This window comes from Aplidium turbinatum, chromosome 18, assembly GCF_918807975.1.
Source record: "Aplidium turbinatum chromosome 18, kaAplTurb1.1, whole genome shotgun sequence".
NCBI classification, from domain to species: domain Eukaryota; kingdom Metazoa; phylum Chordata; class Ascidiacea; order Aplousobranchia; family Polyclinidae; genus Aplidium; species Aplidium turbinatum.
This window is the reverse complement of record NC_137489.1, coordinates 2,853,583-3,141,940: the sequence shown is the minus strand read 5'-3', so window position 1 is coordinate 3,141,940 and position 288,358 is coordinate 2,853,583. Positions and strand designations below refer to the sequence as shown.

Genomic DNA, 288,358 nt, shown 5'->3' with positions numbered 1-288,358 from the left:
AAGCTTGTAACCAATTTTTTACATTCTACCAAAACTGAAAAAAATCTTCAAACTTGTGTCCAGGTCCAGGAAAAATAAAGGAAAATTCCTGACATTCATAAGCGTTCCCAGAGGTCTGATTGAGAAAGTATTTGTATCTTTTGTTGGTTGTTTGAACTGATGAAAGTTTAGTTATGTTAAGGAAAAATGCTACAACTAAATCACTTTAATTGACACTTTACTGCTCTCTAGTGGCAGTATTACAATAAGCCAGTCCCAGAAAAAAACCTCATATCATGAATTTTGTTTAAATTGATTCAGTGATTGCCAAAAAACGCAACTTACATTTTTGCCACTAACGGCAGTAAAGAGATAAAAATGAGTACTAATATGCCCATATCTCTAGACCCAAAAGCCCAATCAAGGCGCAATTTTTTGAGTGATGCAGTAACACAAGGGGCATTTTTTAGAAGTTACTTTAATGATATAACTTTAAAATTGCGCCATCTAGTGACAAAAATTGATTTTTTTTTTTACAAAATGGGTGACAGAAAACTGCCCCTGTGGGTGGGGATAAACATTGATGATTTTTTTTAAACTTTAGATTTTTGATCAAAATTCATTAGCACAAAAACGAAAAAAGTCAAGCAAGTTTAGATTAGAATATAAATTTCATGGGGCGTGTGCAACACCCCAGCCTACGTGACAGCCGATCCCTACCCAAAAGTCAAGAGACTTTAAAAGGAATGTTATCTACTAACATTTGTTTCAGATTCGACTTCAGGACTTTGGGATTTTGTGTGTAGAATATAATTCTTCAAGTGGAAATATTATTGTTTTTGCCAACTCCACGCAGGAATGCATATTACAAGGTTTTTAGTATTTTCGTTGTGCTTCCTTTTCGTCACAGAAAAAGGTAAATTTAAATAAGTTAAAATTTGAAGCAAAATAGGTGTGTGTGATTTTTGACCGCATTAACCAGACACCCGCTGAGAGAGGCTTTAATTCCAGAGGCCAACTCAGTTTATAACGGTCCGATAAATGACATGAAAAAACCAGCCTGGACCCCCTGTCAACAGGCCATGATTTAGGGGGTGGCAGAGCGCCTCCCATCAGTTAAAATCGCCCCTGCCTGTCTGCTATTACCATGTTAGTGAGAGGTGATATGATGACTCTTTTTCTTTCGATGTCAAAATAGATCGTATTTTATTTGCAGCCGTGTCTAGAAAAGTAATCTTCTGGAATCCTAGAAAGTTGATTTTGTTTCGACACCACACGCGCACAACCACTAAAACTCCGCCAACAACTACGACTGCTTCTACAACAACAACAACAACAACTACTCCGCAAATAAACGCGTTAGTCACTCCCAAAACTAATCGTTCCATAACAGTAAGTTACCAAAAATTTCTGTAATATTTAACCTGTGCCTGAACTATTTATAATCACATTCAGGTGGCTATGTCACATCCTTTTTTCAGTTAGATCTACTGCCATTTGAGAATCAAAGCCACTACCACATTCATTCTTTCCTATAATTTTGATGATTTTTATTTCAGATCTACTGTGGCAAATACTGTAGGAGAAACTTTCATACAAAGAAGTACACACGTCCTTGCCGAAAATACAGAAAAGGAAAAAGTGAGTTTATTTAAAAATCTGAAACTCTGAAAAGGTTAAACTTTCATCACGGTTATTTCATTGCCGTCATAACCCTTGAAGAATAAAAAAATTTGGGGATTCGAATAAAATTTGCCTAAATTTTTTTTACAAATGCATTTTTTAAAAACGCAGCAATTTACATTTTTTTTTACTTTTTGCCCAAATTCGTTCCGCGTTTTTGTAGCGGGAACCGAACCCCTACATCCTCATCTCATATGGCTATGGTTACAAAGTTTATTTGATGGGTGAAAAAGTGAAAAGAAAAACTTGTATGGAACAAAACAAATTTTCTGCTTTTATTTTCTCATTCTTCAAATAGATGCTTTGTAACACAATTAAGGGCCTATTTTAGTAAATGCGGGGTCATATGAGTCAATAAGTCAGTGGTTCCAACCAACCTTTTTGACCTTGCGGCACCCTATCAAAAAGATAAATAGTTTGCGGCACCCTGGCAAAACTGGATCAATTTTATGAGGTTTCTGTATTTCAAATAACTGTATGAAATAACACAGAATCAGTTGTACAGTATAGCGCGCGTAAATAAATGTATTTATTCAAAAGTCAGTGTGAAACTTGGGCATGACTTCTTGCACAAAGTCCCTTAATATCTGGGGGCACATTCGATAAAGCCACTCATATTTCTTCCTCGACTATAAGCAGTCGTTCTCGTTTTTTTAGTGTTTATGTTCGTTAATACGGAAAATCCACTCTCACATAGGTATGACGTGGAAAACTGCAGCAAAAGCACAATAGCTTTCTTTCCAACGCAAGAATATTTATTTTGAATTTTTATCCAGAACTCGTCGAGAGGCATCTGCTTGTGCATAAGCTTAAAATTTCCATTGTTACGAATGTCAATTAATTTGTCTTCTTCTTCAAGATTCAAAACAATATGACTATGAGAGTCCAGTAAAAATGGATTTCTTACCCATGCGTTAATCCCCCCAGTGCTGACTGCTGGCGTGTGAATAGATTGGTTTACAATGGTTCGCATACAATCGTGCAATTTTATAATCGTGCTGGGTCACACAATCCGATAATCCATCACTGCAATTTGACTTTGTGCGCCGTGAAACGCTAAATAAAATCATGAAACCTAGTTTACCTAGCAATAATGATGCGTTTCAAACGTTTTTATGGAAAGAAAAGCAAGAGTCAAAATCTCTTTCACTCTGTTTTTTCTGGGCGAGAAAACAAAGGGTTACCGCCCGCGACTTTTCCACTAAGCGTCTCTCCAGAAAGCAGCCGGGAATAACTGCGAGACGCGAAACTTAATACGCACTGAAACTCGGTTTGAAATAAATAAATTCCGCACTTAACGGGTTAAAGTTATAATAAAAAGTGGGCCCCAGCATTGCAATGTCTCGCGTCATCCTTGAGCATTGCAATTTTCACCCCAGGGTGCCGCGTCACCCCGGTTGGGAACCAGTGCAATAAGTCAATCAGTTCTTGTAACGACAACTAAACGTTAATTAAGTGAATAAATATAGATCGCCAAAGCTTTGTTCTAAATTTCGCTGAATATTTTGATCGCTTCAAATAAAGTTCTTTTTAAGTCCGCCCCGATAGCTCAGTTGGTTAGAACGTCACTTCTGGAACGAAGAAGCTTCAAGATCAAGCTGCGCTGGTTCTACTCTCGGGGTGTGCGCTTGAGCAACGCACGTTAAGGATTGCTCTCCATCCAGCAGCATCTAATGGATGGAATAATTTCCCGCAACATGACTTCAACAATCGGCAAACTTCACTCTGTCAATCTCAGTAACCGGCCTGCGTCAGTGATTCAAAGCCTCTGCAAGTATGCGAAACTGCCAGGATTAAGCTCTGCAAGAAGCTTTCCCAGTCCGAGGATAAAGATTCAATCAATCAATCACAATCACAAAGGCGCTGCTTTAATGAATATTAGCCTACAACTATTGCTTGAGAAATAAAAATCTTTTAGTGTTAAATGTCTAGTGCAGCTTTTTTTACAGGATACCATTCAAAGAGCTACGTAATATCAAAATTAAACTAAACAAAATTATTAATTATTTTGTTTGAATAAGTTAACTCCGAGGATTGTTTTTCATGAATCCTTTGAAGCCCACCTTCGTGTCCACCTTCAGGCATGCCTATCAGTGTATATTACCAAAGACACAGCCGCATGCTCTTGAGCGGTGTCGAACCGGCGCCCTTTCGTGCTCCCTTCACTCAGCCATAAGCCGACTAAGTGGAACGTCCTGAAGCTTATCGGTTCGACGTCTATAGTCGTGAATGTCGCTATGATAGCATCTGAACTGGAAGCCAAACGCTGCCATCTAAGATGAGGCATGAAAAGGATTGCCATATTGGCGGTTTTAACGCTAAATGTCAGAAAATTGGCTTTTTAAATCGATTTTTCGGTTAAAATATAGAAGGTCGCAACACGTTAGACTATGGTAGTAATCATGCTGCTGACAAAATCAGCCCCAAGTGTTGAGTCTCCGTAAATATATAAAGTTTTTATGATGGAACAAACTACTGCCACTCAGGGCCGTTGAGAGGATAGTTTGGGCCAGGTATCAATGAGGCCCTCGCATCTCAAATCAAGACACTGCTGAAGAAAAACGCTCTACACTATATAACTCTACATAGCTACTCTTTCTATACTCTACGCTGAATATGCGGTGATTTCCTCAAGTTCCTGGGCCCCTAAAATCATCCCTGGCCTCCTAAAATGTACCTCCTGGATCCCAAGATCAACGCTGCTGCTGTCACTATGTGGCTTGTACTCATCCTATATGAAAACAATTTGGAGACCTCTGAACTACTGTAGCTGAATACGACAAAGGTCTTGCTTTCAATCAAAAAGCAAAACTTAATTCAAGCTTATTTCAAAGCGTCACCAGATTCTATTGGTTGGCCAGTGGTCTAGCATTGTATGTAACTGATGCATGGTAAAGGTATATCCCAAAATATTCCACCCCACAGGACTTCTCACCTACCAGGGGGATTTCTTTGACATAAACTCTTTTTAATATAGATGATCTAGTCCAGGGCTTCCCAAAGTGGGGATCGCGACCCCTTGAGTGGTCGCGTAACGAACTTCTGTGGTCGCAGAAAGCATACAAATTTTACACAAAGCACTGCATATTAACACTTGTGTGCAAGATTCTGTGAAAGTTATTCACTTTATTAAAAGTCGTGCACTCAATAGGCTACCCGTATTTTGTAAATTTATGTAGTGAAATATGGAATAGGAGTTTAAAACCCTCTTTGCTGCATTGTAAACGTGGATTTCAAAACTGAAGCCAATGCTTTAAAAAGTTATTAGTGTTAAAAAATCAATTCATGATTTTTTCAACGGAAAGAAGTTTGGACTTTGTCCGCCGTTTTTGGAAAAGCTTTTCAAATTATGCTATTTGCCAGGTTACAGTTACTAGTTACAAGTTACTAGTTACAGTAATTAGTTACTAGTTACTAGTTACAACTAGTTACAGTTACTAGTTACAACCCCCCCTTTGGCACGCGTGTGACGTCATGATATTGAGAATGATGCTTTCAGTCTTTATGTCTCTAAAACAAAGTTTGCCTAATTTTAAACGAAACTGCATTGAAGACCAAACATTCAAATATCTCAGCCAGGAATTAGCAACAAGAAAACATAGAGACTTCGCTCTTTTACCAAAAAATGCCCAAGAAAACATGATCTTACCCTTTTGCTATGCCACCGGACAGCACCATTTTACAAGAATTTTTATACCCACATTTTTGTTGAAAATGCTCTCAGAATGCACCAAATTCAAACTAATTTTTCAAAATTTTCTGGGGAGGCCCCCCAGACCCCCCGTCACTGGGTGTCGCCTTTGTCAACACGCCGTCGGGCTTCGCCCGCCGGTCATCAAAAAACCCCCCTTTCTAAATTCCTGGCTGCGCTACTGGTTTAAATTAAACCTTTCAATAAATATCACAAACGTATATTTTGCATTGTTTATCAGTTTTGAAGTCCTTTGTGAAGGGTCGCGGAAAATTTTAGGAGATAAAAAGGGGTCGCAAGCTAAAAAGTTTGGGAAGCCCTGAATTCTAGTCACCGAAGTATCATGCGCTTAAAGTGGTTGTACGTTCCAGGAAAATGTCGCGTTTGTCGTATGCATGGGCAATGCGCGGCACAAGGGAATGTTCTTTAGACCAAACCAAGAGGTAGGAAGCGAACAAGTACTCAAAAGAAAATACGAATTCTATGAAAAGTAAACGATGAACTCAAGAAAAAAATCAACTGCTAATCATCAAGCACTTCAACCTAAACTATTTTTGACTGATTTACTTTAACCGTATCTTCTATAATGAACGAATGACAATCGTCTCTGTTTTTGCAAAACACTACAGAAGGGATGTGCTGATGAAACATAACAATAATTGCCAAACCTGACTCTATGCTCTACCAAGCTTTCGCAAACTGCGTCACAATCTACCAAGCGGACGGGATGATGCTTTGTCATAATTAAATTTCTGATGGATACCATTGAAATTTGTTATTCATCAGATATTTGAAATGGTTTTGAAATCGTGTCACGTTTTACCGTTTTCGTGTTTTGCTCTTCGCCAGTGGTTACGTTACATCTTTGTAATCACAGATCAATTTCGATTGAATGTATATTAATTTTGTGGTTGCGTGATCTTTCAAAAAAAAAACAAAAAATTATCTGATATTAAATACATCTAACTTATTAGATTTCATGATTAAAGCCTATTGTTGTCAAATTAATGTCTTTTTGAACCTCTAAATAGTTTCCAAAAAAAACTTGGAAGGTCTTAGACCCGGGTCGGCAGCCATTTCTCTTCAAGAAAGTTAATGTTGGTAGCCTAAAGTTTGTAAATCTACTTGAATGCCTGGATTCAGTCTTAACAAATTCCATAGTTTTTATTTTATTTAATGCAATATAAATCTATAACCGGTCCTATAAAACTGGAAGGAGATCATTAAGTAGCAGAATAACTTTACATCAATAAGTATGTGGAATTTGTACATGATCCAATTAGGGAACGTTCAAATATTACGTAACGCCTTCGAGGGGGAGGGGGGGTTTATGCAAAGCGTTACGTTAGCGTCACATCGGGGGGGAGGGGGTTCAAGCAAAACATTACGTAACGCTTTCGAGTACGAAATGGTAGTTTTTTGTGCTGAATTTGTAGTAAAAAAGCGTTACATGGGGGAGGGGGGGGATTGAAAAAAGCGTTACGTTGGCGTTACATGGGGGAGGGGGGTAAAAAATTCGGAAAAAAAGCGTTACGTAATATTTGAACGTTCCCTTTTTGGCTTTTAGCAGAAGCATTGTAGTTTCACGCTTATTCATGCAACATTACAGTGACTATACTTTCTTCCTCAGTCTTTTCAAACTTTCCATTCTGTAAAAAATGCATAACATTGATTAATGCGACTTTAATTTAATTTCATTATGATAACATACATTGTGAAAAATTAAATGAGGCTGGTTACCAGGTATAGTTAACTTGTTAGCTCAGTGGTTAAGTGTCCGACTTAAGATTCAAAACCAAACATAATAAGTTTTTTGGTGTAAACTCAGCTAAGCTATCACAAGATGCTTCGGGTTATAATGTGCGTTTATTCCGACGTTTCGTCAATCAGACACAAATGGCTTCTTCATGAGGCTAGATCAGGCAACTATCAAAGAAAGAACAACAGACAAAGATTTTTTTTTTTATGTATATTGCAGATGTAAATTAATGAGTAATTCCTGATGAGGACACTAGTAGCCTACGTGTCGAAAACGTTTGAGTTTATTTTAATTGTGTTGCATTTCTTTGTGTAATAAAATATGTTAAATCCATTGAAGTTGCTTTGTTTTGTACGTCTGTTTACAGCAGATTTATGGAATCGAACCGAGGTTTACAACAGAACAAAGTTATATTTGTAGTTATATTGGTAGAGACAATTGTAAATGGAGTAACTAGAATTTTAAGTTGCTAACAAAAGTGCATTTTCAAATACATACACACATAACATTAGAGCGTCTACCAAATCTTCGCCCTCCAGGTCCACATCTAAACATTGAACTTGAAACATAACGTAGCCTGGAGACATACCTAGTCTAGTCAAGTTTAAAAAAGTTGAGAAAAGAAATTGATTCTGGTCACTCTAAAAGTAAGATTTTCCAAATTGATCAAAAATTAACCCTAACCCTACTTTTTTTGAAAAGCTTTTGTGCATCGCAAAAATTAATTTAAAGGAAAAAAAAAATGACTTCGGTGGGCATCGAACCGATGTCCTCACGAACACAAGGCAAAAGGTGAAACCACTGAACCAAACACGCCAACGTGAAACCTGTGCATTCGCACTGTATTAATACAAACTAAATGCGAAGTAACAAAAAGTTCTTGGGAAAAAAAATCGAGTTCCGGTCATTCCTCACCAATTATGCCCAGGAATGTCGCCGTCCTACTGACGGCTGTATGCGCACATGCTGATTAGCAACGTTCCCTGCACCTTCAAGTAGTTGAAATTTATTGTATTTTTTTTAATAAATATTTTCAGGTTTCTGATAAGGGCTTAAGTTAAGCAGAAAACGTTCAACTGCTAAAACTATTTGTAAATATGTAAAATATATATTGTTATAATGCTCAACCCTATTGTATTGTTGTGTCTTGCCTGTCTTTGGTACAAAAAAGAAAACACTCTCCTGAAAATATATAGAAGTAGGTTTTACACCAAAAACTAGCAAGGACACGTTATTCCTTACTTATCCATTTTAGTTTTACATAATTGTTCTAGCTTTACATCCGCATTGAACTTTAGTTTGCAAATGCTGCAATTTATTCTTGGAATAAGTTACAATTACTCAATTAGGTTTTATATTTGTAATGTATAGATCGTTTGCAGTAAAAAATAACACAAACTAGACGTGTGCTTTTTAAATGAACGTTTAAAGCCAGGATTGGACTCTTTAGCCATTTAAGAACTCACCGTTAGCTTTTATTTTATTTTTATTGCGAAGGCCATCATCCTCGAAGACGAGGGATAGCCATCATCATCATCATTTAAATGTAATTATAACTTATTTGAATAAGCGTTGCGCCGGATGATCGTTATCTAACATGATAACCTAGGTGGCGCATGACTTATCTACCTGTCAAGCGCTATTCAGTTAAAGATCGAGTCAATAAACAAGACCGCAGTGAAGACGACTTCGTGTCCCAGTTAAGAATTTGAAATTTCTTGCATTTTTTGCACATTTCTCTTGCTGAAATTGGTAAATGATGAACTTAAGCAAGTAAAAACTGACCAAGCCTATACTTGGTACGGTATGTAACAAGTCAACGAATTCAAATTGTACCAACAAGGTATTATGTCGGTCAACTGTCCAACTGTTTAGAATTAGATTGTAATTGTCAAGTGCAGTTTTTCAGTAAACATAATTTAATACGCACTGAAATGCAGAAAACAACATGTTTACTACTGGTTTTCTCACCTTATTTTATGTATAAATGATAACACAGAATTTAAATAATTTAATTAATTAAACTACCATTCAACGTTTTATAGGCAAAGAAAACTTTTTCTCGAACCGTAGAAAATTTCATTATCAGATCACCGCTTCAATGCGTGATGGAAATCTACAGATAAATCTGCATCAGGCATTGCAGAGTGCAAAAAACAGTGTTGCAGAACGCGTTTTCGAATATTAAATTCTCATCAGTGCAACTACGTTTATGAACGCAATAACAACGGTTAAATTTAAACTCAATACAATACATTACAAACATTATAAGGACATATTCTCAGTGTTCAATTGAATATTAATAAATCCAGAGACACCAGAAAATCACTTCCCGCATGCAATTCCAGACCGACATTACTCGCTTAAGGTGTTTTTTGTTAAAACAAACTTAATGTTCAAAGCAAAAAAGCCATCACAATGAACATCTACCGAAGTATACTAATTTACATAATTTACTAATTTACATATTTACTAATTTACATATTTACTAAATAATTTAATTAACAATAATTCACTTTGACAAAAACAATGGTGCATATTATGAAACAACATGAAATACCGACAAGTCATAACAAAGGATCACTATAATTTTGATTTATAATAATTTTAAATGGTGAAAAAATTCATTATTTGTTCACTCCTCATCCTTGTCGCAAGAGATATCCAGTTTTAAAAAGTTCCACCTTTTTGATCAACAATCTACCTCAATATCAAAGCTTCAATAAAACTTTAATTCCAGTGTGGCGCTCACCCCTGGTGTGGATTTCCCAGTCGGCGTGGGTCAAGCTCAATAGAATTTGAGCAGGAATTGGCAGCTTCCATTCCTATACGTACAAATGGGGTCTGGTTCTTTCATCGGCCTGCGAATGCGACGCGGGAAACAAACTGCTGACCATGTCGTTCTTGCATGCCCCATTTACAAGGTATCAAATGGAATGCATGGCATAGCAGAACTGAACGAAGCTACACTCACCTGGCTTTCCATCACCTGCCCTGAAATCTATATACAATTCTCCTTAATATGAAAGAAGAGTAAAATTTCCAAATTCTTAAGAAAATCAAGAGGCGCTGGTTCGACTCTCGGGGTGTGCGCTTGAGCAACGCACGTTAAGGATTGCTCTCCATTCAGCGGCATCTGATGACTGGAGTAATTCCCTGGCAACAAGACTTTAACAATTGGCAAACTTCACTCGGTAAATCTCGGTGACCGGCCTGCGTCAGTGATTCAAAGCCTCTACAAGTATGCGAAACTGCCAGGATTAAGCTCTGCAAGAAGCTTTCCCAGTCCAAGGATAAAGATTCAATCAATCAATCAAACTAAAGAAGACTTTCAAAGACATGTTTATTGTTAGTTTATCACTTTTTAACAACATTAACAAAAACATTAACAACACGTAAAATTAATATCAACACTCTTTCCCTGAGCCGTAAAGCCTTAAACCCCGGCCATCTGCTACACGCAACCACGCTGAGATATCCACCAAAGCAGCGGTTAAAATCAAGAAAGCCATTTGTACGCGCTGCACAAGACCTTCTGGCAGCCTCTGGTGGAAGCCCTAGCAAACAGTGGTGCCACGCGGCGTGGTGTGAACAATGGTCAAGCAGCACGTCCCCACTTCGCCAAGTATTCAGATCCCCGTTCGAAAACCAGCTGGGACATGGCCTCTCTAGACTTGCCTCATCAAGGCGTAACCGTTTGCTCACTGGTGTTGGACGCTATGGTGCAGACATGTTGCGTTGGGGCTTGGCAGAGAGTGCTGCTTGTGAGTGTGGTGAAATGCAGACGGCAGCCCACATTATCAAGGATTGCCGGCTATATAGACCACCCCATGGTATGGAAGGCCTAGTTTCCATCGATGACGACACCAGGCAGTGGCTAACCAACGGATGCCCTGACATATAGCGACAATACGAGAGAAGAAGAACACTCGAAAACGAATTATGAAATGCTATATATGGACTACGTTACTTTACAATGCAGAAACATGGACATTATCATCACAAATGGACTTGAGGCATTTGAAATGTGGATTTGTAGAAGAATGCTTAAAATTTCATAGAAGGATAAAATCACAAACAAAGATGTACGATCTAGAATACAAACCAACATGGAAATTTTACAAACAATTAAATCAAGAAAATTGAAATATTTGGCGATATGATTTGCAGTAATCAAAGACAACTATGAGAAGGAAAAATGAATCGCAAACAAAATGATATTGAAGACTGGTCAGGAGTCAGGACTTAATTACAGTACAAACTGCAATAGAAAAATCTCACAACGGAGAAACTCGGCGCCTTATTGCCTCCAACCCTCGACGAGTCGAAGGAACTTAATGATGATGTTCGCTATTTGGTTTATATTGTCTCAGATGTGTGTTGTTTTTAAGAAAGTTGCTTGAGATCGATTGCCTAAGTTAATAGAGCCATGGCCGTCTAGTTTTTATTTTTGTCACATTACATTACCATTTCGACCTTTTGTTTGACCGTGGCAGCACTATGACAAAGATGCTGCCATGAACTGTCAACTACCACTTTTTTTGCATTTAAAAGTAATTACTAGCATCTTCCGCGATTGATTGTTAGCTAAGTGGTTACGCGCCTGGCTCAAGATCAAGCAGCCAGGGGCGCCGGAACGATTTTTGACTGGGGGGGGCAAGATTACGAAAAAAGGGCACTTTTTTTACTAAAAGGCAAATTTTTTGTCAAGTTTTAAGATATAGCGATAATGCTAATCTATCAGCTCACTATGTATTGAGTAATGATAGCATACAAGTGTCCAGTATACAAAGAAGGGCATCATGCTATGTTATAATGATGTAACCTACTGTCAAGCCTTAAAGCAGCCTGCGGCCATGGCCGCTAAGTAGTGCTTAAATGACCGCCGGTGCTACCTCTTCAATCGGCCAAGTTTGGCCGCCGGTCTCTTCTAACCAATTATTTAATTTTGCAATAGAATGGTCGTGGATTAACTGTCGAAAATATGTAGTATCAAAGAGTGACGCAAAATTAGGTCAGCGAGTCATAATCGCCACTGTTGCATTGTGCGGGGATATTTGTTATTGATGGAATATATCCAGCTGCAATCACCAGCGCTGTAAGTCTTGTTTGTAATTCTCGACGTTTATCTTAACAAAGTCTTAATCCGAAGTGCTAATTTACATCGGCTGGCAATATTGTCGTTTTTATGTCGATTCGATGTTGTCGGACATTGAATCGTTGTTAAAAAGGAGAACTAGGTTAGTTGACATCCAAGGGGAAAACATTTTTTGATCATATTTTGCAAAAATTATGCTTCTTTTAGTAATGTCCTTCACATCATTGAAATACTTATTTTATTACCTTGCCGTCATCGTCAACACAATCATGTCGAGCGTTGTTTTTCGTTGCTAAAAAGAATTCTAGGGGAATGGCGAACTTCTTTAAAATCAGCCACATTGGAGACACTCGTGCGAGTGTCGTTAGATGGTCCCGCAGTACTGGATTACAATCCCGATAAAGCAGTTATTGCGCGGTGCGACGATTCTATTGTAGGACGTCGCCCAGGCCCAGACTTCAACAACGCTAAGTGATCATTTTAATATTGTTGCAAGTTTAATTCTATTTACTTGTGCTATCGTTATTTTTATTTTGTATTTTGGCCTCCAAGCACACAGATTTGGCCGCCGAGAAGGAGCTTCCGAAAAAAAACGAGTTTTAAGGCCTGTACTGTGTTGCAAAATTTTCTGCCGTAAATATTATTTTGAGGCAAAAATGAAAGATTATTATTAGGCTAAAAGCGAATAGCAGAACTTGTTATATTGCAAAATGTGCAGTTGCTTACATGACTTTAAAAAGGCACCATTGCCCCCCCTGGCCCTCCATCTGCAGAAAATTTAAGGGTAGGAGGGGCATCCGCCCCCCCGCTTCCGGCGCCCCTGCAAGCAGCGCTGGTTCGACTCTCGAGGTATGTGCGCTTGAGCAACGCATTCTTAGGACTGCTCTCTATTCCAGCGGTACCTAGTGAATGGAATAATTCCCGCCAACAACACTTCAATAATCGGAAAAGTTCACTCTGTCAATCTCGGTAACCGGCCCTCATAAGCCTCCACAAGTATGCGAAACTACCAGGAATAACCTATCAAGGCTTTGTCAGTCCGAGAATAAAGATTCAAACCAACCTAAAGGTTGATAGCGACACTCTTCGACCATTGAGCTGGTGACTTTGTCATTTGATGTGGGTTCCTACAGTTCGACATAGTTCGATGTATTTTCTAGTTGTGTAGATTTTACATGATCAAACAAAACCATGCATTGCCAACAACGCTTTATGCCCTCTTGTTTTTGAATTACTGCTTCTGGTTCAAATTTAAACATGACTTGGGCCTTGGCGCTTCTTCGTCGTGTGAATCTTTCGGGTCGTTGGTTCATCCTTTTACGATCCCAGATTCGCGATTTACGAAAACTTGGTGCTGCATTTGGTTTGCTGAAAGCTAAAGATCAACTGTAATAAAAATTTTCAGTTGATACTTTTACAACTGAATCAACGATGAAAAAGTTGTTTAGCCCCTTAAACGAGGAACAGAACCAGCATAAGTCGCTTAGAGTTGGAAAAAACAAACACGCAGCAGACAAATCAATAATTATCCAGACATCAGACTCAGTTTAACCAAGGTTTAACTCTGTTTCGAAACTAAACGAACTGGTACAAAATCCAAATTTATGGTAGCACGTAGCCTAATTCATGTTATAATAATAATGTTATGGTTTTATTTATTGTCGCTCTACAACAGTGAAGGTCTTTTAGCGACAGGGCTCATTTATAATTGTTGGTTTAGGACAGGGCTACTCAACTAATGTTAGCAAAAGTCCATTTTGACAAGTTGAATATTTTTGCGGTCCGGTAAATATTTCATATGCGACCACAAATATTAAACAACCAGTACCTACGAGTACCGAAACACTTTTCAGGTAGTATGTAACACGACTTGGATTTTTGTCTGACACAAACAAAGAAATAAAAAAGGAAAAAAATGTCTTCTGTTTCTTTGTAGTGTAGCTGTGTGGATCGCACGTCTGTGATGACAACAAAGCGTTGGGGGTCTGGGGGCGAAGACCCCAGGTAATTGGATAATCGTAAAAAATTGCTTTTCCCTAATGGAAATCTGTTTAAAGAGACCGTAAAATGTGGAAATGAGGTTATTCTTCCAGAAGCCCGAAGTCCACCTTCAACACCCAGAAGGTCCGGATTCGGACCGCGGTCCGCCAGTTGAGTAGCCCTGGTTTAGGATATCATCACATTATAACCCGACTTATTCTCAGTGCGTTATGTACGAAAGAACACAATCACCTTTTTTTAAAGCCTTTGGATTGGCCTGACCTGGAATCGATGTTATATCTACCAGCACTAGAGCCTAAGACGAAACCACTCGGCCACTTGAATTGGTTTGTAATTCATGTTGACACACAAACTGTCGCAAGCGGTAAAGATGACGACGATGCAATTGATGTTTTGTGATGATGCAATTCTTTGATTCTAAAAAGAATTGGCTCAAGAAGGGTTTCACACGTCGGAAATGTTGCTTGTGCATTATATGTACCACAAGCTAGATGACTGTACTGACCTGAATATATCAAGAATGAAAAAATTCGGCACCAAACCAATTTGAATCACTGATGATAGCCTATCAACGACAGAACAATATGAGCTTGCAGAAGCTGTGAGTCTAGTGAGATTTCATAGGTCAAATGGGCAAATAATTAAAATGCATCAGTGGAGATACATTTACTCCCACAGAAGCTTTCTTAATCCTAGGATAAAGGTTTACACAATCAATCATTTTATTGGTTAGTGTGTAACGTGAGAACGGAAGCCTAAACGCTTAGCATGTTAGCTTGGAATAGTGACGCAATACATTTGACGTCATAACTAGAATACTGATATTATTATAACAAATAGCCCACAGGGGCATTAGATTTTGGTTTGATTTGCTAGAATAAACATCTAATGATTTAATGTAAGCCATGGTTGGTTGTAAATGGATTAGAGTAAACTCAAACGGACGCTATATACGTAACAGGTAGGACACAACAGACGCAATGGATAAGACTCAATAAACGCAAAACTTTTTATGCGACACAAAAGCCGGTTGTTATATAAACTGCAGTGGCGTATCGTACAGGGGGATCATAGTAGAAGCGTTCACGTCGCGATCCCTGTCAGCACACTACACAGTAGTAGCTGCGAATCCTACTAAAACTTTTAAAGTAAAATGACCCATCATACACTGAAATGAAGATCCCACCATCAGAGTCCCTCCCCCCAGGAGCAAACGCTCCTTGGGCAAAGTGGAAAACATTAAATCGACTCCGAACCGGTGTTGGACGCACTAAGTCTGCAATGGTAGAGTGGGGCTACGACACGGGCCCTGTTGCATGTATCTGTGGCACCGAGCCCCAAACAGCGGACCACCTTCTTGTTTGCCCTCGGCTTGCTACCCGGTGCAGTAGGTGGGACCTGTCAGAGTATAACTCCGTTGCGGAAGAATGTGTCAATTTGTGGTGTATCAACAAACTTTAAAAGACTCGATAGAAGAAGATCGTACAGTATATACTGTACAGTACACAAATACACATGACTCACAAAAACAGAACAAAGTTTGGTGCAGAGTACAGTATGTAGACCGTATTGCATACGTTGGGCTACCTGGCATTTATAAAAGTATTTTCTTGTTTAAAATGTGCAAGTAAAAAAATTTTGAGTTATGACTCATGGGTTCAAAACTTGAATACCGGCATTGCAAAATAAGTTGATTTAATTCTGCCTATGAATAAAACTAATAACAATAATAAACAAAAACCGCTAAATTTCAATTCAAGCGAATGAGTTAAGTTCAATACAAAAACTTAATGTAAACTATATGTTATGATTCTGCAGACGGTTTAACAAATGCAATTACTTGATCTTCAGTAGGCCTACTAGTAGTAGTAGTAGTAGTAGTAGTAGTAGTAGTCCAGTTTTAATCCGGTGATGTCCCCGTTACCGAGAGTGGCCGGATTCACCTCCAAATGCCGCAATCGCCTTCACACCCTGCCTCCACATCGATCTGTCTAACGCAGTGGTTCCCAAACTTTTTCAGCTTGTGGCACACTGGAAAAATTATAAAACGCTTGCGGCACACTTACAAGAGAAGAAACGCTGCTTTAAAAAAATTATTTTCACGTGTTAATACTATGGATGTGCTTAATTGTTTATACTAACATATACGACTGAAACAAGGTTACGTTGTCGACAAACATACTCGCATTTCATTGTAAATTCTAAGCAGCCTCTCTTGTTTACAGCTTATAACTTCAGTAAAAACAGAAAAGCCATGTTCACATAGCCATGAAGACGCAAATAGCAGTATAATTTTGATTGCTTTTGCACCGATCATGGAATAGGATTTGGAAGCAGACAGTCAAAACTCATCCAAGTTTTTTTGTGGAAACAGCGTTTGAAAAAACGGGTCGTTTCGTAAATCAATGAGCTGTTCTTCTGCTTCTGCAGAAAGATTGCTTGATTCATTGTTTCCAAATGGTGGGAAGTAATGTTGCAGTGCAAGCTGAAGTCCAAACAATGTGCTCATGATTTGCGGAAGGATTTCTTGTTTATGAGTTGATTCATTAAGAGCAGGAAACGAATCAAAGACTTTCTTCGAAACTTTTATTTCCCCCCGCATTGAAGGAAAACCATCAGTACAAACGCTCACGCAGCTACTGCATTTCAACTCAGAAAGCAAAATATTTTCATCTACCAATTTGAATATGTCTTCTCCTTTGGTTGTGCCCTTCAATTCGTTGCAAAACAAACATTTATTCACCAATGTTTTCGTGTTAATGAAGAGAATAAAAGCCAGCAGATGAGATTTCCCAGTTCTGTCAGTAGATTCGCATGTAAAGACCATAGTACAGACAGCTGGTTGTCTGTAGCAACAAAGTGTTGACGAACTTGATCCTTTAAATACAGTATGAGGATAGCTCTTATACATCCTTTGTGAAATTATATTATTTGACAACGGAACTCTAACTTTTTCGCACTACCAAACATTTCTTCAACAACAACGGCTGATGCTGGTCCAATTACTGTTTATGACGTGGCAATTACCCTACTGTATCGGCAATGCCATAGTTGGTTTCATCGTCACATCATCACATGTGCTTATTTATCATTTATTGAAACAGTTGGAGCGCTTTTAAGTCGCATGTGCTTGTCTGCATGCATGGCTGATTTTAAATATTTATACAGTTCTTTTCCAAAATTCCCAAAAGATTCGCGGCACACTTGAAAATCTGTGGCGGCACACTAGTGTGCCGCGGCACACAGTTTGGGAATCACTGGTCTAACGCGTCCTCTCTTGTTAAGCCCACCTTGCTGCTTTCTTCCTCAACTTGCCTTTTCCACGTTTTCTTGGGTCTTCCTTGTTTTCTACGACCCTCCACTCGCAACTCCAGCGCTCTTCTCAAAACATCATCTTCATCCCTTCTCAAAACATGCCCATACCACCTCACTCCAAACTTACACTAAACGTAGTTTATTTGGTTTTTAGCCTGATGATCATATTTCAAAATATCGAAGATAACAACAATATGGTTTCAATAATGTTGTAAAATTTCATTACTTTTAATTTTAAATCATAGAAAATGTCAAACGCGTCCACCATGACGTTCCTTATCCTATTCCTCGTCATCTTGTTTGCTTCTGAATTCAAAGGTAGGATGGTTTGGTTTGGTTTTGAATCTTTATTCTCGGACTGACAAAGCCTTGATTGGTTATTCCTAGTAGTTTCGCATACTTGTAGAGGCTCTTGACTCAGGACCAGTTACCGAGATTGAGAGAGTGAAGTTTTCCGATTGTTGAAATGTTGTTGGCGGGGAATTATTCTATTCACTAGGGGCCGCTGAATGGAGAGCAGTCCGGAAATGCGTTGCTCAAGCGCACATATCGAGAGTCAAACCAGCGTGGCGTGATCTTGATCCGGCCGCGTAACCACTGAGCTAACGGAGCGGACAAATAGGATGATAAAATTTTCCAGTGTGAAAGATTTTTCATAATACAAGTTTGGCAACGACGTGTTTTTCTTGAACCAAAGAAAAATAAATCTAACATCCACGCGTCATCGAACATAATACAAAAAAGTGAGAAAAAAAATACGAACGTTTTCAGCCATACACATGCTAGCCCTTATCAAGCAACAAAATAGGATCAATCATGTTGGTACTTGATAAGGGCTAATATGTGTATGGCCGAAAACGTTTATCATTTGTACTTTTTTACTTTATTGTATCATGTTAAATGCCGTGTGGTTGCTGGGTTGTATTTGTAAGTGATTTATCATAAAGCTTAAAGAAGGAGTTAATTTTTTTCTGGTTCCATCATTCTGGTTTAAATTAATCTTTTGACATTAAATTGTTGTGAATTTCTCACAAACTAAATCTAAAAAACTTTTGTTTTTGGACTTTTTAAGAAATATTTCCAAAAGTTGAGTAATCTATGGGCTTGTACTTGAACAACGCATGTAGAACAATGCTCGATTCAGCGGCACCTAGTGGATAAAATAATTTACAGACAACAACAAGCGAAGACCTCACTCTGTCAATTTAGGTAATTATGCAATCCTGAGTCTGTGGTTGAAAGCTTGTGTAAGTATGCAAACCTTCCTAAAATTAAACGTATACAGAGACTGGGTCTTTCTCGTTTTTAGGATAAATATTTATACAAATAATCATGCGAAAAGTAAATAGAAGTATATGTTCTACAATCTACAATCGGGCCAAAAAAAGAGGATCTTTCAATTAAAAAAATATTTTATCTGTTGGAATTTAATGAGACAACCACAGACCTCGATGCTTGTAATTGTAAAGGAAGCTGCAATTATCAATGAAGCCTGTGCACTTAATGTTTTGAATTTTCTTTCTGCGTACATTCAATGCCAATGCTGGTGATAACCATCAATTACTACAACTCCATTTGTTTCATAATTCCAGTAATTATTATATTTCATAAAAATAATATTTTATAACTTAAAACATCTTTGCGTTCCAGATGGTGTGGTTGCTACTGCAACGTCATCTTCTCCAAGATATTGGGTAAGTGGTAATTGTTATGACCTGCTATGGCCTGTAGGGCAAGGACAGGTTAGTTGATACAACAGGTTAGTTGATACACCCCCCAAAACAAAAACAAATAAACAATATTTTTAGGAAATACTGCCACCAGCTGGTCAAGTGTTATGATAATTATATCAGATAAAGATTTGGCAGCGTAGAGTTGCTTAATTTGGAAAAGATTGAAAAAAGTTAGAAATTTAGAGTTTTTTGTAATTTTTATCAGAATTTCATTACAATGAATTAGAGAAAGTTGAGTTAAGGTAGAATATTTACTTATAGGTGAGATTTAGTACCTTGAGGCAAGGTAACAATGTGCAAGTGAAAAAGTTTTCCAACTCTTGTGTTGGCACAATGACATCCATGTTTTTCAAAATTTTAAGAAAAGGTTAGTTGATACATTAAGCTATGGGTTAGTTGAGACACTGTATCAACTAACCTGCATGACCAAAATTATCAAGGTTTTATGGCAATTTTTTTGCAATATCCACATCATCCCCTCTAACCTTAAGATAGGCCTAGATTGTATTGGGCAAAGTCAATGATGTTATAGTTAGGGGCAGTGTTCCCTCAAGATTTTGACAAGTCTGCTAATGCCCAAAAATTTAATTGCTATGGGAAAATAGCAAACTTAAAAGTATTGTCATGTGCCCAAAAAAGTTGCATTATGTTTTACAGATAATAATTCAGTATCTTGTATAAATTAATTCAATAAATGGTTTGTGTATCAGACATAACTGGTATGCCACAGTTTTATAAAATGCCATACCCCAATGCTTTAGGAGGGTCTTCCAGAAGGAGCAACTATTTGAAGTAGAGGGATTTGGCCTACCACGGCCTACTAGAACACGGCCAAATATGTTGCTATTAGAGGTCAATTTCTAAGCGTCTGAAATGTTACAATCATAATCATGACATCTGTCACTTTCCCGCAGTATGTAAAACGACATATTTGCACTTGAACATATTTGGGTGTGTTCAGCCCCATATTAAGTAAGCAAGCACAATTTACGCAATACTTATGTGTTATATAAGACTTTCCGACTGCACCCTGGAGGTAGTCTCATTATGCAGTCGTTAGGTTTTTTGGTATTGCAGGACCTGTCGCCAATAGCCATATTTTACCTGCAAATTTACACTTGGCAAAACACTAAGTAGAATCAAAATTTGCACATCAGATGAACAGCTTGTAACGTAGAGTAGAATCCACCGGACGCGTTAATGACGAAAAATAAAATGATTGATTGAAAAAATCCTTGATAATAATAAGAGCATTCAATGACACCATTCAAGCGTTATAGCTTATCAAACGATGAGTCAATTTTAATATGGTCTTTGGCGTTTTTTAAATCCAACTACAGCATCTTTCCTGACTGAATCATTTTTAATTTTCTGCTTGTTGTTGTAAAAAACATTTGTTGCAATTCTAATTGCCAGTTTCTTTGCTTGTACAGAGTGTTCATCACATGAAAAAGAAACGTTGTTGCAGAAATTATTTAAAACAAATTCAGAGGACATTCGAACAGGTATACTTGGGAACTTTTGGAAAATTGTACTTGCAACATCCAAAATAGCAAAGCAGTTGCCTACATATTCTGCAATGTTTTTGGATGGTACAGTTAGCCCTCCTCGAGATAGTAATCCAAAGTATGATGTCTTTTCAACCTGTTCAGTTTCGGTAAGAAACGGTGTACACAAACAACATTTAATTTTCTCTTTGATTTTTTTGGAAACATACCCTGCTATAAAAAAAGAAATTTCAGCGCTACTTGGTGACAAAGTAGCTGCTTCAATGTCCTGTGATTTTTCATGAACTTCACACTTCAACAACTCAAAATCCCCTTCATTGGTTGTAGCTTTTAAATTGCTTTCAAGAGCATCAACATCTTCTTTAAGCAGTGTTCGAAGTAGTAATATTTGTTCTGACGTAGAAACTTCCCTTAAACTGACCAAAAAATGCCCCCCATTCATCTGCCGATACTGAGAAAATCGCTTCTCAATAGGGTCACTCTGAAACCTGCCCATCATGACAAATTCATATCCCTCTTCCAGTAATGTTTGCACCAGTAGAGTGTGGGAACGCAGGGTTTGTATTAAGGCGTCAGCAGTTTGCTTGGATAAACAAAACTTTGAGCAGCCAGATTTTAACCAGTTGTCAAACCAATTTGAAAGTGAGAGAAGGAACCCCAATTTTTTATCATTCTTTACAATTGCATTGCCCAACGGGTTAGGGTGGCATTTCGATTTTGAATTTACCACTGTCCACCACGTGTTTACAAGGGAGAGAAATCCAATTGCATCATGCCTATGTTGGAAATAACTTTTGAAAGCAGCAATGGTGGTGTCATGAAAGATGCTTAAAGCTAAATTGACATTTTGCTTGTTATGTCCAGGATGCAGAGAAGTGTATGTTAATTTAGGAGCCTTTCTTAAATTGGATTGTTGCTTAACATCTTCCATGAACACTTTGTCTAAGTCTTTCCAGGAAATGTAGCCATCAGGAATTGATGCCACTGTCATTGTGTTGATGTTGAAGGAAAAATAAGGAAATACAAATTTTTGGGCATTAAATAGATTGTTTCTGATGTTCTTGAGTAAATGAACATTGTCAAAAAATAAATGGGTATTTGACTGATTCTCAGGATGCTTTATGAACAAATCATTTCCAGCACAACTTTTTTTTAACAATGAGAAAGCTGCAACATTGGCGGGATGATTGTCTGTAACAATCGCTCTGACATTAAAGCCAACTTTTGAAAGCCCAGAAATGCATTGTGAAAGCTCTGCTGCCAACCATCTGCCACTAACTTTAGTTTCTGGACAAGCTTTTATAACAATAGGTACAGACTGTTTCAATCCTTGAATCATAAAAACCACAACGCCTTTGTACAACTCTCCTTCCTCATTGGCACCAACATATTGTCCACCTGTGTACTGTGCAGATTTTTGTAGATACATTTCGTCAGCCATTAAATTTAGGTCTTTCGAAATGGCACCTTTTCTCTGTAGTACTTCTGCAGCTTTCAATGCATCTATGTTACCTTCTTTGAGTTTTGTTAATAAGCTGATGGAAGGAAAGGGAAATTTCTGAAGTAGCAGCTTATAGGCTTGGCATGATGAGTAACGAAGTAGCAATGAAAAGCGTATCATGTTTGAGGAAAAAGGAGGGCGACCCTTAGGTTTGTAGTGCTGGCGCTGCTGCAACTCTTCAATAAATTCATCTCCCTCATCACACTTAAAGCCATTTAGGTATGATGGGAAATTGTCCAACATTGAAAATTTAGACAGTTTGCAATTTCCATTGTTTCGAAACCATTCTGGCAGTGGCACGGGATGCATTTTAAATTGCAGTTCAACACTTAAATCTGCATTAATCTTTATTGCTCCATCCAAAACAGGAAAGCCAGACTGTTCATCATAATTTAAATGAAAGTATACAACATGAGTAGCTTCTTTCTTAAACTGGTAGTTTGGAGGGGAATGTTTGTCTGATAATTGATCAAAATTGTGTACTTTGTCTTTTTGTATGAATTTGTCCAGCTCATCATTTTTGTAATATCCGCTGTTTTGGTGGGGGTCTAGATGCTGATGGAGTCCGAACTGTTGATGGTCGTTTTAGGGCAACACTTGTGTGAAGGGTAGGGAATGGATGCAGGTTCCAATTTAATTTGGTTCTTTTGCCTTGAATCACATACTTGCTTTCAAAATGCTTCAAGCATATAACGGAACTTGAAGAAGGAGTCCAGTTCAAACGATTAACAAATTGACACCATTTTGACAAAAGGTCAGGTTTTTTTAAGGGAAAGCGAAAAGAAGATGTACTTTCTGTGGTGTTATCATATCCAGAATTGCAACCATAAACAACGCATTTATTTACCATTCTCACTTATTAAATAAACATGCTGTAAGATTAAGAAACAAATGAATTAAAAGTAGTCTAAAAACAAAATGAGTAGATTTGCTTTTGCCTGCAAGTTCTTACATTGCAAGGTATAGCATTGTATTTATGAAAAATTAACACATTTTGGTTAGCTGTAACTGGTCAGGAATGGCTAAAGTATGCTTCAACTAGGATCAGGACATTCAGTTGCAACCGATCTGTTGCAGGGACATCTGACAGTGAAACAATTTGCAACAAATTCTACTTTATTAATTAAACATACAAATGTTTTTGTTTACTAGTGCTTCGCTGTGCTGTAAAAGTTACCCCTACACACTTTCTGTGATGGAAAAGTTAACAACATCGATGTAATATTACTTGTAGTGTACTGAACGTTAGCATAATCTTTCTACAAAGTGGCTATTTTTACCCACATGTTGCCATGGTCACAATCAGGTGTTGCCAGAGTTAGAATTAAAGTTAGGAAGGTTAAGGTTAGAGTTAGGAATAAGGTTAGGGTTTTGATCTTTGCCCAGGACTAAAAAAAATTCTAAATTACAATTTTTTGTTTTCAACAACTTTAAACTTTTCTCAAATTAGGGCAGAATTCCTTATCTGGCAACGCTATTGAGGCTATATTTACACTACATAGTCACAGCCATCTTCCTACTACGCGCATGCTCAGTAAGAGTATTATATACCATAGATATAATTTTTTTTAGTCATGGAATGTCTCTATTACGTTGCCGTAAATATAGGCTATTTTATCAAATGATGCTTCTGATTCCAAGAACACTCTGGTAACTTTATTATTAAATCAATGTTTGATAAGTAGGATTGCTAATCTGAAAATAAAAATATTTTATTTGTTTTCAAACATTGTTTGACGCATGAGCTGAACTGGTAGTAGTAAAAAATGAAAAATATCAACAGCACATTAAGCTGTTCATTACTTTAGCATATTTATAAAAACTATGCTAAAGTGATGTTTTTAATAGGTATCTTGTTGCGTGTTTTAATTCTGATTCTTGCTGCTTACTTTATTCATTTTATCAGTATGTTTTTGTGTTGTGCCATCGTTGCTGAACAGGTTGTGTTAACCTGTTTTAGCCACCTTGATAAAGTCAGTCGTGCTGACTGACGAAACGTCGGAAATACAAAAGCTAGTTATCATCTTTAACATCAGGAGGTAACCTAGTAAATAGTCACCAGAAGAACGCAAATTACTTTTATGATGTTTTTAATATTATGCCTGTTTCAAAAAAATCAAACCGGTAAGGCTCTAGTTTGCATAAAAATTCACACTCCTGCCTCTGTTTTTCAAAACAAAAACCCAGCACTCCAGTTTGTGTTCATCTCTTGATATTGCTTTTCAAACTGTTAAGGCTACTCACCACCAGCATAGTCCAAGCCTAAATCTCTGCAAAGCTGAAACTGTAGTCAATTATTATAAACAAGTTATAAAGTTCATTTACCATCACGAATCCTACTTTCATCTGGAGATTCACAAGGAGAAAAATGTCTAGTGTAAAACAACTTGCTGACTGAAGCTGCTATCTGTGCAGGTTTTCAAAGACTTCACACTGCTGTGCATTGCGAGATCGCTACAGCGAACTGAAAAGTCAGACGCTTAGGATTTGACCTAAATAGTAACATATGTGGCCGTGATTCCGTGGGTCGTGGGCCTACTAATCTGACAATATAATTGTTTACAAAAAGGGCATTCGTTTGTGTGATGTGTTTTATTGTGGACGGTAATACTCACTGCCAGGTTTTTTTTAAAGGTTGGTTTGGGTGACCGCTAAGTAGTTTTAAGAGACCGCAAGTGTTTCATTTAAATACCAAAAAATAGCCATATTTGCTTAAGACATAGCGAGAAACAACCATTACTTTTCTACTGTAGTTGCAAGTTCAAATTTTGGGAAACCGCTGGAGAAATTTAACACCTTAAAAAAAACACTGCTCACTGCTTTGCTCATGAACATTTATTTCCTGATTTTTCTGCTTGAATACAGCCATGCATCAACTAACCTGCGGGACTGCAATGTGTGTATCAACTAACCTTAAGAGTGTGTCAACTAACCTTTTCAAAAGGTTAGTTGATACATTATAGAATGTTGTATTCCAAGGTGCATAAACTGATTGCTATTTAAATGCAAGGAGCCAAACTTGGCGAAAAAGTAACCCTATGAATGAGCTTTCATGTGCACCTAAAGTTGCGTCGCTACACCTAGCGTTTCGTGAAAAAACGCATTTTATGTAAAATTTGTATCAACTAACCTGCCTTTGCCTATTTTTGACTGTAATACAGTAGTCCACGCTTATTAAGCCTACGGTTAATTAGCGTACCCGCTTATTTTAGTCCGCCTCGATAGCTCAGTTGGTTAGCGCGTAACTTCGTGAACAAAGAAGCTTCAAGATCAAGCGTCACTGGTTCAACTCTCGAAGTGTGCGCTTGTGCAACGCGCGTTAAATACTGCACTCCATTCAGCAGCATCTAATAAATGGAATAATCCTCGGCAACAACATTTCAACAATCGGAAACTTCACTCTGTCAATCTCGATGACCGGGCCTGCGTCAGTGATTCAAAGCCTCTACAAGTATGCGAAACTTCCAGGATTAAGCTTTCAAAGAAGCTTTCCCAGTCCGAGGATAAAGATTCAATCAATCACTATTAAGCCCAATTTGGCCCGGCTCACGATTACTAAATTTAGACTCATAGGAGTGGCAAAGAATTGTCCCCAGCTTAATAAGCCAACGATCATCCTGTCCCGAGGTGGTCTTAATAAGCGGAGGCTATTGTTACATTTTTTTTATATATGGTAATTGTTTACCACAGTTTCTTACGTTTAGATCGTTATCGGTTTGAATCACGAAAAACCAACCTGGAATATTCTCATCAAGCAACTAATAGAAGTACGCTACGGCAGTTACGAAGCATCAAGGAGATGTGGGAATTTATAAATTTATTAAGGCTTTGATTGAAGCCATATTCAAGTCTCATCCTTGTTTAGACTCATCAGTGCGGTGCATATCCATGTGTCGATCCCGCTAAAGGCAACATAGTTACTGATGATCCTCACGAGTAAAAGTCTAGAATGACATCTTTCAATTTCGTTCGATCCGGGCCTTATAGACTTACAAAGTAGCAAATGCAGCCTATAGTTCTTGACACTAATTGGCACCGCTTGTTAAATAATCCTGCAAAGCTTGCCAAACCATACCATAGACATATGATAACAGAGCTAGAGTGTAAAGTGTATTTAAGTAAGTGGACCAACTTATGTATGATAGTTGAGGCCTGCGTAATAATAATCGCTCTTCTTATGCTTGCACATCATCATTAGGGCGTTGAGAAGATAATTTGGGCCCGGTACCAATGGGCTTCTAGGCCTCAAATCAAGAATTTCGGATTCTAAAATAATTTCGAGTTCTGAAAAGAATTTCGGTTCTGGGTCCAAAAAACACTGGATTCCCTTGTCAATGCTACTGGTTATCACATCCAACCTTTAACTCTTTTCACTGTTTTATTCAATATACACTTTTCTGAAAAACTTAGCTATCAATTTAATGAAAATTGTTACTTTTGTTTATGTCCAGCTCTCTTGCTCCCGGTTTTGTATGCGGGATTACACCACAAGAAGATTCACCATTAGGAAGTGCGGAAAATTACGATCCCCAAGAGCTCGAAGTAAGGATTGTGTAGATGTGGATATCCCAGAAAGTAAATCAGTTTGCTCAATAGCTGTCCAGATCATGTCAAAATAAACTGATGTGATGTAACGAGTCACTGTGCACATCAAGCATGTGTTTTAAACTTTTTGAAAAAAGTGAAGACCAAAAAATGGTCACCACATGCCTCTAGTGCCACCATTTGTTCATGACAATGAGAAGAACAACTATTTATCTAATAAAAAATAAAGAGCTCAAAAAGTAGATTATAAACTCATTTTCAGTAAACGTTTCGAAAACTGAGCTGTTTTCATCTTCAGTGTTTGGCCAGGTCTCAGACAACAAAATCTGTCATTTTTACATTGATTCAACGTCTGCAGACGTTGAATCAATGTAAAATGTTGGATTTTGTTATCTGACGCGTTCCAACTATTTGTCTTGACTTACAAAAGCATCTTTCCACAGGGAAGTGCGTTGCTTGTCGGCATGTGCAGAGATGCAGCATAACGAGCCTCTTGGATGACGTCACTCCAACTGAAGCTAGTTGGCCTCTGTTCACTTGGAAGTCAAAAACTCTGAACACATAGTTTTTGTGCTCCATACTAAAAAAATAATTTTAGGTTCTGTCAAGCGGCTTAACTCATTTATATCAAAACAGTTCAATTTATTTTATTGCATGCAGTAGTTCCCAATTTGGGGTCCACTGTTAAAGAATGCTTGGTTGATATAAATTATTTGGCTTATAAGGTTCGAAAGTCGAAGAATTCGGTTTATAGCAAACTCACAAATATTTTTAGAAATGCAAGTCTAGCCTTGTCGCTTTATGTTACGTTGTAAACATGGAAAAACAGGCTGGCAGTATGTGTTCAATGTGAAACCACTCAGAAAAGCTATTAATTTTCCTGAATGTTAAACATACACCGCGTGCAAAAAGTAACGTAGTATAAGGGTAATCTGGTAACCATGTTTATGACATCACAATTCACAACAATTGTACGGTACACTTAGCTGCTAAACATAGGCTATACCTAAAGGGGTGCCGGTTCTCGAGATATAGTGATTTTTCGATTTCCGTTTTCCATTTTCTCGAGTCAAATTCCCGTTTTTTTAAGTAAAAAGCCAGAATGAGAACAGCGATCCTAAAAGTGATGGCCTATCTGACAGGCTTCAAGCACATAATATTACGTATATGCCACAGACTTGCACATACAGTTTGTTACCATGTTTAACGATAGCATCCGGCTCCAAGCCGTGACAAAGCAAGAGATACATTACTGGAAGCTGCTGGATAAAGAACAAGCAAACTGGAGCAGCTTTTCAATGCTTTATTGAGTATTCCACCAACTTCAGTGATAATAATAATAATCGTGCTTTTATTTGCGCCCATTGCGATAACGTACAGCACACTGCGATCACAGATGCATATATCAGTGAAGGCAGAACGAGCATTTTCTACAGCAGGATTCCTTGTCACGAAACTACGATCACGGCTAAGTGACAAATTTATCAATGCCCTGTGTTTTTAACGCAGTCATTAAATAAAAAATAAATAAAACAAGCTTAATGTATATTTTTGTTTGTTGATTTGATATATTTCGCCCCATTGTTTATATTTACACGTTGTTGATTTGCTGCTATCAGTAGGCTACCGGTAAAACCTCATGAGGCAGTGTAGCCCAGTTTTCACATTGCATTTGCTGTGCATGCGATTTCAGGTCTAAATGATTTATTGCTAGATTAAAGACAGAACTTAAATTGAAGGATACTGCATTTATTTCTCCGCACCACTTTGACGCTGATCTCCAAAATGGATAGCTTCTATAAGTCTCTAACATGAAAACACACGCTCTAAGCATGTAACCAACTCAGAATACTGTTCTTAACAATTCAGGTTTTTTCTCTGTTTTCCGAGATTGGGTAACATTTTTTTTTCGGTTTTTTGGAATTCCTTTAAAACCGGGAAATCGAAAACCTTATGTGAAACTGTAAAAGTTAAACTTAGATCGTGAATTTTCCCCTGTCCAAGAATAAATATTTCTATAACTTATTAGTTTAATGGAAAAAGGAAAATCCCCTGCTTGCTTTGGTATCAAATGACTTCTTTTCAACTACCACATAGTCCACACGTCATCATCACTTAGCCACACGACAGATGGCGTTTTAATTGATAGCCTACAAACAATATGGTTGACAGGGTTCCAGAGGGTAATTTGGGACCAGGGTTTGGAGTAGTATTAGGGGCCGCAACGATTCCAAGGGGTCCGGACTCTTGAAGAAACCACCGCGTATTAGTTGGATGTAGTGTGTTTGCCTTGAAAGTATCTTGATTTGAGGTATGAGAATCTCATTGGTACCATTATCCTCCTATCGTTTGGCTTGTTGACTATTTCTGCATTTTGAAGAACTGGCTTTTGTTAAACGAAATTCGTTTTGTGTTCAAATAGAAACAAATTTACTCTAAACTAAAGAAAGAAGTTAGAAAAAAATAAACCAACTTTACAAATACAATTTGTTTTCAAATACAAGACTTAGTAGCTTGAGCAAAGAACATGCTGTAGGTCAATTATTTGACGTGGCTCACTGTAAAATAGTAAATGGAGTTGCAGCGAGAAGTATAAGAAGCGAAGTTTCTCGTGCTATGCCAAATGGAAAGTGCTCCTTTTTGCTAATTACAGTAATTATTAGGTTATTATTAGATAGTTATTATGATTAATTAAATTATTTTACATAGTTATATCCATGGCAATACAAAAGCAAGTGTGATTCCACAATCATTCTTTTCTCCTGTCACAAACATATCGTCACGTTTTTTCTGCAATTAATCTTGTGTTAGTTTTTGAAATTGTTTTACCTTTTATGCAATGGTGACACAATCATAGAGCTTTTCAACAATAACTGCTTCAGCATTCATGACAAATTAGATTGAGACACCTGAAACATGGCGTAGCACACGGATCCACCATTGGTCCACTTCCGTTTAAAATTTAAAATTTATAGCTTCGGCTCTAGGGGTGTGCGCTTGAACAACGCATTCCAGGACTGCTCTCGATTTAGCGGGCCTAGTGAATAAAATAATGGCTTGACAACAGCACTTCAACAATCGGAAAGGCTTTGCCAGTCCAAAGATAAAAATTCAAAACCAACCAACCAACGTACTAACACCCGCAACTTACAAAGCATAGTTTCGGCAAAATATGCATGTATAATGTGGAGGCTTTTTCAATATTGTAACTTCTTGGCATAATCTGACAAGACGATCCGAGCCAGAACACAAAACCACAGCCCTAGAAATTGAAACGATGACAAGATATCTGGAGTTAGGCTACTACTTCTTCCGATATAGTATATGATTTTTTTTGACACCGTTAGAAAATTTTAAAACGGTATTAAAGTGTACGTATTTTTCAAAACTGCGAAAAGCATATTTTAAGATAAGTGGTTGTACAACATAACCAAGAAAATGAAGTATCTTCTGACAGGTGTGAAAATAAATGTCTGACTCGTTTGAAAACAAATTGCTTTGCATTACAACTTATAACACTTCATTTTCAATTACTTTGTCATTATCAGCGCAGACGAGATGTCAAAAAGTTTTAACTCGATCAATATCAATTTCCGGCATGCACTAACTTGGCGGTTAAAAACGTGCAGACCAAAAGTGACGTAACAGGAAGAATTACGTGGTGTGCAATTCTCAAAGCTTTGACTCCAAATTAATAGATTGAAGTCAGAAAATAATCAATTATTTTCACTTCAAGGGGAAATTCGAAAAAGAAATTGGCAGACTCAGATTCATTAATGGCGTTAAAATATTCTTAATGTTCAGGAGAGCTTTATTTAAATGCGAAGTTCATATCTCAACTATTGGCGTGGTATTTGAACACTAAATTATCCATTCTAGATGGATGTACAGACCTTTGGTATGAATCAAAAGAAACCCATTTCACCTTTGTCTGTCGAAAGACGCATTCATCGTCATCATCGGCCATGCCTGAATAAGGCGTCGGCTACCGTGAGCCTCCACAACGATCGATTGTCCATAGTTCTTATTAGAACCATAGGCATAAGAAGCCGAGCAACGTGATCAAGTTTAACATCTTCAAGTTTATTACATTTACATAAACATAAAACTACGCAACAAATTAAGTATCGAACGTTTTCGACATCACAAGATGTCCTCTTCAGGAATTCCTGAAGAGGACATCTTGTGATGTCGAAAACGTTCGATACTTAATTTGTTGCGTAGTTTTATGTTTATGTAAATGTAATAAACTTAAAGATGTTAAACTTGATCACGTTGCTCGGCTTCTTATGCCTATGGTTCAACAAGACAAACTCTCTACCGAAGCTCTATCAGTTCTTATTAGCTTTTCAAAATTTTGGTTTGTCCATGTTGAAAGATTTTTAAAGATTTCCAAACGTGGACGCTAGGTGCCGTAGAAGAGATTCAGAATTATGCCCAAAAAGACTTTGAAACAACACACTTGATGTACGTGTTTAAAACGTTGCTAAAGTAAGTATCATAGTCTACAGATGATATAACGTTGTTCAATGCAAATATTTGTATTTTAGTGAAACAACAACACAAAAAATTACAAGTTCCACAATTTTTCAAGACATTCATCGTATTTAAAACCATAGGATCTTTGGCGACTTCGGATCTCAATTGCAGGGTCTCAACTTTCTCAGCGGAGGGTTCTCAGCGGACCGACCATTCGTATAAAGAGTAAACTTGAAACAGTTACAGTGTGTAGAGAAGCAAGGTCAGATGTCAGTATGAGGTTCATTTGTGAAAATCCCCGCTCACACTCGCTCGATTATATTGGAAGGGATTTTAGTGACGTTATCAAATTCTGAAGACTCTGGGATCTTTCTTTCGTAGTTAAATATTTACGAAGTCCCCTCACAGCTTCGCGTTAATCTAAGCGCAACCTCTTTGCTTCTTCAATGATTTCGTTTTCTCCGTGTGTCATCACTGTGTCCTCTGGCCAAGTAGTTGGATCAAGTATTTGCAGGCGTTAATAAATGAAGAGTCTGTTGAATTCAACAAGCGATCTTGGATGAAATTTCCTAACTGATGATAAAAGATGCGGGGATTGAATGGCGAGCTATTTCTGTAATTGATAACACGACTGCTCAGACATACAAGGCTACTCTGAATAGGGCAAGACATACTAAGAGTGGTGCTAAGCAGTGGGAAACAGTCAGTAGTAAAAGTGAAAAAATACAAGAAAAACTATTTGTGACGTAATAAGGTGGCTCAGTAAAATATCGGAGTGTAAACGTCAGGGTCAGGGACAGTCAAGCTGCCTCAGTCAAGGTTGCACAAAAACGGATCAAATGAATGATATAAAATACAAACACCATCCGCTACTCTGAACAGGGCAAAGCATAATAGGAGCATAAAATATTTGAGCTTCTGGAACGTCGTTCCGGACAAGTCAACTTTTTGATTTAGCTTTCGGAGCGGCGTTTCGGACTGTTCCGGCTGAAATCCAGCCCTGGATATAACATTTTATCGCAAAGACAATATTTATCCACACCTTGCCTGTAAACTGATTCGATCGCCCGCAAACAACTGAAGTTTTATCTTCCACAACAATCAACTCATGACGCAGCCGATTGAGATGATAAAAATTGACGCTCCACAAGGTTCAATTTTGTGTACACTTCTTTTCCGCTTCTACACTAAAGATTACAGCAGTGAGTGATACCGTGATACAGTCAAGCATTATTTTTTCATTTCCTTGCTAGCTAATTCAAAGACCACGTTTAGGGATTTGCCGCAAGTGAAAAGGACTGATCGCAACTCACTTTTTTCTATGTGCAGTTGTGCACCCAAATGATGCTCCAGCTCACCTGGGGCTAATTGAGCTTCATTGTGACACCGAATGCCGGAACCGACACCCACACCCTTTCTCGTGTATTTTTACCAGCAGCTGTAGATAAAAACAACTTTCCAGAAATGCAAACGTTTGCAAAGAAAATGTTGAGCTTGTTTGTCTCAACATATTAGTGTGAGCAGATGTTTTCGATTGTAAACTTACACAAGCATTGTTTGAGATCAAAACTGAGCGACTCCAGCCTTCGTGATATTTTTCATTTGTCTACCACTAACCCCGAATCAGACAACTTGTGTATTGAAATCAAGACGTCACTTTCATCCTTGACATTAACACAGCTGTGTTTCACGAAGCTTTGGGTGGCTTTAATTTATAATTGAAAACCAGATGACTTGCATGTCCTAACTTATCATATCCGTAATATGTAGTTTACATATCAAAATACTTCAGTCTGTATATTTCTATGTTTTATATAATAATATTAACACTGGTCTACACGATTTTTGCGGCATTAACTTTGAAAACTGATGTAGAGTAATTTTGGGCTGCTGAATCCGAATCTGACCTCAGATTTTGTCTATCACGTCAGGTTTGTGAGATATGATAACAACAAATTGTTACTTTTGTCAAAAATGGAAAATTTGACGTTGCGTTTATCACACATACTAATTGTGCTATATCCAGAAATCCAGGCCATGTGGTACATAAGTAGCTGAAATACACTCACAAACTACAATTTTGATACCAATTTGTTTTTTAAGCAACATTATTAACAAGGCAGTAATAACAAGCTAAAAGTATACCTGACCCTCCCCCCGTCAATGTTTTGCATGAAACCACAAAGGTTTAAGCAAGCCTATGGCGATGCTTGTCCAGTAACCTTATTTAAGCTATTTTGGCCTGTCTAACACTAATGTTTCGTTGTAGCACTGCATATGTTGGTAGTAAACGAAACGCCAAATCTTTCACTTTTGGCATAAATAAATTTATTTTTGTTATCATATCTCAACAATTTGATTTGATAGTAAAAATCTGAGTTCAGATTCGGATTCAGCACCTCAAAATTACCTGAAATCAGTTGTCAAAATCTAAACAGCAGAAAAAAAAATCTTTTTTTGTAGACCAGTGAATGTTTGATTTATATTGCGCTGGCTATCCATTGCAGAATGCGTTGCTCCTCAACGCTTTACAAAGCAGACAGTGTCAATGCAGCGGCGCAACTAAGTACATCATTACCCGAATTCATTCCATTGCTCAGTGCCAAGCAGAAATTAGATTCAGTACCATTTTTAAAAAGTCTTTGGTATGACCCGACAAGGTATCGAACCCATGATTCACAAGCGTGCACACTAACCACTCAGCCATACACATTATTACCAATTTATATAATGCATCTTGCTTTGCGCAAAACAAGATTATCAGAGATTGTTGGTCCTCAGACACTTTGACATTATCAAATTTGGCCCTCCTGAGAAAAAAGATTGAACACCCCTGATCTCCATCCACGATTTGTCAACCTAACTCTGGCAAAATATGGACTCGCAAATGATCCGATATTTTTTCATACTGCAACGTCATAAGATGATCTTGATTCTGGAATAGACTACAGTATAATTAAAGCACTATGAGCCAATGATGTCTTAATTCCCAATGCTTTCCATTCAAATCATTTCATATAATTCAATCATTTCATAAATGTAATCAGATTAGCTGTGACTGGCAATTATATAGTCGATTGTTTTCAGTTTCAAAGAGAATGATAAAGAAATTGGCCAGCCAAGGTCTTCAGTAAACACGCTCAGTTACAGGCAAGAACTATTCCTAGGCTAATATTTAAATTGCGGTTTTTGGCTGAGAAATTGAACATGAATAATTACGCATATTATTTGTATGAGTAGACTTTTGTTTTGAGCTTAACTTCAGGAAACCTATGTCACATTTCGAAAGATTGGTCGAGAGGACCATAAATGTAAATTTGAGTAGTGACCATCAGGATTCGTGTCTTCATTCCTGACGTTGCCAGTCAGCTTATTTTAAACTGAGCTTGGAAAGGTTTTAATTACTGTACGATCACCGTGCTGTTCCTAGTGGCAGTGCACCTATGGAGAGCAAGGCAGTTGAAAAGATAATTTGGACCCGGTGCCAATGAGGCCCTGGTGCCCACAACTTAAGACACTTTAAAAAAAATACGCCATATTTAAAGAATACGCGGTGCAATTTTTATTGCTTTCGGGCCCTTTGGAAAGTTTCTAGCCCCTACAATCATCTTAGTCCTGGTCCAAAGAATACTCTCTCAACCCCCTTGTCAATACTACTGATGGAAAGTGGCATATTTCCCCTCTGCAATGTGGTACCGAAGAACAGACCGCAAACGATAACCAAAGATTGTATCGACTAGAGATGTAAAAAAACGTTTTTTTTGTTTTTAAAATAAACGACCTCGTTTTTTTGTTTTTTATCGTTTTTTTGTTTTTTATTCGTTTTTTTTTGTTTTTTTGTTTTTTTACCTATTTTGACATTAAATGTCACAATATGCAGCAATTAGGGTAAACTCATTGCAATAGCGTCTCTTTCAACAAACAAACAGTCTCATAACTCGTATAACTTATTTCAAATCAGACTATATGTCTGGTATATTGTTTCATTGCAATTTTGTAGATCTCAAGTCTCAACACACAAGCCATAAAGATTTCTCATCGTCTCAAATAGTAGTAACAGTGTCTTATGGTTGGCACATCTCAAGTATTGTCCGTAATTTGGTTCAGCCAGTTGTTAAATGCAGTACCACACTCGTGTACAGTTTCGAAGCCACCTTGGATTTTGGTTAATGGGCATGTTAGGACCAGGTGGTCAGTGTCCTGTTTCTCTGCTTCACAAAGGCACTTTTGACCAGCACACCACACCTTTTCCAGTACAACGTCAAGAGGTTGTTCCAGTTGATGTGCATTTGGTGCAAACTTGATGAAAACCACACAAGCGGTTCTCGAGTTATAAGTGAAATAAACTTAGCCGCTAGGTGGCTTCATAAATAAGGAGCAATAGAAAAACGGCAATATCTCAAGAACCGCTCATCATATTTGAACAATTTTTAGCTCTACCCCATGTTTTCTGGGTGGGCTATCTGTTTATGAACATTAAAACAAGTTTTGGGTACTACTTTTTGAGATAAAAAGAAATTAACCTCTTGTCGTTACGCACCGATAAAACCATGTTGCGTAACTTTAAAAAAATAATTTTTTTGAATAAGTAGGGGAAAGATAGATGAAAAGTTTGGCAAAAGCAGTGTAGTGCTAAAGTCCCAACTTAATCCATTCAATTTGAACTAGTTTGCAGGACTTTGAGACTTTAGCACTTTTCTGTTTTTGCCAAACTTTTCGTCAATCTTTCATCTACCCAATAATTTTTTTTTTTTTAAGTTACGCATCATGATTTTATCGGTGCGTAACGGCAAGAGGTTAATTTCTTTTTATCTCAAAAAGTAGTAGGCCTAGTTCCCAAATAAAATAAGTTTTAGGAGCAAAATGGTTGGAACGCCTGGTTAATCTAATCAAAAAATAAAGAGCCCAAAGTGTAGATACCAAACTCATGTTCAGCAAACAAACGTTTCGAAAACTATACTGTCTTCATCTTCACCTTGAGAAAATGTACAAACACTTTGTATACCAGTACAAACACCAGTACAAACACCTTCACCTTGAGAAAATGTACAAAAAAAACTCCTTGAGAAATGTACAAGCGAATTAAAAACAAACAGGTGAAAGTTAAAACAAAAAACAATAGCAAAGCAACTCGATAATAAACAAGAAAAGAAAGTCGATTGCTATGTTAGTCGGCTGTACTTTTATCCGCCGTACTACTTAGTAAAAACGAAAATGTTTAACACCTCGACTACAGAAGGAAAATTCATCTATAGCATAATTCGATTCTTCTTGTTTGTGCAATAAATTTTTGAATTACATCGTCGTAGAAAGCTTGCTTTTGCTTCTGTTCTAGCAAAAGTTGTTTCCAACGCTGATCACCTCAAACTCTAATCCAACAAGCTAAAACTTGCTATTGCCTGGGATTCCCCCAATGACGCGCCAAGGTGTTCAGATCAGCGAGTGCACACTGCACAGCCTGGCTGACCTAAAACCATTGCTGTTTTCGCTGCCTTGTGACGTCATTTTTCTTAATTGTTTATTTTAAATAGCACTCACAAAGCTGTCAGTGCACACCCAGCTTAAAGGTAATGACCGAAAAAAATTAAAGGCAATGACCTCAAACGTTGGAGTATTAAAATTAGAAGGGGAAGAGTTTTGCAATTGAAAAAAAAGCAATCAGCATGCAGCAAGATGTTAGAATATCATGAAAGTAAAGAAAATCGACAACCGATGGAAATTTTCTTTTTTTCTGGATTTCTTGGGGTGTGCAGTGCACACCTTGAACACCCTGAATATACGCCACTGGTAGTTACTAGCAATACAGTAATCAACATGGGTGTGGGCATTTGAAAGGAACAATAACCTAAACCTTTTCTGAGAAATGCACATACTTTTGACAGCTAAAAATATCAGTGATAAGATCTCTTGCATTATGTCACAAATGATCTGAAAGAAGCATCAATGACAAAGTGTTTAAGACCTTACAAGTTAGGCCTACAACACACGAAAAGAATACTTCTGTTTCAACATTTATAAAGCATATACATCGTTGTTAAGCTATCAGTTAAACATGTTTAAACAAGCTATTGGCAATAGCTTGCATTAGTAAATTACCACAAACAAGGTAATGTGTGTTCTGAATAACTGCCATCTTGTTTTTGCTAAAATTTCGTCAACCCATTGAGTGTGTCCAAGAATAACCAGTCCCGGTATAGGCTACTACAGTAACATCGTAGGCTAACTTCCATGAAAGGAAAAAGAAATTAACTCATCTACATTATGTCATGTACCCAAATTGCATTAATTCAATGTTTGTCAGGTCTACTGCCACAAACATGCCTGAGAATGAAGAAGAAAGCGAAACAACGTAGGACTATGCAAAAAAACATATGCTGCTGCCAAGCACAAACACTCTTGTGCAAATTTCAGCACAACCATAAAATCATTTTTACTAGTTTAATGTTTTTCAAGAGCACTATAATAAAACTAAGCTGCAAATTGTAAAAAAAATTGCAACAAACAAAAAACGCGTGTTTTTTTGGCCCAATTTTTTTTTGAAAAAAAACACGTTTTTTAAAAAAAAACGGTTCGTTTTTTTTGCATTTACAACTCTAGTATCGACTCTCTACGGGAAATAGAGAAGAAGGTCTGTGTATCTTAATTAGACAATGAGACTAAATGTTGTGCATCATGGACGCCGCTATAATGCGTGGTCTGCGCGAACTGGATGATCAATCAATACAATGCCTACTCGATACCTGCACGAATATCAAGCCCTGGTCGTCACTGCACAAGGGTGGAAAAATCAGAGCCTTTCGAGTCGACTCTTGGAGAGAAGAAAAAAAAGATCTCTAATAGCATTTCCATGGAATCACCTCAATATGGAGATGGATTAGGCCTAAGAATACACCTTTGGGCGCAAAAGCATAAACAAGACGACTCCTCGTCGAAATATTTTTATATTATTTTAATTTATTGTATTTTATAAATATTTACAGATTCCTCATAAGGGCTTAAGTTAAGCTGAAAACGTTTGACTGTTAAACTATTTGTAAATATGTAAAAAATATACTGTTGTATAATGCTCAACCCTGTGGTATTGTTATGTCTTGCCTGTCTTTGATATTTTTATTAATTCAAAGTTTTTAGATGTTTTATTGCAATAAATAAACAAAAAACGCAAATAAATGCAAATAAAATCAGCTCTTCTGTAAGACAAAGCAATCAAGACCCTAACACCATGCTCACGGAATCAAAGCGGCAAATGCAATGTCAACATTTTATCAATTAAAAAGGACTTTGTAGGCTATTTATCACACGACCGTATCATTACTGGCGTACAATATCATGATCGATAACCCAGAGCAATTTTGTAAGATAATTTTGTCATGACCATCTAGAGTTCAAAACTGTTCAAGTTTCCCGGAATTTAGTTTGCTCGTTTGATAAATTAAGTCTGACAAAAATGCTGCGAGCTATTTTGCGGCCAGAGACGTGCTTTGTGCTGGTCTGCAGGACCAAAAGTCGTATTTATTTGTATCGATAACAGCCAAAGAATTCTTGAGAGCAAAATATGCAACAGAAAGGTGTAGCCGCCCAAACAGCATAATCTATCATTTTTACATTGATTCTGCAGATGCTAAAGCAATGTAAAAATGACAGATTTGCTGTCTGGCAACAGCGGGATAACATTTTTCACTTGTTGTCTTATTTTTGTCTCAAGCGCGTTTTAATGTTCAGGTTTTGTCGCTTCTACCTTGTTTTATGTCTCTTCTATATATGGCAAGTATTGTCATTATTGCGATAGTCAGAAATAAAAAACAGAAGTGAATGAACAGCAATAATACGATCAAAAAATGTTAGTTTGATGTTGTTCTAATGTAGATAACCTCTTCATTGGATTCATGTTCTTCTTTGAGACTCGTCAGTGCATTGTCTTCCAGTTTCCATTTAACTAAACGTCTCTCCGTTTGACTTACATTTCCTGTTTACGCGGCAGGTCTTGCAAAATCCTAAAATGTACAATCAATTGAAGTGTTTTATGCCGGCTACACCAGAACGACTTACAAGCCAGAATAATCCCGCACATGTTTTAAACTGCACAGTTCGGTAATTTTAAGTACTTAGCAATTAGCATACAATATAATAAGAGCTAAGATAATACTCAGTGGGCTGCACGCGGTGAACAGAAAATGTCTCCGCAATGATTCATATGAATAATGACTTCACGTTTTGCACAAAATACTTTCCCAGCTACTCTGTAAAAGTGTGGTTATGGATGCCAAAAACTTCACTTATTGGATTTTTTTGCATAAATTACTTTAATGTAAGCTACTGCGTAGTTCTATCCCAGGGAGCAAAATTTGTTTTTTTAACGTTGATACAAAGTTTACAGACGACGCATTTGCAAAACGAGATTTGCTGGCAATGATATAATCTGAACCAGCTCAGTGTTCAATTCGTTTCGCCTTCGACTCTGGCGCTGGTAGATCTGAGATGAAATCCAGCTTGGGTCAAACCGAAGACTTTAACACTTTGCTCCTCAAAGGGAGGCCAGATTTGGCCCCCCCTCATATTTCCTTTGATTATTTGAAGCACAGTAACGCCATGCACTTGGTTTTTCTTGACTTTTCCTAAAATTGCCAGGCGGTTCTGATGATATTAAATTTGATGCTAACAGTTGTGTAGTTTTCTTGTAAATTCAAGATTTTGGTGAATTTTTGCTATTTCTAGCTAACTTCCAGCAAAGCGTGAAATGGATTACATTGCGATAACAAGCCATAAGCTCATAATTGCTTCGTGCATCGATATGCGCGAGCAGAGAGAAACATCCTCTTGTTTTCCTTTGTTTGGTTTGACCTCAATAATACAAAGCGCGTTATTTCTTACGTTACAAAAGAAAAGCCAGTGATCACAAAGCTGTTAATTAGAAAAAATAATAGCAAACGTTTTTTGCGTTATCAGCTCTACAAAGAAGAATAGCAATCCACGATCAAAATAGTAGGCTATGTAGGCCACAAACTATTCAAAACAGTTATTTCAAGTAGATAATATTCATTGACGAATAAAAAACGTTACAATAAGAAATCTTGGGTAAAGGCACGAAAACCTGGTTTCGATATAAACGTTCTATGGAAATACTCTTATTGACAAGCATTGCAATTGCGGAAATGTATGACTGCAAATGCTTTTGGGAGAAGGCGGAGAAATAGCGTTTTTGCAAACAGTAATTGTGAGATACACTCAAAATTATGAGATAGGCTCCATTTACACGTAGCAGCTAACTCGATGGCGTCCCTTCCCTGCTTTATGTCGCCTACTTGTTCTTATGTCCTGCATTATTGTTTCACCGTGCACTGTGTGTTGTTCCAAAGAGCGCAAAATAAAGATGATAATGCCTCATGTACAATTGTACATTACAAAATATTTTGTAATGTAGACAAGGCATAAAGTTAGGCGTCACATTAGACAAAAAACAAATCAGCATTCTTGATCATTGATTCAACATCTGAATACGTTGCGCCAATGTATAAGAGGCCGGCTATTGTGAAGACCCACCATTTATAAACGATCCGATTATACCAAAAGTGGGACAAACTAGTGGATCAAAGAATGAATAAACAATGCTGAGGAAACTAAATCTAAGTGATGAACAATACCGATGTCTTCATTTATCTTGGAAAAATGCTGCCTAAACTTATCAACAAAAAATGCAGTAAATAACGGCAAGGATCCCGAAAACAGAATTTGCTCGACTTGGGCATGAATTTAGTCAGACATTTACAGTAATAATTCCACACATACAATAACGGGCTTTCAACGGCTGTAAGATACATAATAATCAACCTGGTTCTGGGCTGTTTGTGTAACAGCTTAGGGGAAGACACTACTTGAAATGATGCACCACACAAAAGATTTTCAATGAAGATTGAGTTTAAAAACCGATGTGGATTGTGCTTCACAATGACTTCAAGTTTAGGACAGAAAAGGCACAAGAATATCACGATGAAAATAGAGACCTTGTGGGAAATTTTCGAGAATCATAACACGATGCAAATACCAAAAACGCGTAGTTTGCATGCTGGTCTAAGCTGGCCGGCAACCACAAAGGTAGACAATACAGGCAGTTTATAATTCGATAACAGCGCAATAAACATTATAAATACGTAAACCGACAATTTTCTTTTACAAACATTTTACGTCTAATAGTAAATTTTCCCCCAACAATTTTTTGTAAAGCGCTTGCAAACCACGGTTTTGTAAAATAATTCATCATTTTTATTTTTTACTTCTCGGATATTCTAAAACGTCATCAGCAAAATCACCAAAAAATGTTTATTACTTCAATGTAGTAGGCCTAAGAATTTTTTATAGAATCGTAGCCAAGTTGTTTCAACAAAGAAGCCATTTTTTGGCAATATAAAGTTATAGAAAATAATTTGCAATCATGCAAATGTTTGGAAAGAATCTAGGAAGTCTTCTCACAATCTGGCACAAAATGATTATGTTTATTGTATTTCTGCAATATTTTTTACGACAAACTTTGAAGCTTCGTTATAATCATTTTTATCTTTGAAGTCAAAAGTTAATTCTTTTTTTGGCCAGAAACATAATCGCTGCCTTGCTGATGTTGTCGCCTTTACGCGTATTTTTTGTGCTTCAAACAATAAGGACCCAGTCAGCAATCCAGTCCTTTTACATTGATTCAACATTTGTAAACGTTAAATTTATGTAGATTTGCTGACTGTGGGTTATTTCACATTTCCTTTGTTTACGCATGTTCCTCAATTCGCTGTTGCATTGTTTCGACGCTGGCGGACTAAAAATGTTATTTCAAATTGATTGACACAATCTTCAATAAAAAGTGAGCTTCGAACTTAGCTTTGTTGATGTAAATGCTGTATTTTTTGTGGATGTAATTTATGAGTCATGTTTATAAACACCCGTAAGCGAAATGACTTATGATGTGGCCTGCATGATATTTGTGTTACGACTTGACACAAATCCACAATTTCAAAAGCACCTAATTTGAACTTAGAAATTTCAGATAATTTCAACAACTTGTTCAATTGTCTTCTCTCTACTAAAAATATTCCTACTACAAACTCAATTGTAGACATAAAATACACAAACGAAGATGTAAACAGCTATTCAAGCAGGCTAAGGTGTTACTTATGAGAAATTTGGTTCCATAAAACTAGAAGCTAGCCATGAGTTTCGGAATGCATTAGTTTAGGATAAAAATGTAAGACAACAAACGCAGTTTTGTTTTTTTCAAATTCGTGTAACAATGTTACTCTGATTGTAACTATTTTAGAATCAGTGAGTAGCTTACAATAAGATTTGCTCGCAAGTCGTAAATTCTAATCAATGCAATGATTCGGCACACCGCACACACACTTCGTGCGTTCGATCGAGCTCTTTGTTATTCAGAAGTTTGCATGAAATCGGATTAGCACGGTAATTAAATAGCGGCAAGTTAAATCAAAATTGTCGTTTTTGGGTACCTTTGCAAAAATTGAAATATCAAGTTTAACATATAAAATTTTAAAATAATGACTTTTCAAACTTATAGACAAATGATTTGCTTTCACACCAGTGCAACTTCTGTTGAAATAGCACCAGCGGCTAACACGTAACAGCTGATTGAATTTGATCCAAAAATGGCCCCCCCCTTGAGCAGTTAACTTCCAAAAAAACGTTGAAAAGCAAAGGGTTAATATCGGTTGCTTTCTTTCTGTCATACTGCAGTGAGAATAAGCCGGAAAATAATGTGATGACATTGTAAACCTGATATACTGTAGAATTAAAAATAAGCCTTGTCGCTAAAGAAGAGAACATTTTATGTTAAGCATCAATGGTTTTTCTGATAACCTACTTTGCTCAAAACCATAGTTCTTGCAGTTTTGAACTGAATAGGTTCTCGTTCTGTAGTTCCTTGAACAATATCTCGTACAATCGATGGTCTAAAACGGAAAAAAGATTATACATTACTATACAAAATAATATCGTAACTTCATTAATTTATACTAACCCGTAGGCATCACATTTGTTAAATTTTCACAGTCACATTTTGAAACGTTTTTCTGCATGTTAGTCGGAGAATAAGTGATGTTTTACCCAACCATTTTAATGTAGGTTACTATAAGGTTGTGAAAAAATTTTGGTTTTAAATGATCATCTCTTTGTAGATATTGTTCTTCTTTTTGTACGAGCTGAGCTTTCTCGTGGCCGCCGCGGCAACTTTGGACCTGTAATCCTATCGGCCATGGCCTAGTTTGTTGGCCATGTGGGAATAGCCATGTTCTTGAAAACACCGTCTCTCCATTTTTGTTTGGACCAGGTAGTCTGCAGGCACCCATTCACTTACAGAATGAAGATTTGTTTTATTTGGTAATTATCTTTTCTTCTCAAGCTATATCCAAATTGTTTCATCCTGATCTGGCAACACTTTCATTTAGTCTTGCTACGTCATGGGAACCTAATGATGATTGTGGGAATCGCTATCCTCGGACTGAAAAAGCTTCTTCGGAAGCGTAATCCTAGCAGTTTTTAATACTTGCATAGACTTTGAACCACTGGGTGCGACGGGCCGACGGCTGATCACCAAGTTTGACAGAGCGAAGATTGGGCTTGTTGTCAGTGATAGTTTTGTAGAGCAATTTCACACGTGAAGCTCGCGGTCTTTAAGCCAGTTTTTAGATTTGTTGTCGAAGTGCCGTTGTCTGTAAATTATTCCACTCACCAAGTGCCGCTAATTGATAAGCAGCTCTTAATAATGCGTTGCTCAAGCGCACACCACGAGAGTCGAACCAGCGCTGCTTGATCTTGCAGTTTATATGAATCCATTTCAGGTCTATTTATCTCAAATGTTTTCATTTTGGATTTTATCAAATTTTCTTGACTCCAGCTGACCACAGCAACATCTTAATCTTGTTCACTTCTGACCTGTGTATTGGCGTTTGTGTGTGACTCATGTTTCTGTGATGAGCTAGGGATGGACAAATTACAAACCCGCAAAACCAGTCCCTTTAGTTTTGATTAAATGAGCTTGTCAGGACATATTTTAATTGATTCTCTCCAGTTGGTCCGAACACCGCAATTTCTAGCAGTAACTTGCGGGCGAAGATCATTTGATACGACAACTGTAGCGTAGCCTACATACACTGTACAAGTACCTCAACTTATTTTTTCTTTCCAAAGGGCACCTTGTAGGTTTACTGTTGCTACCTGAATTTGATATACAGTCTTCTGGAGACTAAATTGCTAATTTTAATCAAAATCATGCTTTGCACAAAAAAGAAATCATCATTTGTAAAGCTTTTTTTGGAAAGTTAAAAAAACTTACAAAACTAACCAACTCAAAGATAAAACGAAGATGTTCTGATCAATTGAAAAGTAGCAATTAGGTTGATGTTGTCATTCAGATGAAAATACGTTACTAGATACAAAACAATCAAAACTTACAATCGTGTAACTCAGAGGAGGGTTCGTGAACAACGTTGTTGTCTGCGTTGTTGATGTTGTTGTTGACGTTGTAGTTGTTGATGTTGTTGTTGGCGAGGTTATACTTTTATAATGCTTTTTGAAAAGTTCGGATGCATACTTGAAATTGAGAAAGTGTGAACGCCTTGCTGCAACTCCAACTATGGATAAAAATAAAATGTAAGCTGCTGTGTTTCTATGCTGGTAGAGGGAAGCCTCAAGATTTCATGACATACGGTAGGCTGCTGTAGGCTACTGGAATATCTAAAGAGGTAAGGGGTCTATCTTTTCTTGAGTGCAGTATCAGAGGTAGGCAAATGCATCCACATTACTGGTGATGTGTGATGGCTCACAACACATTGTCATTGGGGAGACAAAAAGTCTCATTGCCTCCAAGTACTGGACGTTATCGGGCGTTATTGATTTAGGCCCGGACACTATTGGACATGAATATATAAGTCCTACAAAACGTAAAATGAATCCTTCAAATAAAGCTAAATGTTACGGTTCAATGAAATTGGCAAAGACGGTAATCAATAAATATCCATACTGAAGATATCCCTACGAAAAATATCCCGACTAAAAAATATCCATAAGGAAAATATCCATAGGCCTACGGAAAATATCCTTCAAATGCTGCAGCCTAATTATCAGGGTGGATATTTTACGAGTGGATACATTCCTGGTGAATATTTTCCGAGTTGGTATTTTCCAGTCGAGATATTTTCCGTATGGATTTTTACCTACATTCGACAAAAACCAATAGTATTACAAAATGTAGTGACGAAGATTTAATCAGTTCCAATTATGTATTAGATAATTACACTTAGATCTATCACAACTCGGTTTGCAATTCTGCATCCTGTCAAAATACGTGGAATATTACAAAGAATTTCGATTTCTCTAAAGACAATCTTCCAATGAGAAGTTTCTCAAGCAATTTTCAATTGCTACAGTATGCTTGCATCGAAACCGCAACAAACGTAGGAAAGTAATCCTTTCAATATTTTCAATATTTAGATTATAAGCTACCTACAAAGTGCAAAGCGTAGTTTAAAATACAAAACTGTTTAAAACTTTTGTTCATTTCCACGCATGCAACTTGCGAATTGCAAAATATACGTCACAATGAAAACGGTAACAGACAAAATTAAATATCTACAGGTCGTGACATTTGACCAACTTTGCAGGTCTAAACCAATGGTTCTTAACCAGGGGTGCACGCACCACTAAGGTGGTGCTAAATTTCTAGGTAGTGTCGACAAGGCAAAAGGTTAAGAACCATTGCTCTAAACAAAATAAACTTTTCAACATCGGTGACAATCTTTTCAAACACATTTTAATATTAAAAAACTCAAAGACCGTCGACAGCTGAAATCATTTGGAATTAATTTTACTTTTAAGTTTAAGTAAATATTTTTGACTCACCTGTATTTGAAGCAAGGACGAAGCACAGAGATACTATCACCAGTTTTGTAACATCCATGTTGGAGTTGGACAAATTATTAACAATATTTTTAGATAACTTAGTTTATTTTTAAGTAACTTTTCTACACCTATCTTCACTGCAACAAGTATTGAATGAAGACAAAATGTCAAAATATTTTTTTTCTTGTATTCTAATTGGTAACTGGTTGCTGCAGTGTAGCATGAACGCAGAATGCATAACACGAAAGAAAAGCAAAGACCAACCATCTATTTTTATAGATGAGTAACAGTATCGAAGGAAAAAAGAAATTTCTGCATGGTTTGAAATTAGCTTTCCATCATGTGTTAACAATATATTGAACACTTTACGCTTGTGGTCATGTTTTGCGCACGTGCCGCTACAATGACCTTAAGGACGTGTTGTATGTTTATTCCACTCTTTTAAACTCACAACAACATGATCATTTGTTAACAAAACCGAAAGGAAATAGAAGGTTTTGAGAAACATCTTAGCTCAATAATCAAGGTGCGAAACCCGACTAAATAAATAATCACTCTTAGTCGTGTCGTGTTTTAAATCAAAATTTGTCTTATACTTTTTTCTTGAAACTTTTTCATTCATGATAAAACTACTCTGGTGCTGAATGAAGGTGTTTAAATCAATGTTATTTCTTCTTCTATGGATTAGTGAGCACTTTTTTATCCCTTAAGTCTTCATATGATGATTAAGTGGAAAATGTAATCTAATGTAATCAAACGTGCTTGTTCCTTAATCCTGAGGTATTCGTTAAGTTGTAAGCGAAATCCGGCAACTAAATAAATATTGTATCGTTAGCTACGCTGCAATCGTTAACCTTGGGAACTTGATTTTCAAGTCTGGTCAGCCGAGCTCTGCCAAGAACATGATTAGGCACAGTAATGCAGAATTCTTTGGTGCATAGCCGTACTGGTGTAGAAGTGGTCAAGGCAGTAGCGCACCCAGAAAAAAAGTTTGGTGGGGGCTAATTCAGAAATGTCGGCCGAGTGATTTGCAACAATAGCAGTGGCGTAGCCAAGGGGGGGGTTTTGGGGGTTACAACCCCCCCCTTTGGCACGCGTGTGACGTCACGATATTGAGAATGATGCTTTCACTCTAAAAAAAATTTTCCTAATTTTAAACAAATCTGCATTAAAAGAGCGAGTTTTGCCAATACCAAACACTCAAATATCTCAGCTTGGAAGTAGCAACAAGAAAACATAGAGACTCAGCTTTATTTCCGAAAAATGCCGAAAAAAAACATGATCTAATGCTTTTGCTAGGCCACCGGACAGCACCATTTTACAGGAATATTCATAACCACATTTTTGTTGAAAATGCTCTCAAAATGCACCACATTCAATGTAATTTTTCAAAATTTTCTGGGGGAGGCCCCCCAGACCCCCCGCCGCTCTTTTAAGTTTTTTCTTTCAAATTTGGTTCGTATTTTCAACTAAAGTACCAGACGCCCTCGTCTCTCTGCTCAAACGTCGTATACAGTTTTACATGTCCGCGTGATTCGGCATTGACGTACGATACATCGGTACGTATGTCCGAGACATTTGACCACGAGAGTACAGGAGCAACCGAACTTTAGGGAGTTAAAGAAAAGTGCCATTAAAGACCATATCATGGAGTGTTCTTTTTGTTCTGATCGAAAATCCTCTGCCGACTCATTTAAAATTTTACGCAGACAAATCCCAATTTGACACCAAAATTTAGGAAGCACTATGTTAATTCTTCTTCGTCGTATGAGCTGTTCTTCGGGACTATATGTTTGGGCATGATATCATCAGCCACTCTACAGTCTCGTCATCCAGGGTCTTCAGTCCAAGCGTTCCATGTGGTGGTTGATGGATTGGGCAGTCATGGACGACATGATCTACTGTCTGGTCTGTGGCGCCACACTCGCATCCCGGTGAGGGAGTCAGGCCCCATCTGCACATGTCTGAACGAAAGCGACCGACGCCGGTTCGTAGGCGGTTAAGCCGGACCCACGCAAGTCTTGCGAGGGACATTCCCGGAGGGTGGGGATCGACGTCGGGTAGGAAATCATGGAGTCGGGAGGTGTTGTTTTGCCACTCCATGTTCCATGTGTAGTTCGTCCAGTGTGCCGCACTTATTCCAAGATATTCAACGTTGTTCAGAAGCTGTTGTGCGGCGGGCACAAATGGGCGTCTTGATTTCAGTCGCTGCTGTCCTCCAGGTAGGCGCTGGAGTGCACTGTGGAGGAGGTGGTCGGGGTCCAGTGCGCGACGAGCAAGGGAAATCATGGCTCCTTTACGGCGAAGCTCAGCAGGTTGGATGCCTGCAAGGATGGGAAGGCAGTCCGTTGGAGTGGGACGCAGGCATCCAGTCACAGTGCGTAGTGCGTCATTGATGGCGGTGTCAATGTGGCGGGTGTGAGAGCTGCGGCACCACACTGGTGCGCAGTACTCAGCGGTAGAATGGACGAGGGCCAAGGTAGCTGTGCGAAGGGTTTTCGCATCAGCTCCCCAGCCGGAACCCGCCAGCCGCCTCAAAAGTGCAACGCGCGCCGATAGTTTTTTGCGCAGTGACTCCAGGTGTCGTCGGTACGTGAGTGACCTGTCCAGGGTTACGCCGAGGTAGGTGGGTTCGGCGCAGTAGGGGAGGTGTTCGTCATCGGTGGTAATGTTGATCTCACGTTTTGCTTCCTTGTTGTTTAGATGGAAGGCCGCCGACACTGTCTTTGCCTTGCTGAGCTGTAGCTTCCATTTCTGGAGATATGTTGATATAGTTGACATGTCCTGGCTTAGGTTCCTCTCCATTGACTGCCAGTCTCCGGCTGGATGCAGGAGAGCCAGATCGTCTGCGTAAGCATACTTCCTGGAGATGGTGTCAGGCAGGTCATAGATGTAAGTGTTAAAGAGGAGGGGAGCCAGGACAGAGCCCTGTGGGACGCCGTTCCTGAGTCGACGTAGTCTACTTCGTCGGCCGCTACCGGTGGAAAGAGTAAAGCTGCGGTTTTGCACAAGTTCCATAATCATATGGACCATGTGCCTGTCAGGAAGGAGACGAAGTAGTTTGCAGGTAAGGCCGCTGTGCCATACAGTGTCGTAGGCAGCCGTGAGATCGACAAACACGGCGCCAGCCTTCTTTTTTGCCGAGAAGCTGTCCTCGATGTCTTGGGTCATCAGGGTGACCTGGTCTACAGTTGATCTACCGTGGCGAAAGCCGGCTTGTTCCCGAGGGAGCTGAGGATCTATTATCGGTTCGACACGGGCGTAGATAAGTCTTTCGAGTATCTTGAAGGGGATACAGAGCAGAGAGATGGGACGGTAGCTCTTCGGATCCCCTGGGGGCTTCTTCGGCTTTGGGACTGCAACCACTAGGGCTCTTCTCCAGATTCTTGGGATGCGCAGGTGACGCAAGCAGCAGGAAAGGAAGTCTTTTAACCAGGACCTCATAGAGGGGGCAGCTTGGAGTATTAGTTCCGGGCATAGGTGGTCAAGGCCCGGGGATTTGCCTGGCTTTAGGTGCTGGAGGGCGGAGGACTATGTTAATCAAACGTTATAACTCAAATTTAAACAAACAATTATTTGCTGGAGGCGAGACCATTCTCTTCAAAATTTACTTGATGTATCACCTTCCCTGTGGAGCAAATTTTTGTCCTAGTTATTTATGTAGTTGCCTTTTCCTAATGTAATTTTAGCTTCAAGAAGTCGAAATTTACTGCATTTTTATAAATATTTTCAGATTCCTGATGAGGTCTTAAGTTAAACCGAAAACGTTCAACTGTTAAAAATATTTGTCAGTTAAATATGCAAAATATATTGTTGTAATGCTCAGCCCTGTTGTATTGTTGTGTCTTATTCATAACTAACCTGTAAGCAAAATGTATACATGAGGAGCATACAAAAACTTTATATTAGTGGCGGGTTTGGGGGGGGCTTGAGCCCCCTTAGCCCCATGCTGGGTGCGCTACAGGGTCAAGGCAACGTGTTCCCTGTGACAACGAAAAGGTTCCGGTTAAAATTATTTTAGCAGAAAGTGCTTGTGAAACATGAACTGCAATTATTTTGTGAAACTGTGGTATTTTAGTATATTAGATTGAAAATGTCTTCATTGACTGTTTTCATAAAGTTCTTTTCAGTTTTTTTTTTTCAGAAGCCATTTAGTTCAATGTCCCTCAAGCTTTATAATGCAACGTACCGGCAGAAATTTTATTGTCATTTCGCGCACCTGTCACACGTTTCAAACGAAAAAAAGAGACAATAATAAGTCCAGTCTTGGTTTTACAAATCTATAATGAACAAATCGGAGATTTGGTGAGCTCACTCACAATGTTACCAGTGCAAATTCACAAACGGTCTTTCATTGACATTTCACCAACGGTGTGTGATTTTCGAGCTTTGCAATCTTTTGCACTACTTTATAGAATGCACGTAGAGTTTTTATATTGCAGGCTACATCTGTTTTTGGGCAGCTTTTAATTCGTTTTGTTTTTCCTTTAAAAAATTTTTTTGGCTCGGTTCTGATTTCCTGCTTTGAATATAAGTGCTTTGTTTACAACTGTTCAGAAGTTTCATTGATTGAGTTTTCCATTGATTGAGTTTTTTATTGAAGCTCCATTGATGAGTCATTGCTGAGCACAACTCCTCAACGACATATTCTGGTTTCGGCACAGAAGCATCATCGGTTGTCATCAAGCTAGATTCCAAATAAGATGTATTGTACTGCCAAACAAAACTTGAACGATTTTTTTACTGCCAACACTTTGGCACTTCTAATATCACTATTATCAGAGTCGGAATCAATTGGATCTGAAAGTGGTTGTTTTTTATTTATGTAAATGTCCATGCGACCACGTTTTGCTATTTGAAAAATTATGTCGTATATCGCTTTAATAGCATAAGAAAGTAGATAACGGAAATCATGCTGCAAAAAGAAACAAAAAACAATCGGAGCATGGTGAAAAACACATTTTGATCAACACAAAATAATACTCAATAACTTGTTTTCAAGCTAGTCGCTTACGAATAGTCAAGTGCTTGCGTACCGGCACCTGTACGCGTACCACAGTTTGAGTAGCACTGATGTAGGTCTTTTCTGTTTCGTTGTTCTCGTGAATGTTTTATACTGTACAATCCAATTATTTTGCTGCCACTTGTCCATTCATGATGCAGCAAAATTGTTCTCTAACCTGATAGCTTTTCACTTGATATAACTGCCTCTACGTCAACATCCGGGTTTTAGAAACTTTTCTGTTTCCTGATTGAGAAACAGAAAACACCAAAAAAATACCCTATGATGGTCTATCCCAGATAGCAAAATTTATAATTTTTACATTTATTCAACGTTTGCAGACAGTTTGCATAAGTTGAATCAAAGTAAAAATGACGGATATTGCTGTCAGGAATACCATCGGCAAACAGGGCAATGCCTAAACGCAGACATTTTGCAGAGCGACCTACATAAAGCAACGACAAGCTGGTGCAACTGACGTCATGGAATCTGCACGTTCGACCTTACTGGACTGCAGTTGACATGTAGCTATGGCGATTGGCTATAGTGTGTATGGGCAGTAGCGTAGCCAGGAATTTTGAAAGGGGGGGGTTTTCGCCTAAGACGACACCCAGCGGCGGGGGGTCTGGGGGGCCTCCCCCAGAAAATTTTAAAAAATTACATTGAATTTGGTGCATTTTGAGAGCATTTTCAACAAAAATGTGGGTATGAATATTCCTGTAAAATGGTGCTGTCCGGTGGCATAGCAAAAGCATTAGATCATGTTTTTTTTCGGCATTTTTCGGAAATAAAGCTAAGTCTCTATGTTTTCTTGTTGCTACTTCCAGGCTGAGATATTTGAGTGTTTGGTATTGGCAAAACTCGCTCTTTTAATGCAGATTTGTTTAAAATTAGGCAAATTTTTTTTAGACTAAAGCATCATTCTCAATATCGTGACGTCACACGCGTGCCAAAGGGGGGGGGTTGTAACCCCCAAAACCCCCCTCTTGGCTACGCCACTGTGTATGGGTAGCCAGTGGCCACCCTAAACAACTTCACAAGCAACTGGCCTTTGTCCACAACTTGGACCTGGACAACAATGTATTTGTAGGGCAGAAAAATTATTCTCTAATTTATAATTTTTATTTGTTATTGCAACATCTTCGTCGACATCCGGGCAATTATAATTTTTGCTGATTTCTTCATAAAAGAATTAAAGTTAAAGAAATAAAATTAATTAAAATTATGAAAAATTTTGTTAGCAATTTGTAAATTTTGTTTCGAATTAATTTTTGTGACGCAATTGGGATTGCAATTAAAATTAATTATTTAAGCCCTGTTTATTCCAAAACCAATCGCGTGATTGGAATTTCTGTTGACATTGAATCAATGTAAAAAGATAACTTTTTTCTGAATGGGTATTTCAAAACAATTATAACGAAAACATTCCGACCATTCTTTAACAAAGATTTAAATTTGTTTTTCTGTTTTGATGAGATTAGTTACCATGACATATTTGTTAGCTTGACTTGAAAAATGTCTTATTTTAAAACAGGGGTTTCCAACCTTTTTTACACCGTGGCCCCCTTTGAAAATTTTGAAAATCAATGGCCCCTATTTTTTTCAACTTTTTGAAAAAATTAAGAAACGTCATTTTAATTAAAAAAAGAGTTTTTACAGTACCCGGTAGATAGAATGATAAAATGATATAAATACAACACACAATAAACATGATAGAACATTAATTAGTTATTACTGTACATTAATGCAGTTAATGTGATGGTTGAGCTTGTTTTTGCTCTGACAATGTCTTAATTGCTGGTTTGGTGATGGAGAGCAAGCCGCATGTCACATTGAATATCCAAGACACTGCGATGCTTTGTCTTGAGAAGTAACATTGTTGAAAACCCACAGGTTTGGGCAAAATGTACTCGTATTTTTATTAAATTTTAATTTAATTCTTTTTGTATATAGAGTTGGAGTGGACTTACAGATGATAATTTAAAAATAAATATTATTTTTCAAGTGTTTTCATGCACCCCTTAAAAAGGCTCATGGTCCACTAGGGGGCCATGGCCCCCAGGTTGGGAACCCCTGTTTTAAAACATGCCTTTTTCTTCCGCGCCTGATGCAAGGAGTACCAAGTCAGCAAGTCAGCAAATCAATTCTTTTCTACATCGATTCAACGTCTACACTTTCTTGCTTGCAAATGATTTTCTATTCTTGATCTTGATAAGTTCCCACAAATCTTATATACGTTGAATTAATGTAAAAAAAGATGTAATTTCCTTGCCAGAGAGTAGTCTAACGTTTTCCTTCACCGAGGACTGACTGGAGAATTGTTTTCGGGCTTGTGTATTATTCTGCGTGATTTTGAGTATTTTGAACAAGCACTTTCGCTGTCAAAATGTAACAAAGCTCATGCCCTACAAGCCTTCCTGCAATCTCTACCCAGACAGCACAACTTGGCATTCTTTCATTGATTCAACGTCTGCAGACTATTTTTATGCCAGATTTTCTATTTTGGCTAAAATTTTGATCCAAAAGCAATTGCTTCTGGCCTCAAATTAGATCGAATGATGATTGTCAAATGTAGTTGGATTTTGTTTTAAAATCGTTATCGCAAATCACTTATTTTTACTTTTTTGATTTTTGAGGACAAGGCCGGCGCTGATGTGCATAACTAAATGTTTCGTATATGAAAAAAACATTCGAGTCAAATTATTGTTATCGCAGTCGAAAAAGCTGTTGATAACAACAGCCATCTAACACACCATGTCATGGTTGGTTTCGCAACTACAATTGGTATAAACAACTTAAATCATGAGTAAATATAAAAATTGCAAAATATTATCTTAATGATTCTGTGGCTTTTATCAGTCTGGGAAACTAATGCTCTTTGAACATTGATAACAGAATCTGCTTGTACTCCCAAGAACAAGGCTAATAATTACTGACATAAGATGATTACCTTCAAAGTTGCTGTTATGCTTCGTTTGTTTTTAAAGATATATTAGTAAATCGATGGTCGGTGATAAGATCTAAAAGAACTCATTAAGTTCAAGGATCGAAAATCACTTTCATGGCTGGAAGTATTTGAATGATGTCCGCCTAATGCAGGGGTCACCAAACTTTTTTCTCTGAAGGCCGGATTGCTGCGAGATTAACAGCTGCGGGCCGGATGCAAATTGCGAAAAGATATACAACCATTTAGAATCTCCATTGACTTGAATTGAGCACAATAAATAACAAAGTCAGCGGTGGAATAGCAGAAACACTTCAAGAACTGCTTTCCATTCAGCATCGTTATGTAGATAATAATTTATAAACAAAAACACTTTCACAAACACAAACGTCGTTACAGTATGACAAACTCAATAATCCGGATTTCGTCAGAGATTCAAAGCCTTCACAAGTATGCAAATCTGCCATGATTAAGCTGTCAAAAAAGCTTTTCCAGCTCAAAGATTAATATATCAGTTCATTCAATCAGTTCAAATTTGTTTTATTTAAATTATGTGTAAGTGCGTTGGATAACCAGCGATTGGATAGATCTGACAATAATAATATTTCCAAGCAGAAAATTATATTTCACATGTAGAATTAGAGAGAACCCAATTTTAGCAACGCACCAAATCATTTAAACGTGAATTTTCGTGTCAAATTTTGCAAAAATCCTCAACATTCCGCTTGAAATAACACACCTAAGTCTGAGAGTTGCCTAATCGCGAAAGATAATTTTGATGAGCATCAACGTAGAAAACCTTCTGTGTGCTTTGTTATCAAATCCTGCACCATAAGTTAACAATACAAATTACTTGTAAAATTAATCGGTTATTAATTAATCAAAACAATATGAGATTAACAAGCTTTGACGGATCTGCTTGATAAGTTACTTTCTAAGCTAGGGGCGGGCACCCATGGCTTGCGGGCCATATATGGTTATTTTGATGATGGCATTTGGCTCGCAGATGAACCTAGCCTTCTAAACTTCAAAATGCGAAAGTTTTATCTTAACCTTTTATTACAACTTAAATCTGAAAATACGTTTCAAATGCGCTAAACGTAAGTTTTCAATTTTTTTTTAGGAGGGGAGACCCCATCACGCCCTCCGCAGTTTTTATCATCTTCGACGAAGACGCGGTCACACTTTCATTAACTCACCCGCGTGACTACATGTTAGTTGTATTAAATGGCAATGGTATTTAATGAATTTCACGGAAATACATTTGCAAATATGTAGCTTTCTTAGCTCTCACATTTAAAAAGGTTCCCGACCCCTGTTCTAATCTATAGTAGGTTAGGTAAACGAAACTAAGCATTAACATGACATTTCTATTAACATACTGAACAAATATGATAAAAAGTGGAAAAAACGAACTGGAAAATGCGATCTGGTACTAAAACACTTCCTAAAATGGGCCATCAACCTAATACAGAAGAAAACACAAAGAAAACAAATCAATACTTTTTTATCTACAGTCTAAACTAAACCTTCAAATCATTTGGCTAGGCCAACATTCACAACAGTATTTCAATAAAAGTTATAATTTAAGTTGTGGAACCGGTTTTCGTCCAATAGAATTCCTCAGCACAATTGGATCGAAACGAAAAAATTACAGTAAATTGATATCAGTACAACTAGCCCGAAACAAACGAAAAATTACATTTTAAATAGATACAAGTCAATAAATTTCCGAACAATTATGCAAACGTTTTTTGGTCGTTCAAACATGACATGTTCAATGACCATAATTCGAGCAACGTGTTATATTCGTGTTAAGTGTCGAAAAACTGATCGAGTCTTAAATTACTTTGAAACTAGAACATATCACGATTATCATATTCATATGTCCAATCTATTTATATTTATCACAGCTTACATGAATCAATCGTAATGTTCACTTTTATTTCGTTATAGCGAAGCTTTCCAACCTTTATTTGGTCACAGACCTCATTCAAAAAATAGCAAGCTTCCTAAGTATTGAAGATTCAGTCAGGACAGGGTCTTGCACGAAATACTTGCTTCTAATTTTATTCCATACAACACAAATACTTCCTTGTGTCAAATGTAAAACCTTTTCGTGTGTCGACTGTGATGGAAAAATACATAGACACTGAACTGAGTTTACATCTTACAGTATAATTAGGCCTACCATATTTTTATCACCAAAAAAGAGAACATGTTTTGTAAGAAGTAAAATGCAAGTGGAACTTTGCGTTTAAACAATTTTTACATCTTCTTGGATGGTTATCCAACGGTGTTCAACCTGCGGCCGTACGGCCGCATGCGGCCGTCGATGAATAATTATGCGGACGTTAACACGTGATTTAATAAGCATGTGCTCATTGTGCTGGCATGCGTTAATGGTTGATGTCCTAAATGCAGATTAATGAATTTTTACGACTTTAGGGAATGCAGTTAAATCAGTGAGCTAAGCTCTTTCTCTACATTCTCAGTGAACAGATTTATCATGTGCGCTAAAAGAGTTGATTTAATTGATTGATTGATGCAAAAAGAAATCAGTGTAGAAGATGTGTATAACAATCTGAATGGTGATGTCACATAAAGATAAATTAGGAATTGATGCTACATAATTAACGGCTGAGCAGGCATGTGTTAGAGTAGAAATTTTTATTTTTCCAGTTTCTCTTTTGCTAGATTGCCGTTCACTACATGTTCCCGCCAGCAATCAAAATAAAATTGAAAAGAAATTAAAAAAGTAAAAAATTTCCTGAACTTTTTATTTTGATAGTCTTCAAAGACATTTTGAAAATGAATTGTGATGTTGTACGCAAACGGTGCGCAAACGTCACAATGTCACCGAAGACTTTGCAAGGTAAAACATTACAGGAAACTGGCTCTGTGTGACCGCACGACTTTACAAAAGAATAGGATAAAAACAAAGATACAGTTGAGCACAATAAAGTACAAGGTGATTAGTAGGGCGATTTTTATGTAACCTAAAAAATCAAAAAAGTAACTTTATTTTTGCGAAAAAAACCCAAAAAGTAACTTTATTCAACGAAAACAAGAAAACGAAAGAAAAACAGCAATTCAACATAAAAACAACGTTTAAATTAGCTTCAAGTTGTGCTCAAATTATATTTGCACATTCAAATTACACGTATGTTATGTTTACATTCTCTGGCAGAAAATTTTTGTCACACTTTAGCTGTTGCAGGGAAAACAAATGGCTAAATATAGTTAACACAATTTGTTTCATCAAAAAAATTACAGTAGGCCTTACAAGTTTTCGAAAAATTAAATTTCGAGTTTTCGAGAATACACGCGATACGAACAAGCGTGGGCTCGTGCAAACCTGAAATCCGTACCATAGTAGAAGATATATTAAAAGTCTTGGCATTAGGCCTACATAGAATGTAAATTCATCTCTACAGTAGCAATGAAAGATAAATAAACAAGGTAATTAGGCAGAAAAGTACGCTAAATAAAGTCACCTAACACATGAAAAGTAACCTAAAAGCACAAAAGTGACTTTTGGTAACTTAACAACTTCTTAAATATTGACCCCCCAACCATGAAATTTTGGTTCTGCATTTCTTTTGTTAATTGGTACAACCCAAAAAAGTAACTTTAGTAACAAAAAATCGCCCTATAGTGATTAGTGAATAATAGCCTATCTGTAATTGATGAACTTTTTATTCAAACAAACTTTGATCATTCAATTTCAGTAAACAATGGTATTAAAACAAATGAATTAAGTCAGGTTAAAATACCAACCAATTAAAAATAATATGCAGCTTTGAAAAGACAATGCTGCCTGTTGTAGTTAATGGATCAAGTAGCCTAATTAAGAGATCAGTTACTGTAAAATAAGGAAACAAAATAGAAAAACAAGTATCTTTATCAATTTCAAAGATTTTTAAATTCCTTTTTTAATTTTGTCTAAATTTAGCTTCAGGTCTAGAAAAGAAAATTAAAGAAAAATTAAAACATAACGAAGAAAATTAAAATTGCAAAAAAAAGGACATTTAAGCATTTTCAAGAGTCCTCGGAGGACAATTCACTTTTTATGAAAAAAGAGGACAAATCCTCCTAAAAGAAGACATATGGTAGCCCTAGTATAATCCTATTTTTACAAAAATGTTTTTTTTTAGGTCGAGTCCGCTACGATCACGTTCATACTATAGTTAACAACAGTTGTGCAACTGGATGATAAAATCTCGCAGCACTGACACTGCCTGCTTTGTAAAGCGCTGAGGAGCAACGCATTCTGTGATAGATGTAGTGCTATATGATCATCATTATTATCATGTTCCTGTACTATGCGCCATTGTAAACTATCATGAGTTTTGTGACTGTGCTAGCTACAGACATATAGCCTACCTACTACATAAACTACTACTGTATTCAGGCATGTCTTAAACCTTGTAAGGGTTTGCCATCTTTTCCGTTCATTGACGTGCTGGTATTTCGACTATAGTAGCTATTAGCATCTTTTTCGTTCCGAACGCGTTAATGACGAAAAATAAAATAAATGAATAAATTTAATTTTGTCCATTTCGAGATGTTTGTAGTTTAAATCATTCTTGGTCTGTCTTTGTTTCTTAGTGATGTACCTTTTGTTGTTAGCGATGTGTAAAATTGCATTATTATTATTCTAGCTTAATTGTCTGTCTGGTTCTATTATTTCGCATGTTATTATACGAATTACATTTTTGACTTACAGAAGCCTACTCTAACTATTCAATATAGTTTGTCGGGTTTGACAAATCGTAACTAGCCATGGTGAAACAATGTCACACAAAATTCAAACAATAAATACTGTTAATAGGCTACTACAAAGAGGTGCACAATGCCAAGCAATGATCAAACAGAGCACATATGGAATGATTCTATTTGATTAAGGGCTTTCTAATGATCCCAACTAAGAGTAAAACAACCTGTAAGAGTTCTTAGAGACTAGTAACTCCATTTAATATACGAAATACATGTAGGCCTATACTAGGCCACTGTAATACACTTGTGAAAATGCAAAAACTGTTCCTACGCAAAAGCAGGTCTTTATACTTCGCAAACCCTTATTTTGATTCTGTCTGTTTTCTGTTTCTATTTATATCATAATCATGCTTTGTAAAAATGAGAAACTTTCGGGAAATACTGCAATGCATAATTTGACCCATGTTAAACGTGAGGGAATTTATGTTACTTTATGGTGACTATGAAATAGATTGCTGTAATATTTGCACTTTGTCTATGTCAGTGGCTCTCAACCTTTTTATCTTGGAGGATCTCTTTTGAAACCTTCAAAGCTGTTACGAACCCCTCAAAAATTTTGCTATTTGAGGTTGTGGTTTTTTTCGCCTCTTCTAACGCAGTATCTTTCAAGCATTTTATGCATTAAAATAATCTTGCGGAACATCAAACAAAGTTGTATAATCGTCGTCGTCGTCGTCTGAGCTTCTGGGGCCGAGGGTCTATCCTTTTACCACCCCAGTAATGATGTATATATGATGTAAAGTATAATGTATATAAGTATAATGATGTAATAAAATAAACAACACAACAACAATTCATTCACTTTTAGTTTTTGTCAGTGCGATATCTGGGCCTGTCTGGGTGTTCACAAAGTTGATAATTGGACAGAAGTTGTAGAAGAAAAACGCAAATCTCTTGTGATTTTGACTTTCGATCGGTGTTCCATGGAACACTAGTCAAACTACTAAACTTCTTGCGGAACACCTGATGATCTTTCACGGAACACCAGTGCTCCGCAGAACACCGGTTAAAAATCACTGTTCTAACAGAAGCAAATGTTTCATACAGTAGAGTAGAATGTATGACATGAAGCAAACAAAATTTAATATAAATTCAGTAAGAAAATGAATAATTTTAAATGTCGAATTGATCAACCATAGGCTACTGCAAAATTAAAACATTTCGAGGACTTCAGCGGACTTCCAAGGAATCAGCAGACCTTCGGTTGAGAATCCCTGGTCTATGTCTTGAAGCTTTGAGCGTTCACTTAGGATACGTAAAACCACGTACAAATAAAAATACTGCCACTCGAAACTGTTGCGATGAGGTTTCGAAAACGTTGTCCTGTTATTGAAAGATATATGCTGATGTCATTGATATACGTTTTATTCCTTCAGAGGTAGACATGGTTTCCATACAAGGACGAAGCGATGCCAACTCGAAAGTTTTCCATTTTAAGCTTTCTAGCCAGTGACACCACCCCGTTAGCTTAATGGGCGTCCGAATGAAAATCTAGCGGCGCTGGGTCGACTCTTGGTATGTGCGCTTGAGCAACGCATTTCTGGGCTGCTTTCCATTCAACGGCACCTAATAGATGGAATAATGTACAGACAACAAAAACTTCTAATAACAGAAACTTCACTCTGTCAATCTCGGTAACCGGCCATGCGTCAAGACCCTCTTTGTCTAGTCTGCAAGTATGCGAAACTACCAGAAATTCCCTATCAAGGCTTTGTCCGTCCAAGAATAAATATTCACAACCAATCCAAAACCAGCAAATACAATATGAATTGAAAAGGGTGCAATTAATCAGCCATTTCACTTTAAATCTTGGAGAACTGATGACAGTTCCACCATATGACTTGACATGATAAAACAAAGTGGTCCAACTTCTTTTCATCGCAGGCCAAAAACTTTTTTTTTTATCTTGCGGGCCAATGTTTTTAAATAGCGATTTATAGGCTAATGGCTGGCAAATTATACATAGCCTATGACATATAGTTACTTCTCTCTTAAACCTCTACAGCATGTTTCACCCTAAAAGCGGGATCATCTTTAACTTTTATCAACTTTAGATTTTAATTTTAGACAATAGCGTTGGTATCCACGAGAATCGTAGTTGTGGCCATGCAAACGCAAGCTTAAAGAGCCTCGTTTCCAATTTGATTTTGATTTTTGGTTTTAATAATGTTGATTGCCGAAAACGTACATTAGCACATGTATGTTAGCATCATTTGGTATTTTCCCTGATACATTGGTATTTTCCCTGATACATTTAAACTTGCCAAAGTTGTACCCGTCTTCAAATCTGGAGACAAACTTGAGGTAAATAATTATAGACCTATCTCCCTTTTATCGTCTTTCGAAAAAATTTTGGAAAAGCTCATATATAAAAGGGTCTCTTCCTTTCTAGACAAACATTCTGTCCTTGCTCCTACGCAATTTGGATTTCGGTCTGGCTCCTCTACTTCATATGCCGCTATTGATATTATTAGTGCCACCTATGAACACGTAAAAAGCAACCTGTACACAGGTTTGGTTCTCTTGGATCTCAAAAAAGCCTTTGACACAGTATACCATCCCATTCTACTATACAAACTCAACCACTATGGAATCCGAGGTACAGCAAACGAATTATTCTCCTCCTACCTAAAAGACAGAATGCAGTATGTCGCGATTAATGAACAGGAATCTGAACAGAGATGCATAACACACGGTGTACCTCAGGGTTCAACGCTGGGTCCATTACTGTTTTTATTGTACGTAAACGACTTACCAAACTGCACGTCTTCTGTTCCAAGACTTTTCGCAGACGATACCTGCCTGGTAATTAACGCTCCTAATCTAACCTACTTAGAAAAGGAAATAACGTCTGAATTACTTAACATCAAGAACTGGATTAATGCCAATAAATTAGTTATCAATCCTTCCAAATCAAATGTCATTGTAATCCCTCCTAAAAAATGCAGCTACCCAGAAGATATCAATGTACTTTATAATTGTGTTCAGATCGAACAAGTTAAGTTTGCCAAATACCTTGGCATTATTTTTGACAATGGTCTAAATTTTGAACCTCACATTAATATGCTCCACAAGAAACTTTCTATATCTGTAGGGATATTGTCGAAACTCAAATACATTCTTCCAAACAAAACATTATTACAATTATACTACGCACTGGTACATTCTCATATCGTATATGGGATAACGATTTGGGGTTCATGCTGCAAGACACAAATGAACAAGCTTAGCACCTTACAAAATAAGGCTGTCAGAATAGTAGCAGGTGGCAGGTGGTCTGATCATGTCACACCTTTCTATAAGAAACTTAACATACTCAAGCTTAAAGATTTGTACGAACATGAAATTGCTAAATTCATGTTTAAATTTGATACGGATGTATTGCCTCTGCCTTTCGCACACTACTTTGAAAAAACCAAACTCATGTATAATGCACGTCTTACTAGACACTCTTCCAATGATTGTTATTTTGTCCCACGTTACGCCTCATCCCGACTCCAGCGCAGCATTAAATATGCCGGAGTGAAAGTCTGGAACTCCTTACCAACGAGCTTGCGTAAATTGTCATTTTATTCTTTTAAAAAACAACACAAATATTCACTCATCGCCAAATATTAGCACGATTAATTTTGTATTACCTTTATGCTACCGATAGACTACTAAATATATTTCTCTATGACCATCTTCTAACACCTTGTCTCAATTTTCGTTATTGAATTATTCTTATCGCAATTTTAGAACTTCTATTAGAATCTGGGGTATCTGCTTGACTCGAAGACCCATGGTCTCTTCGCAGATTCCCGTTGCTGGAAATTCCTTTTTTATTGCTGTATTTATTGTATTATATTTACCTACAACGAAATAAAATCAATCAATCAATCAATCAATCAATATGTAGTAGGGTGCCACAGGCGCCCCTCAAAAATTAAAATTGCGTCCAATACACCTGAACTTTTTTTTGTATGTGACACTTGGTAAAAAAAGCATATGTGAGAAATTTCAATAAGTTTTGATAAAATTTGGACGTGCAGATTAAGTTTAAAGTTTTTAAAGGTAAATTTTCACAATTTCAATAGTAAAATCCTCTCTAAATCATCAAAACTCAGACATTTCTTCTCAGTTACGGAGTATTTGAACTTCGAATACTTTCTGGTGAACTTACTTACTAGTTTACAATCGTACAGACCATGTGTCAATTGTATATGTTCAACAATTTATGAAAAATGCCTAAAAATATGAGGTTTCATGCATTAGACAATTCTTCCCGCTTGCTGGCAAGCAGATCAATTTCCTCGTGCGATTTTGATGTATGAAAACAACCTGATGCGCTATCAGAAAGAGTTTGAAAATTGCTTTTAAAGCGTTGAAATATGGAAATGTTGGGTCCACTGCTGCTTTCTATTTTGAGTTCTTCCCAAACATGCGTCAGTATTATCTACCCAATATGATGCCTGCATGCTGCCCAAAGTAGGTCTTTTCCAAGATGATCTTGTGTTTGGATACAGGCCGCAGTTTTGTGGCCGTATTGCTACTTGTGGTGTCAAACACCATTGCAGCAAGACATGCAGTACAGTTCTAATTGTTTAACAATTCCATGCTTGCATTGGCTATTTGCTTTCCTTTTGGATCGGATGTTTGTGCAGGCAAATAAGGAACACCAAGCAGTTTTGAGCCTCCAATACCTGATAGTAATATCGGAAGCTTATCAACTTGCTTATTAGGGTTTGTTAGTGACTCGATCATTTTACCATCCCAATGAATGGTTCCAACTTCAGGAGGTATCCAACCTTTTTTAACCGCCTCAGAAATATTGAAAATCGTTTCAACTCTATACCTTTGAGCCGTCATGTGGTTTAAGTTTATGCGAATAGTTTCACCAGAACAACTCTTGATTAACGAGTGTAGTGTTGCAGATAATGCAGTTGGTGTTATTCTGTGTAGTAAACTTGTGGCCACTAAACCAAGTGATCGTAAAATGTCGTCTGGTACAAATGTTGCGGTACCGGTTTTTACAACTCGACGGTGACTCCTTTTACTTCCTGTGGATGTAGAAGGCTCGGCAGTGTCAACTGCAATCACTTCATCACTGGTATCATCGCTAGAAGAAAGTAAAATGTTACTTTTGCTGCTGGATTCAACCTCTTGACCTTTTTTTTTTTTTTCCTTTGCACTTCTGCTTCTTTTCTAGAATGTTTTCGTTTCAACATCTTACGCAAAGCATTGTCTCTCCCTGCCATTGACGCCTCTCTGGTAGTTTGCATGCTCCACAAAAATTTTTTATCTTCCTCAATTGACATCTTCTTCATTACATCGCGAGGCCAGAAAGGAAAGGTCAATTGAATTTCTTTTTAAATTCCTTAATCCTTTCCGATTGCTTTCCATCACTCTTATGGAAGTATTCCATCTGAATTTTGAAGATAAGACTCATTTCATCTCGAAAAGATTGAATTTTTTGAGCCATTTTTTTTGGATAAATTGTTGGAATATTAGCTTTGTAGTAAAACGTTAAGATGTTCTTCACTGTCTCGTTTGCTGCATCTACTGATATTTGGATTTTCCTTTTCGTGGGGTTTTGAGATTCAAGCTCCTGCAGGCAAGAAAGCTTAAAATCACTTGATGATAAGTTGGCAGTTTACTTCTCTTGATTTTCTGATCATCTTTCGTTGGAATAGTAGAAAGAAGAAGATACTGCTTCTCAGCACTCTGAGACTGGCTGTTCATTATTGTAATACTAACCAGACCGATTTGTAAAAGCACTACCGTATCAAATCATTAGTAGAATAACCTAAAAAACAATACAACCATAGGTTTTGCAACATTATTAGCCTTTCCTGCAAGAAGCGAAGGTAACATAACCCTTTCTTACAGTAGGCTACCTGCCTTATCTTTGCTGTCTGCTATATTCTCCCAGATTAAGTCACAACTTGCATGGGTTTAATACTAAGCTTTCCTGGGCGCTGCAATACTGATTCAACAGAAGAAGAAATGCTAAAGCCATTATTCCAAGACCCTGATGAGTGAGGTCAAGCCAGCTATGTTGATTCAATGTTGCAAGATGGTGAATCAATGTAACAGGCGCGGAGCTGTCGTGCTTGACTTCAATTGAGATCTTGACATACTGGCACTGGTCTCCTAACCTAATTCTTGAATTTACCTTGTTTCAATGTTGAGAAAAAGATGAGAAATAGCAAAAAAAACTGATGTTCAAACTAGGGAAATCCCCTAATTTTACTGTATTTCAGTTTAGACTTTCGTTTTCAATCTGCACATCCAATTTTTGTCCAATCTCAATCAAACTTTGCAAAGTGCCTTAATATGTGAAATGTTACACCAGAAAAAAGTTCAGGTGATTTCGGCCACATGAGGGCGCCTGTGGCACCCTAGTATGTAGGCTACTTCCAAACATCGAGTGGCCTACAGGTTCAGAACAGCATCTTTTAAAAGGGGAAACTTCTCCTTTGACACTAATTGCCAAAAGCTTGCAAGATTTTCCATTTTCTGTGACAGCAAAAACGGATCGTTCTGAAGTTCACATAATTGAAGTTGGAGTTTTAGTACAGCGTGGGCCAAGTTTGGCCGGCGAGCCTGCAGTTGGACCACGCTGTGCGAGATTTTAAAATTCTGAAAAAAGATAAGGATGAATTCTCGCTGATCGCGTGTATGCACGTTGCATAGCGTGAGCTTTTATCTGCTCATTCGCAATAAACATTTTAAACTTTGTTTCATGCTTGGCATGTGGTGATAATAACACAGCGGTTGCTTCGATGTTAATCGCGTATTCACAAGCGAGAAAAGCAACCGATTCAAAGCATTCCTTCAGCCTCGGGTGGTTAGTAAGATCTTGTTTTTCACCTCAACACTATTGATAAATTTTTAAGCAGTCATAACAACTTCCTCCAAAGCCGTACTTATAAAACCACAGTTTAAATTACCTCCTCAATCTAAACACGCCTGTGGTGACTCAATTTGTAGATATCCTTGTTTTAGTCCTGACTTGAAATTTACAGATTTAATTCAGCCCTGCAGATGCCAATGGTGCAAGCTAAACCTCATAATCTAAATTCTAAGCCATAGCCGTGCGGCGTCAAAACCTTTTTTGTTTGAGGGAAAAAAAAGAGGTAGCCTAAAACCATAGACTCCTTTAAGTTAAGGACTGGAATGTTACGGTCTCGGGGTTTGTAAATTGAGTCTGAAAGGTTAACTTGCGTTCTGGGCTGAAATGACTTCTAGAGAAGCTAGAAACACAATCTTGGATTCCATATTAGGGTTTTTGAGGATGGCGAGTTCAATAGTGTTACTTTCAACAATACCTGAGGTCATTGTCAAGGTCAAAATATTATATTTTAAGGTCAAATTACTGAAATTTGGTAATTTTTGCCCATTTTTGCGTCCAACTCGTAAAGCAAAACATTTTGAAAGAAGTCGTGACAAAACATGTTATTACATAAACAATATATAATTTCTCAACACTTTGGCTATTTACATAGGGCGTCCCCTCATAGTTGCCTCTGCAACCAAAGCAACTGCAGTAACGTGGCATATTGCCAGTTTGTCACCAAAGCCGAAAACAACACAAAGATCTTCGAAGTCAACCTACGAAATTACCAGCTATACAGCTTTTAAAAGAAAAACAAACCAAATGTACATTAGTAAACGATGATAGATATCAACCAATATGTGATATTATCCTATAATACTTCACAGTGTAGATTCTAACGATCTCAATCAATTGCATATCCTATAATAATGTGATATTATCTTATATCACGAGGCTTGATCGCAAAAGCAATCCGACTGTTATCGAATATAGATGTAAATGGTTTATTGCAATGATATATACTTGATCTTTTTGTGAACACAATTTTGGTAAATAAAGAGGTGACTTTCTTCAACCATAAACAGATGAAACGAAAAAACCACACGGCATTTAACATAATACATTGAACTGAACATAAACTATAAACTACGAACGTTTTCGGCCATACACATGTTAGCCCTTTTCAAGTAACAAAAAAAATAACTGATTTTACATCGAAATTGAAATAAATAACTGATCTACACACTAAATTGAAAACGAAATGCATAAGAATGAAACGGCAAAGCAGAGGAGAAAGGCACATCACATGGCGGTTCCGCGAGGCAAACACGCATCATATGATGAATTAAGAAAAGACGTTAAGCAAATAGGATTTCGCCGCAGGTGCTTCTTCGAAAACGTTCGTAGTTTATAGTTTATGTTCAGTTCAACATATTATGATGCCGTGTGGTTGCTTGGTTTCATCTGTTTTTGTGAACAATCTCTCAAACCACAATTTCGAGTGATTCCACAGGATTCGAATGCTGTTACACAGTTACAATTGAGCTATAGCAAATAAAAATAACGCGTTACGATACGTCGAAAATACGTAGATCATGCGCAATAAAATTTTGTCATTAAGTAAGACTTTTTCCAAGTGGACCCAGCGCTTACAAAGCTGATAGATATGTCAGACGTTTAACACAAAGCAAAAGCCAAATTAGCAATCAATTTGTACTCACATGAAGCAATCTCTTTGAAGCTGCTTATCCGAATTCTACAAATCTCGGCTTATTAAATAAGTCCGAACTGGCTGACAAAACGCTGCCACAGACCAAGTTCACAAATGAACAGAACTCTTGCCCCACATTTCCAGTTAATCAATTGCAGTTGATGAATCGTCAGGAAAAAGCTGCTATGCCGCCAAAAAGGGCATTTATCAATAAATCGCCATTCGTAAACACGTGAACTTCAAGCAACGTCTGCAGACGTTGAATCAATGTAAAAAACGGTTGATTTGCTGTCTGTTTTTTTCACTTTTGCGAAAAAATCCAAACTGGCCAATCCTCAATATTACGTGCCGGGAATTTTATAATCACGCAAAGAAACAACAAAAGTTACCTTCATAGCTCAGTCGGTGAAGCGCACGACTTTGTACACAAAGAAAACGCAAGATCAAGCGACGCTGGTTCGACTCTAGAGATGAACACTTGAGCAATAAATTTTAAGGATCGCGCTTCATTACAACCCAGTGGATGAAAAAATTCACAGACAGCACTTCAAAAATTAGAAACGTCGCTTTGCCAATCTCGGCAACCGGCCCTGCGTCAGTGGTTCAAAGCCTCTACACAGGGCCTCCAAGAGCCCTGTCGGGCCCCGGTGCAGATGTTGCTGCCGGGCTCCCCAGCGCGACATGTCGCGTGATATCTCACCAATCAAAAGCAAAATTTGCGGTGCGCGTTCTTACAAAGGATAAATTAGGTTAAAGTATTAACACTCCATTATTTCACAAACAATGCACTATTGTAAATATATTTTTAAATTCACAGAGGCCTACACACTAGTTATACACAAAGATAAAATGCTGTAAAATGCTAAAACACTACATAGTGTAAATATAGCCTCAATGGCGTTGTCAGATATGGAATTCTGCCCTAATTTGAGGAAAAGTTTATAGCTGTTGAAAACAAAAACTTGTATTTTGGATATTTTTTTTAGTCCTGGACAAAGATCAAAACCCTAACCTTTCCTAACTTTAACCCTTCCTAACTCTGGCAACACCTGATTGTAACCATGGCAACAAGTGGGTAAAATCAGCCATTTCGAAGATAAAAATTGCAATACTATCCGACATGGCTGACATAGCATTGCATATGTGTGCTTACAGCTTTACATTAACATACAATACCATTTCTGACCTTGAAATCTGCAGAGACTAGAGCAGCAAACTTAGGATGAATGCATTGCTATTGTTCATGACATTAAGAAATACCAACTTCAATATAAGAAATACCAACTTCATATAAGAAATACCAACTTCAAAATATTAAAAAAGTTTAATGCAAAATTGACCTTATCAAACAAATTTAAACATTACATTGGCCCCCTGAACGCAAAAAATAAAAATATTGTTGTTCTAAAAAAGGGCATACTCATGAGGGGGCCCATTCAAAATACAAAACTAATATTCATATTAAAAACAATATTTTATGCAAAATCGACCTGAGCACACAAATTTAAACATTTTGTCGAGCCCCTCTAAACTCAAAAAATTGAAAATTTTGTAATTTTAAAAAAGGGCATAGCCTAGGCTACCCATAAGGGGGCCCCATTCGACATACGGAACTAATATAAAAACAATATTTTATGCAAAATCGTTGAAATCAATCTTTTTATCGCGTGAATTTAGACATTTTGTTGGGCCCCCTTGAACTCACCGGGCCCCGGTGCAACGCACCGGTTGTCCCCCCCTCTTGTGGGCCCTGCCTCTACAACAGTGGTTCCCAACCTAGGGTCCGCGGACCCCTTGGGGGTCCGTGAGAAAGCGTTTGGGGGTCCGTGATTACCTTGATGAATTTTGGGAAAAAAAAACGAAAAGCGATCTTTTTATTTTCATTTCTCTCTTTAAATGCAAATGTGTCAAGCTCAAGCCCGCGAGAATAAACTGTACCGGTATGCATTAAAATAAATCTATGCTGCTGCCTACAGTGTGTACAATGTACATTGATCTTAACTACATCTACCACAACGCATGTCGATTACAGTCAAATCAGGATTGGCTCGTCTATTACGTAATAAAAAGCATGCGATGCAACCAAAGTTTACTTCATCGTGGCGGGAACGACACCACTGCTTGCAGTTGGAGACTGTACGGCTATACGCTGTACTGGCAGGCAGGGGCGCCGGAACGATTTTTGACTGGGGGGGGGCAAGATTATAAAAAAGGGCACTTTTGTTTACTAAAAGGCCAATTTTTTTTTCAAGTTTAAAGTTAGGATATAGCGATAATGCTAATTTATCAGCTCACTGTGTATTGAGTAATGATAGCTTACAAGTGTCCGGTACACAAAGAAGGGCATCATGCTGTGTTATAATGATGTAACCTACTGTCAAGCCTTAAAGCAGCCTGCGACCATGGCCGCTAAGTAGTGCTTGAATGACAGCCGGTGCTACCTCCTCAATCGGCCAAGTTTGGCCGCCGGTCTCTTCTAACCAATTATTGAATTTCGCAATAAAATGATCGTGGATTAACTGTCGAAAATATGTAGTATCAAAGAGTGACGCAAAATTAGGTCAGCGGGTCATAATCGCCACTGTTGCATTGTGCGTGAATACAGTATTTGTTATTGATGGAATATATCCATCTGCGATCACCAGCGCTGTAAGTCTTGTTTGTAATTCCCGGCGTTTATTTTAACAAAGTGTTAATCCGAAGTGCTAATTTACATCGGCTGGCAATATTGTTGCTTTTATGTCGATTCGATGTTGTCGGACATTGAATCGTTGTTAAAAAGGAGAACTAGGTTAGTTGACATCCAAGGGAAAACATTTTTTGATCATAAGTTATTTTGCAAAAATTATGCTTCTTTTAGTAATGTCCTTCACATCATTGAAATAGTTATTTTATTACCTTGCCGTCATCGTCAACACATGTCGAACGTTGTTTTTCGTTGCTAAAAAGAATTCTAGGGGAGTGGCGAACTTCTTTAAAATCAGCTACATTGGAGACACTCGTGCGAGTGTCGTTAGATGGTCCCGCAGTACTGGATTACAATCCCGATAAAGCAGTTACTGCGTGGTGCAACGATTCTATAGTAGGACGTCGCCCAGGCCCAGACTTTAACAACGCCAAGTGATCATTTAGCATTGTTGCAAGCTTAATTTTGTTTACTTGTGCTATCGTTATTTTTATTTTGTATTTTGGCCTCCAAGCACGCAGATTTGGCCGCCGAGAAGGAGCTCCCGGTAAGCCACGATGGCTGCCGAAAAAAAAAACGAGTTTTAAGGTCTGTTAACTGTGTTGCAGTTGCAAAATTTTGAGCCGAAATATTATTTTGAGGCAAAAATGAAAGATTATATATAGGCTAAAAGCGAATAGCAGAAATTATTATATTGCAAAATGTGTAGTAGCTTACATAACTTCAAAAGGGCACCATTGCTCCCTCCTGTGCCCCTCCATCTGCAGAAAAATTGAGGGCAGGGGGGCATCCGCCCCCCCTGCCCCCCCGCTTCCGGCGCCCCTGCTGGCAGGCCAGTAGTACGCTAACTTTCTTAATTGAGCAACTGTTTAACCTGATATTTGCCGCAGGAGTCATAGCGGCAATGCAATGTGACACAGTATAGTAGTTGAGTAGCATAATTATTACAATAGTTAATAGTATGTTAATTGAGTTTCAGGCAAAATTTTGGTAGAGGTCCGCAGAATTAATAATTTGTCTAAAGGGGCTCGTGACAACAAAAAGGTTGGGAACCACTGCTCTACAAGTATGCGAAACTACCTGGAAATAAGCTTCTAGATCGGTGGTTTTCAAAGTGGAGTCCACGGTTCTTTGGGGGTTCGCGAAGCAACTTCAATAAAACGCTGTGAGTTTTTCTTAAACGAACTTTTGACCGGCTTGTTATGTTCACAAAGGAAACTTTTGGGAAAAAAGTATTTTAATTAATCCACGATAAAGTCTAAAGTCTACGCAAGAGAGATACAAACATAATATTAAGGAAAACATTGAGGTATTTCAAGACTTGTTGTATGTATTTTTAATTTTATTGAAGTCTGGTAACTTGAACCCAATTCTTTAAAGTTTATCTGCTGACACTAAACGTTCAACGTCCTTTTTTACAAGAGTGCATTGTTATTTTTTTTCGTGAAAAAAGTAGGTTTGGTGGCTGTGCAAATCTCCAATGCAAATTTTAAACCTTTAGGTTTTGCCACCTTTTCCTTTTGTTGGTGCTACAGTTGTGTATTTGTAATGTCATTCGCTATATGTTTGCGCTAGCAAAGCAAAATAAAATTGAAGAAATTGAATAGAATATTCAGATAATATGAAACCAAGGAACTTTCAGAAATAATTAATTAAACTACCATTCAACGTTTTATAGGCAGAGAAAACTTTTTCTCAAACCGTATAAAATTTCATTATCAGATCACCGCTTCAATGCGTGATGGAAATCTACAGATAAATCTGCATCAAGCATTGCAGAGTGCAAAAAACAGTGTTGCAGAACGCGTTTTCGAATATTAAATTCTCATCAGTGCAACTACGTTTATGAACGCAATAACAACGGTTAAATTTAAACTCAATACAATACATTACAAACATTATAAGGACATATTCTCAGTGTTCAATTGAATATTAATAAATCCAGAGACATCAGAAAATCACTTCCCGCATGCAATTCCAGACCGACATTACTCGCTTAAGGTGTTTTTTGTTAAAACAAACTTAATGTTCAAAGCAAAAAAGCCATCACAATGAACATCTACCGAAGTATATTAATTTACAGTACTTAGATAAGCACTGAAAATTAATAGACGGTATTGTTATTAATATCAATTCAATATGATTTCAGTGATTATAATACAATGTAATACAGTAGCGTATCCAATTAATTAGCGACGACCTTTTAAAGTACACGTTAATTTGAACAGAAATAAGAATTTAGCAAAAGTCTCAGTCATTTTAGAAAGATTTCACCACCGGTTACAGGACCATCTTTGCTTGTTTCCTTGACAGAGTCAACTCTGATTGATTATATACGCCTTGGAGAGTAGCTAGTTGAGAAAATTCAGATAATATGAAACCAAGGAACTTTCAGAAATAATTAATTAAACTACCATTCAACGTTTTATAGGCAGAGAAAACTTTTTCTCAAACCGTATAAAATTTCATTATCAGAATAGAATAGACACAGAATAGAATAGAATAGACACATAAAAATACGTTGCCTCGAGCCTGAGAGATATAGACACAGAATAGAATAGAATAGACACATAAAAATACGTTGCCTCGAGCCTGAGAGATAGGAGAAGCAGGAAACAGAAGAAATGAGGAGAAACACAGAGCACGTTTTCTATCCACAAAAGAGAAAAAGCTTATGATCTGGCAAAGTTATCGTCGACACCACATGGTCAGAATGAAGATGGATGTTGTAGACTACTGCCGCCACGGAGTGGTTTGTTATCTAAGCATTAGCATTCGCACGATGGCGGTTGTGCGCAAAGTTGGATCCGCCACTGCTGATTGTGAGACATTAAATCTAAATTTTAGAGAAAAAATATTCCAAATTTTGGTTATTGGGGCACGGCTTTCACTCGTGGCGTTCAAGTTTCTGGTAATTACGGAAATCTTTCTCTTCGGGCAGAGAAAATTACTTTGAATTTGAGAGCTTAATCCTGGCAGCTTCGGATACTTGTAGAGACTTGTGGAGACTCGCTGTATTTTTTTATTTTTGTTTTCCCATTAGTTCGTTTGCGCTTCGCTGACTGCAGTTTCTGCCTCGTCATACAAGACACTCAGATCTTTCGCTTCGTACGATGGTTGATGAAGTCCATGAAATGATCTACGGTCTGCTTCTCATAAAAATATCGCTCCCCATTGGGTTGTGGTCAAGCGGAAGAGCCAGAAAATCATGCGAAGCTCATTGACCTTAGTCCACGTCCATTATGATGGCATAGAAACGAACTGGGCCATTGAGATCATAGTTTGTACCCAGTTGCAATTACAGGTTGTGGCCACCTAAACAAGGATTCCTTAAAGAAAATAAGTATATTTCAAATAAAACTCGGTGTTTGTTGCTAACCCACTTAGAAAGATTCCGCGCGCTCAAATTACTCCTGGCCCCGGCTGCAACTTTCCAAAAGGTACCGTAAAAAGTCTCCTATGTTGAAACTTCGGAAGAACAATTAAAAACTCAAATTCTAGCTAAATTAAATCATCGGCTGACTTGGCGCAGAGGTTTAGGACGATAGTAGTCATTTCATTGATGTGGGTTTGAGTCCCCCCACTGTTATTGCTCTTTTTTCTTCTGTAATTACCAAAGTCCAAAGTAATAAATGTTAAAGTGCCTACCCTACTGACCAGCGCGACTCTGATTGGTCAAATTGCAAAGTAGGGAATTTTTCTATGGTACCTTTTGGAAAGTTGCGTCCCGGCTCCAAACATAACACTCAGACTTCTTTGTTAAAGATATTGTGAACATGTGTTGGTGTCAGGGATAATTGAATGGAGCCTGACAGTGTTCGATCGCTGTTATGCTTTCAGTAACTGTCTGCCTAATTTACCACAAGGATTTGTTGCATATCAGCTTTCTTAGATTGCTGGCGGCGGCTGCTGGCAGCTGTCCACAACCATAATCGTCATCAATATTTGCACTTTGATTGAAGCCAGCAACCCATCCAGAAAAGACGTTGCTCGTTTTAATTCGTTCCTGGCGTTTCCAAAATTTACGTTGACAAGCGGAATTGAAATCCTTATACCGTGTAGCCACTATTCACTATAACTGACTTAATAATTGTTTGCAGGATATCAAGATAGTCTGTATTTCTTTCAAGTCTGAGTGTTGGAACCAAAATACTTCAGTGGTTTTTGCTGTTTGAAAACATGCACAGCCGGAGAGGGCGTCAACTTCATTATTTCCATTGCTACATTTCTGATAGGGACAGTAGATCATAGGGATGCGAAACTACATCCGCTTTTGGCTTATCCGCAACACTAGAAGGGTTACGTTTTTTTCTAATTTACAAAATATTGTACTTTTTATTGGTTATATAAGAAAAGTGAAGTTGGTTTTAAAGTAATTTAAGGTTTTTAGTTAAAAGCAAGCCAGCAGCAAAGCGTAGAAAAAATGTCAAATTGGCAATTGACCCTTTTAATGTTGGCGGAACAACGGAGTTGCGCGTCCCGTAATGCACCGTTCCTAATTTCTGAGCACGGAATTTTAGGAGAGCGATTTATTCATGCGTGAAATACTAGAATTTCAATTTAAAATTTAAAACTTTTGAACAAACACTTTTGTTTATCAATTAAATAAAGAAATAAAACACAGTAACTTCAGCGGGTTTAACATGATGTAGTACATACGCAAATATAACATAATTAAAAATAAACTCTAACGTTTTTGACACGTACTTGCGTCCTCATCAGGAATTACATATCTGCAATATAAATAAAATGAAAATTGTAAGGTAAATTTGACTCTGCACTATAACTGTATACTACTCCAGACTGAGAAGCACAAACTGAACGAGTGACACGGGTATGATTATACAGTTACATACAGTGTACAGTTACAGTTATAGTGCAAAGTAAAATTTACCTTACAATTTTCATTTTATGTATATTGCAGATATATAATTCCTGATGAGGACACACGTACGTGTCGAAAGCGTTAGAATTTATTTTTAATTATGTTATATTTGTGTAATGTGTATGTACTACATCATGTTAAACCCGCTGAAGTTACTTTGTTTTATTTCTCTATGGTTCAACAAAACGAACTCTCTATCAAAGCTTTATCATTTGAATAAAATCAACCAGATTCGAAAGCTTACATATAATTTATTGATGAAGTTTTTGCCGCCTTCAGAAACCACACAAAGCGCAAGCGAATAAAAGTGCAATAAAAATCAGCCAAGTCTGGACCGGAACCGCTCTATTCTATTTCTCACAAATTTTGTATCCTAAAGATTATAATTGCTGAGATTGTAGACATGTAACAACTTAATAAAATTCTGAAAGAACTTTTTCTACATTCACTGAAATTTTTTCATTGTTAGGCCTACAATAAACCTTGAATTTTTAAATTGAGCTTTAAAGTTTAGCTTTTCTGCAAATAAATAAATAATTCAGGTCTTTTAATGTAAATTCAAAGCTATACGCTAACGCTTACGGTTCTTAAATTTTGTTTTAACATTTTCAAGAGTTGCATCCTTCCTATAAAACAGATTCATTAAACATTTGCTTTCAAAAATTGTAATTATTTTAAATTTATTGTATCTTTTGTAAAGCTTTTAAAAAATTACTCTCCAATTAGGTGAGTATGTTCAAAATTGTATTAAGGTGATTATGGCATCAAACAACGAAACCAGATATTTTCCGTTTATCAATTTCAGGTTATATTAGCGCTGTAAATCTGTGCACGTTGAAAATTATACTGTTATTATAATACAACGTGGCTTTGTTTATATTTATAAATATTGTTTATGTTTGAACCAGTTTGCACTTCATGAAATGATTTGTTATTTATTTGAAGCAGTCAAAAGCAAAGGATTTTGGGCTTTAGATGGAATGTTTTCATGCAACACCGAAGACAATCCAAAACCGATTTCCTCATCATTTCAATTATTTGTAATAATTCGGGGTTTTGCATTAAATTATAACCATTAAAACGCATTACTGGGCGTTAGTCTGTTATTATTGGAAACTCTTTACCTGTTCAAACATAATGATACCTTAATGGTCAACGATGGCATAACCAAAAAAGTACCATTGTGTTTGTAGTGAAACTTTATGTTGCTAAATCTTTTGTGTTACTTCAGGTTAGTTAGTTCAAGGGTGCCCAAAGTTTTGTAGACACATGCCGCATTTCGCGAGTGTTGGTGAGCCGCACTAAAATCTTCACTCATTTTTTTTCATGGAAGTTGGCCTAAGCTTTAAAAATTTTATGTTGTAGAGCCTAATAAGAGGTCGTAGATATTGTTCCTACGGACCGCACTTTGGGCACCTCTGGGTCATAGGCGTAGCCAGGGGGGGCGAACGGGGCCATGGCCCCCCCCCCAAATTTTCAAAGTTTGGATTCCGAAGTTGAACCCTTTGTTGAAAATATAATATAATTTGTATAAATTTATATTGTTTTCCAAGACATCTGGCTATTAACACCCCCCAGGACTTGTTTTAAACACACAGAAAGACACCAATAAATTTTGCAAATCGTAAATTGCGCAAAATTTACGCGATTTACGGTTCTTTTAACTAATCTGTGGAAGCAATTTCAGAATCGCTTACTCTGTAGGGTTTTTGTGTAGCTGAGTTTTTTGTGTTCTCTAATTTTAGCCGCAGTTTTTGCCCGTTTGTGTGTAGATAAGAGCTACCTTTAATAAGTTAATAGCTGTTTATCTGCTAATAAGTTTCATACAAATATTACCCTGAAAGTGTTTCCAGAAAGCGTTATAATCCATTATTTAAGTGTAATTTTGCAAAATTTTTCCGGGAGAGCATGCCCCCGGACCCCCCTAGAATACGCGTGCCTTCGGCACGCTCTAACCCCCACCAGCTTTATTGCTTCCCTTGCTTAACCCACCAGCATGCGCCACTGCACATCAGGTGGCGATGTCTTAAATCAAACATTTTGTCGTTCTCTTCAATTCATCAAATATTTGCCCCCCCCCAAAAATTTTTTCTGGCTACGCCACTGCTCTGGGTTAATTAGTCTGCACAGCGTTTAATCAGTGTTTCTTATTTTTGTAATGTTTCTGCTGCAGCTACTGGGTTGCGAACTATTCGAGTTATTCAGTTATCCTATGTTTGGTACCTTGTGATTGGCAGACTTTAATTTGTGCTTGTATGTATTTGCATGTTACCAGTTCAGTGGCCGAGTGGTTACTGCCTTCGGTTCTAGTGCTGGTAGGTCTGAGATCGATTCCAGTGGGGTCATACAGAAGATTAAAAACGGTACCGATTGTCTTCTATTTTGCGGAAGAATCGGTAATAATGTGATAGCATCTTAAATCTGATACAAAATTAAACATGAACCCTGTCGCTAAAAGACCTTAGCAGTTGTAGACAAACAGTAAGTAAACCATAACATCATTATTATGTTATTTCACATGTTATGTGAGTATTTATGATTACCAGGTTGAGGCCCTGTAGCTGAAGATGTTCTTATATAGCAAACAGGAAGACAAATGAAGCCGTTCTTAGTGCCCACTTTAAACCAAGCCAATACGTTTCTTTCCCAAACAAGCGTCATGCTCTTCATAAAGGTCCAACCACAGTCCTTATGATGAAGTGTCTGTTCAAGTATGGATTGTTGCAATAGGCCAGGGCTACTCAACTGGCGGACTACGATCCGAATCCGGACCTTCTGAGTGTTAATGGTGGACCTTGAGCTTTTGAAATAATAACCTTATTTCCATGTTTCAGGGCTTCTTTAAACAGATTTCTACTGAGAGGAAGCAATTTTGCTGTGATTATCCGAGTTGCTGGGGGGCTTCGACCTCCAGACTCCCAAACACTTTCTTAGATACCCAAGTCGAGTTACATTTTACCTAAAAAAGTGGTTTGGTACAGATAGTTTAACTTTCGTGGTTGCGTGTGAAATAACTTATTCATCGGACAGCTAAAAATATTTAATTTGTCAAACCGGACTTTTGTTAACATTAATTGAGTAACCCTGCAATAGGCTCATTGCTACCCACGACCTCGTTTTGTCTAATCACAATTCACGTTGCTGTGTCTTTGTTTACGTCATATGAGAAGTTGCAAACCTAAATCTTTCTTGCAGCAATGCTGGTTCTTAACACGAAAGAAATCGTGCGCAAAATCGTGACACTAATTAATACGTTCGCGACTATTACTAAATGATCAGAAAAGATTAAACAGCGAAACAAGTTTGATGTTAAGCTTTCTGTCACAAAACACTAAATTTAAATGTCAGTGACCATGAATGAGTTGGAAAAAAATAAAACTTTGTTTATTGGTTTTGAATGTTTAACATACTGTACATTGTGTACAGCTTTATATACAAATTTGTTTTCGTTCTACAGCAAAGTATTATTTGAATATTACAGTACTAGGCCTACTACTTTTAAAAAAATACAAAAATATACCTACTATATTTAAAAAGGTCCCATACTCAGTTATTGAGCTTTAGGGAATGAAAAGATAATGTTCCCATTATATTCAGTCTTTGGCACTAACAAGAGTAGGGTGGCCAGTTCCTTTTTCTCGGCCGCCTTTCCTTCATCAACTATGAACGAGACCATTTGGCGAATACTCCGGTCATGTAGCAATTAATTTTATTGGTGCTAGAATTTTGTTCATTGCTGAATTATGTCACTCATTGTCGTCACCCAAATTTTACTTCATAAAGAGAATAATAATTTTGTGGTTCAGCAAAAATCGTTATTTTCATACAACCAATATAGTCTTACAATTGTCACGAGATACAGGACGAACAATTGTGAAAAAGCTCAAGAAAAAGTGAACTACGAGAAATGTTCTTAACAGCAATTTAATGATTAATGTTCCTCTACCTGGAACACTGTATAGTTTCAATTTCTTTAAACTCGATTCTTCAAATTTAAATATAGTCTCTTTCCAAATTCCCTTTATCTCGTGATTGCACAAGTAAGGATATAGTGTCCACTCAAGCACACAATTCCTTGTAAACTGGAATCAGCTTACAGATAAATAAGCTACAAAAGCCTAGTTAACATAATTCATTATTTCTGAGAAGAATTTCTAGAAAGAGTTAATTGCTTCTGTGATAGCAAAACCATTATTTGTTTTGAAGCAGCCAATGCCCTGACTACGAATTCCACCATTTACATGGATTTTTCATGGTTCACGAAGCTGAAATCAACTCTTAACACATATTTAAGTAATCGCTTCGAAAGCATTGTATTCTCTAATAAGGATTTCAAACAATAATTAATTTTGATGAGTTCGGTTTATATTCAACCACGAGATAATTAATTTTAACTGGTCACAGCGGTTAGTTAACCTACGATGTGTTTCTTGCTACTATCGGCTTATTGATGAAAGCAAGTTATTCTATTTGAATAAGATTGTGAAGAAGTCGCCTTTACGGTGGCGAAAACTTAATAAATTATACAAGTTTTCGAACTTACCTGATTTTTATTATTCTGTTTTGCCTACAAATGCTATTAGCTTAATCACTTTATCGTAGTTTTCTTCTAGTGACATGTAGTCGATTATTGCAATGAAATGTTTATTTTGTTAACCTTCAAGTAAATAACCAATAGGACAAGTTACAACAGGGCTTGATTTTATCCGGGACATAGAAGAACTTTATTCAGAAGTTCAAGTTGCAGACCGGAACGTCTGCAGACGTTGAATCAATGTAAAAACGATTTTCCCAATTGCTAGCGCTGCAGAAATTATTTATTTGGAAATCAAGCGCGGTTGAACTTTTTATTTGAAATGTTTTCTACTTGAATAAGAATATTGACAAAGCCGCTTTCACGGCGGCGGCGGCAAAAACTCTATAAATAAATTTCATTTTTATTAGTTCCCGGGCCTAACTGTTTTTGTTTTGGATCTTTTTTAGTTGTTTTAAATGAACAGTAGAATACTGTGTTAGTTTAATTTTTTAAATATCTGATTAATTTAGACATAGTAGTTCAAATTTTAATTTTCGCAGGAATAATAATTGCACCAAGTTCACTTGCAAAACGTACATTTATACAGAAGTCGTTTGCAACCAAAGAATAGAGAAAAAACTAAAATCTGTACCAGAAGTTTTCTGTGATATATGAACATTTTTACAAGACGTCATTTAAGACCAAGATTGAATGGAACTGAAAGAAGCCACACTCTCGTCTTACCTTTGTTTGGGATCATCAGTGATGCATATCGACGTTGTCTTGAGCGGAAACGAACTTTCAACTTGATAGAAATTGTAGACGTCCTTGACTTGAAAAGAGCGAAACTCGAATGTAGCGTAGTTGGTTCGTTGGTTTTGAATTTTTATCCTCGCACAGACAAAGCCTTCATAGGTTATTTCTGGTATTTTCGCATACTTGTAGAGGCTCTTGACGTAGGGCCGGTTACTGAGATTGGTTGAATGAAGTTTTCCGATTGTTGAAGTGTTGTTGTAGGGGGAATTATTTTATTCACTAGGTAAATTTCCACCTGTCATCATACAGTGCGTGTGCTTACGGAACAGCTTATGTATGTAAAGCTTACAAAATATATACAAGTTCTTGTAAATTTGCAATAAGTAAATGCGTAATTAAATTGTTTGTACGCCTTGCGTTCTAGTTATACACCGAAATGCCAAGAAAGTCAATGAGGCGTTTAGTTGGCCATAAAAGTCGATTTAATGCGTCAATCGTAAAGGTTTTTGATGATATTTGAAGAAAGGGGGGTGTAACAGCAAATCTCTTCAAAGTTCTACGAATACTTTAAGTTTCTCACAGAAAGAATTGTTGAAACAAATTCCAAATTCCCGTCCAGGTTCTACATTCGTGAGACGATAAAAGTTTTTTTTTTCTATTTTAAATGTGGAGTAGATGTTTTGAGAAAAAGATTTTATGCTGCAAAGCCAAACTGGAAACAATACGCAAATAACTTTTTTACCCAGAAAATAATTATTCATTAAGAAAAACCTGCAACTCTTCTTTTGGATTGTTTATGTTATCATTGAAGGGTTTTGCAAAGAAAACTATGAATAATGAAAACTTTTAATGGGAACCATCCATTTCTTGAAGGCCTTTCTGTTAAATTCGTGTCACTTTGTTCACACTTCGTGTAATCGTCGAAATGCAACAATTGCTTGCAATTTCATATTTTGTTTAGTGTTTAGTTTCGTGCAATGACTAATTGAATCCAAAGAAATTGCATTTTGAAAGCATAGAACGTTTTTTGCTGCAAATAAACTAAACTAGCAAGATAGCACAATAATTTAAAGCAAATTATCCGTTCGCTGAACACGTGCACAACATTCTCATTGAAATAAATCTTCGTCGTGTTGAGGTTTGCTTTCATCTGTTTCGCTCACTGAAGTGGTTATTCGGGCCAAAACATAGCAAAATCCCTCATTTTTACATTGATTCAACGTCTGCAGACGTTGAATCAATGTAAAAATGAAAGATTTTGCTGTTTGGGATGCACTTTAAGACGTGAAAACTTTTCGGAACTGTCTGGATAGGTGATATGTCTTCACTAAAACCGCTTGTTAGTTTTGCTCATTAACGCCATCTCTCTTCCTCTGACGTCAGCTACAGCTAAAAAACGGAACTGAAAATGAAGTCTTCGCGTTTCTGTTCAAACAGACACCCTTTGATGTTGCTGTTCCATTTGAAAACGTTCAAGAAACGTAAAAGATCGACTTATGTTCGCTGAAAATGGCAACATATCAAATATCAAGAAATCAGTCCTGCCTGATTGATGAAACATTGATGTTTGGGGTTTCAACTTTATATTTGTGTAATTATTTCATTGGGGAGTTGACAAAACAGTTTTAAATTTTTAGTTAAACTACCATTCAACGTTTTATAGGCAGAGAAAACTTTTTCTCGAACCGTAGAAAATTTCATTGTCAGATCACCGCTTCAATGCGTGATGGAAATCCACAGATAAATCTGCATCAGGCATTGCAGAGTGCAAAAAACAGTGTTGCAGAACGCGTTTTCGAATATTAAATTCTCATCAGTGCAACTACGTTTTTTGAACGCAATAACAACGGTTAAATTTAAACTCAATACAATACATTACAAACATTATAAGGACATATTCTCAGTGTTCAATTGAATATTAATAAATCCAGAGACATCAGAAAATCACTTCCCGCATGCAATTCCAGACCGACATTACTCGCTTAAGGTTTTTTTTGTTAAAACAAACTTAATGTTCAAAGCAAAAAAGCCATCACAATGAACATCTACCGAAGTATACTAATTTACAGTACTTAAATAAGCACTGAAAATTAATAGACGGTATTGTTATTAATATCAATTCAATATGATTTCAGTGATTATAATACAATGTGCAATGCCTGATGCAGATTTATCTGTGGATTTCCATCACGCATTGAAGAGGTGATCTGACAATGAAATTTTCTACGGTTCGAGAAAAAGTTTTCTCTGCCTATAAAACGTTGAATGGTAGTTTAACTAATGATTTCTGAAAGTTCCTTGGTTTCATGTTATCTGAGTTTTAAATTTACAGTTAATAATTACATTTTGCTTCACAGACGGATGTTACTTCATCAGGTAACAACGTTGCATCAACGTAATATTTTGCTCAAACTGAAAGTTTCCCGAAACTGTTCCTCGTTGAAACATTCATCCTATTTGGTGGCATTAATCTTTTTTGCATAAATTTAGCGTTTATTGACGTTGGATCAACGTAAAAAAGACAATTTTCTATCTGGTATTGCACAAATGCGAACTGCCAATATCAGATCACAATGAAGTCAACTAAGTCCGAGAAACACTTGAAGAGCTCAGGACGGTGCATAACGATTAAACTTCATTATTTGAGATTTTTAAATTTTACCATCTCCAGTTGTGTTAGCATCGAAAAATTTATGTAGCAGATTTTTTTGCGGCAAAACGATCAATATCTCTCAAAATAAGGCTTTAAAATAACAGGGTTCAGCCACAAAACGATCAACCTCAAACTTACTTTTCAGTTTATTTGAAAAGTTGGTTTGGGTAGTTTGATCGTTTTGAACCTGAACTATTCACTTAAAGAAGCCATCGCGACTCGTTTGTGACATTGGCTTGGCATTCCCTGATAAACTGGCCTATCAAACTCAACATAAAGTGCTGACGTGGTGAAAACTTCCTCCAGCTTGTTTACATCACAATTTGATGAGGTGTCAACAATGACTTGATGACGTATTCGCAAACGTCATCATTTTTTCGATGCAAGATGATAACCTCGCCTGACTCGGATATTCCATGTGTGACTTTTTATCTTAAGGATTGGTATGCAACTGGATGATATTCTACACAGTTGTGGCAGATGCAGTTTTTCCTAAAGTAAACATCAACAAATCAGTTTAGTGGCCGACCACTTTCTTAGGCTCCAGTAGTCTAGGTTCGATTCCAGATCATTCATACCACGACTGCAAAATCGACAGCAAATTTTTGTGCACACCAATGAGAATAAATCGGGTTAATAACGTGTTAAAAGTGATACAATTGACAAAAATTACAGTCACTAAAATACCTTCTCGCTTTGAAGCGGCAACAAATAAACCTGTACAGCGACAATAACATGTTGACACCATTTTGATTATCAACAAATGAGCAAACAATATCACAAATACGATACAGTGAGTTACGTTTGGGCTGTGAGCTGTCGTTGTTTCATGGAGATCGTAAAAGTACCGGTGTATTGCTGAAACGTATAACAAATCAGGGTGTGGGAAAACATCAGTTTCAAAATCTTTTGAAAAAAAGAGAATGCTTGTTGAGCAATTTGGTCTCTTTCCGTTACAGTAGCACGTTTATGATACACAATGGACTGTCATCAGAGATTTGTTGACTCTTGTGGTGTTGTCAAAAATTGAATTGAACTGAACAATTAGTCGGTTCAATTGCGCCATAGCAGTAATCAAGTGCTCTGTTGGGACAGATGGTAAAAAGAAAATTGTGTTTCAACAACTTTAAATGCTTCCACCCTCAGGGAAGTTTTTTGTTTTGGCTTGCGCTGTATTGTTCAGAAATCATTGAATTGCTTCATTTGCTGCACCGAATTTACGTTGGTAGATGTCTTTACCTGCCTTGTTGCGCATAGGCTGGACCCATTAATTTGTTTCCAACACCCTCCAACAACATCTCTTGTTACTGCACCACGGCCGATCAACATATCAATTGTATTGTTGTTTATATATTGCTAATAATTGTAATGCTTCTTTTTTCTTTCTTCATTTTCGTTATGTACTTCGCCCTTTATGCACCCTGGAAGTATTGCCGCTTCGCCAAATTTTTACGCATCAGTATATTATTTTGGTTTTGAGCACGTTTTAACTTTAGCGTTTTTGTCACTTCCATCTTTTTGTAGACCTTTGCTAAGTCATGACTAGTACCATTATTGCAATGTTTGTTTGTTTGTCGTAGCCAGGCTTTTGCCAGGTAATTGAAGATTTAGATAAAGTGGACAGGAAGGCAAGGAAGCCAATCTTCGTGACCACCTTCAGGCATGTCTTTCAGTGTCCTGCCAACGACATAGCCGCATGCTCTTGAGCGGTGTCGAACCGGCGCTCTTTCGAACGTCGTTCCAGGGTTTGCACCATTCGGCATTGCAGCTGACATTGTAATTGCAATGACAGTCCCAAAATCAAACCAATGACGCTTTGAAATGAGCTTGCTTTACAATTTGTCCTTATCGACGATGAACCAAAAAGAAACTTAGATAAAAAATATTTTTTAACAAACACAGTAATGTTTTGAAGTGGATTTGTACTATGATAAAATTTCAAAACTATGCAGTATGATCATTATCTTCTCTTGTTAATTTCAATAGGTTACCAAACCAAATGTGGTCATGAGATGGCTCAGCGGATAAGTTGAATTTCTAATAATACAAGTTTGGTTCGACAACCGGCTTAAACTGGCTGTTGATGAACACCGCTGATCTCTACTCACGGTGTAATAAATCGGTTGAGAGTAGTTGCTAAAGAAAAGGCGGCCGAGAGATAAGAAACTGACCACCCTACTCTCGTTAGTGCTGAAGGGTGAGGATAATGAAAACATATTCTCCTCATTTCCCAAAGCTCAATAACTGAGTTAATGACCACCTTTACATAACCTAATAAAAAAGACTAGGTGTGCACCAGAAGCTTCAAAATCATCCCTTTTTGCTTTATTTTAAATAACCTTCAATCTAACCAACACATTAATGATTTTCTCTTCACTTGCAGACGGTTACCCCCGTTTGTTTCATCACAACACACAAAGCGGAACCATTACGAAGCTTACGAAACAAACTGAATGAACTGATCGAGAAGGGAGAAAAGCTGCACAAGTTATAGACAAGAATAAATAACAAAACAATTAAGTTGATTAGATCCGTTTTGCCATCTGCAGGGTTGCTGTGCGGTTCCGCTTTTCTCGATCAAGTTGAAGAAGCTTTCTCAAAACCTGCATGACAATAATTTGGAACACATCTAAGTTTACAAGGTTTGCAAAAACCTCCCTAAACTCATAAAAAAGAAACTTTCGTGTGACATCCATCCTGATTTTTTGAAACGTAGTGCACCATTATTTTCAACAGCTAAGTTTAGACTCAAACTCTATGGTTTTTTCTTGCGTAGGTTAAACCACATTTATTGTTAATCTGCGATTGAGACTATGTAGGCCTACTGATTTCCTCTTACCTTGTTGGCTGTTGCTGTTTAATTGAAAATGTGTTAAATAGTCAGTCTTATCCTCCTGAATGAGGCACAAAGCATTGTCTAACAAAATAGATAGATTTTTGCAGGTACGAAGACGTTGAAGAAAGTACCTATAATGGTGGCAACACTCGTTTCAAACATACCAAAAAGCAATTTGAAAGTAGGGAACAGACCAAAAAATTATTTTGAGTTTTGAAATTTATTTTGAGTTATTCACAGTTTTGAAATTTTATCATAGCACAAATTCACTTCAAAACTTTACTGCGTTTGTTAAAAATTATTTTTTATCTAAGTTTTTTTTTGGTTCATCGTCGATAAGGACAAACTGAAAAGCAAGCTCATTTCAAAGCGTCATTGGTTTGATTTTGGGACTGTCATTGCAATTACAATGTCGGCTGCAATGCCGAGTGGTGAGAGCCCTGGAACGACGTTCGAAAGAGCGCCGGTTCGACACCGCTCAAGAGCATGCGGCTATGGCGTTGGTAGCTGGCCTTGCCGTCCACTTAATTTAAATCTTCAACCAAGGTGTAAGCCTGGCTACGACAAACAAACAAACAAACATTGTGATAATGGTAGCCTACTTGTCATGACTTAGCAAAGGTCTACAAAAAGATGGAAGTGACAAAAACGCCAAAGTTAAAACGTGCTCAAAACCAAAATAATATACTGATGCGTAAAAATTTGGCGAAGCGGCAATACTTCCAGGGTGCATAAAGGGCGAAGTACATAACGAAAATGAAGAAAGAAAAAAGAAGCATTACAATTATTAGCAATATATAAACAACAATACAATATTATTGATATGTTAATCGGCCGTGGTGCAGTAACAAGATATGTTGATGGAGGGTGTTGGAAACAAATTAATGGGTCCAGCCTATGCGCAACAAGGCAGGTAAAGACATCTACCAACGTAAATTCGGTGCAGCAAATGAAGCAATTCAATGATTTCTGAACAATACAGCGCAAGCCAAAACAAAAAACTTCCCTGAGGGTGGAAGCATTTAAGGTTGTTGAAACACAATTTTCTTCTTGCCATCTGTCCCAACAAAGCACTTGATTACTGCTATGGCGCAATTGAACCGACTAATTGGTCAGTTCAATTCAATTTTTGACAACACCACAAGAGTCAACAAATCTCTGATGACAGTCCATTGTGAATCATAAACGTGCTAACGTAATTTCGATGCTTTATGATGGAATAATGTCTGCTGAAATTAGTGTATGATTTTGTTTTGGCGTGTTCAGAGTAGTGCGTGATCACCGGTGCAAATTTTTGCGTCCACAGACTGCGACATCTTATAATAGAGGGGGGGGAAATTAAGTTTAGGATATAAAATTGGCAAGTTAGGCTATAAAACTCCTTCTATTTGAATAAGACATTCTGATCATCCGTTAGGTGAAACAGTCTGTAAAAGCTTTAGATAGTAATAACTATATTTGATTTAAGTTTAGGATATATGCATAATGTATATATATGACTGAAAGTACCGTATTAATTATCACCATTGATATGTGCAGTGCCCAGGAGCATAGTTTGGCTGTGGATGTGGCGCTATATAAATATTGTTATTATAAAAGTAATTTGCGTTCTTCTGGTGACTATTTACTAGGTTACCTCCTGATGTTAAAGATGATAACTAGCTTTTGTATTTCCGACGTTTCGTCAGTCAGCACGACTGACTTTATCAAGGTGGCTAAAACAGGTTAACACAACCTGTTCAGCAACGATGGCACAACACAAAAACGTACTGATAAAATGAATAAAGTAAGCAGCAAGAATCAGAATTAAAACACGCAACAAGACACCTAGAGGTTAAACTGAATGCAGTGAATGCCTAAAACCAGTAGGCTGCTTTCCAACAGCGTAAATTTATCTATCTATTGGGCCACCGTCAAGAAACATTGAAAAGTCATCAGACAAGACAGAAACCAAGGGAATTGGCAATAACAATGATAGAGAAGACGCACTGAGAATGGAAAAGGTGAAGTTAAAGTTAAAGTAATTTTTTGTACACAGAGGGAAAATTCTGACCATCTTTCTGGTTGAGAGCATGTTGTGCTTTCTGGTTTATGTACCACTTTTCTGTAAATAATCTTTTTGTGTAATCCTTTTCAGTTTTAAGAATGGTAGCGTTGGTCCAAGTAATTTTATGGTCTGAATTTATAGAATGTTTGCAAAGAGCGGAATGCTCCGGACGTTGAAATTTAATAGCTCTTTGGTGCTCGTTGATTCTAGATTTAAGGTCACGTTTTGTCTGTCCAATGTAGATTAAATCACAGTCATGACACGGTGATTTAATCTACATTGGACAGACAAAACGTGACCTTAAATCTAGAATCAACGAGCACCAAAGAGCTATTAAATTTCAACGTCCGGAGCATTCCGCTCTTTGCAAACATTCTATAAATTCAGACCATAAAATTACTTGGACCAACGCTACCATTCTTAAAACTGAAAAGGATTACACAAAAAGATTATTTACAGAAAAGTGGTACATAAACCAGAAAGCACAACATGCTCTCAACCAGAAAGATGGTCAGAATTTTCCCTCTGTGTACAAAAAAATTACTTTAACTTTAACTTCACCTTTTCCATTCTCAGTGCGTCTTCTCTATCATTGTTATTGCCAATTCCCTTGGTTTCTGTCTTGTCTGATGACTTTTCAATGTTTCTTGACGGTGGCCCAATAGATAGATAAATTTACGCTGTTGGAAAGCAGCCTACTGGTTTTAGGCATTCACTGCATTCAGTTTAACCTCTAGGTGTCTTGTTGCGTGTTTTAATTCTGATTCTTGCTGCTTACTTTATTCATTTTATCAGTACGTTTTTGTGTTGTGCCATCGTTGCTGAACAGGTTGTGTTAACCTGTTTTAGCCACCTTGATAAAGTCAGTCGTGCTGACTGACGAAACGTCGGAAATACAAAAGCTAGTTATCATCTTTAACATCAGGAGGTAACCTAGTAAATAGTCACCAGAAGAACGCAAATTACTTTTATTATAAAATGCCTGGTGAACAGTCTCTCTCTGTTTTTAATATTGTTATTATTATTATACAGGGTGCGCCAGAAAAACCTACCACATTTCAAATTGTTACTGTACCAAAGCTGTAGCAGTCTGACAGGAGGTTGAATTGAAATTTTGCAGCAAAGGACTTACCATTTGTGTTTCAGGTTTTAGTTTTTATAAGTAAATAATTTTTTGTGCAAATTTTTAAAATTTTGTATCGGCAATTCGGCATGTGCAATGGCCTGGACTGGCGAACACCGTGCATTTATTGTGGAAGATTTCATTAGAAATGGGAAAATTAAGAAATTTTAAGACTCATATTAAACTAAACTGTAACGATCGTGGTCCAAATCGAAAATCATAATGCTCTGGGTAAAAATTTCAGAGCTACGGGTTCAGCACTAAAGCGAAAGCCACCTGGAAGGCCTCGAAGTGTTCGAACTCCAACAAACATATTTGCTGTAAAAGAGTTAATTTTGCGATCTCCCAGTCGTTCAGCTCGCAAGCACGCCTCAGCATTGAGGCTTTTGAGCGAAATACATCAAATGGTAACGGTAACCTTTTGACTTTGAGATGAGCCAACAAATGTTTTGATTGCTTATAAATTTTGTCTCTTTTTCCTAGTTTGAAATGCGGTAGGTTTTTCTGACGCACACTATATGTTAAGTTAGGATACAATATGTTTTTCACATCTATACCAACGGGATTATTACCACCACACCAACCATCCCTAAACGATCTGTAGTATACTGCCGAAGAAAATTCTGCATAACAGAAATTAGTGAATGATATGCTGCCAATTTGGTGCTGGTATCCATTGATATGAATCCCACCATGACGTTCGCTTTTGACGATGCACGATAGAAGGAATTTGTACCTCAGGGACTTTTTCGAGATAATGGAAGGTCTGTTTTTTCTGAAAGAAGCCAATTCATGGTAAAATTGTGGTGCAAAAACGACGTTAACAGTCTGGAAATCAAGTTTAAAGCGATTCTGATGCGTCAATCAACATCTCAATCTTTTTATTTCCACCCACGTCGCTTACGTCATGAAACAATCTTAAAAAAAACAAACAATCTTGAAAATCTTAAAAGCAGAACCACTTTGGCCGCAAAACCACCTTAAAGTTTCTATGGGAAACACAGACGTCTGGAACAACGTTTGTGAAAATTACAAATGTGATGCTTTTCGATTTCTCAACTTGGTCTGACTGCATCTGTTCAAGAAGTAAATCGAGATGTGAAAATGTGAAATCATTTCAGCCAAACCTAAAAATTTTCAAAGAAAATAGGAAAGTAAATTTTTAAATTGTTGACTCATAATTCAAAAACCCGGACTCATTACGTTCTGCAAGCATATTTTACTTGCTGCGTACGAGCTATGTTAATCATCATTTAGTGAAAATACCCAAGACAATTTTTGTGCAAGGCAAAAGGTTATAACCAAGATATAAATTTCACGTGATTTAAAATGACGTCAAGACGTAACCTAACTTTAGAAAAGCTTATGCAAACAGAAGTGTGACGTAACTGTTGTGGTCTCAACTACCGAGCTAAAGCACAATATTAACAACTCTGTTATAAATATGACGAATATAATAATAGTAACAACAATGTTAATATAGAAATATTAATAAAAATAGCGTTGTTTTAAGTAACCGGCAATCCTGTTTTTGTTAAGAGCAATAGATCTTTGCACTTCCGTGGTGACTCATTGCTCCATTTTGTTTAACTTTTTTATTGTCTCGTTTTATTATTGCGAGAAGAGGAAAGTCTCCGAAGCACCGAAGCACCTCTGAGTTTGGTGATTCTTATGCTTGATCATTGTTTGTTATGTCTGTGTACTTGAAATGTGATTTTGCGTTTCATGAGATTACTGCGGGGCTTACCAAGGGTTTCTGTGACCCATCGCTTGAAATTGAAACATTTTTTTGCATTTCTCCTTACAGAGGTCATGGTAATCTTTTCTTGCTTTTCGGTGGATACCAGCGTAAAACTTCAACGGTTGTAAAATTGAGTGTTTTTGTTATAAAAACAACATTTACTGCGCAGTGGTAACAGTTTACGCAAAACTGAAAGTGCTTATAAAATATTCCATGAACACAAATGAATTATCTTTACTATACTTGGTCATTAGCTCACGATGCAAATACCATGATAAATTTCTTCTCATTTCTCGGCAGGAAGTCTTATGACTGTCCAAGACATAATTTGTGCTGCACGAATTTGTTTAATACGTCGCATCAGGTTTTGAAGCAGTAAAAAACATCGGCCATTAAAAGCAATGTGATTTCCTATTTGAGTAGAAAACTATGATTATTATTAGGTTGTGATGCAAACTATTTTATAATAAGTTCAGCAGCAGCGCTACTTGAAGCAGATGAGAACTTAGCTTATGTGTTCAAGGTCATATTGGACTTTTGGTTGCAACTTTTTAGTCTCAGATAAGATAATGCTTTTGCAGTAAATAATCATATCAGAGTAGTGAACGCCCACTTAGCAGTGTTGCAAAATTGATTATTTTTCCTAAAATTGCAGGCAGCTTGTTTCTTTTATGGTATTTCTATATTGGCATCGCTATAACATCCATGTTTGGACCGTCGGCTGACAGCGTAGTGAGGGTAGTAGAGGGCTCAGGGGTGGCCACTTCGTCACGTGCCCCTTTCAATATCCGCTACCGTGAGAGTGCTTGTGCGACCCTTGTAAGAACATTAGTCCGACACCTCACGAAAGCATACAGCGGTGTCTCTGGTAAAACACCTAATTTCATGCCGGTGAAAGATGTTTTCTCAACTACAATCCAAATCTTTAACCACTCCGAATTTTCCTGGCCACGATAAATGACGTCAAGACCACTCATCCGGAAAGAGGCAAATGGAAATTTTATTTTTAAAATCGTCACAAGTTACGATTTACGTGTGTGCAGTCGTCCATGAAATTTGAAATTAAGCTATCATAAGATTCTTCTGGCAACCTTGAAAATCAGTTTGAAATGAGTACCTGGATGGTTCTTGGCGTGCTTCCGAGTGAATGCATCATGTAAGTTTATTGACAGTGTGTTCAAACGATTCTTATTGTAACGCCGTTACACTGCTTATTTAGTATTTGTGCTATCTGCTGCCAAAAAAGCCTTTTTATTTAACTTGTTGCACGGACGAATTAAGCCATCACAGGAGCCAGTGAGTATCCGGACAGCAAATCAACCGTTTTTACATTGATTCAACGTATGCAACGTCAGCATCTGCTGTCTGGGATTGACGTTTTGCATGAGAAGCAACTTCAGCCTTTCTCACAACCACTCTGAGATTAGCAGCGTAAAATCACAGTCTGACCACACAAAAGAAGTCTCGGTTTTTCAGTGCTACTTTTTGATGTTACAGTTTATGCAAAACTACGGTAGTATTAAGGTTTGGGCAATAGACTAATCACGTCAGTTTGGTTTCGATATTTCATTTAAAAGGAAGTCAATCTACCAAAATAGACATAAAAAGCTCTGTTGCTAAAGTTGGAAAAAGAAAAAAGAAGTTCACTTTTTTGTTTTATGTCAGAAACGTTATAAAAGAGCAGATACGTTCACTATGCAATCAAATGCAAACGCATTAGTGCAAATTTAATAACCAGCCACATTGCACATTTTGAAGATATAAACTTTTAACTTAATTGAATGAGTACATACTCGTATTCTTGTGGAGGTAATAACTCCGAACTTTATTCGATAAATGTATCTCATGATTTAGAAACAGAGAGACAGGTCTACATGCAAAAACGAGCTATTAAAAAATTGTGTAAATATGTATTGTCATGACTAACGCTGAATGCATTGCAGTTTAAATTATCACTTTTGTTTCTGTTTTCAGATACTTTCTTTTTGTTAACTCTGTTGTGCCATCAAAGTATATCCGCAATGAAAGCAGCGGTTGTTTTACTTGTATTGTTTGTCTGCGTCGTTGGCTTCAGCGAAGCTGAAAAAAGTAAGTGGGAAAACTTGTTTATTAATGTAAAATAATCAGCTTTATAACGTTAAAAATACCATTAGCACACAAAATTAAATGGCGCAACAACCGAGTTGAAGACTAGGCTATGTTAGACAAACAAAAACAACTAATTTGAAAACATATTCAACGCTTTCGCCACAGCGCTATACTCTCCTCAGAAAAACATATTTTGACGACAGAAACATTGGGAAAAACACACATACACATAAATATTATTTATAACGCTAACGGATATATTGAAGAAAACATTTAATCTAAATTCTAAAACATGTATGCAGAGCATTGGCCTGGTAGCCGAAGTAGAGTGACATAGCGTTCACTTCTAAAAATTGGTCGCTTATCGTTTACAATGTCATGTGGCGTTTAGCTTGTGCTCGACTTTACAGAATAGCAAGAAGAATGGTTTTATAGAAATGCTGTTGACTCTCTGACCATATCTCATTGCCGTATGTCTTCAAGTTGTAAAGTTGTTGCATTTACCTTTGTAAACAGGAAAACGAAAAATCGATTTAGAAAACATACTTGAAAACGATTTTTTTCCGATGGAGATCTTTGCAAATTTAAACTACAAATTTGTTTTTGTCAAATTTGCCAACAAAATGAAAAGTGATTCAGATGTATAACGGGTGCCATACAGCAGTTAGACTCTAATCCAGCCCCAAAACCCAACTACCGACTTTATCTCTGTTATTAGTTTTTCTTCGAAAGTCAGAATGTTAACTACTGCATGATTTACCAAGTCAAATAAAACACCGTATGAAAATCAATGCCACCATTACCCTACTACTGTGTTGTCTTCTGCCATTACTTCGGCTTTGCGGAACTAGGGATTCATATGCATTTCAGTACGGAACCATTATTTTATTTGCATTTTTGTCCTCTAGTCCTGTAAATTACAATGCTTTTAATCTTGGCCAATTTGGCAGCAGACAAGAATGTATACTTTCTTTTTGTGACATGTCTTAAAAACACGTTGTTTCACAAATCAAGTTTTATATTTGGGACTACAAAAATAATTAGTTCAGTAAAGGATTTAGTGTTAAGTAAATTATACTAAGTCGGCTTTTGGCTAAAAAGATGCGAAAGAGAAATTCCTATAAAACAAAGCAATACAGAAAATGAATTCATTATATTTGTAATTGTGGTTTGCAGTCTGTTATATGAATGCAAATGTTTGTACAGCACGATGCAATCCTGCACTCAACAATCACAATAACTTTGAATGTTTTGAAATTATTGTTTTCTTACTATGCAGAACGAAAAAGAACCAAAGATAATGGAGCCGGTGAAATATGTTCATTGAAAAAGCCAAAAACTATTTATGTAAGTAAGTTTTGAATAAACATCAGTGTTTTTTATTTGATTTTAAACAGGTTGCAGTCAAGACGTGTAGCCTATAAAACTGCGTGAAATAATTCAGATTTCTACTGGAAAACAACATTGGCAGCAACAGATGTGTGTCATTGTGTACTTACAGAACTTGCTTTACACTTGCAAGAAAATCGATTAACATAGAATCAAAATATACAATCGATGAATTTTTGACATTAACTTCTTTATTTTGCCTTTTTTTTAATTGAAGAGGATATTCAAATTGTTTAAACCTAACATCTGAAACCATTACGTCATAGCCAAACTTATTCCTCTTGAAGCAATGCACAGAAAAAAGAAAAAAATATTTGAATGACATAAGCTTTTGAAAGTTCCTACGTGTCCGCCATGCTTGTTGTGCCTGTCTTGCTTTACAGTAGTTCCCAAAGAATATCTATAGCTACAATAGTCAGGGTGATCAACCGTCTAAGGTGGCCAAGAGATCAGTTGCATAGCCGCGTGGTACGAATCCTGGTTCGATACCGCTCGAGGGCATATGGCTGTCTTTATTGCTGGACGGCTGATTTAAGTCTGTATACGAGTGAAAAAGGACTAATTCAAAATACAATAAAAAAGTAGATGACCAGGCCTACACGTTAAGCTGCTATAAATACAAAGAATATGGCCCTCTGTATAAACTACGACTTAACCCTGGCAAATTCAAGAGCCAACTTGAATATAAACTTCAATGAGGGGATAATACTGAACGGTCAATTAACCTGCTTGATTCTTTTCGCTAAAATAAAATGTTAGTTTTCTTCTCCTCATAGAGTTAACTGAGATTCAATGTTGAAGTAAAACCAAATTCTTATCTGATCCATTAAGTAACTAAATCCAAAAATCACCTGTTACTCGATAAGCAAGGTTTATGAAAATTGCTGGTATACTTTCTGACTTAGTAAAATTACATGTTGTGTCACTTATACTTGGTTTTGAGATAATGTCATATGTGGGTAGGTATCACGAACCAGATATGAAATATTAGAGGAAACACTTATTTCAAGTAATTTCTTTTACATTGCAGGACTGTAACTGTTACTGCAAGAAATCTAGTTACACCCGACAATTTACAAAACCCTGCGAAGACTTCGCACCTCGCCGAAGACGTAGTAAGTTGCGCCTTTCTAAGAGTGTTTTTGTTGATTTTCTTCATGTAAAGTGAACCATTACAGTTCTTAAAACGTTTTTGTTTTTTGTTTTACCTCTATAAGGTTATTATCAGTAGCCTACGGTAGCTTCTTATTCAAATGACTTCTAATAGTGGATCCTTATCAGACAGAAATGCAATTACAATATTTTACCTGAATATCATATGGTGAAACAGGCTGTATTTTTTTATTAAAAGTGACTTAATTATTTTAATATCATTTTTTTTTAGGTGAGTTTTTCTGCTATATTAATACCAGTAGTTGTTTGAATCATATCTCTACTTTTCAACGAACAAATACATATAAACTATGTCGGTTTTATTCTAAAGTTGTAGTCATGTGCTAAAGAAATACTAAAGAGTTTTAATTAAGAACAAAAATACCAATAAAGTTTGCAAAATGGTTTTTGAAAAAAATAACTTAAAACTTTGTTACGCAGTATAGATTAAAACTTTGTTATGCAGAGTTTTTAAAGAATATAGTCCAGGTTTACCTCAGAGCAGTTGTATTTTCCATTCAATTAGAATATGCAATATGCAAATATCCTACTTAAGTATTTGAAAACGCTATTTGTCAAACAAATGCATTTGTGGTTGCTGGTTCTGGAAAACTTTGAGATTAATTTCTGCAAACTCCTTGTTACAAAAGCGTAGAATTGTAAGAGTGAGACCAAAAATGCTTTCACAGCCAAATACAATATGGAGCTTATTAATCGAATCACAAAATGAGACTTCATCATCATATTTTTTACTTTCGGTCTTGAAAGCAAAGAAACAATATGACTTGCCATAAAATAGCACGGGTCTGGAAAAAGGTAGGCGTGGAAAAACATGAAAATGTCTTGCTGCAAGTGTATCAAGTTTGACTCTTCTTTTTTATTTTCCAATCGTAGTAAACATTTAATATTTTACAGAAAACTGCAAACGATGCAGACTCATGTTATCGTTCTTCAAATCCAAAAGTACCGCAACACCATTTTAATCACAAACACTTCGATTCTTTCCGGACAGCTTCTGGAAAAAGACGTATTTCCACTGTTTTGTTTCTAAACTGATAGCGGATGGCCATCTATGTCCTCTGTGAAGCTGAGACTTGGTTGAAAGGCCATTCTGAGAGTGTGTTGGTGAAAGTGTCAGCGTAAATAAAGCTGCTGGACAATTTCTGTTTCTGCGTTGTTACATCACTTAACACGTTTCCATGACTACATCCTGACGATGTGACGCATGACTAAATAAGGAATGTCTCATCGCCAGATTTGCATTATGACATTAGAAGTTGATTAATTGAGCGCAGATTAATTCGGCCACTTCCAAAAGCGATTACTTTCGTGGAAGTCCCAGTTAAGGTTGGACAATTGCAGTCGTGCTTTCAGCTCTCTGTCGTTGTCTTCAACATAATCCGTCTTCGTTCACCTTATTGCATGCATCTGTTCAATAGTTGCCAACAAGTGTCTCGTTTTATGTTTTTGTATTGCTTTTTTGTAAGCATGCTAACTTCTATGTTTCTTTCACTGCAGTTTTCTTGTCGGATTTTCACGAGTTGTTCATTGGAAATGCAATTTAATTGCTCTTTTTATAGTGAACAATTCGTCAAAATAAAATCTATTTTTAAAATGTGTAAAATTGATCAATTGTTTTGATGAAGTCATAAATGGTAAATGAGATGCAAAGTTTACACTACACAACAGTTAAACTTAATGTGCTCTAAGCAATAATTTATTATTATTATTATTTATTTGCGTCAGACAAAGCTGTACCTATCCAAAACAAAACAACAAAATAACACCGTTTTGAAGCGAAATTGCCTCTTAATATTTCGTTTCGTTTTGAAATAATTTCTGAGTGAAGAATTTCGTAGCGTTGTACTTCGAAGTCCAACTCATTTCGTTTCGTTCTGTGTTCGAAAATAAACGAAATATACAAGAATTTGGAACTTTAAGAAGTGCCAAAAATTCATATTTCAAAGTGAATTCACATCATTTTTTTCAAAGGTTTGATAATACTGGCAACTTACAAAGTGAGAAAATCTAAGTTTACTAGATGCTCTATTTTTCTATATATTCGCTTCAGCCGGGTTCCATTTTCCATTAGTGTTTCCAAATAAGGAATGTTATCTCCAATTTAGCGAAATTTGGAAAAAAAAACTTTAAGGTCGTCGGGAAGAAATAGTTTGAATTGTAAAACCAAGATGGAGTGATTTAATGTCACCCAACACGTTTCGGCCATGTTGGAATTCGTAGTTACACCAAAAAGCATGTCTACAATAAACGCCCGATTATTTTAATGAGTGATGAAGGTGAGGGCATGCCCACACGAAGAAGTGCAAAATGGACAATTGCAGAACAGTGTGTGGAAATTCTCAAGTCAATTGAACAGTTGACAAAAAGTATGAATGGCCAAATTAGGGACAAGCAAAATATATCCAACAGTTTCCGCAAGGGTGCCAACAATAGGCTTACACAAAATAGAGCAAGAGATTAAAAAAGTTCTTAGAAGTAGGTCGTTTGATGAAGATGCTATTCAATTTGGAGTTAGGCCTAATTGCAATCAAAATTACACTTTTCCCGATATGCCAATTAAAATATAAGCACAGAAAAATAGTATAAAGCTGCCACTGCTGTAGATCCACAATTTAAGCTGATTTTGTTTGATAAAGAGGTTCACCAACGTGTCTAAAAACACTTCTAGAACTGCATCTCAAAGTGGAAGGACATGTATCGGACGAATCAAAAAGTCAAAGATTGATACTTCAAATTACAAGTCACTTGCATAGCTTACATAAAATTACAGCCTATAAAAATTTAAAGATCGTCACCTTCCTCACTTTTGCAGTTTTAAAGTTGTAGATAATAATATTGTCAAATATTTTACCCTTTTTCATTATTTGTGGTGGGCCGTGGGTCTACCCTTTTAGCTTGTTCAGCTCTATGGATAATCCGCCCTGGCTACACCCTCAACATGAGGATTAATTCATGACCTCTATAATTAAAATTGGTTGATGATGATGATATATTGCGGTTGCGGGCGGGTCACTTTCAAAGCTAAGTAATCCAATCACATAGAGACTAACGTCCTTATTCCGATCCGTTTTTCACCGTTTGTGTGTGATGTAATCACTGCAACACATCCGGTCCGTACAATGTTACATATAAATACATTAAGATTTAAACGTGAGAAACAATACGATTAAAAGCAATCCGATCAATTGAAAGCGACAAACCAATCTTCCCTGTTAGCTCAGTGGTTACGCGCCCGACTCAGGATCACGCTGCGCAAGTTCGACTCTCGGGGTGTGCGCTTGAGCAACGCATTTCAAGACTGCTCTCCATTCAGCGGTAGCCACTTTAACAAGTCGAAATTCTGCCACTGAAATTGATTAGAATGCAACCGCCAACCAATCATAAGCTACGGTTTAAGTGACGTAAAAAATGGCGAAAAGAAGATCATAGAAAGCAAATTAAGTGATGGATTTTTTGTCTGCTGGTTGGCTTAGGGGTTAGGATTAGGGCTAGAAAGTAGTCATTTCATTGACGCGTGTTCGATTCTCACCACTGCTATTGCTCTTTTTCTCCTGTAATTACCAAATAAAGTACAAAACAAGCATTAACTCTCTGGATGAGTGCTAGAAGGGTCACAATTGGACGGTAGCCTCTTATAACACGCTCTGATTGGTTGGCGGTTGCATTGTAGTCAATTTCAGTGGCAGAATTTCGACTTGTTAAAGTGGCTACCCCATTCAGCGGCACCTAGTGAATGGAATAATTCTCCGGCAACAACGCTTCACCAATCGGAAAATTTCACTCTGCCAATCTGGGTAACCGGCCCTACGGCAAAAGCATCTACATACAAGTTTGCGAAACAACCAGAAATAACCGATCAAGGCCTTGTCAGTCTGAGGATAAAAATGCCAAACCAACCAATCAATCCAACTTGTTTTCGGAAGCGAAATAAGGTGCATAGGTTACAAAGACGAAAACGATTTTGACCATCAAGAAAAATATAAGTCAAAACACTGTTTTTGGCTGAATGAACTAAATAATTTTGAAAAGAAAGCAAAAGGGGAAGGTCATATTATTTACAAAAAAACTTACAAAAGCAGATAAGCCTTCCAACATGTATCAGCAGCGAAGGATCTATTTAATTTGTTCAAACTAACAACTATTTGGATTAGTGGTTAGAATGCCTTGTCTTGGACGATAGGACCTACTGGTTCAAATGTCTTATAAGAACAAATAATCCACAAAATATACTTGATCATATGTTTTACTCGAGGGTTTGAGCAGCCGTTGGCTATTCGTTTTTTTTTTCGTTGCTGACGAACTTTTTCCCGTCGGATTACTTGCGTCACCTTGTGACCTAACAATTGATATCTAAGCATGTCACGGTTTGATCTCTTACGCCATCTCTGGCGAAAATTTCAGTATTGTTTGACCTTTTTGAAGGGGTTCATAATATTAAAAGACAAAGATAGATCCTGGATAGTAACGACAAGCCAGTGCAGCTAACGCCATAGAAGCTGCACGTTTCGACCTTGTTGGACCAAAATGGGCATGTAGCTGGCCAAGTGTGTATGGGTAGCCCTCGCGTAGCCACGACCACTCTATATAACTTTATGGGAGACTGGTTTGTCTTTAAGTTGGATTACTACATCCACTGGCATCTAACAGCTAGTTCAGGGTGGTCCAAACCCTGGCACGCGGGCCGCATGCGGCCCGCGTGAAGTTTTTGTGCGGCCGCGATCACTTTGTGCATGCTGGAATTATCAGTGCTAAATCCAAGGTTTAAAAATACACCTATATACGTTTTATAAATACATTACATTCGCCACAACCCTAAATAAGTCGCGCATAATCGGGTCAATAGGTAACTATGAGGGAACACTGTCGGTTTGTGACGACACAAACGTGCGTTGATATTTTGCTTTTGTTGCTAGTACTTTCTCCGTTATGAAGGCACTTTCTCCGTTATGAAGCGATTAAAAAGCGACACACGGAACAGAATGGCTGATGAAACCCTGGATGCCTGCTTACGTCTGTCGACCACTGAATTTAAACCAGAGATCGACACTATATGCAAAAGCAAAAAACAATAAATTGTTTTGGTTTGCTAATTTGTTGACGTGTTATGTATTCTTGTATTGTATCTTTTTTACTAGCTGAAAATCACTTTTTGATTCCCAAGCAGAGATTAAAAAGTGAGTTAGGCGTGCAGCAAAAAATTAGGTCGATCAGAACAGCAAACTCAGTCCTTTCATTGCAACTGTATTTTGTCAGCGACAAGATTTGTTAATGTTCATAGCCTGCGAACAGTAAGAATATAGCTAAAACAGATCGAAATCTATAGAAAAGAAGTTCAAAATCGCAACCTAGTTAAGTTTTTATTTAACAACGTTTCTGCTTTCAGCATTATCATTTCTCACTATTTCTCACTATTTCTCACGCATTATCATTTCTCACTATGCGGCCGTGAAGTTTTTCTCAGACCCTAATGTGGCCCTTCATGTTCGCAGTCTTGGACCACCCTGAGCTAGTTCATGGTAAGCTTACATAGACGGTTCTTTGAATGAAATCAGGTGGACACTTTTGAGGGCTTTGTGGATATATCGAGCTTAAGTAAAAGTGCTAAAGTTTAAACGCTAATGTAGACCTACATTTATTTAAGAGGCATTTTTTATTCATAGTCACTGTCGTCGTCGTGTGAGCCTCTGGGGCCGAGGGTCTATCCTTTTACTACCCCAGATTCACGATGTCCTCGGACTACACTGGAAGGCTACTAGAGAGCAGTCAGTCTTGGGTTTTATCATCCATGACACGCAGACCTTCCACTCCGTTACTTGACTTGAAGATGGTAGCCTACAGTCATTGATGATGTCAAAATTTTAAAGGTTTAGTAGGCTTGACAGTTTTTGGAAGGGTACGGTTGGACTAAAAAAAGGTTAGATATCCCTGTTATAGCCGCCCACCAGAGAACTACACTATAATCGTGTCTTCAATCATCTCTCTAGTGACTGCAAGTCTCGGCGAAAGGTTCTTGATTTGGGTTGCCAATCCACGATTATAGAAATTTAAGTCAGATGAAGGAGGTCAGAGAAAAAATGGAATAGAAATCGGTTTCACAAATTATTGTAAGAAGCATATTTCAAGATTTCGTTACATTTGACATGTAGCCTACACTTCTTCCAGGATACGAAATTACCTAAAACGTAGGTATATGTAAATTTTAAGCAATTTAAATTTTCTCTTACTATCATTGCTGTGGTGTTAATGTTTAAATGATGTGTTCCTTGCTCAGACTTTGACCAACTGCTGGCAATACGATTTGACACGCTTTCATGTTATATAAAAGTCATAAGCATTTTATAACAAGTAACATTTTTCCAGATGGCCTGAAAACTGTTGATCTTGTTGACCAAAGTCCACAGTTAAAAGAGAAGATTTCAAAATAAACCTATAAATGGTGTAAAGTATTTTTGTATTGCAAAGTAATGCTACAAGTACAGTAAGTGGTTCTCTTGCTCGGTTGGAAATGAATTAAAATTTTATCTGATAAAGTCAAATAATTTTCGTTCATCATCTCACGGGCTTGCAAGAAGTCGAAAAGAACACGCAACCTTACTCGTAATATTGTACGGGTAAAATATTTAATGACAGCTTTTGGCATTTAATAAAAACATTTCGGTGTCTTACGATTCGTAATAAAATAACCTAAAGAAGAAACGTTTAGCTCCAAAACCTCTTCAACTTGTTATTAAATGAGCGGCTTGGTGATTTGTGGCTCATACCTCTTGTTCCATAATATTACGACATGTAAAAAAAAATTGAAATTTCAAGTGTTTAAATGTGATCCATTTTAACTATTTTTGTATCAAACCTAAAGTTACTTAAACAGTAGTGTTGAAAAAAAGTGGGAGGAGGGCAGGAGGTAGCCTACTTTTGGACACAGGATAATTCTAGAGACCTAGAACCTTTTCAGGAAGCAAGATAGTTGAAAAATTTGATAGTTAGATAATTGTGTAATTTTATTTGTAATGCATTTGTATATTAAGTTCACTTAATCAAGAGTATTTCTCCTTCCTTAGATATTTTTATTGCAATGTCTCGTTTCGAAAACCCCGAAAATCTCATTGATATTAGCTCAAAGTACCTTCTCAAAGACCCTGCATTTTAAAGTTATTATCTAAGATTCCGTTTAAAACTAAAAATTTTCCTCAACATCCATTGCTTTGCCAATAGAATGGGCCAGAATTTTGCAAGGACTAAAAAATCATGCGGTATTCTATACCTTTCTCATGTGAAAATCATTACTTCAATCAGTTGAGCATATCCCGAAGGTCTCTTGCAAGCTTCTTTCAACATTATGTCCATCATTAACATGTATTATGTAGATGTCACGCCCCGATAACTCAGTTGGTTATGAGGCTGGCTTTGTGCACGAAGAAACTACAAAATCAAGCAGCGCTGGTTCGATTCTCAGGGCGTGCGCTTGAGCAACGCATTTCAAGGACTGCTCTCCATTCAACGATGCTTAGTGGATGGAATATTTCATAGGCACAAACCTTCCATGAAGTGGAAACTTCACCCTGTCAGTCTCAATAACCGGGTTGCAACTTTCCAAAAGGTACCATTAAAAAATCCCCTTTGAAGTTTGTTTGGTAATTACAGAAGAAAAAAGAGCAATAGCAGTGGCGGGAATCAAACCCACGTCAATGAAATGACTAGCCTATCACCGCCCTAACCTTCTGCGCCAAGTCAGCCGATGGAAAACCGATGACTTAATTTAACTATGATTTGCGTTTTTTTTTGTTTCTCAAAGGAGATTTTTAATGGTACCATTTGGAATGTTGCGGCCGGGTCTGTGTTAGTGGTATAAAGCCTCTAGGATTAAGCTCTCAAAGTAGCTTTGCTTCATCCAAGGATGAAGATTCCTACAAGCAATCAATCTTCTCTTACTACGAAGGTTTTGATAAAGTGGAAGGCAAGGAAGCCAATCTACGTGTCCCCTTTCAGGCATGCCTTTAAGTGACCTGCCAAAGACACGGCTGCATGCTCTTGAGCGGTGTCGAACCGGCGCCCTTTCGATTGCCGTTCCAGGGTTTGCACCACTCGGCTATGAAGCCGTCAAAAGTGGTAAAAATAACCACCAGACGCATGGACAAGACCTGCTTGTTCGGAAGGAAATAATTGAGACGTTTATTTGCCACGGTGTGACTGTGCTTATGTCAGTAATGACTTGGCTATCTTTTTCAGCCTTGGTAAACTTTCGCAATTACGCATACGTCAGTGCTGAAGTCCAATTCGTTTGTCAATGGGCAATTACTTCGATGAAAAGTGGCAATTTTAAGTATTTTCAGCCACAAAACACGAAACAGATTAAGCCATTAAGCCAGTGTAGCCTATATGTACATGTCTGTTGTGGAATTTAATTTTTATGCTGCTACTTTTTTGTACTAATTGTGCTTATACAGTGTTATTCTCACCAACATACAAAATAAAAGTTATTTCTCTTTCTAAATTATAGGTTCAAAGTTCAGTCAAAGAAAGTTTTAAAATGACCAAGAAAAGTTTAATCTTCACTTAGTTAACTAATGCTACAACAGTAGTAGCATTCAACAAACCAGTTCTGTTATAATTACCCGCCAATCAAATCTACGAATATTGTTAGTAAGAAACAAAATTACTACAACCAGGAGATTAGCACTAAAATTAATACTTTGATCCTAATCAGGAACTTGTGTTAAATCTAAAAAATTAGTCGTATTCCGGCTTACAACTGGTGGTTGAAGATTTACATTAAGTGGACAAGAAGGCAAGGAAGCCATTCATCAGAAGGAACTTATTCAAATATAATCTTAGATACTGAATTCGATGCAACAACAGCAGCTCTATGTAGTTGGTCATGATGTAACAATTAACCACATACGCTTTCAAAAATTTTTTTTCTTGTATCCACGCTTACACCTGGCGGTTGAAGATTTAGATTAAGTGGACGAGAAGGCAAGGAAGCCAATCTTTATGTCCACCTTCAGGCATGTCTTTAAGTGTCCTGCCAAAGATACAGTCGCATGCTCTTGGGTGGTGTCGAACCGGCGCCCTTTCGATTGCCGTACTAGGGTTTTCACCACTAGGCAATGAATCCGCTAAAAAGAGTTAAAAATAAAACAGTTTCGTCAATGATTTTATTGAAAAAGCTGAATTTATTCTTTCCAAGCCAGTATGCAATGAGTGCCATAGATATTCCTGGAGAAAACATTGAAAAATATTTCATGTTCAATACTAAAATTGTAGATATTCAATAATTTACAACATGGCAAAAGATTATGATAAACGTGACATTTACAAATATTTACAATTTTGGTTTAGCATTATAGGCCTAAATAGAGCACCAAATGCACCGCTCGACTTGACGTATAATATTAGTATGTTGTCAAAACTTAATGAGTCAGAGCTTTACAACGAACGAACACTTCGACAGCTGTGATAATTTTATTTACCAGATGTGAATGAATACACAGGGCATTAAGTATTAGAAAAGTGTGTTTCAAACGTACTGGATTTTGATGATGTCAGACAGGTAGCTTAATAGTTAGCCTACATTATTTAGCCAAAAACACATGTTTTTGGGAAAGCAGAAATAAACACGCTTAAAATCATTACAACTTCATGAGATACAGTAGATGCGTATGTAAGATGCATGGAATAAATCAAAGACAAGTTTAAAATACTTCAAAAAGAGAAAGTTAAAAATACAATCTAGTTTTTGAAATTTTTGTTGAACATAAATTTATCATCTACATTTTGAACTCTTTGTTATTTGATTGACCAAACGTTATAACCATTTTGCTCCTGAGTTTACAAGACTTTTTATAATACTAAAAAGAAATGTTTTAAATTTTTTGTTGAACTTTTCTTAAAATACTTAAGCTACTGCCACTGATAACTTCATAATGTAATTCGCCATTTCAATTGATGCTGTTGGCGTCGCAGCTAATGATTTTATTGTGATATTGTTTTTGTGATATGCATTGTGTCAAATACTTCTGAGTGTTTTAACTCTTTTTTTTCTTCAAGAAATGAAATCAGGAATGCTTATGGCACGACAGACCATCTTTTTTACCGAGGGATTAAAAAAGAGAAGAAATTTTGAAATAAAATACAACATGGGCAGCCTATAAACTTAAAGGTTTCATGTCAGATGGTAGGCTGCTCTGTGATAATGTCAGTTAAGAACTGCTAGACATTAACGAACTTAAAAGAGCATGCGCAACTACGGCGCATGAGGTAAGGCATGGACTTCTAAATAGTAGCACCTGGACTGGACACGCAGTGACCAACATGAGGCCAAACAGTTGGTACAACAGTTGACCAACAGTGGGCCAACAGTTGAAAAGAAAAAATCTATTATTTCTTTCGCACATTTTGGACAAAGTTTTGTTAAATTTATACTCAAATTAAGTTACAATCTTTTTTTTCTTAATTTTAATCCATTGCACTTCGATCCAAGAAATAATCCGAGAAAATTTGGCATATCTTGGACTCTTCCGCAGACAAAACATAAACGTGAGACAACCTAGCCTAATTCATCTTAATTATCATGTATGCACTTTATCAAACGTCCAGGACTATGGGTGTTGCCACATAGGAGTTTATCTTTGATAGGTAGTATAGGCAAATATACTTTGTAATGATTTTATTAGAAACCGAAAAAGAGAAAGGTTGCTATCAATGTTATTGTGCGCGAATAAAAACAGCTGGACTTAACAGTCTTGGTGTGACTTTCTGGTGGAAAGTTTGCAGTTACGGTTACCAGCGGTCGTTTTTGTGTACTTGCTTGCTATCTCTAGTAATATTAACAGCAAATATATAAGAAAGTTTGTAATATAACTTGAAAATAAGTAAGTCATTTTTCTTTGCTTTTACCTTTAGGTAAGCTGTTATATTTTTGAATTTTACAGATCAATAGCCTACAATAAAAAAAAAATCCTGTAACTTAGGTTGGAAGTAAAACAATAATTGGACTAAATTGATATGAAGCCAGCCATTATACTTTCTCTAATCCTTTTATTGGTTCTTATTGACCTTGCAGGTAAGCAATTTGTCTCTTCGCTTTTCTAACCGCAATAATATGATGTCACAACTACAATTGTTGAGAAGTTGCGGTTACAAAAGTTCTAGCTGAAGTCAACTTATTTGTTTCAATAACGCCATATATCGAACAAACAGAGCGAATGACATTTTCAAAGCAATGCATTGTGTAACCAGTAGCGTAGCCAGGAATTTTGAAAGGGGGGGGTTTTGACGACCCAGCGGTGGGGGGTCTGGGGGGCCTCCCCCAGAAAATTTTGAAAAATTACTTTGAATTTGGTGCATTCTGAGAGCATTTTCAACAAAAATGTGGTTACGAATATTCCTATAAAATGGTGGTGTCTGGTGGCCAGAGGTGGGCAGTAACTAGTTACAAAAGTAACTAGTTACTGTAACTAGTTACTTTTTGAGTAACTGTAATGGTAACTTCGTTACTATTTTCCAAAAGTAACGAAACGCGGTAACTAGTTCCTATTTTAGCACTTTTTCAACAGTTACAGTTACAAGTTACTTTTGTATTGAAATTTCAGTTTTTAATTGCCGTTTATTTCTCTGCTCGTGTTTGTGTCTTGCTTTGTGCGTGTTTGCTGCGCTTTGCGCAATAATGCATTTTTCTCGCAGCTGTATCGGTGCAGCACTGCGTATGCGCGGTTCTATTTTTGTTTTGTGGTCTTGAGGAGCAGGATTGCCATATTGGCGAATTTATCGCCAAAATCCAGAAATCTGGCGATTTTTTAAGACGTTTGACTTCATATTTATGATTTGACTCCTTTTTGGCTAAATAAATTGTTTTTGGCGATTAATCAATATGTAGGCTACCAAAGACAGGCAAGACACAACAATACAACAGGGTTGAGCATTATAACAATATACTTTACATATTTACAAATAATTTACAGTCAAACGTTTTCAGTTTAACTTAAGCCCTCATCAAGAACCTGAAAATATTTATAAAAATGCACTAAATTTCAACTTCTTGAACGTAACTAACTAACTAACTGACTATAAGCATCAAGAAACACGCAGCGATTAAAAGCAATTTCTTGATGCTTATAGTCAGTTAGTTAGTTACCTTCAAGAAGTTGAAATTTATTGCATTTAGTCTAACGCTTGCAATGCCTCTAAAAAGATTGTCTGACATTAAACCAGCAACAGCATTGCTGTTTGCTTGCCGTTGGTGGACGTTCTTGTGGAAGCAATACAAACCAGATTTGGTCTTTGGTTCGAGGACAGCGACTTTCAGCTTGCGACTGCATTCCACCTACAATTTAGACTTATCTGTGTTTAATGGCTGACAATTAAGCGACACTGCTGAATTGAAGACCAAAATATAACAGAACCTGCTTCAAGCAATTGAAGAAGCAAACTGCTCTGCTGAAGAGGGGAGTAGCAGCGACACTGAAGTGGATGGTGGTAGAGCCACAGAGGACTTTTTTGCACCACTTTACGAAAAAACCAAGAAAAGAAAGCAATGCGCGTTGAATCTGTTACAGGAGTATTTGGAAGCGGACCCTGAGCCCAAGTTAAGCGGATCCAGATTCACAAGCGGACAAATGAAAAAACTGTTTTAAAACCCTAACACTCCCATTCCGTCAAGTGCTGCAGTGGAAATATTGTTTTCATTGCAGCACTTGCTCATCACCAGACTTTATTCGTTCATCCCCGACGCCAACACAGGCCTCATCGGCTTGACACTACCAAGACAGGCATGGGTGCACCTCAACCGTCTCCGTACGGGCGTCCGGGCTTTTCCACTCAACCATGCACCAATGGGAAATGGCCTTTTCCTCCTCCTGTGAATGTGGTGCCGAGGAACAGACAGCAGACCATATCATTGATTGATTGAATCTTTATCCTCGGACAGGGAAAGCTTCTTACAGAGCTTAATCCTGGCAGTTTTGCATGCTTGTAGACTGAAGGCTCTAAATCACTGACGCAGGCCCGGTCACCGAGATTTACAGAGTGAAGTTTCTGATTGTTGAAGTCTTGTTGCCAGGGAATTATTCCATCTATTAGATGCCTCTAAATGGAGAGCAGTCCTTAACGTGCGTTGCTCAAGTGCACGCCCTGAGAGTCGAACCAGCGCCGCTTGATCTTGAAGCTTTTTCGTTCCAGAAGTGACGCGCTAACCAATTGAACTATCGGGGCGGACATTATCAATGACTGTACCATCTTCAAGCCACCTAACGGAGTGGAAGGTCTGTGTGTCATGGATGATGAAACCAAAGACTGGCTGCTCTCTAGTAGCTTTCCATTGTAGTCAGGAAACATCGTGAATCTGGGGCGTTAAAAGGATAGACCCTGGGCTCCAGAGGCTCACACGACGACGACGATTGGGCAAGGACATTTTAAAGCCCAAAAGGGCTGGCCTAAGTGATGAGCACTTTGAAATGCTCGTATTTCTCAAAGGAAATAAACATATAAGCCACTGAGTTGTTTGTTTTTAAATAAAACAATGTTTGTTTTGTACTTGTGCTGTTGTTAGCATGGATGGCTCTAACACTATACGTAGCCTATACAATAGCCTATATCAAACATTGCGGCTAAACTGGACTTGCATGCAGAGCTGGCCAGGTGCAGAATTTTATGTTCAGATTTGTGAGTAACTGAAAGTAACTAGTAACTGTAACTAGTAACGGTAACTAGTTACTTTTTAAAATCGGTAACTGTAACGGTAACTCAGTTACTATTTTGGCCAAGTAGTAACTGTAACTCAGTTACTTTTGAAAGTAACTTTGCCCACCTTTGCTGGTGGCATAGCAAAAGGATAAGATCATGTTTTCTTCGGCATTTTTCGGAAATAAAGCTAAGTTTCTATGTTTTCTTGTTGCTAATTCCTGGCTGAGATGTTTGGTATTGGAAAAACTTGCTCTTTTAATGCAATTTTGTTTAAAATTAGGCATTTTTTTTTAGACTGAAAGCATCATTCTTTATATCGTGACGTCACACGCGCGCCAAAGGGGGGGTTGTAACCCCCAAAACCCCCCCCTTGGCTACGCCACTGTGTGTAACAGTAGGTTAAATTATTATGGCACAATCAGGATGGTGGTGAAAGTAAGCGGTCATGCATTTAGGCAATACCCCACAGCATATCTAGTTCCAGCTGAAATTCCTTTTAGCAAGTAAAACAAAAAGTAGACAAGCAAAAGGCAGTGCAGCTGTAGACCATTTCGCATTTAGCCTACCTTTTACTGGAGAATTGCTGGCTGACTGGTTTTCGACAAACCATCTTGCCCTCCAATTTAACCCAAAGGAACCAGCCAGTTTTCACTCTGGTTGCTAGAGAACAAGGACAAACCCTGACTTGGCCTTTGCGACTGTCGACAGCTCTCTTACAGACAGACGTGTGCTTGAGACGTTTCCACAGTCCCAACACTGGCCGGCCCTCATCATCGTCCCAAAACTCGTGGCTTTTGTCCCAAGTTCACTGATGAAGCGATGAAACTTCAAAAAGCCGATTGGAATGGATACAGGCTCTTGACCAAGGAGTCTACTGCAAAGTTGCCACCATCTGACACGTGTAGCGTAGACGAGGCTACCCTGATCTAGCTTTCCACTACATGTCCTAAAACATATCTGTAACGTTTAGAATAGTTAAGCCACTGAACGTGATAAAAGCGAAAAATGGTCAAATGTCCCGGAGATGCTTGGATTGTGTTACAACAAATTAACCTCAAAATAGTGCGTTTTGTTCAGGAGCACAACAACATCTAGCAATTTGCTTGTAAAAAGAAAGTTGTTATCAATAAGGACTATCATGGCACGGCTGCAATGTCATCAAATAGCTTTTTTGCTGCTTATTGCAAACAATAACGATATAGTTTCATCTGTGGATCCAAAAATTTGGAAACTTGCATGTCTGTGTTTAGCTGGTTTGTTTATTGAGACGCAAAGTAATGCTTTGAAACATAATGATCACCTGGTAAAACAGTTAAGTTTTTGCTTTGAAAAAGGATACAAACATGTTTAAATTTGACGTTTTTTAATAATAACAATGTATTTCCAGACGTTTAATATAAAATAAACAATAATAATTGTAGCGATAGCCAACCAAGTGAGAAAACCATTTACCTCTTGTTACTTACTGACTTATGTGCACAAAAACAACTCAATATATATCAAGAAAGAAACGCAAAACAATCAACTAAGGAACGTGGTACAGAACGCTCAATTGATTACACGCGCAGTGCGGTGGTAATCCATTCCAACGTCTGTACCAGAAAAGGCTGAACTGTGATTATGTAGTGACGCTGGTCACGAGTTACATATATTCAACGTAAATAAAATGACGACTATAACACCTCCCCCGATAATTTTTATACACAAAGAAAAATATGAACAAGACACCGAATTAAACAATAACTCTCAAAGTCCGAAACGGGCCGGAGGTCTGCGCCGACGGCTTGACCTTCGTGGGTTGTGTGGCCCGAATTCCGGTACAGTCGGTGTGTCGTCCGAATCCGTTCGAGCTGAGGTGGAGACAGCGGAGGAGTCGACTGTTGGTGCAGGAGTTTCTCCCGGCTCCTGGTCCTCCGATGATGCATAGCGAGGTTGCAGTTGGTCCATATGGCGCCTCCACGTCGGACCATGTGGCAGCAGACGTACCAGGAAGATTCGGCTACCCTGTCGCTTAATCACCTCGGCTGGAACCCAACGAGGATCCTGGCTCGGTCGTGGAGTGAATGATAGCGCGTAACAGGGATCTCCCGGTTTGAAATGTCGTTTTGTAACTTCAGAGGCGTCCGTGTTGTGAGGGTTTTGTCGGGGTACCACTTGAGACGGTGTGGGGAGAAGCGTGTCGATCTTGGTTCGAATCTGACGATTGTTGAGTAATTGGCTTGGAGAGTAGCCACTCGGAGTGGGCGTGCGTCGATACTGCTGTAGGAATTCCAAGACTGCTTGTTTCGGGGGCAGGAAAGATTTGCGAAGTGCTTGCTTGAACGTACGTACGAGGCGCTCCGCTGCTCCATTGGTTTCCAGATGGTAAGGGGCACCCGTGATGTGCACCATACCCCTCTCCTTACAGAAAGTTTGGAATTCTGTGGATTTAAAAGTAGTAGCATTATCGGTAACTATAGTATGGGGATAGCCGAAATGAGCAAAATCTTCTTCTAGCAGGGTGATAGTAGCTGTTGACGATAAGGAAGTAGTAGCGTGAATACATGGGTATTTAGAAAAAGCATCAATGCTGAGTAACCAATGGTAACCCATGAATTCTACCGCATGATCTATGTGCAAGCGACTCCACGGTGCTTCTGGAACCGTCCATGATTGGACCTGGGTTTTAGATTGCGGTTGATATTCGTCACTTGTGACAAAGTTCCGCTATGTCTCGATCGATGTTTGGCCAGTAGACGGACGTCCTTGCCAACTGCTTCATTCTCTCAATGCCGAAATGTCCTTCATGAAGCAACTGAAGGACGAAGTTTGGACGGGATGACCACTCTGGAACCGTAAAGTAGACATCCATAACAAGTAGAAAGAGAGTCTGCGTACTTACGGAACGGTTCGACCGGGTCTTGTGGAGAAGACTTGGCCGGCCATCCTTCATGAATGAAACGCATTACCGTGGAAATGATAGGATCTTTAGAAGATTCTTTACGCAGTGAGGCGGCATTTGGGGTCTGGACCTGCAAATCCAAAGCATCGATAGCACAGACGATATCAATGTCATCCGCACTTTCCTCTTCATCGAAGACTTTATCCCCTCCTGCTGGTAAGCGACTCAAAGCATCAGCGTTTTGATGATCCTTTGTCTTCCTGTACTCAATAGTGTATGTAAATTGCGACAAAAAGAGTGCCCAACGAGCCAAACGATTTGCTGCCAAAGAAGGTGTCGATTTGGTCGGGCCAAAAAGACTAAGCAATGGTTTATGATCTGTGACCAAAATGAATGATCTACCAAAAAGATATTGATAGAATTTCTTTAGCGCAAAAATTATCGACAAAGCCTCTTTCTGAATTTGACTATAGTTTCTCTGAGAGGCTGTTAATACTTTTGAAACGTTTGCTATAGGCCGTTCTGTGCCATCTGGGTAACGGTGAAACAAAGTAGCACCAATGCCCACACTAGAAGCATCACATGCGATACCTACCGAAAGTGACGCATTGAAATGTGTAAGAACCTCATCAGTAGATAGATGATGCTTCAGCTGAGCAAAAGAGTTTTCCTCTTGTTTTCCCCATCTCCAAGGAATGTCCTTTTTCGTGAGATGGTATAGTGGTTCTGCTACAGTAGAAGTGTTCAACGGTAGAAACTTCGAATAAAATTGTAAGGAACCTAAAATGAACGAAGAGAAGATACGGCAGTGGGGGCAGACATCTCCAGTACGGCGTTTACCTTGGGACCTTGGAGATGCCCTGCCTGGACAAAATGTGTCCGAGATACTCTACCTGAGGTTGTGCAAACTTACACTTGTCTTTCCTACACCTCAGGCCTTTTGAGTGAAGTCGATCGAGGAGCCGTCTACGATTCTGGAGATGCTCCTCAGCAGTAGTGCCACTGACAAGAATGTCGTCTAGGTAGACTGCAACCCCTGGAAGGTCGGCTGTAAGGTCATCCATGATCTTCTGAAAATAACCTGGAGCAGAAGATATGCCAAAAGGTAAAACATTTTGTAAAAGTACGCCACGGTGAGTGCTTAATGCGAGTCGTTTTCGACTGTCAGGACCAAGTCGAATCTGATTGTAGGCATCAGCCAAGTCTATCTTGCTGAAACCGTACCCACCACCCAACTTTTGCATTAAGTCCTCTGGTAAGGGTAACGGGTGACGATGGGTCTCCAGGGAAGGGTTCACCGTGACTGAATAATCGCCACATATGCGTAACTTGGCCTTCGCTTCTGAAGAGTTTGAAGGCTTACGGACTGGAACAACCGGTGTGCCCCAATCGCAAAACTGAACTGGTGTCCATACACCACGTGCAATGCCCGAATCATGGGCTTGTGCTAAGTCCTCCTTTAGCGCGAAAGGTACAGGCCTAGGTTTGAGAAAAACAGGTTTAGCATCAGACTTAAAATCTATGTCTAGTTCATAATCTCGCAAGCACCCGAGTTCAGGCTTAAAAACATCTTTGAACTCGTCACATAAGAGGGAGCATGCTTTCTCCAGACTCTTATCAGGCTTGTCGTATGACTGGATACTATGTAAAGTAGAATAGTTAGACAAAAGGAATTTCTATCGATAAATTCCTTCTGTCTAACTATTGCAAAGACGAAATTGCATCACGACCTAGCAAGTTCAGTCCTTTGACTGTCGTGACTACAAAAGGAATATTATCTGACCTTCCCGTGGCAGGACAAGTTACCTGGGCCGTGAAAGAACCCGTGATTGGTACTAGATGCTTGGTAGCAGATTGGAACTGCGACACTGGTGCTTGCAATTGAGGTGCGCCTACCCGAGTCCAGACGTCGTTGGAAAGGAAATTTCCATTTGTAGCAGTGTCCAGTTCTAAGTGTGTGGTTACCGAATTAATGGAGATCGGTACTTCCAACTTTGAATTTCGAGGTTTTCTGCAAGAACTAGATAGCATGTTAATTTCCTCGATACAATTTACCTTAGAAGGTTTGAACTGTCTAGCTTTCTTTCGACAAACACTCTGTAAGTGTCCCGTAATATTGCAGAAATGGCAAGTGGCTTTCTTAAACCTACAGTCATTGGCGTTGTGGTTGGAATTACCACAGCGATAGCATTCTTTATTTTTAGAAGAAAAGAAAGTACCTGTAAGTTGCCTAGTTTTTGGAGGTTTGCTGATGGTCCTTACTTTCGCAACTGGTACTGGTGGAGTGCCGTAAACAGTTTCTTTGGCCACCTTGGCTGCCTCTTCGGTTTCTGATGCAACCTCCACTGCACGTTTGAAAGTAAGTTCATCAGCTCTGATTTTGCATAACGCCTTAAGCACCGCCTCGTTACGTATTGAACAAATAAAACGAGTACGTAAAGCTTCGTCCAATGGATTTGAAATGGACGAGAAGTCACAGGTGGCAGCTGCCTGGCGTATGCGGACGGCTAGTTCTTGAGCTGTTTCACCGGGCTTGCGCTTCATTTCGCTCCAGAAATGGAATCGCTCCCTCACGATGAAGCGTTTTGGGTCGAATTGTTGAGCCATGTAATTTGTAATTTCCGTCATGGTGAGATCGTTGACTTCTTTTGGGTTTGTTTCCTGCGCAGCCAAATTTGTTAACATTTTGTAGATTGTAGGTGATTGATTGGTGAGAAAAACCTGCGGCATTTTGTCTTGTGCGACTGAATGTGATGCTACAAAGATGTTAAACCTCTTCCAATAGTCTGCCCACAGTTCAGTGGTGGCATCGAACGTTACGAACTTAGGTAAAGATACCTGCTGTTGTATTGTTGTTGGTTGTGGTCTTGAAGTTTGGGCTCGCATTTCTCGTAGTTGCTCCATGAGTAGTTTCGTCTGATCTTGGTGACGTTGTTCTTGTTCTTGGTGACGTTGTTCTTGTTCTCGGTGACGTTCTTCTTGTCTGGCAATTTGCTCCTTCGTCTGGCGTTCTTGGTTGGCAATTTGTTCCTTCGTTTGGCGTTCTTGGTTGGCAATTTGTTGTTGCAGGACTTCGATCAGTTTCTCCATGTTTCTAAAATCCTGTAGAAATCCTGTAAAGATCCTGCCGACGACGCCAGTTAAATGTCTGTTGTATTTCCAGACGTTTAATATAAAATAAACAATAATAATTGTAGCGATAGCCAACCAAGTGAGAAAACCATTTACCTCTTGTTACTTACTGACTTATGTGCACAAAAACAACTCAATATATATCAAGAAAGAAACGCAAAACAATCAACTAAGGAACGTGGTACAGAACGCTCAATTGATTACACGCGCAGTGCGGTGGTAATCAATTCCAACGTCTGTACCAGAAAAGGCTGAACTGTGATTATGTAGTGACGCTGGTCACGAGTTACATATATTCAACGTAAATAAAATGACGACTATAACAGTTATGGTTTTTATTTATTGTCGCTCTACAACAGCTAAGGTCTTTTAGCGACAGGGCTCATTTTCAATTTATATCAGGTTTACGATGCTATTACATTATTACCCGACTCATTCTCACTGCGCTATGCAGGATAGAACACAATCGGTACCGTTTTTAAAGTCTTCGGTTTGACCCGACCTGGAATCGATCTCAGATCTACCAGCACCAGAGCCGAGGGCGAAATCACTCGGCCACTGAGCTGGTACGTTTTTTTAATGACAAAATACGTTTAATTTGCAACAACGCAACAACCATAAAGAATCCAAAGAAAACCACACAGAGTTCAATGTACATCATTGCTTGAGGCTAACCAGCGTTGTTTTTGATTTTAAGAAATAAACTAATTACGCCGAGATCTCTTAAAAACACCAGTCCAGTTCAGTTGTGGAGTGGTCCAGTTTCAAGGGTGTTATAAACCCTTGGATCGATTCCAGATCGAGCCATAACGAAGACTTTAACAATATCGATTGTTTTCCTTCCTTTATAATGCAGTAAGATTGATTTAGGACAGTGGTTCTTAACCTATGGGTAATTACCCACATGTGGGTAATTTCAGGATAGCAGGTGGGTAATCAGCTGAACCAAAATATTTAGAATTATAGATGTAACAAACAATGTCACAGCTGTAAGTGGTAAAGTTGTTTTATTACTTACACTTTTTTTGATGTTTTGAGTCCGTTCAAAACAACCAGTGATATTTTATTTTAATATGAAAATTTTCCCAGTGAAGAAGATGAAGATATCCAAGAAGGGTTTTTAGACATGATTTATGAGTCATCTGTCAAGGCTTCTTCTGAAGATAAAAGCTTGGGAAAATCCTGGGGAATGATGGGGAAAGTATATCTAAAAGTTGCGCAAAAAACCACTAACATTGTTGACTATGTTCCCTTCCACTTATCTCTGTGAATCAGCATTTTCAAGTGTTGTTGCTTTGAAATAAAAATCCGGAAACAAGCTTTTAGATCTGGAGTCAGATTTGCGTTGTGCAGTATCCAAAATCACACCCAATATTGCATCGATTGTACACAAAAAACAAGAGCAAATGTCTCACTGACACTATTGATGTCATTCTTTGTATTAAATGCTGTTTTTGTTGAATAACGCTCTTCTATATTTTTAATATGGCAAAATACCAAGATAGATAAAATTAGATTTTGGGTAATGAGACTTTGATCTGGACAGAAATGGGTAATAAGGGAAAAAAGGTTAAGAACCACTGATTTAGGATAATAAAGTCCGAACATCAAATATGTGATACAGATGTAAAAACCCTATAAGTTATAGGCCTTTGAAATTATACATCAACACAACACCAATTACCCAGACAGAAAATCAGTCGTTTTTTACATTTATTCAACGTTTGCAGACGTTGAATAAATGCAAACAACGTCTGAATTGCTGTCTGGGATTTTTTTTAACACTAACGTTTACAACGTTGGAGCCTTTGAAGAGGCTAATTGTTAATTTATTTTATCTTTGATTTTATGAAAATCATGTGATACTGCAATATTTTTTTGTTAAAGATTTATTCGTGATTCAATAAAGTTAGCTCTTCACGGAAGCTCTGTGCAGCTACTTTATTACATCATTGTAATTCAAACAATATTTATCATCAGATTCTCGAAGCCTACGTCATCATAACACAAGAAGAAAAGGAAAACTGGTGAATTCTAGAAACAACAGAAACTTTATGACGTCACACAACAAGAAGAAAGTTAAAAGTGTAAGGAATTATACCTCAACAATTGTTGATTTTGATCGTTTGTGCCCTTACAATATAATCAATGAATGATATTTTCGCTAGGTCTCTGTAGTAGCAATCTCGGTGACCGTTACCCCTCCTAGGTTCCTCGACATGCAACAGAAAGGAATCAAACAGCTAAAATAAAATTTTATCCCGTCATGCCCGTCATGCCCGACTTGCTATCACTCTTTATCGATGGGGCTATCAAAACACACCAATCTGTTCAAATTGTGATAAAAGCAGGCACACAACATTTGATTTTAGAGTGTCCATGGATTGCACCATCCGGTGGTTTCAACCCAGTTCACCAATGAGAAAATATATTTAAAAACTGGGTAAAAGATAACAAGCTTCAAATGTGAAAACGCCCAAACGAAACTACAACTACCGGGTCTGCATCAGTGGTTCAAAATCTCTGCAAGGGTAGCGAAACTGCCAGGATAAAACTTTCAAACAAGCTTTCTTAGTTTGAGGATAAAATTTTCCACAACCAAACAATTTATTACGCATGTTCAAAATCGTTTTTGTTTTAACACAATGCATTTTATCGTAAAATTATTGCAGACATTTCGATTTTTTTTCAAGTTGAAACTGTTTAGCGGCAATACGCTTTTTATATGCATCCATTGTCTTTAATAGTACTTCCAAGTATACTCGCTTCTTTATGAACAAACAAAATCTGAAATATTTTGAAGTCTTTTTGATATGTCGGAATGTAAAATCGAACCACTGCCCACCAATAGTGGTAGCGGGAAGGCTACACCAAAACTATTCTCTTTTCACTTTTGCAAAATTAGAAAACTTTGAAATCTTTGTATGACGTTTCAAACAAAATCATTTTTTTCACAGGTAAAATGCTTCAATTTCTGTCGCACAAATGTCATCTCTAGAAAATACGTCGGAAAGTGTGCCGAAAAGAGGCGAAAACGTAAGCATCGGTAACTCATAATGTGCTTGATAAATTAACTTTGCTATAGGTTAATTGGTAAACTTACGCTTTTTAACCTCAAGCCAATTTTCTTGACTATCTTCAGGCATAAGTCAAAGTGTCTTGCAAAAGCAAAAGATGCTGCTAAAGCTCTTGAGCGTTGTCGAAGCGGCGTCGTTTCAAGCTTTGCCTCAAGGCTCTTACCACTCAGCAATGCAGCCACTCTGCAGACGGTTGGTGATGAAAGTTTTTTTTTTTTTTTTTTTTTTTTTTTTTTTTTATTACACAACAATAACAACACAGATAACAACTCATCAGCACATCAGCAAGATGCATGCAAGTTCTAGTTCACAAACTATCTATGTCATGTGGTTCCATTTCAATTGGTGTTTTTTCAAATTCTTAGACTTTACGGCGATCACTCGCTCTGATTGCCGAGTTTCTTTCACCGTTTGAATAAACTGGGAAATCGTCGGGTTAGCTTCGGCATATTTGCATCGATAAACAACATATCTTGCGCATAAAAGTAAACAATTCAACAAATTAGAATTCACAGTTCCAAACAGAATCAACTGGTCATTAGCTATAACAGGATATCTCAGTTTTGCTGATATCCAAGAAAAAACATCTTCCCAATAATTCTTTACAACATGACATTCGCAAAACAAATGAAAGGTATTCTCCGTAGCAATTTTGCAAAATGTACAGAGGTTGCTCTCCTTCAGACCAAACGCAAACAACGCGTCATTGGTCACAATTGCTCTGAGGTTCAACTTTATTTGGAATGCTCGTAGTTTGCTCTCTAGCGTGCTGTAGTGTACAGATTTGTAAATGTTTTCCCACCGCGTCAGGTTCCAATTCATTCCAGCAATGTGCTGCCATCTGTTTTGTTGCTTTGTAGGAATTAATTTGATTTTGTCAAGGTAAAAGTGATATGCAGTTTTTGTTGATTCGCATATTGTGTTTAGGTTGGATGTGAGTGTGGTAATGTTGGTGGTGTAGTTTGGGTGATTTAAATTGCCGTTGTCTCCATCCCAGGAAGGAGGTAATGATGAGATGAGTTCGATAAATTTAATAAATGTTTCGTTGGTGGGTGTCAAGTTGTAAGCTGAGCATATGTCATCATAAGACTGGTACTGTCCGTTATGGTCTAGCAATTGGCCAAAAAAGAGAATTTGCGCCTCAGCTAATTCTTTATTATACAGAGGTTTTCCATTGAGTTTTATTGACTTATTTAACCATAGGGGCTGATGCAAAGTCTCGGCGTGTGATGCGTTGTGGTGACAGTATAATATTTGCAGAGACTTCATGCAAGCAGAGGTTGACTGGAAAGGTATAATATTTTTGATTTTTTTGTTTATTGAAGTAAAGGTGCTGGTTGCTAGACACATGAGCATGGTTGGGGATACCAAAGCTTGTTCAACAACTTTCCAAGGAGCAGAATAATCTTCATCGAGCAGTTTGCTTATCCATCGAGATTGGAACGCATAGATGTAAGACTGTATGTCTGGCATTCCTATGCCTCCTTCATGTATATCACAGCAAAGAGTCATGCGACTTACTCGTTCCCAAGACGAACCCCACAGAAATTGGAAAAGTTTTCTGTTGATGTTAGACAAAAGTTTTTTAGGCATCAAAACAGGAAGAGCGTTAAGTTTATACATCAACGTGGACGTCAACAAACTTTTAATGATTGTTTTTTTCCCCAATAATGTTAAGCCTCGTGAAGACCATATGTTTATCAAAGTTGAAATTTTCTGTAGACAAGGGTCAAAATTTAGAGTGCCAATAGTTGTCGGTGATGCCTGTCTGACTGGGACAATAATGCCAAGGTAAGTAAAATTGTTTTCTGCCCAAATTAGGTTCGGGCAAGCTAAAGGCTTGCTATTTCCAAAGTTTGTACCAATGTGAAAACCTGTAGATTTTGTTTGGTTTATTTTACACCCGGAAAGTGAGCCGAACTTGTCAAACAATGTTAACGTATTACTTATCGTTTCTTCGTTGCCATCAGTGTACAATAAAGTGTCATCAGCCAGTAAAGAGATTTTTATCTCATTGTCTAGCACTTTAATCCCCTTTATATCGTCGTTGGATCGCACCGCTATTGCAAGCATCTCTATGCATAGGGCAAAAATTGTCGGCGATAAAGGATCGCCTTGTCTCACGCCTCGCTGAACATCAAACTTTTCTGAGAAAAAACCATTGTTGGTAATTACGCATGTAGGATTTTTATAAAAGATTTTGACCCACTCTATAACTTCGTTTTCAAATCCAAACGCTTTCAAGCATTCGAATATGAAATCCCATTCTAAGGTATCAAATGCCTTATAAAAATCTATTGAGAGTATTGTTCCGGGTATGCGTTTGTGTTCAGCGTAATCCATTATGTTAACCTGTTAAGTGCGTATAACGACAATTGTCGTCCGAGACAGTCGCTCTTGCTGTGCGTAAGACGACAATTGTCGTTTTCGTGATCGCAGCTATTCATGGCACTTTTAATTTCGCTTTCCTCTATTCGCTTTGTCTGGAAGGCGCAATTATGACGTGTGAAGAAACATAGAGGCATTATTTACACTACAATAACGATTGCAGCCTGATGGAAATCATTAATCCCTAAATCACTCTATTACAATATTAGGTAGTTTCTGCACTCACCTAAACTTATAATATAACCACAATTGCAAGAATAAGAAGATTTCGTCCTAAACGTTTTTTGTTTTTTTTCTGAAATGGCTTCCTTCCAGTGCATAAAATTCGAACCACATCATACGCGTTTAGACAGTGTGAAGTCATTTTGATGTAATGTTGCAAGCACTTTCAGAAATATTTTGTTGTGTTCGAAAACATATTTTGTAACATATAGTCAACAAAACAATTAGGGTTTTGTGTTGCTGCTAATGTTAGAACAAGCGTCAGAAAATGGTAGGCTACAGTTTGAATATTTCCAAACTAAACTTGCGTGTACTTTGTTTAGTAACCTATAAATCAGAGGCGTGCAACATACGGCCCGCGGGCCAGAGCACGGCCCGCGGTACCCATTTACGTGGCCCACACATTCTTCATCAAGTAGCCCATTATTTTTAAATACTTTTCACTGTTAGATCGGAGAATGTTGTTATTTGTAACGTCATCATTAGCATTATTGTTGCGTCATTAGTAAGCGTTGCAGAAAACCGCCTTGTTCTTCTGGCAATGATTCAGTAACATAAATTTTACGTACTTTATGGGTGCAGTGTGGTGAATATATTAATATTTATTCTACAAAAAGCTTAGCATAGTAAAAATGTCTACAAGTAAGAAAAGGAAGGTTGATTATGAAAGGCGGAAGTTCAACAATGAGTGGTGTATAAATTACTTTGTTGTTCAACACAATCAAGATGTTGTTTGCCTGATTTGTCAAAACACTATAGCAGTAATGAAAGAGTACAATATCAAGCGACACTACTGTGCAAAACACTCAGCTAATTATGATAGCATTGTGGGTCAATTACGGTTGACAAAATGCAGCAGTTGAAAAAGTCTTTGAGCAAACAGCAAGAGGTATTTCACGGTTACAAGAAAGACATTGAGCTTGTTACAAAACTGAGCTTCAAGATATCTGAAACTCAATGTGTAACTTGATTGTGTGTACTTTTCCATTAAATAAATTGTTCATATAAATTCATGTGTTATTCGATAGACTGGCCCTCAGCATCATTATAATTGTACGTTGTGGCCCATTGCGATAAACAGTTGCACGCCCCTGGTATAAATGCTTAGAAATTATTCTGTTCTGTGAATTGATGTATTTTTTTCTTCATAATAAACAACTAGTTGAATAATTTCACAATGGTGAAGGGTATAATCACTTGAGAGTAATGCGATTACACCAGAAAACAATAGTCCAGCCGGAGACTTTTCTGCAATAGTCGATGAAAAAGTAAAGCAATAGACACAAAAGGAAATCGAACAAAAGCGTATTGTGCTGCGTCATGGGGGTTCCCCAATATCCTAGCAAGCAATACTGCGACGAAAAATACTGCGAGTGATCAAATTAAATACGCACAGTAAGGAGAGTTTCGGAAATTTAATTACGCACTTAACGGGTTAAACAATAAACGAATATTGTCTCCAATATATCGACCAGGAATGAAGCCTGATTGGTCACGAGCGACCAGCGCATTTAGATGCCGTTTTACTCTGTTATTGATTACTTTGCTAAGAATTTTGTAATCAGCATTCAAGAGGGTAATAGGTCTGTAACTATCTGGCAATAGTGGGTCTTTGTTTGGTTTGAGCAAAAGTGTTATTACTCCTTCGGACTGGGTAGGCGTTAATTGAGAATGCTGTTTTGTGAAACAGACAGATTTCATAAACACTTGCTTTATTTCAGGCCAAAACACCTTGTAGAACTCGATAGAAAAACCGTCTAAACCAGGAGATTTATTCTTTGCCATTTTTTTAATAGCACAAAAGCATTCATCTTCTGTGATTTCATTAACCAGCAAGTTGTCTCTGTTTACAGTTGGTATGGACAACGAAGAGAGAAACTTTTTGCTTGTTTGTGTCATAGAAAATGTACTTTGTGTTTTATATAAATTTTCATAAAAACAACTTAGAGTTTTAAGAATTTCTTTTGGGTTAGTCACGTGTGAATCATTCGATTTTAGACACGTTATCGTTTTTTTGACGCCTTGTCGTCTTTCCAAATTTAGAAAATACGCAGTGTTTTTTTCTCCTTCCTCGGCCCACCTGGCTCGACTTCGAACAATCGCTGCGCGGGTGCGAGCTTCCGCAAATTTATCAAGCTCAAGCTGCAGAGCCTTCAATGAATTCAACAACTCATCGTCGGGGCTTGCGTCAGAGATTCGTTGCTTGATGTCTTCAAGTCGTTTTTCAATGTCGGTTTGCTTTGCCTTTAATTGTTTTGATTTACTAGCACTGTATTTGATGATATGGCCACGCAGAACGCATTTTAAGGCGTCCCACAGTGTGTTGGGATTAACATCTGGTGTGTCATTGTAACTAATGAACTCCCGAATGAACTCTTTTGTTTCAGTTGTAAACAAGCGATCGCTCAGCAGAGAGCCATTAAATTTCCAATATCCTCTACCGCGCTGGTTTGGAGATACGTTCAATAATAAATTGACTACGCTGTGGTCAGATTTTACGCTTGGTTGAATAGAACAGCTTTCGCATTGTTGGGTTAAATTCTTTGATACCAGGAAAAAGTCTAATCTAGAGGCAGTGAAGGGATTTGCTTGTATTCGTGTAAAAAGCTTTTTGTTTGGGTGCTTAAGTCGAAATATGTCAAGCAGTTGTAAATGCTCCATGTGGTGAAGGAGTGTTTGACTGGAACGGAAGTTATTATGTTTTCGGGCACCTCCTTGCTTATCCAAATTTTCGTTTAAAACGAGATTGAAATCTCCACCTACGATTAAATTTTCGTGATCAATGCTTTCAAGAATTGAAAACAGGTTGTCGTAAAATTGCGGTTGGTCAAGGTTTGGGCCATAAATGTTGAATAATGTGAGCTTGCACTCTCCAAATTTGATATTGCAGATAACGTATCTTCCATTTGTATCTATAGTTTTGTCCGTAATGCTATCCAATTTGTCTGAAAAGCGTTTCGAAAGTAGAATTGCGACACCTCTACTGGCTGAAGTACCGTGACTGAACAACACTTGACCCCCCCATTCCATTTGCCAACGCTTTTCAACGTCCGGCGTGCTGTGGGTTTCTTGAAGGAGAGCAACGTCACAAGCCTTATTTTTCAAATAATTAAAAACAATTTTTCGCTTCATCGTATCCCCAAGGCCATTTACATTATAAGTGACAATATTTAAGTTTGACATAGCCATTTAAATTGTAATAAAAGTACAGTAAATAAATCGTTAATATCAATCTTGTTTTTGAAAACACTGAAAACCGCATTGACACAGAAAAGGTTCCTTATCACATTCATACACATGAAATTGTTCACATTTACAGTACAAAATAATTCTATCGCATTTTATATTTTGGCAAACCTTACTTTTCGATTTTTCTGGCAAGGTGTTTAGAGTGTTACAAAAGCAAACAATGCCTTGCTTCTTGCACATACCACAATCAAAAGTGTTACCTTTTTGGGTCTCTGGAACTAAAAATGGAGTTGTAGGGTAACAGCATGCTTTCATCACCTTGAAGTTATTTGAGCAGCTGGGGCAGTGGTAGGTCGAAGAGTTGTCCATCATCTTCCCTTCTACCTGACAGTGCGTGCACGTCATAGTCGTTTCTTGGCGTCGGTTTGTCAATTTGGAGTTCGGTTTTTTGTTGTCTGGGCTTTCCAGGGGTCGTTTTGTTGCCTTCGTTGTATGAGACGTTGGGATTGTTACTTCTTCAGGGCTTTTCACGATATCGGATTTTTCTTTTAACGGTAAGGATGGAAATTTTCCGTTGATTTTCTTTTTTGGACAAGTTATTAGCTTGTGACCTGTATCTCCACATATTTTGCAGGTTAGCTCCTGCCCAGGGTAATTCACGTACAGTTCCTCTCCATCAACATATATGTAACTTGGGATCGGTTTTTTCTCTAAGTCTTTTTGCTGCATTTTGACTATTCTCAAACCTGTCAGCAGTCCATTTAAATCTTTCACACATTTGATGGAAATGGGCTTTCCAAAATTTGCCTCGAGATGCATAGCGATATCTTCATTTTCTAATGGGATTGGCACCCATCTAATTGTCATGTTTGGCGATCTGTTGTTACAGGCCTACATTGTAGCAACCAATAACTTTACAGCGATCTGTTGTTACAGGCCTACATTGTAACAACCAATAACTTTACAGCAGCTCTTTTTGTAAAAATAAAGTTTTGTATAGTTGTTGTGCGACAAACAGAATTACCAATTTCTCTTTTAAAAACTACTTTTTTTTAAATTTCATTTAAAATTTTCAGATATTTGTCATATCTGCCGCGCAGTACTGAAGTGTGGAAAATCAAGCAAAGTATTTTAAAGTTCCTGACTTCCATAAAGCTTCAACTGTCCCCGTAAGTTCTCGAAGAAGATCATTCAAATCTGCTAGATCAAGGCAACCTGGATTCTATTTGAAAGCTGAATACGCGCTTAACATGACTGAAATACTGAACAAAGCAATAAATTTAAGCAGCCTAATGTTCAAAGACTTTGTGCTTAGGTCAAGATTGTAAAGCAGAACAAAGAATATAAATAATATTTGTTTATTTACATTCTTAACACTGATGATGAAGACAATGTAGTTTTTGTGACGTTTACCAGACATGAGTTTATCATTTGCTGGTTGGATTCTTTATTTTTTGATTTGGTTTGTTTGTATTTCTACAAATATCTTTCTGAAATGTGCGGTAAACACTCTCCTATGCTTCTGCTCCTCTTCTTGATACCGTAGAGATCGTCGTACCTTTTATTGTGAAACTTCGCTTTTGTACCGTTTTACAATTACAGTACCGGAAATGTAGTAAGTTTTAAAACTTTCAGTAGTTCATTATTTTTATTTTATAGTTATATACATTCCAAACAAAATAAGCTAATTAGTTATTATCAGGCCGTTGGGAAAATTGTTTGGGCCCAGTAGGGACAAAATACCAATTAGATCCTTGGGCCCCAAATGAAGACCATTCTTAGAAAAACGCGCTAGGCTATATCTAACGGATTCGAAGTGGTTTCTTCCGGTTCTCGGGCACCTTGGAAAAGTTGCGGCCCTCAAACTCGTCCCGGTCCGAGTCCAAAAGTACCCCCTGGACCCCCCCTCCTGTCAGCACTACTGGTTTATTATTATTTATTTGCATCAGACAAAGCTGTCCATATTCAAAACAACGAAGTAATACACAAAATGCACATGTACAAAGAACCACTTTTGAAGTTGTCAGTTTAAACTTTAAAAGCTGACTGAACATCTACTCTTATACATATTCCAATACAGTACAATGAGCGTTGGAAGAATTGAAGTATTCAAAACTTGGTTTTTCGCGCAATGATCTTTCATTTTATAAATTGCGACTACAGTAGGACAAAGTTTTGGTTAAAATACAAAAACTATATGTTTTTGAAATAGCCACTTTCCAAACTAGAAAATCAGTCAATGAAAAAGAGAACTGATTTCAGCTTTCGCGCTTAAGTCATTCGTTTCAGCTTTAAAGGCATACTAAAGGAAAATTTCAAACCGGAATTAAGCATTAAAATGAGTAAACTGAACATTCAAGAATACATTTCAAAAATAATTACCGAAAAAAATTTGTTTTCAATGGCGCTGGCAAGGCCCAAAGTCCAGAGTTTCATTTATTTTCATTTTTTTCAAAATGACCAAAACGTGCAATAATAATAATGTTATGGTTTTATTTATTGTCGCTCTACAACAGCTGAGGTCTTTTAGCGACAGGGCTCATGTTTAATTTATATCAGGTTTACGATGTTATCACATTATTACCCGACTCATTCTCACTGCGCTATGCAGGATAGAACACAATCGGTACCGTTTTTAAAGTCTTCGGTTTGACCCGACCTGGAATCGATCTCAGATCTACCAGCACCAGAGCCGAAGGCGAAACCACTCGGCCACTGAGCTGGTACCAAAACGTGCAAACACTGCTCGAGAATACGTCATAAAGGCCAGCAATAACAAAAGCCACGTTACCAATCTGATGTTTTGAGCAAACTGTCTGCTGTTTTGATGTTAAAATGTGCTGTTTTGCTGTAAATACATACATAGCCTACAGTCAAATCGCCCGTGGTAACAATTATTGCGTGATCGGTTGATTGCTAGCCTTTATGAGACTGCACAGTCGCACGCTTCGTTGCTCAGGCTCAATCTCATTTTGAAAGCTAGCATGTTAAACACAAAGAACGTGGAAAATCGCCAAGTCAGGTTTTTCCTTTAGTACCCCTTTAAAGGTTTCGTTTTTCGTAAAATGAATCTTAGAATAAGGGCTTATAATCTAATTAAATCTTAATCTAATCTAAATTATAATCTAATCTAATTAAATATAATTAAATCAAAAGTATAGAGTAAGTTTTTGCAGACAGAAGGCAGGCGTTTTATCAGTTATCATAACAAGGGCTTAAATCAAAAGTATAGAGTAAGTTTTTGCAGACAGAAGGCAGGCGTTTTATCAGTTATCATAACAAAACAAGCTAAAAGTAACTTAATTTTTTGAAAAGTAGCCTTTGAAGATAAATTTTGGCCAATTTACGGAGACTCGTGCAATCTGCTTCATACAAACCGTTTGCATTAACATCACGCTTTTGCGCATGCGCGTAGTCATGCGCACGAATTGAAATGATAACCTTTCGTATTTTACTATTAAACCACGACTATAAAAACCTTTACGGCAGTTTGGAAACGTATTTAATGTGCTTTAGTACAGTAGTAAATAATATTTGAACTTTAAATGGCATAAACAAAAAGTGACATCCAATAGGCTATTAAGTAATTAAACGTGAAGAGTAGCAAACCTAAACCAGCAAATAAATTTATGTTAATGATCAACTCGGAAAGGCCGACATTTTTTAGCAGGACCCTCTCCACATAGATTTCAAAGTGTATGTAGGTTGTGTTATAATTGAAATGGCTAGCATGCAGGTCTCAAAAGAGAATGTTTCAAAAGACTTAAATAAGATATTTCTGATATGGCTGTCAGGATAAAAATGTTAAAAAAAAAACGTTGTGTATTTTTCAATAAAAATTTCCTCCAGTTTGTCAGGGTAGACTCCGTAGTGTCTTGTGAGGTTGCTATATTTCAACAGAGTGAGTAGGCCTAACTTAAGTTAAGTATTATCACGAGGGTTAAATATAAAGTAGGCCTATAACTGAAGGAAAAACAAGCTTGAAGTATTTTATTATGCTTTGTTACTACATTGCGGTGGGATGGCGCAGCAGATAAGGCGCTAGCTTTCCAATCGTGCAATCCTAGTTCGATTCACAGCTTAAGCTGGTTGTTGAAAAACACCGCTCACCTCTACCCAGGGTGTAATAAATTGGGTGGCCGTAGTTGCTGGAAGAAAGGCAGCCGAGAGAAAGGAACTGGCCACCCTACTCTCCTTAGTACCAAAGGCTTAGTATAATGAGAACCTTATCTTCTCTCCGATACTTGGATCAAGCATGGGACTCACCGGTTTACTACATTAGCCTACATGTGTTCATAAACGCAGAAAATGAGCAAAACTTCGAATTGATTATATTGATGGTAGTAAATAAGTTTTAGTTATAGCTATTAATTGCTATTTATTACCTTCTCATCTTTACATGCTCTGAACTATTTAGAACTTAAGGAAATGATCGCCAATTGAAAAGCGTTTTGTGTCTAGTAAAATGTTAGACCACAAATTAATATTTTTCCAAACTCTATATCTTTTATAATGTAGATTTATCCAGATCCAACTTCGATATCTTTTATAATCTAGATCTAGGGTAGCGGCATGGGTAGGCTACACTGTCCTGTGGACTACCCAATACCCATGGAGGATGGAGGATGGCACTCCTCCTTTCCGCAGTCTGGGGTGGTACCATGGGCAAGTATGAGAAACCCCTTGCCCCCCGATCAGGGACATAGAAGTCATGGTAAGCAGGTGACGGATGAAGAGTAAAGTCAGCTGATATAGTTTCAGAACTAGTTTTATTTCTCACGGTGCTAGGCAGAAAATACCGAACAAGGTAGGCTAGTAGGCTACAATGGCTAAGACCCTCGTTCTGTAAGGACACTGCTCACACAGAAGGCAATTGCAAACCACTGTGTGCTATCTGATCGCAAAGAAAATTATGGTCACAGCCAAATAAAAAGTCAGATGAACAGCGTAAATAGAGTTTACAAAGTAAACACTTCGCTCGGAAGGGATTGCCATGTGGGACAGGTGGCACCCGATCGTCATAATGCGACTGCGATTGGCAGCAAAGTTAAGCCAAAACGCATAGGAACGTGGAATGTGCGTACTTTGCATCAAAAAGGGAAACTTGCTAATGTTGTGCAGGAACTGAAACGACTGAGTATTAATATTCTTGCCTTAGCAGAAATTTGTTGGACTGGTAGCCTACAGGTACAACCACATTGGATGGCTGCAAAAATCTTATATTACGGAGGTGATCAACATCAAAGAGGTGTTGGTATAATACTCAACTCTGCCGCACCTGCTACTTTCAAAGGCTTTTGACCTGTATCAGACCGGGTAATAGTCATTAAACTAAAAGCTAAACCTTTTGACATTGGAATAGTTCAAACATACGCCCCAACATCAAGTCATGATTGGGATGATACAGAAACATTTTATGAAGACGTTGAGCGCCCCATCAGACAAATAAAATCACAAGACATCAAAATTATTATGGGGGATTTTAATGCAAAAGTAAGAAACAAACGAGATGAAGATATTGTGGGTCCACACGGTCTTGGTGAAATGAACGACAGAGGAGAGCCACTCATTGAATGGTGCAGAGACAATGAATATCTAATCACTAACACTAACCAGGGATATCTAGAGAAGGGGAAATGAAGGCTCGCAGCGATTGCCTTATTTTCATGACACTACCAGGGCGGTAGTTTGTAGTGCTTTAAACATGTGGTTCTTTTTAAAATCGTAGAAAGTTTTGTAGTGCAGCTGGTACAATGAGCTACAGAAGACAGTTAATAAAGGTTACGTAGAGCATATTTAAAGAATACTTGTTTACAAAGACAGTTGAAAAGTTACCAGTACGCTGTTTTTTTAAACAGCCTTTGCAGTAGGCTAGATGTAAAGCAAGTATATGGGTTAGTTGAATTAACAAGCAACCATGAGCATAGCTGTGAATATCCAGGCCTGATGCTAATAGCGCAATGCAAGTTATTATAACAAGATTTATTAAACTACTATCGGTGCCAATTGTCATTTTACGATAAACACAGATTATTTACGATAAACAAAAGCCCTTCTATTGTCAGACGTAATAAAAGCCTTCGTATCCCCTTCTTTAGATATCCCTGACACTAACACATGGTCGCAAAACCACCCACGAAGAAAATGGACTTGGCGAAGCCCCGGTGATAGATCCAAGAATCAGATCGATTATATCCTTGCTCAAAAGCGGTTCGTTCCGTTTCATCAAGAAAGGCGTTAGACAAGGGTTAGACAAGGATGCGTGCTCTCCCAAGCCTTTTTTTTTTATTATACAGCAAAGTCATCCTCCGATGACTTCAAGATGAAACCGGCGTAAATGTTGATGGAATTAACTTTAATAACCTGAGGTATACTGATGACACTATCTTGGTGGCTGGTTCCGAAATAAGACTGCAAAATTTGTTAAACAAAGTAAATGAAAGAAGTAAAGAATTTGGAATGGAAATGAATGAAAAGAAAACAAAAACAATGGTAGTCACAAAAAAAAGAGATTAAAATTCTAATTTGTTAAATTAAAATGAATGGAATAACTGTAAAGCAAGTCAAAAGTTTTCGATATCTTTGGACAACAATAAACTGAGACACAAAATATAAGGAGTTTTATCTACGTATTGCTCAAGAAAAAGCTGGTTTTTAGCAAATGAAATCAATATTATGCAACAAGTACATATCTTTATCAACCAGATACAGAGTATTAAAGTGTTACATTTATCCAATTTTTCAATATAATTCAGAAACCTGAACAATCAGCAAAAGAATGACTAAAAGAACAAAAGGATTTGAAATGTTGGCATTCCGAAAAATACAGACAATTTCCTGGACTGCCAGAAAAACCAACCAAAGTGAAAAACCAACCAAACCAAGAGCTAAATCAAGTTAAACAAACAAAAAATCTATTAAAAAACATCAAAGAAAATCAACTTTAATTTTTAGGGCACTTGCTGCAAAAAGGAAAATTAGAACATCTCTCTCTCACAGGTAAAATTAAAGGGAAGCGTGCCCAAGGCAGACAAAGATTAACCTAAACCAATACCAACAAACACCTAATAAACACAGCAAAAGACCGACAGATTTGGAAGCTTTTTATACAAGAGGCAGTCAATGCTTGGAATCAAATACGACAACAAAAAAAAGAAGATATGAGTTATTGTAAATGTTTGCACACAGAATCAAAAATCAGTAATCAATAATATAAAAGTTTTATAGAAAAAGTAGCCTAATATAACTTTGTGACCTTTACAAAGAAACTTTCACTTATTTCGGTTGTAATCAAAATTTATGATCACAGTGACAAAATTATGACTGCTAATGGAATGCTGGCTAACGTTTGTATGTCTAAATTAAGTATTGGTCAACAATTTGCTGTGTTAAAAGAATCTAGCTGGACATCAACGTAGATAACCTTATAAAAAGACTTGACTATTTGGCAAAAATGTTTTTGGTTAAAAAACTGAACTTTTGTGTGACGCTGATGCTGCAAATTCGGAAACATTCACGGACCCCCCAAAAACGCTTCGTATACAACCGGTTGAGAGCCGTTAAGTCAGTGGATTAGGTAATTTACAGACAACAACAAAACGCAAAAACTTCACTCTGTCAATCTCGGTGAGCGGACATGCGTCAGTGGTAAAATACCTTAACAAACATGCAAACTGTCGGGATTAAATTCTCTTGAAAACTTTCTAGGTTTGAGGATAAAGATCCCAAAATCATTCTATCAGTTAAAATAAAATGTCTTTGTTGTTCCATTTTTCAAACTACATGTTTCAATAAGAAAAGTTGAGTTGTATACTTTGTTTAGCAACTTAAAAAAGTTACTGAATAAAACTTGAGATGAAGGATCGAAGAGTTTCTTATCTTGCAAGTTCAATCTTTCTACTGAGTTTTTCTCTCAACCTTGCTCTCGCCGAACAAAGTAAGCAAAGGATAAGTACGACAGACATTACGTTAAATAGCATCTGTGAGAAAAAGGTTTGACAGGAAATTATTTGACTAGCCGACAAAAAAAATTTTTTTTTGGTGCCGAAGATATTTCAACTGTTTTTAGCTAATTTGAGGTCACTGATTTCGAAAATGCAGTCAGTTTTTGTCTATCAGGTCTAGTTTTTTTTTAGTTACGGTGGTTCCACTGCATGAGTGCACTTATGCATAATTGCTCATGTAAAATCTATTCACGAGTCAAATATATTGTTAAAAGACACAAATCAGTTTCAGCAAGCCAACATAGAACTTAAAAACGTACCCACAAACATAGGATTAATAGGTATAGTAGCTTTTTATTCTTCACCTCGCTGAAGTGTCTTCCATAAACTTGCGCTTAAGAGATCTACGAGAGTGAACTGCAAAGCATCATCGCGTTTAATAGACCAGCAATAGTCAGCTAGCATGGTACAGTAGCATCCCATCTCCCTTAATATTTGACTTTCATCTCAATGATGTCTTGAGGATATCACTCCCTTGCTCGTCAGTCAAATCGCCAAGATTATCAGGAAAGTAGTCTAGATGATTTTGCAGAAAATGAAGTTTGATGCTCATGCTAACATCAATATCCTGGAGTCTTCTGAGTCAGTTAGACACGAGCTCTTTGTAATAGGATGCTTTTTATTTGCCAAAAAATTCTGAACAATTTTCACAAAAGCATCCCAGGCACTCAGTTCTTTTTCATTCATAGAAGATGGGAAGTTTGAATCATCGATTAATTTTCTGATTTGAGGCCCATCAAATATGCCGGCTTTTAACTTTTCAATTGTTAATCCTGGAAATTTTGTGCAAATATATCTGAAACAATTAACTTCCATCTTTATCGAGTGCTTTTACAAATTGCTTCATTATACCAAACTTTGCTACGTAAGTTATAATGAAAGTGGAAAAGCATTACTGTGCTTGCAACACCATTATTATTATTATATTAATGTGAAGAGGAGGTAACACAATTTTTGATCGTTCCACCAGAGAATGAGCTTCAACATTTTTCTCGCCAGGAATCATTTCACTTTTCATAGGCAATGTTTCCTTTTCCAATACTGATCTCTTGCCCTGCTGTCCCACAAACAGAGAAAACAAGGAAACTTTGTGTATCCACACTGCATTCCAAGCAGAAATCCAATCATTTTCAAATCAACACAAAAGTCCAATTGTGTTCATAATATGAAATTTTTTCCAAAACAAATTTGACTTTGTAATACTTTTCTTTGAGAGTTGTTGAATGTCCAAATGGTACAGATCCATAAACATATCCATTATGCAGTAAAACACATTTTAGACTTCGTTTACAGCTGTCAATAAAAAGTCGCCAATCTTGAGGATTGTATTCTGCTACACCAAACTTTTAAAGGAGACCTTCCACATCGGTACAGTATACAATATCATTTTCCTGAGAAAAATAGGGCAAATTTTCGACATGGTGTTTCCGATAGAAAGTGATTACAGTACCTGGTTCAAAAATTTTTTTTTTCTTTGAGTCTTGAAGCCAGTAACTGTGAAGATTTCTTTGATAAATTTAAATCCCTCGCCAAGTCATTGAGTTCTCCCTGAGAAAAATGTTGACAAGGTAAAATAGCAGGAGGAAATTCGATTTCAGCAAGAGTGGAATCGCTGTCGGTGGAAGCTTGCTCGTCTTCGCGGTCAGGAAGTAAATCCAATTGTGGCAACCCTGCAAAATCAGAAACAGGAAGTTTTTCTCTGTGTAGCACTGGCCTGATTGCTGAAGCTAGGTTTGGATATTGCAAGGAAGTTCTATTTTTCCTGTTTATGTCTTTTATGTTTACTGCACAAATATAGTAGTCGCTATTATGATCTTTTGGTTCACGCCACTCCACTGGAATAGCAAACCTTAATTCTTTTCTTCTTTTGTTCGTCCATTGGCATAAATGTTCTTTGCAAGTTTTGCAAACAATGTGGAGAGCCTAAGACTTATCTTGATCCCCCAACTTCACTTTAAAGTAAGCAAGATAAGCTCGCTTTACAAAATCATCGATTGGTCTTCTGTTAATCACCACAAATGTAGCAGAAAATATTTGTGTTATTGAGACAACGTCTTCTAGATGTTGTAGCCATAAGCGCTCTAGATTCTCCCCCCCCCAAAAAAAGCACCATTATGCTGTCTTGGTTTGCACCTACTAGCATTTAACACAGAAAACAATTGTCTTGGCATTGTCTGCTTTCATTGTTTGTTTTAGAATGTAATGCAAGAGTAATAATAAAGGTTGTAATCCCACAATGACAGCATTAAAACGTATTGTATTTGTGCTACTTTGTAGGGCAATTGTAAACAAAGTCAAAATCACTGTAATTTAAAAAGTTGACCTGATGGAGAAAAACTGATTGCATTTTCGGAATCAGTGCCCCAGAGTTAGTCTAAATCAATTCAAAAACTGCCGGCACCAAAAATTGTGTCGGCCAGTGTTATCATTAATCATGTTTTTATTTGCGCCTTTTGCGATAACATACAGTACACTACGATCACAGATGCGATACAACAGACGACAGGAAGCAGCGAAATGATATATAGTCTTCGAGTCAGCTGCTCTCATTATTTTGGCTTTCTAGTGTCTTTTGTCGAGATACAGCAGCGTCCTCTGGAGCAGTGTCGAACCCACGTCCTGTCAAACGTCGTGCATACGTTTTTATCACCCAGTTACGCAGCCGAAGTTGAGTGACTCACTGTTGTACAGATACAATAATGGAGATCGTTTTTACACATCGTCGGTTCGACACCCTTCAAGAGCATGCGGCTGTGTCTTTGGCAGGACACTTAAAGACACACCTGAAGATGGACAAGAAGATCGGTTTCCTTCATTTCTGTCTACTTAATCTAAATCTTCAACTACCGCACGTAAGCTTGGTTACGAAAAATAAATCTTTTGTATTTCAGGCTTGGCTATAAATGCAGGTTGCTGGAATGGTTTCAAGATTATTCTTTTTTAGCAATGTTTTGAAATTTTTTTTTTTATCTTGCAGATGATCTATGGACATCTTCCCAAATCACTACAATTATTCTTGATAATACGGAGATGAAATCTTTCTCACCTCCATTCATTTATGGAAATGAGGCAAGGTCTCACATTTGGAAAGTCCATGCCTTAAACGATAAGGTGGGTGGCCTATTAGACAAAAAAGCAAATGCTACAAAGTTATTCAGAGAAAGTTACAATGTGAAAGACTGGATTCATGACGGCGTTTTAGGTTTTCAATAAAGTTGATTTGCCAAAATCTTACTATCATTTGCATTTAAACAACTTGAGTCTATCGTGTATTCTAGCAGTGACGGTTGAGGAGAATATTTAATCTTCGTTACCGTACTGTACTATAGCCTACTGTAGTGCAGTCAAACGTGAAAACACTCAAGGGAAAGAATATGGACAAATAGAATGAGCCCGTCGATAATGTCGTGATAAAACGTATTGAAAAATGATAAAACTTATTGAAAAATGATAAAAATTGTTGAAAAATGATAAAAATTGTTGATAATAAATAATAAAAATTGTTGATAAATGATATAACTTATTGAAAAATAACAAAATTTGTTGATAAATCATAAAATTTGCTATATGCGTTCTTGGCCACCTGCGTTGTTTTACGTTTTCTACGTTCGAGTGTAAGCAATGTGTTAATTTCAAGAGGTCTATTTTCAAAAACCCTTAGTGTGATAAGTCATGTAGCCTACTAAACATTTTGCAAGGAGTTGTCCTAAAAAAAATAGAAAACTCATCCTCAAAGTGGTTTTATGGCTGGAGATCAACACATTGTACGGACTGCTCTCCATTCAGCGGCACCTAGTGAATGGAATAATTCCACGGCAACAATGCTTCAACAATCGGAAAACTTCACTCTGCCAATCTCGATGACCGGGCCTGCGTCAGTGATTCAAAGCCTCTACAAGTATGCGAAACTGCCAGGATTAAGCTCTGCAAGAAGCTTTCCCAGTCCGAGGATAAAGATCCAATCAATCCATCAATCAAACTATATGTGAACGCTACAACGAAATAAATAAAGATGTTTATACATGCTTGGAGGTCGGAAAGCTAGAGAACAAGCTGAGAGAAATATGCCTTAAATGGTTGGGTCACGTTGCAAGGAGAGATGAAAATTATGTCGGAAGAAGAATGAGACCTTTGAAATTTGGTAAAAAAAAGCTAGGGAAGCCGAAATAAAGATGGGGAGATTGTGTGGCAAACGATACGCAAATAATGGGAGTGAAGGAGAAAGATGTTGCTGACAGAGTGATGTGGAAGACTGCAATCTGCACCGGCGACCCCACTTGAAGTGCGAATAAAGTCAGAAGAAGATGCATGCTTCATAGGCTATGAAAAACCTTTGACCGTGTTAATCATGAAAAACTGATGCAGTGTTTAGCTGATATAGGTTTAAATGGAAAAGACCTCAGACATATTGCTAACCTATACTGGATGGAAAAAACTGATATTCAGATTGAAGGTGGCTTATCTGGTGCAATTAATATAAAACGGGAAGTTTGTCAGGGATCTGTAGCCTATTACTTCCATGACAAAACTGCTTTTATCTACTTTATGTTTCATTGAACTGCTTTATGTCAAAGCTACTTGATATATATTATCTCCATGACAAAACGACTTTTAGTATTTGATGTAATTTTACAATGAAATCATAGTTAAAGTTAGTCCAATCATAGTCAGCGACCGGGGCCTGCCCCTCATCTTTTACGGCTATCCTGTTAAACTATCTTTTTTTTCTAATGTTGACTTAATAGATTATGGGAATGTTTATCTCGGACTGAGAAAGCTTCTTTGAGAGCCTAATCCCGACAGTTTCCCACACTTGCAAAGACTTTGAACCACTGACGCAGGTTCGGTTACCGAGATTGACAGAGTGAAGTGTCCGATTTTTATTGTCCGTAAATTATTGCATCCACTAATAGACGTTGAATGGATAGTTCAGTCCTTGAAATCCGTTTTTCCTTGAAATATATTAGTTTTCGTAAATGCTTCAAGTGTGAATTTTGGTCATTGATATGTTGGAGGCAAAGTTTCAAAAATCATGTTTTGACAAAAAATTTGTTTTTACTTTCGCCTCGTTTTTCGTTTCTTTTTGAGCTATTAGGGGTAGGGGGCACTTGTTACCTTCTTTTTGGAGGCATAGGAATCTCTACTGCTTGCCGTAAAAGTTATACAACACAGCAAGCTTCTTATATTGAAGCAAGGTCCACTTCCATGAAATACAAGAAGTAGTTAAAATAGAAAGCTTGTTTCTTGACTGTTAATTTTTAACCGTTATCTGTAATATCAATCTAACCTTGTGATAACTAAACTGATATTAAAAAAAAAAACACTTTGAAACTGATAATTTCTGTTCTGTCAAACCAGCAATAGCCTGCAACTATGTGCTTACTACATACAAAGTATATCTGTACTTTGTATGAATGATTATTTTGTAACTTTTCCCATACCATTACAGATAATTGCGGTTGACTTCAACTACCTTGATATCGACTACACGCCATATTGCCACGGCGGCTACCTGGAGATCCGCGACGTGAAATCCACTTCCAGCGAATTGCATTTTCCAGTTAAAGCTTATTTGTTATTGTTTATTTGTTTATTGTATAGAAGAAAATAAGACTGCTTTATTTTGTATTAAATTTACTTGTTGTATCCAGGATAATAGCCGATGGTTGGGAATTTGAATTAAGTGGACCGTTAAGTAAAATTTTTTTATTGAAGGTGATTTGATGTTGTAGAGTGAAAAATGGAAGAATTGCAAAATCATCACATCATCAACCAACATCTCACAGATTGAACAGAAAAGACGTGCCAGAAAAAAATTATAACATGCGGTTAAAGAAACAAAAGATACGGCTGTAGTTATGAATATATTAGGCCAATTAGGGGTTAATAGCGGACAAGAAACAAAGGGAAAAATACTGCAGTAGAGGCGAAAATTTCTGTATTTTAACTTCAAAGCTGACCAAAGATTTTGAGGTTGGCTGAGTTGATGAAGCGGAGAAGTTTTTTCTACTGCTCCATAAAACAAGTCAAACTGAATATGCTCAGTCCATGGGTTTTTGAAAAATTGCTTTCCTTTACTAACAAACAACGTTAATATGATGTAATTCACGGACATATCCATGAATTTTTGCTAATGATAAACTTGATGAATTATTTTCACGAAACCATGTTGAGCTGGGGTTAAAAAATTATAATTGTCAATAAAATTCATCATCCATTAAATTTCATACAAAACACATTTATTTAGTACTTTTTGTGAAAAGAGAGCATGTATGTGAAATCTCTTTTGTGATTACGTAAGACGTTTTGGTTTGGTGCTCGTATTCACCTCAAGCAGCGACGCACTGCAAATGCTTGTTTGTGTTCTTAAAGTTCTTTCATTTCACAATGCATATAGTTGGTGTTTGAGGTAGTGGCTTTTGTGTTTAGAATAGTACATCTAGAGTTGTATTAAATATTGATCTGTTTCTTGTAGGTTTATTCGGATTTCTAGTTTGTTAAACCTTACAATAAGGTTTTGTTATGTAGTTTGTAACACTAACCTTAGCTATTTTAATAAATTTGGAAGGCATATTAAAAATACCAACTTTTGTTTGTTTAATCTTTATAGCATCAGATACTTTTATCTCATTTCTATCATAAAAGCCAAATAAAGAACATTTACTGTTTAACATGAATGGCTCATAATTTGCTTTGGCTTTGGACTTTTAACTGCCATTTGGCTAAACTACCAATATTTGTGAAGCAATTATTTGATGAGTTAGTGAATTCAATGGAATCTGTTTTACATCTTTTATGATTTTTAGTCATAGTTGAAGGAAACTTCTTTTATTATTCGAGTTTTATTTCCCTTTGATCTCCTTGAGGAATAATGGAAAGCTCCAACATAAGCAAAGGAAAGAATGCATTAAATAAAGTTAGAAGCCATTGATGTAAACCAAAGAAGCAGAAATTTATGTATTTAAAATTGTTTTTAACTTATCTGTTTCCGTTTCTTGTCACATTGTTTTAGGACAATGGAAGTTATCGTCGTCTGTGACGCATATGTCCTGTGAGCTTACATTTGAGTTGGACCTACCTCAATACTTGCTCAACTAGGCCTATAGCCACGGTTGCCATACCGTCCTTATTTCTAAGATTTGTCCTTATTTTGTAGGGCCAGGTCTTAGAAAACTTAAATGTCCTTATTTCTAAGAAATGTCCTTATTTTCGACTTGCGTCCTTATTTTGTCTTATTTTCAACAATTACAGAACTTCGATCGTTTTCCTCTGGTATCCGGTGTTGCATAATATTCGAAAATTAGTCTAGTTAGTTTCCTCTAGTCATCAGATTCTTCAACTCGAAAGTTGGAGTGCGAGTGCGTCTTCTTGACCTGCGATTGATGCCTGGCGAGACCTCGGCACAGATCACGAACTTTATTTTCTCCTATATTCAAGAAAATGGCCTAAACATGAAACACTAACAGCTGTCATCCTTTTGTGCCAATAATGCACCAGTGAATTTTGGAGGATCACAGCATAGCAGAAAAAACAACGTCCTCTCTCGTCTCAGAGCAAACATTGCATCTGATCCCAGTCGGCTACTCTGCTCATATTTTGCATAATGCAGCAGAGAAGGGATCAGAGCGCCTCACACTTGACATAGAAACAATCGTACTGAAGATTTGTAGCCACTTCAAAAGCCAAACTGGTAGAACGATGAGGCTCAAGCATTTCTGTGAGGAGCTTGATAGCAACTACTCGACTCTACCAACATACACGCCAACTCGATAGACCACACTTGATGCTGTACGCGAGCGAATGATCGATCTCTGGGAACCACCCAAAGCGCATTTTCTTTCGCTGACAAGAATATTGGAGGATTTCTTTAAATCAGAAGAGTCACTGATCATCGTATCATTCCTCCACAGCGCTTTCTTGCTCTTCAATAAACCACTGTTACTCCTGCAAAAGTCAACTACATTGTTTCCAGAACTGTCAGAGATAATTGAATCTTTTAATATCAAAATATTGCAACGCTAGTGTTCAGGGTTATTCGGAGCAACAACAGACGAACTACTAAGAACAGTCGATTAAGAGCATGCTAAGGTTCTCAAAGAGAGCTTCCAGGAGTTCCACACCATTACTTTGGAATTTATCACCAAGTGGTATCGATTTTAGAAGCATCCAACGCACATCAACTGGACATGTTGTGTGCTGAAAGATCAAGCAATCGAGTACGAGGAAGTCAAGGGTTGGCGAAGCAAGTTGATCCACTAATGGCAATGAAAGATTAGCTGTTCGATGAGGTCTCGGCTATTAACGCTCTGCTCAAGAAGATTCCAGATGATGTGTTCAGCAAGGATGAACCTGAGGTCAAGTGGATGAAGATCTTTGCCGGAAACAACTCTTTTCCGCTGCTCTACATGCTGGTTAGCATCATTTTCTCCTTTCCGGCCAGCAATGCGTTTGTGGAAAGAGTGTTCTCTCTTGTTTCGGCGCAGTGGACCAAGGAAAGGAACAGACTATTTGAAGCAATTTCTAATAACAAGGAGTTGCTGGAGTAGATTGTTTCTGTCAAAAAGTATCGAATGTGATATTACACGGCTCGTATAAATACAAAGTATGTTCAAAAACGTTTTTTAAATGCTAATCTAATTTTTTGGTTGTCCTTATTTTTGGGTCCATGTCGATGGCAACCCTGCCTATAGCTTTCTAATACACAATAAGTTTCAAAATGTTTAATTAATAAATCATACAAAAAGCAAACTTAATTGTTAGTTTACAAAATTAACCTGAAAGTAATAACACCCATAAGAAAGATCAAACAGATAACTTCAACCTTTCTTGTCATTTTTAGCCTCTACATCTCAAACTCTGCGGAGAAGACGAAGATCAAAATTTTCTGTCAACAACCAGTGACTTAGAGTTCCTTTATTGGAATGACGCAACTAATCCTGATGAAGGGTTCAGCATTACACTTTCCTCCCAAAGTTAGTAAACTCACATAAGTTTGATTTGCGAAAATAGAAACGATTAGTCATTTGGCATTTCTCTTTTGAAATCCATTTGAGGCTTCCAGAATTACACTATTTTGGATGCTAAATTCATAAATGATATCAGTTTTTCTGTATCACGTCAAGTTTTTGAGCCAGCCACCCATCACTTTATGTCAGAACCCACAAAAGCACAAAGTTTAAGATATCTGCATTTGATAAAGCTTTGGTGAGAGTTTGCTTTGTTGAACTACTATAGACAGACAAAACAATGTAACTTCAGCGGGTTTAACATGTTTTATTACAAAGAGATATAACAAAATTAAAAAAAAATCATGCTGAAACCTTATTTTCAATTTAAGCCGCCTATCCCACTCACATCGTCCTTCTGCAAACTGGCATACCAAGCCCGGTGGAGATAATAAACCGAAAATAAGCGCCAATCTGCCAATGACGACGACAATCCATCGACAAGAATACTGCGGTTTCCTCGCAATGACGACCTTCACAACCACCACAAGCGAGTAAAGAACTAGAACACAAGCTGCGAATTGTGTCAATCAAGATACAAGAAATTCTAAAAACATCTTCCCTCACAAACACCAGTAGTAACCTCTCAAAGAGGGACTTTTCGACCATCAAAAGCTTAAAGGCAAAGGACATGACCTATCTGTCCAGCGATAAGGGCGGTGAATTTTGTATCATCGAAACAAAACGATACGATGCAGCGCCCCAACAACACCTGAGCGACCCAAAACTATACAAAATTTCAAGGATCACAAAAGCGCAAACCATTGAACGAAAGGTTAACAGCACGTGGAGGACCATAGCCACCAGAGCTCAACTACCACACCACGTGACCAGATCTTACGTCACCAACAACTCAAGTATGGCACGATTCTACCACCTGATCAAGACTGACAAAGAAGGACCTGACATTAATATTCGTCCAATCGTCTCGAAAGCAAACGGGCCAGCCGCCAAACTGTCACACCTAGTCTGCACCCTGCTCAACCTCATATTGAAAGACGTTCCCACACACCTTACAAACAGTCAAGAACTACTCAACCAACTCAGAGACATACCACGAGACACCCTGAGAAAATTCAATTTCCCTTTCAGCCTGGATGTGACAGCAATGTACTCCTCAGGTCCTCCTAGGGAAGCGATCAATAACGTGGTCCAAAAACTGGTGACAGGAAGAACACAGATCTGCAGCCCGTTCCACCCTGAAGAGATCGGTTTCTTCCTCGAGATTATCCTTCAAAACAATGTGTTCACATTCAAGGAGAAGTTTTATAGCCAAGTTGACGGTCTACCAATGAGAAACACCGTATCTGCACTCTGCAGTCCTCGCCATCCTCTTCATGGACACCCTTGAAAAGCAGACATTGCCGAACCAGACAAACCTCACCCTCTACAGACGATACGTTGACGACACATTCTTACTGACAGTCAACAACAGCGAAGCCTTAGCCATCTAAAACGCCCTCAATCAAGCGCACTCAGCTACTTTGAAATAGAACTACCAACAGCAGACTACGCCATCCCACTACTGGACTTCACCATAAAAATCGACAAAGATGGCACAATCCACTACGAGTTCTACCAGAAAAAAGCAAAGATAAAACTACTCCCACACTTCGACTCGGCCCTACCCAGAAGCACTAAGAAGATCTTACCCCCAAACGAATACAGAGAAGAAAGGATTGATGTTCCTCACCCAATAGAGCAACACCACATCTGACGGAATTCGAAAAAACAATCGAGGACAACGGATACCCCAAGAACTTTCTTAAGCAACCACCCAGACGACGACGACACCAGCAAAACAGACAAACCCCACAGACATCATATAACCCAATACATTTTGAATTTTCTTTTATGAGCGACGACGCGGACCGTAAAGTAAAGAAAGTCTTCAAAGACCTGGATTTGCCAGTCCACCTCTTTCGACGCACCCTCCTAAACGCCTTTCAAAAACGACGAAAATCAGAACCTTGCAGGCTACAAAACTGCCCACTACCGAACCGCAAGATGTGTTCCACTAAGAACTGTGTGTACAAGATCATATGTAAGGAATGCAGGGAAAAACTCTATAGGAAGCACGATCTGCCCAATCTACTCCCACCTGAAAGAACACCTCAGCTCAGATAAAAGTTCGGTCTTTGATCATCAACAACAATGCCTCGCCGACTTTGAATTTACAATCATTGCCATAGAAAACGACGCAGTACAAGTACGCTTCAAAGAGGCCATTTTCATAAGTAGACAGAGTCCAAAGATCAGCAACGAGAAGAAAGGGAACAACTACGTCACGCCGAAAGGGAAAAACTACGTCACCTTATCTATTAATCAATTGATTCAACACAATTTCACAGCAATAACGCCTAGCAACAAAGAAACTCAACAGACAGCAGCCTCAAGCCAAACAAAAGAGCCGCACTAAAGAAGGACTTATTGACTTGCGTATGTAAATCTTCCCTCCAACACCTTCCCAATCTTGGTGGAATTTTTCTTATTGCTGACTCCACCAAGATTTCTTGGGAAACTAGCAAGATGGTTGGGAAAAAAAATGGATCTTGATACTCAAATGATTGGGCTGCTTGAGCGTTAAATGACTCCCAAGCGTCCGTTTCTGGTTGTGACATTTCAAATCTATTATAAACTACATAACAAAACCTTATTGTAAGGTATAACAAACTAAGAATCTGGACAAAACTATAACAAATCAATTAATAGGTAATACAACCAAGGTACTGTTCTAAACACGAAAGCCACTTACTGAAATATCGGTCAAAGTTACAAATAATTTTTTTTTATATTGCCAACAATTATCAAATTGTTACCAATTACAAGATTGACGTATTGAAAGAAGCAACTGCTTTTGTTTTCAGCTTTCTGTCCCACTTCTCGCTTTCGATGTTGGAATGGGGAGTGCATCTCGCAATCTAAGCAATGCGATGGAGTGCGTGATTGTACTGACGACAGTGACGAAATTCAATGCGGTATGGCCTACAACGTAGCAAAAAAGACTTGCATTCTATGATTGAATGAAGTTGTTCACATTGAATTAAAATTTCGTCAGCTTTTTCTCAACCTTCAAAAAATTCATCTGTTTAACTTTCGGGCTTTCGGCCAACGCCTAATTTGACAAAATCTAAATACTTCCCAAAGTTTAAATTTCGAGTTTTCTAAACGTTGGTAAAATTAAAGTTTTCCTTTTCAAATGCAATCTAGGCTACTGGTTAAACCTTAATGGAATAGAAAAACATTTGGAACCCTGATTTTGAAATCACGTTACCCAGACATTTAAAAAATATTTTTTATTTGAAATTTGTTTACAGCGCATCAAGAGACATCTCCCAACCAGTGTGGAAAACAAAGTGTTGCTCCTGAGTTTCCTTTGGTAAGTGCTTGGACTTCCTCACGTCTTGTGTGATGTCAGTCAGTCACGTGACCGCAAAAATTGCAAATGTGCTTGGTGAAAGTGAAGTAGAGCAATCCGTATTGAATCAATAAGTTTTTGCCACGATTAAATTTTTTCTATACAATAATCTTGTTTTTCTTGTGTATCTAGACAAACCAATTGCAATCCGTTTATGTTGCGTGGATTCATATTTTTTGTGACGCAATAAAGCGAACAACTCTTAGGCATTGAATGTTTCCGGGGGGTAGCAATAATCTCCAAATCTAACTCCAAATATTTTAAAGGAATCTCCACACAGACTTACATATAGCATTGTCGGTGGAGAGGCGGTGGTAATAAGTTCTTGGCCTTGGCAAGTGTTGATGCGTCATAATAACACATTCTTTTGTGGAGGGTCCCTTATCAGCCAACAATGGGTCCTGACTGCAGCGCACTGTTTAGATGACGAAAAACGGTAAGAGATGTCCCAAATCCACTACTATTGTTGATCATTTCATTTGCGTGAGAAAACTGAAAAAAGATAAGATTTATTAATTTTCCACAGTACCGGTATCAAGAAAAATAACACATTTTAAATTTAATCTTACAACCGACTTATGCTGAGTGAACCCTTTGATTTTTATTCTCGCTACCAAACGCAAAATAGTTAGCAACAATGTCACAACTCATATCTGAGATCTGGTTAGAGGTAAATTTATTAGTACCTATCTGAAATTATTTAAATTGCAGTATAGTACTTAGTGCTTTTGTGGTTACTGTACTTTTAGTTTTTGGCTGAATAACCGCGCCATTTTTTCTGTTTCATTTGTATGTGGGCCAGTGTCAATAGCTGTAATAAAAAAATTAGTTAGGCAAATTGATGTTGTCACAGCGAGTTCTTAGATATCCAAGCAGGAGTTCATACGATATCATCATCGAATCCTCAAATCCAAACATCCACAATCACTTTTTTACGTGTACATCCTAATTACAAGTAAGTAAAATTGCTTCATAACTTACCGGTATATTGTTTCTGTCGCTGGATACATGTAGCTTTTAAATTCTGTTGAATAACATAATTTTGTTAGAAATTCCCAGCGAGAAAATTTTACTTGTAACATCTTTGTTTGTGCACCACAATGTACAGCATTTAACGATGGCGAAGAAAAGTAATTTAATCGCCTTCTACGTGCTATTTCTGATTTTTTATCACCAATTACCTCTATACGTTCATCATGTAATTTTCATTAGAACTCCTATGCTTGTATTCTCATCATGCCACCTTAGTTTTATAACACTGCAGTAGTCATTTTGCAAAGTAGGCTACTTCCTACTTGAGAGTTTGTTTAATAGCATTGTTATCCGTATCCTGAAGGCGGTGAGATGGCGCAGCGGCTAAGGCCCTCGCTATTCAATCACGCAATCCTGGTTCGACTTCCGGCTTATGCTGGTTGTTGACAAACACCGCTTACCTCTACCCAGGGTGTAATAAATTGAGTGGGCGTAATTGCTGAAGCAAAGGCGGCCGAGAGAAAGGAACTGGCCACCCTACTCTCGTTAGTGCCGATGGCTTAGTATAATGATAACCTTATCTTCTCATCCCCCGATGGTTGGATTCAAGTATGGGACTCACCTTTTTTGCGTATGCTTTTGACGCTTTACAAATCAGACAATATCAGAGTAACCGGTACATTATTAGCCTAAATCCATTCCTTTTGCTAAGTGAGTGAGATAGAATAAGATACAGTACCAGTACAAAAATTCGTTGACATGACCGGACATGGTAACGAACCTATGTATGCGGATTCAAAGTTGAACATTTTAACTACTGAGCCAGCAACGTTTCATAAATGTCTAGTTGTCCGATAAAACATGAAAACTCATTCTTTACAGACATGGCAAGCCGCAGTTGGGGAATGATATTGCTCTTTTGAAGTTGGACAAGAAGATGGTTTATAATGATTACGTCCGGCCCATCTGCCTGCTTTCAAATCCGGCCAGTTTGCCGCAGGATGGCTCTATTTGCGTAGCAACTGGATGGGGATTAACAGGTGACCTATTTAAAGCAGCTCTATACTTCTATAAATCATATGGGTTTATAGAGCTATTTATCAACGTATCAAACATAATTGTACAAAGTACAGATAACCGAGTAATGAGTAGGTCTGCACATCGCTTGGAAGGGCATTGGTTCGAGACCGCTTAACAGCACTATGCTATTATTGCTAGAAAACGTAATAATACGCTTGATTGTGAACCCAGCAGTCTACGTGTAACTGCTGGAGTGTACAGATCTTCATCTTTTTTGCAGATTCCTTCCAAATAAAGAGTCTTGTCTGCACTGTAAACATAGCAGCTGCATGTAGCGTTGGCCATGGCCAAATAAACCGTTTCTTTTCCAATCATGCATTTTTACTTTGACAACCGGCGTGAGATGGCTTTTAACAAAACACCACTTACCTCTACCCAGGGTGTAATAAATTGGGTGGGCGTAGTTGCTGAAAAAAATGTTGCCAAGAGAAAGAAATTGGATTACCTACTTACGTTAATGCAAATACCGAGTGTAATGAAAACATTATCTTCTCCTTCCCCAAGATTCAGTTATTGCGTAAGAGATTACATTTAGCTTTTACTGTTGGGTAAAAACAAGTACCGTAAATGCTTTTCAGAATCATGGAATCTTGCTAATACGCTGCAACAAGTTAGATTGAAGCTAGAACGAAAAAAGTTTTGTAGGGATGAACATTCCAAACTTGTCGAGAGTCAGCATACACTTGACGACTCTGTGATCTGTGCAGGATCCTGGTCAACCAACTCGGGTGACACTTGCGATGTAAGATTCAAGAAGAGATTTTCTCGTTCTCGCATGAAGCACTCCAGACAGCAGATAATTATTGACATTCATTTAACGTCTGTTAACGTTGAATCAACATAACAAGGAATTGTTTGCTGGCTGATATGGGACCTATCGCTTTCTCAACATATGTTAGTTTATGGTTTAGCTACGTTTTTTTTTTATACAGAATTACTTTACATAGTTTATGCCAACAAAAAACTCATTGGACCGGTGGGATGTGAAGGTTCAAAAATGCTTGTTTAAAAAGAAAGCTTTCTGTTTAGCTCTCCAGCTCTCCAAAACACTTCAAAAAAGTACATCTTTATGGCTAATAAACCAAAAGACACGGCTGAAGAAATCCCAGCCAGCTACTTTATCTGGCCCAGATCTGGTCAGATCCGAACCCTACATCTTGTAAAGATCTGGACCAGATAAAGCGGTTATCCAAGTTATATGTTGATAATTTTATTAATGTGCCTTTTTTTGGGAAAAGATTTCAATAAAGTTTGCAAATAATTTATCTGGACTTATGAAAAATAAGTTTTTGTGTGACATTCATCATGTATGTCAAACATGTAAGCCAATATTTTCAACTGAAGTCGACTTCCTCTTTTGCTCTTTCTTTTAATGTCGTATTTAAGTTTGATTGTTTGAATGACGCAAACTAGACATAGGCTTCATAGGTATGTGTATATCACCCAAACATTTGTTGACGAGGACCGGAAAGCACCTAAATGCAAACTTAACAACTAAAAGATCACGCGGCGCTGGTTCGACTCTCGGGGTGTGCGCTTGAGCAACGCATTTCAGGACTGCTCTCCATTCAGCGGCACCTAGTGAATAGAATAATTCTCCGGCAACAAGACTTCATCAATCGGAAAAACTTCACTCTGCCAATTTCGGTAACCGCCCTGCATCAAGAACCTCTACAAGCATGCGAAACTACCAGGCCTAACCAATCAAAGCTTTGCCAGTCCGAGGATAAAGATTCAAAACCAACCAACCAAAAGTGCAATTAAAAAGCACATCGCCTTTTGTGTGACGTGCACTAACAATGTAAATCATCTCTCGAGGCAGATCTGAGTATCAGACCTAAATCATGGAAGCAATAAACATCAAGCGTAACAATCCGTCTCTAAGCAGGCAATTTATTTGCCTGTGGTTTGTCCTTCTTTTTGTGTGTGCTCTAACTGGCGTCACTTGCTTGTATTTTTATCTCATGTCATCTTTTTTTCACCGTGTTATTTTGGTACCCGTTCATTTGGTCGACAGACATTTGGTAGACAGGACGTTAGGTCGACAGACATTTGGTCGACTGGACATTTGGTCGACAGGACATTTGGTCGACAGGACATTTGGTCGACAGGACGTTAGGTCGACAGGACGTTAGGTCGACAGGATATTTGGTCGACTGGACATTTGGTCGACAGGACATTTGGTCGACAGACATTTGGTAGACAGGACGTTAAGTCGACAGACATTTGGTCGACTGGACATTTGGTCGACAGGACATTTGGTCGACAGGACATTTGGTCGACAGGACGTTAGGTCGACAGGACGTTAGGTCGACAGGACATTTGGTCGACAGGACATTTGGTCGACAGACATTTGGTCGACAGACATACATTTGGTCGACAGACATTAGGTCGACAGACGTTAGGTCGACAGGACATTTGGTCAACTGGACATTTGGTTGACAGAACGATTCATTTTAGGGTTAGAGTTAACTAACCCGGACCTTTACTCTAACCATAACCCTAACTCTAACCATAACCCTAACTCTAACCATAACCCTAACTCTAACCATAACCCTAACTCTAACCATAACCCTAACTCTAACCATAACCCTAACTCTAACCATAACCCTAACTCTAACCATAACCCTAACTCTAAACATAACCCTAACTCTAACCATAACCCTAACATTAACCATAACCCTAACCTAACCCTAACATTAACCCTAACTCTAACCTTAACCCTAACCCAAATGTCTTGTCGACCAAATGTCTGTCGATCAAATGTCTTGTCGACCAAATGTCCTGTCGACCAAATGTCTTGTCGACCAAATGTCTGTCGACCAAATGTCCTGTCGACCAAATGTCTTGTCGACCAAATGACTGTCGACCAAATGTTTTGTCGACCAAATGTCTTGTCGACCAAATGTCTGTCGACCAAATGACTGTCGACCAAATGTCCTGTCGACCAAATATCTTGTCGACCAAATGTCTGTCGATCAAACGACCGGCAACGGTTATTTTCTAGTAATCATTCTTGTACCACTTGTCGAGTTTGTGCTGTTCAGATCGTTGTATTATTTGCAGTTCTAGTGCATAGTCAAATTTATCTTCGAATTCTCACTTTTATTTATTTCTTGGTGAGGACACAAAAACGTGTCAAAGTCGTTTGAAACTTCATTTTAATTATGTTGTATTTTTTGTGATAAAATAAAGTATGCTAAACCCCATTGAAGTTACTTTGTTTTGTTTGTCTGTGGTACAACAAAGAAAACTTTCTACTAAAGCTTTATCAATCTGTTTTAGTAGCTTGGTAGATTTGAAGTTAGAATAGCCGCCTCTATGTGCCTCACTTTTACTGTAGTTGAAAATATTTTGAAGTGCTGTAAAGACAGGGCCCTTAGCAATCGTGGGAAAATGCAACATCTTAATTGCTTCTATAAGAATAAATTTGGATTTGAAAAACTCAATCCAGAAAGTTTGTGTTAGCTCACCAAATTGCGTTTAGGGTGATTCTGGTGGCCCCTTAGTCTGCTTGATTGGAGAAACAACTTGGTATCAAGTCGGTGTGACGTCATACGGGGATCTAGATTGCGGTTCCGGTCCTGGATTTTACGCCTCTGTGGAGAAGCTCTTTCCGTGGATAAAGGATGGTGAGTCGTGTTTGACGTCATCATAGTTAAGAAAAGCAAGCAGGCAGGCGTTCCTTTATTGTTAGATTGAGTTTCTGGTGTCGTTCTTGTTGAAATGCCACTAGCTAGTAACAAAGCATCACAAATTTCTCGATATATAGCAAATTTTCTCTTTGTGGACATACTTCTCATCATTACTTATTTAAGTGTCTTCTAACCTGGCCACCCTTTGTGTCTTAGTGTGTGTTTTTTTTTGTGTGTGTGTGTGTGTGTGTGTGTGTGTGCGCTCTTTAAAGTGTCACACGAATTTTATAAGCGTGCCGTGCAGTTCTTAAAAATAAAACGCTAACCTACTGTATATCTTCACAGTTTGCAAATCCATCGAAAATAACCTTTTAAAGCATTAAAATCTACATAACACGAACACTGAGATTTCATTCATCCTAAGAAGATTGTAAAACTGTTTGCAAATATGTAACTAAAATAAACAAGAAAACATGAATCAAAAGAATTAAAATTGGATTTTAAAAGAAATAAAATCCGATTAAATGTGATTGTTATTGTACTTTATTGCTCGAGAGCTGAAGCTGTAGTGCTACAGTAAGTATTTTTTTGAACTTTTTATTTTTATTGAAACTAATATTTTCAAAAATGTGATTTTTTTTTATTGATTTCATAAATTTGTTGATAACACAATCTCATTTATTATTTCAAGAAGAAAAGCTTCTTAATAAATTTTGGCCTCTTTTTTCCAATAGGCTTACTATGATAATTACAAAAAATTACGAATTAGATTAATTTGTATAAATGTATCATGTGAGAAAGTACTAATTTTTTCCAAAATTTAATCTAACATTTATTTTATAATACTAGTTACAGGGCTTGATCTGACAACGAGTCCTGGCTTAACAACGGCTTCTAGCTTAACAACGACTTCTAGCTTAACAACGACTTCTAGTTTAACAACGACTTCTACCGTAACAACGACTGGTTCTTCTCAAAGCTTAAGTAAGTAAACCTAAATAAATGTGACTTTTCTCCATTTGTACACTGTCATTAAAGTTTCGTGATTGGTCGTTGATTAATGAAATTAGATAAAATCAACAATCACACTTGTTATTTATTAATATCATTGTCTTTGATTTAAAATTTGGTTTGTTTTCTATTGACAGTTGGTTTTTTAGTGATTTTGGTTTGTATGTTAGTAGATTTCAGTTAGGTCTACACAACAAGTACAATCGTTAATTTTTACTAACAGGCAAGAAGGGAGAAAAGAACGGTGATGAGGATACAGAGGACATCCAGCCAGTCAAGATCGTCATGGAAGATGCGGGACCTGCTACTGGAAGTCCTGATGATGTGGAAGCAGGTAGATTCGTGTTAACAAGAGATAAGAAACCATCAACATAACTGTGACCCTGTGTTCTGCCATAGGCCTATGCTAACCTAGTATGCCAAGTTACCATCTGATCTCCTTTCTCAGGAAACCGAACGTTTAGGATTCAAGAAACGTCAGACCATCAAGCAGATAGGCACTTTAACGTAGAAAAGTTTTCCGTGCAAATTAGCTGCCACCATTTCACACCAGTTAAGAAACGTATGACAGTTTTCCATAAACATGTCTCGTTGCAATCATAAAGACCCTTCTTGGGCTCAGTTCAGTTACAGAAAAAAAAAGTACTAACATGGGATGAGTATCGAACCCACACCATCGAAATAACTACACACCTTGCCCTAACCTCCCACTAGGCCATATTGCTGATGACGCCACGGTGCACCGGTTAACAAGTTAACAGTTCTACCAACCGCAGGAATCATCATCATATGGATACCCGTCGCCATTGGGATATTCGTCGTCTTGGCGGTAGCCATTGTCTTCGTTTTCTGCAAGGATATGATCTGTAAGTTTGAAAAGATTTCGAATTAATCAATGCCTTAGGTAACAAACCAGGCCTTTTTTGAATTGATTCAACGTATGCAGGTGTTGAATCAATGTTAAAAAGTGATTTGCTGCTTAGAATGACTGTCGTCCAACGCAACCAGCTCAGCATTATCACGGAAGAACTACATAATTAAATAAGTGGATAAATGAAATTTAAGAAAGAAAATAGTTCTCGTCTGGATTCGAACTCCAGTCTGTGGTTTCTCGGATTTCAAGTCAGCTTTATACACACCGAGCACAATCGTTAATTTTTAATAACAGGCAAGAAGGGAAAAGAGAACGGTGATGAGGATGCAGAGGACATTCAGCCAGTCAGCATCGTCAAGGAAGATGCGGGGCGTGTTTCTGGAAAACCTGATGATGTGGAAGCAGGTAGATTCGTATCAACAAGAGATAAGAAACCATTGTCACAACGTTCACCACAACGTTCATTTTCATACCAAAGAGTTCCTGCACAGAGTGAATCTCTTTTGTCGTGTTTCTTGAATAGTTTGAGGAAAGTAGTTTGAAGTTAAATCTATTGTTTTCTACTGAAACTGTATTTGCATCGATTTAACGTTAATATTAGTAACATAAATGCAAACACGTCAAACAAAACTGTTAGTTCATTACAATCACTCACTGACATGTTGGTGTAGGACACACAGAGGCGAATGGCGAACCCTCGGAAGCTACTCAATTGATGAACAACGGAAACGGGGACCAGGTGAGTCACGTTCTACGTTACTTTTTGACTGGTTTGATGTTTGCTTGAGTTCAGATTTTCATAATGAACAGTGTTGCCAAATTAATTATTTTCAATCCCCGCAAGAAGGTTTGTTTATGTTCTGTATGTAATTTTTTCGAAAATTGTATCAAATAACTTTTGTAACTGTACGCTCTTGAAGTTAGCAGCAGGTTCAGCAGTTTTCTTTTGCAATTAGGCACAAATAAATATCCCTTACATTTACAATTTGTTTTTCAGTAAACTGTCATCTTTTGCTGTAAACTTTGGGTCATTGCGATGAAAACGTCACAAGAAAGAAAATTAACACTTTTTGAAAATGAACAATTTTGTTGAAATTTCGCTCTTTTACGTGCAAACTTGTGGAGAAAACTCTTGGACTGAGTAGGTTGTCATACCGTGCTGGCAATTTGGTGAAAGGTCTGCACTCGTTCAAGCCGATGTCTGCCTTGGTCAAGTTTGCACTGATCTAACTTTGGCAAACTTGTGATAAGTTTACCGAAGGTCAACGCAAAAGACAAGTTTTCAGCTCGGTACATTTTAACATGTTTGTTTTTGTTATTTTTGTAAGGCCGCAACGTCCGATCCCAACTTGCACTCAGCCAACAAAACTTGTCATTTTTACTGCATTTCAACGTCTGAAGACAATATAAAAAGGACAACGTTTGATTGCTGGGCAATTTTGAAAACTTTTGTCCAGTTTTTCGATCTGTATTCAGCAATTAATTGCAAATGACCTGAAAAATGCAGTGTCATCATTTTTCATCTGAAAAACATGGCACTTTGAAATTCTGCATTCATTTACTGTATAAAGAGTTACCATTTTCAATTAATTCATCTAGGACAGTGCCACTGAAAGTGTGATACCCGTACCGGTACGAGAGCACTTGATTACCGGTACGCGATTATCTTGAAAATAATTTATTGAGTATTGTGTTGATCAGTATGTGCTTTTCACAATGCTTAAGTTGTTTTTCCTTTGCGGCATTATTTCCATATTTTCGTATGCTGTTAAAGCGATGCATAGCCTAACTTAATTTTGCAAATGGCATAACGTGGTCGCATGGACATTTACATAAATAAAAAAAACAACCACTTTCAGACCCAATACATTCCAATATAAGCTAAGTGATATTGAAAGTAACAAAGCGTTGACGATGAAAACTTAATCTACGGTTTGTTCGACAATACGATACATCTTATTTATTCAAAGTTTTGCTTAATAGCAGCGTTTCTTAATCTTTTCTGACTTTAGCACCCCTGTAAACAGGCCTAAACAGTCTAGCACCCCCTAACTATCGTTGACATACGACTACTACAGTGCCGAACAAAAGTTTATTAGAGGCCAAAATTTTGACATGCTTGCAGATCGCCGGCGATATATTTTGTAATAAAGTCTCTTGTTGTCTAACAAACTTTGCTGTTGTTTTAACGAAGTTGATTTAGGATTTGGTATTTGACTTTCATTCACCAACAGAAATTCAATTATAACCATATGTAAGTGAATCGGCTCTCTTAAAACGACAGCACAGTTTGTCAGACGACAAGAAACTTTACTACAAAAATATACTGGCAGCGATCAAAAAGCATTTCAAAATTTTGGCGCCATGAACTTTGGTGAAGGAAAGCGATGTAGAAATTCATCATTTTGTTTATTCTTCAAAACTACTGGGCAGCCCATATGGGCAGCCCATATTAGATTTATGGGTTACATATGGGCAGCCCATATTAGATTTATGGGTTACATATGGGCAGCCCATATTAGATTTATGAGTTTCATATGGACAGCCCATATTAGATTTATGGGTTTCATATGGGCAGCCCATATTAGATTTATGAGTTTCATATGGGCAGCCCATATTAGATTTATGAGTTACATATGGGCAGCCCACATTAATATGTGGGTTGAATGTGGGCAACCCACATGAAACCCATAAATAAACATGGGCAGCCCGTACTGGCTCAATGTGATGCCCGCGAAGACAATGTGTATGGACCCCATATGGGCAGCTCACATGGGGCCCGTACATCAGCTCATATGGGCCCCCATGTGGGGGGGCCCATAACTTGGCCTTTCAAAGTAGATATAGTAACAGATGATGCTAGTGTGTCAAAACTGTAATATGTCGTTTGAGAAGTTGCGCTCAGCAATGACTCAATAAAACTGCAGACAGACAAACTCATGTAAAACTGGCATCCTACAAAGTAGCTCTGAGGGTTGCAAAAGTTAGAAAATCACACAGCGTTGGTGAAATATTAGTGAAAGACTGTTTGTGAATTTGCACATTCGAGACATGTAAAACCAAGGTTGAACTGTTCAGTTTTTTTTCCCCGTTTGAGATGTGTGACCGGTACGCCGAATGACAATAAAATCTCTGCCGGTACGTTGTATCATAAAGTTTGAATAGCACTGATCTAGGCTACTTGTTTCAACCATTAGGTTTGGTGGCGTGCCTAATTCTATTCATCGTAATTGATTGATTGATTAATTGATTGATTGAATCTTTATCCTCGGACTGGGAAAGCTTCTTGCAGAGCTTAATCCTGGCAGTTTCGCATACTTGTAAAGACTTTGAATCACTGACGCAGGCCCGGTCACCAAGATTGACAGAGTGAAGTTTTCGATTGTTGATGTCTTGTTGCCGGGGAACTATTCCATCCATTAGATGCCGCTGAATGGAGAGCAGTCCTAAACGTGCGTTGCTCAAGCGCACACCCCGAGAGTCGAACCAGCGCCGCTTGATCTTGAAGCTTCTTCGTTCCAGAAGTGACGCGCTAACCAATTGAGCTATCGGGGCGATTGAGCTATCTAGTTGAGACACAAGAAATGAGAAATGTATAGTAGACATTGATTCTGGTTGGACTACTGATGTGAATTTTGTGGTCTTGTGCTGCTTTTGGTACTATAATTTGAACTGGATGTAAAGCCATTTGCTTTACATGCTTTGCATTGCCCCTCTTTAGGCAATGGCCTGCTGAACTGAACATTACGTCACATTTCAACTCTTGTTCTTGGTCAACGCGATGTTCATCGTGGAGATCGTTGCCTGCTTATTTAGCCTTCAGACTAGTCCAATATAGCCTATTCTGTTGGGGATTTCAATGTTTTTTCGTTGAGTTACATTTTTTTTCGTTTAAGCAGTCCTTATTTTAAATATGAAATGCAAGAAATAATGGTTCATTTGGTCAAATTTTCGTTTGGTCAATAAAGTCAATTTTATTGAATTTTAAATTTTTTTTTTTTTTAGATTTTTAAGTCAATAAAAATTTGCCCTACTCGTAGCCTAATTTACATAGACTGCACAATCCAAGGCAAAAATAAATAACTTGTACTACAGTGGACCAATGTAATGCTCATTTAAACCAATGCAATATCTACCCAACGACGAACTATGCGGCAAAATCAAAAGATTGGATCTGGGAGTCCAATGCATGCGAATACATTTAAAGTTAAACAAGATCTTCAAACTAATTTTATAAATCTTACAATAACAAAATTAATTAGGTTTTTTTCAGTTGTATGCACTACCGATTAATTAATCGTTGAACTAATAAATTGAATACCGTTAGAAATTATCAAAATGTTATTGTCTTTGCTAAGTTGATGGCTCGTTGTTTTGTGAGCAGCATGTTGGGTTATATTCACAACGGTTAACCTAAAATCGTTGCGTAAAAGGTTAAAAAATATTACGTCTGACTGCGATAGTGAAAAGATGAGTTAACAAGATTAAAGATACCTCTGATGCAAAAAACATACTTTGGGCAATGCTTTATGCACAAGCTCTACAAAGGTATCTAACAGAAAGTCTCCTACAACTCAGCAGTAGTAAACTGAGCAAGTGACAACTGAGCTTAACATTTCAGCAAGTGACTGAAAGTTGGCAAATGATGAAACTGAGAAATTAACAATAAATTGAGCAAGCCATAACTTGGCTTGTCATCAGAAAATTCAGTTTAACAACCAATGACCAAGCAAGCCCAATGCTACGTGAAAAATCTCATTTGCTGACTTGTTGGCAGTATCTGAAATGTACTTGCTGAGTTAAAGCACTTGCTGAGTTGTGGCATGCCGAGTGGTCCGACGACTTCACACCGACAGCTGTTTATAGCTTATATCACCGATAAATTATCGAATTATCGTCTTGGTCAGGCTATGAATTTCTGTTCACTTCAATTTTGATGTTCAATATAGAGATTAATATTTACGACTGGTAAATATTATTTCAATAAATTACTAGTCCACAGTGTTTGATAAAAATATTGAAACAGACAGAAGGGTAGGCCTATCGATAAAAATAAATGTATACATAAAGCCACACTAACGGTTGCCTACAAAAACTCCACTTCTTTTAAACTACTTTAGCTTTAAGGTGAGAGCACAGCCTGTGCTATTCAGAAACTCTTAGAAAGTCGTTTTGACTACCGTAGTATAGAGAAGATTATTTTGTATATAACCCAGTGACTGTAATATACTTCTTACAATATTACGTTGACGTCAATGAAGTCATAGTCAACATCACTAATTTGAAAACGCGCAAACAAATTTATATTAATCATCAACTAAGAATAGGCCGACGTCTTTCAGCAAGACCATTTTCATACAGATCTGAATGTATTTGTATCGTGGAAATGATTGCCGTGCAGGCCCAATAAAAGAAAATATGTCAAAATTTTGAAATAAAATTAGAGATTTCTGGTATGGCAGTCAAGACAAAATGGTAAAAAAGTGTTGTGTACTTTGCAATAAAAAGTTTCTTTTAATTTATAAGGATAGACTCTATGTGTTGCGAGACTATTATATTTTAACAGAGCGAGTAGCTTCTGCTAAGTCTTATCACTGGAGTTAAAATAACAAATAACTGAACGAAAGCAGACTGAAACTATTTTAGCAGGCTACTATTCATAAACGGAGAAAATCAGCAAAAATAAGTATTATGATTTTACCGGAACAGATGTTTCAGTCATGGCTATTAATTGTGACTTTACTTCTTGACACGATTTAATACTTTTGAAAGAAGTTTAGAGCAAACGTAAAATATTCTATGTATGTAGCAAAGTGTTGGAACACCAGAAGATGTTTTTCAAACTCTTCCATTTTCTTGTATCTTGTTCTAGACTGTTTCTAGGCAGCTGAGTGCAAGAAAAAGGGGCACTAATTGACACCAGCCATAATTTTTCCAAGCTCTGCTGCCGAGAAACATTTTATTGACAAGAAAAAACAGTCTGATTAGTCAGTGTAGTGGTAACATTGAGATGGTAAGCCAAACGCAATGCCAGCTATGCTGGTGACTGCTCAACTAAGAGTTAACAGCCAAAAAAGTCTATCTTTTTCTTGCATGCTATAAACTTCAAGATCAGGCATAGCTGGTTCAACTATCGGAGTGTGCGTTTGAACAACGCATTTCAAGGACAACTGTCCGTTCAGCAGAAGCTAGTAGAGTGAGTAATTCACAACCAACAAGCGAATATTCACTCTTTCAATCTCGGTGACGGAGTTCCAAAGCAGAGTTTCAGAGGGTTCAAAAGCCTCTACAAATATGCAAAATTGAAAAGATTATACTCTCAAAAGTTTTCTCTATCTGAAGATGAAGATTGTTACAATCAATCAAATTACAATTTTTTAATACTTATTTTTTCAAACTGCAAATATCAATAGGAGAGGTTGAGTTGTATACTTTTCTTAACAATTTGAAAAAGTCATTAAATAAAAATTGAGATGAAGGACAGAAGAGTTACTTATCTTGCCAGTGCAATCTTTCTATTGAGTTTTTCTTCCAACCTTGCTCTCGCCGAACAAGGTAAGTAAAATATATGTACGTCATTACGCTAACTAAAATATGAAATAAAAAGCTATGATAAGAAATCTATTGAGTGGATCGCTGCTAGGCGGATGCAAATATGGAGGTCGTCTTTATACATCGTCGGTTCGACACCGCTCATGAACATGCAGTTGTGTCTTGGCTTCTGCTGCGTTGCCGAGTGGTGAGAGCGTCTGCGCGACGTTCGTAAGGACGTGGGTTCGACACCGCTCCAGAGCACGCAGCTGTGTCTCGGCAAAGACACTTAATGGCAAGCCAAAATAAGGAGAGCAGCAGACTCGAAGACTATATGTCACTTCGCTGCTTCCTGTCGTCTGTTGTATCGCATCTGTGATCGCAGTGTACTGTATGTTATCGCAATGGGCGCAAATAAAAGCATGATTATTATTATTATTATTTGGGCAGGACACTTAAAGGCATGCTTGAAGGTGGACACGAAGATTGGCTTCCTTGCCTTGTTTTTGTATATTAGGCTAGGATATAAATGTTGGTTGCTGGAATGGTTTCAAGGTTATTGATTATTGGCAATGTTGTGAAAGTGTTTCAACCTTGCAGGTGATCTATGGATATCTCCCCAAATCACTCCAATAACTCTCAATAGCACGGAGATTAAATCTTTCTCATCTTCTCCCATTTCTGAAATTGAGACAGTGTCTCAAATTTGGCAAATCCATGCTTTAAACAATATGGTGGGTATTTGACAAAAACCATACAGAATGATTAAGATTGGGTTTGATGTTGTGAATGGCTGATGTCATAGCAACGTTTTAGTTTTTAAATAAAGTTGATGAGACAAAATCTAAGAGTTTATTACATTTGACCAAACTTAGTCTATATGTGAAGAAAGGCGTTCTTCCCGGCTATCAGCACAAGGCTGATTACTCACTAGCACAGCGAGCTGCAGTGACGCTTCGCTAACCAGAACGCTAACCTGCTGGTTTTGTTGGCTCTTTCTTTCCACAAAGATAAGAGTTAAACTGACTGGTAAAGCGGCGGTCGATTACTCAAGTGGCAAGAATACGGTGCGATACTGATGAGCCCAGCCTCATGGGCGAAACACGTGTCTATCGCTGTCTATTCGATGCTACAATCGGCTGCCAAAATAACTTAAACTTAGTCTATGTGTTGTATTTTAGCGGTGAAAGTTAAAAAAAATATTTAACGTTTATTACTGCAGTCAATAATTAAACTACACAAACGGAAGAGTATGGACAAATTAAATGCAATTAACTGACAACGTTTGAACCGAAGCAAACACCAAACTCATAAAACTTGATATTGACTGCGTGTTGCTTTATGCGCATGAGCATCGGAGTGTCAGCAATGTATAAGTTTCCATCGGAAGACATTCAGAATGAGTTAGAACCACTTGGCCGGGTAAAGCAGTTATCTCAAGTCGTGCGATTGTTCTAAAAGTTACATTTAAACGCGGGTTGTTCTAAAAGTTACATTTAAACGCGGGTTGTTTCATTGAAGAATTTGTTGACAAAGACAAACTTGTAAGTCGCAATTCAAACTTGATTAAAAGACCAAATTTACGACGTGTTTGGACAACACGGCGCTACTGACCCAATTTATTCTTCTCGTCCCTCGTAGGCTACGTACATTTTAAAACGCTGTACAAAATAATATTACAACAGTATAGTAGGATATCACCCGCGTTGCTTTGTGGTATCATTACTTTGTGGTATCATTACTTTGTGGTATCATTTCTTTGTGGTATCATTTCTTTGTGGTATCAAGAATGACAGACAACAGATGGGCCAAGATAACCACAGAATGGACACTAAGACATGCAAGAAGAACTAGAGGGAGACCAAAAAGAAGATGGCGAGATGACATAAAAGAACAGAGTGGAATCACCTGGATGAGAACAGCAAAAGACAGAATAGTGTGGAAACATATGTGGGGGCCATCTGCCAGCAGTGGCATGACCGGCTGATGATGATGATCAATATAATTAGAATCAACATAACCAGCCTACTGTACTGACACCATACGGAAATTTATACTTGTCATTTATAAACTCTTAACGTTGACGCATATCCAGCAGCAATTACATGGGAGTTCAATCATTCAATGGTAGTTTTTTACCCGGGCCCAAGGTGATTTTACGAGTTCAAAACTTTGCAAAGGGCGTTTTTATGGAAAAACAACTTATCTTTGCTTTGATAATTTTAATTTTATTTGCCTTCTCAGATTTTTCTTTTTTTAAAGGGCGTCTTTTTTTAAGAGGCGTCTTAATTTGGAGACCTGGGATCTCATTTGTACCGGGCCCAAATACTCCTCTCAACGGCTCTGCATACTTTCAGTATGTTCAGTAAATGAATGACATCTTTATTGGAACACAACATAATCCACATCAAGCAAAATAAATGGCATAAAAAAGGATATTAACCGGAATATTATTTAGCAAAATTTGCTTTTGACAGTTGCTGGGCCCAGTCTCATGCTTTTAATGTGTAACATTGTCTTGGCAACATATTTCATCAAAGCAAATATTTGTAACAGTAAAACAAGTTGGCTTAAGCTGGGCTTGGGCATTAAGTACTTTCTTCAATGTGTGCCGTCAGAAACTCAGAATATTCTTTCACAAAACGAAATTATAGTATCCAAAAAGGGACTTCTCCACGTTTTGTTTGCATTTGTCAAAGTCTGTTATTGAGTTACTAAGTGATAGACTGACAAACCTTGCGTGCAACGCAATGAGACATCTCAGATAGCAAAATCCACCATTTTTACATTGCTTTAACGTCTGCAGACGTTAAACCAATGTAAAAATGACGGATTTTACTGTGATCAGCCATAATTCTCGTAACTATATAGGAGACATTGAAAGCATGTTTGAGAGAGGTTGAAATTCTTCTAAACTTTTACTTGTTTCCTTGAATGCTTCAGATGAGATTTTTGGTGTGGTGGAGACAAAAGATTTCAAAATCCTGTAAGAAACTTCTTTGTCATTCTTTTGTTTTACTGTTTTTTTTTTTTTTTTTTTTTTTTTTTTTTTTTTTTTTTTTATGAATTGGGCCCTGCTTCAAGTTAGCAATCAAAAAGGTGAAATTTCGTTATGCTAAGATAAATTTGTCTAAAATGTCTATAACAGGAATTCTCCACAGCAAACAAAGTAAATTTACGTGCCAGGGAAATGTGAATCATTACAAGGTAAAAAAATGACAGACCACACGATAAACTTGCCGTTTATTCGTTTAGAAAATCAAGCGCTCAACCAACTGAGCTACCAAAATGGGGGGTGAAGTACACATCACTTTGTCTGGATGGGATAGAAATCCCTGATGTTTGAAGTGAAAGTAACATAACATCCAAGACTGCCACTTTACTGGATCTGGTTCAGATTTTTACCAGATCTAGGCCAGATAAAGTGGCTGACTGGGATAATTTCTTATCTTGGGATAAGAAGTCCACTTTTAACCATAAAATACAAGAGGCTAGGTATAGGCCAAATTACAAAACCTGCTGCTTGACTGTTGATCGTTTAGTGTTATAATATCACTATAACCTTGGTGATAACTAAAGTGATAATCATTTTGAAACTCTGGTAATCCCTGTTTTGTGACACCAACAGTAATATACTACTAATACGCTTACTTGTATGCAATTCATCTTGTAATGTTTTTGTGTTGATGCAGTTAATCGGGGTGGACTTCGACTACTTTAACATCAGTTATACAGAAAATTGCGACGGTGGCTACTTGGAGATTTACAACGGGAATTCCAATTCCAGCGAATTGGTATTTTCAGTTAAAGTTTATTTTTATATAGTAGCCTACTAATAAACTATATTTTTAAAACTTGCTTTTGTTGCATCTAGGACAGGGGTTCTTAACCAGAGGTGCACGCACCACTAAGGGGGGCGAGACCTGTGCCTAGGTGGTGCGGGGATGCTGAATTATCAAGGTTTGTTATAATGTGACGTAAGAAGCAAAGTTATTTTACCAGGTTTCAACAAAAATTTCGAACTGTAGGCGACTATTACTTTTCAGCCAATAGGAGGGGGTGCGAGAACTGTTTGGTAATTTCAAGGTGGTGCCGACAAGGCAAAAGGTTAAGAATCGCTGATCTAGGATAACAGCTTAACTTTTTGTTGTGTTTGTAGTGTTCACTAGGTTAAGAATTTTGCATGACATTGTGGGAACAAATACTTATTTTTTCTGCGTCTTGTCACATTGTTTGCGAACAATGCGGTTATCGTCATCTTTGGCGCTCATGTAATGTTTGCTTACACTTGGGTCACTGACCCGTCTGGATGTTTGCTGAACTGTAGCTTTCTTATAAGCGATAAATTTCAAATGCATGGTCACTGAAAGATACAAAGACACAAGAACATCAATAAAGCCATCCTTGAAGCTCGAAGCAAACTTTACAAAGTCAACATGAAAATAATAAAACTTTAGAAGAAGCAAACAGATAATTTAAATTTAAAACTTTCTTGGCATTTTTAGTTTCTCGATCGGAAACTCTGCGGAAATGACGCCGTTCGAAATTTTCTGTCAGCAACCAGTGACTTAGTATTTATTTATTGGAATAACGCAACTGACAGTACTGAAGGGTTCAAGGTTACACTTTCCACCGACGGTTCGTGAACTCACATAAGTTAGAGCTGTGTAAAAGAAACGATCACGGATAGTCATTGTGAGACTTCCATTTTGAGACATTGATTTTACAATAATTTGGAAAAATATTTCGTCAAAAATTATGCTTATTCTTTCATCGGTGCATTTTTAATGATATAAGCTGTCACAGCTAACCTACAAAAGGCTAGCATGTAATGAGTTCTATAGATTAACAGTGGTGCAGAAACTTTTATTAAACTTTTATCACAATTTAGAGCTGATAATGCGCTCAGAATGCACCAAATCAAATGTAATTTTTCCAAATTTTCTGGAGGAGGCCTCCCAGACCCCCGCTGTAGGATTCGCCTCCGGCGAACACGCAGCGCCCCTATTTCTAGAACTCACCAGCCGCCACTGGGAGTAACAGTGGTGCAGGATACTCTACATGGCAATTTAGCATTCGCACTTAATACTTTAAAACCTCCTAAGCATTTAATGCATTCGAGACGCCATGTGAAGCAATTAATCAACTTGTTTGTCTTTATTTTTATCAGATAAACGTGGAAAATAGTGCTGGAAACAATAGTTTTCCTGATAAACACGCAAACATTTCAGAATGCATTCGTTAATAAGTTGGTTCATAATTTTTAGTGCAACAAAAGTTACAAATAAAAACTTTTTTTTATATAATAATTTACAAGATTGACTTATTTAAAAAACAATTTTGGATTGATTTCAGATTCCTGCCCAATTTCCAGCTCCCGATGTTGGAATGGGGATTGCATCTCGCAATCCAAGCAATGCGACGGAGTGCGTGATTGTACTGACGACAGTGACGAAATCGAATGCCGTAAGCCAATGGTTATCAACCAGGGTTCCGCGGAACCCTAAGGTTCCGCCAATAAGTCTAGGGGTTCCGCAAGTTTAGCCTACATTCAAATCCAAGAGTCTATCTTATTATTATACCCATATTGCTTAAATATAATCAAATATTAATTAAGTTTGCCACTATTGATAAATTTGCTACACTCACGTTCGCTGCGATCCCATATATTGTTTTATATTTTATTATATTTTTATTGTAGGTTACATAAATAAATCTGAACATGAGTATTTTAATTTTATTAATCAAACGATTTTTTTGCATAAGGCAATTAAATTATTGAACAGGGGTTCCTCGAGCTTTTGGAATGTTTCATTGGGTTCCGTTCCACCAAAAAGGTTGAAAACCACTGCTGTAAGCAGTGCAGCGAAGCAAAAATACTTGCTTTCAATGACTGAATGATGTTGTTCACATTTAACTAATATTTCACCAACTTTTCCTGAATCGTGAGAAAAGATATTTTTTAACTCTCGGCGAACACTTAATTTGACAAATTATAGCCTAAATAGGCTACTTCTTAGAACTTGAATTATGTATTCGCTGAACGCTCGAAAAATTGAAGTTGTTCTTCTTACTAAAGACTCTACTGGCTAAATCTCATTAAGCTTAAACCATTTGGAAAGCTTAAAGAAATCAAAGAAAAACCAAACAAAAAAAGCATCACAGCCCTAAGCTCAACAAGCAATTAATCGCTGGAGAGGCATCTTTCTTGTTAAATTTGTACTAAACTACGTTTGTTTTATGTTGTTTAGTGGCTTTCCTTGATTTTCTTAATATTGTTACCGCTCGCCATCTTGTCTTGTCTTGTCGTGTAATCTGGAGAAGAGCCCTTGTGGTTGCAGTCCCTAAGCCGAAGAAGCCCCCAGGGGACCCGAAGAGTTACCGTCCAATCTCACTGCTCTGCATCCCCTTCAAGATCCTCGAGAGACTCATCTACGCCCGTGTCGAACCAATAATAGATCCGCAGCTCCCCCGTGAACAAGCTGGTTTTCGACACGGACGATCAACCGTAGATCAGGTCACACTTATGACCCAAGACATTGAGGACAGCTTCTCGGCTAAGAAGAAGGCTGGCGCCGTGTTTGTTGATCTCACGGCTGCCTATGACACCGTATGGCATAGCGGCCTTACCTGCAAGTTACTCCGTCTGCTCCCTGACAGACACATGGTCCATATGATGATGAAACTTGTGCAAAACCGCAGTTTTACCCTCACAACCGGTAGCGGTCGTCGAAGCAGACTACGCCGACTTAAAAACGGCGTCCCACAGGGCTCAGTCTTGGCTCCTCTCCTGTTCAACATATACACCTACGACTTGCCCCCCACCATCTCTAGGAAATATGCTTACGCAGACGACCTGGCACTCCTGCACTCAGCAGGAAACTGGCAGTCAGTGGAGAGGAACCTCAGCCAAGACATGCAAACACTATCAGCATACCTCCAGAAATGGAAGCTACAGCTCAGCAAGTCAAAGACAGTGTCGGCGGCCTTCCACTTTAGCAACCGGGAGGCACAGCGTGAGATAAACATCAAGATTGATGGGGAACGCCTGCCCTACTGTGCCGAACCTACATACCTTGGCATAACCCTGGACAGGTCACTCACGTACCGCCGGCACTTGAAGTCACTGCGCAAAAAACTATCTACACGCGTCGCACTTTTGAGGCGATTGGCGGGTTCCGGCTGGGGAGCTGGTGCTAAAACTCTTCGTACAGCTACCCTAGCCCTTGTTCATTCCACCGCTGAGTACTGCGCGCCGGTCTGGTGTCGTAGTTCTCACACCCACCAGATTGATACCGCCATCAACGACGCACTGCGTACTGTGACTGGATGCCTGCGTCCCACTCCAACGGACTGCCTACCCATCCTAGCAGGCATCCAACCCGCTGAGCTACGCCGTAAAGGAGCTACGATTTCTCTCGCTCGCCGCGCTTTGGACCCCGACCATCTCCTCCATGCAACACTCAAGAGACCACCACCTATAAAGCAGCGGTTGAAATCAAGACGCCCCTTTGTGCCTGCCGCACAACAACTCCTTAAGAACGCAGAAGAACTTGGTTTAAGTGCGGCACACTGGACGAACCACATGTGGAACACGGAGTGGCAAAATCACACCTCCACGCTTCGTGACTTCATACCCGACGCCGATCCCCGTCCACCAGGGATGTCCCTCGCAAGGCTTGCGTGGGTCAGGCTTAACCGCCTGCGAACTGGCGTCGGCCGCTTTCGTTCAGACATGCACAAGTGGGGCCTGGCTCCTTCACCAGAATGCGAGTGTGGTGCCACGGAACAGACTGCAGACCATGTCATCCACCACTGCCTAATCCACCGGCCTCCACACGGTGCGCATGGTCTGAGAATCCTGGACGACGAGACTGCTGAGTGGCTGAAGATTTCCTGCCCTCCAATCTAGCCTGGAAAGATCGCTCATACGCCATCATCATCTTGTCTTGTGATCACACTCCCGCATAATTTAGAAACTTGTTTCTGAAATTGTCATGTCGGGTGATGTAGCAGGCTAGCTATTTTTTCAAGTTAAAAAATAAATAAATTTGCTTTACAGCGCACCAGGGGACTTCCTTTAGCCAATGTGGAAAACAAAGTTTTGCTCCTGACTTTACGTTTGTAAGTGTTCAAACGTCTTTCCATCATTGCGATGTCAGTCGTATTATCTCAAGATTATTGTGATACTAAGTCGTTGCAAAATTGATTAGTGACGAGCTTTGTAAAAGTTGCTCAAAGCAATCCGTGTGGAAACAATTAGTTTTTAGGACAATCAATTTTTTTGTTTATATTAGTCCTACTTGTCTTTCTTGTACGTCTACTACTCTAATCAAACCAAAGGTAATCCGTATATCTCGCTTGGGTTCATATGTTTGTTGTGTAACAATTCAATGAAACAAATAAATCGCAATGCAGTAAATGTGTTTATCAGATAGCAACGAGTTACTCAAAATGTTTTAAAGGAATCTCGACCCGGACCTCAAACTAGAATTGTTGGAGGAGAGGAGGTGGTAGTAGGGTCCTGGCCTTGGCAGGTATTGGTGAGGCCTTCTAAATTGCTTTGTGGAGGGTCTCTTGTAAACGAAGAATGGGTCCTGACGGCTGCACACTGTGTTTATGGCATAGCAAGGTAAGAAATATCCTAAATTCACCAATATTGTTCATCATTTCATTTGTGTGGAACAACTGAAAAAGGAAATAATCTTGTTTTGCTAGCTCTGTAGTCATGTATCACTCTTGAAGTTTTGATTGTTATTTTTTTGGAATTAGAATGCCTATAGAATTTTAAAAACATATAAATGATAAGGCTGATTAATTTTAAATAGTGTCAAAAAAATACCAATTTTTTAATTTACATTTACAACCGGCTTATATTAAGTGAACCCTTTGATTTTTATTATTGTTATCAAACGCAGCATAGTTTAGGACCAATTTTCACTACTTACAATTATGACATCTCCCAAAGGTAAATCTATTAGTGCATATTTTATTTAAAATTGTTCAAAGTACGATATTGAACATTGCACTTATTTTTTGTGTTACTTTCAGTGTTTAGCTTTATAACTGTGTCAATACTATTGTTGTTTTTAGCATGTTAGCCTATGCTAATAACTGTGATAAAAAAATTATTAAATTGCTATTTTTACAGCAATTTTATAAACGTCAAAGCAGGAGTTTATAATACGGAATCATCACCGAATTCTCCAGTTCAAACATCCACAGTTACTACTTCATATGTACATCCAGGATACATGTAAGTTGTGTTGCTTCATACATACATTGTAGGCCAGGGGTGTGCAACGTGCGGCCCGCGGGTCAGATGCGGCCCGCGAAGAAAAATTGTGCGGCTCGCGAAGATGTGCCAATTCTGAATTGTGTCCGGCCGCGCAACGTGTTTACAATTTAGTTTAGTATGGTACGTGGGAACAATTTGTTGTGGAGCGGATTATTGTAGATTTCACACCTTCTGTTAACCATTTTAGAAATCTTCTATCGGCCACCGCTAATCCATTGTATTTAATTATTTGTGGAAAGTAAAAATGTATGGTCACATGAAAGGCATTATGAACAATTTACGACTTTGAAAAGCTCACGTACAGACAGGAAATATTTTTCACTTTCCAACTTTGAGAGGCTATGGAATGCATCTTGAGAAGAAAACTGACTATGCAGACCAACTTGAAAACATTGTATGAATTTTTGGCTCGTTTCAAGGACTTCAAATCTCATGAACATTTGTTTGGTGTATTCTCTTCGCCATTCAACACAGACATTAACAAAGCACCAGCAGATATAACTTGAACTTATTGATCTTCAAGAGAAAAGCGGATTTGAAAGCAAAGTATTAGACGAGTCAATATAAGGTTGAACCCCAAAAAAATTGATACAAAAGGTTTTTCAACGGATTCTGTTACCTATGGGCCTACTAAATAACATACTAAAAGTCTACCAAAATCGGACCTCCAGAAAGGGGTCATTTTCAAGATGGCGTCCAAGATGGCCGCCGGGATGTTATATTGCCTATATCTCAATGGCTATTCAAGCTAGAAAGGCGGTTTAGGTGTCTATCCCTAGGTTTTCGGGGTCAATGAATCGAATTAAATAGGTTAAATTACGATAGGCTAATTATCTACTGAGATACGTATGATTTTTATATAATATACGACCTGGGGGAGCCCGGGGACATTTCGGACGCAGCGATAGGCCAACATCAGACAGAGCAGAGCACGATATTAGCAAATTCACTTGAGGCTTGAGATAAACCGCAAACAAAATCATCTTAACTTCCATTATGTAACACGAGCTTGAGAAAAGTGGTTTTCCAACATTTCAGTTTCTATACTTTTGGCAGCTTGATAAGCCGAATAGTGGTAAAATTTTCAGAGACAACTCCTCACTTTTCATCTGAATAAATTCCATATGTATTAGTGCAAAACGGTTTCCAGTACACTTTGAAATAAAACATTTTTTCGAAAATAAAACACTCGAAAATCCGTCCGTAGTATCCCCAATCTCCCCTAATAAGATGGAATTATCATAGCAGCATACTACATGCGGCATAACAGGTCCTATCAATACAGGCATCTAAGAAAAACTGCAACCAACAAGAGGCTCATATTTGGCCTCCTACAGTAGATGAATACAGGGGATTAATCTGTTCCTTTGCTAGGAGCGATTGGAACACTGATGAACGGCACAGGACTTCAGGACATTCTAGGGGTAGTTTACTGTGAAAATTCTGTAGCCCATATGCTAACAGGCAAAACAGTTCAGAGAGCATTCCATGGTCATCTGCTTGTGGACAAATGTCTTAGCCGAATGATGGTATCAGAGATGGAAGATGCTAGTCCCGAATTCGCATTGATTGTTCAAGAGTCTGAAAGGATGTATATTGCACTATCAAACGGTGAGATGGCATTAGAAACTGTATTGATATCAGCGACCCTCAGGAAGATAAATGAACAGCTGGAGAAAAGAAGGATAGAACTGGGTGCTAGATCCAAGACAAGTCAATTGTGGTTGAATTTCCAAAGCATGGTAAAAGTTTCCAGGTCACTGATAAAGGCAGATCGAATAGGTTCTTGGCAGATGCACCTACGTGCTGTCAGTGACTGCATGCCGATATTTGCCGCAGCTGGGTATTACAACTACTTGAAATCGGCATACTTCTATATCCAACAGATGGGACAGCTTCACATTAACCACCCAGGTGTATTCAGGAAGTTTGAAAAGGGTTTTCATGTTATCCGTCGCAGCAGCCAGTTCTGGGCAGGCCTCAGCTCAGATCTCGTCATCGAGACAACATTGATGAGGTCGTTGAAAACCACTGGGGGTATGACGCGCGGAAGTGGAATGGATGAAAAGCAGAGAGCCCTTTGGACCATGTCCAGGTCCATAACATCAGAGTACAACATCTCTATGCAGGAGTTTACAAACTTATCATTCACGACATCTGAACAGCACAAGGATTCAACAAAGGCAAGGATGAAAAGGGACGCTGCTGACCTGGAGAAGATCAGTTCAAAACTTGTCGTATGTTCACCTTTCTTGCAAGATGCTTCGTTATGGAACGTTGTCACTGGTGTTGTAGCCGATGATAGTGTGAACGTGTACGAATATGAGACTGTTAGACAAAAAATCTTACAAAAAATGACAGGACAACCTGCATTCGCATACTCATTCAGTAGAAAGGATAAAGCCAAGACCCTTGGGCAAAAATCTGCTATCAAGGTCGCTCCTGATCGAACCATTGATACTGCACTTCCTTTTCAACGTTTCATGGTGGTCTCCCAAGCTGGACATCTATCACTGGAGCAAGTTATGTGTTACGAGCTTAGTTCTTTCCCTCCTGCTCTCTTTGAATCGAGACATGTATTTTGAAAAGCTGATAAGTCACAGTTAGCACACGCGATCTGTGATCACGCAAGTAATGCAATCCTACATTCTGTGCCAAAAACGGAGTGCCACGTACTTGATGGCGGTTCACTCCTTCACCGCATACCATGGCAGCGTGGACAAAGCTATAGTGAAATAGCACGGTCATATGCTGATTTCACCATCCGGCAATATGGATCCGGTACGAGCATTGTGTTATTTGTGTTTGACGGCTATGAAGAAGGGTCGACCATTGAAGACAACATGCATCAAAGAAGAGGACGTCATCTTCATCCCGTTGTCAACTTTACAGCGGAGACTATGTTCACAGGCAAGAAGGAGGAGTTCCTTTCACAAGATGCCAATAAACAAAATTTGATTTGGATGATAAGTGGTAAACTTCGGGAACAAAATTGCACCGTCGTAAATGCATCTGGGGATGCTGATGTAGAATTTGTGAAGGCCGCAGTGGAGACATCTCTTATCCATACAACAACGCTGATTGGAGAAGATATAGATCTCCTTGTGTTAATTGTTTACTATGCACAAGAAGATAGTAAGGGCCTTTATTTCAGGTCAGACAAGTCCAAAGCTGATGGCAGTACCAAAGTATACAACATCAACCGTTTGAAAAAAATCTTTGGACATGACATGTGTTCTGAGTTGATATTTATCCATGCCATGACTGGTTGTGACACTACGCCTCGGATATTCGGTGTTGGCAAGAAGACTGCTTTTCGGAAACTTGTGCATGGAGATCCTGTTCTTCGGTCTTGTGCTAAAGCATTCACTGCCTCAAACCAGACCACAGAGATTCGATGACCTTGGGTGCCAAGTAATGGCTGTCTTCTTTGATGGCCAGAGCACAGATTCCGTTGCGACAATATGATACAACACCTTCAGCAAGAAAGTTGTCTCTGCTTCATCATTTGTAACGCCTAAGCGTCTGCCACCAACTAAATCTGCTATACCCGATTTCACTGTCGTCGAGTTTACTACCAGATAATGGTCTGGGTGGGAAAAGCAGAGAGTATGGATGTCATGAATTGGGGGTGGAACCTGCAAAAGAATCGGCTCATCCCACTTCTGTCAAAAATGAAGGCTGCTCCAGACAGTCTCTTGAAGGTCATTCATTGCAACTGCTCCACTGCCTGTAAGACACTCCGCTGCTCCTGTATAGAATACGGACTACCATGTACCGCTGCATGTGGACCATGCCAACTGCAAGAATGTGACAATCTACATAACAAGTTTCTTCTAGACGAGTCGGAAGATGATGAATAGAGACAGCCGTAGGCAATAAGACAACAAACGAGTTGATCACCCTGGTTTACGATGTACCTTTGTAGCCTACTGTTGCAATTCCGATGATTTTCTGAATGTGTCTGTGTCCAGACTTTAATGGTACGCCATTCTTCAGAACAGATCAATTCCCTGTATTCATCTACTGTAGGAGGCCAAGTATGAGCCTCCTGTTGGTTGCAGTTTTTCTTAGATGCCTGTATAGATAGTACCTGTTATGCCGCATGTAATATGCTGCTATGATAATTTCATCTTATTAGGGGAGATTGGGGATACTACGGACGGATTTTCGAGTGTTTTGTTTTCGAAAAAATGTTTTATTTTAAAGTGTACTGGAAACCGTTTTGCACTAATACATATGGAATTTATTCAGATGAAAAGTGAGGAGTTATCTCTGAAAATTTTACCACTATTCGGCTTATCAAGCTGCCAAAAGTATAGAAACTGAAATGTTGGAAAACCACTTTTCTCAAGCTCGTGTTACATAATGGAAGTCAAGATGATTTTGTTTGCGGTTTATCTCAAGCTTCAAGTGAATTTGCTAATATCGTGCTCTGCTCTGTCTGATGTTGGCCTATCGCTGCGTCCGAAATGTCCCCGGGCTCCCCAGGTCGTATATTATATACAAATCATACGTATCTCAGTAGATAATCAGCCTATCGTAATTTAACCTATTTAATTCGATTTATTGACCCCGAAAACCTAGGGATAGACACCTAAACCGCCTTTCTAGCTTGAATAGCCATTGAGATATAGGCAATATAACATCCCAGCGGCCATCTTGGACGCCATCTTGAAAATGACCCCTTTCTGGAGGTCCGATTTTGGTAGACTTTTAGTATGTTATTTAGTAGGCCCATAGGTAACAGAATCCGTTGAAAAACCTTTTGTATCAATTTTTTTGGGGTTAGGTGCCTTTTTTCCGTATATTGACTCGTCTATATTTAGAAATGAATCTTGGCGATTTTCACCAAAAACATCTCAACTAAGATGACTTTCCACATTTGAAAAAATCCATGGCTTCAAAAATGGCTCTTTTTGGCTCAACGTATTTGTGCGAACATTTTTTTCTAAAATGGGCGTCATGACATCACCCTATCGATCGGTTCTGACAGACAAACACTTGGAAAATGGACTTCGAATTGCGAGCACTTCCATTAAACTAAATTTGGAAAAATGCCGTTGGGAAAAGAAGCCAGCTGCAAATTTCTCACCGAACTCGTTTAAAGACGGTGTCACAATAAATTAGAATAGTAGTTTTCTTCAGAAATTTATGTGTCTTAACTTATTATTTCTGAAAGAAGCTAGCCCCTAATAACGCCATAAGAATAACATGAATAACAAAAAAACTACTTTTTTGTGCCTGCAACTACTAGCTTAGAAATCATGTTAAATAAACGTGCGGCCCGCGGCTTCATCCAGTTATTTGTATCTGGCCCTCCTGTAATAAAGGTTGCACACTAGGGTGGGCCAAAAAAAACGACTTTGGAATTTCTTTCCAATAAATTGGAAAAAGTTGCCATTTTCTATATGATTAGCGATGTTAAAAAAATTTTTTGATTAAAAAACTTTTAAGGGTCCCGCAAACGCCCCAAAGTGCCTCAGTTTTGTCAAATTTCGCAAAAAAAACGCTAATAAGACCTTCTAAATTACCACCAATCTTCCTCATATTTGATGCGCGTATAAAGCAACTGGATGCGCAGCATATTAAAAATATTTGATGAACATGGCTCAAATACCTTGTGAGATATTCATGTGGAAAAGATGTTTGAATATTGAAAAATTCAACCACATGGTGGCGCTGTAGTTTTATATTTACTTTAGTAACTGGCGACATACTGAAGCTAGCGACACATTCAAGGTATCAATGGAAAAGTAATTAGCAAGGCTAAGCGATCATGTATTAAACTTGGCCAAACTAATATTTGATGACGTCGCTATGACGTCATACTATTTAGAATAGCCTTTCTGCAATTAATCAAATAAAATGTATTCAAAAAAAAAACTATGGCTAATTGACGAATCACCTTTGCACAAATGCCTGCAGTTAGCATGCTTCCTTGATTACTTCTGCACTCCTTTTGTCACGTGTACTCCGCGAGGCAGTACTCTGTTTTATTCGTATCATTTCATTCTGGCAGGCTAGCGAACAACAGCTTCTTTTGTTCTAGTTCTAGTGTTGAGTTTAACAATCTTACGTTGTGTGTATTTTGTTGCAGAAATTGCGATTCGATCATTTTTCTTTTGTTAATACATTCAAGAAAAATAACCGTCTTTGTTCATGATCGAATCGCAATAGGATAAGGTTAATTTAAAGAAATTTGTGGAATGGTGGTGATAACATGCGCCTTTCCCAACTGTAATTTTGAAACAGCCGACGTGCCCGAAGCGGTTGCTTGTGTGGTGCTGCAAAGTCACACGTACAGTCATGCTGCTACGACGCGCAACGCTCCAGCGCCCGTAAACCTTGGCCCGAAGCTAAATCGACCTACTGTAGATATTGGAGTTTCTCCAGAAGAATGGAGCGTGTTCACCAGAAGATGGAAGGCTTTTAAAGAAGGTTGCAGCATTTCTGATGAAGCAGCTTCAGTCCAGTTATTTCAATGTACCGGCCAAGCCCTAGGGGACAGCCTTCTCCAAGCTGACGCTGAGACAGTGAGCAAACCTGTAGATGAACTTTTGCTTGCAATGCGACAACTGGCCGTTATACCTGTCGCCACAGGGGTGTTACGGTCAGAGTTTATGGCGATGCACCAAATGCGCGACGAAAAATTTCGCGCTTTTGCAGCTCGTGCTCGAGGAAAAGCGGATATATGTGCGTTCACTACGAAATGTTCCTGCGGGCTGAAAGTTAGTTATACAGATCACATGATCCGCGACACACTACTCAGTGGAATTTCGGACAGTGAGATTCGTCGCGAAATGATGGGAATGGACAAAGTATTGTCGATTCCCATCAACGATATCATCGCCCTTGTCGAGATTAAAGAAATGGCTCGCAATGCGGTACCATCTCATGACGTTTCGGCAGTGTCGACGTTCAAGCGCAAGAAAAGCCAAAGCCCTATTCCAAGAGACCGTGGACACATCCAGGCAGCACCTTCCTCTCCCAATTGGTCACAAAAAACTCACTGCCCTAAATGCAATAGATTATTCAATCGTTACAGAGAAGGCCCCAGAGGTTGGAACACTACGCCTTATTCCCTTTGTCTCGAATGCTTTCGGTCATCTCGTCATAAAAACAAATGGGGCGCTCCTCCTAAAGATGCATCAGTCGGAGCACTCTGTGTAGCACCTACTGTACCTCAAATAGGCACATTTGCCTCAACACAAACTGACATCGCAGCCCGAGACCCAATGTTCTCAACAATTCGTGGTCCTCACCACACATTCCAAAAAGGGCATTGGACACCATCCCGCATGCGAGAACATCCCACAGTTCGGGTAGACATATCTATGGATGACTCATGTCATCAAGGCAGGTACACTAGCGTGATAGCACAAGTAACAGCAATCGCAGATACTGGTGCCCAAATAAATGTATGGTCACTGAAGAACTTTGTGCAATCCGGCTTTGGACAAGAGACCCTTGTACCCGCACCAAACCTAATAGCTGCAAATCGCTCTACTATTTCCATTACAGGAGCATTTCGTGCCATCATTCGGGGTACAGCGCACGGCTGCAATGTTGAACGTCGGTGCATGATTTACATCAGTCCAGACGTTGACAAGTTATACTTATCTCATGACACACTATTGCATTTAGGTGCCCTATCCCCGAAGTTCCCAACTCTAGGGGAACATCAGATCAAGCAAGAATTGGGGCACAATCTTATCGAACCAGAAATCAACGTCGTCAGACTTGTCAACGGTGGATGCACATTACCCAGCAAGCAACTGGAGTCGTGCACTTGCCCTCAACGTGGTGCAGTTCCAGCTCCCCCAACCAAGCTTCCGTTCCCATGCACACCTGAAAACAATGACAAGATGGCAAACTGGCTACTCCAGAGGTACGCCGCATCCACTTTCAACACTTGCCCGCACCGCGCGCTACATTGTATGGCTGGTCCTCCCATAGAAATACATGTTGACCCCAACGCGAAACCAGTGGCCGTTCATACACCAGCGTCTATCCCCTTGCATTGGCAAGAAAAAGTACACGCTGATCTCCTCCGCGACGAGGCTCTGGGAATCCTTGAAAAAGTCCCCCACGGCGAACCCACCACATGGTGTCATCGCATGGTTATCACACGCAAAAATGATGGCTCACCACGCCGTACTGTCGACCTGTCCCCCTTAAACAAATTCTGCCAGAGAGAAACCTTCGCCTCCGAAGCTCCATTCCAGCTGTCCCGTCGTGTCCCCGGAAACACTTGGAAATCGGTGACTGACGCATGGAACGGCTATCACAGTGTTCCACTGCGTCCTTCTGATCGGCATCTCACAACTTTCATCACTCCCTTTGGAAGATGGCGCTACACTAGGGCACCGCAAGGATTCCTATCCTCTGGGGATGGCTACAATCGCCGTTTCAATACCATATTAACTGATTTTGTGCGCAAAGAACGCTGTGTCGACGACACAGTGTTCTATGATAGCCAACTGGAGGAACATTGGTGGCGAACCATAAAATTCCTCACTTTAGTGGGACGGGCGGGCATTGTCCTTAACCCTGACAAGTTTCAATTTGCCCAACGCACCGTAGATTTCGCTGGATTCCGTATCTCAGAAGCAATGGTCGAGCCCCTCCCTAAATACTTGCTCGCCATCCAAGAATTTCCAGTCCCGAATAATATCACAGACATACGCAGCTGGTTCGGATTAATCAACCAAGTAGGAAACTATGCTCAACTGCGTGACCTAATGGCACCGTTCAAGCCGTTCCTTAGCCCAAAGCATAAGTTCGAATGGTCTCAGGAGCTGGATTCCGCATTTGCCGCCTCCAAATCGGCAATCGTTGATGCTATTCGCCATGGGGTAGAAATCTTTGACCCCTGCCGTCGAACATGTTTGCGCCCTGACTGGTCCAACAAAGGCATCGGATATTTCCTTCTCCAAAAACATTGCGTATGTGCTTCCACTATACCGGACTGCTGCTCATCAGGTTGGAAAGTGACTCTTGCAGGATCCCGATTCCTCTCATCGGCCGAACGACGTTATGCTCCCATAGAAGGCGAAGCCCTAGCAGTTGCGTGGGGCCTAGAACAGACAAAGTATTTTACGCAAGGCTGTGATAATTTGGTTATTGTAACGGATCATAAGCCATTGGTAAAAATATTCGGTGACCGTACGTTGGACGAAATCACTAACACTCGCCTGTTTCGTTTAAAACAGCGTACACTAATGTGGCGCTTTGATATCGCACACTTACCTGGCACAACCAACTGCGCAGCCGATGCTGCCTCACGTCACCCAGTATCATGCGATCTCATTGCTGTAGCGTCGTGTGCAGAAAATAATGTAGCAGAAATGGCGCTGGTTACTGCCATACAGGCAGATGCCGCCCATGCCTTTTGCTTGCAATGGCCTGAAATCGTTCGGGAAACAGCCGCCGATCCAAACCTTAGCAAGTTAATGGTAGCTATTGAAACGGGATTCACCTTTCCCAACACCGGCGACATTCGCCCATATCTCCCCTATCGTGACGGGTTCTTTGTTGAAGACGACGTTATTCTATATCATGATCGTATTGTTGTACCACCATCGCTTAGGCCTAGAGTACTCTCAACGTTGCATGCTGGTCATCAAGGTGTGTCTGCCATGGAACGCCGGGCACGTGCTATAGTATTTTGGCCCGGTATGACTAATGATATCCATGCTATTCGTGACTCGTGTACTTCATGTAATCGTAATGCTCCATCTCAAGCAGCTCCTCCCCCGACGCCATGTGATCCCCCAGCTACACCATTTGAGAAAATTTTTGCAGATTATTTTGACTATGGGGGCCGTCACTTTTTGGTCATTGGGGACAGATTCTCTGGGTGGTCGGATGTATTTGCCACGCCATCAGGATCGAGTGCCGCAGGAGCAGCTGCTTTGACTCAACTCTTGCGCTCGTACTTTGCCACGTTTGGTGTTCCTGAGGAAATATCTACAGATGGGGGTCCCGAATTTACGGCTGCCGTTACTGAACTCTTTCTTAAAAATTGGGGTGTGCAGCACCGCATATCGTCATCTTACTTCCCTCAATCTAATGGTCGAGCTGAGGTGGCTGTCAAAACTGTAAAACGCTTGCTCATGACTAATGTGAGCCCAAACGGAGACCTGAACAACGATTCCTTCTTACGTGCATTGTTACAGTTGCGAAACACACCTGATCCTGACTGTGACATCTCTCCAGCAGAGATCGTGTTCGGTCACCCTCTGCGCGACGCATTCGGTTTTGTAAACCGCCTAGTCAAGTTCTCCAATCGTCACATTCGTCGTACATGGCGGGATACATGGAAGGCAAAGGAAGACGCCCTTCGCCTGCGAGCTGGTCGAACCGATAAGGCGCTGTCTCAGCATACTCGTCCTTTACGTACCTTACAATGTGGAAAACGCGTATTTATCCAAAACCAAAACGGCAACTATCCTCGAAAATGGGACAAAGTGGGAATGGTTGTCGAAACGTTGCCGCATGACAAATATGTAGTGAAAGTTGACGGGTCGGGCAGAATCACAAAACGGAATCGACGTTTCTTGCGAGTAATTCCACATACTAAAGCATGTGCCGATCCCATCCCTCCTCAACCAAACATCATTGCTCACCCACAGAGCCTCCCATCATCTTCTTTTGCCCAGCCTCCTGAAACGGACTACTGCCCTCCCCACCCTCCGCATCACGAAATAGGCCCTAGCCCAGAAATTGGAGAATCTCCGATGTTGCTTCTCGATGCAGATCACAGTCCGCCTGCACTCACCCGCCCGACACCAGCCTCAAGCCCGAAGCTTTGTGAGCCACAGCACTCACCTGAACCTCCAAAGCAGCCGCTACCTTTCGATTCAGTGGAACCAACCGAACCCACAAGTGGAGTCCCTCACATTGAAAAATCGCCTGTTTTGCGCCGTTCCACGCGGTCCCGACGGCCGGCATTGGATTTAGACGCATCCTCTGGTCAATGGGTAATCAAGGGGTCGAGCTCGTAAGTCTACAGTTTCGCCTTACGAGCTGGGGGGGATGCACAAATGCCTGCAGTTAGCATGCTTCCTTGATTACTTCTGCACTCCTTTTGTCACGTGTACTCCGCGAGGCAGTACTCTGTTTTATTCGTATCATTTCATTCTGGCAGGCTAGCGAACAACAGCTTCTTTTGTTCTAGTTCTAGTGTTGAGTTTAACAATCTTACGTTGTGTGTATTTTGTTGCAGAAATTGCGATTCGATCATTTTTCTTTTGTTAATACATTCAAGAAAAATAACCGTCTTTGTTCAACCTTTGCTAAATCTCAACGCTGGTGCCCATAGACTTGGATTTATTGGAAAGTATCCTCCATGTGGGAAAGAAGTCTTTCTTCAGTTCCATGGTTATCACACAATTAAGCAAGAAGAATCTAAAGGTACTTCCCCAAAACGAGAAGCAATAATTCTAGTTTACGAAAATATTAAACAATGGTTGAGGAAAACAGGAATCGGTCTTAAAACCATAGATGCTATAACTTACATGGTCACAAAGTTGACAGACCGGTATGAAAATTTGAAAAAATGCAAACACAGAGAAGGAAAAGAAAGAGAAAACAGAAAGAAATTTTTAAATGATCTGCAAGATACACTATGGGTTGTTAAGAAAAACGTAGAAAACGATTTGAGAACGTCTACCAACCCTAAGAAAATGGAGGACTGGAATTATCTTGAAGCAATCCGGGGTAAAAATCGAAAAGTCACTTTGGGTTCTTTAGATATTCAAGAGCAAATAAAAATGAAAAGAAAGAAAACGAGACAAGATCAAGGTATAAAACGTAAACTTAAAGTTGCTTAGCTTAGATACACCACTTCCGCAAGATTTGTTGCAATCCAGTAGCCCACTTCTTCAGAAGAAACTGGAGAAGATCTGGATCAACCCTACGTGGGGAATTTTTCGGCAAAAACAAGCAAGACAACGGAAACCAAGAAAAAGCAAGTTCTTACACCCCAAGTTTGCAGCCTGGCAGCCAAATATTCTTTGTCAAACAGGCAAGTTGTCACAATCAATGTGCAAGGCCTCGCGTCGGGCTGCTTTGCGTCTTGACAGAATGTGCTGTTTTCATTATAAAATTCTTGAGCGGTATGTTATTATCGGTCAATGACCAGTAGTAACCTCTAATTGTGAAGTCGTTGTTCTGCAACGTAATTCTAGATCATTCTGTATCTGGAACGTTCTGTTGTTTTCACAATTGCCAATATCGTTTGTCATGATGTCACAAGGTTGTTTACGAATGGACCTCTGATTACGAAATCTGTATTATGTAACAGTCCTCTACTCCTACGTGACATTCAGACGTAGATTCCTCTCTTCCTGCCTGCACCACCTCACAATCCCAAAAATCTGGAGAAGAGCTTTAGTAGTTGCGATCCCTAAGCCTCACAAGCCACCAGAGGACCCAAGGAGTTATCGTCCGATATCCCTCCTCTGTGTTCCTTTCAGGATCCTCGAAAGACTGATCTATGCCCGCGTCAACCCAATCATCGACCCGCTCCTTCCAAAAGAGCAAGCTGGGTTTCGGCGCGGAAAATCCACTGTAGATCAGGTCACACTGTTGACCCAAGACATCGAGGACTGCTTTGAGGCAAAAAAGAAGGCCGGCGCTGTCTTTCTAGATCTCACAGCTGCCTACGATACCGTATGGCATCGCGGCCTTACTTACAAGCTGCTTCGCCTGCTTCCTGACCGACATATGGTCCATATGATTATGGAACTTGTCAGGAATCGAAGCTTCACCCTCACCACCGGCAACCCACGGCGAAGCAGACTGAAACGCCTGAAAAACGGCGTCCCACAGGGATCGGTCCTGGCTCCACTTCTTTTCAACGTCTACACCCGCGACCTGCCGGCCACGGTCTCCGCGGGATGCGCTTATGCGGACGATCTGGCGGTTCTCCACTCCACAAAGTCGTGGGAAGATCTAGAAGACACCTTGAGCCAGGACATGCAAACCATCTCAGCTTATCTCCAGAACTGGCGACTGAAACTCAGCGAAACCAAAACTGTGGCGGCAGCTTTCCACCTACACAATCGGGAAGCTGATCGTGAGCTACATGTCCACAATAACGGAAAACCTCTGTCCTTCTGCCCCGAGCCAAGGTACCTTGGGGTGACACTAGACAGATCGCTCACATACCGCCACCATTTGGTGTCACTGCGCAAGAAACTGACATCCCGCGCTGCATTGCTGAAGCGCCTGGCAGGCTCTAGCTGGGGGGCGAGGGCTGACACTTTGCGAATAGCGGCCTTAGCCCTTGTCTGCTCTTCAGCAGAGTACTGTGCACCTGTCTGGTGCCGCAGTGCTCACTGCCACAACATCGACACTGCCATAAACAGCGCCCTGCGCACAGTGACCGGATGCCTGCGTCCCACACCATTGGACAATCTCCCCATTCTCGCTGGCATCCAACCTGCTGAGCTTCGTCGCGAAGAAGCCACTCTGTCCCTCGGTCGACGGGCACTGGAGCCTAGTCATCTTCTCCACCACAAGATCTCTGCCTTCCCAAACGGGCACCCCCGCCGACTGAAATCAAGACACCCATTCGTGCCAGCCGCTCGGCTTCTGATCAACGAAGCTGATGAACAAGACATCTCTGCGGCTACTTGGGCGGACCATAAATGGAATTCTGAATGGAGGTCAAGCACCACCAGACTCCATTCATTCATCCCCGACGCCGACGCGCGCCCAATCGGCCTGACACTACAGAGACGGGCGTGGGTGCGCCTCGGCCGTCTCCGTGCGGGCGTCGGCCTTTTCCGCTCAACCATGCACCAATGGGGAATGGCTTCTTCCTCCTCCTGTGAATGTGGTGCCGAGGAACAGACCGCAGACCACATCATCAATGACTGTACCATCTTCAAGCCACCTAACGGAGTGGAAGGTCTGCGCGTCATGGATGATGAAACTAAAGACTGGCTGCTCTCTAGCAGCCTTCCAGTGTAGTCCGGGAACATCGTGAATCTGGGGTGGTAAAAGGATAGACCCTCGGCCCCAGAAGCTGAGACGACGACGACGACGACGTGACATTCTTTAGACTTCTTTAAGCTTCTGCTTGTTGACATTTATTGCAACTTGACAGAACAATGTGACATTACGTAACCTTCTCGATGTTACTAGACCGAAACAACTTTCTATAAATAGTGGTGTAGTTTGCGGAATTATTATTATTATGATGATTATTATTGAGTTGGTTATGAGAGTTGTGCTATGAGTTGTGGATTGGTAGTTGATGCAGAAATAAGAGTTATTTGAGAAGCCGTTCGTTAAAGTTCTTCAAGAAGTCAGATTATCATTTCGCTAGTAGAATTATTCGACATTTAATTGACTGCTTTTCGGTTTGACCCATTAAACTACGTCATTGAACCTTTCCAAGTCTTTTTCCTGGTGAGAGATAGAAAGAAATCGTGACATTCTGGGGGCTCGTCCGGGATTACCGAAAAAGAATAAACCGAAAAAGGATTTAACCGAAAAACCGAAGAATACCGAAGATTTATTGAAAGAATAATAAATTAATGTCAAGATGGCGGATACTGTCAAACATGAGATGATTGAAGACTTAGGAAGCATGGCTGAACGAATGGGGCTGACTGGTAATGAGAAGTCTCAGTTTGTGATGGAGGAGTATCACAAGATAATGGCCCAAAAAGCTCAGCGAGAAGCTGACGAAAGAGAAGATAGAAGAGCTGCTCGTGAAATAAGAAAAGCAGAACTTGAAGCTGAAGAAAAACAAGCACAACGAGAAGCTGAAGAAAAACATGCTCAATGGCAGTACGAAGCAGAAGCTGAAGAAAGAAGAGCGCAATATGAATTGGAAAAGTTAAAACTTAAATTAGAAAGACAAAAGCTGGACATTGGTGAGCGATCTAATTCTACTAATGATAATGCTCGAGATGTTATTGTGGCGCAAGTTAGACGACCAGATTTGCCATCATTTGTTGAAGAAAAAGATGAGTTGGATAGTTATTTGTTAAGATTTGAAAGATATGCTACAATAGCCAAATTAGAGAAGTCGACGTGGGCTACCCAGCTAAGCATGTTATTATCGGGACAAGCTCTTGGTGTATATTCAAGACTTTCGCAAGAAGAAGCCATGAACTACGACAGATTGAAGTTAGCTCTGTTAAAACGATACAATTTTACCGAGCATGGATACCGTCAAAGATTCCGTGAGGCAAAGCCTGAACGACACGAAAGCCCAGGTCAATTTATTGAACGTTTACGAAACCTTTTGTTAAAATGGTTTGAACTTTCGGCGGCCGAACAATTATTGGACGGATTGGCAAACCTTATGGTTAAGGAACAATTCACAGATTCATGTTCAAAAGATCTGTCTGTTTATCTAATGGAGAGAAGTCCAAAGAATCTAGAAGAAATAGCCAGTGTGGCAGAACAGTACTTAGTTGCTCATGATGAGAAGTTGTCGACTGAAGAAACGTTGTCATGCGATAATGACGAGGAGCAAACAAATAATTTTAAAGGAGGTGCGGTTCCAAGAGAAGTACGTTGTTTTAATTGTAATGGCTTAGATCATAAGTCTGTTAACTGCCGGAGGAAGACTAACAGAAATCATCAGGAATCGAGGAAGTGGTGCAATCGTTGCAATAGGCAAGGACACGAAGCGAAGGAATGCAAGGACAAGTCGTTTTCTCTTTCCAATCAGTCTGGAAAGAATGAGAAAAACACAGAGGACGTTTATCGATGCGGTTGTGCGTTAATGATTCCTGAACCCACGCTTGGGGAGGAGAAACCGGATGAAGATGTTTGCAGAAAAATAATACCTGAAGATTACCTGCCAGTAGTGGATGGAAAAGTTGGAAACAAAAAGGTAAAAGTTTTACGTGATTCTGGTTCTACGGGTATAATGGTGAGGAGAGATTTGGTTAAAGACAGTCAGTTAACGGGAAAAACTGGAATTGTGATGTCGATAAATAACACTTCAATCCAAGGACCGTTAGCGAAGATATATATCGAAACTCCGTATTGTAGTGGGACTGTGAAAGCGTTATGTTTACAAAACTCTTTAGTTGATCTTATAATCGGAAATGTTATTGAGAGAAATTCTGAAGTTACTTGTTATTCTTGTGGCAAGAATGGTCACTTTGCTCGAGATTGTTCTGCAGATAATCAGCGACGATCTCACGGTCATGGATACAATGAGCGCGAAGAACCGAGGGAAAGAGACAGGCGACGACCATTTGGAGTTTGCTATAGATGCGGTAGACGCGGACACTTCGCCAGGGAGTGCGTTGCTGACGGCGGACATTCGGAAAATAGACGTTGCCGTGACACCTACTGCTACCGATGTGGAGAGATTGGACACATAGCCAGGAGCTGCCCTTTTGATGAAAAGGCTTGCTACAACTGTCACAGAGAAGGTCATCTGGCCAAGGACTGTCCGGAGAGGAGGTGTTTCCGATGTAGGAAGATGGGTCATCTCGCTCGCCGATGCAATGAAGATGTTGAGGACGTTGGAGACTTTCACAGTAAACGTGACTATTGTTTTGAGTAAAGCTATCGTTGGTAGATCATGCAACGATAGACTTATGAGAACTGTTTTATTGAGTAATTAATTATTTTGTAATATGTTTTGTATTGATTGTGTTGTTATATTGTTTGCAACAATATTCTAAGGGGGGCGTATGTCATAATCAATGTGCAAGGCCTCGCGTCGGGCTGCTTTGCGTCTTGACAGAATGTGCTGTTTTCATTATAAAATTCTTGAGCGGTATGTTATTATCGGTCAATGACCAGTAGTAACTTCTAATTGTGAAGTCGTTGTTCTGCAACGTAATTCTAGATCATTCTGTATCTGGAACGTTCTGTTGTTTTCACAATTGCCAATATCGTTTGTCATGATGTCACAAGGTTGTTTACGAATGGACCTCTGATTACGAAATCTGTATTATGTAACAGTCCTCTACTCCTACGTGACATTCTTTAGACTTCTTTAAGCTTCTGCTTGTTGACATTTATTGCAACTTGACAGAACAATGTGACATTACGTAACCTTCTCGATGTTACTAGACCGAAACAACTTTCTATAAATAGTGGTGTAGTTTGCGGAATTATTATTATTATGATGATTATTATTGAGTTGGTTATGAGAGTTGTGCTATGAGTTGTGGATTGGTAGTTGATGCAGAAATAAGAGTTATTTGAGAAGCCGTTCGTTAAAGTTCTTCAAGAAGTCAGATTATCATTTCGCTAGTAGAATTATTCGACATTTAATTGACTGCTTTTCGGTTTGACCCATTAAACTACGTCATTGAACCTTTCCAAGTCTTTTTCCTGGTAAGAGATAGAAAGAAATCGTGACACAAGTGTTTGAAATGGTAGGTGCAGCCGCGACATCAGAAAATAGTCTTAACAAAATTCTTTCTGTAAATAGGCTACTGTACGCCGAAAGCGGATTATATTTTCTATTGAAGCAGAAACAAATCTCTTAGCTAATGAACTTGCTGCAGCTACGGTACTGACTTTTTCACACTATACTGGGACGGGAAAATATTCAAAGCTCTCACTGTGGAGGAGCGAATGGCCGTGCTACTAACCACTTCTAAGGGAGACGAGATATTACTCGGAATAGTACCTGTGAAAAATGGATCTGCAGCTGAAGAGCACTCCAAAATTCTTAATCTGCTAATAGAAAAGGGGATAGAACTAAACAAAATAATCGCATGCGTATTTGACACTACCGCAGTTAATAGTGGTGTAAAATTTGGCATTGTGAAACGCTTGGAAACTTCCTTACCTCATGTACTGTTGGAATTAGCTTGCCGACATCATGTTTACGAATTGCTTTGTGGCGCAGCAAGTGAATCCGTCCTCGGAAAATTGTCTACAACTGGAGATAAGAAGAAGAGCACAGCACCTTATGAACCACTTTTTAAGAAGCTGTGTTCTGCTTGGAATGATATTAATACAGATACCGTACACAAAATCTCGAACTCTTGGATAAGAAGAAACTTTCACGCACTTTATTCCGCCACATTGAAGAAGCTAAACAATTTTTGAAAAGTTGGTTGGAAAATGACACAGTGTTAAGGCATGATTATTTAGAAACGGCCCAACTTTGCTACGTGTATCTTGGTGGTATTCTTCCACGAAAATATATGCCATTTAAGCTGCGGACACCGTTTGCCTACCATCATGCAAGATGGATGTCTAAAGTTCTCTACGTTATGAAGTTAGCAATGCTTAAGCCATATTTTGCCCATGACATAGACTCTGTTCGGAGTTTGGCAACATTCTACATTCTACAGCGTTTACTATGCCAAAGCGTAGCTAACATGCATGTTTGCTTCCAAAGCTCCCTCAAATGAATTGGCTTTCATCAAAGCAGCACTAGAGGAAATCTGCAGTGCTAAAGAAATATTGCCCTATGAGTTTTTAAAGATTGTCCAACCTGATCTAGATAAGATTCAAGATCACACTTGGTACTTGAGTGAACGGCTGGTAGGTCTTGCTCTTTTCGATACATCAGTGGATAGCTCAACCAAAGAAGCAATGAGCTCAGCTTTGTTGAAATACAAATGAAAACCTCTTCAAAAAGTCAGGAGATGCCACAATGCTCTTCATTTTCCAATAAGCAACTGAAAGATTTTGTTGGGACCGACAAATATAGATTTTTTGATCTTCTACATTTCAATGAAGAGTTGCTAAAACTGTCAGCGTTTAAATGGCCTGAATCACCAGACTATCAATATACCGTATCTGTTGTCAAGCATCTGTCAGTGGTAAATGATTGTGCCGAAAGAGCACTTGGCATGACAACATCTCTTCATGGTCCTACAAAGCCAAAAAATGTAAAGCAGCTACAAGCAACATATAAAGTGATTGATGCAATTAGAAAATTCCAACGATCTGCAGCTACTGCATCTGAACGAGTAACCAAAAAAACTTTGGCTTATTTCTTGACTTATAGTGTTGTGCATTAGTATCAATTACTGTCTGTATAAGTGTATAATTAAAAACCACGTACTTCCGATTACCTGCATTCAAAAGAAAATGTTACTTTAAACTGGGAAGAAAATATCACTAATTAAAAGTTGTACTTTAAGAATTCGGTATACTGTAAAAGGCAAATGAATCGTTCATATGAACTCAATTTCCAATATATTACGTCATAATGACGTCATCAAACATTATCATGACCAAGTTCAATACACAATCGCTTAGCCGTGCTAATTACCTTTCCATTGATACCTTGTATGTGTCGGTGGCTTTAGTGTGTCACCAGTTATTAAAGGAAATATAAAATTATAGCGCCACCATGAGGTTGAAATTTTCAAAACTTTAAACATGAATATCTCACTAAGTATTTGAGCCATGTTAATCAAATTTTTTTTACATGATGTGTATCAAGTTGCTCCATATATTTGTCAAGTATAAGAACGATTGGCAATAATTTAGATGGTATAATTGGCGTTTTAATCATTTTTTTTTTTACGAAATTTAACAAAATTGGGGCACTTTGAGGCGTTTGCGGGACCCTAAAAGCTTTTTTATTAAAAAAAAATTTTTTGCCATCGTTAACCATATAGAAAATGGAAACGTTTACCAATTTATTGAAGCGATTAAAAGATGAATTTGAAAAACGCCCAGTTTTGGCCCACCCTATTGCACACCCCTGTTGTAGGCTATACTGTAGGCTACAGTACATTTTGTATAAATGTAAGTTGTATTGTATGGCTTCGTATATAGTGCAGTTTGTGTCACTGATTCTGTTGCAAATCCCCAAGGAAATCTTGCATAGCCTATACCTTTATCTTTATTTTCGTTCAGCACGATCTACAACATTAGCGAAGAAAAGTGCGAAGAAGCAACGAAAAGTGATTGAATCACTTTTTACGCGCTATTTCCTTTTTTGTTTATCCACAGACATATACAATTGTTTTTGTTTATCATCAACCATCTCTATGTATATGATTTATCAAGCAGTTTATAATGGAACTCTGTTACTTGCATTCACAACACGCTACCTTAGTTTTATAATATGATGCCGTGTTCACTGTAGGCTACAAAAGGATTTTAGCTCAAGGAGATGCGAAACTACATCCGCTTTTGGCTTGTTCGCTACACCAGAAGAGTTACGTTTTTTTGGTCTTTTTTTTAATTTACAAAATAATGTAGCCCTACTTTTATGGGTTACATAAAGATGGTGGAATTTGTTTGTAATTGAAGGTTTGTTGTTGAAAGCAGCTTGTGGCGAAGCTTAAAAAATTGTCAATTGACTCTTCTAACGTGGCCGGAAAAGCGGAGCTGCGCGTGATCTCGGCCTAATGTCCCTAATTTTACAAAGTAGGTTACTTAGAGGTTTTTTATAACATTGCTATGGGTAATGCTTTTGACGTTTTACAAATCACAATATCAGATATCAGAGCACACAATATCAGAGCAACCAGTACATAAATAGCCTGAACCCATTCCTTTTGATGAGTGCTAAAGTAAAATAAGGTTCAATAACATTACAAAAAGTCGTTGATGTGACCCAGCATGGCAGCAAACCCACGTCTACTGATTCAGAGCTGGAAATGTTAACCACCAAGCATACGAATTCTCAGAAAACGTTTGATACGTTTAGTTGTCTGACCACACATGAAACTCATTTTTTACAGACGTGGTAAACCGCAGTTGGGGAATGATATTGCCCTTTTAAAGTTGGACAAGAAGATGGTTTATAACGATTACATCCAGCCCATCTGCTTGCTTTCAAGTTCGGCCAATTTGCCCCAGGATGGGTCTATATGCGTAGCAACGGGATGGGGACAAACAGGTGAACTATTTAAAGCAGTCCAACTTCTTTAAAACCATTTGGATTTATACGTTTTATATATTTATACGATTTATATGGATTTTTTTTTTTTTTAATTTTCGCGCAACAATTTTATATGGATTTATATTTGGATTTATAGCTCACAGAAAACAACTATAGAAACTTTACTCTGTTAATCGCGGTAACCGGCCCTTTGTTAGTAGTTCAAAGTCTCTACATGTATGCGAAACTTCCAGAAATAACCTATCCAAGGCTATGTCAGTCCGAGAATAAAGATTCAAAATTAATCCAAATCAGAAGATGAATGTAAACAAATGGGTGTGAGACCACAGAAACAGGCATTGTCTGTGTAAGAATTGTGGTTAAGTGAACTCAAAACAGCCTTTAAGCTACAACTGATTAGACTTGTTTCGCTTTTTATATTTTACGCAGTTTCCTTGCCGACGCGTTAGCCTGCTGTCCTACTGCTGGAGTATAAAAACCTACAATTCCTTTTCTGCTGACTCGAGCCAAACAAAGAGTTTTGTTTTTATTGCAAACATGGCAGCTGCATCTGGCTTTGACTACGATCAAATAAGCGTTTGTTGTCCAATCATGCATTTCTAATAGTTTGACTCCGGTCTCCGAATGGTTTTTGAAAAATACTGTTTAATTCTACCCAGGGTGCAATAAATTGGGTAAGCATAGTTGCTAAATGAAAAAAGAAACAGGCCAACATTGCACTCGGTATTTGCACCTACTTACGTTGGTGCAACTACTGAGTGCAATGTGAACATTATCTTCTCCTTCTTCAAAGCTCAATAACTGAGTATCAGCTAATCTTTTTATTTTTACCTTTTAACAATAACAAATTAATAAAGTAATATTTTACTTAACAGGAACAAACGCACCTACTTCACCTACGCTGCGACAAGTTAGATTGATGCTACCAGGAAGGGATTTTTGCAGCAAGATGTATCGCAAACTTTCCGGTCGTCTGCAAATGCCTTACTCTTTGATCTGCGCAGGAGCCTGGCCTAATGCTGACACTTGCAAAGTAAGATTCGTTCTCGCATGAAAAATTTCAAACAGAAATCATTTTTTTACATTGATTCACCGTCTGTACACGTTTAACCCTTAGAAGGTTGGGCTCCTGGAGTCTTGCTCAGTTTGGGGGGGGGGGGGGCTGTCGATTCTTCTTATGCTTTAGGAGTGATATCTCTGTTATCTCTGTAAATTTGGGATTCACTTTGCAAAATTATTCACGCTGAGCATATCCGAAAATTAAAACTATGTGAATTTTAGAACTGCTCATATACGTTGAAATGTTGAGGTGACTTATGATTTTGCGATTAAAGCAATTGTAGCGTGAGTTTACACATTATTTTTTGGTAGAGTAATGAAGAACATGCAGTGTTCTTCATTATTCGCTCAATGTTCTGATTAAATTTTTTTTTACATAATTTTACATACAGCCAATTCCCTTCACGCTTTGAAACAATTAGGATTAACGAGACATGGGCCAAATTAATGACTTTCATCCAGCTGGTGGGAACATTTTGAACAACAGAATATGAAATATTTCAGAGGATGTGCTGAGAAATGCCTTATATCTCTCAATTTATAACCTTTATTTGCTCAAAATTTAAGCTCAATAGAGGTGAATAAAAGTTAAGAAAAGTCAAGAAATTTCGTAGTCGCAGCCTCAGTGGTTTTAGAGATACAACTGTTGATACAAAAAAGTTAAATTGAGGCCTCCCCAACCTTCAAAGGGTTAACCAGTGAAAAAAGAACCGATTTTCTGGCTGAGACGGGACCTTCCACTTTCTCTGTAGGTTATATTGTATGCTGTATTTTTATGGTTTAGCTAGCCTACGGTTTTATGCAAAGTTAGTTTACGTAATTTACGTTCAAAAAGATTTTCTTAAAATCTCTGGAGTGACACAGCAGATTCACAAAAACTATGTTCTGAAGACGCTTGTTCAACGCTCAGGCTGTGCGCTTAAGCAACGCATTTCAAGAACAGTAGCCTACTCCAGTAGCGTTGACAGGGGCGTCCAGAGGGTACTTTTGGAACACGAGGCCTGGATGATTTTTAGGGCCTGAAACCTTTTTAAGGGTCTTGGAACTTGAAGAAACCAGCACGTATTATTTTTCTGACATGTGTTTTGATTTGGAGTCCTAGGGTCTCATTGGTACTAGGCGCAAATATTCCCTTAACAGCTCTGCAGCTCCTTATTTAGATTTCTATTAAACTGTCTCTAAATGATCGTATATCAGCGTATATCTGTAATGGACACTGCTTTGTATGAAAACACTATTATTAATATTACTTAAAGGTTTAATATGAAAATAAGTCGATTCGAAATAAGGAATCGCATTCAACTTGACGTATGTTTGAACCGGTGTGTAAGTTCATTTATCAAGTTAGAAATATGTTTTCAGCTATGTAGGTTGGGAGTTATAGTCACATGACTCAAAAGCTGCATAATTGTCCGATTTCTAAAGATACCATGATACTATAACCGCCTTCGTGAAACTTAATCGTAGTTGAAAATATTTTGCAGGACTCTGCTTTAATCTAACGCTAAGCTTCGGTCGGCAAATACAACATCTCAGTTTGGGAGCGTTCAAATATTACGTAACGCTGTTTTTCCGAATTTTTGTCCCACCCCTCCCCCATGTGACGCCAACGTAACGTTTTGTCACCCCCCTCCCCCATGTGACGCTTTTCCATTACAAAGCCCGTTTTGCCAGTTTATATCAAAATTATGACGTGAAAACACGTGCTGATAAAATATCTTGGTTTGTATGCACCTATAAAGCTTACGTTTGAGACATGAAATTTTAGCTATAGCTTATTCTTTTTTTGGAATTAAAACGTTATGTAGCCTACCTACTGAAAACGTTTAGTAGCTCACCAGGTTCAACTCAATAGAACTACCCTGTCCACAGCTAACACATTCTCTACTCTCTATGTCTCTACTTAGTAATTAAAACGGATATAGTTCAGTGGTTTTCAACCAGGGTTCCGCGGAACCAGTAGCGTAGCCAGGAATTTTGAAAGGGGGGGTTTTGACCACCCAGCGGCGGGGGGTGAGAGGATTTTCAACAAAAATGTGGGTAGGAATATTCCTGTAAAATAGTGCTGTCCGGTAGCATAGCAAAAGGATAAGATCATGTTTTCTTCGGCATTTTTCGGAAATAAAGCTAAGTCTCTGTGTTTTCTTGTTGCTAATTCCTGGCTGAGATGTTTGAATGTTTGGTATTGGCAAAACTTGCTCTTTTAATGCAATTTTGTTTAAAATTAGGCAATTTTTTTTTAGACTGAAAGCATCATTCTCAATATCGTGACATCACACGCGTGCCAAAGGGGGGGTTGTAACCCCCAAAACCCCCCCTTGGCTACGCCACTGCGCGGAACCGTAAGGTTCCGCCAGTAAGTCTAGGGGTTCCGCAAGTTTACATTCAAATCCGAGAGTCTATTATATTATTATATGCATATTGTTCAAATGTAATCAAATATTGATTAGGTTTGCCACTATTAATAAATTTGCTACACTTTAACACGTTCGCTGCGATCTCGAATTTTCGTTGTTTTCTTGTGTTGCGATAACCTTCAACTTTTTGCTTTCCCGCCAAATTTTGTCGACATGTTTTCTTTGCTTCAAGGAGTTTTTTCAGACAGTTCGTTTGTACACCGGTGGGTGAAATTGCGGTGTCGTTTTGTTTTGCCAGTAGGCTATTAGGTTTTTTACAGTTTTTATTTTTATTATACATAAATAAATCTGAACATGAGTATTTTAATTTAATTTTATTAATCAAATGATGTTTTTTGCATAAGGTAATTAAATTATTGAACAGGGTTCCTCGAGCTTTTGGAATGTTTCATTGGGTTCCGTTCCACCAAAAAGGTTGAAAACCACTGCTTTTTAAAGTGATGATAAGTGATACTTTTATTTGCAAGTTACTTAAAATAATACTTTCTAAACCAGTCAAAATTTGCAGCCATAAAAAGGGCCAAATAAGGCCAGATTTTCTGGCTTTATTTGCATCAATTTATTTTAAGCCAACTGCAATTTAAAAAGGCCAGATTTTCGGAATTTGGCCTAAAAAAGGCCATCTGGCAACCCTAATGTTGTTCACTCACATCAAAGCAAGCCTTGTGATGTAAGAATGCTGCCTTGCAATTTCGCAATGCAAGCTTTTGAGCACTTAGAACCTGTCTGGAATTACGGGAATTACAGTACCGTAGTTGATTGATACTTGATAGAGATTTTGTTGGTGCTGAATAGGTGCTGTTGGATATGATTTCAGCTTAATTTAGTATCCAAACGACGATACAAGCCAGCACAAATAAACTACCGTACTCGTAAGCGTTACGTAACGTTTTGCTTGAACCCCTCCCCCCCGATGTGACGCTAACGTAACGCTTTTCATAACCCCTCCTCCCCCTCGATAGCGTTACGTAATATTTGAACGCTCCCTTTGCAAAATTGCGTTTAGGGTGATTCCGGTGGCCCCTTAGTTTGCTTGATGAAAGAGAAAACGTGGTATCAAGTCGGTGTGACGTCTTACGGAGATCAGGTTTGCGGATCCAGTCCTGGATTTTACGCTTCTGTGGGAAATCTTTTTCCATGGATAGAAAATGGTAAGTCTTACTTGTCATCAACATAACTGAGGAGCCAAGTATCTTTTATAGAAGGCGCTACTTTTGTGTTATGTGGAATTAATATCCAGTCTGTCATAATCTCAACACTAATAAATGTATCGTGCTTGGTGTGACGTATTCTTGTTGAAACGCCACTGGTAACAAAGCAACACAAATTTCTCGTTAAATATCCAATTTTTTTACTTGAACATAACTCCTACCGTCACTCATTCAAGTATCTTTTTCTAGTCTTCCCAACCTATGTGTCCTAGTGCGTGGGTGTATGTATTGTGTATGATGTGTAATGTGTATGTCACACAAATGTACAAATTTTGTAAGCGTGCTATGCAATTCTTGAAAATAAAATACTAAACCATTTGTTCACAGCAAAAAAAAATTGGTGAAGCATTACATAAATTGAACAATAATATTTTATTCAGCCTAAGAAAAGTTGTCAAGCTGTTTGCAAATATGTAACTAAAATGGTCAAGTAGAAGCTTTTGGGTAACTTTCACCTTTTTTTAATAGGCTTACGATTAAAACTGTAAAAAATTGCGAGTTAGAGTAGTTTATATTCCAGGGTTTATATAAATGTATCATGTGAGAAACACAGACCGTTTCCAAAATTTAATATTTTTCTTATAATCCTAGTTACAGGACTTGATCTAACAACGACACCTAGTTCTTCTCAGTGCTTAAGTAAGTTAACCTAATTAAATGTGACTTTTCTCCATTTGAAGACTACCATTGAAGTTTTACGTTTGTTCAATGATTAATAAAATTTGATAAAGTTAACAATAGCACTTGTTATTTATTATTATTATTGTATTTAATTTCATGTTAGGCTTTTATTTATTTATTTTTGTACTACAGAGTAGTTCATTTAGTGATTTTTATTTTGTATGCTTAGTTGTTTACACAAATGTGACCTTGTGTTCGGTCATTTGCTAAACTAGTAGGCCAAGTTACCATTTGATCTCTTTCTCACGGAAGTCAAATGTTAATGATCCCGGAAACGTCGGATTATCATAATGTACAACAACAGTTTGTGGCATAGCTTCCCAGACAGCAAAATCTGTCATTTTTACATTGATTCAACGTCTGCAGCCGTTGAATCAATGTAAAAATGGCGGACTTTTTACGTGGGTTACTTGTTTAAGCCAAAAGAACGTAGCCTACTTTGATGTTCAACTTGTGACAGGGATATTTAAACCTGCTAAATTGAAGATTCTCGACTGACTGGTATACATCAGTGATCACAGTGGTAAACCATAATCTCTTCGTGGGAAAATTGTAACATAAGATTCCCAAATCCGTTCGTCTGCATGTAATGACCGAAAAAGAAACACTCCTTCGACGGTACAGGTATCTCAAATCGACCATCTTTCAACTCAATATTCGGTTCGACAAGTTCTCTAGCCAAAATATTATTGCGAGACAATTTACAGGTTTCATTTTGCAAAGTCAAATCCTGAATGACTTTATTCAGGTCTGCTATTTCCATATCACGAGACTCAATTTTACGCTGAAAGCCAGAGATGACATCCGACTCTGAAGACGTCTGCACTCTGCACACATTTGCAACGCTTTCATCTAAGGGTGACTTACCACCACAAGCCAACCAACCGAGAGGAGTGAGCAAAGCATGTGGTTCACTAAGATTCTCACCAACACGCTCTTCTTTAGCACACATCAAATAAGCGTTGTCGTTGCCAATCAGTACATCTACAGTACTACAATCATTCAAATGAAACATATTCACGTCATGAAAATGACGGAAACCACTTAAATCTTGTTTATGCGGTAAAGTTTTAACATCGTCAGCCCAAGCTGGGTTAACCACCGAAGTTATATCACAAAACAGTTCATCTGTCTCTAACGACTGGATGTTGAGTTTTACAAGGTTAGCACAAGTAGGTTTCTGACCAGCCAGAGTATCCATTTTAAACGACGCTTTGTCATAAGGTTTAACGCCAAGTTCGCAGACCAAATCACTCGAAACAAAAGTCAACTGCGAACCAGGATCATGCTGACAATACACCAACTTCGATTTGCCAGTCATTGGATTCAAAACACGAGCAGCAGTAACGCGGTTAAAAGCTGCTTTAACATTTCCAATCTTAACATTATACGCACAGGAACTCTGGCACCAGCATCACCTTTGCCGACCGAATCCAGAGAATCACGTGACGTCACATAAAAATCATGCAGAAGAAAATAGTGTTTCCTATCGTTGTTAGGGCCACATTGACGACAGTTGTTTGCATGAACGCAATCCCTAACCATATGCTGGCGCAAACAATTCAAGCATTTGCCAGCTTTCACAATGACATCTCTCCGATCTTTAGGTGTCAAGCGCAAAAATTCTTTACAATTAGACAAAAAATGATATTCAACTTGACCACGTGACGAACAATAAAAACATGCCGGTATGTCTCTACGTCTGGCCACACCACCGCGCGGTGCGCCAACAGCAGTCGAGTACTGCGAACTCCCTGAAATCACATTATCATGGGGCTTTACCGACGTCTGCCTAACCGGACATGAAGGCAATTTTCCTTTGCCAGACTTTTTAAAATGCTGCGACTCACCAGAATCGCCCATTAGCATAATGCTAAAATCAGTCGACTTGCGCGTTTCCTCCCGTACTACAAATTCAAGCAAACTCTGAAAAGTAGGCTCATCAGTGCCACCATACTGATCACCTAAAAAGTCAAGATAACGCTGCTTAGCGTCAAACGGGAGTCGCTTAGCCAAATCCAAAACAAAACGTCCTTCCAATTTGTCACGCTGACCATAAGCTTGCGCGTAAAGCAGACACTGCCACAATTCATCTTTAAACTCTTTCAGATCACTGGAAGAGGTCGAAGTCAATTTGCTACCATAGCGATACTTTCTAATTTCCGGTTCAGCGAAAAGACCTCCACGAACCCCAAAACGTTGGGACAAGCGAGCTAACGACATTTCTATCCTGTCTTCTTCTGACAAGCCAGGAGTGTCAGAAACCAAATTAGCAATCGTTTGAGCAGCTGTTCTAACACAAGCTGCTTGCAACAAAGTCAAACGAGTTCCTTTAAAAGGCGAAGCTGCCATTAAGGCCGTAACACGATTTTTAAAGAAGATAAATGGCATATTATTACCATCGTAACCAATCAAGGCCGCCTTATCGAAAAACGTCCTACTATTTTGGTATTCAAAAAAGCAATCCTGCTGTTGAGAACTCGATTTAGCGGGAGAAGACAAGCTATATTCCTTAAGGGGCTGAGGGGGCTCAGTCACGTGCACAGCACGATCAAGATCCTCACAAACGTTAAAATCAGTAGACGCGACACGCCTCTCACAACCACCCAAATTACGTGTAGCTGGGCGATTAAAACCTAGCGGCGCAGAAAACTTTGAAGGGGGCAAAGCATTACTGCTATCAGCGGCCCCGTGACCTGTACGCTCTGGGGGAAGAGTTCTGTTGTAATTCGCAGGCCTTGGCTCTACAGCCTTCGGAAGACCCTTAGCCGCGGCCCCGAGACCTCCTGAAACAGCTGGAAACCGTGTGGATTGGACTGGACCACTTACAGATTGAACAGGTGTCTGGAAAAGGTTATGTAAATTTAACCGAGATTGATGCTCACTTCTGGAATGCCTAGAAGATCCCTTCTTAGAGCTACGCCGGGAGCCCAACTCTGAACAATATTCAGCTAAAACTACGTCTTTACGTTGTTCAGCCCTCAACTGAGCGTCTTTGAGTGCGAACTCAGCAGTTCTCGCTTCGGCCTCAGCTCTCGCGGCGGCCTCAGCTCGTATGGCCTCAGCTCTCACGGCAGCCTCAGCAGCTCTCGCTTCGGCCTCAGCTCTCGCGGCGGCCTCAGCAGCTCTCGCTTCGGCCTCGGCTTGTATCTGGAGCTCCTCTCGTCTTAGCTGTAGGTTAATTTGTGCAATTATTCGTGACGAGCTCCTTGACATCCTAGTGCTTACATTTGAGGCGCTATCCTCAGGATGTATGTCAGCATCTAACATATCTGAGAACTCACTTTCTTTTTGTTCGAAGTTATTTTTCAACGAGTTAAATTCGGGATCTACCCTATCACGAAGTTCTGCCAAGATTGCAGAGTTAAAAATTTTAGTCAAAAGAGCATGGAAATGCCGTAAATCCTCTTCCAAAGTAGAGAACTTAGATCTAAAAATTAACAGTTCCTGCTTATCACTCAAAGAACCTAAGGCTACAGAAAGTTCCCCAATTTGAGTCAAAATATCTCGTCTAAGATGCCGGGCCTCTCGAACTGACTTAGCCTCATCGTTACTGGGTCCCTCCCCAGAATGGCCTGCCCGACCGCAAAGAACATCATCAGGCTTAAACTCAGTCGAGTCGACGGCGGCCGAGTCCCTGTCGCCACCGAGTGTAGACATATTAAATGTTGGGGCTAAATTTAACAATTAAAAAATTGAGTTACACAAACACACAAATTTAAGTTATAAAAAACTTAACTACAAAGACTGTAAAAATACAAAAATAATTTAAATGCACAATACCGTAGATGTAAGGGTATATGAATGAAGTCCAAAAGTTCCACAAAACTTGCTTGGATTCGTTCACTTGAATCTTCAAGCACAGATCGATTGTCTTTAATCTTTTTTCTTCAAATGAATGTCAATGTTGTTTTTTCTTCAGAACCAACAAAGAAACGCCTTTAATTATTAACTTGAAGTTCTTCAGTACCAACTGAGAAGAAAAGTCTTTAATTTTCTTTTGCTTCTGTAGACTACCAACCAACAAGATCTTCTTTTATTAGTTTGCTTTAATTTCTTCTTGACCTACCAACTGAGAAGAACTCGTCTTTTATTTTTTATGGTCACAGCGGTAAACTATAATCTCTTCGTGGGAAAATTGTAACATAAAGTTCCCGGATCCGTTCGTCTGTATGTAATGACCGACAAATAAACACTCTTTTGAAACGTCTATTCAAAAGTGTATTCCTGTAAAATTAGCCCGCGGCTATCGAAAATGGAACGCAACACCGTACGCCTCTAAAACTGTCACTACAGAACAGATTACTTGGTAAAAGACGGAAATTTTATCCAGCTGGCAAGCACTAAGCAAACAGTTAAATGTGCGACTAACTCTCAAGCAACCATTTCACGAATGACTAGAATAATTTGCGATATCTCAAATGCACGTAGACAGTAACTGTGACGCAATAGTGAAAAACATTGTCACGCAATTCAAACAGGTGTTCATGCAATGTTTCATGTTTAAACAGGTTTGACACAAGTCTTACGAACGATGGTGCAATTTTGGCTCATGTTTTAGGAATTTCCATGACGTAAAATTCAGTAGACCTGAACGGTTTTTATATGACGTTTGATTAGGTGAACAATTGTCTGGAACAATCAGTAAGAGGCATTGTTGACACCACACAAATATAGACGAATTGAAACGATGATTATAATGCAGTGGTTTTCAACTCGGAGTCCGCGAAGAGTTTTCAGGGGTCTGTGAAAGTTTACGATTATGCACTGCAGCATGATTGATAAATCACAACATTTAAAAATTGGTTAAGCAATAAATACCATTATTACTACAAAAAGTGCTCAATACTAAGCAATAAGCTAAACAGAGCGAAATATATCAAATATAGTTATTAATCTCTAGTTGGTCACAGCGGTAAACCATAATCTCTTCGTGGGAAAATTGTAACGTAAGATTCCCAAATCCGTTCGTCTGCATGCAATGACCCAAAAATAAACACACTTTCGAAACGTCTATTCAAACAGTGTATTCCAGTAAAATTAGCCCGAGGCTATCGAAAATAGGTGTAACGCCTACACCTCTAAAAAAACTGTCACTACAATACAGATTAATTGGATAAAAGACGGAACCTTTGTCCAGCTAGCAAGCACTAAGCCAACAGTTAAATGTGCGGCCAACTTTCAAACAATCATTTTACGAATGACCAGAATAGATATCAATATCTCAAATTCACGTAGAAAGTAACTGTGACGCAATAGTGAAATCAATTGTCACGCAATTCAAAACAGGTGTCCAAAGCTAGTGAACCAATGCATTCATGTTTAAACAGGCCCAAACAGGTTTGAAACAAGTCTATGAACAATGGTGCAATTTCGGCACACTTTCCAGCAACTTCCATGACGTAATATTCAGTAGACTTGAACGGTTTTATATGACGTTTGATTTGTACAGAGATTGGCCGTAACATAGCGGCCCCTAGTTATGACAGTCTAACATGGCATAACTAAAAAAGAATTGAAGGACAATCGTGAGCCAATGAATAAAACACACGATACACAAATTTTTTGAATCACTCACGTTTAAGTTAATACGCAAATACAAAGGGCATGCAAAGAATGAACAGCAATAAGAATAAACACGACGATACATGAAATTGGTACCATAGGTACACGCTAAATGACGCTATATACAATAGTTGCGATAATAACCGACTGTTCCGGGCTCAGACAAGTATCGGCCACCGCAGACAAAACCAGGCTCAAACCCTAACACTTAGGTGTTCTTTACGGGGGCGAGGCACGAAATATCCCTCAACACGTAGTCTACTTTCACTTTCCCCGTACTCTCATCATAGTTGCAGACGGCAACTTTGGCTCTACGAACCACAGGCTTCCCTTTCCTAATTTGTGGAACTACCTCATGCACCCTCCCAAGTTGATACTTCCCACGTTTACCAATGTCTTGGAGAGAACCTACCACTACAAGTTGACCAGGCTCCAAATTCTCGGCCATTTTTAGCCATTTTTTCCGGCCCTGAAGACCTGGCAAGTAAAAATCGATCCATTTATTCCAAAACTGCTGAGAAAGTGACAAATTGAACCGATAATCCCTTCTTAATTGGTCACGATCATGTGGTTGCCCAACAGCACAGTATGGGTCTAAGTATGGGGTCAAAAGTGAGGCAGGGGTGATGACAGTAAAATCCCTAGGGTCGTCACTCAAAGGTACCAAAGGGCGTTCGTTCACGATCCGAACGGCACTGCCTGTGTACGTAAGCAGTTCAATAAAATTGGGCTTACGAATTGAAGAGTCCAAAATGTGAAAAAATGCGATTTTAAATTGTTTTACCATTGCCTCCCAGGCGCCACCTTGCGCCGGAGCATACGGAGGTATAAATTCCCAGTTTATCTCTCTCTGTCTCAGGGCGTTGTGAAATTCAGCTGATTCTATCAACTCGGGTAACTTCTTAGATGCTGCCTGAAAGGTACTTCCATTATCGGAATAGATAGCATTAACCTGCCCACGTAAATCTGTAAACCTTGTAAAGGCAAGTAAAAAATCACTCAGCGACAATGACGTGACCAGCTCAACATGAATAGCGCGAGATGCCATACATGTGAATAAGAGTCCCCAAGCTTTTTTGTGACTCCTACCTTCAACAAAGGTCAATGGTCCAAGATAGTCCAAGCCGCAATCAAAAAAGGGTTTCCTATGGGCAGTTGTGCGAGACAAAGGTAAATCAGACATGAGCTGCCTTATAGGCCGAGCTTTCTCAATCGCACATACACCACAATCATTAAGATACCTCTTCACGGAAGCATTACCATTAGCGATCCAAAACTTCTGTCGCGTAGACAACAAAGTGTGCTGTACTCCACAGTGCGCATTTCGATTATGATGCGACAGTACAACAAGCCTAGTGAAGAGCTCTTCTAGGCATTTTTTTTGTGGTCACAGCGGTAAACCATAATTTCTTCGTGGGAAAATTGTAACTTAAAGTTCCCGGATCCTTTCGTCTGCATATAATGACCGAAGAAACACACACTTGAACTTTTTTTCAAAAAGTGTATTTCTGTAAAAATTAGCCCACGGCTACCGAAAACGAGGGGGTGCAACGCGTACACCACTGAAAACTGTCACTACAGAACAGATTACTTGGATAAAAGACGGAACCTTTGTCCAGCTAGCAAGCACTAAGCCAACAGTTAAATGTGCGGCCAACTTTCAAACAATCATTTTACGAATGACCAGAATAGATATCAATATCTCAAATTCACGTATGCAGTACTGTGACGCAATAATGAAAAACAATTATGAAGTCATTCCAACAGGTGTTTAAGCTGATGTAATATTTCCTGTTTAAACAGGCCCAAACAGGTCTTATGAACGATGGTGCAATTTTGGTACATGCTTTAGGAATTTCCATGACGTAATATTCAGTAGACTTGAACGGTTTTTATATGACGTTTGATTTGGTGAAAATTGTCGGGAACATAGCGGCCCCTAGTTATGACAGTCTGACATGGCATAACTAAAAAGAATTGACGACAATTGTGAGCCAATGAATAAAAACACATGATACACTAATTGTTTGAATCACTCACGTTTAAGTTAATACGTAAATACAAAGGGCATGCAAAGAATGAACAACAATACGGAATAATACACGACGATACATGAAATTGGTACCATAGGTACACGCTAAAATGACGCTATATACAATAGTTGCGATAATAACCGACTGTTCCGGGCTCAGACAAGTATCGGCCACCGCAGACAAAACCAGGCTCAAACCCTAACACTTAGGTGTTCTTTACGGGGGCGAGGCACGAAATATCCCTCAACACGTAGTCTACTTTTACTTTCCCCGTACTCTCATCATAGTTGCAGACGGCAACTTTGGCTCTACGAACCACAGGCTTCCCTTTCCTAATTTGTGGAACTACCTCATGCACCCTCCCAAGTTGATACTTCCCACGTTTACCAATGTCTTGGAGAGAACCTACCACTACAAGTTGACCAGGCTCCAAATTCTCGGCCATTTTTAGCCATTTTTTCCGGCCCTGAAGACCTGGCAAGTAAAAATCGATCCATTTATTCCAAAACTGCTGAGAAAGTGACAAATTGAACCGATAATCCCTTCTTAATTGGTCACGATCATGTGGTTGCCCAACAGCACAGTATGGGTCTAAGTATGGGGTCAAAAGTGAGGCAGGGGTGATAACAGTAAAATCCCTAGGGTCGTCACTCAAAGGTACCAAAGGGCGTTCGTTCACGATCCGAACGGCACTGCCTGTGTACGTAAGCAGTTCAATAAAATTGGGCTTACGAATTGAAGAGTCCAAAATGTGAAAAAAGTATTTGGTCACATCAGCCATGAAACCAAATCTTTCAAGCCGAAATCTAGCCAAGACATCTGCCAGAGGGTTTAACAAGTCAGACAAGTCAGGGCAAGAAGACATTACATCATTTACACAAGTTCCTCGAAATTCAGATTGCTTTAAAGCCTTCTTCCTTAAAGCAGCAGCTCTATCTGACGCCAACACAAAATTGTTAGGTAAATCAATATCTTCCTTCAACGGAACAGGTATCTCAAATCGACCATCTTTCAACTCAATATTCGGTTCGACAAGTTCTCTAGCCAAAATATCATTGCGAGACAATTCACAGGTTTCATTTTGCAAAGTCAAATCCTGAATGACTTTATTCAGGTCTGCTATTTCCATATCACGAGACTCAATTTTACGCTGAAAGCCAGAGATGACATCCGACTCTGAAGACGTCTGCACTCTGCACACTTTAGCAACGCTTTCAACTAAGGGTGACTTACCACCACAAGCCAACCAACCGAGAGGAGTGAGCAAAGCATGCGGTTCACTACGATTGTCACCAACACGCTCTTCTTTTGCACACATCAAATAAGCGTTGTCGTTGCCAATCAGTACATCTACAGTACTACAATCATTCAAATGAAACATATTCACGTCATGAAAATGACGGAAACCACTTAAATCTTGTTTATGGGGTAAAGTTTTAACATCGTCAGCCCAAGCTGGGTTAACCACCGAGGTTATATCACAAAACAGTTCATCAGTCTCTAACGACTGGATGTTGAGTTTAACAAGGTCAGCACAAGTAGGTTTCTGACCAGCCAGAGTATCCATTTTAAACGACGCTTTATCATACGGTTTAAGACCAAGTTCGCACACCAAGTCACTCGAAACAAAGGTCAACTGCGAACCAGGATCATGCTGACAATACACCAACTTCGATTTGCCAGTCATTGGATTCAAAACACGAGCAGCAGTAACGCGGTTAAAGGCTGCTTTAACATTTCCAATCTTAACATTACGCACAGGAACTCTGGCACCAGCATCATCTTTACCGACCGAATCCAGAGAATCACGTGACGTCACATAAAAATCATGCAGAAGAAAATAGTGTTTCCTATCGTTGTTAGGCCCACACTGACGACAGTTGTTTGCATGATTACAGTCCTTAACCATATGCTGGCGCAAACAGTTTAAGCATTTTCCAGCTTTCACAATGACATCTCTCCGACCTTTAGGTGTCAAGCGCAAAAATTCTCTACAATTAGACAAAAAATGATATTCAACTTGACCACGTGACGAACAACAAAAACATGCCGGTATGTCACTACGTCTGGCCACACCGCCGCGCGGTGCGCCAACAGCAGTCGAGTACTGCGAACTCCCTGAAATCACATTATCATGGGGTTTTACCGACGTCTGCCTAACCGGACATGAAGGCAATTTTCCTTTGCCAAACTTTTTAAAATGCTGCGACTCACCAGAATCGCCCATTAGCATAATGCTAAAATCAGTCGACTTGCGCGTTTCCTCCCGTACTACAAAATCAAACAAACTTTGAAAGGTAGGTTCCTCAGTGCTACCATACTGATCACCTAAAAAGTCAAGATAACGCTGCTTAGCGTCAAACGGGAGTCGCTTAGCCAAATCCAAAACAAAACGTCCTTCTAATTTATCACGCTGACCATAAGCTTTCGCGTAAAGCAAACACTGCGACAATTCATCTTTAAACTCTTTCAAATCACTGGAAGAGATAGAAGTCAATTTGCTACCATAGCGATACTTTCTAATTTCTGGTTCTGCGAAAAGACCTCCACGAACCCCAAAACGTTGGGACAAGCGAGCTAACGACATTTCTATCCTGTCTTCCTCTGACAAGCCAGGAGTGTCAGAAACCAAATTAGCAATCGTTTGTGCAGCTGTTCTAACACAAGCTGCTTGCAACAAAGTCAAACGAGTTCCCTTAAAGGGCGAAGCTGCCATCAAGGCCATAACACGATTTTTAAAGAAGACAAATGGCATATTATTACCATCGTAACCAATCAAGGCCGCCTTATCGAAGAACGTCCTACTATTTTGGTATTCAAAAAAGCAATCCTGCTGTTGAGAACTCGATTTAGCGGGAGAAGACAAGCTATATCCCTTAATGGGCTGAGTGGGCTCAGTCACATGCACAGCCCGATCACGATCCTCACATACGTTAAAATCAGGAGACACGATACGCCTCTTACAACCACCCAAATTACGTGTAGCTGGGCGATCAGCTACTAGCGGCGCAGAAAACTTTGAAGGGGGCAAAGCATTACTGCTAATGGCGGCCCCGTGACCTGTACGCTCTGGGGGAGGAGATCGGTTATAATTCACAGACCTTGGCTCTACAGCCTTCGGAAGACCCTTAGCCGCGGCCCCGAGACCTCCTGAAACATCTTGAAAAGATGTGGATTGTACTGGTCCACTTACAGATTGAACAGGCGTCTGGAAAAGGTTAGGTAAATTAAACTGCGATTGATGTTCACTTCTGGAATGCCTAGAAGAGCTCTTCTTAGAGCTACGCCGTGAGCCCGCCTCTGATCGATATTCAGCTAAAACTACCTCTTTTCGTTGTTCAGCCCTCAACTGAGCGTCTTTGAGTGCGAACTCAGCAGCTCTCGCTTCGGCTCTCGCGGCGGCCTCTGCAGCTCTCGCAGCAGCCTCAGCAGCTCTTGCTTCGGCCTCGGCTTGGATCTGGAGCTCCTCTCGTCTTAGCTGTAGGTTAATTTGTGCAACTATCCGTGACGAGCTCTCAGACATCCTAGTGCTTACATTTGAGGCGCTATCCTCAGGATGTATGTCAGCATCTAACCTATCTGAGAAATCACTTTCTTTTTGTTCGAAGTTATTTTTTAACGAGTTAAATTCGGGATCTACCCTATCACGAAGTTCTGCCAAGATTGCAGAGTTAACAATTTTACTCAAAAGAGCATGGAAATGCCTTAATTCCTCTTCTAAAGTAGATAAGTTAGATCTAAAAATTAACAGTTCCTGCTTATCACTCAAAAAACCTAGGGCCACAGAAAGTTTCCCAATTTGAGTCAAAATATCCCGTCTAAGATGCCGGGCCTCTCGAACTGACTTAGCCTCATCGTTAATGGGTCCCTCCCCAGAATGGCCTGCCAGACCGCAAAGAACATCATCAGGCTTAAACTCAGTCGAGTCGACGGCGGTCGAGTCCCTGTCACCACCGAGTGTAGACATATTAAATGTTAGGGCTAAATTTAACAATTAAAAAGTTAAGTTACACAAACACACAAAATTACAGTAGTTATAAAAAACTTAACTGCAAAGACCGTAAAAATACAAAAAAGAATTTAAATGCACGATACCGTAGCTGTACGAGTATGTGAAGTCCAAACGTCCACAAAACTTGCTTGGATTCTTCCACTTGAATCTTCAAGCACAGATGGATTGCCTTTAATCTTCTTTCTTGCCAATAAATGTCAAAGTTATTTTTCTTCTTTACCAAACTGAGAAGAAATGTCTTTACTTTTTAGCTTAAAGTTCTTCAGTTGCCTACCGAGAAGAAATGTCTTTAATTTTCTTTGCTTCTTTAGACTACCAACCAACAAGATCTTCTTTTATTATTTCTTTGCTTTTGTAGCCTACCAACCAACAACTTCGTCTTTTATTTTTTTATGCTTCTAGTGCTTCTTGGCCTACCAACTGACAAGAACTCGTCTTTTATTTTTTTTATGCTTCTAATTGCTTCTTAGCCTACCAACTAACAAACTTCGTCTTTTATTTTTTGTGGTCACAGCGGTAAACCATAATTTCTTCGTGGGAAAATTGTAACTTAAAGTTCCCGGATCCTTTCGTCTGCATATAATGACCGAAGAAACACACACTTGAACGTCTTTTCAAAAAGTGTATTTCTGTAAAAATTAGCCCACGGCTACCGAAAACGAGGGGGTGCAACGCGTACACCACTGAAAACTGTCACTACAGAACAGATTACTTGGATAAAAGACGGAACCTTTGTCCAGCTAGCAAGCACTAAGCCAACAGTTAAATGTGCGGCCAACTTTCAAACAATCATTTTACGAATGACCAGAATAGATATCAATATCTCAAATTCACGTATGCAGTACTGTGACGCAATAATGAAAAACAATTATGAAGTCATTCCAACAGGTGTTTAAGCTGATGTAATATTTCCTGTTTAAACAGGCCCAAACAGGTCTTATGAACGATGGTGCAATTTTGGCACATGCTTTAGGAATTTCCATGACGTAATATTCAGTAGACTTGAACGGTTTTTATATGACGTTTGATTTGGTGAAAATTGTCGGGAACACTAGTCTAAAACCTCTACAGTCTGTTTCACCCTAAAAGGGGGATCATCAGAAGGACCTTATTCAAATAGAATTCAATAAGGTCCTTCTGATGATTTCCCTTTTAGGGTGAAACAGGCTGTAGAGGTTTTAGAGAACAATAACTATATTTAATAAAAATTGGTTATGTTTTATTTGCGTATTAGACCTACAGAGATTTTTAAACCTTGTTTTGCGATGCCCTGGTGAGGTGTTTGCAATTTTAAAGGGCGTCACACAAACGTTTGGTTTCCTAACTAAAAGAATTCATATAAAAAATTTCAATTATTTTACAAGCTGTGCATGTTCAACTTCATTGCTTTGAGACATCGTATTGTTTACCAATGCTTAATTTCATTTGATGCAAGCGTTAATCAGTAGCCTATTGGCACACAGTGTTGTCGGGACTGTGATGACAACGAAATATTGATTACAATTGCAAAAAGGGAGAAATTCTTTGCAAAAGTGCAATTTTTTACAGAAATTCTTATGACTTCGTAAATGTCATCAATGTTATAAGTAGTTAAGCGACTAACCAGTTCAGCAAATTCATCTAAGTGTGTCGCTTTGAAAGTTATGAAGGATTTGTTTCCGTTAAGAGACACGATATACTAAAATTTCAGATAAAACTTTTTACGGGTCCGCGACTGCTTCGTGGGCAGCAAAAGGGGTCCATCAGGGGTCCACCAAGACAAAAAGATTGAGAACCACTGTATAATGAATAAAACAATACGTTTTTTCTAACACTAATTTTAAACCACTTCTTGAAAATCTACGTTAAGCGAGTTGTTGTACGGTATGGTTAAACGAGACTATAACCTGTCGGCATTATTATTCACCTCGTTGTAGAGTAGACTGCATGTTGATACGCTAGCTGAAGATGCTATTACTATAGCGAAATCGATTCTTACTTAATAAATAACACGAAGAGGTTAGATTGTTGTGCAAATGCCAGCATTTGATGAATGCAAAATAGCTGTTCATTTTCATCAATAAAAAAATATTCATACTTCTTCGTGATACAAATGGCACCAAGGTAAAGAGAAATTCTATATCAAATTTTTTTCAATATCAATGTTTGATCAATGCTATAAAAATCTCCCAAACGCTTCCTTTGATAAAAAAAAAAAACGTTTTTGAGAAGCAAACCGGGTTTGGTTTTGTATTTTTGCTTGGAAGTTCATTCTGGAAACGCTGCGCTTTGTGTTTGCAATTGATGTCTTTATTTTTCAGTTTCTTCTTGGGCTTCTTTGTTGCTGGGATTGATGATGTCACTATGGTGTGCAGAAGTCTTCTAAAGTTTGAAGTTATTTCTAACTTCTTGCTCTTCTATTGAAACTGTATTGCTTTTCAAGGAAAAAAAAAAAAAACAGCAATAAAAACGAGTGTTGCTTTAAAACGTTAATAGCTGGTTAGCACACTCTGCCTAAACCACTGATCTACAACTGACCATCTTCAAGTAGCCATGACCTCACCTAGATAGTAGCCTATAGAGGTCTTCTCAACTCACTTGTCTAAATAAAAGAAGTGACTAAAACATGAAGTGTAAGTTATAATCTTTCCATTCAAATAATTAAAAAAACTTTTACACTAATCCTTAACTATAGACAGACAAAACAAAGCAACTTTAGCGGGTTTAACATGTTTTATTACAAAGAGATATAACAAAATTAAAAAAAATCAATTCAAACGTTTTCGACACGTAGGCCTACGTGCGTCCTCATCAGGAATTACTATCTGCAATATACATAAAATTAAAATTATAAGATAAATTTGACTTTGCACTGACGACACTCCGGACTGAAAAGCACAAACTGAACAAGTGATAAGTCACAAGAATGATTACGAGTAAATTTTTGTTGTATCGTAATCATGCTTGTATCACTTGTTCGGTTTGTGTTTTTTAGTCCGGAGTGTCGTTGGTGCAAAGTCAAATTTATCTTATAATTTTCATTTTATGTATTGCAAACTCAGAGATGTACGTATACGCCGCAAATTTTACGCCGTAGACATGCGGCGCAGACTTTTTGTTAACGCTAACGCTTACGGCCACATTTTTTTGGATAGTTGTCGCTTGAGGCTACGCCGTAAAGTTTTCGCAGTTTTTTGGCGCATAGCGTCAACGCATACTTTTTAATATATTTTTTTCGCTACAACACGCCAATACCTTCCAACGCTGCAGTTGAAAGAATGTTTTCAATGGGCAAAGACATATTGAAACCAAAACGCAGCAAAATGTCAGATGAACACTTTCAGATGCTTGTGTTTCTTCGTGGAAATTCAAAATAAAACTTGTTTGTTTCGAGTGGTTTATACCGTGTGAATGTTTGGCACTTAGCAAACAAAATTAGTTTACGCTAGTGTATGCGCTGACGCCGCCAACTTTTTTTACAAGTTACGTTGACGCATACGGCGTATGGTTTTTCGGACGTTTGCGTTTGCACTGACGGCGTCAATATTTTTTGTATGCGCGTACACCACTGTGCAGACTTAAGTAATTCCTGATGAGGACACACGCACGTGTCGAAAACGTTTGAGTTGATTTTTTAATTAAGGTATTTTGTATCTCTTTGTAATAAAACATGTTAAACCCGCTGAAGTTACTTTGTTTTGTCTGTTTATGGTTCAACAAAGAAACTCTTTACCAAAGCTTTATGATGTTTATAACTCTACTGTAAAGATAAGTCAAATGCAAGTGATGTTATGTTTTCAAAATACTGTACTTTTATGTTTGTTTTCTTAATTATCAAGCTGGTGCAGACTCTGGCTTTGGTTTCATAAATTAAACTGGCAACACCGAATAAAAATCAACAAAACTACACTCTTTTTTATTCGTTTGATTAGGTCTAGGCTACATCTTGCAATGCTGCAAAGTTTTTGTAATAACTATGCAACATCGATAAAAAGTGATTGTAAATAAATAATGAATTGGTTCGTTAAATTTCAAAATTTTGGAATCATTGCACTTTTTTAATAGTGGCCTAAGTTAGTAGCCTATGCTGCACGCACAATGGGCTACGTGTTTTACTTCAAAATTTTTTGTTATATTCATTTTCAAAATTATTGCTGTTGTATTGCAGGTTATGCTTTGATAAAATCGAAACATTGGCTTCAATAAGTTGTGTCGAAATGTAGGCTAGATATTGATTCTTGTTAGACTACTGATGTGTGTTTGTGCTGCTTTTGATACTAATTTGACCTGGATGTAAATAAAATTAATCATTGTTATTGGAGTGATGACACATTTACAAAGTCTTGTTGGTATTTGATTGTTCGCCTCGTTAACTTAGTGGTTAACCGTCCGACACAAGATCAAGGTTCGGCTCTCGAAGTGTGTGCTTGAGTAGGCCTACCGCATTTTAGGACTTCTCGCCACCTAACGGCACGTAATGGATGGAATAATTCACAGAAAACAACACCTCAACACCTATCGGAAACTTTAGCCTATTCTGCAAATCTCGGTAGCCAGCCCTGCGTCCCTGGTTCAAAGCCTCTACAAAATATGCAAAACTGCCAAGATTAAACTACCGGTATCAAAGATCTCGTGAGATCGAAGATAAACAATCAAAACAAAACCTTCACAACAAAATGAGCTGACCACTGAAAAACCAGCTGAATAACTTAGTTTAGCGTAGAATACCGGTGCGTAGGACCCGGTGCAACTTAAGCTATAGAATGTCGAGTTTTTTTTTATAGCAGTAGGCCAACATATTAAAATGCCAAAAAAATGCTGTAGGCTACCAACTAAATATGAATAAGGATGGGCCCCTAAACAGAGATGTGGTCCAACTAACTGGCGTTTCGAAAGTGGTAAATAGGGCCTTGCGTAATTTAAGCTATCATATCGAGCTTCTGTAGCAACATTTCCAACATTTTTTTCTTTTCAAATAGCCAAAAAAGCATTAAACAAATTAAAATGAGTTTGAGCCGCTAAACAACCGTCCCCCCTACCCAAGACCACTCTTGAACAACAACATGTTAGCACTACACAACCCTCACAACGCTAAAAAAAATCAAAAGTTTTTGAAAGAGGGGGAAATGGGCCAATCCCCTGCCCCTTCGTACACCAATGGCTATAGCCTACTCTCAAAGTGTAGGCTAAATATTGTCGACTTTACTTTCTTGAACAATCGTCCGCCAACAGCCGCGTTGTTTCAATACGAAAAAAGTCGACGAATTTCTGTAAAACGAAATCAAATGGAAATTTTGCTCAATTTATTTTACAGCTTTTGTACCGTATGTCTTGATATGGCGGTGCAAAATTAATAATGGAATTGAGAAGGATTGATGAAAGGTTGTCTTCCATCCCATCCTTCAAATACTCCATCCTTTTCCAACCTTGACATTTTCTATCTTCCATTCTAAAATGTGCCTTCCATTTCATCCCATTCCCTGGCAATAGGACAACACCTGCAGAGAATGAAGAATGTGCTTTGAACTTCAGACTAGAAATGTTTTCAGTTCTTACTTACTAAAGGCCGTTCCTCGTTCCACCTCGCACTCGCAGCAGGGGCGTTGACAGGGGGGGTCTAGGTGGTACTTTTGGACCCGGCCTGGAATATTTAAGGAGCCCGAATTTAACAGATTTTCCGTGACTTCAAACATTGTCAAGATAAAACAGCCATTTCAGCCGTCAGGACATAAAGTAGCCTACCGGGCCCCCTTCTGGGTACCGGGCCCACTTCAGCTTTCTGGTGGTAAAATAGCCACTTCAGCCACCAAACAGTAAAATAAGAATTTAGTCTAGTGTAGTGATTTCCCTAACCACGAATATTACCCGAAACGCAAATTTCAAAATAAACAGCCTAATATTTGTTTAAACTCAAAAACTGAAATGGCACAGGTAGCCTAATAAGATTGCTATCCCTATTTCTGCACTTAAAATTAGACCAAAACCGCTTTTCAGATTGCAGCAATCAGAAAATGTTTGACCTAGACCCAAAAACCTTTCCCAAATCAAATTTAAAACATTCTGACTGTCTGCACTAACTTTGCTGTAAATTCTCTTCTGGTTAGCCTAGAATGACCAGTGAAACATCAATGGAATCGAGAAGTAATACTCTAGCGTCATGTGACAAATAAAATTTCAAAAAAGCAACCGCTAGATAGCCTACACATAGTAAGTTTTGCGGTTCAAGAAATTTTAAGATTGCGCAAGATTTGTTAAATGACCATGCTTAAAAGACATCAAAAAAAGTTTGTACTCAACCTTTATATTAATAACATTGTCGATGAAGAGGGCCCGAAAGTAAATTGGTACCGGGCCCGAGAAATCCTGTCAACAGCCCTGCCTCGCAGCACTGGAAGCAATCTTAATAAAACCTCTCGATCCAATCTTATGACGTCAAAAAGAATTCGTTAATGCCTTAAAACTTCTTCGTTAATTTTGAATTAGGCTATGCTGATTAATCAAATTTACATCTCTTTTATGAACATAATATATTCAACTCAACATTTGAAACCTTTGCACTTTCTAGAGTTATTGTCCTGAAATGCGTTGTCAAGCGCACACCGCAAGAGTCGAACCAGCGCGGGATGATCTTGAGTCGAGAGCGTAACCATTGTGCTAATTATTTTGAATCTCCTACGCCCAAGTTAACTTCTCTGATAGGCTACCCATATTTTGGATCTCATATGCCCAAGTTTAAGTGCTCAAGTCCAAGTTAGTTTGCCTAGGCTACATGTGTCCAGGTTTTAGATCTCTTATGCCCATACTTTGTATTTATTTTTACATGTTGATGTGCGATGTGTTTGGATCTCCTATGATCTATTATTTGATCTCCTGAGCTCAAAACTTCGATCTCCTATGCCCATGTTATAGATCTTTCAACAGCACTCCCTATTTTTGTGCTGTTGCCTACGGGTAGGCTACAGACGAGATTCACACAGTACATACAAAACTGTTTTCAGCATAGCCGTCAAAAATGTCGCACGAAATGGCGCCTGTGTGTTTCCTTTTACCATTCACACCAGAAATTGTATTCATGCTGTTGTTGTCCGCCCATTAGCACAATGGTTACGCGCTTGACTCAAGATCATCCCGTTCTTTCAAGCTGGTTCGACTCTTGAGGTGTGCGCTTGACAACGCATTTCAGAACAATAACTCTAGAAGGTGCAAAGATTTCAAATGTTGAGTTGAAATTATTTTACGGTGAGATCACAGTCTATATATTAATCGGCAGCAGTGGCCGAGTGGTTAGCGCGTTGGGCTCGCAGTCGAGAGCCTGCATGTTCGACTCCAGCCACCCGCACTTGCTGTTGTTTCTCTGGGCAAGAAACTTTACGATAATTGCCTCTACCCAGTGATCGATTTCGAGTAATGGGTAGTACCAACTTTAAGGTGTTGCGACCGTGCCAAATTTTTTTCAACTCAATAACTTACTTCGATCACAAGCACGTTTTAACGTTCGCGTTTTGTCGCTTCTACCTTTTTCTTGACCTTTGCTATGTTGATGTGTATTGTGTTGATATGATGGTCAGAAATAAAAAAACAACTGAACTGAACTGAAGTCATAAGTAGAGTAGACAACCGGAAACAGACATTGCAGTCGGCTGCAGCGTGGGTCAGGTAGCCTATCCGTCGGAAGGCGTACACCGATGCATAGCGCTCAAGTCGGCTTTCCCGCAATGCAGGATAAAGATACAAAAACAAAAACAAAAAAACAAATATAGAGACTGTGGTGAGATATTGAAAGAGTTTTCTCCAATTTGATAAAATTTAAATACCGGCCATCTGGCAACATGAGCTGTCTGTGAAATTTGTTTGTTCAGTTCAGTTGTTTTTATTTCTTAGTTCTGACCATCACTGCGAAAGGAGTCCTCGTTTATATAAGCTACATCCTGCTATTCTAGTCGACTGAATTTATGTTTTTTTGACAAAGTAGAAGAAGCGAAAATGGGATTTGAAGCCATTTTTTGCAATACAGTGTAACACTGCAATGTCTGTTGGCAAGAAGGAGAAAATTTGGAGTGACAGAGTACATGAAGCTGTGGTGTGTAGAAACAAATCTGGCGAGCTCAGTCTGGTAATCAAAGGAGGTGCAGAAGAAATTCAGTTTCCTTACTTTTCACACGTAAAACAGGATAAAGTTATTTATCACAGGTACAATAATTAGGGTGCATTTGCAATCATCGAGATTGCAACCACTTAACATGTTTCAAAATTGAAATAACCATAAAAAGAGCTCAACACCTGCTCTCCTGGGCCACCTTGAAACGGGCTTTTGCCTGAGGATGGGTTTCTTTTATGTCCGGTTTTCTTTCTCCATCCTATTATTATTATGATTGCTCATCCACATCAATATTGGAACTGGCAAATTCAATCCACAACACTTTTCATTAGGCTGTCATTCATTACTACATGTGTGCTTCTCTGTGTTTTTGTTTTATTTTCTGCTATTTGTTTTTTGGGTTTTGTGGACGTGCTAACTACTGATATAGCCTACTTCATAATTTTTCATTCAGGCACGTTTTAAACCTTTCAAGGTTTTGCCACCTTTTCCCGTTCGTTAATGTGCTGGTAGGTTTATATCGATTTTTGTAGTTAGTATCTTTTTCATCCCGGACGCGTTAATGACGAAAAATAAAATGATTGATTGATTGAAAACGATTTAACAGAAGAAAAGTTGGAGCTGGTATACAAGTCCCCCCCCCTCTTGGTAACTCATGACAAAGACAGGACTCGACCAAACATATAAGGTGAAACTACTTTACCTTTGCTTTACTGTTCACACACTTCAATCCACATGTTTTGGTCAATTCCTCATTGTCATGAGTTGCCAAGGGGGGTGGGGGGACTTGTATACCAGCTCCAAAAAGTTTAACACTTCATTTATCTGTAATGTTATCACAACTTATGTAAGTTTTATCTATTTATGCCAACTATGTGACTTGTTTTTTGTTTTGGAATTACTTTTTCAGAAAAACTTCGTTTCTTATAAAATAAAAAATGGCATCCTCTCTTTCACGCAGCAAAAAAATAAATATGTTAACGAGAAATATTTCTATCAGGGTCTGCTTGATGTTGCTGTCATTGCACTATTTACCGAGCATTTTTTTATGGATTGTTATTAGGCGGATTGCACGGAATAGTTCCGCCAAAATAACACTGGTGTTCGGACACATTTTGGGTTAACAACTCCTCTCTAGACACACAGTTGCATCTTCATGTTTACTACGGTACTTAGGAGTTGTGTATTAGTTCTGCATTGCTTCTACAATTAAATCATTTTCAGAGGAAAGTTATGTGATGGGGAAATTTTACTTGAGGTTAATGACCAATCTGTGGCTGGATTGACCTTATACGACCTCAATAGCTTGATAAAGCAAACGCCTGACCCAGTCCGACTGAGAACAGTGAGGGAAGGTGAGATGTGTAGTTGTGTACACTGTGTAATAGATGTAGGATTAAGCTTTGGTAGAGAGTTTCCTTTAATTGAACCTTTAGCGGGTTAATAATAATAATAATAATGTATTCTGGTCCAGTACACATGGTACTACAGAGAAAAACATTAACATACTCGCAAATAACAATTGATAAGAAAACATACGGTATATAAATAAGTAAAAATAAGAAATTTTTGAAGAGAAAACAAAAATCTCAAGGAACAAAAAAGATAAGACACAATCATAAATAGTTTTCGACACGTCGCTTAAATATTGCAATAGACATACTATTGACTACAGCATATGGTAAATTATTCCAAGTGTCGACTACTCTATTGGCAAAGGAAAATTTACGGCAGTTCAGTTGAGCAAACTGTTTATGCAATTTAAAATTAACATTAACATTAAAATCAACTCAAACGTTTTCGGTACGTGTGTGACATGTGTCTCTTCATCAGGAATAACTTAAATCTGCAATATAACATGAAAATTATAAAACATTTTTCGTATAATTTTTATTTTATGTATGTTGCAGATTTAAGTAATTCCTGACGGGACACACATACATGTCAAAAACATTTGAGTTGATTTTTTTTAAATTATGTTATATCTCTTTGTAATAGAACATGTTAAACTCGCTAAAGTACATTGTTTTGTCTGTTTATGGTTAGAGCTCGACCGATATATCGGTCAGCCGATATCAGGTGTAGCCGATATATTGTATCGGCTATTTTTCGCCGATAAACATCGGCCAGCAAAAGCAAACTCAAAACCAGCCATACATGCCTTTAGAAGAAACACAAGTTGCTCAAACGTGCTTGCATAGCACGAACAATTGTTGCGAGAATATGATTTCCCGCCCATTCTAGTGCGCGCATCTAAAAAATGTTAATACTGTATCCCTTAGCTTCCATTCAAGCAGGAAAAATTTTGAGTTTTACGTTGCTTCAACGATTGATGACATTGAATCAGTGTAACAAAGGTGAATTTTTCGCTAAGAATCGATGGGAGTACTGGTGTACTTCTACACTAACCACGCGTAACTTATTTCAAGTCTTACATCACAATGTCTGGCTTTGATCTCCGAGTGATATTGATAAGGCAAGATTCGTTGCAAAATTAGATCATACGACTAGGCTATCACAGCAAGATGCAGCAAAATTTGTCAAGTTTTGGTATTACAGTAAGAAAGAAATGGCCCAGGGAAAATTAACTTTTGCTCACATGACATGCAAAAATAAACCCAAAGAAACAGGCCTAGTGAAACTTTGCACAGAAGAAAATAGTAGCGTCATTGTAGAAGTTGCAAAAATAAACCCCAAAAAAAAAGCCTAGTGAAACTTTGCACAGAAGAAAATAGTAGCGTCCCATGTAGCATCATTGTCGAAGTTTTCCGACCCGTGCCCAGAGCATTGTGACGCAAGAAGCCACACGACCTCGTTCGGTGGAAGTTAATCAGTTATGCGGCGTATTGCAGCTACACGGTGCTTTGACTCTCTAATCGCACCTCGTTGGTCTGATGAAAGCCTTTGCTGCAATTTTAAAAAGCCTTCCAAACATAAAGTTTCTTGGACTGGTTTGTTGCTTAATAACTTTGTTGGTAACAAATTTTTCGTAGCTGATATATATCGGTATCGGCCTAAAAAATTCATAAACATCGGTATTGGCCTGAAAAAGTGATATCGGTCGAGCTCTATCTATGGTTCAGCATACATGATAAGTGCCAATACTGTGGGATGCTCAACTAAACAATGTTTTTAATTTGAAATGAGTTGGTTTCAAGTGGCTTTTCTTCAATGATGAGAATTTTTGTAGTTGTAAATATATTTCTGACGGCTTGTTTTGTTCCTTCCTGATGTCACCTCAAGAAGATATTAAAAGTTGGCTAAATTTGCTGAAACTATCTTTAACACTTGCATTCATTGATTTGTTAATGATCTATTCATTTGTTGAAAAATGTCAATATTTGTTTTTGAATTGGCGCTGGCACTCAGTGAAGGTGATTGATTGATAGTTGGCACTCTTAAATGTGTGGTGGTTGTAAATAAGGTTCTTAATTTTCCTCACTGTAGGCAGGAGGGTACACCTCTTATCCATTTTAATTTGTTTTTGCGATGGACTATAGTATGAGTAATGTTCTATTGTTTTTCATATTATTTTATTTCTTAATGATATAATTAACTTGTGTTGGTTTAGGGCAATCTTTAGTAAAAGATCTGAAAGTATATCTCAGTCAGCGATTTAACAAGGACACTGTGGACTATAAACTTCAAGCAACCATTCGTGACAATCTCTACTTGAGATCACTGCCTTGTATGTCTATTGGAGTATTGGTGTTAAGTATTGTTGACTATTATATATATTATATAATATTAATAATCATCAGCATTCAGCACACATCTGCATAGATAGACTGTGGCTAATAGTTGGGGCTACAAAATTGTGTATATTCACTCACCACAATGTGGACCTCTTTGCGCTCAAACTACTGTAACTGTTAATGTCACTACACTAGCAGTTTTGAGTTCCTAAATTACGACCTACCCTAGGTGCATCCTGAGACAACAGATATAGCCTATTGACAAAAGTTGTCATTTTATCATTATTTGAGCCACAAAACTAAAATAGAGTGACCTGTATAGTGAATCAATTTTAAGTAAAACTAATTCTGGTTTTATATATATACTTAAAAACTTTCAAGTATCATAATATTTTTTGGGTCACCTGAGACTTGAAAAATTGTGATAGCATTAAGTTGTTATATATATAATCAACATTTCTTATCCTATGTAGCCTGTCTTTTGTAAATATCAAAGCCATTGTTGTGTGTCAAATATTTTGACACATTAATGCTTACTCAGGCACCACACGAGAGCCTCGAGATGGAGAAATTAATGGAATAGATTACACATTTATGAGTGTCGAACAGTTTCTGAAACTGGATAAAAGTGGAATGTTATTGGAAAGCGGGATATATGATGGTACTGACTTTATTTAATTTTGTTGAGGCTTTCAATGATTCCACTATAATTATCTAACTCCATAGTATAGCTAAATTACTGTCTTTCGATTTGGGGTTTATGTCTTGTTGTTGCAACTGATGTTACAGGGGACAAAAAAAATCGGTACACGACAACTGGGCGCGACAAAGTGGGCGATACCCACTTGGGCGAGACCAGGTGGGCGACGAGACAAGTGGGCGACGGACCAGGTGGGCGACGAGTCAAGTGGGCGACGAGCCAAGTGGGCGACGGACCAGGTGTGCGACGAGTCAAGTGGGCGACGGAATCGAAAGTTTAGCCGTTCGGAAAAAATATGACTTTTAATTTTTACTTTAAAATACAATGGTTGATTTGTAGAAGGGAAGCCATGAGAGTTCTCACGCTGAGTTTCACGAAGCATTAGAAGCAACATTTTCATTATTTTTTGTGTAATAGCGCTTTGCATTGTGACATCATCTTGTCACATTATTTTGCAATTTGCAGCGTCAGGGTTTATCGTGAAGCTTAAGAGAAACCTCTCAGGAAAGAGACAAACGAATGGCCAAAGAGTGGTTGAAGTCAGTTATGAACGTTCCCTAACCGTAATCAAAGCTTGTCAGTATAAAATATGACTTTTAATTTTTACTTTAAAGTACAATGGTTGATTTGTGGAAGGGAAGCAATGAGAGTTCTCACGCTGAGTTTCACGAAGCATTGGAAGCAACATTTTCATTATTTTTTGTAGTCTAGCATAGTCTAGTAATAGCGCTTGCTGTTTGATGTTAATTTGCATTGTGACATCATCTTGACACATTATTTTGCAACACACAATCCAGTCTTTGAATATTATAAACACTTGCGGTAGGTCACTAGGTCAGCCAGTGGTGAGATCTTAACTACTAAGTAGCTGGTTTGGTAGGTACATGCATTAGACATTTGAATGTTTGTAGTGATTTTCAAGCGAAACAGAAGTTTTTATTAGTTGTTCGAGTGTGTTATTGTTTAAAATACATGTAAAAACTTACATACGAATCATTAACTAAGGAGATCAGCATAAATTTGATGCTCTAAAAATAATCCATTAAAATAAAATTTTTGACAGAATATCTAAAACTAAAGTAATATTTTTAGGTCATAAACAAAATGGCCCTAGTAATGACTGTCAGTCACAATGTGTTCTGTAAACTGCTGATGCGGCTACGCAGCGTCTAGACTAGAGCATTCGGATTAAAGTTTTATTGGTACTTTCACATACAACATTGTAAATGTAAGTTAATGGCAAGTCTCTATGAGACATTGGATTTTCCGCGCATATACGATTTATAGCGTCAAGAACACTAATTGTGCGCTGTTTTTTTTTCGGTCATTGACCGATTTTTTAGAAAAATGTCCGAAAAAAATATAGCCTAGCCAATTTGGTCAAAATGTGCAAACAAATATATAGTCAATTCGGCCAAGTGTTGCAAGGTTGAGTTTCGCTGATGAACGTTGAAGAAACGTTTGTCTGTTCCAACTTTTCTCAGGTAAAACACGACAACGTTTCTCAGCGAAACTTAATGTTGTAGCGAGTCAGAAAGTGCAAATTTTGGTTTGTATCAGCTACTTGAAAGGAAATATTTTCATCAGAAAAAATGACCGAAATAAATAAAAAATGACCGAATTTTTACAAGGCATTTCGGACAAATGACCAAAAAGTCTCAGCGAAAAAAAAAACAAACAGATTGCGCGTGCTATGTTGGTGGCTGCAGCGTTTTTATTAGCATCGATGGTGACCGGAAGTTTTTGCAACATACTCCATCGATAATGGTGTTTGAAATTCTTGATGATACGTTGGTCTGAAAGATGGACAGAAGAAGTTGTGTTTGCTGGAAATAAAACACAACTTCTACTTGCTTAAGGTGAGCTTTGTCGATGTTGTTGTTACGATGGTTGTTCAAGAGCTTTTCCCGTGCCTTCCATATCCGTGAAATTTGCGCCTGTGCCACATCAAATTTTGCTGCAACAACTCTCTGCGGCATTTTCCTTTCTAACTCCTTGATTACAATTAGGCTACTCTTACTACCACTCTTTGACCTTTCGTTTGTTTCTTTTCTGAGGGGTTTCTCTTAAGCTTCACGATAAACCCTGACGCCGCAAATTGCAAAATAATGTGTCAAGATGATGTCACAATGCAAATTAACATCAAACAGCAAGCGCTATTACTAGACTACAAAAAATAATGAAAATGTTGCTTCTAATGCTTCGTGAAACTCAGCGTGAGAACTCTCATTGCCTCCCTTCCACAAATCAATCATTGTATTTTAAAGTAAAAATTAAAAGTCATACTTTTTCCGAACGGCTAAACTTTCGCTTCCGTCGCCCACTTGGCTCGTCGCCCACTTGGTCCGTTGCCCACTTGGCTCGTCGCCCACTTGACTCGTCGCCCACTTGACTTGTCGCCCACCTGGTCCGTCGCCCACTTGTCTCGTCGCCCAAGTGGGTATCGCCCACTTTGTCTCGCCCAGTTGTCGTGTACCGCAAAAAAATCCAGTTTTTCTTAGTTTTTCCAATTCCCTCTGCTTGATCAATTACCTTAACTTGACCACTTGTGTTTTTCTTTAGTGGATAACTGGATATGTATAATTGTATAGATATATATATATTGTTTTAAATTGATTTTGTTTGTTTTTTGTTAACCAGGTAACTATTATGGGACCCCTAAACCTCCTTCAGAGCCGCCATCTCTTCAAAATTATAAACCAAACTTTATCAATAGTGTATCTGGACTTGACGCATCTTTCAAGGAGAGGATGAAACAAAGTCGTTCTGACATCTATCAAATACATTCAGGTTTCTATTGATGCATTGAAGTGTTTGTATTCAAAGTAGACAGTCTTTTCCTGCTCGATACCCTACTTTGATCAGCTTAAATTACTGACAAAGAGATAAATGCTACTGTGGTATTTGATTATATTTATTACTGCAGCAGTGCAGCACCAATATTAGGGTGTTTTTAATTTTCTCATATCGTAAGTTTGATTTGTACAGGGCACCAGGTTGTTACAATTGGTAAGAAAACAATGTCTTTCAAATTTCAAGAAATTATTTCAACATTTACAACTTGCGCAAAGAGGTTGAAAAATTCGCAAAATCAATAAAACAAGCAACTTTACAACACGCAACCAAATAACCAGCTTTATTCAGTGCTTTTAATATGCACGCATTTCAGGCACGTTTATAGGATAACAAAGCAAATATAGCAACAAAGCAACTATCCCTCTAACAACCTTTACACCGTGTTTCACCCATAACCGAGATGATCAGAAGCAGTGGCGTATTTAGAAAGCTTATTAGGGGGGGGGGGGGCAATACATTGTGTCAGTCAGCCGTGTAGCGGTCCAGAATCTAATAATAATGTGATGTTGACAGGCTAAATTCAAGAATTGTTTCTTGAGAGAAGCTTCGATCAAAACACAAACTCCGTTCTGCCAGCCAGTATTGACACTGGTTGTGTCGAAACACATTGCACGTACAAGATCCGCTATGCCCCAACTATATATTTCGGAGACCACTGTTTCAGCTTCGACGATTGATTTCCCGATTCTAGTTTTGGTACAGCCAGAAGTTTGGTAACGTCTTTGCCAGACACTAAAATTGGCAAACGGTCTACTTTGATGTGATTGTATTGCTCATAATCACCCACGATCTTCCCATCCCAATGTATGGTCAGTGGGGTGCAAGGGTCAAAAGCCTCCCTAATTTCGTCCGACAGCTTTTGGCGATAGATCTGGCGAGCTTTGTGAATTGAACTTGGGCTAATCATCAGATCACGGGTTGGATGGAGCAATTGCTTGGACACCGCCAGAGCATTTAAAATATGAACGGCCTTCCTCGAGGTAGAATTGGTCCTGTCCAATGCTGCTGCTATCTCGGGGGTTACTACAGCAATTTTACCTCGTCGGAATTTCGGCAGACAGCTTGCAGCACTGGACCCAGGCTGTTCGGAGCACGTCGATCCACCAGCTAATGGATGACGCCCATCTCCAGACTTGTCGAGATTATCTTCTTGCTGAGTATACATTTCTGAACCATTGGATTCCAGTATGGTTAAATTAGTAGATTCGGCAACACGAACTGCTTCCGCCTCAACTCGCTCTCTCTCCTTTAATGCTCTATTCCTCACTCGCTCGTCTCTCCTGCATAGAACCATATCAACGCCAACCATGGAACCTAGGCGTCCCTCTTCTCTCTGGGCAAGAAGGAACTGGCGATCTTCTTCTATGTTGCTCATTTCCAAAGCATTACTGTGTGCTATATCGAATAGGTGATCCAATGATTTCTTAAAGTCTGTCCGTTTGATTAACTCAAGCGCACTCTTACGATTGATAGATTTTTTCAAGTTTTGCCATTTCTGGTGTAATTTTTTCACCTGATTAATCACATGGTTTTGATGGCGTGTTGGAATTCGTGCTCGACTCCAAATAGGCAAAAGCAAACTGAAATAAATGCAACAGCACAACAGACTTGACAGTGTAATTTTTGTAGTTTTACGAGGTGTTGCAATTGTGACGTAACAATGCTTTATTTGTTCTGTGAAGTGACGTAGCCTACAAGTACCGGTAATTGCTTATATTCCGCTGCTAAATTATAGGCTAAACAACCTAAACTTTAGCTTCCTTGCGCAAGTAGTAAATGTCGACGGATTTCAACAAAAATTTGCCAAAAGGATTTTTTTACTGAAAGGAAATGAACACCACCCTGTACATTAATATTAACAATGGTTAGAATTTTGCGTATTACGCTAAAAACACCCTAACCAATATGTTTATACATTGTAACTTTTACTACGTTTGCAAACCCGCCCGACCCTTTGCAGAAAAAATAAATAAACGGGGAGACTGTTGCTTTGTTCCCAGATGTAAAATTTTACAAAATATTTAAAAAATAAATGATATGCCCATTTCTAGATTGCTGCATTTCTGAAAGAAAACAACAAAATTCTTGCAGGTTTATTGTTTTTAAATTTTCTTAGGCTTCCTCATAACTCTATGAGTATATAAAGTTGCATAATGGATGCTCTTCCAAACTTATGTGCTTAAAAAACTATTGTTTCGTCTGCAGCTACTGCCGTCACTGAAAACTGCCTTGATTCCACTATTAATGATTCCGACCACAAAACATTGCCAAATGCACCAGAAGAACCTCAATCTATTTTGAATAACGCCTCTTCTAACCAAGATGCTACCTTTGGTAATAATACATTTTTCGTGTTTGTAAACAGCAACTGTTTTGCTTGCCTCAAGTTGCTAACTTCATACTTAAAATTTGATAAGGTACATAGCGGTTCAGTAAGCTTCGTAATCATAAAACTATAGTTGAACGCCAGGCAGGATTTTACGTTGGAGAGTATGATGTGCCTTCAATCAGGGTGTATTGTAGATCAGCTGGGTATTGGTGAACCTAACCTTGATTTTTTTCGGTTGCTTTTATTTCACTTTTAGTTTCTATTGCATTCGTGATTTCCTTCAAACAATTACCCACATCAAGTTATTTTATTTCTTCAATAACATGATACGCTCCTCTGGTGTAGACTAAGCTAAACTATCACAGTGTGTTTCAGGTGATTTTTAGACGAAATCTAGCGCTGATGTTCGACAGTTTTCGTACACAGCATAATATTTCATGTTATATTTCATACGTAATGTTATGCTCTGCAATCAATGTATACAATCAATCAATGTATACAATTAGTCTGCTGCATCAACGAGTGGCGAGAACCCTCGCGGATGATCAGAAGGTCTTAGGTTAAACTCTTGTCGATAGTATGCAGCTTTGGTAGTGCACTTAACGACATGCCAGAAGACGGGCACGTAGATTGGCTTCCTGTCTTCTTGATTCCCAATCACCAACTATGTACTGACCTTAGTATCTTCTTCTTTCGTTTGAGACTAGATCAAATCAAATTTCAGGGCAGCAAAAGGACCTTAGTATGATTATAACAAACAGAAACGTGTATAAAATATCACACACGCGTTGTATCTCGATTATCCTGTAGGAGACAAAGACACTGAGAGGGCTCAAGCTTTGGAAGATCCACTTGTCTCTGACAAAACGCTCGGTCCGCTTCCTGATGGTTGGGAAATAGCACACACTGAATCCGGGGACAGCTATTTCATCGAGTGAGTTGAATCATGTTTCTGTGGTCTTGACCGGCAATAATTGATGATTGATAGCGAATTAATAATGATGTTGGATTGTGCTTGCAGCTTGGTTCTCACTAGCAGTCGTCGACGAGAGTCGAACCAGTGCTTCATGAACTCACCATTATTTTCTTTTGACTTCAGTTATCCATTGACCGGCAGTGACCAGTAAACTTTAGCATGTTCTGTGTCATAGCTGGTATTGCATTGTTATCTGAATGTTGATAAATGCGACAATTGTTTAATATTTGTTACGATTTTGGGCAATCAAGTTTGTATTGACTCTTTTTTCTGGTGGTTGTGTTGATGTGGACCATCTATTGAGTGCATTGTATTGTTGATGTGGTCTTTTGTGCGTTGTGACAATGGCAAAAGATACAAGCGATACATTTCTGCTATTGTTTTTTGTACATCGAATCACCATCGAGCTACGTTGTGTTGATGGAAATAACTCAATGTTCCGCAGTTGGCGTCGTTAAAGTTGTCATTGCCGCTTCCAGGTTTTTAATTGATTCGTTTGGTGTTTGTGAGTAGCAGTCTACTAGCCTCCAGCGCGTTTGTTTAAGACTAGTAAATGGCAATGTTTGACAGTAATTCGAAGCAAAAAACGAGGCAGTTGCAAGTGAGGTGTTTCTTTTGAATGGTTTAGAGTTTAGACTGAGAGATTGCTTCAGCTTCAATGTAATCTATCCTTACTAGGTATTAGCAAAATTTAGTAGTTAAATGTTACATTAAAAGTATCATCTTCGTTTGAACCACTGTGGCCCAGGGTTAGCCCTTTTACCACACCAGGGTGTTTCCCCCTGATTACATTGGGGGGCTGCTAGAGAACAGCCCATTTTCGGTTTCATCATACAAGACACGCAGATTTTCTGCAGAGTTTGTGGATCGACTGTTAACATTGTTCGTGCCAACACTTGTATCCATAGCCAAGGAGAATGTCTATGACGGAATAATATATTACCTAGCAGCTCACATCACAAATAGCCATTTAAAGCATGGCCAATGATGTCAGCATAACCGTTGTGAAATAGTTTTCTTTTGTATTGGTATGGATTTTTATACTTTATAAATGGCAGATAGTTTTTAAAAGCTTCCTTCGAGGATGTTGTTAATCTTCCATTATGACGTAATAGAGTTGTAAGCGTTTCCTCTGGTTGGCCACAGTTGCCACTGCTCCAAGTTTAAACACGAGACTGATGTTGCTTCAGCAGCAACACTCACTCTTTTCATTCTTGCAATATCACTAAACGTTGAAAAGATGTAAAAACGGCAACTATTGCTAATTGCTGGCTGGCAGGTTGAATCGTTTGGTATCATGATGCTCTAAGACTAAGTTTAACTGATTTTGATGCTATCTTATACACAATATTGTTCTTAAGCTAAGAGTTTTTGTTGTGAATATGCAGATGAAATTTCAGAGTTGATTGTTCATTTTACAGTAAAAGTTACCCGAACTCTATCAACCATGCTGTCCTTCATGTAAGCCCGTCTACCTGGTACTTGTGAGACAAATTTGCAACAGGCCGAACAGATCTGCCAAGATTCTCGCTCATGCTTACTGTAGTTGCTTACTTGTAGTACCGTACCACAACACTATTTTTACATTAAATTTCATAGCTAAAACTTTTAGACTGAGTCTGTGAAACATTTTAGTTCTAGACTTTGATCATGCAGAATCGTGCTGCAAACTAAACGCATAAATTTCATCTAGAACGATAAAAATTGTTGAGATCATCTGTTTTCTTATCATGTTGATCCTAAACCTTTTCACTTGTTCTGCAAATACAAGAATAAAGAATTGGAAAACCTGTCTTAGTATGAAGTCATTTACAGTAGAACTTGAACTTAAATGTCGTTTTCTTAATGTGCTGTAAAAATGTTGCATTACTTCAACTAATGTTTATTCAACGTTGCAGTCATCACGGGAAGCAAACATCCTGGACAGATCCTCGATTGGATAGAGGGGATATCCTACAATACTGCAGTGATGACGGTAAGTTTCTTTCATATGACGTCGAACCAACGCTGATTGGAAGTCATTCATGGCTTGTCATGCCAGTATGAGAACCATGATGAGAACAATCAGAACATTGTTAGTAATGTTTCTTCTAAGGCCTTTGCGGGAAAGGCTAAGCGCCCATTCGATGATGTTTTTCGGTAGGCTACGTAATGATATGTGCGCACTGCGCACATGTTCGTTTGCTTTGATCCGTAGTTTTGTCTTTAACTTGTAATTCATTACGTCAACTATCAAACTTGTTTACAAACTTCCATGCTACGATTTTAACTTTTGATGTGGTGAACATTACGCTTGAATTTGATAAAAATTAAGCCAAACTGTACTTTTGAGACTGGAGTTGTGAAATCATTGTCTGACTAACCATCATGGCACTGTTATGTCTTTGTCTCGTAAAACTGCCAGTCATCTGACGTCATGACACTGTGATGCCTCTGTCCCGTAGAACTGCCAAGCATGGTCCTGGTCGATATAAGATTGGAAGAATCTTAGCAGTGAAAGTCGTTTTATTTTCATATGTGAATTCACTGAAATTAATTATTCAAAAAGTTTATTGCCTAACTTTTTACAATTGACTACACTGAATTGAAATCTTAAATTAAAAGCAAGCATTTCATTGTTTCTATGATAGTATTTAGCATTTTAGTTGATCCACTTATTCCAGAGTTGCCTTACGGCTGGGAGAAAGTTGAAGACAACCAATTTGGAACTTACTACGTCAAGTAAGTTGATGTAAACAATATCGTCTATTCATCTATTTACCAGACAGAAAATCAGCCGTTTTTTACATTGATTTAACGTCTGCAGACGTTGAATCAATGTATGAAACGGTTGATTTGCTGTCTGGATCATTGTCTTGAACAATTTCGTTACTACAATTCTTGGTTGGAAGAAACATCACCGCTGCGTTTGATAACGTTTGTTTAGTTATTTTAAAGCGATTCTAGACGTTAAATTTGTAGATAAAAGTGAAGTGTGTTTGATTCAAACACATGAGTCACTACATAGAGGTTGGACTGAAGTGTCTTGTCTGGTTACATTCTGTAAGTGACGACACGTTATCTATTTCAAACATTTTTTTTGTTTAAAAGATATAACATTTGGTGTAATATATGTTTTTTACGCTTTGTACAACATTAAGACGATGTGTCTTATTTGCTGTTGGAGTTATCCAAAAATCGATAAATTTTAAATGTTACAATGAATGGAAATTGAATGACTTGTATGACTGATAGTTATGAAACATCATCGACATGGCGTCATCTTTGTAATCTTGGCCTTCTTTAAAGTAGGGTTGGTACCCCAAGAAGTTTAACATTCATTTCGCCTCGTCATTCTGTGACGCTAAGTATGAGGAACATTTTTAACTCACTGGCAAGTGACTTCCCAAACTATTAAAGCAATTTATTGTTTACTTTGATTCACTGTTTTTGAACGTTGAATCAATGCAAAAAAGGACTGATTTCCTGACTGAATTTTTAAGAAGTAAAAACTCGACAGTACACCATAGTTGTTTGCGCGTCTGGGCTGCTAGAATATTATATATTCTTTCTTTCAGTCACATTGACAAAAGAACTCAATATGCGAGCCCGATGGAGGAAGCCAAACAGAAGGTAGGAAGCGTGGAGGAATGGAATCATGGCACTCACCTTGACCAATCAGTCAATGATGAGCACATACCAGGTTAGCACTGTTTGCAGTGTCATGGGAGTTGGTATGTTGTTTCAACATTATACGAATACGTTGTAACCATGGTTTGTGTACCCAGACAGCAATCAGCCGTTGTTACATTGATTTAACGTCTGCGGACGTTGAATCGATGTAACAAACGATTGGTTTTTGTTTTCTGGGATATATAATGCCTTTTCAGCCTACAAATTTGTGTTTTTGTAATGAAATTATCTTTAGATGCCACGCCCACAACTGACAATGCGAAAACTCTTCAGCACATTTTCACCAGCGACCCCTCAAAGTTGAAGGGGGTTACCCATTTGGTGCATTTAGAGAAAAGCTTCAGGGGATTTGGGTTCACAATAGTAGGAGGAGATGACCCAGAAGAGTTTCTCCAAATTAAAAGCGTCGTTGCTGACGGACCCGCTGCTCGCACCGGAAACATAGAACAAGGTATTGGTTTTGTGCGTCTTTTACAGGTCTGTATGTTGACTGTTGGTGACCTGGATTTCAAGTTATGCTTGCGGCCATATCCCAGACAGCTAATTAATCGTCTTTTGCATTGATTTAACGTTTGCAGACGTTCAAAGTGAGAAGATTAGTGAGATTTTCGCACAACAGTGAGATCAAAAGATCAGATTCACCCAGCGTTTGCTGCAGACGTTGAATCGATGTATAAAACGCTTGAATTTCTCTCTAGGAGATACTCACTAGAACAGTGGTTTTTAACCTTTTTTCTATCAAGCCCCCCCTTCAATAATGGTCATTTGCCTCGCGCCCCCCTAGGTTTTAAATAAGTATCATACAAAAAAAATTGCATTTTTGTCTGTTTATTATACACATCAGTGAGATACTTGACACTGCTTCGATTTCAAATGCCGTTCCAAGCGACTGGGGCGCATTCCGTCATTACTAAGAGTCTAAGAGCATTAAGTAAATAAAACTGTAAAAAAGCAATTTGTACAAAAAAGTAAAAATGAAGCAGCGTCGATAAAATTTGATAAATTTGAAGGAGTTCAGCGCAAAATAGTTTTGTAAAGTTCTGGTCTAACTAATAAAGCAAGAATTACTGAATACAATATAAAATAAGATAAAATACAAAATATGACGAACAGCATAGGTCCTTGGACATTAATGTAATTATAAAAAATTGAAATTGTTGTCGAGCTCGCGCCCCCCTGAGAGATGCTTCACGCCCCTCTGGGGGGCGCGGCCCCCCGGTTAAGAACCACTGCACTAGAAGATAGATCTCTTTTACATTATTTTAATGTCTTTAGACGTTAATTCAATAAAAAAAAACGATTGGTTTGCTGTCTAGGTTGTTCCGGTGACTACCGGTATACCCGTGTAACCGTGTTTCTTTGCACTAACTAACTGATGTTTGTATTACTGTAGTTTTGCATCAGTTCCTTATTGATTTATGGACTGTATGTGGTCGACATTATGTTGAAATCTTTTGAGGTTTTACTTGTTTTCTTTTTTTGAGATGTTGTCAGTTGGTGCTTATTCCCGGCCGCGTTAATATTGACAAGTCAAATTGAAGTCAGGAAAAATACGAAACAAATGTGATAAAAGCATTGTTCCATACGTTGGTTGTGAAAGTTTTACGTTTGATTATTCATTCACCCGGAGTTGAAGTGGATTGGTGATAAGATTCTTCTCGCAGTTTTGTCTTCATAAGCCTTTGATAAAGGCAATACCAAGTTTAATGCTGAGGCTGCTGCTACCACAAGTGCTGTGGAGGCGAATGAAAGTTTATTTGTTGATTCCTCTGCGTTTTGTTTTATGAAATAAGCTCCAGTGAACTTACCTTTGATGAGTATTTATAGATAAAACCACTTTGCCAAAGTCTCATACATTTTTAATGAAATTTCGCCTTTCAAGTGTGTAATATCGTTAGCCATGGCGCGAATGAAAAAGTCCAAAGCTCTCATAGACATTTATTAAACTTCTCGTTGCAAATGTTCAATACCGGGTTATTAATAATTGTAAGAAAGTTAATGCTCTGTAGTCTGTAGTTGCACAAACCACTTTTCATTTCAAACAAGGCGTTGTCATGGCTACTTGAATAAAATGACTTCGATCAATACGATGCTTGGTTCTGTGCTGATGAAGTTGGTCCTTTTTATATTAGATGGAGTTTTGCTGTTTGCACTTTTATATTAATTTGGCGTCGAAAGGTCTTCAATCACTGCGAAAAGAATCAACATTTATACCTGAGTTGCTTAGCTGGTTACTCAGGATGGAAGTGCTGTACTTGACTGTGTTGATCAGATTGAATGCATCTATCCATATGTCAACATAGCACATGGGATGCAATGTCAAGTTTGCAAAGAATGTTTGAAATGTCGATTTTTTCAGTAAATTTTGTGTTTAATTCTGATCATGTTATTACTTGGACAGCGTTAAACGAAAATATAAACCTTGCACGATGAACTGTACAACCGAATGGCAGTCAAAGTGAAACTCTATCTGTTGTTTTCATCGCAGGCGACATTTGTTTGAATCGCTGTTGTGGTGTCATATTTCCTGCCATGGTCGAGATTAGAACAAGCTCTGACTTAGACAACAAAATCCGTCATTTTTGCATTGATTTAACGTCTGCAGACGTTGAGTCAATGTAAAAATGACGAATTTTGCTGTCTGGGGAGTTCACTATACGTTGATAACGTTGCACGTTATTGGGCGGAAGGCAGAAAGTGATGGCTATGTGCAGTTTGTGCACTTGTGCAGAGCTTGTCACGTGATTCAATCCATCCGAATTCGGTACTTCGTGATCCGTTGTGTTGGACGAACATGTTCAAAACTCACTCACTCCACAGGTGACGTCATAGTGAGGGTGAACGATACTTGCGTGCTCGGATGGACCCATCCTGATGTTGTGAAGCTATTCCAATCCATTCCTGTCAGACAAGTGGTCACTTTGGAGTTGTGTAGGTTAGTACGATCAATGCGGCCACACTACTGCTCGTTTTACGGTAGTTTTCTCAGACTACGGTACTTCGCTCTAAATGATTTGTCTTCATTAACACAATCATCTCTCCGTACTCCATTAATCTTTTCTTCAGCTCAGTCCTAATCTTCTATCACCATGTACATCATAGAGCTATGTTTGACATACTGCTTCTTTACTCTGAAATAAAGGCTTTATGTTAAATAATAAACCGTTGTCTTATTTTTCTGCCACTCCATGGCGCTAAAGCTAAACGTATATTTGTTGTAAATCCTGAGAGTCCGACCATAGATATCTTACATATAGATATGCAACTCAGCAATCGTGGAATTATCGTCACGCTCGACTGACTTTATGGACACAATCAACAATCAAGGTTGCCAGCTTGGCTAGCGTATCTATGGTAGGCTATTATTGTACGGTTTGGGCTTGGCGAGCGGCGGCTTTTGAGCTCCTTTGGAATATTTTGTTTGGCGTATATTTCAAGTTTTCACAGAATAGCCTACTATGAAAAATCAAGACAATAATCTTTCTTCACGTAGGTTATGCAACTTCTGTTTCATGATCGTTGGAACTACCATTTAAGCTTATTTCCAGTGACTCATTAAAGCTTGTTGTAGGCAGTTTACAAACCTGAGATAGAAGGGCGCCGGAACGATTTTAGGGTGAGATATACGGTAGCGATAATGCTGGGCAACTCGTTCGTTTTCCCGCTATTAGCCATGAAAGTCGAAATGTGAGACAGATGAATAATTGCAATAACTTGAACAAGAAACGAAAGGTAAATTTCACATTCATAGCATCACAATCTGCTGCAAAGTATAAAATGTGTCCACGGGATAATTTGTGTGGGCCTACTGTAGGCTATAGGCCCTATAATTTGGCTAAAAGCGAATAGCAGAAGTTGTTAGCCTATATTGCAAAATGTGCAGTAGCTTACATGATCTTAAAAGGGCACCATTGCCCCCATTCAGAGAAAATTTGAGGGCAGGGGGCATCCTCCCCCCTGCTGAGACAGCTTCATTAGCATCACGGATCCAACCGCCAAACCAAGACAATTTTAATGTTTGGTACACACCATAACTAGGCTACCAAATGCTATAGCACAGCTTTCGGTAGCCAGCAGTAACTTTCATTTTGTAACACTCAGTAGATTAATTGAATAAAACTTCAGCTTGTCCTGGAACTACAGCTCCAAAAAAGGGGTTTACCTACTTATCAATGGTTGACAGGCTTGTTGTTAGGCATTGTCGGAAATTTTCAAGCATTTTCAGGGGTTGTCAGGCATTGTAGAATAGCTACTTTTAGGCATTGTCTAGGATTTCCAGGCATTGTCGATCATTATCAGTGGTTGACGGGTTTGTTAGGCATTATAGAACATTTTCAGGCATTGCCAAACATTTTCAGGGGTTGTCGAGGATTTTTAAGAGTTGTCAGGCATTGTAGAGTAGCTACTTTCAAGCATTGTCGGGAATTTCCAGGCATTGTCAAGGATTTCCAGGCATTGTTGATCAATATCAGTGGTTGACAGGTTTGGTAGTCATTATGGAACATTTTCAGGCATTGTCGAACATTTTCAGGGGTTGTCGAGCATTTTCAGAGGTTGTCAGGCATTGTAGAGTAGCTACTTTCAGGCATTGTCGGTAATTTCAAGGCATTGTCTAGGATTTAGGGGGGGGCAGAGGGTGCAGGTACCCCGGACCCCCGACTTTTAAAGGGCCCCCTACGTGAAAAAATGTGATTTTGTGTTATTTTTTTTTCTTTTAGCTTTGGTGGTTTCTGCAAAATGCTGTGCAGTGCTGGATTGATGCTACTGTAGACGTCGAGGGGGTGTTTCGCGCCATAGGCGAATTTTTTTTCACGGGGGCCCCTGATCTAAAAGTGCCCCGGGCCCCCCATCAGTTAAATCCGGCCCTGTGTGAAAATGAAATCAGTTTTTTATCAGATTATAATCAAAAACAAATATCGTAGTCTGAAAGTGCCGCCCCCAGACGTGCCGCCCGGGGCGGTCCGCCCCTCCCCCCCCTAGCTACGCCGCTGATTGTCGGACATCTTCAGGCATTGTCTAGGATTTCCAGGCATTGTCGAACATATTCAGTGGTAGATAGGTTTGTTAGGCATTGTCGAACGTTTTCTTGGGTTGTCGATCATTACCAGGTTTTGACAGGTTTGTCAGGCATTGTCGATACTTATGATAGCCAGGTCATTTAAACGCTGCTGTGTTTGTGTATACCGTAAATACGTTTACAACCTACGCAAAATAGAAAGGGATCATTCTGCTGCGCATGCAGAGCTGGGAATGAAAATGCATGAAAATGTTCGACAATGCCTTACAAACGTGTCAAAAACCAATAATGATCGACAATGCCTGGAAATCCTAGACAATGCTAGGAAATGCCCAACAATGCCTGAAAGTAGCTTAATCTAGAATGCCTGACTACCCCTGAAAATGCTAGACAACCCCTGAAAATGTTTGACAATGCCTGACAAACCCATCAACCACTAATAATGATCAACAATGCCTGGAAATCCTAGACAATGCCTGGAAATTCCCAACAATGCCTGAAAGTAGCTGCTCTATAATGCCTGACAACCCCTGAAAATGCTCGACAATCCCTGAAAATGTTCCATAATGACTACCAAACCTGTCAAACACTGATATTGATCGACAATACCTGGAAATCCTAGACAATGCCTGGAAATTCCCAACAAATGTCTGAAAGTAGCTACTCTACAATGCCTGACAACCCCTGAAAATGCTCGACAATCCCTGAAAATGTTCGGCAATGCCTGAAAATGTTCCATAATGACTGCCAAACCTGTCAAACACTGATATTGATCGACAATGGCTGGAAATCCTAGACAATGCCTGGAAATTCCCAACAATGCCTGAAAGTAGCTACTCTACAATGCCTGACAACCCCTGAAAATGCTCGACAACCCCTCAATATGTTCGATAATACCTGAAAATGTTCGACAATGCCTCACAAGCCTGTCAACCACTGATAATGATCGACAATGCCTGTAAATCCTACACAATGCCTAGAAATTCCCAACAATGCCTGAAAGTAGTTAGCCTACTCTACAATACCTGAAACCCCTGAAAATGTCCAACAACCTCTGAAAATGCTCCACAACCCCCCAAAAAGCCGACAATGCCTGACAATGCCAGACAATGGGTATTTAGAGGTACCCTCTGTGACTGTGATTTGTTTTCAATCGCCAGAATCTCCATAAAGCAGTCCATGCGGAACGAGAATGTGACGTCATCACAAGCAATCCATACGTCAACTTGAAAACGAAGAAAGTTTTATTTAAACAAAAACCAAAAAAATATATTAAAAATAAAGTTGTTTTGCTGTGCCAAGTTTGAAGTCAATGCATACAGCCATAGCTACGCTGTTAGCCTTCAAACATCTTTACGCACCACTGAGTTGCATATCTATATATAAGATATCTATGGTCCGACCCCGTCGACCTTATTGATCGTTGAATTTGTTTTCAAAATCAATATTTTGACAACCGCTTCTTAGCTTTCTTTGGACAAATGTGACACAAAACAATGAACTTGTGTTTAATAACAAGCGACTGCAATGTTGCCACTGTGTGGCGCTAAAGCAGATACTTTATTTTGTTTTCAGGGGGTATCCCCTTCTGTTGGATCCCGGCGATTCCTCTACCAACCTAGTAACCACATACGCCATCAACTCTAACGACAGGCCTGTTGAAGAGTTTGAGCGTCAACTCAGATTGTTGAACAAGCAAATAGACCAAAATGGAGGTCAGTAAGTTTGCTTTCAAATAATAATAACAAAAATACGGTGTGCTTTGATGAAGCGATGTGTGCATCACCTTTATGAGTTGCTTAAACGCTTTTAACGCAGACAGTTTCAGCTGTTCTTGTGCAGAATCGTAATCGAGTACTGTACATTATGCCCAATGAAATGCAGACACTCATTGTTAGAGAAGTTACGCATCCTGGGTGGTTAGCTATAATTCTTCTGCAGCCTCTTTTTCTCCTTCATATCAATATATTCATCTGCGGTGAATATCAGATGCTTGACAGTTTGCCCTCACCAATGGTAGCCTGCCTCGCTTCGAAGCTAACCTGACAACCAGTCAAGCATAAACACGGTAGTTGCGCATTATTATAAACTATGGTGACGTCATAGGCAACTTTGTTCATGCTTGGCCGAATGGTAAGAGTGTCTGACTGACGTTCAAAATGACCCAAGTTCAACACCTAACCTGAGCACGCTGAGCCAGCAATCTTGGTTGGCTTCCTTTTCTTAAGTTTTGAAACCATCACCATGGACAGGATGAAGAAGCAACACTCGTCGTGATATAAGAGATGCCGAAACCACAAAAACAACTCCAACAAAAGCATCAGCTAGTGCATGTGCGTTGTTGTAAACACGGCTATCGTGCTATTTCTAGTTAGTTGGACATCATGTTCTACCTTCAGATGACTACACCATGATGGATAGCACTTCCCACCCCGTCACAGACCAATGGTCGTTTCCATTCAAATCCATGCCTGATATAAGCAGAGACCAATCATCCCGTCAGGATCATTATGGGAGCACTGACTCCCTTCTCCAACGTGGCATCCTTCCACAAAGCCTTTACGGAAGGTGAGTTTGTTTCATTGCTGTGAAAATTATTCAAACTTATTATTATGATTTGCATTAGACGAAGTTATCTGTATTTATTAACAAAAAAGTAAAAAGACGCACGTTGGTGAAAGTACTGTGGTAAAAAGTGCAGCCGTGCGCACACTGTGACGTCACAAAACTAGCCGAATGACATCATTAATGTTTGGTGAAGAACGATCAAATCCTTTAGCATTTCAACTCGTTCCTTAATTTATACGTCGTGAGATGACGGAGCGCATTGAAGTACGTGTCTTTCAATTACCGTAACCCAGGTTCGATACTTAACTTGGGCAGATGTTGAAAACATGCCATCACTTCTACCCAGAATATGTAATAGATGAAACACGCATTTTCTGAAGGAAAGTAGGGAAAGCAACCGGTCATTGTTACATTAATACAGGGAAAGCTTCATCTCCTTACCTTGATCTGAAACGACCTTCGTCTTATCAAAATATACAACAGTAGTTACACAATTACAAAATGCATTGTTTGTTTGCAGATGCTGCTAAAACGTTCAACGTATATTTAGCGACAATACAAAAGAAGATAAAATGTTTTCATTTGTACATGTGACTTCACACAAACAACTTTTTATGCATCACGCAGGTCGGGTAGCATGGGGTCTCTCCCCACACCCGTAGTGATGCAGGTGATAACCAGAAAAGGGGGTGAAGGGTTCGGGTTCACGATAGCGGATAGCCCCCAGGGGCAGAGGGTGAAGCATATCCTGGATCGTGGTCGATGTCATGAGTTGTTGGCAAGTAACATAAAATAGATGCCAAAATAACGTTCTTTCAATGTTGAACGTCTGCATCAGACGTTGAATAAGTGTAAAAAAATTGCTGATTTGCTTCCTGGGAGGTTGTAAGATCGTCGCCATGACGTACCGAAGGGCGTGGGTTCGACTCCCATTGAGCGCACTCGTTTGTGTCTCAGCAAGACCCTTGACATGTTTGAGATGGAGTGGCTTCTTTGTCGTGTAGTTCTCTTAATTTAAGTCCTTTATCATTGCGTGTATTAGCATGTGTGCAACAAAGGATCTGATATCATTTTAAGATCAGTGGTATTGGCATTGACTCTATCAGTATCAAAGTATACTGTGAAGTGTAAATTATGAAGTATCAACTAAAACTTCGTTTGATTGAAGTAATTTTGTACTCTCGTTTTTTTGGCTTCCTAACAACATGATTGGAAATGTTCATCTCCAGAATAATGACACAGCTGCATATTTGTTTATCCGTAGCAACTCCGATTAGACAACTGGGAAGTGATGTTACGTTTTGTTTATTTGCATCTCTATATTCCAGGAAGGTGACTTGATATTGGAGGTCAACGGGACCCCGGTGCAGAACATGCCTCACAATAACGTGGTCGAGATCCTCCAGGAATGCCCGAACGACTCCTCCACTATATTTGTCATCCAAAGACTGCCCCTGTTCCCTCACGAGTCCGGCCCGGCCATAGGCATGCGGCTTAACCGATCAACTGGGCCACTAGCTGCCCATCCGTACAGCCACCCCTCCATCCAAGGGGGCCTCCTCAGAGACCCAAGGATGATGGTACGCTGATCTATATAAATATATTTTTAACTGCAGCCAGTGCACACCGTTTCGGCCTTTCGTCCTCCTCAGTGCAGTACACTGAGTAATGGGTATGGCCACGGAGGTATATACCTCCGTGTGACGTTTTCTCATTTGTGGAACCTAAGCTCCAAAAAAGGTACTACCGCCAACCTTGTCAAAGTGCTCAAACTGCAAGCAGTGAACAGCAAGGTACCTCCTGTAAAGTGCTCAATCGGCAAAAGCCTACATTTTTGTATAGTACCAATAATGTTGCAGCGCGTGTTTTGCATCCAAGCTAATACTCAGTTGGTGAATATTTAGATGAAATAGACGAAAAGGTGATAAAATCAATCTTGATTTCATCATCATCATTACGTTCCTTCCTCGTATTGAGGATTAGATACAATGCGCCATTGTTTTCGACCATGAGCTGTTCGTACTGCATTTTGATATCTTAATTTTGACCATTTAGTGATGTTTGATGTCCAAATCATTCTTGGTCTAGCTTTGTTACTTTTGTTTCTTTTATCTTGATTTACAACTTCAAAATATTGAAATGTAAAAACAAAAAATTAAAGTTTTGATTACACTGCTTGAACAGTTGACACATTCCTTTTGTGATTATCTAATTGAGCTGGTTCTTGCAAATTTCTTCGCTCTGCTCATTGTTGCTTTGCAATTATTGTTCAGTTTTCATGTTACTAGTTGAAGTTTGGAAGCTCGTGGGTTCGCATGTTCCTTCTCAATAGGGTCTCCATGAAGGGATCTTCCTATTCATCCGATTGGCTTCATTTAAACATATCTTCTAATGGCGATTCCCACTTTAAGTGGGGTCGCTGGTGCAGATTGCAGTCCTCCACATCACGCTATCAGCAGCATCTTCCTCTTTTAAACGTCTCTACTACTAAATGATGGTGAGATGCGAATAAGGCGCTCTCTTTCTAGTCATGCAATCCTGGTTCGACTCCCGGATCAAGCTGGTTGTTGAACAACACCGCTCAAATCTACTCAAGGTGTACTAAATTGCGTGGGTATAGTTGCAGAAGGAAAGGCGGCCGAGAAAAAGGAACTGGCCACCCTACTCTCGTTAGTGCCGAAGGCTTAAGTATAATGAGAACCTTATCTTCTCATCTCCCGATGCTTAGATCAAGTATGGGACTCACCACCACCACTAAAGAAATGAGCATAGTATTTTCAACAAAGTTTGTTTTGTATCCCCATAGGTCGACTCTGGATTGCAAAGTGGAAATGATTCGGTGGCTTCTTCGTCTACCAGTGGCGCTCTAGTTCCATCGAACGGAAGTCATGCAGCTATATACAATTCACAACCAACTAGACCAAACGGTAGGATAGATGCATACATTGCAATTGATGGTAATGTGAATGCTCTGTCTTTTTCTGAATGACCTTTTTTATGCAAGGTATAGAATGGATGGTTTAGAGAAAACTGGAATCCTCGATTGTGTGGTGCATACTTGGGATAGATAATTATGGTACCCGGTCATTTGGTCGGCAGACATTCGGTCAGCAGACATTTGGTCGACAGTCATTTGGTCGACAGACATTTGGTCGACAGGACGTTTGGTCGACAGACATTTGGTCGACAGGACATTTGGTCGACAGGACATTTGGTCGACAGGACATTTGGTCGACAGACATTTGGTCGACAGGACATTTGGTCGACAGGACATTTGGTCAACAGGACATTTGGTCGACTGGATGATTCATTTTAGGGTTAGGGTTAACTAACCCTAATTCTAACTCTAACCCTAACCCAAATGTCCTGTCGACCAAATGTCTTGTCAACCAAATGTCTTGTCAACCAAATGTCTTGTCAACCAAATGTCTTGTCGACCAAATGTCTTGTCGACCAAATGTCCTGTCGACCAAATGTCTTGTCGACCAAATGTCTTGTCGACCAAATGTCTGTCGACCAAATGACTGTCGACCAAACGACCGGCCACGGTAATGTATGCTATGACATCTAGTGGATTACCATGTTCTCGCTGCGGTACATCCTTTCCGCTCACTTGATGGAGCGGAAAATCTTCCTGTCTTATACAAAGAAATTAAAGACTGGCTGTTATAGTAGTTTATAGATATGATCGGGAAAGAAACATCACTAACATGAGGTGGTGTATAGATACACTCGGCCCCTTGCAAATGACGCCTTAGGCTCGTGCAATGGCCTTGAGCTTTGATACGGGTGGCATGCATCTTTCGTGGTTCCATCACAACCGGCTCTAAATATTCGAGCTTGGTTTCTATTAAATTGTAACCTTGCTTTCCAGGCCTGGAATATACCACCCACTACAACCCACCAATTTCTTCAGGGCACCCTTCGTTCCCTATCCAGCAGTAAGCGACTGATTCGGTGAAGCCTTTTATTTGTCTCAGCCGGTGGGCATAAGCTCGAACCTAGCTTGGAATCTTGCGCCACAATGTATATTAATGAAATTTTCGTTTCATAATCTTTGTGACGAAATGATGTGCTAATTTGTTGACTATTACAAACATTTAGAAGACGTTGACACTCCTGTTTAACGCTGCTGAATTTAAGGATCTTTTTCGATTTTCACTACTTCAAATTATTTTCAGGAATTTCCATCACGATTCCTATAACTATCCCACCAACGAGAATTGCATGGACCTGACCGTTGTCTTGAGGAGGGAGGAGACGGGATTTGGATTCCGTATCCTTGGTGGAAACGCCCAAAATGAACCGGTATGTTGATGGTTACATTGTTAATGATGATTACAGTTGAAATTGTATCGTTTTGTTTGTCGCATCCAGACGTACACCCGGTGATTGAAGATTTAGACTAAGTGGACGGGAAGGCAAGGAAGCGAATCTTTGTAACCGCCTTTAAAATTGTATCAATTTCAGTTGACATAAAACTTGCTATCATCCTATTGTCATCATCACAGGTTGTGAAAAAAATACTTCCATTTGTCTATCAGCACTAGGCTGAGCTCTAATTATCACAATAAGCATTTGAGTTCTGCTAACCATACCAGCTTGTACACTGGCTGTCAGTCTTCCCATCTGTCTGGCTGGGTTATACCTATAAGACATAAGGTATCGCCAACCTCTTATGATTTTGTTTCTTTTGTTTGCAGGTGACGATCGGTGCTATCGTCCCTCATGGAGCGGCTGACAAGGAAGGCAGCCTGAGAAGTGGCGATGAGCTCCTCGGTGTAGATGGACAGAGAGTCTCCAGGATCGGGCACAATCAGGTAGATGTAGGGGCGGATAGGGTTAACATCATGGAACGACCACTCACCACTTAGATCAGCGGTGACTTTCAACCTCTTCATCCTGGAAACCCCTATTTTTAAAGATATTCAGTTAGGGACTCCTCGTTTGCGCATCATACGAAAAAGGTGCATGCTGAAGGAGAAACAATTTCCCTTCTGGGATCCCCATGTTTTATATTGGGACTTGAGGACCTTGGGTGCCCCAGAAAGAAGAACTGCTCTAGATCATTAACGCGTGAATCAACATTTCAAATAACTTAAAACCCACAGACCATCACTTCATTTTTACTTCGACTTAATGTTTGCGGAAGCTTCAAACCAGGAACAAATTTCAAAACTTCAATCTGTTTATTGTGTCTATTATTCCTATGCCCATCCAGCGGTCTCATCTCACGTCGGAATATCAATGTTCAAGGTTAATACCAACTTGTCTTCCCACACCAATAGTGAGGAAACAAAGCTGCTTCAGTGACGTCAATTTTGTGTTGATGTAGCTTTTTATAGCGTTTCTTAGTTTACAGTTCAGTGTTGTATCTGCTTTTGTTTTTTGTGTTTGGCAGACATATAAAACAAAGCAACTTCAATGGGTTTAACATATTTTATTACACAAAGAAATACAACATTATTAAAAAAACTCAAACGTTTTAAAATCATATTTTGTGATGTCCCTAAAATTAATGCCAATGTCTCATATTTCAACTTTAGCAAATTACTTTTGTTGATAAAAGCCTCAAACTATTTTTAATGGGTCAGTTTACATCGATGACGCACCAAGACTGATGGGTAACCCCCCAACACAATACTCCTGTTTGTTGAAGCTGTCTCATTGTGATGTTGATTACCAGGTGATTACATTGATGGGAAACGCCGCTAGGAACTCTGTTGTGCATTTGCGAGTCAGACGGAGGTTGTCAGCAACTGGTAAGTAGTTGCCATGCAGCTCGGCCTGTGCAATTATGGTAAAATGTGCTATCCTAGTCTTAATTTTATGGTCGCTTGTGCCACGAAGATAAATGCATAATATCAAGTTTTCAACTTTTTTTTCTGCATTTGTTTTTTTCTTGCTTCACCTTGCTAGTTGTTTGTTGCACAAGAATGAATCTTCTTTTGCTAGCTCATGACGTCATCAAACTGAGAGTGATACGTCATAAAAGTTGTCTGCTCGTCACTTTCCCGCAACGAGCGTCTTCCATTCATGTGCTTTGAATCTTTAGATGTTGAAGGAAGATTACCCAATCGACCACACCGACCCCCGATTGGCCGACCTACCAATGACCCTAGAGGCGGGATGACTGGTGGTGACTCTGGGCCACCCCTATCCCCCGATAAGAGGCCGTATGATGTCGTGGTCCAGAGGCAGGAACACGAAGGGTTCGGTTTCATCATTATCTCGTCAGTTAGATCCTCAGGTTGGTTTGGCTAAGGCCAGTTTGAGTGGCTGGTGAAAAGCTTTTGCTACCGGCTTGGTTGCCGAGTAATTGAAGCAGGTTGTCGGTTCGATTCCCGGCGGAAACGTGTAGCTATGTTCTGAGAAAAATATTTACCTTTGTACAAAATGGAAACAGCTCACTCAACCACTGTGGAGTTACCTCCGCGTCTGTGGAGTTCCCTCTGCTTCTACGCGATACCGCATCATGCTCTGTAACATTATATGCAATTGTACTCTGTTGACACAACGGCTGGGAACTATGCAATCGCTGTATCGTCCGGTCTTGACTCTTGACTGGTGGGGTTTTAGGCTGGTCTTCATCCGAGGTTATTCTTCAAGGCTTAAAATTTTTATAAGTGATTGCTTTGCTTCTAATTCCATTCTTCATCTAAGGAATTGGGTCTCAAGTCCCTCACAAGATCGGCCGCATCATCGAGGGTTCCCCAGCCTCCAAGTGTGGCCACCTGCGTGTCGGGAACAGAGTCCTTGCCATCAACGACATAGACATTGCTCCTCTTCACCACGGTCAGATTGTCAACCTCATAAGAGAGTCGGGATTCACGATAACACTGAGAATTCTTCCGGAAGAGGAGGAAGGTATCATCCAACGGGAAGAGAGGTGGTCTTCTGGAATTTTGTTAGATATCTATTAAATTCCAGTTTATATTGTGTAGTGTGTACTCATAGAAATGAAATATCTTAGACTTTTGACGGGTGTTAAATCCACAACAATGCTTGATCTGAGAACGACTCGGTTGCATGTCTTGTCATACTTATCGTATGTTGTGTACTCATCATCAAGAGCCAGAACAGTCTTTTGTGGTTGATTGGTTTGGTTTGACTTTGCGCGCAACTTATATTTCGTATAATTTTTCTGTTTCAATTGTGAATTTCCATTTTTTTTATTATCCCAGCTACTTTCACATCTGCTGGCTTCTATATCATCGGGTTCACTTGGGTGAACACTGAACGTGTTCTCATACAACCTAAGTTCACCGCTTCAATTCTTACAATTTACGCTGCACATCTGATATTCACGGCACACTGTGTCTTGGCACGGTGGTTCACTGTCGATCTTTTAACTAGTCTTCGTTCGCAGAGGCCTCAAAGTTGTCAAGCTAGACCGTTGGAAGAAAGGTTTTGGGTTTGGGATACGCGGGGGCAGGGAGTACAACATGCCCCTCTACATCTTGCGAGTGGCCCCCGACGGCCCGGCCGCTGAGTCGGGAAAGGTTCAGGTCAGGTCGAATTTGTAATAAAATATATTTTCTTTTGTGTACAGTACATATCAGGTTTAACAAGTTTTTTGTTTTACCTACTTACGTGGTTGTTCAGTTACGTACTTACATGGATGTTCATTGTTCAGTTACGTACATACGTGGTTGTTCAGTTACGTACTTACGTGGTTGTTCAGTTACGTACATACGTGGTTGTTCAGTTACGTACTTATGTGGTTGTTCAGTTACGTACATACGTGGTTGTTCATTTACGTACTTACGTGGAGGTTCAGTTACGTACTTACGTAGATGTTCAGTTACGTACTTACGTGGATGTTCAGTTACGTACGTACGAGGTTGTTCACAATGTTCAATTACGTACGTACGTGTTGTTCAGTTACGTACTTACGTTTTGTTTAGTTACGTACTTACGTGGTTGTTCAGTTACGTACGTACGTTCGCATTTAAATTTTATTATCGGTACGAAAACGTATTTTCCGAGAGAGCTAAATTTTATATCTTCTGCTTAAACAATCACAGGCTGTGCCTCCAGTGCGCGATAGTTTGTCTGCATGTGGTCTATCGTGTGCCTGTAGGTCGAGTGTGGTAGCTCGTATTGTGACTTCTTTCCCGCAACATGGACGGATGACGCAAAATAATCTTATTCTTTCCTTAACCCCACTTCAGGTAGGCGATCAACTCATTGCAATCAACGATAGGGGTACAGAGGGTATTCCCCATCCCCACGCCATTGACCTGATCAAGCAGGGTGGGAACACGGTCAAATTGCTGCTACGGCAAGGCAACGGGGCTGTGCCAGACATAGGTAGGTACCTTGTGTTGCGAAGGTAAACGACCAAACAGTTGATATGTTATTTTTGATATAGAACGAGGCATCTAAAATTAATAAAATTCTTCTTGTGACAATTTTGTTGCCTGGATGTGTGAGCTGGTGGCATTCTAGCAACGCTACCTTTTTTTACATTGATTTGACGTCTGCAGACGTAAAAACGATTGATTGATTGATGTATGGGATAGAACTGTGGATGACGTGTGGATTCCGGTTGTTATGGTTTGTTTTTGCGAATGGTTTTGATTGTTCATGATCATGCGACTGCGATTTGGTTATTGATGACGTGTGTCGATCTGATATTGGTTGTTGGTTTAACATGACGATTTGATTGGTTGTTACAACAGAGCATCACGACAGAGGACGCAGCCGGAGCATGAATAACCTCCTTATGTCGTCCAATTCATCGTTGTCATGGTAATTGCATGTTACGCTTCAGCGATTTCTCACTAACCTCTACTGCCCTGAACATCGATCTAATGCTACTTCCTTTTATCTTTTTATTTCATTCTGCCAAGTAAATATTTTCTTTGCCTTTGTGATGTTCTTAAACATTGGCAGATCGTTTCTTTTGTTTGTGTTGGCTTATGTGCAAACAGACACAATCCTTGGCTGTTGCAGCGGTCACTCACATTGTGACACTTGCTATCTTCAGCCCTACTTTGGCACCCGAATATAAAAAATTTCACTACAACAGGCAGTACCGTGCTAGGGAGAGAATACTCAGTCTTCTCCTGGTAGCCAGGTAGAACGCTCTCCACGTCTCCAACCTTGCTTTGTTCAAGTCGTTCCTTAACGTTTTGTAACAACAGCGGGAAGATTTGTTTCTTCATTAAACTGTTTTAATATTTTCATTAAGGAATAATTGTCATGGAAATGGAACAGTTTTTGTTAACCAAAATTTTTCAACTAACAATTGACATTATCTTGTAGATTTACTAATACTCTATTAACCCAAAGCTTATTCTATTTGAATAAGATACTGAAGAAGCCGCCTTCACGGTGGCGAAAACTTCATCAATAAATTAAACAAGTTCCGGGCTCTGGCTGGATTTTAACCTCATTGAACTGTCAGGATTTATTTCATTCTGTTAAAACTTTCCACGTCATAAAAACCGAACCAAAGGTGCATCAGTGGTTGAAAGCCTCTGCAAGTAGCGACACTGTCAGGATCAAGCTTCAAAGAGACTTTCTCGGTCCGACGATAAAGGATCCCAAAACAAATTATTTCTCCATGGCAGGCATAAGTTTGTTTGTTTGTCGTATCCAGGCTTACACCAGGTGATTAAAGATTTAGATTAAATGGACGGGAAGGCTAGGAAGCCAATCTTCGTGTCCACCTTCAGGCATGCTTTAAGTGTCCTGCCAAAGACACAGCCGCATGCTCTTGAGCGGTGTCGAACCGGCGCCCTTTCGAACGTCGTTTTAGGGCGCTCACCACTCTGCAATGCAGCATAAGCCTGGAATTGCTGCAACAAACTAAAGTTTCGTTTCTTATCAGTTGACGTCATAGCACGCTGAGGATCACTTTGAATTAGTCTTTTTGAAAGTTGTCATGAACAAAATGAGTTTAATGTTTATTCTAATTTAAATCTTAACTCATTTCAGAGGCTGGTCGAGGAATTATGTCTCCACCACCACAGGGCCCATGCAGCTCTGGTGCGCCCGTTAATTTGCATTCGTCTGGAATGACGCAAGATCGCACATCCCGTTGATGATGTGTACTTTTTTGCTCTGGAAACATTTTCAATCATGGCAGTCCCTAACCAAGAATACCGTACGTCCTGGTTGGAGAGTCATGTCGGCTCTCACCCCGTGCAACTTCTGTGGGGATAAAATGGTCCAAGGATTTACTAAAGAGACAAAGTGTCCTTCACCTTTGAATTAATTTAATTTTCTAAAGAGCTTGAGTTGGAGCATAGCATGAAAAATAGAATAACCTTTCAACCCAAGAGAGCTCTTTCACCTAACTCTTACCATCCAAGTACCTCAGAAGCACCCAATCGAAAGATTGAAGCCATGCAGCCTCCTCTGCGTGTGGTTTATCCAAGCTGCTTAAAGACATAGAATTCTTTGGGTGTGAAGATGCTGGAGTTGAAAACAACGTTACGTTTGGGAGGTGTGACCGCAGCAAAGCCACAATGACCATATTGCAAGGTTCTGGTTCACTTCGATTTTATTTCTAACCACCACAAGAAACCTTTCAAAAGAAGCTATAAAGTTTCTTTATTGCTTTTAGTTTTGTTTTTTTTTCTCATCTGCCACTGTTGTCTTTCTTATGTTTTGAATTGTACTAGAAAGTTCGACATGCATTTCATGATTCCTGCATCGTTCTTGTTTTGCAATTATCTTTTCCAAACAACAAATCAACCGTTTTCTGCGTAGACGTTGAATCAATGTAAAAAATGGTTGATTTGCTGAAGTCCCTATCGGCTGGACTTGCACTGTAAGTTGCGCGTTGTTACTTCGACCGAATTTTTACGTTTTTGTAATGTCTAGGTTACTTTTTAAAGGTGCTGTGATTAATATTTATACCTACCTACCTACCGTGTCAATTCCTAGACAGCTAATCAATCGCTTTTTATATTCATGCATTGATTTTAAAAAGCAGTTGGTTTGCTGTCTGCCTTGCTACCTGTTTGCAGTTAATTTTATGCTGGGGGTAAATCGGTGCCGTTTAGTTAACGTTTATATAAATTAAAGATGCAGTGTTAAAGAAGATGAACTCGTCTACAACTTCTTGCAGTGTCTCACCTACCCAGACAGCAAATCAATCGTTTTTTACGTCTTCAGACGTTGAATCAATCTAAAAACGATTGATTTGCTGTCTGGTTCGTTTCTGGAGCATTTTTATCACATTTGTTGCATTTTCCACTTTGTGCACAACATGGTAAAGGTATCTCCAAAAACAATGCTAAATTGTCTGACGTAATATTGCAATCTTTGACTGAGAAAACTCTTTGCTTATCGAGGCTTTAAACCGCCCATGAAGGTCCTGTCCTATTGTTTTTACAATGTGCTGAGTAAGATGGAATGTACCCGTGTATGGCTACTGGCTACCGAGTACTCGCTGCAGTTGCGTAGTCAGAGACGGGGTTCACACTATATCCCTATTATGGCTTGTGTGGCGTCAGACAACGAATTACTGTGGTTGAGTGACACTGGGCAATGCAATACAGTTGCTCTACTGTTTCATCATCATTGTTTGTGTGATATCTCTCTTGGTTATTTATTTTTACTTAGTTTTCTTTAGATGCATCAGATTTTGATGAGGGCATTGAGTTTTGGCGAAAACGTTTGAATTTTTATTTTACTCTATTGTTTAATTACTGTCATTCAATTTCATAAATTTGTGATAAATACCACTAGGCAACAAATTTTTGGAAAAATTTTTTTGTATTATTTTAAAGTGCTTTTTTGGGTCGCTGATTCCAAACATGGCGTTAAATTGTTTGCAGTGTCAATGGTTTTGTCACAAATTATAGTTTTATGAGATCATGATTTCAAGTTAATATGCATTACAAAGAGCTCTTACATTGCGTATCAGTTGTGTACCAGTACCACATCCACATCAAAAACACAAGAAAAACATAGTAAGACAAACAGTATAGACCCCTAATCAAAAATGCACATTGGAATGAGTCTTTCGTTTGCATGTTGTGGACCTCCCGTATCAAACACTAAATATAATCTTTCATTATGACTTATCCCACCTCCCTTGGTAGCGTTTTTCCATAATTGAAATGTCTTGATGAAACCGTTCACCATGCTCCTAGCTTACATCACCCAAGTTAATTATCACGAAAAAAAGCAAATGAGAATGCAAGTAATGCTATTTTAAGGGTATGCGTCATCCAAGCTTTTGATAGCCTTCAAACAATTAAAGACCATGACGTGGTCTTTTCTTCTATAGTTACCAAGAAATCCTTCTACTGTCATTTCAAAAACTTGCCAATCATTTTTTTGAAAGCAGTCATTGATTCCTCTAGTTCTTTTGATGACAACATTTTTTTATGTGGCTCAACAAATATCCCAATCTTATACTTTAGCTTCAGAAAAGTTCGGACACATCGAGTGAATGTCTAGAAAGGCTATACTTGCTGGTCCCAATGCTTTTACAAACTATTTAGCATGCCCAAGTTTTATATGTAAATTTGGAAATAATACTTTACTCCTTTCAGTGAGGGGTACGTTTTTGACATTGTGGAAGCCTGGGGTAAGTTCTTGGCATACTGACCAGTCTTTTATCAAATAGTGCTGATCATCTGCTCTGTTGTTCCACAAACTAAGAAAGCAAGAATATTCGGTATAGCTTCATTGCAAACCCAACAAGAATAAATCATTTCAAAATCTCGACACACGTCCCAAATGTGGTTCTTGTATTGTGCCAAGTCCAGCAATATTTTTAAAGATTTATGATTTTCCATTCGAACAGAATGTACAATTTAGCAGCTTAAAACATCTACCTAACTTGGGACACTGAGTCGCTTCATTCGTTTTTTAACTGTTTTTTACAAATTAAATCATCTAAAAAATTAGCATGTTTTTAATAAAAACTTCCTAACCTCATCAATTGTAGGCCTGCACTACAAACTTCACTAGTCACTAGCGCCCTTGCCTTCACTGGGTAATAAATAACAAAGACTTAGCCACTTTCTCAACTCCGAGAAATGTGGCCAGTTGTAAACAGCTAAAATTTTGGCTAATCACGTGTTGAAAATTTCACGTTGCAAGTTTGTAGCTTTTCACCATCATCTAGCGAATGATGAAAAGAAATAATAAATGATTTGAGCAGGTTGTGTGATATTGAACGGCACTTTAAAGAAAAGTATAATCTCAATTAGTGCACGATATTTTGACTAATTTTCAAATATCAGTGAAAACGTTTTTTGAAGATATCTTTCAAACCATTGACACTGGACAATAACTGGCACTATACTCGGCATCGGTGACCCCAAAAACATATTTCTAGATACACTGAACAAGATAAACAAAAGCCTAAATTGTTGTCTTGTGTCAAATGAGTCTCTTGGGGATAGTAAAAAATATCAATAAAGTTAAAAAATTTGGCTTTCTCAAAATTTATATCAATGCTCATCGCTCAACCTTTGTTTTAGTTGCAAGATTATTGCATCGCGTCTGTGGATGAAGCTTCTCATGATCCATTCTTGTATTCCTTGAATGACTTCACCAGACTTTGTTACGTCACAATATGACAGCTTTGTTTGAACGTATTGAATCTTGCCCGCCATTTTTACGACGTCATATTACACATGAGCTTCCGCTTGTTGTCGCCCATCTTCAATTCTAATAATTTCAATAAAAACTAAACGCGTGTTTTTGTCGTACCGAAGTTAATGCAGAGTTAGGGTTAGTTTAGAAGGCGAGGTGGCAAGGAAGCCATTCAATAAAGCTAAAATTCCGTCGCGGACTGATAATAGCGTAGTAATGTTTGTTTTGTATAGTGCTGTGTTTATCGCAGATTGTACATTAGGCTACTCAGCGCTTCACAAAACAGGCAGGATCATCTCAGCCCTGTGGTAGCGTGGCCAAGCACATTATTACTTTCAACCATTTCTTGCTTCAATGTCACTCAAAAATAAGATTCAGAGCCACTTTTAAAAAGTCTGTGGTGTGACAGGGCATTGAACCCATGTCTACCGATTCAGAGACGTACACTTCAAAGTCATGAAGCGATCGAACCAGTTAGGCTTGAGAAGAATGGACAAGTTTCACGTTTGAATAGAGATTCATCAATTCGTTATAGCGAATTTGTGGAAGCAATAAATGTTTTAAAAACTTTTTAGTGGAGGGGCAAGAGAAAGGTTTGGAAACAATTGCTCCCGAAGGCCTTGAAAATGTTTCTTAAGTCATCATTGAGTAACTTGTAGCCTATTCCTTTAAAAGCGACACCTCCAGGTCACAAAAATCTGGTACCAAGAAAGCACCTTTCACAACAAATTCGTAAACTTTGCATTGCTAAACAACAATCATTAATTAAGGTTTCCGTTCTTTGAAAAAATTCCCCAATACGTTTCCAAAGGCAAAGTTGTAAATTCAATGTTTTTTTGTTTTTTTTTATTCGGTCAATTCAATCATTTGAGCAATAGGAAGTCATCAAGTCAACACCGTTGAAGCAAGTAGGCTACGATGCACTTGCAATGATTGAGGTGACCAAGTTGTAGTTGAATTGGCTTTTGGCTTCCGCTCGATTTTGAACAACCAAAATTCTTCGTTTCCAGATACAACGCAGAGAGAAAGTTATTGGCAAAGCATTTAGATTTCCTTGCTATGTTACAAACTTATAACTATTTCGGAAAACTTTCTCAATTTATTAGGCTATGCAACTCCTGGAATTCTACGTCCAACAGACATGGTGGCGAAGGATCCAGCAATGCAAACTTGGTTTACCAGCAAATAAGAAATTTGAGAACAGATCAAAGACACTGTAGCTTACAGAGATTTTGGGCTGCACCTCAGTTAGTAAAAGTATCCAGTCGGGAAAAATGTTTAACGTTTGGATGATTTAGCTTTCTATGTAGGCTACCGCTATTGCAACAAAATTTAACCGCAGGCCACATGCAATAATCTGGACCGCAGGTTTCCCACTCTTGAGTCAGGTAGGCTAAATGATTTGCTTTCCAGAACAATTAAATTTTTGTTGAAATACAAAAAAAAACATGTCATTATAATGCAATAACAAAACCAACAAAAAAGTGAAAGAATAACAATGGATTAAGACCTGTGTGTGATAGCCTATAGACTTGCAAACGTGAAGCTTATGAACTGTGACGACGAATGTAGCCTAACTTTAGCACGACCACCAAAGCCAAACAGTTCAAAAAGTAGCTAAATTAGTTGAAAGAATCAGTCGCCTGCTAATTTAAAAAAACAACTGAAAGTGTATTCATTCTAGAAGCAATCGATTACATATAGACAATAAAGTATCAGTTTATTTTTCTATTTATAACTATAGATTACTTTTTCGGATCATAAGCTGCTCAATTAGAAATGAAATATTTGTTATCACTGCTGGTGCTCTGCCTGTTCTGCGGGTCGGTCATGAGTGAAGCTGGATTCGTACCTGGAGGTAAGAAATATTAACTTTATTGCAGCGTTGTGTTCGAAAATGCAATCCTCCAACTGCAAGTCCTCCCCGATAGCTCAGTTGGTTAGCGCGTGACTTTTGGAATAAAAACGCTTCAAGATCAAGCGCCGCTGGTTCGACTCTCGGGGTGTGCGCTTGAGCAACGCACGTTAAGGACTGTTCTCCATTCAGCGGCATCTAATGAATGGAATAGTTCCCCGGCAACAAGACTTTAACAATCGGAAACTTCCTTCTGTCAATCTCGGTGACAGGGCCTGCGTCAGTGGTTCAAAGCCTCTACAAGTATGCGAAACTGCCAGGATTAAGCTCTGCAAGAAGCTTTCCGAGTCCGAGAATAAAGATTCAATCAAGCAAGCATGGCATATGGTTGGTTGGGTTTTGAATCTTTATTCTCGGCCTGACCAAGCCTCTGATGGGTTATTTCTGGTAGTTTCGCATAGCCTACTAAGTTACTAGTAGGCCTAGAGGTGTTAAACGCAGGCCGGTTACCGAGATTGAGAGAGTGAAGTTTCCGATTGTTAAAGTGTTGTTCTTAGGTGCTGCTCAATGGATAGCAGTCCTCAGAATGCGTTGCTCAAGGGCAAACCTCGAGAGCCGAAGCAGCGTCGTTTGATCTTGAGTCGGGTGCCTAACCACTGAGCCAACCGGACGGACTGCTGAATAAATGATAATAGTAAGGAAATATCAGTATGATAGTATCAAAAGGTATCAAAATATCTGTGTCACAGGGGCCGGCCCCGACCACCATATCAGGGGTCCACACATTATAAACTTGTTTGAGTAAAAAAAATTGTATTCGTTAAAGTTTGATGCTTGTGCTTGATTGGCGAGAAGATAATTTAGGTTAGCAAACTTTATTAGAAACTACGACATAAAACGGTCAAATCACCACTTAGCTGATTCACTCTCCCACCATATGTAACCTAATCTCTACTGATGATGTGTTATTGTAAATGATTTTTTCTTGCAGGTATATACGAGATAGTGCTTTGCATAACAAAAAGCCCTACTGTAATTCGCTTCTTTGCAGCAACAAATAAATTCTTACTATTACTCTAAGATTACTAGGTAGATTAGAGATTTGAAACACGAAAAAACATTTGAATAAACAGTAATTAAAAAGTGCGAAATAAAAAAAATCCAGGAAGAGAAATTAGTTCGCACACCACTAAAATCTTTTGTCTTTTTACGCCTATGTAGCCTCTTTCCAAACAAGAAGTTGGTAACATTTCCAATAGCCTAAATGTGATTGTAGGCTACGTAATTTTGGGAAAAAGCGCTTTCAGATTTAACGATTCTCTTAAGTTTGTCACTTCTTGCCCGACTTCAAAAAAGAACTTTTAAAATTCGACTCTCGTGATGTGCGCTTGACAACGCATTTTAATTGGGGACTGCTCTCCATTTAGCGGCACCTAATGTATGGAATAATAATTCCCTCCAAGACTTCAACAATCGGAAGCTTCACTCTGTCAATCTCGGAAACCGGCCCTGCGTCAAAAGCCTACAAGTATGCGAAACTACCAGGAATAACAGTCCTTATCAGTCCAAGGATAAAGATTTAAAATCAACCAACCAATTTCAAATCGAATTGCTACTAAAGGTTTTCATTCGGATCAAAAGCATGGCTATGGCCAATTTGTGTAGTTTTCTGAGATGGGTAAGAAGTCTTGTGTGGTGGACTGTGGTCAATATGTGGTGGTAGCAGTCATGTCAATTTGTTTGTTGAAGACCTAAGTGCCTTTTGCATAACTTTTTGATTTAGGCTTTAGTGTTTTGTAAAGTTATCATTTGTTACTTAATACAAAACTTGTCGTTGTATTCCTTAATAAAATACGATTTCTATTTACTTTCTTGACCTTGAAACTTTTAATTTATAAAGTTTTTAAAAGTTGTGAAAGCTTGCTGTGTGGTTTCGAATATAATTGAATCTAATCTTCAGCGTCTAATAATGAGGCCGATGACATTGATGAAGGTGAATTCGTCTTGCTACGGGAAAAGCGTTCCATGAGCAAAGTAAGCAAACACCAAATTTGATATCACTGAGCTGCACCACTCGTCATTTCACAAGACGAGAGAACTGTGTTCAGAAAACTAGTGACAATCCGCTACTACCACAACAAACTTGCAGTATCAAGCTAAAACAGTTTGTTTGTAGGCTATCTACACTTGTGAAATAAATAGGCTAACTATCATGGCGCTAAAACCAAAATTCGGTTTATTATACTGTATTTCCTACATAAACTTAGCAATATAATTCTGGAGTGAGTAGCCTATAATTGAGTTGCTTATGTGTGGAAGTAAATCACAACCTTCGGCTCGGAAACGACGAATGATAATAATGTTGCGTGTTTTAAATTGAAGCAGGGTAACCTTTTTTGTATGTCTCCATCTTAAACATAATGATAAGTACGGTTTGGATGCAGTGCATTCTCCCATAGAAACTTTAATATAATTAGAATACTAGATTTCTGGCAAATCTGTCACTGCAGTTTAATTTACTTAAAATTGGAGTTATCGATTGCGTTTATGTATTCATTTACTAATTAATAATGCTGGTTACGATTACTCATAATTTTGAAACACTCGGCTGCAATTTTATAGATTGGTATAGATAGGCTACAATGGTTGCCTACAGGCAGGACCGTTGAGAGGATATAAGGTCAGACTAATCCGGGCCAGAGCAGCCCCGAGAGTAATGGGAATTAAATTGGATTCAAGCACACATCGCGCCTTTTCCAAACCATCAAATAGGCATCAAGTACCAAAAAATAAAGAGTTTCAAAGCTTTTTACGCAGGTTTCTGCGTTTTTGAGGTAGCTTCCACGCAGTGTTGGGCGCGATAACTCATTTTTCAGTTAAGCGATAACGATAAACGAAAAATGCCTAAAGGGATAACGATAAACGATAAATCAAAAAAAGTTAAGCGATAACGATAAACGATAAATTATCGCGATAATGTCCGATAACGATAATTTTTTTTTCTTGATTAGCGCTGCCCCATCCCATGCAGCACGAACTGTTTTCATCAACATGACGAAAAATCGAACATAATATACTGTAGTGTAAAGGGACAAAACTTTTTGTAAGTTATGCATAAATAGAATCGCAACAGCGGCAGTAGGTAACGAATCTTGAACCTCTTGATCCAGAATCAAACCACTGAGGTAACCGCCGAGCTTATAATTAGGCTATACCTTCAGATACCAGTTGGATGCTTTTATCAATTGAATTACACTGCCGCTTACGTGCAGTAGGCAAAATAATTAAATCAAATGAAAATACCATAAAAAATTCCAGTCTGTTTACAGCAAAGTCAGCAATAGTTGAAAAAATTCCAAAAAACGCAAAATGCTTGAAAATTTATCAGTAATCTTAAGCGTTATTGGTCGTAAAAATGTGCATACTGTGAAATCCATCAAGCTTTTCAAATTAGTTGTGTTTGTTTAAGAGCAAAAACATAATTATCGTAATTTACTGATAATTTCAGATAATTTTTTTTGTTTTCTTTGTGAACACCATCATCATTAAAGGGCGGGGAAACACAAATTAACTTTTGCGAGTCTTTTGTTTCAGCGTGATGTCATTGTGTACAACATGCGTTTTAGAAAAAAAAAATCCAAATTTTGTTGCCCTCGTCTCGCTAAGGCCGCTTTTGTTTGATACCCGTTTGCGAGGTCTCGCGCGCATCCAGCCGTGACGCTGTACGCTGTGACGTCACAAGGTACATATAGTCGTGGCCAAAAGTTTAAGACCAGACTTGATTTATGACGATTTTTGCATTACTTCAAAATACTGCATCAGATATTGTTTCAGTTGCATCATTTTATATCTGATGCAGTATTTTGAAGTAATGCAAAAATCGTCATAAATATTTTCAGTCGACGGGGATGCTCGTTTGGGAGAGCAGAGATCTTGTGGTGGAAAAGGTGGCTAGGCTCCAGTGCCCGTCGACCGAGGGACAGAGTGGCTTCTTCGCGACGAAGCTCAGCGGGTTTGATGCCAGCGAGAATGGGGAGATTGTCCAATGGTGTGGGACGCAGGCATCCGGTCACTGTGCGCGGGGCGCTGTTTATGGCAGTGTCGATGTTATGGCAGTGAGCACTGCGGCACCAAACAGGTGCACAGTACTCTGCTGAAGAGTAGACAAGGGCTAAGGCAGCTATACGCAAAGTGTTAGCCTTCGCTCCCCAGCTAGAGCCTGCCAGGCGCTTGAGTAGCGCAGCGCGGGATGTGAGTTTCTTGCGCAGTGACACCAAATGGTGGCGGTAAGTGAGCGATCTGTTCAGATTGTCCAGATCCGATTGTTTCAGTGATGTTGTGTTACTTTGCTAATTTTCATATTCATATTTTTTGAACTTTCATTTCAATAAAATGCTCGATGACAATAATGACATGACAAGACATGAACAAGACATTTCCCATTTATCACTTTGAGCGATAAGTAAAATGTAATAACGCTTAAGCATTACGCACAAGAAACTTGTGAAATTTGATAACGGATTTGCCTAGCGTCTTATATGTAGGACGGCTTTTTTCTCAAAAAGTACAAACACAATTAGGAAAAAAATAATTGTGATATGTTTTTTAGGTCATAAGTATGCAATATTTAAATTTTCCGAAAAATTTTTTAAGTACTTTCACTTTCGGCACAAATGGGTTAACTTTTTAAGTTAAATGGCACTTACGCATTTGGTTATTATTTTTGGATTAAAGTTATATCGCCAAGCTAGAAAAAAATCGATCTTACAGTCTACAACCGATCTTGTGTTGTTATTGTGTGTGAATTTTGTCTTTTAAACTGAGTTTGTGACGTAACCGCACGTCTCAAGGCCAGTTCTTGCAAGTTTAGTTAATCTACTCATCTAAAGATTTAATGCACTTAAAACAGTAAGTTTCATGTGTTGAAGAGAGAGATTTTATCTTTTTACGACAATTACTAAAAACAAACACTTCCAACGAAAAAAGAAAACACAAGAATAAAATAGTTGATCGTGAGGTGGCGCGAAAGACCATGTTTCCGATGTAAAAGCGGCCTCGTATTGCGACACTTTCACAAACCACTTGCCAATTTCTTTCGCTTTGCTTCAAAGGAATCTGTACGGCCTGTGCGCTTACATTTTAAAATTCACTCGCGATTGCCGATTGCAGCAAAACAACAAGAGACTTGTTGCATGCATTTCATTGCATTGCAATTTGCAACTCTAAAAATTATTGTGTTGTCAGGGCCGTCGCTGCAGGAGGGCGTGCCCCCTCCCCTGACAACGACCTGTGCACACACACTTCAGGCACTGAAGAAGAACTGGTTTTAATTTTAGTTTCATTAACTAGGTGGCTAGTACAAATATTACTTTTCATGGTTCTTCCACTTGTGTGTTGATCCGAAATAAAATTTATCAGCGATTAATTATCGGCGATAATCAAATATTGCCTTTGGCGATAACGATAAACGATAACTGAAAAAATAATGGAGCGATAACGATAAACGATAAAAATTTATCGCCGATAATTATCGCCGGTAAATTATCGCCGATAATGCCCATCACTGCTTCCACGTCCCTACGCTACGTTATGTTTTGCATTTAACCCATGACGTACTAATACATCATAATAAAGCTTTGGTAGAGAATTTGCATTTTTGAACCATAGACAAGCAAAACAAAGTAACTTTAGCGGGTGTAACATAATGTATTACAGACAAAACAAAATATATAACATACTGACTCAAACGTTTTCATCACGTACGACCGTACGTGTGTCCTCATCAGGAATTAAATCTGCAATATACATAAGATGAAAACTATAAGATAAATCTGACTATGCACATCATAATACGTTTAATACAAATAATAATAATAATATGTCATGATACGTTTAATCGAGAACAATATGATAAATAATAATCACAATAAACTTAAGTGACAGCTATAGCGTTGGTAGTAAACAACCGGCAAAGATTCATCAGCCATTGTCAAACTTTTGATGCATTCGCTTTAGCAATATACTGCAAGTACAGCACAACTTTCGATTTAGCGTCACCTACGGAGTGGGACAGTTGGTAATTACATCTCTTTAAAGCTCTTCTCTCGGCCTCTGCAAGCAGATTATGTATTGTTGCCAGAATTAAGTTTGGCATAAAGGTTCTTCCAGAATAAAGATTCCATCAAAGTTTGACATTTTCAACAGAGTTTTTATTTTTAGATGGTGAGACGATGTAAATCCTTCTGCAAAAAGAACAAATTTGGAGGCTACGTCCACAAACAGTCGTGCAACAACGTTAGGAATCAACATGCGCGATGTAATTGCAGTAGGCTACTTAATGAAAGTTTACTTTAATATTAATGGTTTTAATATTAGCCTACAAGAGCCTGACTCGATGACTAATATAGTCTTTCGCCGCTTCCTGTCTGTTGTGGATAATATTTGTACCGGTTTATATTTGTACCCTATACTAGGCTACCGTATACTATTTTATTTTCGCAACAAACAAAATTTTTTTTGTCGTAATGATGCAATCTTCTCACAAACAATCAATTTGAGGCAAATAGTTTTCGTCAAAACGAAACAGCATTTCAAAATATTTTTTAAAGTCAATGTTTAAACACCTTCGAAGAATTTATTATTGCACGATTTTGTACTACAATAGCTCGGCTGTGGTCGAACACAAACGCCCAAGCGTGAGGGAACGTTGCAGGTGCAATCAATATAGTCTGGATTTGTGACCCAGAAACTCATTTCGTCTGAAGCTAAAAAGTTACACAATTTTTTGCCTTTCAGTTTGGTAATAGGCCTATAACCAATAAACATCTATCTATCTATACTAATAAGTTAGGTAGCTAATAGCATTTCAGCTTTTGCTGTCACAACACAGCAATCTACAAGTTGCTTCTTGAGCACGAGGCTTTGCTTACGCCGTCATAACATTATGAAAATTGATCTACTTCGAACTTTAATGCCATCTTTTGTTTTCAGATCTTTGTGGCAAATGCCGTAACAGATACAAGTGTGCTTTCTATACACACTCTACGTTTGGGCGAAAATTCGACTGATTTGTTCCATGAAGCTGCTATATATTCAAACAATTGTGCAGTGGGTTATGATCATTCTTCTGGGTGACATCATCATCCTTGTAGCATTGATTTGATTTCCGTTTGATGCAAATATATTATGTTGAACATAAAAACAAAAGTTAACCTCAATAATTCCACTGGTAGCCTAATAATAATCCAACCGTTGCAGTGCTGTTAAAATTTGTTGTTGTGTTCCATTATGCCAACGTGATACTGGTTGGTCGTGCATCTGTACTTCACGTAACATTCATTCCTCGTCCATTAAATCAGACTAAAGATAGATTTTAGGCCACTTCAACAACCCTCTATAGATATTTCATCCTAGCCTACACTCAGCGATGGATTTAGGTTGAAGAAGGGGGGCGAGGCAGAATTTTATAGAAGGGTGGGACTTTTGGCAATTGTTTATTCCATATTGCTATAACACAAAAATTTTGTAGGCTACCACAAAGCATACTAAAACAACTGACACAAGTGTGAAAAAAAGGCAGAAGGCTGTTGTTAATAACATAATTAACTCAAAACTTTAGAACTGTGACTTAGCAATGTGAGCACTGAGCAGTTCTAAAAATTCAGGCTTTTCAATTGTGGTAAGTTTTCAGTCATTCGTGCTTTTGTTGTCAAACCAGATTGGTGTGTGCTTTCTTGTCTTCTGTACCAGGTGACTGCCTTGATTTGCCTGTTAATCGTTCGCAAGATAGGCCTACTTGAACTGAAGGTAATTTTTGGTGGAAGAGAAGCGAAGAAACTAAATTAGCTACTTTTCTCATTGTGTCGTTAGCCTGGTAGACCAGTTTGATAACAAACAAAAAAAAATCGTCCAAATCTTTCATCAAGTGTAACCTTTTGCATTCATTATTGTAAAATCATGAAATATAGGCTATCACTGTATAAATTGGCAATTCATGTATTGTATTTGCAGATACTATTTAGCAGAGGGTTTAGCTTAATGATAACAGCAGTAGGCTATGCCCAGAGGTGGACACCCACTACTTTCAAAGTAGCGCGCTACCCGCTACCGCTACTTCGGCCAAAATAGCGTGCGCTACCCGCTACCAATTTACAAAAGTAGCGCGCTACCCACTACCGCTACTCGGGCCAAAGTAACGCGCGCTACCGCTACTTCCTCCGCTACTTTTGTCTAAAATGACACTATAGGAAACACTCAAGTCCCTATAGTGACGCAAAAATGACCTTGAAAACAAATGTTATCATTCGTTTACGTTGTCGTTTTAACGTCGTTATAGAAAACACATTCTAAGGGAAATTTATTGTTACGCATCTTTCAAAAACACGAGCATTTCAAAATGAGAGTCACTAAGTCCTGCCTGCTTTCGCTTAAGCACATCTTTTCCAACAGAGAAAAGTCTCTCCACCGCAGCACTGGAAGGAATGGGGGTGTTGTATTTAATGAACAGATGTTTTAACTCGGTATTCGAAAAGCTCAAGGACTTGCTCTTGTCCGAAAAAAAGGCGTCCACAATTGCTGCTTCCCTCTGCACCGACGTTTCACGGGATGGCGCAAATACTCCAAAAAATACATCTTCGGAGTCATGACTGGTGTTGGTGTCACTCTTCTCGGCATCAACCCGGCTTGATGTCTCCCGCAACAGTCGAATTAAATCTGTCTTGACTTTTTCTCGCAGTGCGTCAGCATCATCCGTGGAAACGTAGTGCAGAAATTGTAGCCACGACGTCTTGAAGGAGGGATGAAGACATGATGCCATAACGCATTTCATGTTGTTGAAGCACTTGTTGAATCGTTTCTTCACCCCTTCAAGGACTTTCACTTTCAACTCCTCACAGGTCACAAGATCACTGATTTCGGTCAACTTCTTGCCGCAAATTGTGATGGTTGGAAGCAAGACTCGTAATATGCCTTGGACTCGCCCTGGAGAATGTCTAAAGCCTGGCAGATAGGCTTCATCACACGGAGATATTCGCCGAAGAAGTTGACGTCAGCTAGAAAAGACCGAAACTTTGCAACCAAGCCGATTATATAGCTGCTTGACCACGCCAGCAGAGGCGTCGGAACGATTTTTGACTGGGGGAGCAAAATTACGAAAAAGGGCACTTTTGTTTACTAAAAGGCCAATTTTTTTCAAGTTTTAAGACATCGCGATAATGCTAATCTATTAGCTTACTATGTATTGAGTACTTTTAGCCTACATGTGTCCGCTGTCCGGTATACAAAGAAGGGCATCATGCTATGTCATCATGATGTAACCGACTGTCAAGCCTTAAAGCAGCTTGCGGCCATGGCCGCAAAGTAGCCTAGTGCTTGAATGACCGCCGGTGCTACCTCCTCAATCGGCCAAGTTTGGCCGCCGGTCTCTTCTAGCCAATTATTTAATTTCGCAATAGAATGATCGTGGATGAATTGTGGAAAATATGTAGTATCAAAGAGTGACGCAAAATTAGGTCAGCGCGTCATAATCGCCACTGTTGCATTGTGCGGGAATATTTGTTATTGATGGAATATATCCATCTGCGATCATCAGTCTTATTTGTAATTCCCGACGTTTATTTTAACAAAGACTTAATACGAAGTGCTAATTTACATCGGCTGGCAATATTGTCGTTTTTATGTCGATTCGATGTTGTCGGACATTGAATCGTTGTTAAAATAGAAAACTAGGTTAGTTGACATCCCAGGGGAAAACATTTTTGGCTCATATTTTGCAAAAAATTATGCTTCTTTTAGTAATGTCCTTCACATCATTGAAATACTTATTTTATTACCTTGCCGTCATCGTCAACACATGTCGAACGTTGTTTTTTGTTGCTAAAAAGAATTCTAGGGGAGTGACGAACTTTTTTAAGATCAGCCACATTGGAGACACTCGTGCGAGTGTCGTTAGATAGTCCCGCAGTACTGGATTACATTCCCGATTAAGCAGTTATTGCGCGGTGCAACGATTCTATTGTATAGGACGTCGCCCAGGCCCAGACTTCAACATCGCTAAGTGATCATTTTAGCATTGTTGCAACTGCAAGTTTAATTCTATTTACTTGTGCTATCGTTATTTTTATTTTGTATTTTGGTCTCCAAGCACGCAGATTTGGCCGCCGAGAAGGAGCTCCCGGTAGGCCACGATGGCTGCCAGAAAAAAACGAGTTTTAAGGCCTGTAACTTATTGTGTTGCAAAATTTTGTGCCGTAAACATTATTTTGAGGCAAAAATGAAAGATTATAATTAGATTATAAAAGCGAATAGCAGAAATTGTTATATTGCAAAATGTGCAGTAGCTTAGACATGACTTTAAAAGGGCACCATTGCCCCCCCCCCCCCGCTTCCGGTGCCCCTGCACGCCAGTATTGCAAAAAAAACAAGCATTTTTTTTTTAATTTAAAAAAAGTAGCGGGAGTGCGACTGAAAAAAAGTAGCGCCTCTCCCGCTACTTTGGAAAAAAATAGCGCCGCTACTCCAACTAAAAAGTAGCGCCTCTCCCGCTACTTTGGAAAAAAATAGCGCCGCTACTCCAACTAAAAAGTAGCGCCGCTACCGCTACTTTTACCAAAAACGTAGCGCGCTACTGCCCACCTCTGGCTATGCCTAGACTTTTATTAAAGAAAAACATGAAATCCGGTAAATAATAGGAAAGGAAATTTTATTGACTTTCCGTTGTCATATTCATTGTCAGACTGCAAAAGCGTCTATGGAAACTTAATCCTGACAGTTTCGCACTGGTAGAAGCTTTGAACCACTGAAGCAGAGCCAGTGACCAAGTTTGATAGAGTAAAGTTTTCGTTTGTTGTTGTCTATAAACTATCCCGTCCACTGAGTGTCGCTGCATGGAAAGCAGTCCTTGATGAGAGTCGACAAGAGGACACCCCGAGAACCGAACCAGCGTCGCTTAATCTTGACTGTTCTTATTACATAGCCGATCGACTGAGCTATCAGGGAGAAAACGAGTAAGATCCACTTATTGCTCCAGTATTCTTGTATGTGAATAACTCTGCTTTGCAAAGTAGGCTACGACATCTTGAAAGCGAGCATGGTGCGCCTATCGCGATGTCGGGTGCTTGGGCACGAGATGGATGAGTGATGTAATGATTGAAAAAATAGATCGACCAAATTTGTCCTTGCAAAAAATGGAATCTGATAATTTTGAAGGAAACTACTATAACTCCAGTTTTTAAACAACGTTTTAACAAAAAAATATCAGTCAATCAAAGAACAATTTCAAAGGTGCCGAAGCAAATTTTTGTGTTTATTGGTAGCCAGAATAGAACCTATAATTTCTTAATCTGCGGCTGTACGGTATCAATTCTATTTCAAATAGTCCACAAGCTTTTAGATTCTTTTTTCGGCTAACGTCATACATGATGTTTGTTTCAAGTAAAACTGTGGATCAAATACATTGCAGTCCTAAGCTTAAAATTACTACAGAGTTGGAATTAAATGCAAAACTTAAGACAGGCTTTTACGTCAAGTTAAAAGCGAAGTCCATTGCAGAAACATCACACATACTGCTGGGGCTGGACATCTATATTCAATTGTCTCTAGCAGTTTTTTAATACTGTCACACAGTCAAACATTCAAGTTTATTTCATTTCATTATGGTCCCAAACACGGTATAGGCTAAAATAGAATATAGGCGATCACCTTTATTTACGTTGAAGCAGCTACACCACAGAAGTAACAATAAAGCAATTCCGCTCCACATACTGCACGTGTACAGTGGAAGGAAAACCTCCAAAACATTAACGTTACCACTAAATGGATGGAATAATTTACAAACAATCGGAAACTTCATTCATTCAATCTCGGTCACCGGGCCTGCGACAGTGGTTCAAGCCTCTACAAGTATGCGAAACTGCCAAGACTCTCAAAGAAGTTTTCCCAGTCCGAGGATAAAGATTCAATCAATCAATCAACTAAACTTTCCCTTCGACAAAGAGCGACCAGAAAAACCGCGAGATGCCTAAATCACCAAAGAGCTAGTAAGTGTATCAAGGTTGTGTGTACCAAATGAAGCGGAATGCTTTGAATGATGGGAGCAGACTGGCTTCTCTCTAGTAGCTTTTCAGCACAGTGCGAAAAATCATCACAGATACGAAAGATACGTGGGATAAACCATCCGTCTCGGAGGCTCATACAAAGAAGAATAATGTAGTGTGCAAGTAACATGGAACTTTAAATGAAAAAAAAAGGACTGCTTTCTTAGATAAGCTTAAAGCATCATATCGCATAGCCAAGTACAGTAGTGAGCCAGCATGTAGGCATACATAGATAAACGGGTAAAAATTCAACGATGTCAAAGGCTGAGATTTCAACCAAAGCTCATTCGACAATATAAAGTCAGAAATATTTTTCACACGTTCAACGTTTGGTCTGATTCGATGTGAAGCTCCTCAGAGCATCCAGGAACACCTGCTTTGTTTGTTGCGTCATCTGTTGGTACATGGTGACGTCATCGTGCTTGTTGCGCAAAGTACTCTCAAGCGCCTCCTTCAGGGCGTTATTTTCATCTTTCTGCAAAAAACAAAATTCATTATAAAAAAGTAAAACTGATTTGCTGGCTAGGTAATGCAGTGAAATTGATCTAATTAAATAATCAAAGTTATATTTCATATGTCGTCAATTTTCTTTCGTATATCAAGCCATTGAGCAATAAAAACACAACGCAAGAAAAACGAAAAAGTGAAAACAGACAAACTACCTGGATGGACAACTGAGCCTCCAACTCAACCACGTGGCCACTTCTAGAACTTTCGCGTGACGTGCGAGCCGTTTCTGTGGCAAAATAAAGCGCAGTTTATCACGTTGTAACCATCTGTGGGGAGAACCACGAAAAGCACAAATAGAATGGTTCCTTCACCCCAACCTACGACGACACAATCATGTCTAAGATTGAAGTGTGCCGAAGCCTGAGACCAAATATAAACTGCCAGACTACTATTGACGATTCACTCGTGGATATGCCATTGTTTGGGTGGTAAGGTACGTATTTATAACTAGCACGGTAAAACCCCACATTGATAAGGTGCTGCACAGCGCACACAGTAGCCACTTTAACATGACAAAATTCTGCCATCACCACTGAAACCTCGAATCAATCAACCAATCACAAGCCACGTTTTCCGTGACGTGAAAAAGCTCGAAAAGATGATACAAAACAAATCAAGCGATCGATTCTCTGTCAGCTGGTTGGATTAGGAGCTAGGGCTAGAAAGTAGTCATTTCCATGACATGGGTTCGATTCCTACCCCTTTCATTACTTTTTTTTCTTCTGCAATTACCAAATACAGTTCAAAACAAAGACTAACTCTCTGGTTGAGTGGTAAAAGGGTCACAATTTGACGATAGCCTCTTATAACATGTTCTGATTGGTTGGCGGTGTCATTAGGGTCTGGCAGAATCTCTTCATGTTAAATGGCTACCGGTGCACACCTGGGTTGGCGGAAGCTTTCAGGGTTTCCAACTTCTGTTCTAAACTTGCACACATCCGCTTGGTGTCGTGATATGCACTTGTGGTTTGTTCAAGGTTTCGTAAGGATTCTTCCACTCTAAACAGAGAAAATAGAATTTCTATGTTCCGCAGTGCGTAAAGAAGCCTATATATCAAAGGAATGTCGAATAATGACGTTTTGATTCAATTTTTTTCGGAAAATATGATAAAAAAAAAACATTTCTTGCAAAAAGGCTATCAAGGGTGGATGTTAAATCTTAACGAAAATAAGCAACAAACGTTTTAAGTCTAAACCATGAGAAGAAGTTAAGAAGTTTTAAGAAGCTTTCTGAAGAAAACAAAATCGATTAGAGTTGCCCAGAGCGCATGTTTCAATTATTGATTAATGTTCCATGATTGAATATAAACCGGATCATTAAAATGTAAATAAGGAATAACCGTTGTACGGTTGTTAATTGTTTACCCTCGGACTGACGAAGCCTTTGATGAGTTATTAATGGAAGTTTTGTACATTTCTAGAGGCTTTTGACACAGGGCCGGTTACCGAGATTGACAGAGTGAATTTTCCGATTGTTGAAGTGTTGTTGCCGAAGAATTATTCCATCCATTGGGTGCCGCTGAATGAAGAGCAGTCGTTAGAGTGCATTGCTCAAGCGCACGACGAGAGTCGAACCAGCGCCGCTTGATCTTGAAATTTCTTGGTTCACAAAGTCACGCGTTAATCAACTGAGCTATCGGGGCGGACTTTCAGGTTGATGTCCGGTGGTTAAAGATTGTAAGGACGCGAAAGCAAAGTGTGCGCCGATATGTATGTCCAGTGTCCACCTTCAATTACGTCATTAAGTGTCTTGCCAAAGACAGTGGCGCGCCTCCCATAAGTGTCGCCTTTCGTTCTTTCAAACGTCATGAGAACGCCCTGGCCACTCGGTCGATCAGTTGACGTAATAATGGTAAAGGCGTGAAGCAAATAAGACATCTATCAAAACCTGGCACCACACGCAGTACTGGGCATCCACCACCATCAATGAGATTGCAACCGGTTGGGATTACGATCATAATGCTACCACTGCACCTATTCGGAGTGACTGAATGCATTTCACAGCGTTGTAAAGTAAAATGTTAATAAACAGATTCATATTGAGGGGGAAGTTATCATCCCAGTGTCGGCAGTACCTGGCATTGAGAGCTGCCACTATCTTGGTCAGGTGCTGCCTTTCAATCTCAGAAGCTTCATACAAAGCTTTCAGTTCCACACATCTCTGGCTCAGGAGGTTTATATCTTCACTTTGTGCACTGCTTGGTGCTACGTCATTGGCATAGATCTGTCAGAAGCCACAAAAAGTGATAACTTCATACGAACGACAATGTATTACTTCAAATTTATTTTGTCCCATACTCAGATACAGAGCTTTGGGGAATGAGAAGATAAGGTTCTCATTGTACTAAGCCTTCGGCACTAAGGAGAGTAGGGTGGCCAGTTCCTTTCTCTCGGCCGCCTTTACTTCAGCAACTACGCCACCCAATTTATTACACCCTGGGTAGAGGTGAGCGGTGTTTTTCAACATTACTTCAAATAACAAACTTTAAAGACAGTTCCCATTTATAAACGATAAAAGTGAAACTTGGCTGAATAACTGCAATTGCTTTTTTAATTAAAAGCGGAAATTTCACTTCTTCAAACTCGCTGTTTTTTCCTAGGTCCGTGCTTCAAAGCCACTAAAAGGTTCAAAGTGATAAAATGAACTACGTCGATAAAACATTATTTTTGCCCAAAACATACAAAATCAAAGCATCTAACCGACCTGGCTGGATGAGGTGAAGACGGAGAGAGGTTTGTGGCCGTCATCCCCGTCCAGGCTGTCGGCGTCGTCGGCCTGTGGAAACATCGCATCGATGAAACTTCACAGAATAACAATGTGCCAACTGCAGTATGTAACAAGCTCGTCAATGAGCTTGATGGAGCGAAACCTTCAACACCTTAGAATGTGCAAGAGTGGTTTTACGTCTTTTTGTCAAATCCATATGGTTGAAGATTTAGATTAAGTGAACGGGAAGGCAAGGAAGCCAAACTTCGTGTTTACCTTCAGGCATGCCTTTAAGTGTCCTGCCAAAGACACAGCCACATGCTCTTGAGCGGTGTCGAACCGGCGCCCTTTCGAACGTCCACTCGGCTATGCAGCCGCGTAACATCGCTGCAGCTTGCACGGTCACAAAATCAAACCCATTCACAACATGGCGAGGTGTGAGAAAAAGAGAAATATTATTGCGAATGTTAGAACTTATTGCTTATTTGCTGCTCTAGATTATTGCTTATGCCAACACTTTCTTGAGAATCCTCATGTCCCAGACTGCAAAATCCGTTATTCTTACATTGATTTAACGTCTTCAATCATGACTTTTTAAGAAAGTCGTTTGTCAACAACACGTTGATGTAGAATAAAAATAGCAAAACTAAATTTTAAAGCTGTGAGTGCTGATTGTATGAGGCTGCTGTGTAGTATTTTAAGAAGAACTTGATCAAAACAAAGTTGGTTTAGCAATAAACATCTCCCGCCAAGATCCGAAGGTTGTGAGATTGCACCAAAGTTAGATGTATGACAGAGTCAAGCAGGGTAAGAGATCAATAGTCGAAGAATTTATGAACTAAACAAAGAAAAACATCCAAAAAGGTCTTATATTTTACCGCTTGAAAGATTTGACTCTCTAGTTGAGCGACTTGTTTTTCTAATTCAGCCACTCTTCCCTCTCTCTCCACAAGCAATTGCTTCACTCTTTTCACTTCAGACGTTTCTTGCTGCTTTTTATCATGAAGCTCTTTATATACCTGTGTGGTTGAAACATGAAGCATTATTATTCAAAATAGAAAAGTTTATCACAAAAGAAAAACCGCTTTTTCTTGAATATTTCCCGGAACAAACGCAAATTCAAGACATGTCAAACAAGACAATGCAATTACGCATCTCAACACAGTTACCATCGCTTCATTCTGAGCAACTTTTCCATGAGCAGCTGTGTTCCGTTCCAACAGTTTTTGTAACCCTTCCTGCTGCTTCATCAAAGTGTCAATGAGTTCGTTGTCATGGCTACCCTTGTCAGTCAGTACAGCTATCTAAAAAAAGAAATGCAATAATTCAAAATCCATTCTTCAAGCATTCTCACTCAGACAATAAAATCCGTCAATTTTACATTGATGCAACGTCTGCAGACGTTGAATCAATGTAAAACTGATGGATATTTGTTGTCTGGGCAGTGTTGAATAAGCATCTGTTTCACAACGGAATGGCCCGTTTCGGCTAGTTCCCTATTCGGGTACAGTCTTTCTCGGCTAGTTCCCTATTTGGCAAATTTTTAAAAATCCAACCATAATCCTTCTGTAATCGAACAAAATCCTTAAGTAAATCCAACGAACCAGCCGAAAAAGACTGCAGCCGAATCGGACTAGCCGAATCGGACCAGCCGAATAGTAGCAGACCCGTTTCACACGACCTTTGCCGTGTGGCATGTGATTATGAAAAAATAAGCGTTCGGCCCAAAAAGAAACGGTCACTCGTAGCAGACCTTGTGAAACGGCTAAGGCCTGTTCAAGCAACACCGGTACATTTAAAAAAACAGTATACACAATACTTGCAGATGTTAACTGATAACTACAAAATAAGCTTTGACAAGTATTATCGGATTTGTAGTTCTGTTAATAATAACCACACAAATCCATTGATTGAATCTAAAAACAAAGAAACAGTTTCTCAGTGTTTATTTACCAATACGAAATCTTTGTTTAAGATGGTTCTGAGAGAAAGAACGAACTTTCCATCGCTTTACCGAATGTTTACGCCGCAACATATGACTGGTCATGTTGTAGAAGTTAAAGCAAACTTTTGTTCTTGGCTGTCCAGTAAGTCTTTACAGTTATTCACTGCTAGATGATTAGTCTTGGTTTTATCATTTCTAAAATTGATGTTGCAAACAAGCCATGTTTTCGATCACAAAATGAAATTTTGAAAAGAATAACGCTGCAAGATGTGACGTTGTGGGTGCTCGGCTTACCACGGTTGGTTGGAACTTAATTGGAACAAAATAAAAAATGTCCGTGTCAATTAACTGTCGTGATGGTTTCCTGCGTACGTCGCAATTACGCTACCAATTGAACGTTGCAGTCTGCAACAAGTACTCAAAACAGTTACCTGAGATTTTAAAGTTTTTATCTCTGACATTAAAACTTTGTTCCTAGCTTTGGTGGCGTCCCATTTCCGCTGGACGTCGCTGCATTGTTCTTGCACTTTTAATAAATTTTCTTTCAATGCCTGCGGAAAAGAATATATTTACGCATGCACTAAGCTGCTAAGCAGGGCTGTAAACTATAGCCTTAAATATCCGGGAGTGTAGAAATGCTTAAATCACCTTGGCTATATAAAGTCCGAACAAAACACCCGTCCGACGACGCCAATTCTTAGACTCAGAAGCCACATGCAACCGAAAGGGGTAAACAGTTTAAGTATGTATGTAGTGAGAACGGTTATAATTCGTTACCACCAAGTCTTCCAAAGAATTAAACAAAAATAATAAAATAACAAACAACAAATATCTAACATCATTCTCGCGACTTTGAAAGCAAGTAAAGTAAGCCAGACATAAGTACACGAGGCTCCTACAACTCAGCAGTTGTGAACTCAACACATTGCAGTGGAGCAAGCGACAACTGAGCTAGTAACATTTCAGCAAGTGGATGAAATTGGTAAATGATGAACTTAAGCAAGTAAAAACTGACGAAGCCATACTTGGCATGTAACAAGTCAGCAAATTCAGTTTAGCAAGCGATGACCAAGAAAGTCCGATGCTAGATGCAAATTTCATTTGTTGACTTGGCAGTAGCTGAAATGTACCTGCTGAGTTGAAGCACTTGCTGAGTTGCCGCATGCCGAGTGGTCCGACTACCTAGTGCCAAAGCATACACTGTTGTTCAGTGTTTAGAAACAAAAAAATATATCAATACTGACGTCATTTTGTTCTTTGCGGCTTCTCTCCATGTTCTTTATCCTCGCCAAATTCTTATCGACCTTTGGATTCAAATCTAAGTCAGTTTTCAATTTCTGTTCCAGTTCTCTGGAAGGTAACAATGAAGACAATGAGTTGGCTATGCATACGTACAACCGCATGGGGTGTGAAGAAGTGGTTGTTAAAAATTGAAACATACTTTACTTTTCCCTGCAATGCAAGAACTTGCTGTGTCCTTCCCCTGAAGCCCTGGCCACCGCAGCTCAGCAGAGCTTGTATGTTGACCTGGCTTTCACCCGTTTCTTGGCTCAATACCTACATACAGGTGGACATACAGGTTTTAAAAGTGAGATTAATCGAAAGAAAGTTCCCTAGGATCTGCATCAAATTGAGTTCGCTTTTAGCAGCATGATCGTTGCTTACTTCACACAATGTAGATAATTCGACATAGCACATGACTAGGGAACTGTGTTCCGAAAGCTAGTGCAAATCGCTATTACTACAGCGAACTCGTAGAATCAGGCGAAACAGGTCGTTAATTTATCTACATTGTAAAGTTCCCAAGGATCTTTTGCACAAATTCAAACAAAATGAGGAATGAGGATTTTATATAATATTTAATATTAATGCGGAAAAATTTGCAAAATAGTTTAATAGCGATTTTCACATCAACGAGATATAGTTCGTTTCTTGTATACTATGGTGTACCATAAAAAATCAGTCCAAATCAAATTTCTCTCTTTAATTTCCAGACCCAGCAGCTAACCGTTGTTCTACGCAGGATATTTAAACTTGCAAGAATGACATCTTGCTACTGCAAATACTTTTAACCAAATAAAACGGAAGAAATGAAACATGTACAATACTGCTTTGTGTTGTCACAGCACACAGTTGTGGTCAGGGGGTGGATAGAGGATGAAAGTCTCAAAACCTTTCGAGAAACGTCACGATAATGTATTATTATCGACCCAATTATCTTTTTCTCTCGTATTGTTGTTTTATATCAGGGCACCATCCGTTGGTTAGCCACTGCCTGGTGTCATCGTCAATGGACACTAAGTCTTCCATACCATGGCGTGGGCTGCATGGTGGGCAATTTTTCATTATATCGGTTGCCGTCTGTAATTCACTACACTCACAGGCAGCACTTTCTATTAAGTTCAAACTCAACATGTTTGCACCATAGCGTCCAACACCAATGGATCCCATTGTCGCGATCTAGTTATCGTGTCATCACAATGGAAACTACGAATGAAATGCTTGTATCTGCCTTGTTTATTAGGATTAAAAGTGGATGGAAACCAAAATAGTCAGCTTTCGTGTCCACCTTTTAAACATTTCATTAAGTTTCTTCTTAAAGACATAGCCAAGTGGATTTGGATTGGTGTCGAAGCCACACGCTTAGAAATGCTTGTCAGACGCCTACACCATTGGGCCACACTGCCAACCAATAAAGGAAATCATGGGCGCACCCAGACAACAACAAAAATAAGCGTAGTGTGACAAGAATGAGATTATGCCTAGCACAACAACTTCATATCTTGTTACACGTGCAAACCTTTAGCGCCACTTTCATGTCTTGCTTCAACGCTTGCACCTGGTTCCTGTACTCCGAAGTTTTCAAGTTTGCGCCGTTCAGTTGATCTTGCAGGCTTTCAATGGTCTCCGATGACGTCACTGCGCGGTGACGTCATTAAAGACAAGCAAACATATGAACCAATTTGGTAGCTTAGTTATGCATTGAAACTCAATGTAAATTTCGCTGCCATTAACATGGCTTCATCAATGTATCCGTAATATAATGTTAGCTACCAGCCTTGTTTACGTGATACAGAAACATGAAGAGAGAATAAATAAGAAGAGAAATAACTCACGAGTCAGGTTGGCCACTGACTGACTAACGCGCGACGTATTTGATGCATTTACGTCACTCCGAGCACTCATGATCGCTGCATCTGCACACTGTAAACAAAAAGTGTTAAGTTATTGGACAGAAAAATAATTCGTAATGTTTGCAGTGACAAGTTTAAAATTTTGTTGCAGATTCCTCTACGGCTGCATTCATTGCCGCTGCCACTATTAGGCGATAGTGAAAGATAACGTGTCATCTCTTCCTTCACCCACCCTCCTCTCTAATTCCGTGACTTTTTGTTGAAGGCGAAAATTCTTTGACTTTTCTGATTCCATTTGACTCGTTAATTCTCTGGTTTTCTTCGACAACTCAACAATTTTCACTGACGCGGTGTCACTTGCCAACCCAGCGCCTGTTAACAAGTACAAAATTATTTTATTATTTATGTAGAAATTACCTACGGTCCACGACATTAAGGCGCGAACAAAACGGCGCGAGACAAAAAGGCGCAGAAAAAACGGCGCAGAGACAAAAAGGCGCAGAGGCAAAACGGCGCCAAAGTCAATGTAACAAGCTCAGAACCTTTTCCTTATTTTTTTCACATGTTTTGGTCAATTCCTCTTTGTCATGAGTTGCCAAGGGTGGTGGGGGGGGGGGACTTGTATACCAGCTCCAAGAATCCTTATTCACACATAAACTTTCGTTATGGTTGCAGAGTATTATCGTTCTATACATTGACTTTGGCGCCGTTTTGTCTGCGCCGTTTTGCCTCTGCGCCTTTTTGTCTCTGTGCCGTTTTTTCTGCGCCTTTTTGTCTCGCGCCGTTTTGTTCGCGCCTTAATGTCCTGCTTCGAATTACCTAGCCTATTCGTATCTCTCAGGCTTTGTTCGGTCAGTATTTCATGCGCACATCTAACAAAATATATCATCCAAGTTTCATTGACATCCCGTTGCTGTAGAGTCAATTTTTTCTCAAAATGTCTGAGTCTTGTACATCAATTACAATTAATGTTGATTAAAGTAACTGCGTCGATTTCGATATTATACAGTACTACTAAAAACCAAAGGTAGCTTTCCCAGTGTAAGAAAATGGTTTGAACTGGTGTCCCTGTATACATGCATGCAGACACTGTTCATTTCTGTGCTTTCCTAAAGCACGAAATGTTTCACTTTCTTTAAACTTTGCAAAAACAGCAAGTTAACAGTCAAGCAAAATTCATCAAACACAATTTATATGATTGCTCACCAATTCATTTATAATTAATACAGAATGCATTTGCTCATAATTTTTTGTCTACATTATATGCGCAGTTGCGCACAAACGTCACCTGAGAGAAGTCGTTTTTCATCTTCGCACTTTAAGACTTTCTTGTTAAGTTTCTTTATTTCATAATCTCTTTCCATAAGAGACTTTCTTAATCGACCAGTTTCATCTTGAAGTTCTCTGTAAATGCACGAAAATCATTTTAAATGCAGTTGAGTGGCAACTAGATCATGTCCTAAATTAGGGGTAAGCGATTTTTCGCATTGCAGATCAGTTTAAGGTTGGAAATATTTTCATGGACAGGTCATCTTTGTGTGGCAGATGTTTCATTCAAGTAAAAACCTGCAGCAATAGTTATTGCATGCAACTTCAACACAACTACCCTGAGCGTTCAGAAATGGACAACTATTTCTTTTTGTGCAGCCCAGTAATATAATGTTTCGTGCATTGGCCCATACATGACTGATCAAAGCCAGATGATTAGCCTACCTGCTTAAAATGTTTGCTTAAACCAAGGTGACAACACCTAAAATATAATTCAACTAAAGATCATTTTATAAGTGTTTGTTTTGTTTTACCTTCTCATGTGTCAGATGTTAGATGTTACCTTCTCATGTGTCCTGTCAGATCAAGGTTCTACCTATCTGTAGTAACTAAAAAATAGGGTTGTACCTACCTGTCGAATTCCATCATTGTTATGCTACTATAAACATAAGAACGTAACAGAAACGATATAAGCCAAATGTTACAGCAACTAACCTTAGCTCCCCTCTCATGGCTGTGTTGGCTGCTTCAAGTGTGACATGCAGCCCCACACTGGAACTACTTGACACATCTTCCAAGTTCAAATTCAAATCATCTGAGACTCCAAATGATGATTCTTCATTCAACTCCTGACAAGCACAAAGTAGAAAAACATTATTTAGCTTTTTTAACACAATAGGCTAACAGTTAAATCATATTTACAATTATTAGTATGTTATAATGTCTACAAAAAGTAAGCAATGCAAACCAAGAAAAAATTAAAACAATTTTTGGAACTTTTTCTCACATCCAAATAATCAGTATCAGCATTGTCAATATTTACCAAAAGAACATAAATAAACTTAATGAAATGATTCATATAGTATACATCCCTTCAATGTTATTTGGATATAATATGTTATAGATTTAGGCCTACATAAACATATTACAATGAACAAAAACAAATGAAGACATCTAGCTCAACCTCATACAGACAACTACAAGTAGAAGTAAATATTCAGCTGTATCAATGACAGTTTTATTTTTGTTAAAGGCATATTATAACTGTTTAAAGAATATATATAATGGTTTAATTCGCAACTTTTTCAAGAAAATCATCTTGCTTGGTGGAATGATGATACAACAAGATGTTCATGGTAATTAGCAAGATACACCGGTAAACACGTGCCTTGAGTATTCTGGACATGTCCAATAAATGTAGCTATAGAATGCCATGACAACACTTTGTGTTTACAACTAAATTTTATTGAAATACTACCTGTGAGTGATAGCCTGGTCAAATGTTTTAAGGTTCAGACTTGAGAAAAAAAGCTATTGATTAGTTTTTAACACTTTGTGTATTTTGAATAATAGGCTACAGCAATATTTGGCGGGATACTAGAATATGGTAATTTATCTTCATGTTAAAGAAACATACCATAGTTTAAGTTTAGACATAGCCTACAGTAAAATCTAGACCGCAATCAACAAAAATGTGATATTACATGACGTGACATTATGGCTACATAGTACAGAACAACATTGCATGAAAACATTATGTAGATTACTTAATAATAACATCTAAGATAAAATTTTAAAAAACTATGCATTTAGAAAAGTAGCTTCAGCTAAATAGATTACATTTTTAACATTGGATTTTAATTGTTTTGCTTTTAATCTTGCAAACTTCTTTTGCTGCTCTTCTTGAAGCTTTGTAAATTGATCTTGTAGAGATGATGTTTCCATCGTTAAAAAATGGAACACTTGAATTTATCTAGCTTTTCCACATGCATCAAATTGGAAATGTTTAAACGTACTTCAACCAAGTATATAACATGTATAAACGAGTTAATTTTACATAGGGAAAAAATCTCTGAAACCATAAAAAATATAGCCTAGGCTATTTAGTTACCAGTGCCGGTATTTTTAATTAAAATTCTTGTGCAATGGATTACTGGAGATGAAGAATACCAATCCTCCAATTACACAAATCGGGTTTCAAACTTGGTTAAGGTAGGCCAAGAGTTGAAAAATACTGTTCTATTCTACCTTGAATGTAATAGTTTGAGCTGGGGCAGTCACTAAAACAAAGGCGTCATAAAAAAATGTCCATCCTAATCATGTTAATGTTATGGCTTAGTACAATAAGAATCTTATTGTTTTTACTTTTAACAAAATGACTGATTACATGTATACTACTAATATGGTAATATAGTAGAAATGAGATAATAATCAACCGATTTTTGTGGTTAACCCAAATACTTTGTTGGATGAACACCTGAATATGTAAAGAACATGGCAAAATCAAGCAAGCATGGTTCGTTACATTTGCTTAAAAACTTATCTCTTTTTTGTCTTAATTGTCAAACCATTAATGTCAGCCTACCAGTGGGGTAGGCTATGTGTCAAGTGACAAACTGAAAAAAAAACAAGCTGCCATGCACGAATAATCTTGAGACATACTGTACATTCTCACATGTGCAAACTTCGCCATTAGACATAGCCTGTAGTCAAAACGAAATAGTTAAACAAATATAACAACTCTGGCACAACACCCCGTTTGCCAATTAGAATTTAAAAACCTCTATAGAGATATCATTCGTATTCAAAAATCATTTCTCTTCCAAAGCTATGGTACCGGTATGCTATGAAATAGCAGTTTATGAAAGCTTATTGTTTTTCCAAGCAACGATTTGGATTGATCATGTGGTAACCGCTATTTTTATTTTTGAAATTGGAAAGGGAGCTTTGTTGAAAGGAAAACACTGAAGTTCGAAATCTAGGCTAATCTGACAAAAAAGCCCAAAATGCAGAGACTGAAGTCATTATTTTTATATTTTGCTCTTTAAGTTAAGTTTTGTAAAGTTTACTCATATTATATGCCACTTCTTCGAAGTGCTAACTCATATCAGGCTACTCCACGCAATCCGTAAAGACACCTCAACTTTGGTACTGTAACCGTATATTTTTTTGTTTCTCCACTGTGTATAGCTTCAAAGCGAGGAAAAGTAAATTACAGTATTGTGTTCTCTTATCTGCCTTGCACATGCAAGGTTATACTGAAATAAATTTGATCGATTGATTTATCTCAAACTAATAAAACAATACAGATCTGCAGCAGCTTCAGTGGTGATTGTAGGCTCAACTCGATCAACTTATATCTGAGTTTTTTTTACAGTACCGGTGTGGCGATCCAGTGATCCACTATTTCATCATGGCCAATGGGTTTCCCTTTCTTTTACTTTAAACTAAATTTATTTCCTAATGTTTCTGTAATTTTCCATGTGAACTGCTCCCGAAGTAAATAGAAAAAAGGGAACAGAAAATAAAATGATTTGCTCGCATGTGGCAAAAACACAATCAGACCAGCTCAAGTTGAGCTCAGTTTAGAAAACTTTAAATTGATTGTTTAGTTAAAATGTCATAATTCGTAATAATGTTTCACTGTCCTATAGTTTCACCAGGGGCTTCAAGAGGGGGGGGAGGAAGTCGGGCAACTTTCCCCCCTAGCATAACATTATAAAGGAAAAACGAGTAATTTTTCGTTTTGTCACGTTGGAGGGGGGGCCCATTTTTACTACTACCGCACTGTATAATAAAATATTATCAACTTAAAAATAAACAAATTTTAAAATGAAATGCATAGTTACAAGTATTTTTCGATCATTGTAGATGCTGCTTTAGATGTTTCTCATCAAGAACAAACCATTCTCGTATTGTCCGGCTAGGTTAAACTGCTTCAACACGTGAAATCTGATTCTGTCAAGCCTGCTGATCTCTGTAGGCCTATCACTGAACGTTTTATGTTGTTCTAACTTGAAAACTAGTGCTGCTTTGGCTAAGCGTGTAGGCTACTATTTCTGCTTTACCAACTGTACCTTGACATAAAAAAATGCGTTGGCCAGGCATATGATAATGGATCTAACATATCTGGAAAAGTGTCCAAGCAAGATTGAAGAAAGTAGACCCTTCTTGCCTATTTACAGCGTTGGGCGCGATAACTCATTTTTCAGTTAGGCCTAAGCGATAACGATAATCGATAAACGAAAAATGCCTAAAGCGATAACGATAAACGATAAATCAAAAAATGGTTAAGCGATAACGATAAACGATAAAATTATCGCCGATGATGTCCGATAACAATAGTTTTTGTTTTTTCTTGCTTAGCACTGCCCCATCCCATGCAGCACGAACTGTTTTCATCAACATGACGAAAAATCGAACATAATATACTGTAAAGGGACAAAACTTTTTGTAAGTTATGCATGAATACAGGGCCAGATTTAGTTGATGGAGGTCCGGGGCACTTTTAGATCGGGGGAGCCCCGTGCAAAAAAACACCTCTACGTCTACAGTGTAGCGATCCATTATTTCAACATATAAGTTTTCCTGCCTTTTACTAAAGTTTCTGTAATTTTCCATGTAAATTGCTCCCGAAGTAAATAGAAAAAAGGGAACAGAAAATAAAAGGGTTTGTTCGCCCTTTGACGAGAGCTCACACGAAACCAGCTCACATCAAACCAATCCAGTTAGACCAGTTCAGCTCTCAGAAAACATTAAATTTATTGTTTAGTTAAAAATGTAATAATTCGTAATAGCTTAATGTTTCCCTGTTCTGTAATTTCACTATTCTGTAATGTATAAATTCAATTTGTGTTAGAGACCTACAATATTATACGAACACCTTCTGATAACTTAAAATTATAATTCGAATAACAATAATTGTGTGGAAATTATTTCATGGAGTCAGATAGCCAAACTAGATAAATTAGATAGATAGAAATTTCATCAAGATAGTCCGACAGCCTTAATTTTAATTCAACTTATAATTTTACCGCTGTCTGACTACCTTGATGAAATTTCTATCTATCTAATTTATATAGTTTAGCTATCTGACTCCATGAAATAATTTCCACACAATTATTTTTATTCGAATTATAATTTTAAGTTATCAGAAGATGTTCGACTGTTAGTATAGAAGGTATTCAGGCTTGTCAAGGAAGGAGACGTTATCACCGACCCAAAAGCGCTCTTCCAGGATTCCACACAACAAACGGACAAGAATTCATCAGCAATCACGCCCGTTCTGCCTAAATACCAGGGAGTTTACATAAACTCCCGCATTCTTTGGATATGGTGCATTTTTCTTGGAAGAGTCTTTATTTGGGGCCAGAGAAGCGTTTTGGTACCGGGCCTAAATTCTCCTCTCAATAGCCCTGGCCAAAGGTAGGCTACCATGTATGAAATGTGCATGTGTGCAATAACATTGTGCACACCATATAACTTTACTGCAATTTCTAGAGAAAATATTGGCAATTTTGCTGCAAGTGTAGTCGAGTGATTTTTGTTGATTTTCATATTGAAAGGAGTTTTTTCATATAGATATATAGGCCTACGTTGTTTAAAATCAAGGATTCCAATTTCACGTTGAGGAAATAGTCCAGTTCAGCTGAAGACACATGGTGCAACGTATGATGCAAATTCGTTACCGTACTTGTATTTTCGCTGAAAAATGTTTTTTTTGGGGCCCACTTTTTGTATTGTTTCCCGACCAGTCATGATTTCTCTTGGAGACCCTGAGTTTTACAATCATGTAATGTTTAATTTAAGAAGCTTCAAGATCAAGCGGCGCTGGTTCGACTCTCGGGGTGTGCGCTTGAGCAACGCACGTTAAGGACTGCTCTCCATTCAGCGGCATCTAATGGATGGAATAGTTCCCCGGCAACAAGACTTCAACAATCAGAAACTTCACTTTGTCAATCTCGGTGACCGGGCCTGCGTCAGTGATTCAAAGCCTCTACAACAGGGCTTCCCGATTGGGGGTGCTCGCACCCCATTGGGGTGCGAGTAGCTGTTGCTGGGGGTGCGAGAATCCACTGAGGAAGAAAAGCTATAGGCTACCGTATACAGAGATGGATTTTGCTTATCGAGGGAGGTGGTGATTATCTCTTAGAACATTGTATGTTGGCCAATACAGCACAATGCACAACAAGAAGAAAATACCTACCTCCTAACCCTAACCCTGATAACGAAAAGGCTGTGGTCTGAACGTCACGTGATGGTGGTGGGATAATGCAATAATATTGTGTTAGGAATTTGCTCATTGTTGGCAATTTCTTATCGTACGCATTGGGAAAGAACGCGTTTTAAGCGAGAACGAAGTTTTTCACGTTGTAGAATGTAGACTGTGGATTGACTTACGAAAAGGAAAGTGTCAGCTACTAGTCAGGCTAAAAACAGAACTGATATTGGCCTGACTAGCAACTGGATTGCTTTTTCTGTCGATGTGAGTGAGCTAAGTTGTGCTGATTGGCCATCCCATTGGCATTACACGCCGGTGGCCCTTGCAATAAAGGAATGTTTTTCACGACTAGTTGACTGACGCTTTTGGAGGTGTTAACGAAGTCAGGAATCTGTCGGTCCAGGCTGTTTGTTGTTGATAATGGGCATTGTTGCTATTGTCTTTACAATTGGCTTGTAGTGCTCGAAACTTTCTGTTGCAGCGTTCAAACTGGGTATCCAACTCTGGCTAAGAAAGCATTGCAAGTTTTGGTTTCATTCGCTACCACTTGTATCGCTGTGTGAATCGGAATTTTCATCTCTACTTTACATGGAGAATAAATACCGAAACGCTCTGGACCCCGAAAATGATCTGCGCATTGAATTGTCCTTGTCCCACAAGGCTCCATGTTTCGAACAGATAATTGTAAAGAAGAGGCAGGAGAAAAGTCAAAGATCTTGATTAACGCCATTGTGTTCTTAGTTTGTGTTATTTCTTAATTTATTCGCTTTTGTATTTTGTGTGATTGCGTTGTTGAAAGCTGCCTTTTTTCTTATTCGTTAGCCATATAAAGGCCGGTGAGCAGCTTTTCTGCGTTGTTTTCGTACGTAGCCTATTTTGAATTTTTTTCTCAGAACCACTCCGCTTCAAAAAAGGGGGTGCGAGATTGGCTTCATCAATCCCATGGGGTGTGGGGTGATAAACGAATCGGGAAGCCCTGCTCTACAAGTATGCGAAACTGCCAGGATTAGGCTCTGCAAGAAGCTTTCCCAGTCCGAGGATAAAAAATTCAATCAATCAATCAAACTTCTGTCATAAACCTACAATATAGGCTAATATAAACACCTTCTGATAACTAGAAAATATAATTCGAATAACAATTGTGTGGAAATAGTTAATGGAGTCAGATAGCCAAATTAGATAAGCTAGATAGAATATTTATCAGGTAGTCAGACAGCCTTAATATTAATTCAAATATAAACAAACATTAGACCTTTAAATAAATTAATAAATATAACCACATTGGTTACCCTGCACGTAAGTAGGTTGTAAAAGGTAAGTTTAACAAGATTCAGCAATCTGGTAAGTAGAATATGCTACCAAAGTTTTATTTTTATGTCAAAAAAAACACGAGCTCATAATAATTATTTTGTGAAAACATGTCACCTTTCATCATTTCACGCGTTGCTTTGCCAACAATTTTTCTGTAGCTTATTGTAGCCTACTTTTTAAAGCACCATGTCGGTAATTTATTGCTTGTTAAACGTAACTGATTTTTGTTGTTGTTCGCTCAATGGAAGTAATGAAGCGAATCTTTCAACGGCAGTCTACTCATTTCAGCAGCCGATGTCAACAATTTAATTCTATGCCGCAGCGCCATTTGCCAATTTTAATGTTTTTTAAGCGTTGCTTAGATATGCTAATTTCCAACAACTTGCCTTTGCAGGGAAACATAATCATGTAATTTTTTGTAGAATTATCGCAGTTTCAAATGTTACTTAAATCCTTAGCTCATTTTAATATATTTTTTAATTTTTGCCTTAAAGGTGCACTGCAACGAAAATACATGGCTTTTGTATTTGTAGATCTTTCTGAAATAAAACGTTTTTCAACAATTTTTTTATTTTTTGTGTTACCATTAATTAAAAAACCTAAAAAAACCTTTTTTGAATTGAATGATTCTGATTGGTCAAAAATTTTGATGACGTCATTGGCTGGCAAAGCGGCATCCAAGGTCTTCTGTTTCACGTGCAAACACCAGGAACAAATCGCGTAGGCTACCGAAACAGCGAACAATTTTGTGCTAAGAGAGTTTTTACGCCCTTAAAATGATGGCTTCTTGTATGGCTCCCGGTTGTACTAACCGGGAAATCGTCAAAGGGGTAACCTTTCATCGTTTACCTCTGAATAATGACGACAAGCTGAAGAAATGGATCTCAGCGATGAAACTCAAAAACCCACCTGTAAACAAGCACTGCCGTATGTGCAGCAATCATTTTCTGGCCAGCGATTACCAACGTGATCTACATGCATAGCTACAAGGCACCAAGTCCAGACACCTGCTCATCCCTGAAGCTTTTCCTTCTATCTTTGATTTTTCAAGATATGTGAAAGCCACTGTCAATACAGTACCCACAAAACTCGATCGACCTAGGTTCAGGTCTGTGAGTACGATCGGACGTTTGGATCGAATAGCAAAGCGAGAAAACAACAAGACTTTGAAACAGGTCAGTAGGACAGTAAAACATTGGCAGGGTAGGCATATTAGGCAACTCTGAATACATAGGCTACTTTTAGTTGATATAAACCACTTGGTTCAAGCAAATTATTTTCCTACATTTTTTTCAATGCAAATTTTCCATCCGACTGCTGTCCGAACTGGTGTTGTCAGAGCACGAATCAGAATGATGTTCTTCGCTGTCAAGTCGCCGTCTTTTTGGTTCAACTATAAATCCTTGTCTTGTTTCAGACATCTTGTTTATGCTCAATATACAATGACCTATGCGACGTTTCTAAGGCAAATGCATGAAGCTGTTTACTTGGTTGCCAGCCGATGACGCCACAAGACACATAGCGCCATCAGGTGGCCAGTTTTTATTTGGTTATATCTCCCAAACAAAAAGGCATATCAAAACATTTTTTCGAAAAATATAATACTTAAACAGTAAAGAATCACCAAAAAAGTTTTAATTTTTCATTTCAGGTCCCTTTAACCTACATGCAACCAGCATGGGAGATTGCGAGGTTCGAGCTTCAATCTCGCAACCATCCGTGAGTTTGTGCGTCTTTTTACTCTGACAAGGAGAATCTCCAACAAGGAAACATCATTGTGAAGACTTTGCTTCACAACTTTAAGTTCGTATAACTCTGTGGCGCAAAGACAGGAGAAATCATGCAAAGCCGCCGATCAGGGTGTGGTTTTTGTTCGCCCCAATTTTTTAATATTACTAGGAGCTAACATGATTTAAGAAACTTTGTTTAGCCATTTTGGCCGCTGTTTTTGCTTGCAATTGCACTACCACAGTGATGTACGCGCATACAAAAAATATTGATGCCTTCAGCGTAAACACAAACGTTCGAAAAACCATACGCCGTATGCGTCAACGTAACTTGTAAAAAAAAGTTGGCGGCGTCAGCGCATACACTAGTGTAAACTCAATTTGTTTGCTAGGTGCCAAACATTCACATGGTATAAACCATTCGAAACAAAAAAGTTTTATTTTGAATTTCCACGAAGAAACACAAGCATCTGAAAGTGTTCATCTGACATTTTGCTACGTTTTGGTTTCAATAAGTCTTTTCCCATTGAAAACATTCTTTCAACTGCACGCAGGTGGAAGGTATTGGCGTGTTGTAGCGAAAAAAAGACATTAAAAAGTATGCGTTGATGCTATGCGCTAAAAAACCACGAAAACTTTACGGCCTAGCCTCAAGCGACAACTATCCAAAAAAATGTGGCCGTAAGCGTTAGCGTAAACAAAAAGTCTACGCCGCAAGTCTACGGCGTAGAATTTGCAGCGTATACGTATATCTCTGAGCCTATATTAGTTAATAGTTAGTTAGTTAGTTATTGCGCAACGCTGTATGTCGTAACAATTGCTCAGTGAAACTGCTTGCTCAGAAGCGGCTATCTCTTATAGACATCATGACATAATAATGGCGTCATAATATCAATTGCAACGCAAGCAAAATCTATCTATATGATGGAAAAATATTAATACTAGACACTTATTTTATGAATTCATTATCAACAAATTAAAAAAAAATCCAAACGGTGTGCACTGTCTGCAGTTATTAATATTATTAAAAGTCTCTGACCTGGGTATGTTTATTGTGTTCTTCTCGTCGTGTCAATTATTTTGTACTTGCGCGCTGTTGATCAAAATAAAACAGTTCATCACCGTTTATTAATACTATTTATTATTTACCGGACCGCTAAAAATATTCAACTTGTCAAACTGGACCTTTGTTAACATTAGTTGAGTAACCCTGTTCTATGGTGTGTGCTTTGCTTCTAAACGCTATTAATGACGACATTGAAAATGCCAGTGACTTAGTCATAATAATCAGTAAACAGAATGTTTGCAAGCAAGTTGTCAAACTTATTTAAATTTTCTAAATCCATTGTTGCAGCAGCTAATGCGTATTGCATGTAATATGACGTAATAGTAATTATCATGTGACTTAAAACATCACAAGCTATTTTCATGGTAACCTACCCGGAAATAAAGCAAAGTTTAAATCAGTGTAGCCTACTTTCTAAACTAAAGAAAAATAATGAGGAAATTTCGCATTACGTACAACCTATTTTTTTTCGGTTTTTGGGAATTCCTGGAATTAAGGACGATTTGGGAACGAAACTAGAGGCGTATCAACGACAAAAAGTGTTCAAATTGTTATGTAATAATGAGATAAGTTTAATTTAATCCAAGTGCAGAACACCATAACTTGCAGGAGAAGTAATTTTAGTGCACCCTTAAACAAATGGTAGACAAAGATAATCAGATTTGAATGTCAGGATTCACACAAATGATAAAGCTAACAACAAAATAAATGGAACCTTTTAGTCCCAATTTTATACCATCACCAAAAGCGAGCCATCTACATCTAAAAAAACAATTAATGTTGTAAAAATAAAGCATTAGATCTAGTGTTCTTTGATTAACTCAACTATTTAGCTGTTTATCGTTTGCTAATGGTAAAACATAACTTAAGTTTTCTTCTAAAGGTGTTGCCTATTTCTGTCAATAAATACTATACTATAATTTTCAAGAGGTCGTTATGTACTTTATCGTTGTAGTAGAATGTAGACCAATGAAAGAAAGTAATTTTTAATGTGAAATGACTGTACTTTCGTCCATATTAACCTAGCTGTTTTTGGGAATTATTTTACTGTAGACGTCTAGGTCATTTGTGAGAAAAAAAAACTGTTCTACCCCAGTTACCTCTCTTTTAATACATTTCACATAAGTTTGTGGTGGATAACAAAAAACAATGACAGATAAAAAAAAATCAAAGAGTCGATTGTAATACGTCTGGAGTATATTTCTAAAGTGTAGGTGCCCCAAATAGACCACATGTTGATGTTGCAAAAGCAGTGGCATAGAAACCACTTGATGCCCCTTTAGCAATAAACTGGCAACCGCAGCGCTTTGTCGCGCATAACCTAATTAAATTGGGTGTTGCAACTTAGATATAAAACTTACTTTTATCAACCAAGCATTCTCTTTTTGCATTGATTCAACATCTGGGATAGAAAGACTCTTTTGTAGACTGGGTATTTCCCTTCAACGTGATTGCCAACAAATGACGCAGGGGTTTTCCCCACGCTTGATAAAAAATGTATATAAAGCAACAGTCCATTGCGACGAGAAACAGAAGTTATTTTGACAAGAGACTATAACGTTGTTTGAGAAACCAAATACTTAAGAAGAGACGTTGCAAACACTTAGCTTCTTTTTGGACTTTGTAGACAAACTTTGAAATCAGAATGCAACAGCAAGATACTACCATAACAGTGCGAAGGAGGTGGTTTCATAAATTGATATGCTGGAAAGGTGGGGTAACCGTTATTGTTACAGAAGAAGGAACCAGCACACACGAAATAGAGGTGGAGCAGAATATAGATTGCCCCACAGATGAGAACAGAAGGCCCAACGGAGCCAGGCTAACACACGTTATCCGCTCAGAAGACCATTCTAAATGGAATCCAGTTAACTTGATACAAAACGGAAAAGTTCAGTCTAGTATGATACTAGGAGACTACCTCTGGGAAACTTGGAATCCCAAACTTAATGATATCAGAACTTTTTACTACGTTTTTGGCAAAGAAGACCCGGATAAAGAGGGGTCCTATCTCTTTATTAGCGGACAAAAAAAGAGAAAAAGAATAAGGCTCCGTACTGGAAGTATTCCACCTTCATCCATTTCCAGTGATGACGACCGGCTGTTTGAATCTGTCATCCTTCTAAGATCAGGAGCTCATCATTTGAAGCATGTGGCTTCCGGTTTATATGTTGGAGTCAAAGTTAAGAAAAATGCTCCACCAATTTTACACTTAGTCCCCAAATCAAAAGCTGACAAGTGGACTATTCAAAATGTGGAACTTCAACAAGGTCTTCCTGATTCACAGTCAATGGATCAGACCACAAAATAAGCCTTCAGTCTATCAATCCCGAAAGAATTTCGGAAGAAAACATTTTCACAACATTGGCAACATCCACAAACTAAGTGTACTGTCTAACCTTACCAGTGGCTCTATCCACTTTTAGAATTCGGGGGGGGGGGGGGAATTTTTGGACAGTGGGCTAAAATTGTCATAGTCATTTCAATAACAATTTTCAACTCGTCTTAGTCATTCCAACCACTCCAATGAGTGTGGGGGGGTGATCCCCCAACACCCCCCCCCCCCCCCTTGGTAGAGCCCATGACCGTTACTGTGTTGTTCACAATCAATGTACAGTATATCAACTGCTTTTGATAATATTATGTTTTAAAAGACGCATGCAATATTATTTTGTACTTCCTATTATAGCCTAGCCTACTATTATTTCGATCAACCAAAATAATGTAAATAATAATGTTGGTTGCGTGAAATCTAAATGAACTTTCTAATTTTTGTGCATGTAATGATATGTTTCAATCACTATAATGTAAAAATGTGCAATTGAAATTACTGTTACAGTAGTTACAAAGATCTGTGGCCTCAAATATTAAGCCATGATTAATATTTGAGCCCAAATCTTAAATCTTTGCTTTTAAGACCTTTAATCTTTACATTTTAAAACATATTTTTGAGAAGGTATAGCGCGGTATTGCAGTTGCAGCCTACTTTTAACCTAAGCTTTTTACCACTGTTGAAGACTCATTTTTAATCCTCACTTTTTGCATGTAATTTCCAATTATTTGTATCCAATACATAGCAAAGTACTTCAATAAAATCATTGACAGAATTTCAACGTGTTTTTCACTATGAGTTGTTAGTGAACGTTTAGATTTTAGAATCTCTCGCAACGCCAACAAGTTATAACCAGCCGAAGTGGCTTGATCTTTCTGTCAAGCTAAAGCGACTCGCTTTCAATGAGAATCAAACCTGAGTCATGCATGGCCACCTGGAGATTTGACCTGATTTGTCACATTTTGCAGATTTTGATTACAGCTACTGCTAGTGCTTGACTGACATTTTTTGAGATGTTTTTACTTTTTGCGGTTTCCCAATGACATAAAACTTTTTTGTTGCCTTAGGGAAGCAATAGCAAATGAGAAAAAGTAAGTTGAAAAACGCAAAATCAGACTGTTATTGAAAATTAACAGTCTGACTAAAATCTTCGAAATAAAATTTCTTTTTTTTCAACATGTGAGGAAGTTAAAACCTATTGTGTCATCTGGGAAAAGCAGCAAAGAAAGCGTAAAAATATAATTTTTAGAAAAATTTATTTAAACGTTCGCCCAAAGTTAGAAAAACCTGAAAATTTCTGCAAAATGTGACAAATCAGGCCGTATCTTTAGGTGGCCATGAGTCATGGTATCGTTGGGTACTCACTTCCACCGACCACGGTTCATCAAAAGTGATGTAACCACCTAGACAGAAAATCAACCGTTTTTAACATCTGCAGACGTTGAATCAATGTAAAAAACGGTTGATTTTCTGTCTGGGCAGTAGCAATTGAAATAAAACACAATAGCTAGACGAATAGTAGCAATGCAATTTACTTTATTCTGTATGTTTCTCGGCAGTCGATGGTAACAAGAATTGACTGCGATAGACATCGTGTTTCGGCCATAAGGTTGGACTCATCAGTACCGCACCGCTAATTCTTGCAACAGTGTATCAGCCGCCACCTTAATCAATTCAACTGCTGTTGTGGAAAAAACGCAAACCAGCTTTCACCAAGGCTTATATTATGTAAATCATGCAGAAAAGAACGTCATTTCTTCCACTCATCACAAAGCTGAGTGACGTATTCATTGTGGGCAGACTACTTTTCGCATAAGCATCACTAACATTCAAGTTTATGGGTTCACATGGGGACAGATTTTCTCTGCATTAGAGGCGTAGCTGGATTGAAAACAGTAATACATTTTATGCTTCCTGATAAAAATGTGCGAACGATAGGTTTATAGCTTGATATTTTAAGGAAAATTTTGAAACTTTTTAGAATTTTTATAGAGCATCCTGAAAGAGTTGTCCTCCTTTATCTCCCTTTAACTATGTCACCGCAAATGATAACACGCAATACCATTTTTATGTTGAAAAGCTGTCTTGTTAGTTAGGTCATAAAAAAAAAAGTTGCAAAATCATAAACTTTGTCCAAAAACTTCGATACGTGAATCAAAGCTCCCAACACGATCTGTAGACCTGTACCTTCAACAGTTTTAAAATTTGAAACTCAAGTTGTCCTTCACCTCGTTACACTACAATTGACCAAAGTATGGTAAAACTCAACAAGTTAAAACAAAACATTAGAAAACTCTCAAGCATATGCAGCCTCACATAAAACGAAAATTACATGACTTGTAAAACTCTTTTTATGATTTCAAATAAAAGACCCAATAAGGTATAGGGATATATTCAGTTTGGTAAATTTTTCTGCTATTCTATAAAAATAACAGGCCAACTAACCGACTGACGATGACCATCCATTTTGATTAATCTCAGGAAGGAAAATACAAAACATATTTATCATTCAGCGCTTGCTTTGTGACACAATAATGATCTCGAAACATGCTTTGAAAACGTGACATCAAATGTTGCTTTTGGAAAGTAGGCAAATGATTCAAGTTTTTTAGCTGCCAGAGGTACACGAACTAAATATTATTTCGAAATCATATTATCAAATTAAAACAAAAAAGTTTTGGCTTGGATTTGAGCAACTCAAATAGGTTAATTCAGTCATGAGTTAAAAATATCGTAGCCTACAACAATGCAACATGTTTCAAATTCATATCTCTAGTGCACAACAGGAAGTTGATTTCTATGCGACCGTTGGGCAACAAGGCAAGTTTGCTTATGAATTATTACACTGGTCTACACAAAACTTCAGGTTTGGGTTTTGACAACTCATTTTGGCTAATTTTGGGGTGCTGAATCCGAAAATGAACTCAGATTTTCTCTATCACATCACGTTTTTGAGATATGAAATATCCCTAATTTTTGAAAAAAATCAATTTTTGCCCCCCCCCTCTGTTGTCAAAACAAGGAATTCTGATGCAATAAACACTGTTTTACCTGCAATAATCTAGCTTTAATTAGCAAACAAGCATTCTATATTATATTCACACAAATTTGCGTTGTCTTTATTAAAATTTCATGCCTTGGAATAAAAAATAGGCATGCAAAAGAGCAACCATAATAACATCAAACGCTACATTATGCTGACGAAC

General features: G+C 38.6%; 7 protein-coding genes and 3 long non-coding RNA genes across 14 annotated transcripts in view; 8 read left to right on the top strand and 2 right to left on the bottom strand.

Annotated features, from left to right (window-relative positions):
- LOC145787962 (uncharacterized) overlaps positions 1–6,616 on the top strand; it is an 11,542-nt gene extending 4,926 nt beyond the window's left edge. The window contains exons 2-5 of the mRNA XM_082599801.1: positions 752–895; positions 1,196–1,371; positions 1,539–1,620; positions 5,725–6,616. Coding sequence (XP_082455927.1) covers positions 838–895; positions 1,196–1,371; positions 1,539–1,620; positions 5,725–5,783 — 375 coding nt within the window. The 5' untranslated portion in view covers positions 752–837 and the 3' untranslated portion in view covers positions 5,784–6,616. The remainder of the gene's footprint in view (positions 1–751; positions 896–1,195; positions 1,372–1,538; positions 1,621–5,724) is intronic.
- An 18,531-nt stretch (positions 6,617–25,147) lies between these two features.
- On the top strand, positions 25,148–28,359 carry LOC145787796 (uncharacterized). 2 transcript variants are annotated; one of them, XR_014291445.1, is made up of 3 exons: positions 25,148–25,212; positions 26,720–26,810; positions 27,257–28,359. It is a non-coding gene; the product is annotated as an uncharacterized LOC145787796 (long non-coding RNA). The 2 variants fall into 2 exon arrangements; XR_014291444.1 differs by lacking the exon at positions 25,148–25,212 and adding an exon at positions 25,903–26,035.
- A 10,050-nt stretch (positions 28,360–38,409) lies between these two features.
- On the bottom strand, positions 38,410–46,326 carry LOC145787833 (uncharacterized). Its single transcript, XM_082599669.1, has 4 exons — positions 46,188–46,326; positions 44,742–44,920; positions 43,153–43,240; positions 38,410–39,286 (listed from the first exon to the last, which is right to left on the bottom strand). The coding sequence occupies exons 1-4, from the start codon at positions 46,243–46,245 to the stop codon at positions 39,225–39,227; spliced, it is 387 nt and encodes a 128-aa protein (XP_082455795.1). The 5' UTR covers positions 46,246–46,326; the 3' UTR covers positions 38,410–39,224.
- A 46,302-nt stretch (positions 46,327–92,628) lies between these two features.
- On the top strand, positions 92,629–97,514 carry LOC145787672 (uncharacterized). The gene is made up of 4 exons (XR_014291427.1): positions 92,629–92,771; positions 94,051–94,118; positions 95,191–95,275; positions 96,228–97,514. It is a non-coding gene; the product is annotated as an uncharacterized LOC145787672 (long non-coding RNA).
- Positions 97,515–117,015: 19,501 nt separating this feature from the next.
- LOC145787992 (uncharacterized) lies at positions 117,016–125,422 on the top strand. Its single transcript, XR_014291466.1, has 3 exons — positions 117,016–117,113; positions 117,984–118,072; positions 124,979–125,422. It is a non-coding gene; the product is annotated as an uncharacterized LOC145787992 (long non-coding RNA).
- A 6,274-nt stretch (positions 125,423–131,696) lies between these two features.
- On the top strand, positions 131,697–155,170 carry LOC145787764 (enteropeptidase-like). Its single transcript, XM_082599585.1, has 17 exons — positions 131,697–131,838; positions 134,883–135,016; positions 137,355–137,465; positions 140,745–140,877; positions 143,778–143,888; positions 144,228–144,289; positions 144,595–144,764; positions 145,182–145,283; positions 146,183–146,340; positions 146,959–147,122; positions 149,868–150,012; positions 150,865–150,999; positions 151,250–151,360; positions 151,803–151,892; positions 152,195–152,305; positions 152,572–152,639; positions 152,898–155,170. Exons 1-17 carry the CDS (start codon positions 131,757–131,759, stop codon positions 152,898–152,900), a joined length of 1,890 nt encoding a protein of 629 aa, XP_082455711.1. The 5' UTR covers positions 131,697–131,756; the 3' UTR covers positions 152,901–155,170.
- A 3,149-nt stretch (positions 155,171–158,319) lies between these two features.
- On the top strand, positions 158,320–209,820 carry LOC145787766 (testisin-like). Its single transcript, XM_082599586.1, has 13 exons — positions 158,320–158,455; positions 159,032–159,165; positions 162,124–162,225; positions 162,937–163,069; positions 163,787–163,897; positions 166,494–166,555; positions 166,897–167,063; positions 167,583–167,687; positions 188,387–188,544; positions 189,423–189,580; positions 193,030–193,174; positions 193,826–193,873; positions 207,826–209,820. The coding sequence occupies exons 1-13, from the start codon at positions 158,374–158,376 to the stop codon at positions 207,888–207,890; spliced, it is 1,470 nt and encodes a 489-aa protein (XP_082455712.1). The 5' UTR covers positions 158,320–158,373; the 3' UTR covers positions 207,891–209,820.
- A 3,710-nt stretch (positions 209,821–213,530) lies between these two features.
- Positions 213,531–247,216, top strand: LOC145787297 (membrane-associated guanylate kinase, WW and PDZ domain-containing protein 3-like). 3 transcript variants are annotated; one of them, XM_082599018.1, is made up of 27 exons: positions 213,531–213,694; positions 214,827–214,957; positions 217,174–217,290; positions 217,839–217,958; positions 220,638–220,787; positions 223,059–223,187; positions 223,993–224,116; positions 226,057–226,133; positions 226,822–226,879; positions 227,716–227,840; positions 228,066–228,281; positions 230,651–230,765; positions 234,423–234,562; positions 235,247–235,415; positions 236,043–236,193; positions 236,744–236,995; positions 238,222–238,342; positions 239,290–239,356; positions 239,597–239,723; positions 240,119–240,235; positions 241,102–241,177; positions 241,471–241,665; positions 242,079–242,304; positions 242,785–242,923; positions 243,590–243,728; positions 244,100–244,169; positions 245,361–245,500. In XM_082599018.1, coding segments are annotated over exons 1-27 (3,516 nt in total). In that variant the 3' UTR covers positions 245,362–245,500. The 3 variants fall into 3 exon arrangements, 2 of the variants coding, with proteins under 2 accessions (XP_082455144.1, XP_082455143.1); XM_082599017.1 differs by lacking the exon at positions 244,100–244,169 and having other exon boundaries at positions 245,361–247,216; XR_014291382.1 differs by lacking the exons at positions 244,100–244,169; positions 245,361–245,500 and having other exon boundaries at positions 242,079–242,282; positions 243,590–243,727.
- A 3,510-nt stretch (positions 247,217–250,726) lies between these two features.
- On the top strand, positions 250,727–258,822 carry LOC145787724 (uncharacterized). The gene is made up of 4 exons (XM_082599528.1): positions 250,727–250,842; positions 252,800–252,873; positions 257,059–257,155; positions 257,830–258,822. Exons 1-4 carry the CDS (start codon positions 250,764–250,766, stop codon positions 257,904–257,906), a joined length of 327 nt encoding a protein of 108 aa, XP_082455654.1. The 5' UTR covers positions 250,727–250,763; the 3' UTR covers positions 257,907–258,822.
- A 3,443-nt stretch (positions 258,823–262,265) lies between these two features.
- Positions 262,266–274,562, bottom strand: LOC145787547 (coiled-coil domain-containing protein 13-like). 2 transcript variants are annotated; one of them, XM_082599311.1, is made up of 16 exons: positions 273,797–273,855; positions 273,211–273,344; positions 272,516–272,631; positions 271,460–271,599; positions 271,210–271,297; positions 270,894–271,012; positions 269,535–269,650; positions 269,338–269,443; positions 268,525–268,644; positions 267,318–267,452; positions 267,027–267,167; positions 266,146–266,217; positions 265,517–265,665; positions 264,325–264,440; positions 263,594–263,667; positions 262,266–263,406 (listed from the first exon to the last, which is right to left on the bottom strand). In XM_082599311.1, the coding sequence occupies exons 1-16, from the start codon at positions 273,848–273,850 to the stop codon at positions 263,254–263,256; spliced, it is 1,833 nt and encodes a 610-aa protein (XP_082455437.1). In that variant the 5' UTR covers positions 273,851–273,855; the 3' UTR covers positions 262,266–263,253. The 2 variants fall into 2 exon arrangements, with proteins under 2 accessions (XP_082455437.1, XP_082455436.1); XM_082599310.1 differs by lacking the exon at positions 273,797–273,855 and adding an exon at positions 274,336–274,562 and having other exon boundaries at positions 262,267–263,406.
- Between the last annotated feature and the right edge of the window lie 13,796 nt (positions 274,563–288,358).

Coding starts and splice junctions, on each gene's coding strand:
- LOC145787547 (XM_082599310.1), bottom strand. CDS start 274,440: ATGGAAACATCATCTCTACAAGATCAATTTACAAAGCTTCAAGAAGAG. Junction 265,666..266,145: donor TCTTCACCTCATCCAGCCAG/GTCGGTTAGATG, acceptor GGCTTCTGACAG/ATCTATGCCAATGACGTAGC. Junction 263,407..263,593: donor AGGCTCAGTTGTCCATCCAG/GTAGTTTGTCTG, acceptor TGTTTTTTGCAG/AAAGATGAAAATAACGCCCT.
- LOC145787833 (XM_082599669.1), bottom strand. CDS start 46,245: ATGGATGTTACAAAACTGGTGATAGTATCTCTGTGCTTCGTCCTTGCT. Junction 44,921..46,187: donor CGTCCTTGCTTCAAATACAG/GTGAGTCAAAAA, acceptor TTTTATCCATAG/TTGGAGTTGCAGCAAGGCGT. Junction 43,241..44,741: donor CTCCTCTGAGTTACACGATT/GTAAGTTTTGAT, acceptor TTTCCGTTTTAG/ACCATCGATTGTACGAGATA.
- LOC145787297 (XM_082599017.1), top strand. CDS start 213,531: ATGTCTGTTGGCAAGAAGGAGAAAATTTGGAGTGACAGAGTACATGAA. Junction 236,194..236,743: donor GTCGATGTCATGAGTTGTTG/GCAAGTAACATA, acceptor TCTATATTCCAG/GAAGGTGACTTGATATTGGA. Junction 240,236..241,101: donor CCAGGATCGGGCACAATCAG/GTAGATGTAGGG, acceptor GTTGATTACCAG/GTGATTACATTGATGGGAAA.
- LOC145787766 (XM_082599586.1), top strand. CDS start 158,374: ATGAAGGACAGAAGAGTTACTTATCTTGCCAGTGCAATCTTTCTATTG. Junction 158,456..159,031: donor CCTTGCTCTCGCCGAACAAG/GTAAGTAAAATA, acceptor TCAACCTTGCAG/GTGATCTATGGATATCTCCC. Junction 163,070..163,786: donor GGTTACACTTTCCACCGACG/GTTCGTGAACTC, acceptor GATTGATTTCAG/ATTCCTGCCCAATTTCCAGC.
- LOC145787724 (XM_082599528.1), top strand. CDS start 250,764: ATGAAATATTTGTTATCACTGCTGGTGCTCTGCCTGTTCTGCGGGTCG. Junction 250,843..252,799: donor AGCTGGATTCGTACCTGGAG/GTAAGAAATATT, acceptor TCTAATCTTCAG/CGTCTAATAATGAGGCCGAT. Junction 257,156..257,829: donor TAGGAATCAACATGCGCGAT/GTAATTGCAGTA, acceptor TTTTGTTTTCAG/ATCTTTGTGGCAAATGCCGT.
- LOC145787764 (XM_082599585.1), top strand. CDS start 131,757: ATGAAGGATCGAAGAGTTTCTTATCTTGCAAGTTCAATCTTTCTACTG. Junction 140,878..143,777: donor CATTACACTTTCCTCCCAAA/GTTAGTAAACTC, acceptor TTTTGTTTTCAG/CTTTCTGTCCCACTTCTCGC. Junction 146,341..146,958: donor AACTGGATGGGGATTAACAG/GTGACCTATTTA, acceptor AATGCTTTTCAG/AATCATGGAATCTTGCTAAT.